Source organism: Triturus cristatus, chromosome 8 (genome assembly GCF_964204655.1).
Source record: "Triturus cristatus chromosome 8, aTriCri1.1, whole genome shotgun sequence".
NCBI lineage: Eukaryota > Metazoa > Chordata > Amphibia > Caudata > Salamandridae > Triturus > Triturus cristatus.
In genome coordinates this window covers 390543544-390831901 of record NC_140591.1, presented here as the reverse complement: position 1 = coordinate 390831901, position 288358 = coordinate 390543544, and the positions used below count along the sequence as shown (strand labels likewise).

Here is a 288358-nt window from a genome sequence, read left to right as displayed (position 1 = left end):
AGAGACAGGTTTGAAGGGTTTAGCGAATGAAATTAGGAGTTGGGTCACACCAATAGTGCGAAGAGGATTCGTTCTTAAGTCATATTCTCTCATGCAATCCACTACACATAATTTTTTACAGGCGTCAAACCTAGGATAAAAAATCATATCAAACATCGTTTTAGTTCTTTTGAAAATATCGAATCTGACACCGAAAGCATCATAGGATCTGTTGGATATCTCTAAGGCTTTAACATCCGAAACTCTACGGCAGGGTATTAGACAAAGGAGAGAAGCTAGTTTGATCGAGAGAAATTTGTTGTTTAATAAGTTATTATCTGGCCAATTACAAAATAGATCAAGAAGTAATCTAACGTCCCAAAGGGAGTCATATTTAGGTTTGGGAGGTCTTTTAAGTCTGATACTTTTCATAATTCTACAAATAATAGCGTTTTTGCCAATAGTTCGACAATTAAGGAGGGAATGTCCAGCGGAAATGGCAGATCTATAACAGTTAATGGATCTGTAGGAAAGACCTCTTTCAAATTGTTCTACCAGGAAATTGGTTACATGCAAAATAGGGGCCTCCACGGAATCCAGGTTCCTTTACAGGCACCAACAAACCCATCTTTTCCAGATTCCGTTGTACCTATAGTGTGTACCAGGTGCCCAAGATTCTTGGAGGAGAGAAGAAGCTTGCTCCGAAAGTCCAGAGATTTCATTGGCTCGCCTGACACTTTCCAGGCAAGAAGGTTCAAAGTCCCGTTCAGAATGAGGGGGTGATCGAAATCGTTTATGTGTTTTAGGAGGCCTGGAGAAGCTGGAAGTAGAAAGGGTGTTTCGTAAGCTAGTTCCAATGTTGTTGGGAACCAAGCTTGGGACGGCCAAAAGGGGGTCACCAGGACTATTGATGACCGTTCTGTCCTCAGCTTCTGAAGGACACGTTGGATCATCGTGAAGGGGGGAAAGGCGTATCCCCGAATGTCTTTCCAATGTTGGAGAAAGGCGTTCACTGCTAGAGCCCCGGGGTCTGGTAGCCAGCTGAAGTATCTTGGAAGTTGGGTTGTGAGTCTGCTTGCGAAGAGGTCTATTTCTAGTGGACCCCAAACATGGTCTAGATTGTTGAATATAATTGAATTTAATTTCCAATTGGTGTGATCTACGAGGAACCTTGAATTCCAATCCGCACAGACATTTTTTAGGCCGGGAAGGTATTCTGCTTTTAGTGAGATTTGGTGTTTCAAGCAGAACATCCATAAATCTTTGGCCAGGTTGGATACGTCTGGGGACCTTGTTCCTCCTAGGCGATTTATGTAAGCGACAGCTGATATGTTGCCCATCTTGAGTAGGACTGACTTCCCTTGAAGGGAATCCTTGAAGCTCATTAGAGCATAGAGCCCCGCGGTTAGCTCCAGGAAGTTTATATGGTGTAAACTCTCCGAATAGGACCATAAACCCCTGGTGCTCTGATTCTGAAAACTGGCACCCCAGCCATGAAGGCTGGCATCCGATTCTAGGATGATGTCCGGTGAAGTCCCAAAAATGGCTTTCCCGTTCCATGCATCTAAATTCTCCAGCCACCAGGTCAGTTCCTCCTTGCCCTCTGGGTCCAGGTGAATTTTGTCTCCGTACCAAAGACCGGAACGTACAGCTCTCCCCTTGAGTCTCTGAAGGGCTTGGTAATGAAGTGGGCCTGGAAGGATGGCTTGGATAGATGATGAGAGGAGGCCCAGAAGTCTGGCTAGTTGAGGTTTGATTTTAGGACGTGGCGTATCTCTTTGCGAATCTTGGATATTTTCTTTCGGGGAAGTAAAAGCATAGACTTCACGGTGTCTACCGTGAAGCCTAGGAATTCTAGAAATCTGGAGGGAGTCATGATGGATTTCTCCCTGTTTATAATAAACCCTGTGCTTTCTATCAAATCCACTGTAGTTTTTAAGTCTTTCAGGATTTGAGAGTTGTCTTGAGACATGATGAGAATGTCGTCTAGATAGATTATGAGACGGACGCCTCTCTCCCGAAGGACCGTGGTAATTGCCCTCATATCTTTGGTGAAGCACCACGGGGCTAAAGATAGGCCAAAGGGAAGGGCTTGAAACTGGTATAGATGCTTGTTCCAAGCAAATCGAAGGAAGGACTGGGATTCCTCTGCCATAGGAATGGTGAAATAGGCGTCTTTTAGATATAATTTGACTAGCCAGTCTTTCTCTAAGAGCATGTCCTTGAGGAGATGGATACCTTCCATCTTGAAATGATTGTAAGTGAGCTACTTGTTCAATTCTCTTAGGTTTATTACAGGTCTCCACCCTTTGTACTTTTTTTCCACAAGGAAGATATTGCTTACAAAATTCCTGCGACCCCAAGGAACTTCTAGAATTGCACCTTTGGATAACATTGAAGTTACTTCCTCGTCGACAATAGAGTGTTGCTCTCGTGTCAAGTTTAATAGTTTGGGAGTTGAGGTCTGGGAGGGTTTTTCCGTGAAGTCTATTCTGAACCCTTGTACTGTCTCTAAAACCCAAGGGTCGTGTGTAATTTTCTCCCAAACGTGAATGAAAAGTTTTAGGCGACCCCCTACTTTTCGAGTTAAAGAGGAAGGGAGAAGAGAAGGAGTACTTACTTGCTGAATTTTGATTGTTGGTGCCTCTCGATCTGAAGTTTCTTGAACGGAAGGAACAACCTTGTTAAGCGAAGAAAGAGGAGTTGTGTTGGTAACCTTGTCCGAAGCCTCTTGATCTTGAAAAGGGTCTTTGAAAGAAGCGGCCGGCAGAACGACCCCTTCTGCCGGCCCTTGCAAAAACGTTAGGGTTGAAAACTCTGCGCATGTTGGCCTGCGCCTTATCCAGAGCCGTAAAGGTTGCTACATACTTGCCCAAACCTTTAATCATATCCTCTCCGAATAATAGTCCATTAGGATTAGAAAAGGATTCTTTCTCTGCCATATCGCAGAGTTTCGGGTCAATTTTAGAAAGGACTACTTTCCTCCTCTCAGTATTGAGAGATGCGTTGGCATTACCCAGGAGGATAAGAGCCCTTTGACTCCATCCCCGTAGGAGGTCAATGTTAGGTTGAGTGCCCTTGATATAGCTCTCCTCAATTAGATCGATCATACGGCATAAGGGTCCGAGCAGGTCAAGCATGCGATCCTGGCAACTTTTGAGGGAGCATTCAATACCTTTTCTAGGGTCTCTGCCCAATTTAAATAAGAATGTAGGCCTCCCGTAACATTTGAGGAGCTTAGTCCTCCTTCAGGTCTTGAGGCGCATGGACCTCCCAATGTAAATGAGGTGCTTTGACCTCCCATAGTGCCCCCATTTTCTAAGTTGTTGCATTTTTTGGTTCTTTTACCCCCAATTTTAGGTGGTTCATTAGACTGCGCTCCGAGGAGTGCAGGGGGTCTCTTACCTGCAACAATCTTATCAATAGTCTCCCTCATGCAGGAATGTATTTCTTTATGAATCAATTGCTTGATAAGCTCTTCCTTGTTAGAGGGAGCGGGTGTAAGAGTCTGCGAATCATCAGAATCAGACATCTTACCTTTTTTTTTTTTTTTGAGTCACTTAAACTGATAATAATCAAAGGGTATTAAAAGGTAGCTGTATCTTGACAAAAATATATCTAAATAATTGTTTAGATTGTAAAATAAATGAGGAACTTGAAGCTGCCAACCGTCGGTAGTCAGCTGTTGGAATGCAGTTGCTACGAAACAGCATTGTGTGGAGAGGACGTCTTAAAAATGAAGGGAGTCGTTGCTAGCGACTTTCCTCTAATATGGAGGGCCAACGAGACGAAAGCGTTGTCTTTCTCCTTTTTTTATTTTTTTCATTTCATTTAATGTATGCAGAGGGTAGCGCTGGAGCGGAAGACACGGCGAAGGTGCGGCGCATCCCGCAGCTTGAACGTTACAGCTGCGACGGCCGAATGGCACCAGAACGATGTTGGTTGCAAGTTACGATGGTAGCAGTGCGGAGGGAAGAGACGGAGTGCGGGAAGCATCCGGCGGGCGGTAAAGCGGGTGCGAAGTCATGGCGACGACGCGGGAAGCTAAGAGGGAAGGCACTGGTAGGCGACCTGAAACCACTCCAGGTTAGTGGGGAATTAGGGGATACGCATGTAATGGGAAGTTAGAAATACATAAACTGGCAAGTGACTGGCAAGACAGGAACACATATATTGGCAGATCATAAAGGACAAAACAAACGGAAAGGAAAGCGATCAAAAGAGAGCGTAGAGGGGGTGAAGAGCGCGATTATCTGCTTTAGTAGGAGATGGTCGAAGGATCAGAAATTCTATTGGGTCAGTTTTCCCCCTTTTTTTAATTTTTTGTAAGTAATGTAGAGAAATGGATATCAAAGCAGTAAAGAAAATTACGAAATCTTAACCCCTTCGATGCTCATGACGGAACGGTTCCGTCATGAGCATCGGTTGGGCTGTGCTCATGACGGAACCGTTCCGTCATGAGGACAGCCCCCGGGGGAAGCGCTGGCGCTCCCCCCCTTGTGCAGCGATCTTCACCCCCTTTACGGGGGTGGCAGCGGAAGAGCTTCCGCTGCCACCCCCGAGCCCCCCCGAGCCCCCCCCACGCTTTCTGATGACGTCAGCGCGCACAGCGCGCGCCGGCGTCATCAGGAAGCGTTGGACGCGCTGGAATCCATTTCTTCCAGCGCGTCCAAGGGAGCAGAGGTAGGTTTTTGTAGTCCGGTGGGGGACGCGGCGGTGAAATTTGTAGTATTGAGGCATCGGGGGAGAGGAAAGAGTATTTCCTCTCCCCCGATGTCTCAATACAGGGCATTCCTGCTCCACGATCGCGCACAGCGTCGCGATCGTGGAGTAGGGATGCCCCACTAGACACCAGGGATTTGTTATTTCGAATTTGGGAAGCGACCCCTTAGGCAAGGGTCGCTTCCTTGGGGGTAAAAATTTGGCGAAGTCTTTTCTGCCCCCCCTGGGGGCAGATCGGTCCGCTTTCTGCGTGTTTCTGCCCCCAGGGGGGGCAGAAAAGCCCACTAGACACCAGGGATGTCGTTTTTACTATGTAGGAAGCGACCCCTTAGGCAAGGGTCGCTTCCTTGCGGGCAAAATTTTTGGAAGTCTTTTCTGCCCCCCTGGGGGCAGATCGGTCCGCTTTCTGCGCGTTTCTGCCCCCAGGGGGGGCAGAAAAGCCCACTAGACACCAGGGATGTCGTTTATGCTATGTAGGAAGCGACCCCTTAGGCAAGGGTCGCTTCCTTGGGGGGCCCAATAATTTGAAGACTTTTCTGCCCCCCCTGGGGGCAGATCGGTCTTCTTACTGCCCGTTTCTGCCCCCAGGGGGGGCAGAAAAGCCCACTAGACACCAGGGATGTCTATTTCGTTATGTAGGAAGCGACCCCTTGGGCAAGGGTCACTTCCTAGGGTGGTAAAGTGATTAGAAGACTTTTCTGCCCCCCCTGGGGGCAGATCGGTCGTCTTTCTGCCCGTTTCTGCCCCCAGGGGGGGCAGAAAAGCCCACTAGACACCAGGGATGTCTTTTTCTTTATGTAGGAAGCGACCCCTTGGGCAAGGGTCGCTTCCTTTGCGGCCTAATTATTTAGAATACTTTTCTGCCCCCCCTGGGGGCAGATTGGTCGTCTTTCTGTCCGTTTCTGCTCCTAGGGGGGGGGCAGAAAAGCCCACTAGACACCAGGGATATAAATATTATTGTAGGAAGCGACCCCTTGGGCAAGGGTCGCTTCCTTGGGCCCCTAAATGTTTTGAAGACTTTTCTGCCCCCTCTGTGGGCAGATCGGTTTTATTTTTTTGCCGTTTCTGCTCCCATTGGGGGCAGAAAAGCCCACTAGACACCAGGGAATTAGTTCAATTAGAAATAGAAGTGACCCCTCGCTTCCAGGGTGCAATTTGTTATATGTATTTGGCTCACCTGCCCCGGGACTGAATAGCCTTTTTTTTCCTGCTGTTTTCTGCCTGACCTGGCACACAAACCGATTGACCATTTGGGTAGTGACATGGCATGTTATAATGTTTATTGTTATATTTTTTGTGATTTCCAATTGTAATGTTTTTTTTGTTTACTTTTTTGTTCTAGGTGAAGGCTTTTCTTCTGTTCACGTTGACGTTTTGGTTCTGGTGGTTTTGCTGTTTGTGTAGTTTGGTAAGAGACTGTTTTTTTGTACTGAGGAAAATAAAAATCTATGAGGCCTATGTGTCCCCATGTGCCCCCCCCCAAACGCTTATATGCACATACATGTAACCTATGTATTTCCCCTCCATGGCCTTTCTATCATGATGCTTATGCTATAACGTGGCCTGCCATCATCCAGTCTCCCATGAGAGAAACGACAAATCTGTATTGAGGCCTACACGTTTTTCATCATGTTTTCCTGCATTTTCATGAAGCCCATGTTTATGGCTCAGCCAGAGCCGAAAAGAGGTTTCATGCCTCAGAACGCTCTGAAAGCCGCAGCTACGTCTCCTTGGCCTTGCACACTTGGGCCTCAGCCAAAGGGGCCCCGACCGAGGTGCCGAGACAGTATTGAGCACGGTTATCTGCTTACTCTTACTGAAACCACATTCTTGCCTGGTGAAGGAGAAATGAACGCGACCCATCTGCAAGGAGGGAGCCCAGCCCTACTGTCTCTCTTTGTGAGATTGCAAAGCTCACGTCAGTAAAAAGCTCATAGCCCCCATGTAAGGCCTCTGCAGTAAATGAAGTAAATGAAGAAATAGATGCCACATCGGCTCTTGGTGATGAGCAACCTATGTCACAAATCAGTCCCTGCTCCAGACATCGGATATCAGATAATACAAGATGTGCTGGTCGTCCTGACACTGAAGGCCTCACTCACTGAAGGCCTCACTTCCAGACTTGTCCGGTTGCATAGCAACCCTCCCCACGTCAGTTACACGTCATGCTCGAGTTGAGCACAAGCAAGGCAAAGTTCCAGTACAATTCCAGCAGATCACGCAACCCCCTCCAGGTATCCACCCACACATGACAAATTACCCATTATCATCAAGTGGACACCCACATGGACGCCCACCTTCACGCCTACTTACACGCCCACATGCTCTTATCTCATTCTCTCTTGCTCTTTTGCTTACGTACAATTGAGAAATGTATATATACTGTACTCTGTGAATAATGTTTTGAGAATATTGAGAATACTTTTGAGTCCCCTTCCAGATCCTTTTTGGTGATGGTAATATTCTCCCTTTGACTCGAGTTATTGGAATAAAGCCCTTTATGAACCTGATACCACAGACTCAGCCTCTTGCTTTATGCATGATCTTATTTATATTTTAAAAATTCTGAGAGCGTAATATTTTATTTACCAAATAATGGCGCCCGAACAGTTACATCTCTTTCCCCACACGCCGGAGATGAAGGTCCAGTTTTGCCCCCTTCCATAGCCGTGACGGGCTTCAAGCGCGCACGTCGCGGGTCTTCCCGCCAACTCCCTCAGGCCAACGAAGGGGACAGACTGCGACCTGGCATCCATACGAGGCGGTGAGGAACGCAGATTGTCCTACCCAGAGCCCACCTGCGAGAGAGCTGTGTCCGAGGTATACAGAGGCCCACCAGATTCCGAAGTTCCGAAGTATCAAAGTCACGAGTCGAGTCCAGTCCAGTCCAGTTTGGTCTAGTCCAGTTCAGTTCCGAGGCCTTCCGTTCCGTGCTACCCGGTGAGTACCGTAGCTGGGGAGGCAGTTAGACGTGCACATTAGGTTGTGCCGGTCAAGACGGGTTTGGGTACACAAATCCGGTCTGCACTGTTTCAGCAGTGTATCTGTACTGTTTAGCAGTATATCTAGTATGTCTTGCATATAATTCAGTATTCTCTAGTGTTAGTATTATGTCAGTAACTAGTTTTTTCTAATTATCATTGTTCGTTAAATGTTAAATGTTAAATGTTTTAATATGTTTTAAAAATTGTGGTATGAATGAGTGTTCATTATTGTGTTTATTGTAATTTATTGTGTTCAAAATCAAGTAGCAAAGTTTAAAGATGCCGTTCTTTTCAAAATTAAGACAGATCAAAACTAGAAAAGGGGTACTCGAGGAAGCTGTTCCCATTCCACCTAGGGACACCCCAGGGTACTTTATGTACCATAAGCATGGCCTAGATGCCGTATTATTTCTTGATTTATGGGTGGACTACACCAAGGATCTAGCCGAAAGTCAGAGGTGGCCCGCAGTTGGGACATGGGATGCAGATTGCATCATGAGAGTAGAAGAATAATTATGGAAAAAGAAAGCCAGACAGTCACAGAAAGATGCCATTGAATTATGGCGTAAAGAATAGCATAGACGCACAGAGAAAGCGCTCAGAAAAGAAGAGAAAAGTAGGGAGGATTCAGACAAAGTCCGAGAAAACGTATTAGTTGAGGAAGGTATCCGAGTAAAAGCAGAACAAGTAGACAGACAACGAAACACTCTTATGAAAGAGAAAATGTAGACCAGCTCGGAAGGATGCCATTGAGTTTTGGCGCAAGGAGTCACATAGGAGGACAGAGTAAGTGTTTCACGAAGCAGAGAGAAGTAGACTGGAGTCTGGAAAAGCCAAGGAAAAGATGTTACAGGAGGAAGTGGAGCAGGTAAAATGAGCGCAGGCTGACAGAGGAAGAAATACTGACGTTGCTGGTATTTATCCCGTCCTTTCAGAGGACCTAGCAAGAGTGGCCCCAGTAGAAAGACCAGTTAGAGTGCCACCGCAAGTACCACGATACATATAATAATGATATAGTAGCCCAAAGGTTCTTGAGCCTCCCACCAAACGAACAGCGCATAGCTGGTGTTTTCATGGTCCAACATTTGATTACGTTGTTAAAAGGGACTTGAGAGGGGTGTAGCTAGGGTAATAGCAACACCTGTGATTTGATGACACCCCTAATGTACAAAGTGTTAACGAAAAAATCATTAGTGAAAAGTTTAGCTTGAAAAAAAGAATTGTGGGTATTTCGAATTTGCAAATTGTTTAAGAATACAGGTTTGTGTTCTTGGTGGTCCAGTGAGCCAATGTGCTGGGTCAAGACGGTAAGATTATGACCCCCTGAGAGCAAATTGTATATAAAAATAATTTTTCAATTGGGCGAATTATTGCAGTTTTTATGGAATTGAGTAGTCTTTTTGTCTTTGACAGCTTCAGAGTGAGGAGAAGGTGGGGGCTGTGTAGAGCAGAATGTGATACAGAAATCGGAGACAGATTCTGACCTTGTAGCCAGTGTAGGTGGGGGCCGGTGAGAGGAGCGGAACAGAGGCACTGCTTAGAAAGCTTCTCTGACATCGCATCTGTGTAATGCCTGCAGCCGGAGAGCCTTGGGGGCCAGGAGTAGGAACAACAAAAAAGTTGGCTGGCAGCCCAGGCTCAGGCCGCGCTGAGGGGCTATTTTTAGCTTCTCTGATAAGACAGGGCAGCTGAGAAATGTAAGTCGAGAAAGATTCCCTTGTTCTATTCTGTGCGAAACCAGTGCCCCGAGAAATGTCTATGGAGAAGATTTGTTTTATTTTTTAACAATTGTTATATTGCTTCTGGCCAGAAAGTAAAATGTTGCTCTTGCTTGGAATTTTAAGGGCTATATGCCTATATAAAAACGATTTTCAAATTCAGACATTTTTTAATTGTGGCCACAAGCTGCCACCAGTTGCATTGGATAAATGATCCAGTGGTTAAAAGTCTGTGAGGAGAGATGAGAGGTGCGTCTTCGTCTGGGACATTAGGGTACATTGTGTTGACGAAGATGCATAGCTCATTTTTATAAAAGAAAACAAACAGGTTCGTGTGTTCTTCGTTTTTGATTATTCTTGCTGATTCTGTGTGTCAGACTTGACACGGTGATTTCAGATGGGGGTGTATAGGGCAGGTAAATCAGTTATTGATTATAAGCCTGACAAATTAAGCAGGCCAGAATGTTCGCCTCTGAGCTGTAGGTACTGTAATTGCGCATCACTGCTCATTTATATATGTTAGTGTAATTGTCTATGCTTTCTGTGCTTGGTATACTGATGGCTTGGCATATGTATTTTATATATGTTTTGTTTTTGTGTTGTATTGACCAGTATGTTTGGCATTGATACAAGTTCTCCTGGACGTCACAGAGATGGACGTGACGACGTAAATCTTTGCGCAGCGCTTGGCTGGAACTTGTTCACAATTACTAAATTTCACAGACATGATATTTCCTTTATCATGCTGTCAAAATAGCAGACAACACGTTATCAGTGTATGTCTAATTGGTATTGGTGATGAATAAAAGAAGAAAATAGTTATGCAAGACTTAAATATGTATCACATGACTGCCTTTCTCTTATAGACAGGCAGCCTCGGTCATATGTTTCCAGATTGGACATTAAGGAACCATTATGATCTGTGCACTCGCATCTTAACTCTTGTAAGGCCTGTTTTAAATAAGGACTGCCACCCCAGAGTGACAAATGAGGCTCGGTATTTAGGGTAATGAGAAAATATCTGACAGGATTTCCTTTTTAAAGTTTGCTTTAGTAAGCTCATTCTTGTAAGTGGTGGCCCCAAAAGTTGACTTGTTTTTAAATTAGGCTATTTATTGTATAGGTGGAAATTATTGCAAAATGACTGATTTCTTTAGCAGATAAATTATTAATTATCAACATTAACAACTGTTCTTAAACTTGGTTTTCCGAATATTTAGGTAATTTAGCATTCCTATTAGGGCCTCCTAGCATTAATATTGACTTCAGGTTGGTGTAGGTTCATGTAATAGGGACATTTGCATATGAGATGTCATTTGGCCAGCTTATGAGCTAACACAATGAGGTTTGTACATTAATTTGAAGGATTTCTCGCCGTTTCAAATACGCTGTGTATCTCCTATAATTTTGCTTACGCCCAGTAGCTACACACAGGGATTAATAGTGTTGACAAGACACAGGGTTTCATAGTGTTTGACAGCAGTGAAATCTGTTTCAGATTTCATCCTGTCAAAAAGGGGGGGGAAGGAGGAGAATATTGGCTTTCTTCTGGCCCCTGAGGAGGTTCGCTTCCCGCTAGCCCCTTAAGAAATTAAGCCCCTTAGAAATTAGCCCCCTTAGAAATTAAGCCGAGGAAATAGGTATGGTGCTTTCCCCTTTTTCTCATGTTTTATTGTGATCTTTCAGGGGAATTAGTCCAAGCCCCTAATACAGCTTCTACTAAAGTCCTCCCTTGGACACAAGAACACACTGTGGCATTTGAAGAATTAAAGAGAGCTTTATGTCAAGCACCAGTTTTAGCAAACCCTGATTACAACAAATCGTTTATGCTTTTTGTGACAGAGCGGGATGGTACAGCACTATCTGTCCTAACACAAGATCATGCAGGAAAACACGAGCCCTGTGCTTATTTTTCTAGTACATTAGACCCAGTAGCACAGGCTTTGCCTGCGTGCCTAAAATCAGTTGCAGCAACGGCCTTAGCCATAAGACAAAGTGACTCGATAGTGCTGGGCCACCCTCTGACAGTACAAGTACCACACACAGTAGAGGTTCTCTTGAACCGGACACAAACACAACACCTGACTGTAGCTAGACTGACAGGCTATGAGCCAACGTTATTTAAACCACACATAGAGATCAGACGATGCAACATACTGAATCCTGCTACCCTTTTGCCCTCCAGTACAGAAAGCGTTTCACCACACGACTGTGTTGAAGTAATACATACCGTGACTAAAGCAAGACAAGACTTGACAGACGTTGCACTCCCAGACCCCGACCTAACACTATAAGTTGACGGCTCATGCATGAGGACAGGGGCGGGAGAATTAGTGGCAGCATATGCAGTGACTACTGATACTGTAATAATAGAGACTAAAAGAATAGACATATTGTCAGCACAAGCAGCAGAGCTCATCGCCCTGACACAAGCGTGCATAAGAGCTAAGCACCTGAGAGTAAACATTTACACCGATTCTGTGGCGAGAAAGAGGTTTCTTGACCTCTGATGGGGCCAAGATACAGCATGGCCCCCTTATTCAAGCCCTACTGGAAGCAATACATTTACCAACAGCCATAGCTATCCTAAAATGTAAAGCACATACTAGAGCCACAGATACCATTTTCCCAAGGCAATGATCTGGCAGACCGAACAGCTAAACAGACAGCTCAGACCCCACTAGACATGACAAAATCACAGATACTATCACTGTCCAAAGCCATGACAGTTAGGGATCCTTCCAAGGATGTACAAGACATACAGACACATGCTACTATGGACGAATTAAAGAAATGGTCGGAACAAGGAGGGGTACTGACTGATCAGGGTTGGATGAATAAGGGCAAATCCACATGGTTTCTTCCTGATTCGATGGTACAAGTGATTATAAATACCGCACATAGTCCTGCACACTTAGGAGAGAAAGCAATGATAGATAGCTTACAGAATATATGGTTCAACAAGCACCTGCGTGCAGCAGCGAAACAAAAGGTCAGAACATGTATGATCTGTTGCCAATTCAATCCAGGTAAAGGCATTCCGATGGAACAAGGTGGATTCCATCCACCTGACCACCCTTTTGAAGTGCTCCAAATGGATTATATCCAAATAAACAGATGTAGAGGTTACAAATATGTCCTGGTACTAATGAAGCAGGTGTCCCTTCTGTTAGGGTATACCTGGAAATTCCATTGTGTGCGACATCCTGAAGCAGCAGGCCTTGTAGAAAGACATAATCAGACATTAAAAATTTGCGCAGACAAAGGTGTAGATTGGATGGTAGCCCTGCCGGTTGCCCTCTTTTACATGCGAATGGTAGCCCATTCTAGAACAGGCTTATCTCCCTATGAAGTGGTCTTTGGTAGACCACCAAATATGTGGGGCACTCCAATGCCTAAAAGATTACTGATGTTGATAGTAACATGCTGACAGATTACCTGGCTTCCTTGATGTCTGCACTACTCTCTTGTTGTTCGCAGGTTGCTGCCGCCTTCCCTGACAACACCCAGGTCAAAGAATACTCCATCGCTCCTGGATGGAAGGCGCCAAAGTCAGTGCTCTGGACCACGGGGACGGCCGTTAAAGTCAAAGGGCGGAAAGGATGGTTGCACCTTCACCACTCTTTTACAAAGGAAAGACTTTGAACACCATTTTCTAGAGGAGACTCCCCAGAAGTTTCCACAAAGCTAAACTTTGATCTAAAAAGTCAGAACCCGTTTGATCAATTAAGTCCACTAGGTGGTGAAGCGGTTGAACATGTATTCTGGCTCACACAAGATCTTGGACAATAACATAAAGCAAAAATAAGAGAGCAAGATAAAAGGCAAATACTGTAAAATATTACGTGGTAGATGTATAGTGACTGTAATTTTTCTATCTCTTCTGTGCATCACGATAATATGTATCAGCTTAATACTACATGCTATTTTTCCTCCTATTGCCTCACTTTTACACTCCTCCACTAATGATGCCACAAAACACACGTTTAGTGATCTGCCATCCCATGAGTTATCATATCGACTTGCCTTACGCAACAATACCTTTATTCAGATACTGCACCATTCACATCAGACTAGCAATGCTACAGACTGCTGGGTCTGTGGCCGATTTCCCCCGTATCAGAAGGTAAAGGGAGTGTTGCCTCTTTTTCCTTTTCCGTTCTCCCATAATGGTTCTTGCGGAGCATGGTTTGCCTTCATTACATCCATCAACGGTGATGCCAAAGAATACAAAGCAATAACAAGGCTCCACAAGATTGCCCAAAACATACATCAAGACCCAGGCATGTGGACATGGTCCGGTTGGCTCTGGGGATTAATATCGGCTTGGGGATGGAAAGTGTTGACCGTCTGTGGGTTGATACTATTAATGATATTCAGTTGTTGCCTATGTCTGCAGTGTGGCCCGGCCATTTGTGGCCTGTGTGCTACTGCATGTGTTCCACATCCCTATTTACAAAGCATTGAAAATGGAAAAATAATGCTGCAAGAACAGATCGACTGTCTCATGAAAATAGACGTTACATAGGGGGTTCACTAGGGTACAAGGAGGGAATGAGGAAAATAAAAATCTATGAGGCCTATGTGTCCCCATGTGCCCCCCCCAAACGCTTATATGCACATACATGTAACCTATGTATTTCCCCTCCATGGCCTTTCTATCATGATGCTTATGCTATAACGTGGCCTGCCATCATCCAGTCTCCCATGAGAGAAACGACAAATCTGTATTGAGGCCTACACGTTTTTCATCATGTTTTCCTGCATTTTCATGAAGCCCATGTTTATGGCTCAGCCAGAGCCGAAAAGAGGTTTCATGCCTCAGAACGCTCTGAAAGCTGCAGCTACGTCTCCTTGGCCTTGCACACTTGGGCCTCAGCCAAAGGGGCCCCGACCGAGGTGCCGAGACAGTATTGAGCACGGTTATCTGCTTACTCTTACTGAAACCACATTCTTGCCTGGTGAAGGAGGAATGAACGCGACCCATCTGCAAGGAGGGAGCCCAGCCCTACTGTCTCTCTTTGTGAGATTGCAAAGCTCACGTCAGTAAAAAGCCCATAGCCCCCATGTAAGGCCTCTGCAGTAAATGAAGTAAATGAAGAAATAGATGCCACATCGGCTCTTGGTGATGAGCAACCTATGTCACAAATCAGTCCCTGCTCCAGACATCGGATATCAGATAATACAAGATGTGCTGGTCGTCCTGACACTGAAGGCCTCACTCACTGAAGGCCTCACTTCCAGACTTGTCCGGTTGCATAGCAACCCTCCCCACGTCAGTTACACGTCATGCTCGAGTTGAGCACAAGTAAGGCAAAGTTCCAGTACAATTCCAGCAGATCACGCAACCCCCTCCAGGTATCCACCCACACATGACAAATTACCCATTATCATCAAGTGGACGCCCACATGGACGCCCACCTTCACGCCTACTTACACGCCCACATGCTCTTATCTCATTCTCTCTTGCTCTTTTGCTTACGTACAATTGAGAAATGTATATATACTGTACTCTGTGAATAATGTTTTGAGAATATTGAGAATACTTTTGAGTCCCCTTCCAGATCCTTTTTGGTGATGGTAATATTCTCCCTTTGACTCGAGTTATTGTAATAAAGCCCTTTATGAACCTGATACCACAGACTCAGCCTCTTGCTTTATGCATGATCTTATTTATATTTTAAAAATTCTGAGAGCGTAATATTTTATTTACCACAGTACAATGCAAATGTGTTTGATTTCTCTGCCTGTTTTTTTTTGCAAATGGTGTAATAATAGCAGTATGTTTGGTTTTTGAGTTTCAAAAACTTTTTGCATTGGTGCTCGATGTGTATTTTGTTGTCTTGTGAGTAATTTGTTTTTTTTTCTTCTTTCTAGTTTGATATCGTTGGTCTTTGCTGTGTCACTGCAGAGTTTGTTTCTGGTGAGTGCAGCTGTCTCTTTTGATTTTGGATTGTATAGTTTTTGAGTACATTGATCTTATTGATATAAGGTACACATTTCTTTACTTACTTGGTTTGCACATTGTTGGTTGTTGTTGACTTGTTTGTGCAGTCTTCTATCTTAGTAGGTATAATGGCTAGCCGCAGGATGACTGCTCAGCAGGTTGTTGGTTTGCTGTTTGAGTCTTCCTCTGATATTGGGTCAGAGACTGACTCTGTTTCTGAGGGAGAGGGGGCAGGGGACTATTCTGGCAGTGAGTTTTCTCTCCGTATGGGGTCATCGGATGATGAAGATACTCTTAGTGCGGATGAAGTGCCTGTGTTAGAGGAGGAGACTGATGTGCCGATAGTGCGGCAAGAGGCATCTGGGCTGCAGCCTGCGGCTGCAAGGCTTCCCGTTGGTGTAGTGCGGCAAGAGACATCTGGGCTGCAGGCTGGGACTGCAAGGCTTCCCGTTGGTGTAGTGCGGCAAGAGGCATCTGGGCTGCAGGCTGGGGCTGCAAGCCTTTCCGTTGGTGTAGTGCGGCAAGAGACATCTGGGCTGCAGGCTGGGGCTGCAAGTCTTCCCGTTGAAAGTGATGACCTCTGGGTTGCCCCTGGCATGGTGCAGCCGGAATTTCCAGAGTTTACTGGTGTTCCAGGGTCTAGAGTGAATACTGAGAACTTTTTGCCTGTAAATTTTTTTCAGTTGTTTATGGACGATGTGTTTTTGGCAGAGATTGTTGAGCAGACTAATTTGTATGCCGAACAGTTTTTGAGGGACAACAGTGCCAGTCTTAAGCCACACTCTAGAGCTACCCGGTGGACTCCCACAAATGTTGAAGAGATGAAGAAGTTCTTGGGTTTAACTTTTTTGATGGGCTTGCTAAGGAAGCCATCATTGGCTTCATATTGGTCTAGCAGTCCCTTGATGGCAACGTCTATTTTTCCGGCAGTCATGACTCGTGACAGGTATTGCTTCTGCTTCGGATGATGCACTTTGTTGATAATGGTTTAGCGTTGCCACGAGATCACCCTGATTGTGACCGTCTTTTTAAGATTAGGCCTGTCCTTGATCACTTTGTTGATCGATTTTCTGAGATTTATGCCCCTGGTAGAGAAATTGCAGTGGATGAGTCTTTGGTGTTGTTCAAGGGCCACTTGGTTTTTAGGCAATACATTCCTAGTAAGAGGGCACGCTATGGAATAAAGCTGTATATGCTGTGTGACAGTAGGACTGGATATGTCTCTAATTTCAGGGTGTACACCGGTAAGGAATCTAGGTTTAACCTCCCTGGTTGTCCGTCCACTTTTGGAGTGACTGAGAAAATTGTTTGGGAACTTGGTAGAGGATTTTTTAACAAAGGCCACCATTTATATGTAGATAACTTCTACACTGGTGTGCGGTTGTTCAGGGAATTGGCCAAAGTGGACACTTTTGCTTGTGGCACAGTCCGCTGTAACCGTAAAGGTTTTCCGAAAGAACTTGTTTGTCAAAAGCTTGTGCGGGGACAGTGCAGTGCGTTGCGTTGCCAGGAGCTTCTTGCTGTGAAGTTTACAGACAGGAGAGATGTCTACATGCTGACTTCCATCCATGATGAAAGCACTGCACCTGTGACTGTTTGGGGTCAGGTCGCTGAAGCGCGCAAACCTGTATGTGTTTTAGACTATAATAGGCACATGGGTGGTGTTGACAGAGTAGATCAGAGGTTGGAACCTTACACTGCTCTTCGTAAGGCTTACATTTGGTACAAGAAGTTGGCTATCCATCTTTTCCACTTGGCAATGTTTAATGCTTTTGTTGTGTTCCAGGATTCTTGCCCTGAGTCAAAGATGACTTTTGCTAAGTTTCAGGAGTCTGTAATAGGCAGCCTTGTTGTAGTGGAACAGGCAAGTGTTCCTAGAGTTGGACTGGTGGAGGATGTTGCTAGATTGAAAGAACGCCACTTTCCAGATCACATTCCTCCCACACCCGCAAAAGATTTTCCCAGTAGGAGATGTAGAGTCTGTTGGCGAAGAGGTTTGCGGAAGGAGAGTCGTATGTACTGCCCCGATTGTCCCTCTCATCCTGCACTGTGTCTCTCTGCTTGTTTCCGAGCGTACCACACGCGTAAAAACTTCTGGGAAGATTCATGAGTGGTAAAGTGAACTGCCTGGTCTGTATTCTTTGGAAAATATGATTCTGTTTCAAGGTTGGTGTTAGTGCAATGTATTTAGTTGCTGATTTTCTGTTAGAAGATTTGTATCTATTTGCAATTTGTTTGTGTTTTTATTTTTTTCTAAAAAAATCCAAAATGTGATGGCGGTGTGTGTAGGCTTGCGCTTGGCTGTTGGTGTGTGTGGACTGGCACTTGGTTGGTGGTGTGCGTGGAATGGTGCTTGGCTGACGGTGTGCGTGGACTGGCGGTGTGCATGGACTGGCGGTGTGCGTGGACTGGTGCGTGGCTGGTGGTGTGCGTGGAATGGTGCTTGGCTGGCGGTGTGCGTGGAATGGTGCTTGGCTGGTGGTGTGCGTGGAATGGTGCTTGGCTGGCGGTGTGCGTGGACTGGTACTTGGCTGGCGGTGTGTGTGGACTGGTGGTGTGTGCGGACTGGTGTTTGGCTGGTGGTGTCCGTGGACTGGAGCTTGGCTGGTGGTGTCCGTGGACTGGAGCTTGTCTGGTGGTGTGTGTGGACTGGAGCTTGGCTGGCGGTGTGCGTGGAATGGTGCTTGTCTGGTGGTGTCCGTGGACTGGAGCTTGGCTGGCGGTGTAGGTGGATTGGCGATTGGCTGCCGGTGTGCCTGGACTGGCGATTGGATGGCGGTGTGCCTGGACTGGCGCTTGGCTAGCGGTGTGCGTGGACTGGCGTTTGGCTAGCGGTGTGTGTCGACTGGTGCTTGGCTGGCTGTGTGTGAGTAGTGACTTTCTGCTGGTCACTACACACACTGCTAGCTGAGTGCCACTCCACGCAATCCTTCAGCCTGTGTAGTTGCTGTGTCTGGATTGTGGGCGTGTGAAAGTGATGGGCCCTTGAATGGCGCTGTGTGCTGGTGTGAGTTTTGTTATGTGATGGGCCCGCGGCTGGCGATGTGAATGGTTTTGTATGTCTCACACGTATGAAAGGTGTATGAATGGCCTGTAAAGAGGTTGGTGCCTTGTCGTGGCTTTACAGCTCACGAGCTGTGAGTCAATGGTTCAGTTTCTTGCCCTTTCAATTATTACCAGTGCATTTCATGTTTTGTGAAATCACTTGGTAATACAATTTTATCTACTGAACCATCACTCACCCTCGTGCCAAATCCAACCAGTATGTGTGTGTGCTTGCGGGTTAGATGACTGTGCAGTAATATTTGTCTTTCTGAAGCAGGGTGTACCTTGTCCCTTTTTGGTGATTTTTGTACTGTGTTGCTTTTGTACCTGGTGGTGCGAATGGTCTTGTTTGTATCACGTATGAAAGGTGTGTGAATGGCCTGTAAAGTGGTTGGTGCCTTGACGTGGCTTTACAGCTCGCGAGCTGCAAGTCATTGGTTTGGTTTTTTGTGAATTTAATTATTGACAGTGCATTTCATTTTTGTGAAATCTCTTGTTAATAAAATTTAATACACTGAACCATGACTTGCCCTCGTGCCAAATCCAACCAGTATGTGTGTGTGTTTGAGGAATAGATGGTTGTGCCGGAATCTTTGTCTTTTGTTTCTCTGCCAAGGTACACTTTCCATGTAAGAATAACCCACCAACTGTAGATATTGTCGAAAACCCTTGGGAGTTCATGGTGATGTCTCTCTAGTGATTTGAAAAATATTTTTTATCCCCATTGTCCTGTAAACCTCAAATTGTCTGCCACATTTTCTTTGCAGTATTATTCCTAAATTCTCACGCTGTAGTAACAATAGGTAATCTGGTTTTGCAAGGGGGGTTACTTTGGTTTTTTGCCCAGGGCTCGGCGGCCATCTAGGGAAACCTTTCAAACCCACGCATTTCTGAAAACTAGACACCCGGCGGCTTCCAGGGAGGTATGGCTTGCGTGGATCCCCCAACGTTTCCTTACCCAGAATCCCCTGCAATCCTCATTTTTTGCCCAAAAAATCACTTTTTTCACATATTTTGGGGTGGGAAAGTAGTGACATCACCGGGCTCACACAAATTTACCACCACCCAGCGTTCCCCCAGGTCTCCCGGTAAAAATGGTGCCTCACTTGTGTGGGAGGCCCAAGTACCCGCGGCAGGCAAGGGCCCCAAACGTAGTGAGGCGACATCAAGATGGCCTATCGCCAAACCACCTGGTTTTGCAAGGGGGGTCACTTTGGTTTTTGGCCCGGTGCGCGGCGGCCATCTAGGGAAACCTACCAAACCCAGGCATTTTTGAAAACTAGACACCCGGCGGCTTCCAGGGAGGTATGGCTTGCGTGGATCCCCCAACGTTTCCTTACCCAGAATCCCCTGCAAACCTCAATTTTTGCTCAAAAAATCACTTTTTTCACACATTTTGGGGTGGGAAAGTAGTGGCATCACCGGGCTCACACAAATTTACCACCACCCAGCGTTCCTCCAGGTCTCCCGGTAAAAATGGTGCCTCACTTGTGTGGGAGGCCCAAGTACCCGCGGCAGGCAAGGGCCCCAAACGTAGTGAGGCGACATCAAGATGGCCTATCGCCAAACCACCTGGTTTTGCAAGGGGGGTCACTTTGGTTTTTGGCCCGGTGCGCGGCGGCCATCTAGGGAAACCTACCAAACCCAGGCATTTTTGAAAACTAGACACCCGGCGGCTTCCAGGGAGGTATGGCTTGCGTGGATCCCCCAACGTTTCCTTACCCAGAATCCCCTGCAAACCTAATTTTTTGCTCAAAAAATCACTTTTTTCACACATTTTGGGGTGGGAAAGTAGTGGCATCACCGGGCTCACACAAATTTACCACCACCCAGCGTTCCCCCAGGTCTCCCGGTAAAAATGGTGCCTCACTTGTGTGGGAGGCCCAAGTACCCGCGGCAGGCAAGGGCCCCAAACGTAGTGAGACAACATCAAAATGGCCTATCGCCAAACCACCTGGTTTTGCAAGGGGGGTCACTTTGGTTTTTGGCCCGGTGCGCAGCGGCCATCTAGGGAAACCTACCAAACCCAGGCATTTTTGAAAACTAGACACCCGGCGGCTTCCAGGGAGGTATGGCTTGCGTGGATCCCCCAACGTTTCCTTACCCAGAATCCCCTGCAAACCTCAATTTTTGCTCAAAAAATCACTTTTTTCACACATTTTGGGGTGGGAAAGTAGTGGCATCACCGGGCTCACACAAATTTACCACCACCCAGCGTTCCCCCAGGTCTCCCGGTAAAAATGGTGCCTCACTTGTGTGGGAGGCCCAAGTACCCGCGGCAGGCAAGGGCCCCAAACGTAGTGAGGCAACATCAAAATGGCCTATCGGCAAACCACCTGGTTTTGCAAGGGGGGTCACTTTGGTTTTTGGCCCGGTGCGCGGCGGCCATCTAGGGAAACCTACCAAACCCAGGCATTTTTGAAAACTAGACACCCGGCGGCTTCCAGGGAGGTATGGCTTGCGTGGATCCCCCAACGTTTCCTTACCCAGAATCCCCTGCAAACCTCATTTTTTGCTCAAAAAATCACTTTTTTCACACATTTTGGGGTGGGAAAGTAGTGGCATCACCGGGCTCACACAAATTTACCACCACCCAGCGTTCCCCCAGGTCTCCCGGTAAAAATGGTGCCTCACTTGTGTGGGAGGCCCAAGTACCCGCGGCAGGCAAGGGCCCCAAACGTAGTGAGGCGACATCAAGATGGCCTATCGCCAAACCACCTGGTTTTGCAAGGGGGGTCACTTTGGTTTTTGGCCCGGTGCGCGGCGGCCATCTAGGGAAACCTACCAAACCCAGGCATTTTTGAAAACTAGTCACCCGGCGGCTTCCAGGGAGGTATGGCTTGCGTGGATCCCCCAACGTTTCCTTACCCAGAATCCCCTGCAAACCTCAATTTTTGCTCAAAAAATCACTTTTTTCACACATTTTGGGGTGGGAAAGTAGTGGCATCACCGGGCTCACACAAATTTACCACCACCCAGCGTTCCCCCAGGTCTCCCGGTAAAAATGGTGCCTCACTTGTGTGGGAGGCCCAAGTACCCGCGGCAGGCAAGGGCCCCAAACGTAGTGAGGCGACATAAAGATGGCCTATCGCCAAACCACCTGGTTTTGCAAGGGGGGTCACTTTGGTTTTTGGCCCGGTGCGCGGCGGCCATCTAGGAAAACCTACCAAACCCAGGCATTTTTGAAAACTAGACACCCGGCGGCTTCCAGGGAGGTATGGCTTGCGTGGATCCCCCAACGTTTCCTTACCCAGAATCCCCTGCAAACCTCAATTTTTGCTCAAAAAATCACTTTTTTCACACATTTTGGGGTGGGAAAATAGTGGCATCACCGGGCTCACACAAATTTACCACCACCCAGCGTTCCCCCAGGTCTCCCGGTAAAAATGGTGCCTCACTTGTGTGGGAGGCCCAAGTACCCGCGGCAGGCAAGGGCCCCAAACGTAGTGAGGCGACATCAAGATGGCCTATCGCCAAACCACCTGGTTTTGCAAGGGGGGTCACTTTGGTTTTTGGCCCGGTGCGCGGCGGCCATCTAGGGAAACCTACCAAACCCAGGCATTTTTGAAAACTAGTCACCCGGCGGCTTCCAGGGAGGTATGGCTTGCGTGGATCCCCCAACGTTTCCTTAACCAGAATCCCCTGCAAACCTCAATTTTTGCTCAAAAAATCACTTTTTTCACACATTTTGGGGTGGGGAAGTAGTGGCATCACCGGGCTCACACAAATTTACCACCACCCAGCGTTCCCCCAGGTCTCCCGGTAAAAATGGTGCCTCACTTGTGTGGGAGGCCCAAGTACCCGCGGCAGGCAAGGGCCCCAAACGTAGTGAGGCGACATCAAGATGGCCTATCGCCAAACCACCTGGTTTTGCAAGGGGGGTCACTTTGGTTTTTGGCCCGGTGCGCGGCGGCCATCTAGGGAAACCTACCAAACCCAGGCATTTTTGAAAACTAGACACCCGGCGGCTTCCAGGGAGGTATGGCTTGCGTGGATCCCCCAACGTTTCCTTACCCAGAATCCCCTGCAAACCTCAATTTTTGCTCAAAAAATCACTTTTTTCACACATTTTGGGGTGGGAAAGTAGTGGCATCACCGGGCTCACACAAATTTACCACCACCCAGCGTTCCCCCAGGTCTCCCGGTAAAAATGGTGCCTCACTTGTGTGGGAGGCCCAAGTACCCGCGGCAGGCAAGGGCCCCAAACGTAGTGAGGCGACATCAAGATGGCCTATCGCCAAACCACCTGGTTTTGCAAAGGGGGTCACTTTGGTTTTTGGCCCGGTGCGCGGCGGCCATCTAGGAAAACCTACCAAACCCAGGCATTTTTGAAAACTAGACACCCGGCGGCTTCCAGGGAGGTATGGCTTGCGTGGATCCCCCAACGTTTCCTTACCCAGAATCCCCTGCAAACCTCAATTTTTGCTCAAAAAATCACTTTTTTCACACATTTTGGGGTGGGAAAGTAGTGGCATCACCGGGCTCACACAAATTTACCACCACCCAGCGTTCCCCCAGGTCTCCCGGTAAAAATGGTGCCTCACTTGTGTGGGAGGCCCAAGTACCCGCGGCAGGCAAGGGCCCCAAACGTAGTGAGGCGACATCAAGATGGCCTATCGCCAAACCACCTGGTTTTGCAAGGGGGGTCACTTTGGTTTTTGGCCCGGTGCGTGGCGGCCATCTAGGGAAACCTACCAAACCCAGGCATTTTTGAAAACTAGACACCCGGCGGCTTCCAGGGAGGTATGGCTTGCGTGGATCCCCCAACGTTTCCTTACCCAGAATCCCCTGCAAACCTCAATTTTTGCTCAAAAAATCACTTTTTTCACACATTTTGGGGTGGGGAAGTAGTGGCATCACCGGGCTCACACAAATTTACCACCACCCAGCGTTCCCCCAGGTCTCCCGGTAAAAATAGTGCCTCACTTGTGTGGGAGGCCCAAGTACCCGCGGCAGGCAAGGGCCCCAAACGTAGTGAGGCGACATCAAGATGGCCTATCGCCAAACCACCTGGTTTTGCAAGGGGGGTCACTTTGGTTTTTGGCCCGGTGTGCGGCGGCCATCTAGGGAAACCTACCAAACCCAGGCATTTTTGAAAACTAGACACCCGGCGGCTTCCAGGGAGGTATGGCTTGCGTGGATCCCCCAACGTTTCCTTACCCAGAATCCCCTGCAAACCTCAATTTTTGCTCAAAAAATCACTTTTTTCACACATTTTGGGGTGGGAAAGTAGTGGCATCACCGGGCTCACACAAATTTACCACCACCCAGCGTTCCCCCAGGTCTCCCGGTAAAAATGGTGCCTCACTTGTGTGGGAGGCCCAAGTACCCGCGGCAGGCAAGGACAACAAACGTAGTGAGGCGACATTTGGGATAGGCAATGTTGATGTTGCCTGTTGGAAACGGCCCTTTTTGCAGGGTTATCCCCAAACTTTTTGCTTCTTCCTCCTTTATTTTTTCTGACCTGTGGTTGTTGGCAATAGAACTCTGGGCACTTTACCACTGCTGATCAGTGCTAAAGTGCATATGCTCTCTGTATAAATTGTTGTATTGATTGGTTTTCCATGATTGGTATATTTGTTTCACCTGTTAGCCCCTAGTAAAGTGCACTGCGTGTGCCAGGGCTGGTGATTCAAATGCTACTAGTGGGCTGCAGCACTGATTGTGCCACCCACAGGAGTAGCGCTAAAATGATGTCTTAGGCCTGCTTGCAGTGCCTATGTGCAGTCCAGGACTGCCATGTCGACCTGGCCAGTGCACCCACTGACCAGGCCTTATCCTTCCCTTTCTGTACATGTCAGGCATCTCTATGGTGGCCCTAAGTACCCCCCTGGGCTGGGTGCAGTGTATCTGAAAGGTAGGGCATGTACTGAGGTGTGTAACATGCCATGGTAGTGAATTACAGCCATTTTCGTTTTTCACTGCTGAGAGGCTATCTTGCCCATAGGATAGAATGGGGAAGGCTGTTTACATGCCTATCTTCCCATAAGGGCAAGATAGAGTTTGGTATCTCTGTGTTCAGAATTTAATTATACATCTTTTTAGCAAGATGGTTTTTAAATTCACTGTGTGAGAATAGCACTTTTTAGAAAGTAGCCATTCTCCTGTTTAACCTTCCTGTGTGCCTGTGTGCTGGTTGGCTAACTGGTGTCATGTGATGGGCTAGGTGGCTCCAGGAGCTTGGATGAGTCAGCAGCAGGGTGAATAGGGAGATCTGCTTTAGATGGGTGGGAGGAGTAGTCCCTGGGTTTGAATAGGGCTGCCCCGACAAACACAAAGCTGGCTCCACCCCCTGCTGGCCAGGCTGAGGACTCTGCCTCTGCTGGCACAAAGAAGGCTCCACCTCCTGCTGAGCGTCTAACGACCCTGCCCCTCACTCTGAAAGGAACCAGGTGCTCCAGAGCAGAGCACACCCAGGAACCGGTTTGAGCAGGGGAATCCCCCCACTGGAACAAAGAGAGACAAAGACTTGGAGGAGTATAAGAAGAGGACCCCAGACACCTAAACTTTAGATCACTTTGGAACTAAGAAGAAACCTCTGCCAAGGAGAAAGCTGAAAAGGACTGAAGAGGAGAAGACTGCCTGCTTGCTGTTTTGCTTTGCTGCCAAGGAGAGGGGAAGGACTTTGCTGTGTCCCCTTCTTTTGATTCTGATCTCCAAGGGCCTGAGAAGAGCTGGATCCCTGTTAAGAAGTCCCAGGAACAAAAGGACTTCACCACCAGCTCCCCTGGAACTCTGCTGAGGGAGTTCTGACCTGCCTTGGAGTGCTTGCCCAGTCTTGGGGCCTCAGGAGGTCGTTTTGCTGTGTTTGGGAGCTGGGAAGCAGAAGCGTGAAAAAGAAACAACTGGTACCCAACGCATCATCCGATTGCGTGTCGCAAGAACGAGAGTGCGTGGAAAATTTCATCGCGGCACCATCGCAACATGCAGGGTCCCCGCATCGCCGAGTGCGTCGAGCATCGTCCCGAAGCGTGAAGATTCCTGACATTGCGAGGGTCGTCGCAGAACCAGTTTGTGAGCCGCACCACTGCCGGTGCGGGAAAGTCTCTAGTTGCTGCGTGCGTCGACGCAGAGTCCCGTTCCGTGGCGCATCGAGAGTTGCGGCGCCGGAAGGCAACGCTGCACCACGCATCGCACCACATCGAAGCGTGTCGCATCGAACCTGTGCGTGAAGCTTCCCCCTAAGAAACCTACGCAACGAAGGCCAAAGTCATCGCATCCTCCCCTTACAGATCGGAGCCGGCGCATCCACCTCTGCTGCGTGAAGCAGGGCTGCTGCAAAGCCTCCCCAGGATCTCAGGAGTATCGCATCGCCTTTGCAAGCTTCCTTGTTATAGCTTTTGGGAACCTTATCGCAACTACAGGTACTGTTGGGCACGAAAGTGTCGCATTTTGTGCATTGAGAGTCGCATTGTGCAGGACAATGACTTTTACATCCTGGAGTACTTTCTGCAAACTCTGAACTATCTTTAAAGTAACCTTTTTGAATTATATGTTGGTTTGTCTGTAATATTTGGTCTTGTGAAGTTTTTAGTAAAGATACCTTATTTTTCTAAAACTGGTGTGGAGTAAATCTGTGGTGTTTTCACTGTGTTACTGTGAGTGTTGGTACAAATACTTTACACATTGCCTTTGATAGCCTAGACTGCTCAGGCCAAGCTACCTAGAGGGTGAGCAGGGGTTATCTTAACAGTGTATCCCCCTTTCCCTGACTAGAAGCAAGGGTCCCTACTTGGACAGTGGTACTTACCCTGCCAACTAGAGACCCCCAGATCTAACATTGCCTCACTACGTTTGTTGTCCTTGCCTGCCGCGGGTACTTGGGCCTCCCACACAAGTGAGGCACCATTTTTACCGGGAGACCTGGGGGAACGCCGGGTGGTGGTAAATTTGTGTGAGCCCGGTGATGCCACTACTTTCCCACCCCAAAATGTGTGAAAAAAGTGATTTTTTGAGCAAAAAATGAGGTTTGCAGGGGATTCTGGGTAAGGAAACGTTGGGGGATCCACGCAAGCCATACCTCCCTGGAAGCCGCCGGGTGTCTAGTTTTCAAAAATGCCTGGGTTTGGTAGGTTTCCCTAGATGGCCGCCGCGCACCGGGCCAAAAACCAAAGTGACCCCCCTTGCAAAACCAGGTGGTTTGGCGATAGGCCATCTTGATGTCGCCTCACTACGTTTGGGGCCCTTGCCTGCCGCGGGTACTTGGGCCTCCCACACAAGTGAGGCACCATTTTTACCGGGAGACCTGGGGGAACGCTGGGTGGTGGTAAATTTGTGTGAGTTCGGTGATGCCACTACTTTCCCACCCCAAAATGTGTGAAAAAAGTGATTTTTTGAGCAAAAAATGAGGTTTGCAGGGGATTCTGGGTAAGGAAACGTTGGGGGATCCACGCAAGCCATACCTCCCTGGAAGCCGCCGGGTGTCTAGTTTTCAGAAATGCCTGGGTTTGGTAGGTTTCCCTAGATGGCCGCCGCGCACCGGGCCAAAAACCAAAGTGACCCCCCTTGCAAAACCAGGTGGTTTGGCGATAGGCCATCTTGATGTCGCCTCACTACGTTTGGGGCCCTTGCCTGCCGCGGGTACTTGGCCCTCCCACACAAGTGAGGCACCATTTTTACCGGGAGACCTGGGGGAACGCTGGGTGGTGGTAAATTTGTGTGAGCCCGGTGATGCCACTACTTTCCCACCCCAAAATGTGTGAAAAAAGTGATTTTTTGAGCAAAAATTGAGGTTTGCAGGGGATTCTGGGTAAGGAAACGTTGGGGGATCCACGCAAGCCATACCTCCCTGGAAGCCGCCGGGTGTCTAGTTTTCAAAAATGCCTGGGTTTGGTAGGTTTCCCTAGATGGCCGCCGCGCACCGGGCCAAAAACCAAAGTGACCCCCCTTGCAAAACCAGGTGGTTTGGCGATAGGCCATCTTGATGTCGCCTCACTACGTTTGGGGCCCTTGCCTGCCGCGGGTACTTGGCCCTCCCACACAAGTGAGGCACCATTTTTACCGGGAGACCTGGGGGAACGCTGGGTGGTGGTAAATTTGTGTGAGCCCGGTGATGCCACTACTTTCCCACCCCAAAGTGTGTGAAAAAAGTGATTTTTTGAGCAAAAATTGAGGTTTGCAGGGGATTCTGGGTAAGGAAACGTTGGGGGATCCACGCAAGCCATACCTCCCTGGAAGCCGCCGGGTGTCTAGTTTTCAAAAATGCCTGGGTTTGGTAGGTTTCCCTAGATGGCCGCCGCGCACCGGGCCAAAAACCAAAGTGACCCCCCTTGCAAAATCAGGTGGTTTGGCGATAGGCCATCTTGATGTCGCCTCACTACGTTTGGGGCCCTTGCCTGCCGCGGGTACTTGGGCCTCCCACACAAGTGAGGCACCATTTTTACCGGGAGACCTGGGGGAACGCTGGGTGGTGGTAAATTTGTGTGAGCCCGGTGATGTCACTACTTTCCCACCCTAAAATGTGTGAAAAAAGTGATTTTTTGAGCAAAAATTGAGGTTTGCAGGGGATTCTGGGTAAGGAAACGTTGGGGGATCCACGCAAGCCATACCTCCCTGGAAGCCGCCGGGTGTCTAGTTTTCAAAAATGCCTGGGTTTGGTAGGTTTCCCTAGATGGCCGCCGCGCACCGGGCCAAAAACCAAAGTGACCCCCCTTGCAAAACCAGGTGGTTTGGCGATAGGCCATCTTGATGTCGCCTCACTACGTTTGGGGCCCTTGCCTGCCGCGGGTACTTGGGCCTCCCACACAAGTGAGGCACCATTTTTACCGGGAGACCTGGGGGAACGCTGGGTGGTGGTAAATTTGTGTGAGCCCGGTGATGCCACTACTTTCCCACCCCAAAATGTGTGAAAAAAGTGATTTTTTGAGCAAAAAATGAGGTTTGCAGGGGATTCTGGGTAAGGAAACGTTGGGGGATCCACGCAAGCCATACCTCCCTGGAAGCCGCCGGGTGTCTAGTTTTCAAAAATGCCTGGGTTTGGTAGGTTTCCCTAGATGGCCGCCGCGCACCGGGCCAAAAACCAAAGTGACCCCCCTTGCAAAACCAGGTGGTTTGCCGATAGGCCATTTTGATGTTGCCTCACTACGTTTGGGGCCCTTGCCTGCCGCGGGTACTTGGGCCTCCCACACAAGTGAGGCACCATTTTTACCGGGAGACCTGGGGGAACGCTGGGTGGTGGTAAATTTGTGTGAGCCCGGTGATGCCACTACTTTCCCACCCCAAAATGTGTGAAAAAAGTGATTTTTTGAGCAAAAAATGAGGTTTGCAGGGGATTCTGGGTAAGGAAACGTTGGGGGATCCACGCAAGCCATACCTCCCTGGAAGCCACCGGGTGTCTAGTTTTCAAAAATGCCTGGGTTTGGTAGGTTTCCCTAGATGGCCGCCGCGCACCGGGCCAAAAACCAAAGTGACCCCCCTTGCAAAACCAGGTGGTTTGGCGATAGGCCATTTTGATGTTGCCTCACTACGTTTGGGGCCCTTGCCTGCCGCGGGTACTTGGGCCTCCCACACAAGTGAGGCACCATTTTTACCGGGAGACCTGGGGGAACGCTGGGTGGTGGTAAATTTGTGTGAGCCCGGTGATGCCACTACTTTCCCACCCCAAAATGTGTGAAAAAAGTGATTTTTTGAGCAAAAAATTAGGTTTGCAGGGGATTCTGGGTAAGGAAACGTTGGGGGATCCACGCAAGCCATACCTCCCTGGAAGCCGCCGGGTGTCTAGTTTTCAAAAAGGCCTGGGTTTGGTAGGTTTCCCTAGATGGCCGCCGCGCACCGGGCCAAAAACCAAAGTGACCCCCCTTGCAAAACCAGGTGGTTTGGCGATAGGCCATCTTGATGTCGCCTCACTACGTTTGGGGCCCTTGCCTGCCGCGGGTACTTGGGCCTCCCACACAAGTGAGGCACCATTTTTACCGGGAGACCTGGAGGAACGCTGGGTGGTGGTAAATTTGTGTGAGCCCGGTGATGCCACTACTTTCCCACCCCAAAATGTGTGAAAAAAGTGATTTTTTGAGCAAAAAATGAGGTTTGCAGGGGATTCTGGGTAAGGAAACGTTGGGGGATCCACGCAAGCCATACCTCCCTGGAAGCCGCCGGGTGTCTAGTTTTCAGAAATGCGTGGGTTTGCTAGGTTTCCCTAGGTGCCGGCAGGGCTAGGGTACAAAATCTACAGCTAGTCACTTTGCCAAAAAAAGGGTCATTTTTCGCTGCAAAACCACGTCGCGTTTTGCGCCGTTTCCTGTCGCGGGCACTAGGCCGACCCGCACAAGTGAGGTACCATTTTTCTCGTAGGACTTTGGGGAATGCAGGGTGGGTGGAAATTTGTGGATCTACGCAGATTCCAGAACTTTCCATCACAGAAATGTGGGGAAAATGTGTTTTTTTTGTCAATTTTTTACGTTTGCAAGGGATTCTGGGTAACAGACCATGGTGGGAGGCAGTCAAGTCACCCCATCCTGGATTCCCCTGCGTGTCTAGTTTTCAGAAATGTATAGGTTTGCTAGGTTTCCCTAGGTGCCGGCAGGGCTAGGGTACAAAATCTACAGCTAGTCACTTTGCCAAAAAAGGGTCATTTTTCACTGCAAAACCACGTTGCGTTTTGCGCCGTTTCCTGTCGCGGGCACTAGGCCGACCCGCACAAGTGAGGTACCATTTTTCTCGTAGGACTTTGGGGAACGCGGGGTGGGTGGAAATTTGTGGATCCACGCAGGTTCCAGAACTTTCCATCACAGAAATGTGGGGAAAATGTGGGTTTTTTTTCAATTTTTTATGTTTGCAAGGGATTCTGGGTAACAGACCATGGTGGGAGGCAGTCAAGTCACCCCATCCTGGATTCCCCTGGGTGTCAAGTTTTCAAAAATGTATAGGTTTGCTAGGTTTCCCTAGGTGCCGGCAGGGCTAGGGTACAAAATCTACAGCTAGTCACTTTGCCAAAAAAAGGGACATTTTTCACTGCAAAACCACGTTGCGTTTTGCGCCGTTTCCTGTCGCGGGCACTAGGCCGACCCGCAAAAGTGAGGTACCATTTTTCTCGTAGGACTTTGGGGAACGCAGGGTGGGTGGAAATTTGTGGATCCACGCAGGTTCCAGAACTTTCCATCACAGAAATGTGGGGAAAATGTGGGTTTTTTTTCACTTTTTTACGTTTGCAAGGGATTCTGGGTAACAGACCATGGTGGGAGGCAGTCAAGTCACCCCATCCTGGATTCCCCTGGGTGTCTAGTTTTCAAAAATGTATAGGTTTGCTAGGTTTCCCTAGGTGCCGGCAGGGCTAGGGTACAAAATCTACAGCTAGTCACTTTGCCAAAAAAAGGGTAATTTTTCACTCCAAAACCACGTTGCGTTTTGCGCCGTTTCCTGTCGCGGGCACTAGGCCGACCCGCACAAGTGAGGTACCATTTTTCTTGTAGGACTTTGGGGAACGCGGGGTGGGTGGAAATTTGTGGATCCATGCAGATTCCAGAACTTTCCATCACAGAAATGTGGGGAAAATGTGTTTTTTTTGTCAATTTTTTACGTTTGCAAGGGATTCTGGGTAACAGACCATGGTGGGAGGCAGTCAAGTCACCCCATCCTGGATTCCCCTGGGTGTCTAGTTTTCAGAAATGTATAGGTTTGCTAGGTTTCCCTAGGTGCCGGCAGGGCTAGGGTACAAAATCTACAGCTAGTCACTTTGCCAAAAAAAGGGTCATTTTTCACTGCAAAACCACGTTGCGTTTTGCGCCGTTTCCTGTCGCGGGCACTAGGCCGACCCGCACAAGTGAGGTACCATTTTTCTCGTAGGACTTTGGGGAACGCGGGGTGGGTGGAAATTTGTGGATCCACGCAGATTCCAGAACTTTCCATCACAGAAATGTGGGGAAAATGTGTTTTTTTTGTCAATTTTTTACGTTTGCAAGGGATTCTGGGTAACAGACCATGGTGGGAGGCAGTCAAGTCACCCCATCCTGGATTCCCCTGGGTGTCTAGTTTTCAGAAATGTATAGGTTTGCTAGGTTTCCCTAGGTGCCGGCAGGGCTAGGGTACAAAATCTACAGCTAGTCACTTTGCCAAAAAAAGGGTCATTTTTCACTCCAAAACCACATTGCGTTTTGCGCCGTTTCCTGTCGCGGGCACTAGGCCGACCCGCACAAGTGAGGTACCATTTTTCTCGTAGGACTTTGGGGAACGCGGGGTGGGTGGAAATTTGTGGATCCACGCAGATTCCAGAACTTTCCATCACAGAAATGTGGGGAAAATGTGTTTTTTTTGTCAATTTTTTACGTTTGCAAGGGATTCTGGGTAACAGACCATGGTGGGAGGCAGTCAAGTCACCCCATACTGGATTCCCCTGGGTGTCTAGTTTTCAGAAATGTATAGGTTTGCTAGGTTTCCCTAGGTGCCGGCAGGGCTAGGGTACAAAATCTACAGCTAGTCACTTTGCCAAAAAAAGGGTCATTTTTCACTGCAAAACCACGTTGCGTTTTGCGCAGTTTCCTGTCGCGGGCACTAGGCCGACCCGCACAAGTGAGGTACCATTTTTCTCGTAGGACTTTGGGGAACGCGGGGTGGGTGGAAATTTGTGGATCCACGCAGATTCCAGAACTTTCCATCACAGAAATGTGGGGAAAATGTGTTTTTTTTGTCAATTTTTTACGTTTGCAAGGGATTCTGGGTAACAGACCATGGTGGGAGGCAGTCAAGTCACCCCATCCTGGATTCCCCTGGGTGTCTAGTTTTCAAAAATGTATAGGTTTGCTAGGTTTCCCTAGGTGCCGGCAGGGCTAGGGTACAAAATCTACAGCTAGTCACTTTGCCAAAAAAAGGGTCATTTTTCACTCCAAAACCACGTTGCGTTTTGCGCCGTTTCCTGTTGCGGGCACTAGGCCGACCCGCACAAGTGAGGTACCATTTTTCTCATAGGACTTTGGGGAACGCGGGGTGGGTGGAAATTTGTGGATCCACGCAGGTTCCAGAACTTTCCATCACAGAAATGTGGGGAAAATGTGTTTTTTTTGTCACTTTTTTACGTTTGCAAGGGATTCTGGGTAACAGACCATGGTGGGAGGCAGTCAAGTCACCCCATCCTGGATTCCCCTGGGTGTCTAGTTTTCAGAAATGTATAGGTTTGCTAGGTTTCCCTAGGTGCCGGCAGGGCTAGGGTACAAAATCTACAGCTAGTCACTTTGCCAAAAAAAGGGTCATTTTTCACTGCAAAACCACGTTGCGTTTTGCGCAGTTTCCTGTCGCGGGCACTAGGCCGACCCGCACAAGTGAGGTACCATTTTTCTCGTAGGACTTTGGGGAACGCAGGGTGGGTGGAAATTTGTGGATCCACACAGATTCCAGAACTTTCCATCACAGAAATGTGGGGAAAATGTGTTTTTTTTGTCAATTTTTTACGTTTGCAAGGGATTCTGGGTAACAGACCATGGTGGGAGGCAGTCAAGTCACCCCATCCTGGATTCCCCTGCGTGTCTAGTTTTCAAAAATGTATAGGTTTGCTAGGTTTCCCTAGGTGCCGGCAGGGCTAGGGTACAAAATCTACAGCTAGTCACTTTGCCAAAAAAAGGGTCATTTTTCACTCCAAAACCACGTTGCGTTTTGCGCCGTTTCCTGTCGCGGGCACTAGGCCGACCCGCACAAGTGAGGTACCATTTTTCTCGTAGGACTTTGGGGAACGCGGGGTGGGTGGAAATTTGTGGATCCACGCAGGTTCCAGAACTTTCCATCACAGAAATGTGGGGAAAATGTGTTTTTTTTGTCAATTTTTTACGTTTGCAAGGGATTCTGGGTAACAGACCATGGTGGGAGGCAGTCAAGTCACCCCATCCTGGATTCCCCTGGGTGTCTAGTTTTCAAAAATGTATAGGTTTGCTAGGTTTCCCTAGGTGCCGGCAGGGCTAGGGTACAAAATCTACAGCTAGTCACTTTGCCAAAAAAAGGGTCATTTTTCACTCCAAAACCACGTTGCGTTTTGCGCCGTTTCCTGTCGCGGGCACTAGGCCGACCCGCACAAGTGAGGTACCATTTTTCTCGTAGGACTTTGGGGAACGCGGGGTGGGTGGAATTTTGTGGATCCACGCAGATTCCAGAACTTTCCATCACAGAAATGTGGGGAAAATGTGTTTTTTTTGTCAATTTTTTACGTTTGCAAGGGATTCTGGGTAACAGACCATGGTGGGAGGCAGTCAAGTCACCCCATCCTGGATTCCCCTGGGTGTCTAGTTTTCAGAAATGTATAGGTTTGCTAGGTTTCCCTAGGTGCCGGCAGGGCTAGGGTACAAAATCTACAGCTAGTCACTTTGCCAAAAAAAGGGTCATTTTTCACTGCAAAACCACGTTGCGTTTTGCGCCGTTTCCTGTCGCGGGCACTAGGCCGACCCGCACAAGTGAGGTACCATTTTTCTCGTAGGACTTTGGGGAACGCGGGGTGGGTGGAAATTTGTGGATCCACGCAGGTTCCAGAACTTTCCATCACAGAAATGTGGGGAAAATGTGTTTTTTTTTTCAATTTTTTACGTTTGCAAGGGATTCTGGGTAACAGACCATGGTGGGAGGCAGTCAAGTCACCCCATCCTGGATTCCCCTGGGTGTCTAGTTTTCAAAAATGTATAGGTTTGCTAGGTTTCCCTAGGTGCCGGCAGGGCTAGGGTACAAAATCTACAGCTAGTCACTTTGCCAAAAAAAGGGACATTTTTCACTGCAAAACCACGTTGCGTTTTGCGCCGTTTCCTGTCACGGGCACTAGGCCGACCCGCACAAGTGAGGTACCATTTTTCTCGTAGGACTTGGGGAAACGCAGGGTGGGTGGAAATTTGTGGATCCACGCAGGTTCCAGAACTTTCCATCACAGAAATGTGGGGAAAATGTGTTTTTTTTTTCAATTTTTTATGTTTGCAAGGGATTCTGGGTAACAGACCATGGTGGGAGGCAGTCAAGTCACCCCATCCTGGATTCCCCTGTGTGTCTAGTTTTCAAAAATGTATAGGTTTGCTAGGTTTCCCTAGGTGCCGGCAGGGCTAGGGTACAAAATCTACAGCTAGTCACTTTGCCAAAAAAAGGGACATTTTTCACTGCAAAACCACGTTGCGTTTTGCGCCGTTTCCTGTCGCGGGCACTAGGCCGACCCGCAAAAGTGAGGTACCATTTTTCTCGTAGGACTTTGGGGAACGCAGGGTGGGTGGAAATTTGTGGATCCACGCAGGTTCCAGAACTTTCCATCACAGAAATGTGGGGAAAATGTGTTTTTTTTTTCAATTTTTTACGTTTGCAAGGGATTCTGGGTAACAGACCATGGTGGGAGGCAGTCAAGTCACCCCATCCTGGATTCCCCTGGGTGTCTAGTTTTCAAAAATGTATAGGTTTGCTAGGTTTCCCTAGGTGCCGGCAGGGCTAGGGTACAAAATCTACAGCTAGTCACTTTGCCAAAAAAAGGGTCATTTTTCACTCCAAAACCACGTTGCGTTTTGCGCCGTTTCCTGTCGCGGGCACTAGGCCGACCCGCACAAGTGAGGTACCATTTTTCTCGTAGGACTTTGGGGAACGCGGGGTGGGTGGAAATTTGTGGATACACGCAGATTCCAGAACTTTCCGTCACAGAAATGTGGGGAAAATGTGTTTTTTTTGTCAATTTTTTACGTTTGCAAGGGATTCTGGGTAACAGACCATGGTGGGAGGCAGTCAAGTCACCCCATCCTGGATTCCCCTGGGTGTCTAGTTTTCAGAAATGTATAGGTTTGCTAGGTTTCCCTAGGTGCCGGCAGGGCTAGGGTACAAAATCTACAGCTAGTCACTTTGCCAAAAAAAGGGTCATTTTTCACTGCAAAACCACGTTGCGTTTTGCGCCGTTTCCTGTCGCAGGCACTAGGCCGACCCGCACACGTGAGGTACCATTTTTCTCGTAGGACTTTGGGGAACGCGGGGTGGGTGGAAATTTGTGGATCCACGCAGATTCCAGAACTTTCCATCACAGAAATGTGGGGAAAATGTGTTTTTTTTGTCAATTTTTTACGTTTGCAAGGGATTCTGGGTAACAGACCATGGTGGGAGGCAGTCAAGTCACCCCATCCTGGATTCCCCTGGGTGTCTAGTTTTCAGAAATGTATAGGTTTGCTAGGTTTCCCTAGGTGCCGGCAGGGCTAGGGTACAAAATCTACAGCTAGTCACTTTGCCAAAAAAAGGGTCATTTTTCACTCCAAAACCACATTGCGTTTTGCGCCGTTTCCTGTCGCGGGCACTAGGCCGACCCACACAAGTGAGGTACCATTTTTCTCGTAGGACTTTGGGGAACGTGGGGTGGGTGGAAATTTGTGGATCCACGCAGATTCCAGAACTTTCCATCACAGAAATGTGGGGAAAATGTGTTTTTTTTGTCAATTTTTTACGTTTGCAAGGGATTCTGGGTAACAGACCATGGTGGGAGGCAGTCAAGTCACCCCATCCTGGATTCCCCTGGGTGTCTAGTTTTCAGAAATGTATAGGTTTGCTAGGTTTCCCTAGGTGCCGGCAGGGCTAGGGTACAAAATCTACAGCTAGTCACTTTGCCAAAAAAAGGGTCATTTTTCACTGCAAAACCACGTTGCTTTTTGCGCCGTTTCCTGTCGCGGGCACTAGGCCGACCCGCACAAGTGAGGTACCATTTTTCTCGTAGGACTTTGGGGAACGCGGGGTGGGTGGAAATTTGTGGATCCACGCAGATTCCAGAACTTTCCATCACAGAAATGTGGGGAAAATGTGTTTTTTATGTCAATTTTTTACATTTGCAAGGGATTCTGGGTAACAGACCATGGTGGGAGGCAGTCAAGTCACCCCATACTGGATTCCCCTGGGTGTCTAGTTTTCAGAAATGTATAGGTTTGCTAGGTTTCCCTAGGTGCCGGCAGGGCTAGGGTACAAAATCTACAGCTAGTCACTTTGCCAAAAAAAGGGTCATTTTTCACTGCAAAACCACGTTGCGTTTTGCGCAGTTTCCTGTCGCGGGCACTAGGCCGACCCGCACAAGTGAGGTACCATTTTTCTCGTAGGACTTTGGGGAACGCGGGGTGGGTGGAAATTTGTGGATCCACGCAGATTCCAGAACTTTCCATCACAGAAATGTGGGGAAAATGTGTTTTTTTGTCAATTTTTTACGTTTGCAAGGGATTCTGGGTAACAGACCATGGTGGGAGGCAGTCAAGTCACCCCATCCTGGATTCCCCTGGGTGTCTAGTTTTCAAAAATGTATAGGTTTGCTAGGTTTCCCTAGGTGCCGGCAGGGCTAGGGTACAAAATCTACAGCTAGTCACTTTGCCAAAAAAAGGGTCATTTTTCACTGCAAAACCACGTTGCGTTTTGCGCCGTTTCCTGTCGCGGGCACTAGGCCGACCCGCACAAGTGAGGTACCATTTTTCTCGTAGGACTTTGGGGAACGCGGGGTGGGTGGAAATTTGTGGATCCACGCAGATTCCAGAACTTTCCATCACAGAAATGTGGGGAAAATGTGTTTTTTTTGTCAATTTTTTACGTTTGCAAGGGATTCTGGGTAACAGACCATGGTGGGAGGCAGTCAAGTCACCCCATCCTGGATTCCCCTGGGTGTCTAGTTTTCAGAAATGTATAGGTTTGCTAGGTTTCCCTAGGTGCCGGCAGGGCTAGGGTACAAAATCTACAGCTAGTCACTTTGCCAAAAAAAGGGTCATTTTTCACTCCAAAACCACATTGCGTTTTGCGCCGTTTCCTGTCGCGGGCACTAGGCCGACCCGCACAAGTGAGGTACCATTTTTCTCGTAGGACTTTGGGGAATGCGGGGTGGGTGGAAATTTGTGGATCCACGCAGATTCCAGAACTTTCCATCACAGAAATGTGGGGAAAATGTGTTTTTTTTGTCAATTTTTTACGTTTGCAAGGGATTCTGGGTAACAGACCATGGTGGGAGGCAGTCAAGTCACCCCATCCTGGATTCCCCTGGGTGTCTAGTTTTCAGAAATGTATAGGTTTGCTAGGTTTCCCTAGGTGCCGGCAGGGCTAGGGTACAAAATCTACAGCTAGTCACTTTGCCAAAAAAAGGGTCATTTTTCACTGCAAAACCACGTTGCGTTTTGCGCCGTTTCCTGTCGCGGGCACTAGGCCGACCCGCACAAGTGAGGTACCATTTTTCTCGTAGGACTTTGGGGAACGCGGGGTGGGTGGAAATTTGTGGATCCACGCAGATTCCAGAACTTTCCATCACAGAAATGTGGGGAAAATGTGTTTTTTTTGTCAATTTTTTACGTTTGCAAGGGATTCTGGGTAACAGACCATGGTGGGAGGCAGTCAAGTCACCCCATACTGGATTCCCCTGGGTGTCTAGTTTTCAGAAATGTATAGGTTTGCTAGGTTTCCCTAGGTGCCGGCAGGGCTAGGGTACAAAAGCTACAGCTAGTCACTTTGCCAAAAAAAGGGTCATTTTTCACTGCAAAACCACGTTGCGTTTTGCGCAGTTTCCTGTCGCGGGCACTAGGCCGACCCGCACAAGTGAGGTACCATTTTTCTCGTAGGACTTTGGGGAACGCGGGGTGGGTGGAAATTTGTGGATCCACGCAGATTCCAGAACTTTCCATCACAGAAATGTGGGGAAAATGTGTTTTTTTTGTCAATTTTTTACGTTTGCAAGGGATTCTGGGTAACAGACCATGGTGGGAGGCAGTCAAGTCACCCCATCCTGGATTCCCCTGGGTGTCTAGTTTTCAAAAATGTATAGGTTTGCTAGGTTTCCCTAGGTGCCGGCAGGGCTAAGGTACAAAATCTACAGCTAGTCACTTTGCCAAAAAAAGGGTCATTTTTCACTCCAAAACCACGTTGCGTTTTGCGCCGTTTCCTGTCGCGGGCACTAGGCCGACCCGCACAAGTGAGGTACCATTTTTCTCATAGGACTTTGGGGAACGCGGGGTGGGTGGAAATTTGTGGATCCACGCAGGTTCCAGAACTTTCCATCACAGAAATGTGGGGAAAATGTGTTTTTTTTGTCAATTGTTTACGTTTGCAAGGGATTCTGGGTAACAGACCATGGTGGGAGGCAGTCAAGTCACCCCATCCTGGATTCCCCTGGGTGTCTAGTTTTCAGAAATGTATAGGTTTGCTAGGTTTCCCTAGGTGCCGGCAGGGCTAGGGTACAAAATCTACAGCTAGTCACTTTGCCAAAAAAAGGGTCATTTTTCACTGCAAAACCACGTTGCGTTTTGCGCAGTTTCCTGTCGCGGGCACTAGGCCGACCCGCACAAGTGAGGTACCATTTTTCTCGTAGGACTTTGGGGAACGCGGGGTGGGTGGAAATTTGTGGATCCACGCAGATTCCAGAACTTTCCATCACAGAAATGTGGGGAAAATGTGTTTTTTTTGTAAATTTTTTACGTTTGCAAGGGATTCTGGGTAACAGACCATGGTGGGAGGCAGTCAAGTCACCCCATCCTGGATTCCCCTGGGTGTCTAGTTTTCAAAAATGTATAGGTTTGCTAGGTTTCCCTAGGTGCCGGCAGGGCTAGGGTACAAAATCTACAGCTAGTCACTTTGCCAAAAAAAGGGTCATTTTTCACTCCAAAACCACGTTGCGTTTTGCGCCGTTTCCTGTCGCGGGCACTAGGCCGACCCGCACAAGTGAGGTACCATTTTTCTCGTAGGACTTTGGGGAACGCGGGGTGGGTGGAAATTTGTGGATCCACGCAGATTCCAGAACTTTCCATCACAGAAATGTGGGGAAAATGTGTTTTTTTTGTCAATTTTTTACGTTTGCAAGGGATTCTGGGTAACAGACCATGGTGGGAGGCAGTCAAGTCACCCCATCCTGGATTCCCCTGGGTGTCTAGTTTTCAGAAATGTATAGGTTTGCTAGGTTTCCCTAGGTGCCGGCAGGGCTAGGGTACAAAATCTACAGCTAGTCACTTTGCCAAAAAAAGGGTCATTTTTCACTGCAAAACCACGTTGCGTTTTGCGCCGTTTCCTGTCGCGGGCACTAGGCCGACCCGCACAAGTGAGGTACCATTTTTCTCGTAGGACTTTGGGGAACGCGGGGTGGGTGGAAATTTGTGGATCCACGCAGATTCCAGAACTTTCCATCACAGAAATGTGGGGAAAATGTGTTTTTTTTGTCAATTTTTTACGTTTGCAAGGGATTCTGGGTAACAGACCATGGTGGGAGGCAGTCAAGTCACCCCATCCTGGATTCCCCTGCGTGTCTAGTTTTCAGAAATGTATAGGTTTGCTAGGTTTCCCTAGGTGCCGGCAGGGCTAGGGTACAAAATCTACAGCTAGTCACTTTGCCAAAAAAAGGGTCATTTTTCACTGCAAAACCACGTTGCGTTTTGCGCCGTTTCCTGTCGCGGGCACTAGGCCGACCCGCACAAGTGAGGTACCATTTTTCTCGTAGGACTTTGGGGAACGCGGGGTGCGTGGAAATTTGTGGATCCACGCAGATTCCAGAACTTTCCATCACAGAAATGTGGGGAAAATGTGTTTTGTTTGTCAATTTTTTACGTTTGCAAGGGATTCTGGGTAACAGACCATGGTGGGAGGCAGTCAAGTCACCCCATCCTGGATTCCCCTGGGTGTCTAGTTTTCAAAAATGTATAGGTTTGCTAGGTTTCCCTAGGTGCCGGCAGGGCTAGGGTTCAAAAACTACAGCTAGACTCTTTGCAAAAAAAGTGTAAATTTTCAGTGTGAAAATGTGGTGTGTTCACCTTAGGTTTTGAGCCACTTCCTGTCGTGGGCACTATGCCTACCCACACAAGTGAGGTACCATTTTTCTCGGGAGACTTAGGGTAGTTCAAATTTGTAAAGCAACTGTTATTACCTATTGATTTTTGATGCATTTCTCCCTTCCAAATGAAAGACATTGTGTAAAAAAAAAGTCATTTTGAAAAATGACCAATAATTGTCATGCAAATATGAGTATTCCCAATTTCGAAAATGTGCAAATATGCACTGTTTCTGAACTCTGTAATTTGTTCCCATTTCAGAAATACATAGGTGACTTTCATACCGATTTTTCCATGTATACATTTTCCCACAATAATTGCTATATACCCGGACCAAAAAAAAAAAACATTACAAAATGCTGCTCATTTTTCTACTCTGGGTTCGTTGGGCTCTTGGTGAACCTACAAGTCCTATATGTCCCCACAACCAGGAAGGTCTACCGGATGTAACGGTACATTGCTTTCAAAGAGATGTCATAATTCGAAGAAGTTACAGGTAAAAACGTTGACTCAAAAGGCTGCTTTTTTCAACAAATTTTTAATTTTTCCTATATTTGCCTGTAAATTTCTATAAAGAAACCTTGATGGATCTACACAAATGACCCCTTGCTGAATTCAGAATTTTGTCTGCTTTTCAAAAATGTATAGCTTTCCAGGATCCATTATTGTTTTGTTACCCTTTTCTACCGTTAACTGGAAGGAGGTTGAAAGCACAAAAAATAGCAAAAATAGGGTATGTCCCAGAAAAATGCCAAAACTGTGTAAAAAATGTTGGTTTTCTAACAAAATTCTGTCATTCCCTAAAAGCTGGAGAAATTGTGATTTCAGCCCCACAAACCCCTTTTTGATACCATTTGCAGAGAAAAACCCAGAAGCTTTCATTTGCAGCCCGTTTTTCACATTTTTCACAAAAAAAAAAAAAAATGCTGTATTTTGACTAATTTCTGGGAACCCTCTAGGAGAATCCACAAACCCTGGGTACCTTTAGAATCCCCAAGATGTTGGAAGAAAAGGACGCAAGTTTGGCGTGGATACCTAATGTGGTCAAAAAGTTACAGGGGCCTAAGCGCGCACTACCTCAAATAGCCCAAAAAGGGCTTAGCACAGGAGGGGAAAAGGCCTAGCAGCGAAGGGGTTAATAATGGATAAATAAGCAAACAATAACAATAACAAACAGCAATGAAGGACAGGAGATATGTGAAAAGGCAACTTATCTGACTCGATGCCGCATTTAAAAGAGGGTGATCTCTGTGCTGCCGTTGCCTAGATACACTTGTTTGTTCTAGAAGTTTTACTTATGATGTAACTTTAAAGTGGCTGTACTTGAAGTTGCATTAAAAAGATAATGCATAATGGCAGCCTCCGGTCTTGTAATGAAATCCTGTAAAGCTACATGGCACAATGTATTTCCTATCTAGAACCCAATGAAATGAATACTGTTGGAGCTTCCCCAGTTTACTGTTTTTACATCTGCAAACAGGTAAAAAAAATTGCAAACCCCATGGCCACAATAATTCTCCTTTATGTAATAAGAGTCCCAGCCAATCAGTTTTTGCTCACTGTGTCACTACAGAAAAGGGCCAGCCATTTGCAAATCTGACTGTCCTGACCCAGTGCTAACAGTTTAGTTCACTGATCTCCTCTAAATGAAAGCAAAAGCAACCGCAGTCAGAATTGAGCCTTATTTGGCTTATTGAATTAGGTGTAGCTTGAGTTTTATATTTTTTAATGACACAGCGACCCATTCAACCCATGATTTTTCGTTTTTTTGTTTTTCTAAGTGAGATAACATAAGTGTGATGGGTAGACCAGTGCTGACTGTGCCATAGAAATTAACCTGCAGGCCCAACAAGGCAGAGGCTGGTCTGGGGCTGCTTAGGTTTCCGTTCATAGGGGATGTGGCTTAACAGTTCAGGCTGGACTGCTCTTATTGGAACAGGATGGATCCTGACTTACAGAAGGTTGGTACCCTGTCCATAGTGGCACTGTGGGAAAAACAATGTACTTGAATTTGGCCCACAGTAATTACCTTTGGGTGAGTTTAATTCAGGCATTCTACTTACCAATTTGTTTCTCAGTGAGACATCCTAGATATTCACCGCTCTCCCCTACTTAACATGCTAAGACCGCGGACGCCCAGCAAACGTGCGCAGCCGGCGTGCCTCTGACGCGCCTAAGGCAAGCCTGTCTGCGCCCGTCCGCGCTTGGATGTTGCCAGACATGTTGCAGGTTCTAGCAGAGGTAAGCTTACTTACTCCTGTGGGGACCTTCTGGCTATTAGGAAACTGGTGAGGCCTTGCGGTAACCCTCCATTCAATTTGCCTGAGGGCCCGTTCTGCTGTAAAAGCTGTGGCTTTAATTCCTGGGCCATAACATCGCCTCCTATTTCCCATTCCCCTTCCAGGTATATTATCAAACTCCTTAGCGTCAACTGTTGCTCCTTAGCTCCGCACTTTGCTGATGTTTATGACTTGCTGTAGGATGAATCTCCTGATGCTCTTTTTTTAACGGAGACTTGGCTCTCAGCTGACATGGTGGCTGAGCCAGGTTTGGTGCTTCCTCAGGCCTTCATCATTGCGACTCGCAGTTATTTTTAAATCCTGCTACACCTGCACCTCTGTCAAAGAGGCTTTGGTCGGCTGTGAGTGAGCGTGTTTCGGGATCTCTTTTGGAGCTCGCTATACCATGTCTGGGTTACTAGTTTATCGCCCGCCAGGGTCGTCTAAAGAGATATGGCAGCACTCATTGATGCAGTCAGTTCCGTGGCTATGAGAGCTGCCAATTTCAGCCTTATTGGGGACTTGAACCTGCATGTGGACTGCCCTCATGACTCGGAAACGGGTAATTTCCTACCAGACCTTCCATCCTGTCAGATCACTCAATTGGTCCTAGACCACACCCATTCCGCTGGTCACTTGCTTGACCCAGTTTTTTCAAATGTCCCCACCCTCAAATTTAACACTCCTATCACGGTGTGCTGGTCCGAGCATTATCTGATACCCATGACACTTTCGGGGGTAGTGCACTCTCTGAGGGGGTTTCAGAAGTAATCTTTTAAGCATCCCTGGCACAAATTAAATATTGATCAATTTCATGCCCTTCTCTCTATGAATCCCCTCAGCTTGCCTGATGACCCTGATGCAGCCGACAAAGCTCTATCTAACTGGATTCTTCGGCCTCTGGACACACTTATTCCTGATTCCCAAATACAGTCCTTGTTTTAATGACAAGCTCACTTTGATACGTAAAGCATGCAAAAAGGTTGGGGCGGGCATGGAGATCTGATCTTGACCTGATCTTGAAGGGGCGCTACCAGGCAGCCATCAAGAACTTTCACAGGGCTATCCAGACGGAACGGGCAGCCTACTTTGCTGATGAAAACAGGAGTAATAGTAATCCCACTAAAAGTATTTTTTCTATACTTAAAGATCTTAAATCAACAGGGGCATCTACAACGCCTTTGATTTAGTCGGATCAGCAATGTGAGGAACTTGCCACCGTCTTTATTACGATGGTAGAGAACATTTACAGGACCTTTCCTCCATCTTCGATGTGGCCAGGTCCCATTCTTAGATCTCTTTCTGTCCGAACTCTCGCTGACTTCCCGTTGAACTCCCAGGATGAGCGGTGCATGTTATGTAGCAGGGTTAAATCGGGCTCTCCTGCATAGCCCCTTAAGCCTGAACAATTTATGAAATCTCTTCCTGTGCTCCTTACACCTCTGTGTCAGGTGATCAACATGTCCCTGTCCATGGCGGTTTTCCCTAGGGCTTGGAAGCAAGCGAGGGTGGTCCCTCTGTTAAAAAACCAATTTTGAACAGTGCCAAACCAGAGAGCTTTCACCCCATATCTCTCATGCCGTGGGTGTCCAAGATCGCTGAGGCCTACATTAGTTCCATTCTGACAGGATTCCTGGAAAATAACAGCACAATAGACCCCTCTCAGAATGGCTTCCGCCTGGGCCAAAGCACGAAGTCTGCTCTCCTAGCTGTGACCGAACATCTGAGGGTAGCATTAGATGCTGGACGCACTCCGGCTCTGATCTTATTAGATCTTAGTGCCCCATTCGACACGGTCTCCTACCAGATCCTGCTGCAATGGTTGGAAGGAGGCTGGCATCGAGGGATCTGCCATGTACTGGTTTGCCTCCTTTCTTTTCGAAAGAACCTTCCAGGTGACGGCCCCACCTTTTGACTCTCTGATTCATACTATCAAACAAGGGGTGCCACAGGGCTCAGCATTGAGTCCGACAATATTAAAAAAAAATTTTTATAGCTATACTCTCTTAAAGACACAAATGTGTTTCTTAATTTTACCCACACTCTATAGCTGGCTTATGTATAATATATGTTTTTCTTTTAACAAATGATATGTAACAAAAAGGCATTGAATATACAACATCACATATACAACATTGAATGTCAAATTGCATATTGTTTTAACAGCCTTGAAAAAGTAATGTAAACGACGAAACAAGTGTCGGCTATCTCCATCTACGATACGTACCTCGTGTCAACAGAATCAAGACTTTCAAAGATCTTTTGCCTTTTGTAAAACTTCTATGAATACTTGTTTTGTATTGTAAATACTACACCAACTTGGTTTTATTAAAAACAAATAGACTGCAAGGTCAGTTACAATACCTTACAGTGGTTGTGCTCTGTAATCTTTTTGCAACTGCTCTTACCTTATACACCCACTCACCAACTTCACTCTATGGGTCAGCATCTGGCTGTTGTCCCCCAGGTGAGGAGGGTGTGTGCTGGTGGGCGCTCTTTCCGCACTCTGGCAGATAAACTCTGGAACTCTCTTCCTATACACATCCGCCGCATGAATAACTACCTGGCATTAGTAAGGCAATTAAAACGCACCTTTTTCCTCCCCTCTAGGCCCGGCATTCTGCTAGTAGCTTCCTAATTGTTGCTCTCAGCAATGAGACGCCCCTTTGCTGGGGCAGCTGTGCGCTATATAAAACTCGTAACATAACTTAACAACACATATGATGAGTATGTCCAGAAGTGCATCCTGTGGTTGATTTGCCATAAGACTCAACTGTTACTACTTGATAATGGACAACAAGGCTGGGACTGTTCTAAGGGTGCTTGGGCAGCGCTGTTATTGCTGGAACAAGAAAAAGGCTCATTTGCATAAGGTTGGTTCCTGTCTGTCATGACACATTGGCCAAAAACAATGGATTTCAATCTGGCCCAGTGTAATTTCCAACATCTAAGATTAATTGAGGCATTCTATCAGTCATTTTCCCTTTTTCTCAGTGAGACTCCTAAGAGAAATATATATGTCCAGATCGAAGTTCTGTGCTTGTTATGTCATGGACTTCAATTTTCACATTACAGTTGGGGTACAAGAAGGCCGAAACTAGACTGGGATTACTTTTGTCCTCTTTCAGAGGGGCCATTGCATTGGTGTTTAGACTGGAGTGCTCCCACTGAAGCAGGACCAAGTGTGATTTACATAAGATTGTTCCTGTCTATAGTTATATTGTCTAATGTTAATACTGATATCTATATTCATCTCTTACCTGCATGATCTTATGGCACTGGAGGTATCCGTTAGGAGATCATCAGGATAATATCACATCTTGCTTGAAGAGAGTGCATTCTAAATTCTTCTTGAAAATGAATTAAGAGGAAATGTCTTTTAGATCCATTTGAGAGGGCATCACCAGAGAATTCAGGTGCAATGTGATACCTAATGAAGGCTATTGAATGCTATCTCATTGCACAAGGAGCACAAGATTTTGATACTGGTTCATCCATGGGCAGCTCATTCTCTGTGTTGAAGAGTTTTTTTTTCATATTATTGGCTTAAACTCTGCTCGATGAGCAGTACCTTGTGTGGGCCTGGGTAATAGCAATTTTTTTTTCATAGAAGAAGAGGTTTATTTGCAGCTTTTTTTCTTAACTTCATATTAATTTAACAATAGTGGCATAGTGGTCCAAAATGAGTGATTTTTCTCGGCTGAGACTTTTGCAAGCATTCCACCCATCACCTTTGTGCTTCCTATTGGAGCATGACCAAAGCTGCCTTGCATACTGCTGGCAATGTCTAGAGTGGCACAATAGGCAAAAGGACTTGAATTCGGCCCAGATTAATTACCAGTGACTAAGATTTATTCCATCATTACACCGATCACATTTTTCTGTTTCTCATTCCTATGTGTAACACTAATCAAACAATGCACCTAAGCACACACAATACTGTTACTCTTATCCAAACAAAAAGTGCACAAGACGCTTGGCATTCATGAGGATTTATGACAGAGTAGTTACATGCGGACTTATCATGGTCCAGTTACTTATAAACAGGTAGATTTTTTCTTGGAGATGCAACATATGATTGGATTGGATCTTTTTGTTACCGGAGTATGTTACATACATTGTACATGAAAACCGATGAACCTTCTCTGGGCGGTAAGTGTTGAATGCCCGGGAGGGATTGTCGATCAATGGTTTTATTAGGGACATAAATGTCAATACAGTGATATTGGTTGTCCTTACACCACTTTTTTCTATGTAGTGATGAGACAGTTTGGAAACAGTGGCTTGAGAGATAATAATTCCTTGCTGACCTGCAGCACTTCAGTGACAAAACTTTTTACGTGTTACTTTCATCAGCCTTGAAAAAGTCGAGGAGGATGAAACACATGTCGGTTGCCACTCTTGTGTTTATTGTCGGGATAAAAAAAGACCTTGGATACCATCATCTGTTGAACTTCAATCGACGACTGTAAAGAAACTATTGCTGATCAAAGAGACGTTTTGTTTGGATAAGAGTAACAGTATTGTGTGTGTTTCGGTGCATTGTTTGATTAATTGTACTAGACTGCATTGTTGTGAGGCTTAGTGGATTTATACTTAAGGTGGGTGGGTATTAAGCGCCACAAGAGCACCACCTAATAGGAAATTCATCAGATTGGGAGTGAGTAAATTGACAACTCACCAATAGATGTTCAGGCATTTGAGCAGATCCACCATACGATTATATGTGTACCACTACTCTGATGGTCCATGCTGCTGCACTGATAAGAAATACCACTTTGTATTATTTAAATGAGGTACTTGCATTTGTCAGGAAGCAGGGCTGGGGGTTCTACTTACTACTTTGTGCGGCTAATGCATATAGAGGTTATATTCCAAATTCACTTGCAGTGGGTGCTTTTAAGTGAAGGAAAGGCTGGTGTTCATCAGGTGCTGATGCTGTTTGAACTTAAGCTGGCCATGCATAGTGGATGAGCTGTGGTAGAAATGAACCACAAATTCTAACAGGCCACAAAGACTTGGTTGTCCCAGAGAGACCATGACTATATTGTATTACTGGGTGTAAGTTTCCCCATGCTTCATGATAAACTTTGCTAGGCAATCATACTCCAATGTTGTTGCAGCCAGGAGCTTGCTACATGGATCCTGTATTTTCATGGAAGGACTCATTACTCTTCAAAGTAATGTTTAGAATGGAAAATTACATTACAGGGAAGTATGCTAAGGTGTGTTTTTGATTAAAATGGGCTTTGAACTATTCTTTTGAAAATATGTTGAACAATTTAGATTGGGGTTATTTACTAGGTTACCATCTAATAGAAGAGAGAATGCTCTTGAAGTGGAATATTGCATATGTAACTAGAAATGCCATATCTGGGTATTAGAGTTTCAGTAAGCTCATAATATTCCCAAGATAAGGAAGCACCAGGTTATTAATGTCATTAGTTATTTTGCAGTTCTACAGTAGTCAAGCAGCAACCATAACTCGTCCTTCACCAAAAGGTGTGAGTTACAAATCTTGAATGAGTTAGCTTTCAAAAAAATAGAAGTACCCACAGTATTTATTTTTTGTTTAATTCGTTTTCAGTAAAAAAAAAAGCCAATGCATATCAAAGTACAGGGATTTGGTAACACAGAATTGGTACTCAGGTATATATCCATTCACAATTGCCTTAGTGCTTAGTTTTCTGAATGTCAAAACAATTAAAATATCTTCTTGTTTTGTAGTTTGTATTACATTCAGCAGACATCAATGCCAGTAAAATAATAATGCAGCAAAGATGGAGTTCTGTGTCTCCATTTTCTTTCTTATTCAATTCCCCTTTTCCCGCCTCTACTACTGGTGGTTGTATTTCTGTATATGTGATCACTGGTCGGGGTAGTGAGAGACTGCCTTTGAATATTAAAAATGAGGGGTCGAGCAAGCAGATCACTAAAAACTACGTTTCTTGCAATAAGCATATGCATACCCTCTCTTGTCTAATATTTAGGGCAATTAAGGTTACCTAAGGTGAAGATTCACAAGGAAAGCAGGACTGGTAAAGCTGTATACATTAAAAGAATGTTAAAGCTTGATTTCTAACATTATCAAGATTGCACCTTCTCTTGTCAAACATTCTGGCCTACTTAAGATGAGGCTTTATAAGGAGGTCACTACTGAAAATGATGAGTAAATTAAAAGAGTCTAATTTACAGGCTTCCTTACTGTTACCCAGTTAGAGACTTCCATCAAAATTAATGAAGTATTGAGCCACGACCCTAGTCAGCCCTGACATATGTGCTTGACAAAGAGTGGTCTGACTCCAGGAATCTGACATTTGCCTGAGGGTGCTTGATGACAGCTAAATGATCCAATTAGTGGAAAAATGTTCCCGCATGACCTACAGTAAGTTTGTACTGCATCAATGTCTAACTGCAGTCTATGAACAAAGCATAGCTATGAGGAGATAGGTATTAGTCTCATTCTCAGAAACGTTAGACTTGAACAAAAACTGTGCAGATGTTGTAGGAAATGTCTATGAAGCACAGCCAGCTAAGGCTGTCGGTCGCACAATGTTCTAGTTTTTGTTATCAGGCTGAAATATGCTGATGAGCCCAGTCACAAGGAGTGTTAGAATTATGTTCCTGTAGGCTTACTACAACATTTAGACCAACATTTTGACTTTCTTGAAAGCAATAAAGATTCCTGTAGGACTCACATGCATACAGCTATATGCATTTTGAAATGTAGCAAGTGAATATTTACAAATGGGGAGATATAATGCATGCATACATTTAAAAGTGTTAAAGTTTCATTGTAGTCCAGCATGAGGAAAATGCTTTTCCCTTTAAGTATACCACATACATTTGCATTTTGGAAGTCTGCTCTTTCCCCTGTACCATCCGCAGTCATGTGGCTGGGAGGTGGTCCACCCCAGGCGGCACTGTTTTTGGGGTCGGCAGAGGTTAGCAAGTTGTCTCTGTTGACTACCTCCATCCCCTGCCCCTCGAGAACAATTTGTCTATCAGGCACCACCCCCCCTGAACAAGTCGTCCGTCAGTCGCTACCCCCGCTCTTATCTGCACCAGGCCGAAAACCTAGAGGCCGCCCTGGGTGGCAGTACGTTTAGCTATGCCACTGACCATCCTGAAACAAATGTACTTCTTACCTGCATAGTAGGATTACATGTTTGTCCATTATTAGGGTGAGTAACTACCTGAAAACAGGTTTCTGAATGCCCACAAACTTGTGAGATTATGGGAATTTGCCTGCTTTTGAAGGTGGCCCCACAACAGAACAGCTCCAATTAGAAGCAAGGGCCCTCACACACCCCGAGGGGTGTCATGCTTCATCATCGGGCAGCTCCTTGTTGGAACAGTACTGCAGTGACCAACAGGCACCGCGAGGGGGCTCTTTGCCGGAGGTCTTCCAAAAAACATGATGGTTGCCAACAAATTGTGTTGGCTAAATCTAATATTCAGTATGACCACCCTCATATACTGAGATGATGGTATAGCCTCAGTAATAAGGATCCCAATAGTGATTTTTCAGCATCCACAAAATAGTGAATAATGGTGCAAGTCATAAATATTTGACTGAATGTCTCAAATGCATACTTTAACCACATGAAATGACTGATTATGCCCATCTGGTTGTTATAGTATCATTGTTAATATTAAGAAAGTTCAAAAGAGGACCTTTGTCAGTAGCACATTATCTGCTTCGCTTTGTCTTGCAGTAGTGAATGTATGACCTAGCTCACCTGGGGCCATATTATTCATTGTTACCCAGGGGCATAAAAGGCATATGCACCCCCTTTGTGCACTTACAGGACACAATGGTATTACAGAAGGGGTTGCAGATGCGTCATGTCGTTGGCACACATTTTGCCTACACTATCATAAGAGAGAGTGTTCCCTCATTTGCATCTGTGCGCCTCCTGAAGGCAGTTCACTGGAGGTAGAAAAGAGGGTCCCATGGACCCCTTAGACATTCCTCTGCAGGCAAGTCCAGTCACTCACTGCACCCACCTGCAATGGGAACTCTGCCTCCACTTAAAGTGCAGATGAGTTGCCGGGCAACATTTAGCAGCATTGAAGAAACCGCTCTGTATTTCACTAAATGCATTGTCCCTGGGGCAGCATGACTTCACAGCTGCCCTAAGGGAAGCACATTCATTGTAATATGGTGCACGTCCCTGTTTGCATTCAGTGCAACTGTTTAAAGGTGGATCTGGCGCACACAGGGAACGTACGCCCTATTGGTAATCTGGGCCTGGCGAGTACTCATAAAGTATCTCTCAACTTCCACCTGACATTATCTTTTTTTTTTTCTTGTTGAATTTTTTTTTGGGTGCTATTTAAACACAAACATTGTGTAATATTACAGCAGCATGTAATCAGCAGACCAATCCTTGAATGAAAAACAAACCCCATCTTCCACCTCATCCCAACAACTTATCCTGTTCAAACGGTCTGAAATGCAACTATTGGTCATTCACCAATCATAAATACATTTCAAACTGAGGAAGGAAACAACAATCTTAGTGAGAAGTACTGTTTAGATGCCAAACAGACAAATTTGTAATTGCTTCTGCACCTTCCTTGAAGTCGGTGGCAAAAGTCTCTGATGACTCAGACTAATAAATCCTGAAAGCTCTCTTTGGAAAGTAGGCCACTTCGTAAACCAACAAGACACTCAATAGCAAGACTATGTCAATAGTGTTTCACAGAGGTCCAAGGGGCGAGTTATTCAATGGAGCCTTTCATCCAATTTGGATTCCAATTCTGGAATCAAGGCATCGCAGTTCACCAGACTTTTCTCTGCTGCAGCTCTGTACCGCAGAATCCTTAAACCTGTGGTCACTTATAGAGTTCTACTTTCCAAGCCCAAAGAGCTAGTGAATGCGCCACCTTCCCATTCTGAGATGTTGCTTGCATGGTCAGCAACAGGGCTAGATCCACAGACTTACAGTTGTATTTGTCCATCTTAGGTCTAACCATCAAACTGAAAAGACACTACTTCAGGTTGCATAAGTTTCCTCTGTGTCTCACCTGAATTGTCACCTGTATGCCGAGCACTCCCAAACCATGTGATATAAACAAGCGTCTAACTCTTGAGATCTGACGCATATGTGTCGAGTCTGTAAGGGTAGATCTACCAGGTTTTGTTCCCATTGCTGCTGTAGACTCCCATATTTCCTTCCCCATGATACCAGTATCACCCTATAAACCAATGTTCTCACATGCCTATGCCCCCTTCTGAAAAAGTAGATTATTAGCTGAAGTGTATGGTATTCCTCTTCAAGTAATAATGGCACTGTTCCTTAAGAGGTACAGTTCGGTCTCAGTAATTTAAACCTGAGCTCAAACCTTGGTAGCTGCAGCACACAGCAGTCAGGATCAAAAGCATTTCTATAGTACCAATAAAAGTTTAAAAGTTCTCCAACACTTACTCTGATTTACCCTCTCTCTTATTTCAAAACCTACAATTACACCTCCTGCTACTCTTACTCCTGCTTAATCCTACTTATGCGAACTTTTACTCCTACTTCTTCATGTTTTCAATTTCATTACAATGTTTAATCTTCTCATATTCTTCTAATTATTACTATACATTCCTATTCTTTCCATACTTACTTTCACTTCTACATATAAACACCCACTCATCTCCATGCATTCATCATCCACTTTGATTCAAATACATATCTGTCGCTACACACTCAAGCATTCATCCATCAGCTCACAATCATGCATGTATCCATGCACTCACTTGCGTGTATGTGCATCTGGGTATTGTCTGTATTCTTATGTGGGCATCGGTGTATGTTGTCTGTTAGACAAACACACCACAGTGCATGCCACCATTGCAACACAGCAACGAGGCCTGACAACTAAAACAAGTCACACATATTGGCTTTGCAAGTGTTTGTTTTCAAGTTACACTTACCAACGAAGCTAGCCTATGGAAATAAAGTGATACACAGTGTATACTCTTTTAGCAGTATTGCATGCATTTAGTAAGACTTACATGAACTACATTAAGAAACATAGAATGCCTCTGGGTTTATGGAGGACTAAGTCATGGACGGGATATAATCATTGGGCAAGATCAAAGATGATGCTGGTGTCTGAGTAGATTCTATGGGGTAGAAGCTGGTGTGGGAATTCATGACCCAGACGTTCTTGGTGATTTTCATTTTATTTTCGGTCCCAGTTTCTATGGTGCAATGTTTATTTGAAAGGTAGAAGAGAAGGAAGCAACTGCTTCAGATTCACGAGGTTTTTTGTGCTTGTCGATGGACCTTATTTGGGCGCACACAATGATTTGCTGATGGGAAATTATGAGTGACTCTTTCTCGAACAGTCAAAATTTTGTTCTGTGGAAAATTCATCTGTTTTGTGGAATAATAGTTGAAAATTCCTGATCAGGGTGGGACCAAGCTTCACCCTTAGTGGTTGCAAAACAAAAAGCTGGTGAGCACCATTGATATTAACGATTCTTATCCAGACATATTTCCACTATCGGTTTTTACTCCTGCGAAGTGCAGGAATAAGTCATTTTCAAAGGTGGGAAAGAAATGGACATGCCCCCATGTTTCTGAAGGTGTAATGACAATGATTTCATAGGAAAAATGGTTTCCATATGGAGTAAGAAAGATATGTGCATTCTTATATGTTTATCATGCACACTCGCCAGATCGTCCACCATAGGAACAATACATTGGTGAACACATAATGGAATAAGAGCTTGTTTGGAAGTCTGATATTGAGATAGATTACTAGGGCTTAGTGTTCGGGATTTTGAGATGCATTATTCTTTGCAGCTCATTGGTATAAGTCTTCAGTGCATAGATTTGCACATTTTTGGGACTAGTTCCCACAATCCTTTTTTCATTATTACTCTTGACAATATGCTTGCCTCTGACCCTGTACAGCGCTCCACTGCCTTTTTGGCTGGGTTTACACTATTCATATACCACATACATACATACAACAGTGCAGGAAATGGGGAGGCTACCTAAAGTGGAAATGCAACAATCAGAATACTGTTCTCAGAGCAAATTATATTCTTTTTTATCATTTGTCTATAACAGTTTTAATTGCAAATTAGTCTGTAATGCATTTCTACTCACAAATTGGCTTTTGCATCAACCACATTTCTCTTCTTGCCTTTTCACGCCCTTTGCCCAATTATTGGCATCTGTACCAAGTGATGCTATTGCTTTCATTCCTAATCAAAACCGACATATCATCCCTGGATAGTCTTTTATGAATAATTGCTGTTATTTTATTGGATGAAAATAAAATAGCACCACCGAATTTGTTGATTTACAAAAATATGAGCGAGTTTTTAAGATTCGAGTTAGATCTAGATCCGTCATGGGTTAAAGCTCTTCTGCTTGTGTTTGACAAGTCTAATCGCGAAAAAACGGTGTGTGCCACGAACGGTGCCACAAAGGAACACGTTACAACCCCGATGCCTATTATTTGAGAATGCACACGGGTTGTGTTCTCATTCTTTCATGCATTCCAGATGATGTAAGTTATTGCAGAATTATTCGATGTCATGTAGAATCTAATAGTGTCATTTAGAATGTAGACAGTCGCTGTTTGCTGATGAAGCTGTACAGATGTCGGTTCAGCTCCTCCATCGGAATAAAGAAGTTAACTTAATTTAACGATCCAGTGTCCTTCTTAACAACACGTTTTTCAGTGTCCAGATAAAATGAGAAACGATGGCTTATTGAGCATATTTTAGACACAGTGCTCTGCTGCGGATTGCCTAAGCCTCTGTCTTTGTACAACGTACAATGTTTTCTTTCTTGCCATGTCTGACCATATGGATTTCTTGTTTCACTGCCAGGTGCACTCTGCCCTGCTGCCCTCCAACACTGTAATTGAAGGGCTCTGACACCCGACTTGTAATGAGTGCTTGAGATGCAAAGCAATCGACCCAATCATGCACTATTGATCGGGTGAGCTCAACAGGCCTTGAGCAGTGCTCTCAAGGGAGCCTGGCGACACAATCCCACAATATGAGCAGTGGAGGCTGAAGGAAAGACAAGGTGCGCGAAGCAAAATTATCCTATAGCATATTATGGCAGAAAAGCATTTTGGGGTACGAATTAGTCAAGTTAGAATGCACACTGAAAGTCAAACCTTCAAAGTGAAAGCGTGGCGGCAACAGGGCCGTAAACTGGGCCCTGTTTCACGTGTCCTTTAAAATGAAAAGTGAATACTTGTGCTTTAGGACATAGTTTACAGTTGTCAGCGCGTGTTTACAATATATTGCAATTGGCTTCAATTAAAATACTGAGGGGAAGAGTTATGTAGATTTGCACCACTGTATAGTCATGCAGAGTTACGCAAAGTGGCGCAAAGCCTTGAAAGGAAATTTCCATTCCAGCAGCACAATTCATTTGTGCTGTAAAAGTGCTCTTTTTCAGCACAGATATGACTGTAGACTGCTTTGTGACGCTTTCCTGCAAGGCGGCATTAAATAGGTATGGGTGTTCCAGCGCAAGCACCCATGTTTTTCAACACAAAGTCAGATATATTAAAATTCTCAGACCATGCTTTGCATCAACAACTAACGTTTCCTTGATACAGGTGTGCAGTTGTAGAAATAGGGGGGCATATTATCACGACAGGCGATAAAATTATCGCAGCTTGGGCGGCAGAAAACTGCCGCTAAAACGGCGATAATGGGCTTGATAATAGGCTCTATGGAATCCCAATTGAAGCCCATGTTAGATGTCCTTCACATCTAACATGGGTTTCAATTTCAATTCCATAGAGCATATTATCAAGTCCATTATCGCCGTTTTAGCGGCAGTTTTCTGCAGCTAAAGCGGCGATAATTTTATCGCCTGTCTTGATAATATGCCCCATAGTTTTTTCTGCAAACAGTTCACACATTGCTGCACTTTATCTCATACATCCAATGTATAAAATGGTTTAAACGTTATCTAAGCATAGAACGTTGTACAAGCATGCAAAGTGGCTTCTCACTCTCAGATATTGAATATTCAGAAAATTAAATCTAACACATGGCCAGCTCTATGGGTAGGTGCTGTACCATCTGGGTAAGGTTAACACCTTTAAGTGTTGATATTAAATGGGAAGCCTGGAGGCAGTTAGGATCATCAACATGTAGATTAAAATCTCCTAAAACTGTAAAAATGGCATAGTGTAGATACATCTGGGCAATGACATCAGCCAGTTCCGTAATATGGCTATGCGGGGGGACAGGAGACCTATATAGCAGCACCCCGGCAAAGGAAAAAGACAGGGATATTTTAATGCAGAAGGTTAGTCCCTCGATATTACCAAATTGGCCCAGTTTGGATGTGGAGACCTCCCAAGTATCTTTCAAGATAATGGCCACGCCTCCCCCTGCCCTATCTCTACCCTGTGGCATACACAATTCGGAAGCCTTGGGGAATAACAAGGGCCAGGACAGGGTTAGAACCCTCCCTCAGCCAAGTCTCTGTTAGAAACATCAGTTCAGTTTGGTACTTTATTACGATCTCAGAGATCCAAAAAAGTGCATTTTCAGAAACATCAAATCCCAAGCATTGTGCATAAATGATAGCCAAATATCATCTGCGTGCTTAGGTAGAGACCTGTAGTTGATAAGGCAGGCTTTAATGTCATTGCATTTTACTTAAGAAGAGTAGGAGGTCACTGCCTTTTCCCCATCTAACTCTGAGCGCTCATTGAATTCAAAATTGCAGACCATACAACGGTACTCAGAACATCCAGCCCTGAAGTCAGCGTGGGGGATACCTAAGCAAGGCTGACCTTTCAGGGGCATAAGAGTGTCTCTGGACCTTTTAATAGCCTTGGTGTTTACCTTTTGAGCAGCATGGCTGGATCTGGCCGCGATCTGCAAGTGGACGGGCACAGACGGGCTTGCCTTTGGCAAGCCCGCTGCATGCGTCCGCGTCATGGTTTGCATTATATAGCAGCCAGGAAGTAGAGTGACAACTAGACTGCTAACCCATCCAAAATGGCGTCTGCTAATTGTTCCTATGGAATGGTTGAAAAAAGGTGCTCCACTCAGGACACCAGCGACGAAATGCCCAGAAGTCGAGTCTTCATAACAGAGGTACGTTAAGATACAGAGAAAAAAAAATCTTTAGTATTAAATTGCAATCGTGCTAATAGTCAGGCGTGGTGAAGGTAAAATCAATTACATTTTCCTCTGATGCCCTGTAAAGTGCACCCTGCAACACCCAGAGGTGCACTCTAGCAATACCCCCAAAACAGAACACACAGTCACAAATTAAACGAGGAAACAGCAACACTGGCTTACTAAAGCTAAAGTTAATGATTAAGTAGACTATGGCATAGTCGGACCAGGTGAGTTTGGTGACATGACTGTACTTGACTCTGTTAATTGCAATGAAGATTGGATCACGCTTGTGACCTGCACTGTGTGTAGGGTTGGTGAGCAGTTGGGTGATGCGGATGTTGCTAATGCTTTCCAGGAGGTTGGTGGTGCTTGTGTCTTTGAGGGCATCAAAGTGGAAGTTGAGGTCACTGATTAAGATGCAGTGTTTGGAGCCGATGGCGAGTGGGGCAATGGATTCGGGAATGGCTTTGCAGAAGGCAGGGTGTGGTCCTGTGGGTAGCACTTGACCCTCTCAGGTAGCAAGGCAGAGCCTTCCAAGGCTTTCTCAATGAAGTTGACGTGGGCTAGTACTCCCAGATTGCTACTACATAACAACAACACTCAGTAAATCATTGCCCCTTAAGTGCCTTTTCCCATAAAAAGGAAAAGTACTTTGTTCCGCACACACTACTGAATACAATGCGTTACTTTACAAACATGTACATTTTGGTAGCTGGGAATCCCTTTGGTGACAACCTCGGGAACAGTTCACAACCACCAGAAAGCCCTGACCTTATAATCACAACCTCCTACCTCTATTTGACACAATCTAGGGGTGTCCTTATAAAGAAAGCAGTCCCACTGGCCTTGTCAGGATGTCACCACACTAATGCAATGCACAAATTGCACCAACCAAATCATATTCAGCACCATTGACATCACTTTTGTTGGTTATCATACTTCATTAACCTACATTAACACACATAGCTGTTCACTGTCAGAATCAACTTTGCCAGTAAATCATTATTAAATCAACTCAAAATATGTGCAAGAGTCCTCCTTTAGCTTTCAACAGGTTGCTGTCACTGCTCTAGGACCAGCCAACAGTGTTTCACACTCCAGAGCTCATGTGAAAATGTACAAACTCAAAGAGTGCTTGAAACCATGAGAAACATCTCCCATAGGCATCACTATATCCCCATGGGAGGTGTAGGACTGAGTATGGAAAACGTTTCTTGGGTTCTATTTTGGGGCTGTTGTGATTTTGGCAGCTCCCAAAACACTGTTCACTTTGTTGGTGGTGTCCTGCCCTTCTTTGGGCACCACAGAGCAATTTATGCGTGTTTGTAGCCCTTTTATTTGGCATTTTCATGGCCACAGGATGCTTATGAAATACTGTCTTTGCCACTTTAGTGCAAATGCTTTTTTAATCAATGTAGGGTCTACCTGCCCCTCCTTTAGTAGACCCAATGTATGTTTGCTTCCAGCCGCGGTCGGTAGTAGGAGTAACTGCAGGGCGGTGACGTGGGGAGGGGGAGGGGCAGGGTGGGGGGTAGTAAACTATAGATTACGGAGGTTTACAGGTAAGTTAACATATAAATTAATAAAACGAATTTCGTTGCGTGCACTGCATCCTCAAATGCGATGCAGTGCACGCAACGAAATTCGTGTTATTAATTTATATGTTAACTTACCTGTAAATCTCCGTAATCCATAGTTTACTACCCCCCACCCTGCCCCTCCCCCTCCCCACGTCACCGCCCTGCAGTTACTCCTACTACAGACCGCGGCTGCTTGCTTCTGGGCAGCACTGGTAGTCCACTCCTGCACTGCTATGTGCACCCTTTCCTACCTGATTTCCCCAGGATACTGAGCTTCTAGGCCTGTTTTCTCCAGCCCCATAGGGCAGATTTCCTTGAATTCCTGGTGGCAGCAGCGGCCCGTGGAGGGAGTTCCGTGGGGCGGTAAGGCGGGGCGGGGGAGGGGCAGGGTGAAATTCGTTTTATTTATTTAATTGTTTACTTACCTGTAATTATCCATATTCCGGTTTTTAGAACCCCCCACCCTGCCCCTCCCCCACCCTGCTTTACCGCCCCACGGAACTCCCTCCACGGGCCACGGTTGCCTGGTGGTAAGCTCTAGCCACCAGAAGCATATTATTTGGGTCACCTGGCCTTTTACATTTTCTTTTCTTTGTGAAGAATGATTTTTCCACAGCTCCTGAGATTGGACCTGTCATCTGTCCAGGCGTCTGGTATCCATAGTCCATTAGAAGAGCACCTTCCCAGCTGCACTCCACAGGCCCCAAGGCCCTGGCCATCTTGCTTGGTGTCAGGAGCAGAGTCAATTTCCCTCCTTCTGATTTTGCATTGTATTCGGAGACGTGGCGTGTTGTTCAAGTCATTACACAATCAGACACAACCTTGACTGGAACAGAATCTCACCTATGGACATGGAAAACTAGTAAGATCCCCTTAGCAGATGCAGGCTTTGTTTAAAAATTAACAATTTTCAGCTCAGCTCAGTTACTATTCCTTCTTTCCTACATAATACAGTCTCAGATATTCATAATATACTCATGTGCTTCTTACAAGCTACTAAATATACGAAATGCTGCAGAATTGTGGAATGACATTGAGTAATTCCTTAAATATTCCTATAGAAATTACATTTTATCTGGGTATCATGAGTAAACATTTGATACTGGAGGTTAGCGTTCTTGATGAGTTGTGCTAAGGGAACAGCCATCTGTCACCCATCTGTAGGACCAGTCCACAAACATTCCAGGGAAGCTTTCCGGGGTCCATGCAGGCCCACCCCCACTACTGTCCCTGAGAGATTATAAGGGGCCAAACACAACTGGCCCTGGTGAAACACTCCCAGTCCTTGGGTACCAGTTGAAGTCAAACTCCTTAAGTTCATTCTCACAATAGAGTCAGTTGACTTGTCCTTCAAGCTGGACATTCTTCCAATTTGTCATTCCCAAGTCAGTAACTTCTCAACAGTCTTTCCCTTGTGAAAGGGTTTTTAAGTGGACATGGAAAGTTATACAAGATGGGTATATCCGCCCAATCCTAGGATGCCACATCATCAGCATCCTAAAGAGCATTCTAGGACATATAAACATGGTAGCTGAAAGTAGTTTATGGAAATACCTTGCCTGGGAGCTTCTGCAACTGACACAGCTGCCTGATCCCTTCCCACTAATACTTCAAAGCAGAGCTCCTTATCTGTTTGGCTTCAGGGGTCTGACCTTCCTCCTTTGTTTCTGTGGCCTTGGGCCAAGTGCATTCTGAAGAGTTAATTCTCATATGCTTTTTCCTCCCACCCCTTCCTTTTCCCTTAACTGGACCAAGTACTGGAAAATGGCTCTGATGCATGGGGAGCACTCTGATTCTCCTGCTGGGCAGCAGAGCAATAACTTTGCCCCCTACAGGTGACAAAGGTGTGGAATCCGCGTTTTTAGTTGATCCAGAGAGATGAGACAATGTTCCAAGTGCCCTAAGGAGTACATTTATCACAAGAGTGAAATTGGCTCTATAGTAGGAGTACATGCTAACCCAGGGGTTGGTACCTGACTGTTATCTTGTGCCCTAGAAAGGCTAAAATTGTGATATAACTTACATTACCTTCAGAATGTGTAAATCATTAAAACACACATGATAACCATTATATATGTACACTATGAATGCTTACTCACACTATAAGGCCTATACCAGGACAACATCAATCCCTGAAGCATCCCTTCTGCAACAGTTTACCGGTGCACTGATACTGGACTGAGCTAGATGGTAGTCTCACACATTCAGCCCACACCTGTGTTCATGTGTTTGTTCATGTATTTGTATGTAAGGAGCCTTGCATCTCTTGTCCAAGCTGCGCAACAGCAGCCTTATTTAAAAGGAAGATATTGACTTTTAGCACTCTCAGTTCATTTCCACAGAATTTACCGAGTGAAACTCAGTTGATGAGACTCACACACAGTAAATGTCCAAAGCTGGGTAGTCAAAAAGCAACAGGTCCAGAGGGGTTAAATGGGCAGAAACCATTTGATACAAACAGGGGTCGATTCACAGAACTAATCTGAGATAAAATCCTAAACTTACTATTTTTGGTATTCACAGAAGACATTTAGTAGTAGTAAAGTTAGGACTCCTAACTTTACTACTACTAAACTGAGATAAAATCCTAACTTTACGACTTTCGGTATTCACAAAAGGCATTTAGTAGTAGTAAAGCTAGGAGTCCTAATTTTACTACTACGAAATGCCTTCTGTGAATACCAAAAGTACTAATTTTAGGATTTTATCTCAAATTAGTTCTGTGAATCGACCCCACAGTTGTCAAGTCACAACTGGAAGTGCACTGGAACCTTGCACCATGCCTTTGCTAAACCAAGCCCTGAAGTCCTAGCAGCCGCGGCCCGTGGAGGGAGTTCCATGGGGTTGTAAGGCGGGGTGGGGCGGGGGAGGGGCAGGGTGGTGGGTTCTAAAAACCAGAATATGGATAATTACAGGTAAGTAAACAAATAAATAAATAAAACGAATTTCGTAGCGCGCGCTGCATTGCATTTTGCGATGCAGCGCGCGCTACGAAATTCGTTTTATTTGTTTAATTGTTTACTTACCTGCAATTATCCATATTCCGGTTTTTAGAACCCCCCCACCCTGCCCCTCCCCTGCCCCGCCTTACCGCCCCACGGAACTCCCTCCACGGGCCGCGGCTGAGTCCTAGGAATTCCCCTGATGTCATGGAGCCTTAGGTGAAGAGCTGGAGAAAACAAAGATTGCTACTGCAAAGTTTGGGCATTTAGAGAAATTCTGACTTCCCTCACTGGAGAAACGGGACCAACCAAAAGGGCTAATCTGGTTTGACTTCACTGGGCTGAAGACTTAAAGCTTCTCGCTTAGGGCTTTTCTGCAGTAGCAAATCCATTTCAGTGTGCCCTCAGCTACATAGTATCCAACCCCGTAGAGCCCTCTTCAGATACATCCTGCCACTTTGTCCCACTGGAGTAGTCTGTGTTACATTGCAGAGACTAACGGCCTGATTTAGATTTTGCCGGAAGAGTTACTCCGCCACAACAGTGACGGATATTCCGTCCTTCAAAATATAAGTCCCAAAATATCCTATGAGATTTATATTTTGGCAGGCAGGATTGCGATGAAGTAACCCGTCCACCGACTTCTAAATCAGGCCCTAAGTTCCATGGTAGAAATCTTGGTAAAGTTACTGGAAGATCTCGAGATATTGACAGATGTGATTGGCAAGTTTACAATGACTGGTGAATCAGAAGAGGGGAATCCCACACAGGAACAGTTTCTGGGAGCGATCTCTTAAAACTAGGGCATCAGGGTCTTTGAATATGCAAAGGATATCTTCTCTGTCTCCACTGATTGGGGGTGCATGGCAATACTGTGGTGTGTATTTATATTGTACCAGACGTTCAGTTATGTTATAGGTGCTTGTGCTCCGCAGATGTCATTGAGGATCTAAGTTTGTGTCCGATGAAGACTGAGATGCTGTGACATTCTGTAATTGTTATTTCTTGTTTTCATGAAACGAGTAAATACATTTAAAAAATGACAATAAAAAAAAAGAATCTTAAACAAATTATAGAAATCTTGACAGGGCGAAGTATCTGACGCAATGACAGCTTGGTTGCTTGGACCTTTTCTTGTCAAAGTCATTTGTTCTAACTTCTATTTTGGGGAACCAGTCCTAAAACAAAATAATTAACCGGGCCGTCCTGCCTGGTGTATCTAATTTTGGGATCCATCATAGTCAGCTTCAAAGTGCAACTAGTTTCTAGTCTAGACTATTGTTGGCACTTATAGCTTTTTGGTGCTATTATCAATTAACAATTTAAAATCTAATTTCTCCAGTTCCACTTATTGGATTTGTGTTACATTTTGTTTATGAAAATTAACTCTATATTTCTAATTCAGTTTGAGATTTTTCAGATTTGTTTTTTGCCTGTATTACTGTTTTCATACTTAAATATTTCTCTATGTTAAGCCTGTTTGCTTAGTGCCACAGCTCGTAGGGGGTTGAGATTAAGTTATTTTAGTGAATATTGGGATTCACCTGACAGGATGGTGCTATTATTCCTTGAGGTGGGCGATCGCCCACCCAATGTATTATTCATTTTATTTCATGCGAGGTTGCTGTGAGGGCGAAGTTTACGGCAGTAAAACATTGGGAATGCGTGTTTTCCTACTGGCACTAAATCATTCCAAAAATTGGGCGATGTTGATTAAGATAAGCAGCTGAAGTGGTAGTTGAACAATCTAATGCAACTTAAAAGTATGAATGAAAACGGAAGTAAAATAGAACAACGTCGAAATGAAAACCAGCCCCTGTGTTCATAAGTTGGGATCTTAGACAGGTCAACTCCGCCATTTATCCTTCCAGGGTTAGTAATTTGAGAAGAATTGTGATGGGGGAGTACAAACAACGTTTATCTACAGCGCTGGGAAATACCAAACTGCTTTATTATTTAATATTGATATTTTTTTCTTGAAATATGTTTTATTTTTTTAATTAAGGAAGGATGTTTCGCTTTACAGGAAATCAGTCTGGCATCCAAACATGGTTACCATGCACATTACTGCGTTCTACATTGATAGCATTTCATTGTGAAGAGGAGGCTCTGAGTGACAGAGAGGGATGATTTTCTGTCCAGCAGGGTATTTCTCAAAGCACCTAACCTTTCCGTTGAAACTGACAAATGCAATTTCGGAATTGAATTCCCAGCGTGTCCACGAGCCCCAATAATGCGTGCACATCACTCTGGCGAAAAGAAGACACTTTCCAGAAGAGTACCTTTGAAGCAAATGGTAGCATGAGTAATTCACAATAAATCAATTTCCTTCTGTTTCTTTGGCCCACTGACGCATTGTTTTTTAGAGGATGGTTTCATAAAGGGGAACAGTTGCAGAATTGCATTCAATGAGCAAACAAGACTTTTGTGTTTACAATGTCATATTAAAGTGATCTAAAGGGAAGCGGCCGGTGCCTTATAGTTTTGCACCTGCAACAGCCATATTTTGATATTGTTTGATGGGTATGCATTTGCCAGACCTTTGAGTTCGATGTTGCAGTCGAGGTTGCTTTACCAAGGGTTGTTTGTCTGTGATTCATACAGAAGGTAACCAAAAGTGAAGTAGTTGCTGTGCCGCTGATTCTCTGTATGATCTTATGTACACTTTGCTGTTTCATTTATTCATAAGGATACCTGCCCTTGGGCCATCTCAGACTCGTGCTGTATACCATTACACACAGACCCAGTGAAGAAACATCATGAAACATTTATAAAGTACACAGAGATCAGGTTCTTTAAGAAAAGCAGATACCTACAAAATCAGAAAACCTGGTGCAGCAAGGCATAGTCCAATCACTAATAAACAACCTGTGATTCCTTTAGCACGTGAGCTTTAACAGAATATTTGCCCATGGTTGTACCACTCTGAGCAGTACCTCCCTGTCTCTCAGTTTCATAAGATGGAATGTACTTGAACTAATTATGGCCACAAATAATGTGAACAAAATGGTAGAATGCGACCTTGACATAGGATATTGGTATTAACTAAACAAGACCCCCAATCCCAGATCCCTCAAGGTTCCCAGGGCCATGCTTGAGAAGCTCTTCCAGTCAAAGATTTTTCTTTGTAATCGGAGATGTGAAGTGCTGCTTAGCTCAATACGCAATCAGGACTACAAGTCCCAGAATGCAAAGAAAAAAACCTGGACTAGAACAGCAGCTCATGTACGTACATGGTAAAAAGCTCTCCTTATACTAGGCAGGTTTTGTTAAACCTTCTTGCCTATATCACATAGGCATCGGGTAAAGGATAAGGCTGCACAGGCTCGTATATTTGTAATACATTCATGTGCTTCTAATAAACTACTGAATATACGACATGGCATTACTATAGGTAACTCTTATTATAATGGGAATCCTGGTGTCTGCGTTTGATATTGTGCAGAATTCTGGAATGACAGTAATTCCTTAATAACCTTATAGAAATTACATTTTATCTCGGTATAATGAGCAAACATTTGATACCGGAGGGCAGCGTTCTTGAGTTTTGCCAAGGGAACAGTCATCAGTTGTATGTGCCTTTTAGAAATCTAGACGAATACGATATGTCCTATTTCTTTACTAACATCACCTTTGATCGTGTCAATTCCGCTGCGATCCTCATGAATAAATACCAGAACACCCTAACGTGGCTCCAGACTAAAATCATAACACACACATCAAGATTTGATTGTTATGTTACATATATTCACGTTGCGCACATTCTGCCATTAATTTGATCCTGAAGGACAATTTGGTGTCAAACTAAACCACCATATTTAATGCTAAAATCTGTCAATCGTATAAGTAAGGAGCAGATATGGTTGTGTGACCAGAGGAGGCAATCAAATTGGCAGTGGGGGTTGTAAGTGTCATGATTATTTTTAATCTCAGTCCAGAGTTCTGTCCACACCTCTTGCCCCCCACAGAAGTAGTGCAAATTGTAAATACCTTCCAATCATAGAGCATCCCAAAGAAAGGGTAAATAAGAAGATTCAAGGAATCATCATGAGGTCGAATGAAAGGAAAAGCACATGATCAGTTCAGCAAATTTAATTATTGCTATTGTTTTGCCCCCTTTGAATTGTATTACAGAATACCCAACCAACTGTGATGTGATATATATCTGTAACCAGACCACAGCTACAATACAACTAAAGCCTCCCCACAAATAATACGCCTAACCCTATACACCTGACTATAACCATGGATGGAGCCTGCTACTCAGCCACACAAAAAAGCTTCAGGGTCTCATCAAGGGTAAGAAGGGCTTTAGAAATACTGCAGTATGGCCCAACATAGTGCCTAATTACGATGTTGGTGGGACTGACACTGACGGCACATCGGTGTCGGTCCCACCAACATCTGCCCCTGCGGTCCGTCTGCAGCATTACGATGTGGTGGGCAGAGGGACCATCCGCTGCTGTTCCGACGGGCACAGAGTGTCGAAAATGCTAATGATACCTTAATGACAGTGGCTCCGCCGTCGAGATCATGATGTCATTTTCGGACAACCTTTCCATGTCGGCCTTTCCGACATGGATAGGATGTCGGAAAATTACTTTGGGTGCCCTTAGCAGGGCCCCCTTCTCCCTTGGCCATCTGCTATGGGAACTAAGGGGCACACATGGTGCCCCCTAATCATTGCTGCACCATGTGGCAGGCAACACATGGTGCCTGCCACACAGTGGAGGGATGTTCACAAGCATCCATGTTTCAATGGAAGCTTGTGCTGTGGGAATTCTCGCCCGCTGCACAAACTTCCATTGGAAAATGTATGCAACTGAGTAGACCCCCTCTCTCTCAATCTGAAAACAAGTCTAGATGTTCTCTGTTGTAAGCCATGTGACATGAAAGGTTGTTGGAAGTACTTATAAGTCACTGCTTATCATTCCTACAGTGGCTACATTGATCACTGTACTGTACTCACAAATGCACATCTTGTACATATCTACCCACTGTTTTCCAAACAAGGAGCAAGTACACACACATAGCCTCTGCTCCTTTTTACCTTTCCACCCAGTCAATACCCCATGCGCCCGTCAATTGTCTTGGCCCAAGATAGTGAGAATGTTCTCTGGTAGCCAGTTATGCACATCCATGCCTAAAAGAAAATGAAATCACTTATTTAAATTTATTTCACTGATGTAGAGAGTGTTAGTGTACTAGCACCATTGTATGGATCTTGAATTAACTTGAGTACATTCAGTTGACAAATTAGCAAATATAAGGCTATCTATTATTTTTTGAAACTTTACTTCATTATTATGGCATGTTATATTATGCATTGCATGTGAGCACTTTAGTAGTGCATCACCCTCATATTCCACCATATTTTTAAAGACATTATTCCATCTGTGTCAGAAGTGTTAGACTATGTACTGTTTGCTGATGAACATCACTATCTCAAAATCACATTTTATATTTTTGGTTTACAGTTAATCTCAGGTGTTTGGTTAAAATATCGAGTTTTCAAGATTGTGATGCAAAAATATTGTTAGCGCAGAAAAGAGTGTCACAGAATATCACTGTTGAAAATATTGTTTTTTCACTTTTTTATATTGATTTTAAATAATATTGTTTTATTTTATATTGTTTACTTAAATATATGTGTGAAAATATTGTTTTGGTTAATTTATTATATATGTCATAATTTTAGTTTCATGTTTTAGTATTGTTAGTATAATTATTTTCTGTATATACTTTTTATTTTAAAATGCTTAATTTACTTTTTTAATTGAGCTAGTCATTTAAAATGCAGTAGCTGGTTGTTGGGTTTGTAGGGGAATTGGGTGAGAAGTAATTTAAATTATAACTAATATTGTATTGTGAATAAAATATAGAATAATAATAATATTTTATAATAGTATACTTTTAATGACATTAATATTATAATAAATAATATATTTAATTGATTTATAACTATTTTGATTGTTTAATTCAATTGTTTAATAGTCAAGAATTTAAGTTTATTTTGTTACTTTATGTTTGAATTTGTACATTTTGACTCATTTGTATTGCAGTAGCAGGTTCTTGGCCTTTGTTGGGGAATTGTGTGGGAGGATTTTAAATGACCAAACATTTTATATTCATGGCAATTAATTTTGAAATATTAATCATGTAATTGATTATAAAAAAATCTCATTGTTTCCTTTTTTAATTTCACAGTATATTTCAATGCTTTTCTTTTTGTTTGTAATTTATATTTTAGTTGTGAGTTGTTGGTTTTTTAGGGGAATGCTCTGGGAGTCCAGAACATCCCCTACTGTTTTGTAAATTGGAGTGGGATTAGGAAATCTAATCCCTCCAGAGGCAAATACGTTCCCTATTTTTGCAATGATTGGAGTGGGAATGATAAATGTAACCCCTCCAGAGTCCAACACTTTCCCTACTGTTGCTTAGACTGGAGTGGGAATAGTAAATTGAATCTGTTTGAAGTCCATCATTTATATTGCGGTTTAACAGGATGGCATTTTAGGGACATTAAATATTTTATGCTATGATTGTTTTTCTGCATTTATACCATTTATTTCATATTTAATATTGCATGTTTATGGATTGTAAATTATTACTTTGTGTAGGGTTTTTTATTTTTTTATAAAACAGCTTTCTTTCACTTTTTTATATTTATTAAATTAGTTTCATTAATTGTTACATTTTGTTTTACATGTTTTTATATATATATATGAATATATATATGAATATATATATATATATATATATATATATATATATATATATATATATATATATATATATATATATATATATATATATTCACTTAAAAAACCATAGGTTTCACACACATTATAGTTAGGAATTAGCATTTAAAAAACCTTGCAAATTCACTTAAAAAACCATAGGTTTCACACATATTATAGTTAGTTGGACATTTCACTCGTAAAAAACCATTGAAATTCCCCCGTTATAGTTAGTTCAGATAACTATAACTCGCGCGCCCGCAATCCACTGCTCATGACGTCAAATATTACATCACTCATGACATGGTCAGTGGCATCACTCATGACATCACTGATGACATCATCCTTGTGCTAGAGTGGCGGTCGCGCGAGTTATAGTTATCTGAACTAACTATAACAGGGGAATTTCAATGGTTTTTTAGGAGTGAAATGTCCAGCTAACTATAACATGTGTGAAACCTATGGTTTTTTGAATGAATTTGCAAGGTTTTTTAAATGCTAATTCCTAACTATAACGTGTGTGAAACCTATGGTTTTTTAAGTGAATTTGTAAGGTTTTTTAAATGCTAAGTTATGTATGTTTTATTATATTTTTTATAAATTTATTTTACAATAAGCTACCTATGTATATAGTTATAGATTGACTGTATCCTGTAATTTGGAATGGCTCGTTTAAAATGTTTTTTTTTTTTTAAGGTTTTTCACCGTGCGCGCACCCCGCGATTTTTTGAAAAAATAATAAAATGTTTTTTTCACCCTTCGGGGTCCTTCAGGGACCCCCTGACAAAGGCTAGGGGGCCAGGAACTCTCTACCCTGCCCCCTTTTCACGTTCTCCACCTTTCTTTTTCACTGTCACACACAAAACCCACAAAATGGCGGCCGACACTTCCTGATTTCGACCGATTCGAATGTTGACTGACATGTAACCACCAATCAGAATTACGCTCGCGCACGTTATGGTGCACGCACCGTGCGCGCACGGTGCACGCAGGGTGCGTGCTTATAGATATTTATGTACTTTTAACTGCAATTTTCTCAGGAACTACTGAACAGATTGACACCATATATACAAAAGGCACATGCCTGACCTGAGGACTACCTCTTTGCCAAATGTCAAGTAATTCTGTTCAGCCTTTCGGGCTGTACCTTCGACTAAAGGTCCTATGGGAAAATGCATGGGGAAAATGCGTTTTGGGACCCCCCTTTTTTCTCAGCCCCGCTTGACGAATCACCCCAAGACTTTCAGGGTAGGAGCCGAGCGGAGCGCCCCATTAATTTTGAAAATTTCGCGAGGATTCGTCAACCGGCGCCAAAGTTATTCAAAATAGAATTTTCAGATTGCCTATGGAAACTCGGTCCTAACTAACTATCTACTGGCGACCACCAGTAGATAATATATATATATATATATATATATATATATATATATATATATATATATATATATATATATATATATATATATATATATATATATATATATATATTCCTTACCAAGTGCCTCACCAGGGTTTTACAACACACTCCTCGGACTCCAGTAATTCAAAATACTTTATTTCACAGGCAGACCGGTTTCGGCGTCTCGCCTTTTTCAATTAAGTTGCCCCAAACCATTTGTACTCTCCTATTGGTTGCGGAAAGCAGGTAAGTGATGACGGACTTAAATAACAACAGTTAAAGCTTTTAAAAGACACGTCAGTGGGAACCCACTTAGGGGATATTTTAAGGCTCTCTTAAGGACTCCAGTTCCTGGATGAAGGAACTTCAGTTCGATGCATGCAATTCAATTTGCTTAAACAGTGCACACCCACTTAGGGATGATAATTAACACATGCGTGCAGATAATGAAAATAAAAGAGGGCAAATTCCGCTGTACTAACGTGAAGTAAGCCTCTGATGAGATGCCCTGTGCATTGAAAGGCGTCAGGCACAGCAATTAATTGAGCGCGAGTGTGTGGAGCCAGCAATGCAGACCGGATGGTAGACTCTGAAGCGAGTGCCGTCCCGAAAGCTTTACGGCATTTGTTGATCTATATATATATATATATATATATATATTTCCCATCCGTCTGATACGTGATAATAATACACTCGCAGGCTCCAGAGAAAATAGTCATCAGGAAGTTTATTTCCACGCTACGCGTTTCGACTAAACAGCCTTGTTCACACATCGTGCCTGGCTGGGGCGGGCTGAACCGTGATGCCGAATGGCAGATGCACTGTCAAGTGCATCTTGAGAAGCTTCGGCGTTTGTTGGATAAAAAAAAAAATATATATATATATATATATATATCAATCGCAAAGTTTGCCTGAAGAGAGGGAGCCCACGCAGGTGAGTAAATCTTGCCTTCAATTTTATTGAGGAAAAACAACTTGAGCAAAATGGGTGCTTCCGCCGCATAAGAGAGTCTTGCCTGACGCGTTTCGTGTCGTGGACACTTCCTCAGAGGCTCAAGGCTCAAACAGCATCTGTCTTGGGCGAATTCATGGCATTACATTTGTACGATAGTCCCCGCCCATGTGGGCGTGTCCACCCGCGTGGCCTGTTGGTTAATGTAGTGCCTGTTAACTCCAGTGAGTGAATCTCCCCATAGAAAGTTCTTTTGCCATTAAAAATCCCCAGTGGGTTGCTGAGGCACTAACAATGCGCAGATTGTCGTCTCATTTTCCTCAATGGCATCACCTTACCCCTTCAGCTATTCCGCCGGATTGCGAAACAGCAGGACCACACTGGCGTGCGGCAGGGCTCTCCTCGCGGCCCAGGCACGGCCGCAAACATCAATCGCAAAGTTTGCCTGAAGAGAGGGAGCCCACGCAGGTGAGTAAATCTTGCCTTCAATTTTATTGAGGAAAAACAACTTGAGCAAAATGGGTGCTTCCGCCGAATAAGAGAGTCTTGCCTGACGCGTTTCGTGTCGTGGACACTTCCTCAGAGGCTCAAGGCTCAAACAGCATCTGTCTTGGGCGAATTCATGGCATTACATTTGTACGATAGTCCCCACCCATGTGGGCGTGGCCACCCGCATGGCCTGTTGGTTAATGTAGTGCCTGTTAACTCCAGTGAGTGAATCTCCCCATAGAAAGTTCTTTTGCCATTAAAAATCCCCAGTGGGTTGCTGAGGCACTAACAATGCGCAGGTTGTCGTCTCATTTTCCTCAATGGCATCACCTTACCCCTTCAGCTATTCCGCCGGATTGCGAAAAAGCAGGACCACACTGGCGTGCGGCAGGGCTCTCCTCGCGGCCCAGGCACGGCCGCAAACATATATATATATATATATATATATAAAGTTCCACAAAGCTCCCAAAGCAAGGCTCACTCTCAATGCGGCGTTGTCGGGTCAGGGAAAGTTCCTCAAATGCCTGCGTCCGCAGTTTCCTGACGCGTTTCGGGCATCCGCCCTTAATCATAGGTGTACTGCTTGCTGCAAAGAAAACCAACAAAGGACTAATCAGCGTTCTCCCTTTTAATAGGCTGATGACAATCAGATGAGTAACATCATAAAGCATTCTGGGGCTGGAAGTCCAAAAATAGCACCACCGTGGGCTGCTGGCCTCTTTGCTGCACAATGTCATTTAAATTATAATCAAGCAAGTCAAGACACTTTTCCCCTGTTCAGCCACTCGCCAATTAGATCCGCTCGCGTTGTCTCACAAGGGACCGCAGCGGAACCGCTGAATATGCGGCGGTGCGCCTCCCGGCCGGGACGGCCGGATATATAAAGTTCCACAAAGCTCCCAAAGCAAGGCTCACTCTCAATGCGGCGTTGTCGGGTCAGGGAAAGTTCCTCAAATGCCTGCGTCCACAGTTTCCTGACGCGTTTCGGGTATCCGCCCTTAATCATAGGTGTACTGCTTGCTGCAAAGAAAACCAACAAAGGACTAATCAGCGTTCTCCATTTTAATAGGCTGATGACAATCAGGTGAGTAACATCATAAAGCATTCTGGGGCTGGAAGTCCAAAAATAACACCACCGTGGGCTGCTGGCCTCTTTGCTGCACAATGTCATTTAAAATATATTCAAGCAAGCCAAGACACTTTTCCCCTGTTCAGCCACTCGCCAATTAGATCCGCTCGCGTTGTCTCACAAGGGACCGCAGCGGAACCGCTGAATATGCGGCGGTGCGCCTCCCGGCCGGGACGGCCGCATATATAAAGTTCCACAAAGCTCCCAAAGCAAGGCTAACTCTCAATGCGGCGTTTTCGGGTCAGGGAAAGTTCCTCAAATGCCTGCGTCCGCAGTTTCCTGACGCGTTTCGGGCATCCCCTCTTAATCATAGGTGTACTGCTTGCTGCAAAGAAAACCAACAAAGGACTAATCAGCGTTCTCCCTTTTAATAGGCTGATGACAATCAGGTGAGTAACATCATAAAGCATTCTGGGGCTGGAAGTCCAAAAATAACACCACCGTGGGCTGCTGGCCTCTTTGCTGCACAATATCATTTAAATTATATTCAAGCAAGTCAAGACACTTTTCCCCTGTTCAGCCACTCGCCAATTAGATCCGCTCGCGTTGTCTCACAATGGACCGCAGCGGGCGGCGGTGCGCATCCCGGCCAGGACGGCCGGATATATAAAGTTCCACAAAGCTCCCAAAGCAAGGCTCTCTCTCAATGCGGCGTTGTCGGGTCAGGGAAAGTTCCTCAAATGCCTGCGTCCGCAGTTTCCTGACGCGTTTCGGGCATCCGCCCTTAATCATAGGTGTACTGCTTGCTGCAAAGAAAACCAACAAAGGACTAATCAGCGTTCTCCCTTTTAATAGGCTGATGACAATCAGGTGAGTAACATCATAAAGCATTCTAGGGCTGGAAGTCCAAAAATAACACCACCGTGGGCTGCTGGCCTCTTTGCTGCACAATGTCATTGCAGCAAGCAGTACACCTATGATTAAGGACGGATGCCCGAAATGCGTCAGGAAACTGCGGACGCAGGCATTTGAGGAACTTTCCCTGACCCGACAATGCCGCATTGAGAGTGAGCCTTGCTTTGGGAGCTTTGTGGAACTTTATATATCCGGCCGTCCCAGCCGGGAGGCGCACCGCCGCATATTCAGCGGTTCCGCTGCGGTCCCTTGTGAGACAACGCGAGCGGATCTAATTGGCGAGTGGCTGAACAGGGGAAAAGTGTCTTGACTTGCTTGAATATAATTTAAATTACATTGTGCAGCAAAGAGGCCAGCAGCCCACGGTGGTGTTATTTTTGGACTTCCAGCCCCAGAATGCTTTATGATGTTACTCACCTGATTGTCATCAGCCTATTAAAAGGGAGAACGCTGATTAGTCCTTTGTTGGTTTTCTTTGCAGCAAGCAGTACACCTATGATTAAGGGCGGATGCCCGAAACGCGTCGTGAAACTGTGGACGCAGGCATTTGAGGAACTTTCCCTGACCCGACAACGCCGCATTGAGAGTGAGCCTTGCTTTGGGAGCTTTGTGGAACTTTATATGTCCGGCCGTCCTGGCCGGGATGCGCACTGCCGCATATTCAGCGGTTCCGCTGCGGTCCATTGTGAGACAACGCGAGTGGATTTAATTAGCGAGTGGCTGAACAGGGGAAAAGTGTCTTGACTTGCTTGAATATAATTTAAATGACGTTGTGCAGCAAAGGGGCCAGCAGCCCACGGTGGTGTTATTTTTGGACTTCGAGCCCCAGAATGCTTTATGATGTTACTCACCTGATTGTCATCAGCCTATTAAAAGGGAGAACGTTGATTAGTCCTTTGTTGGTTTTCTTTGCAGCAAGCAGTACACCTATGATTAAGGGCGGATGCCCGAAACGCGTCAGGAAACTGCGGACGCAGGCATTTGAGGAACTTTCCCTGACCCGACAACGCCGCATTGAGAGTGAGCCTTGCTTTGGGAGCTTTGTGGAACTGTATATATATATATATATATATATATATATATATATCCAAAACACTTTTCCCAGCTCTTCCCGCTTCCCATCCGGCAAGTCAGCGAAGAGAGAGTCACGGACACCCGTTTTCTTTGTGGCAAAATCAGGTCTTTATTCAGTTGCAGCTTTACGACGCGTTTCGGATAACAAAGTATCCTTGTTCACATGCGGAAGTGCAGTCCGCCAGCAGTTTTTATACCCAAAATTTTTTGTGTGTAAGTGCATTCTGTCACGTGATAATAGACATAAACAACACCTTCATTTAGCGCTGGTTACTTGCCAAGCGATTGGCAAGTTCACAATCATAGACATAAATGCAGTTTAGAGTCCCAATCGACAAATTAAGTTGGTCACATGTATAAATACATTGTATATAGCGCCAAAAAATGGATGCATAAATGCCGGGAATATAAAACAACATACATAAACATAACTTTTATATATACGTTGTATAATGATTCTATGCAAGAATCCAGTAATATGTGGAATGTTTGAGATGAAAATGGCTACCTCGGGATGAATCCTCTGCCAAAAAGGTTTTTTTGTATATGATTGTTCAAAATTCCATCTTAATGTTGACTAAAATGGTTTGACAACATAAATGTTGTATCTCAAAACAGGACCATAAAAATAGATAGTGCATACTGGAAAGTTAATACAATAGACAACCAATTAATAATTTGCCGGAATTGTGCAAAAATGCTTTTAAAGTGCAAAGCGCTAAAATGGCAAGGTGCTGGTGAATATGTGCAAATAGTGCAAATACTTTGTGGGAAACACAAAGTTTGTAGTGCAAAGAAGGGACAAAAGGGGAGGAAAACACCGGGGGGGGGGGGGGGGGGGAAATTATATATATTAGCAGCTAAGGAAATGACATCATGTTAAAATGTAAAATTTACCTAAGATAATACAATATAAAAACCCACCGTAAAAACCCTCCACAAACACTCTCACACGAACTCCTAAAAGTAAGTGAAGAGCATTCATAAAACGTTCCCACAATGAGTCTTCATATAAAAACATGCTGTTGAACAGTGCTATAAAAAGTTGTGGAGATCTTCAGTGTTGTTAAGCCCATTGGGGTGTTTGGTGTCGAGTTCAACTATCATTCTAGATTCAAGTTGACGGAGTAGTCTTTCTCGATTGCCTCCTCTTGGGAGGTTTGGGACAGCGGCAATCACAAAATATTTCAGACATTTAAGGTCATTGCCGTGGACTATTTTAAAATGTCGGGCCACCGGGTACGCTGGATCGTTGTTAACGATTGCACGTAGATGTTGTAGAATCCTGACATGCACCTGCAATTTCGTGCTGCCTACATATTTGAGGCCGCAGGTGCATGTCAGGACATACACAGCGTATTCGGTTTTGCAGTTGTGATTGCCTTTGATCTTGTATTCAATGGGACTGAAAGGAGTCATGTATTTAGTTGTTGTCTCTCCAAATCTACATGCTCGGCATGAAGAGCATTTGTAAAACCCTTGTCTTGGTTGTAGCCAGGTGGTTTTTTTGGCTATGTTTTCAGGACTTTTTCTGACCAACTGACATCTCATGGATATCCCTCTCCTATACGTGATGGTAGGGTTATTGGGGAGGTCAGGGGCTATGACAGCATCAGTTAAAACAATTGGCCAATTACGTTTAATAATGGACCTGATTTGTCGTTCTTGCTGGTTATAGGTGAGGATCAATCTAGGAGTGTTGGTATCTGATACTCGCTCAGCTTCAGAATTGTTGTTTTCCAGCAATGATTCCCTAGATCTCTGGGCGACCTTACTGACTATATATATATATAGTTATAGTTAGGACCTATTATCCATAGGAAATCCGCAACATTCTATTCCCAATAAGTCTGGCGCTGGTTGATGAATCTTCGCGAAATTTTCCAAACTTTTGGCCAGCTCGGCTCCGCTCCTACCCTAAATTTTTCGTGGTGATTCGTCAAGCGGGGCCGAGAAAAAAGGGGGATCCCAAAACCCGTTTTCCCCATGCAATTTCCCATAGGATCTATTGTCGCAGCTACAGCCCGAATCGCTGAACGGAATGACACCAAATTTGGCAAAGAGGTAGTCCTCAGTTCAGACTCGTGCCTTTTGCATAAATGGTGTGAATCCGTTTAGTAGTTCCTGAGAAAATTAGAGTTAAAAGTACATAAATATCTATGGCCGGGGAGGATCCGCGGACCCTACCCGCACCGTAAGCGCACCCTCCCCGAACCGAGCACCCACCCTCCCGATCGCGCGCTGAATGCTAATTGGCTGTCGAGCGTCTGTCTACATTCGAAACCAGGAACTGTTGGCGGCCATTTTCTGCCTCGGTAAAAGCGAGGCTGAAGAAGCAAGGGGAATAAGCGTGTAAAACATATAAAGGGGGCAGAGTGGAAATACTCTGACCCTCTAGAGGTGCTTAGGGGTCCCAGAAGAACCCCCTGGGCCCCCCTTTTTAAAAAAACAAAAAAACGGCAACATGCGCGCATCCTACCGCATTGGATGCACAGATTCTCTCGTGGTGGGTTCGCGGATCCAAGGAAAAGAAAATGAAATTGTTGGGAGATAAAGATTAAGGTTAAGTGTTTTGTTCTTGAGTGGCTCTAAAAAGAGCCGTTGTGCTCATTCAGAGTTTTTGGTACTTATAAGTACGTACCTATACAGAGTCTAAAGTTGTTGAGGAAGACTCTGTTTCCTTCATCAGAAAAGTGTACTCCATCTTTCCTATACATCTCTTGCATATGAAAGCGCAGATTGTTATTGTAAATGGACCCCATTCTGTAGTTTCGGAGAAAAGCAGAAACAGATTTATTCACATGTTTCCTAGCTTTCTCAATCTGTGGACAAAAATGATTGGACCAGTTCCATTTCTGCCTTTGGCATATGTTAGAATACACAAAGGCAGTTTTAGGGAAAAGTGAAATCAGTTCTGCAAAGGTGTCCTTCATAAGCATTTCCAGACCTACCCCAATCAAAATGCCTAGGTCATTGCCACCACAGTGCACTATTATTAGGCCTGGGCTAAAAATCCGTTCCGCTCACTGAAATTGCGATAATTTGACATTTTCACGTTCCGCAGAGAGCGCGAAAAGGTCAAAATTTCCGCAATCCGCATTTTACCGGAAATTTTTTGCTTGCTCGCGCTGTAAAATAATACATTCTTGCGTGTGCGCGATCCCCTTAACTGAATCCCCGAGTTCGCCAACAAGTTTTCCCGATCCGTTCGCGTTCTCCACGAGATGTTGGATTGTTGGTAGCCATTTGCACTGTCTCGCGACAGTTCGCGCCCGCAGTAACGTCATCTTGTCGCGCGATCACGTCTTTCTTCTCGCGATCATGCACCGCGAGACAAGTGAAAACAAGATGGCCGCGCCCGCGAGCAACCGCATGGGTAAGTTGGCGAGCCACGCAGAAAATACCGCGAACGGGCGGGAAAAAAACTTCCTCATGTTTGCGATATTTCCGCGTGTTTGCGGAGATTTTTAACATTTTCGCGATAATTTGCGAAAGTGAATTTCGCAAATTCCGCCCACCCCTAACTATTATGAGGTCAGGGTGTTGGATTTTCATGAAGGATTTCACCAATGGCATCAATTGGTGCCACTTTAACCCTCTCTGTCCAATCCATTTAATGTCTACATTTGGCAAACCTAGGTCTTTGTGAATGCCTTTGTTTTCTGCATACCTTTGGCTCCAGAAAATGTAGCTGTGTCCCACAATCTAAGCATCTTGTAAGGAGGTCTGGATGCACTCCGATGGTCTCTGTAAATGAAATGGCAGTTTGGAAAGTAAGATGTTTCTAAAATGGTGGCTAAGATGCAGTTTTGAAAAAAGAAAATAAATGATTGGTTGTTTTACAACCTTCTACACTGAAAGGTAGGGTGTATATTTCTGTTTTTTAAATGCACGATTCTTATTGGTTAACAAAAACTGATTGTAAGGAACATTATATATGATAAGCTGATAAGTTGAGAAGTCAAGCACACTTTCTGTCTTGATTAGCAACATTGTGTGTGCTGAACTTGTGACCTGTGTGCTCAGTACAGTGTTACATGACCTGTTTCTATGGTAACGGGCAGAAGGCAGATTGGGGGAAGGGTTGAAGTTTATGTCATTTGGAAAGGGTTGAAATGTTTAACCAATAGAAATGTGTGTTTGCTTTTGAATTTATGTGGGAAGGAATTTGATTTGATGTTTACATGTATATGTGTGGAAAATGAGAGGGAAACGTTGCTATTCTTTGGTTCTGCTGACAGGTGCACAGTGCAGAGATTCTGTATAAGAAAATATGGTGTGTGACTGATATCTGGTGTGTGACAGATATACTTCTTAATCTACAAAACATCTTGAAAGGTGAGTTATTTAATTGTGAGGGGATGTATGTAGACTATTTTTATTTTCATCAGACTAATGTATTTCTTCTGCTAAAGTGTAGGGAGTACTTTTTTTTCTCTACAATCTTATTGACAGTGTGTGTACATGTAGAAACCATTCTGTGATAAGCATTTGTTTTTTTCATGTGTTTGTAGACAGATAACTATGCAGTTTTTATATTTTAGTAGAATTAGAAACCAGTCATTGTTTATGAATTTGTGAAATGAGTTATGTTTCTGCACTAAAATGTAGTACTCCTTGCAGATGAAGAAATGTGTTTTGGTATAGTGCAAGGGAAAGTGTTGTTTGTCTAGAATCACACAGTGAGTCTGTGTGCATTTGGGAACCACTGTGAGAGAAGCATTTGGTAACATTGTGTATTTGCTGACAGATAACTCTTTTAAAACCTGTCATGTTGTCAAGTTTTAGTAGCATTAGAAGCCAGTCTTTGCTTATGTGTTGATTAAATGAGTGAGGCTTTGACACAAAAGTGAAGTCGTGAAATATGTAGATTGTGTGAAGTTCCCTCACCACTTCTACTGTAGTGAATGAGTTTTGGTAAACTCCTAGGGATAGTGGTGCTTGTCTAGAATCACACTGTGAGTCTGTGTGCATTTTGAAACCACTGTGAGAGAAGCATTTGGTAACATTGTGTATTTTCTGACAGATAACTCTTTTAAAACATGTCATGTTGTCAAGTTTTAGTAGCATTAGAAGGCAATCTTTGCTTATGCGTTGATTAAATGAGTCAGGCTTTGTCACAAAAGTGCAGTCTTGAAATATATACATTGTGTGCAGTTCCCTTACCACTTCCATAGTAGTGAATGAGTTTTGGTAAACTCCTAGAGATAGTGTTGTTTGTCTAGAATCACACTGTGAGTCTGGGTGCATTTGGGAACCACTGTGAGAGAAGTGTTTGGTAACATCGTGTATTTGCTGACAGATAACTATTATAAAACCTGTCATGTTGTCAAGTTTTAGTAGCATTAGAATCCAGTCTTTGCTTATGCATTGATTAAATGAGTCAGGTATTGATACTAAAGTGTAGTTATGAAATATGTAGATTGTGTGCAGTTCCCTTACGACTTCCATTGTAGTGAATGAGTTTTAGTAAACTCCTAGGGATAGTGGTGCTTGTCTAGAATCACACTGTGAGTCTGTGTGCATTTGGGAACCACTGTGAGAGAAGTGCTTGGTAACATCATGTATTTGCTGACAGATAACTGTTTTAAAACATGTCATGTTGTCAAGTTTTAGTAGCATTAGAAAACAGTTATGGCTTATCCTTTGATTAAATGAGTCAGGCATTGACACTAAAGTGTAGTCGTGAAATATGTAGATTGTGTGCAGTTCCCTTACCACTTTCACTGTAGTGAAGGAGTTTTGGTAAACTCCTAGGGATAGTTGTTCTTGTCTAGAATCACACTGTGAGTGTGTGTGCATTTGGGAATCACTGTGAGAGAAGGAGTGGGTAACATCGTGTATTTTCTGACAGATAAGTCTATTAAAACCGGTCATGTTGTCAAGTTTTAGTAGCATTGGAAGCCAGTCTTTGCTTATGCGTTGATTAAATGAGTCAGGCTTTAACACAAAAGTGCAGTCTTGAAAGATATACATTGTGTGCAGTTCTCTTACCACTTCCATAGTAGTGAATGAGTTTTGGTAAACTCCTAGAGATAGTGTTGTTTGTCTAGAATCACACTGTGAGTCTGTGTGCATTTGGGAACCACTGTGAGAGAAGTGTTTGGTAACATCGTGTATTTGCTGACAGATAACTATTTTAAAACCTGTCATGTTGTCAAGTTTTAGTAGCATTAGAATCCAGTCTTTGCTTATGCATTGATTAAATGAGTCAGGTATTGATACTAAAGTGTAGTCATGAAATATGTAGATTGTGTGCAGTTCCCTTACGACTTCCATTGTAGTGAATGAGTTTTAGTAAACTCCTAGGGATAGTGGTGCTTGTCTAGAATCACACTGTGAGTCTGTGTGCATTTGGGAACCACTGTGAGAGAAGTGCTTGGTAACATCATATATTTGCTGACAGATAACTGTTTTAAAACATGTCATGTTGTCAAGTTTTAGTAGCATTAGAAGACAGTTATGGCTTATCCTTTGATTAAATGAGTCAGGCATTGACACTTAAGTGTAGTCGTGAAATATGTAGATTGTGTGCAGTTCCCTTACCACTTCCACTGTAGTGAATGAGTTTTTGTAAACTCCTAGGGATAGTTGTTCTTGTCTAGAATCACACTGTGAGTGTGTGTGCATTTGGGAATCACTGTGAGAGAAGGATTGGGTAACATCATGTATTTTCTGACAGATAAGTCTATTAAAACCGGTCATGTTGTCAAGTTTTAGTAGCATTGGAAGCCAGTCTTTGCTTATGCGTTGATTAAATGAGTCAGGCTTTAACACAAAAGTGCAGTCTTGAAATATGTACATTGTGTGCAGTTTCGTTAACACTTCCATAGTAGTGAATCAGTTTTGGTAAACTCTTAGGGATAGTGGTTGTTGTCTAGAATCACACAGTGAGTCTGTGTGCATTTGGGAACCACTGTGAGAGAAACATTTGGTAACATCGTGTATTTGGTGACAGATAACTCTTTTAAAACATGTCATGTTGTCAAGTTTTAGTAGCATTAGAAGGCAATCTTTGCTTATGCGTTGATTAAATGAGTCAGGCTTTGTCACAAAAGTGCAGTCTTGAAATATATACATTGTGTGCAGTTCCCTTACCACTTCCATAGTAGTGAATGAGTTTTGGTAAACTCCTAGAGATAGTGTTGTTTGTCTAGAATCACACTGTGAGTCTGGGTGCATTTGGGAACCACTGTGAGAGAAGTGTTTGGTAACATCGTGTATTTGCTGACAGATAACTATTATAAAACCTGTCATGTTGTCAAGTTTTAGTAGCATTAGAATCCAGTCTTTGCTTATGCATTGATTAAATGAGTCAGGTATTGATACTAAAGTGTAGTTATGAAATATGTAGATTGTGTGCAGTTCCCTTACGACTTCCATTGTAGTGAATGAGTTTTAGTAAACTCCTAGGGATAGTGGTGCTTGTCTAGAATCACACTGTGAGTCTGTGTGCATTTGGGAACCACTGTGAGAGAAGTGCTTGGTAACATCATGTATTTGCTGACAGATAACTGTTTTAAAACATGTCATGTTGTCAAGTTTTAGTAGCATTAGAAAACAGTTATGGCTTATCCTTTGATTAAATGAGTCAGGCATTGACACTAAAGTGTAGTCGTGAAATATGTAGATTGTGTGCAGTTCCCTTACCACTTTCACTGTAGTGAAGGAGTTTTGGTAAACTCCTAGGGATAGTGGTTCTTGTCTAGAATCACACTGTGAGTGTGTGTGCATTTGGGAATCACTGTGAGAGAAGGAGTGGGTAACATCGTGTATTTTCTGACAGATAAGTCTATTAAAACCGGTCATGTTGTCAAGTTTTAGTAGCATTGGAAGCCAGTCTTTGCTTATGCGTTGATTAAATGAGTCAGGCTTTAACACAAAAGTGCAGTCTTGAAAGATATACATTGTGTGCAGTTCTCTTACCACTTCCATAGTAGTGAATGAGTTTTGGTAAACTCCTAGAGATAGTGTTGTTTGTCTAGAATCACACTGTGAGTCTGGGTGCATTTGGGAACCACTGTGAGAGAAGTGTTTGGTAACATCGTGTATTTGCTGACAGATAACTATTATAAAACCTGTCATGTTGTCAAGTTTTAGTAGCATTAGAATCCAGTCTTTGCTTATGCATTGATTAAATGAGTCAGGTATTGATACTAAAGTGTAGTTATGAAATATGTAGATTGTGTGCAGTTCCCTTACGACTTCCATTGTAGTGAATGAGTTTTAGTAAACTTCTAGGGATAGTGGTGCTTGTCTAGAATCACACTGTGAGTCTGTGTGCATTTGGGAACCACTGTGAGAGAAGTGCTTGGTAACATCATGTATTTGCTGACAGATAACTGTTTTAAAACATGTCATGTTGTCAAGTTTTAGTAGCATTAGAAAACAGTTATGGCTTATCCTTTGATTAAATGAGTCAGGCATTGACACTAAAGTGTAGTCGTGAAATATGTAGATTGTGTGCAGTTCCCTTACCACTTTCACTGTAGTGAAGGAGTTTTGGTAAACTCCTAGGGATAGTTGTTCTTGTCTAGAATCACACTGTGAGTGTGTGTGCATTTGGGAATCACTGTGAGAGAAGGAGTGGGTAACATCGTGTATTTTCTGACAGATAAGTCTATTAAAACCGGTCATGTTGTCAAGTTTTAGTAGCATTGGAAGCCAGTCTTTGCTTATGCGTTGATTAAATGAGTCAGGCTTTAACACAAAAGTGCAGTCTTGAAAGATATACATTGTGTGCAGTTCTCTTACCACTTCCATAGTAGTGAATGAGTTTTGGTAAACTCCTAGAGATAGTGTTGTTTGTCTAGAATCACACTGTGAGTCTGTGTGCATTTGGGAACCACTGTGAGAGAAGTGTTTGGTAACATCGTGTATTTGCTGACAGATAACTATTTTAAAACCTGTCATGTTGTCAAGTTTTAGTAGCATTAGAATCCAGTCTTTGCTTATGCATTGATTAAATGAGTCAGGTATTGATACTAAAGTGTAGTCATGAAATATGTAGATTGTGTGCAGTTCCCTTACGACTTCCATTGTAGTGAATGAGTTTTAGTAAACTCCTAGGGATAGTGGTGCTTGTCTAGAATCACACCGTGAGTCTGTGTGCATTTGGGAACCACTGTGAGAGAAGTGCTTGGTAACATCATATATTTGCTGACAGATAACTGTTTTAAAACATGTCATGTTGTCAAGTTTTAGTAGCATTAGAAGACAGTTATGGCTTATCCTTTGATTAAATGAGTCAGGCATTGACACTAAAGTGTAGTCGTGAAATATGTAGATTGTGTGCAGTTCCCTTACCACTTCCACTGTAGTGAATGAGTTTTTGTAAACTCCTAGGGATAGTTGTTCTTGTCTAGAATCACACTGTGAGTGTGTGTGCATTTGGGAATCACTGTGAGAGAAGGATTGGGTAACATCATGTATTTTCTGACAGATAAGTCTATTAAAACCGGTCATGTTGTCAAGTTTTAGTAGCATTGGAAGCCAGTCTTTGCTTATGCGTTGATTAAATGAGTCAGGCTTTAACACAAAAGTGCAGTCTTGAAATATGTACATTGTGTGCAGTTTCGTTAACACTTCCATAGTAGTGAATCAGTTTTGGTAAACTCTTAGGGATAGTGGTTGTTGTCTAGAATCACACAGTGAGTCTGTGTGCATTTGGGAACCACTGTGAGAGAAACATTTGGTAACATCGTGTATTTGGTGACAGATAACTCTTTTAAAACATGTCATGTTGTCAAGTTTTAGTAGCATTAGAAGGCAATCTTTGCTTATGCGTTGATTAAATGAGTCAGGCTTTGTCACAAAAGTGCAGTCTTGAAATATATACATTGTGTGCAGTTCCCTTACCACTTCCATAGTAGTGAATGAGTTTTGGTAAACTCCTAGAGATAGTGTTGTTTGTCTAGAATCACACTGTGAGTCTGGGTGCATTTGGGAACCACTGTGAGAGAAGTGTTTGGTAACATCGTGTATTTGCTGACAGATAACTATTATAAAACCTGTCATGTTGTCAAGTTTTAGTAGCATTAGAATCCAGTCTTTGCTTATGCATTGATTAAATGAGTCAGGTATTGATACTAAAGTGTAGTTATGAAATATGTAGATTGTGTGCAGTTCCCTTACGACTTCCATTGTAGTGAATGAGTTTTAGTAAACTCCTAGGGATAGTGGTGCTTGTCTAGAATCACACTGTGAGTCTGTGTGCATTTGGGAACCACTGTGAGAGAAGTGCTTGGTAACATCATGTATTTGCTGACAGATAACTGTTTTAAAACATGTCATGTTGTCAAGTTTTAGTAGCATTAGAAAACAGTTATGGCTTATCCTTTGATTAAATGAGTCAGGCATTGACACTAAAGTGTAGTCGTGAAATATGTAGATTGTGTGCAGTTCCCTTACCACTTTCACTGTAGTGAAGGAGTTTTGGTAAACTCCTAGGGATAGTTGTTCTTGTCTAGAATCACACTGTGAGTGTGTGTGCATTTGGGAATCACTGTGAGAGAAGGAGTGGGTAACATCGTGTATTTTCTGACAGATAAGTCTATTAAAACCGGTCATGTTGTCAAGTTTTAGTAGCATTGGAAGCCAGTCTTTGCTTATGCGTTGATTAAATGAGTCAGGCTTTAACACAAAAGTGCAGTCTTGAAAGATATACATTGTGTGCAGTTCTCTTACCACTTCCATAGTAGTGAATGAGTTTTGGTAAACTCCTAGAGATAGTGTTGTTTGTCTAGAATCACACTGTGAGTCTGTGTGCATTTGGGAACCACTGTGAGAGAAGTGTTTGGTAACATCGTGTATTTGCTGACAGATAACTATTTTAAAACCTGTCATGTTGTCAAGTTTTAGTAGCATTAGAATCCAGTCTTTGCTTATGCATTGATTAAATGAGTCAGGTATTGATACTAAAGTGTAGTCATGAAATATGTAGATTGTGTGCAGTTCCCTTACGACTTCCATTGTAGTGAATGAGTTTTAGTAAACTCCTAGGGATAGTGGTGCTTGTCTAGAATCACACTGTGAGTCTGTGTGCATTTGGGAACCACTGTGAGAGAAGTGCTTGGTAACATCATATATTTGCTGACAGATAACTGTTTTAAAACATGTCATGTTGTCAAGTTTTAGTAGCATTAGAAGACAGTTATGGCTTATCCTTTGATTAAATGAGTCAGGCATTGACACTAAAGTGTAGTCGTGAAATATGTAGATTGTGTGCAGTTCCCTTACCACTTCCACTGTAGTGAATGAGTTTTTGTAAACTCCTAGGGATAGTTGTTCTTGTCTAGAATCACACTGTGAGTGTGTGTGCATTTGGGAATCACTGTGAGAGAAGGATTGGGTAACATCGTGTATTTTCTGACAGATAAGTCTATTAAAACCGGTCATGTTGTCAAGTTTTAGTAGCATTGGAAGCCAGTCTTTGCTTATGCGTTGATTAAATGAGTCAGGCTTTAACACAAAAGTGCAGTCTTGAAATATGTACATTGTGTGCAGTTTCGTTAACACTTCCATAGTAGTGAATCAGTTTTGGTAAACTCTTAGGGATAGTGGTTGTTGTCTAGAATCACACAGTGAGTCTGTGTGCATTTGGGAACCACTGTGAGAGAAACATTTGGTAACATCGTGTATTTGGTGGCAGATAACTGTTTTAAAACCTGTCATGTTGTCAAGATTTAGTAGCATGAGAAGGCAGTCTTTGCTTATGCTTTTATTAAGTGAGTCAGGCTTTGACACAAAAGTGCACTCCTGAAATATGTAGATTGTGTGCAGTTCCCTTACCACTTCCACTGTAGTGAATGAGTTTTGGGAAACTCCTAGGGATAGTGGTGCTTGTCTAGAATCACACTGTGAGTGTGTGTGCATTTGGGAATCACTGTGAGAGAAGGATTGGGTAACATCGTGTATTTTCTGACAGATAAGTCTTTTAAAACCGGTCATGGTGTCAAGTTTTAGTAGCATTAGAAGCCAGTCTTTGCTTATGCGTTGATTAAATGAGTCAGGCTTTGACACAAAAGTGCAGTCTTGAAATATGTACATTGTGTGCAGTTTTGTTAACACTTCCATAGTAGTGATTTAGTTTTGGTAAACTCCTAGGGATAGTGGTTGTTGTCTAGAATCACACAGTGAGTCTGTGTGCATTTGGGAAGCACTGTGAGAGAAGGATTGGGTAACATCGTGCATTTTCTGACAGATAACTCTTTTAAAACCGGTCATGTTGTCAAGTTTTAGTAGCATTAGAAGCTAGTCTTTGCTTATGCATTGATAAAATGAGTCAGGGTTTGACACTAAGGTGCAGTACCATGTACTATTCTCTTCACTGTGGCAGAACTGAAAATTTAAAAGTTTTACCCAGGCACTGTCCTAGCAGTAGTCTGATGATTTAGTCAGTTTCCAAGTACTTATGTTGTGAACCATTCATTACCAAATAGACTGCTTCAAATGTAATGTCTATGCAGTATGCATGTAGTGTTCTAACATACTATACACTTGTCTTTTACACCTTCAATTCCCTAGTCAGTATCCACACACTTCCAGGAAACACCCTGTCACTCCCTTTGCAGTCCTCTAGTGACCCATTTAGCACCATGTACTAATCCATTCAATGTGCCAAAACCCAAACACTTATAAATTCACAAAGACACCCTCTTTCCAGTACTCTAATGATTCAGTCACTGCCTAAGTATTCATGAACTGAGCCAGGCCTTAGCACATGAACTGTTTCAAACCACTATCCACTATGCATGCACTCTTCTAACCACCTAGACACTTGTCTTTCAGACTTTCAATTCCCTAGTCAGTATCCATACAGTTCAGCAAACATCCTGTCACTCCCTTTGCACTCTTCTAGTGACCCATTCAGTACCAAGTACTAATCCATTCCCTGCGCCAAAAGCCTACCACTTATAAATTCTCCCAGGCAGTCTTTTTGCTGTACTCTAATCATTCAGTCAGTACTCAAGTACTCATGCAGTCAGCCAGGCCTTATCACATAGACTGCTTCAAACGCCTATTCACTATGCATGTAGTCCTCTAACCACCTACACAGCTGTTTTTCACACCTTCTATTCCCTAGTCAGTATCCATACACTTCCAGGAAACACCCTGTCACTCCCTTTGCAATTCTCTAGTGACCCATTCAGTACCAAGTACTAATCCATTCCCTGCGCCAAAAGCCTACCACTTATAAATTCACCCAGGCACTCTCCTTGCTGTAGTCTAATCATTCAGTCAGTACCCAAGTACTCATGCAGTGAGCCAGGCCTTAGCACATGGACTGCTTTAAATGCCTATGCAGTATGCATTCAGTCCTCTAATCAGCTACACAGTTGTCTTTCACACCTTCAATTCCCCAGTTAGTATTCGTACACTTCTAGCAAACACCCTGTTACTCACCAAGTGTGTCTCCTTATAGTACTGTAATCATTCAGTCAGTTAGCATGTAGTCTTTTAGTGAGGTAGGCTTTAGGGCATGAACTGCTTCAAAGTAGTATGCACTATGCATGTAGTGTTTTAACCATCGTCACACTTGTGGTTCAGGGCTATAGTTTCTTAGTCAGTTTTTATATAAAATGTGTTTGTACAGTAATGGAATAGTGTAAATTTGAAAGTTATTAATATACATTTATTTGTGATTCTTTTTTACAGATACTGTTTTTCAACGTTAAAATAGAGAAATTATGCCAGAAAAAAAAGAAAAAGAAAAGAACAGAGACAGGAGGATTATTTGAAGAGACATCAACCACGAGTATTGAATGAACAAGATAATGTGGCTAAAAGGAAAAAATCTTCTGGTAAGATCACGAAGCAATTTATTAAAAATGTTTGTAGGAGCAAACAGAATTTAGATAATGCTGGAACTTCTGAGAATTTTTCAAGTAAGAAAAATATTCAAAATAGGAGGAAAAGTAAAAAAGCAAATGTTCAGTCAAAGGAGATAAAGTATGGTAAAAGAAGGCAAAATCAGTATAAGGAATTACGCAAAAAAATATTTTACAAGAGAGTAGTGCATAATTTTCTGAAAGATGTGAAGAAATATAAAATGAGAGCTTTATTTTATAAAAAGAAGGAGCATATTGAAAGCATTGTGGAAAAGGCTTTTGAAGTAAAAAGGAAACTGTTTATTTTAGTGTTAAACAGAATTCGATCACTAGATAAACCAATATCTGTAATGAAAGCCAAAGGTAGGAGGAAAAGAGTTATTAATAAAAAAAAATTTTTTGTTTTTTTGAGAGAATGGAAACACAGTTCTAGTTCAGAGCCTTTTTTTAATGAAGAGAGTTATTCACTGAGCGAAAAATTATTGTATGCAGTTGACACCAGTGGTAGAGGTTATGAGGTTAGTGACGGTTGTCCAATGGAGAAAGAGAAAATGGTTGAAAGAAATGCAGAAGAAGTGATAGCTGATGAAGTTTTGGGGAGACGTGCTAAAAACCCCGTGTACACTTGGGATTGCAGGAGTGTTTGCAGTGTACGACAGCAATCTATTTAAACATTATGTAGTTTTTTACGAGCCTATACTAAAAAAAGTGTAAAACAAAAGATTAAGCTGTTGCAAGGACTAGACCCTTGCAGAGTGAGAAAACATAGTGGTTTGCAAGGTCATTCTCTGGCTTGTCTTTCTAGGAAAGTTTGTCTAAGTGTTTTTCACCATTTCAGAATGCTGGCAGTACATCATACTCAAATGCGGAAGTTAGTGAGAAGGTTGTATTATGCAAAAAGTCCAGCACTAAAGTTAAGTGAGTTGAACAGTGCTCTTTTGGGTGGGTCAGTATCAGATGTGAAGCAGGTCTGTGAGGATATTGAGGTTTGTTACTTTGGGCCTCAGCAAGGAGTGAAGAAACTGACACATTAGTAGAACAAAATGTTGAAGACAATGTAGAACCCGTAATTACAGAAAAATTTGAGGATGAAATCACAAAGTTTAAGGTAATTTCAGGTGAAAGATCAAATGTTTCTTGTATTTGTTGTCGGCGAACTCACTATAAAAATCAGACTAGGGGTGTCAATCTGTATTTTAAAAGTGAAATAGAAGATAATGATAAGTGGATGGAATTTGCAACTTATTTGTTGGTAGAGGATTGTTTTCATTTGGGATGTGAGCAGCGTATTTGCAAATATTGTTATAACAAATTAGATGAGAATAAAATGCCTGCTAGAGCTGCTCATAATAATCTAGAGTTGGTTGCTATTCCTCCAGAGCTGATAGATTTAAATACGTATGAGTCTATTCTCATACAATGTGTTCACCCGTTTCAGGCTATTGTTCGTATGGAGCCCAAAACAAGTAAATTACCTCCATCAGAGTTGCAAAGAGGATTGAAAGGAAGAGTTGTGTATTTACCATTAGATTTAAGGAAAAATATTGAAACTATTGGTGTAGATCATGCAGAAAATGAGCCACTAGTCATTCTAGTTAATGGTGTTCCTACTAAGAATAAGAAAATCTGGCAAGAGTTAGTGGATGTTAGAAAAGTGCAAAAGGCATCATTGCATCTGTTAAAAAATAAGGAGTACTATAGAAATGTGTTTGTTGGAGAAGAAGAAATAGATTTAGCAGAAGATACTGAAACATTAAGTGGACAAATTGAAAAAGTGGACATGTCCAGATGTGAAGAGATCTATGAACATTACAGTGTACATCCACTTCATTCCAAAGAGGTGATGTGGAATACGATTGAGTTGTTTCAAATGAAAAAAGCAACAGGAAGTCCCATGAGTGTATGAGAAGAGAGCTTGGAAGCTCGTTGTTTTCCGCAGTTGTTTCCAACAGGAAAAGGTGGACGATATGATGAACGTCCTGTGCAGATTCCTGCATCTGAATATCGGACAACAAGATTATATGCAGAAGATCCAATATTTCGTCAATGTATCCCTTATATGTTTCATCTTTTGTTTGAAAGTGACTTGTCTGGACTTTCATATGCAGTAAATCACATTTTAAAAACTGGAATGCATCTTCAAAATGTAACTACAAAGGATTTTATGGATAAAGTGCATCAGAGAGTTGATCATTTAGAATCTCAGTTGATTAATCTGATGGCATGTCAGCGTGGGACTAATGAATATTGGTACCGTCGACATGGAGACCTGAAATGTATGCTACGGAACTTGGGAACTCCTACATGGTTCGTTACACTAAGCTGTGCTGAGTATGCTTGGGATGATTTACTTGAATTTCTTCGAGAGGCAAATTCCAATATAAAACATATTGAATACAAGACACCTGGAGAATTGTGCTCTTTGGATCCTGTCAATGTATGCAGATATTTCAATCATAGATTTGAAGCTATGATGTCTTTCATCTGCAATAAAAAGAATCCTCCTCTTGGAGAAGTTGTGGATTTCTTTTGGAGAAAGGAGTATCAAGCAAGAGGGGCTCCTCACATACATATGTTGTTATGGGTCAAGGACGCCCCCAAATTTGGAACAGATTCAGATGAAACTGTTTTGTCTTTCATTGAAGATTATGCTACATGTTCTCTTCCCAATAGCAGAGAAGACAAAAACTTAAAACAACAAGTCTCACGATTGCAAAGCCACAGGTGTGGAAAATACTGTCGATGAAAGTACAAGTCAAAGGATAAGTTCTATACCAAATGTCGTTTTTTATTTCCACGTCCTGTATTATCCAAAGGAAGAGTGAACAGTTTTATGTCAGCTGTACGACACACCATCACAAGAAAGTCTCCGAAAAACACCTACAACTTAAGAAGAAGCGAAGAATCAAAATATATAAATGACTACAATCCAGTTATTTTATCCATGTGGAACGCTAACATGGATATTCAGTATGTTGCGGACAATTCCATTGCTGTTGCTCGATATGTAACGTCTTACATTACTAAATCAGAAAAGACTGAATTGAAAGAAATGTGGGAAGAGATTTCTCACGAGAAGACTCTAAGTAAGAAATTATACAGTTTCAGTTTCAAGATGTTATCGCATCGTGAAATTGGAGCATATGAATGTTCAGATAGGTTAATATCTGCAAGTCTATATTCCAAAAGTAGAAGAATCATTTGGGTGAGTCTAGGTCTTGCAGGAATGCGAAATCGGGTACTGAAATCTGTTCAAGAAATTGAATATTTAGCAGAAAATGACCCTGAAAGTACAGATATTTTGAAAACCAATACGTTGGACACATACTATCCAAATAGAAGTCATCATCTTGAGAACATGTGTCTCTATGAAGTGCTGCAAAACTACAATTTTAAACTGAATACTACAGAGAACATCAACGATGGAAAATATGCAGTGATTGGTTCCGAAGGGCGTCTGGTGAAACAAAGGAAAGGACATTTAATTAATCACAGAAAACTGAGTTGCGACACTGCTGACAAAAGGGAATTTTACTATTTAGCCCTTTTGCAAATGTTCAAACCATGGCGTTCAGAACTGGAATTACTTTTCCCAGCAATGAAGATTCATTTAATGCTTCTAAAGATAGCATACAATGTAGTGCTTTCGCAAATTATGTCAAAATGTTGAATGATGAAATTGATCAAGAAGCTATAATTGCAGCTGAGATTGCTAGAGACAGTTCTCAAGACAGTCAAAGTTCTGCTGCACTGAGTCAAGATCCACTAGGACAACCAATTGTTGAAAATGAAGCAGCGATTGCAATGAATGAGGTGGAAACAGCAATGTATCAAGCACAAGAAGATGCAATACAGTTAGGAAACTTGGAAGAGCAACTAAATGTTGAACAGAAACAAATATATCAGCAAGTAAAAGAGCAGATTGACCATGGATTACTTCATGAAAAGAGAGGGTGCTCATGTACATCATTTCAACCTATCCGAATGTATGTGAGTGGTCAAGCTGGAACAGGAAAAAGTTTCTTAATTAAAGTAATTACAAGTTATCTGCAAAAAACAACTGAGTCGCATTTGTCTTGTGTTGTCACTGCTCCAACTGGGTTGGCAGCACATAACATTAAAGGAATTACATTACATTGTTTACTAATGTTACCAGTAGAGCATGAGAACAAATTGGAATACCACAAGCTATCTGGAGAAGCTTGCTGTGAAGTTTCAAGAGTCCTGAAGAAAATGAAACTTCTCATTATTGATGAGGTGAGCATGGTTTCAAACTTGATGCTTGCCTTTGTGCATTTAAAAATGCAGCAAATTCTTAAAACAGAGTATGACGTGTTATTTGGAGGAAAACACGTCATAGTTTTTGGAGATCTACTGCAACTGACTCCGGTAAAAGGACAACCGGTATTTAAAACACTTGCTCATGAAGATACCAGAAAGTCTCTTGGCAGTGTTGGTAATGTGAACATTTGGAGTAATTTTGAATACAAAGAACTGACAACAAATATGCAACAGGAAAATGATGCAGTATATGGAAGTATTCTTCAAGATATAAGAATTGGAATTCTTTCAAAAAAAGGTAAAGAAGCTTTGGAGAGTCGATTACTTTGCAATGTCTTTCCAAATGAAAATGCAGTTCCTGCAAAAGTGTACGTGGAAATTGCTAAAAATAAGTTAGTGATTTGCTTAATGCCAACACTGCATGAGTGTTCAATATTCAACGAAGAATTATTAAAACTGGGAAATGAAGAAATTGTAAAAATGGAAGCCATTGATAAAATACTGCATGAAGGAATCACTATTATTTTGACGGGTAAGTTGAGATCAAAACTGGATTGTTTAGAAAAAAATTATCTAAAACTGCTGGTTTAGAAAAGACACTATATGCATGTGTAAACTGTCGGGTAATTTTAAGGCGCAATTGGGATGTAGAGAAAGGTTTAGTTATGGTGCAATGGGCAAAGTGGTGGATTTTGTGAATTATCAGAAAAAAGAAGGAATTGAATTTTAAAAATTAAATTTGATCAGATTGATGAAGTTAAAGAAATTGGTCGTTGTTCAGTTCGTTTTTTGCTTGTTAAAGATTTATATGTCCATAGGAAACAATTTCCATTTTCTCTGGCATATGCAGTGACTATTCATAAATCTCAAGGATTAAGTGTAGACAGTGCATTGGTGAACATTGGATCTACCGTATTTAAAGAGGGCATGGCATATTTTGCTTTGTCGCGAGTCAGAACATTATCTGGTTTGTGTTTGATTGATTTTGATGAGATAAAGGTTACTGCAGATGCAAACCGTATAAAAGAGTATAATAGGTTAAGAAGGGTGTATGCTCCAAATTTAGGTCAATATCCTGTATTTGAAAAGCGTGTGGTTGGTCGAAGAAGAAGGTTAGAGAATATCTGTTCTGAAGGTGTCAAGAAAAGAAAAGAACAAGATGATGTTGTGATTGCAGGTAAAAAGAAATTGGACACTGTTGGAGAGATTGTTGGTTATCAGTTTGAAAATAGTTCTGGTGTCAACTGCTATGCTAATGTAGTGGTCAATGTTGTTTTTTATCTTGAAGATTTGCAAGAACAAATTATGGAGAATCGACAAAAAAGATTTTGTTCTCTGTAGCATTGTGTTTATGATAAATTGAGAACAGATAGAAGTAAAATACAATCTGTTTCAGATGTTCGTAGTCTTTTGGATGTGTGTTCTGGTTCTACACAATTTACACAAAATATCCAACAAGATGCTCAGGAATTTTTAATGTAGATGCTTACCATTTTTGAAAAGGAAGGTGTAGAAATAGTAAATATTTTTGGCCTTTCTTACAAATGGGAACATTATTGTGAAAATTGCATGTATACATGTAACACGAATGTAGACACTGCGAGATTTCTGTATTTAACATTACCAGACTGTAAATCAGTGTCTTTCAATAAATTAGTGAAAGGTGCAATTCAAAACATGGAGTGTAGCCAATGTAAATCAGAAATGTTATCCACATTATTCTTAACAAAATATTGAAAATACATAATTTTAATGATGCAACGTTGTACAGCTGACGGAAGAAAATTGGATACTTTAATAAAACAATTTGTAGCAGCACAACTATCAATATCAGGAAGGACTGGATGCCCTGGGTGGGACCAGGGCTCCCAGGAATACATGTCTGGGTCCTGGGGGATGGGATCCCGGGGGTCAAAATTGGTCTAGGGAGGGGGGGGCCACATGGCCACCTTCTACATTTGTTTGTGGGTAGGCCCTGGTGGATGTGGTCCATGGGGCCAAAATCATCCTCCAATGGCCGTGCGGACCCTCTCCCTCATTTGTTTGTGGCTAGACCCTGGGTGATGAGGTCCCTTGGCTGAAATCGGGCAAGAGTGGGGCCACGCAGCCCCCCTCGCCTTTAAGTTTTTGCAGTGTCGTTTTGGCCCTGAAATTCATTTCACAAAAATTAAACCTCAACATGAGGAACTTACAAATAAAAACATAATAGGTGCCCCCATTAAAAGTTCCACTTCCATAAAGAACAAATGATCTTAACTCCTCGGTTTGGCGAAGGCAAAGCAGGTGTGTTCTCTCAGCAATTCCATATTGAAAAATAATCTGAAATCCTTCATGGAGGTGAATGCAGGTCACAAGTAGGTTCTTTCTGTCCTGTCCTGGTGAAAGCAGAGTCCATGATTCTCCCTTTAAATTGCTATGAGAATGCAAATGTGCAAGGCACTTAGAAGCTTTGCCCATTTGGCCTGCCCACCTTAGTATGCAAATATCTTCCTGTCTTTTTCAAGGATGATGCACAGTTTAACAAGCAGCCTCCCAGTGCGTTTCCCACTGATTTTGGCGAGGAGTTCTTGATACTGAGAAATATGAGGACATTTCCACCTTACAAAGAAGCACTTACTTCATATGTTTGGTGAAGATTTACCTCTCTGTAGTCTTGTTGTCTTCTCTATAGGAGGAATTGTATTGTAACATATTTCTGGATAAAGACGCACCTTGAACAGTGACATTACCAAAATGCACACAAGGTCACTGGTGACAGTTCTTTGTGCTCCATTATGCAGCTCTAGCGTAGAATGTGTACTGGACATTTATTCAAGGAGGTAGCACTTAGTGATTGACCGGTAGAAAGTACTCCACTTGGGTAGATATTTTGTGTGAAACTGTGGATTCCTGTTGGATAAAAGAGCAGATGTGGTTATTTTGTGGCTGAGTCCCTCAAACAGCTACTGATACCCTCACAGACACTTAGACACCCAATTGCACACTCAGGTACTCACACACCCACTCAGACACTGATTCACCCATTCACAGACCCACTTAGACACTCACACAGCCACTCACAGATGCACTCAAACACTCATGCTCCCACTCATAGACCAATATAGCCACTCACACAACCACTGACAGACCAACTCAGAGACTCACACACCCCCTCACAGACTCACTCAGAGACTAATGCACCCACTCACAGACCCACTCAGACACTCATGCTCTCACTCACAAACTCATGGAGGCACTCACAAACCTACTCAGATACTCTAACACCCACTCACAGTCCCACGGAGAGACTCAGAGGCTCATGCATTCACTCAAACATCCACTAAGACTCAATGCACCCACTCGCAGATCCACTCCGACACTCAAACACCCACTCATATACCCACTGAGACACTCAAGTACTCACTCACACACTCACTCTCAAAGGTTACATGTTACAGTTAGGAAATAAAATCTGAAAAACCTTAATAATTCACTTTAAAAAACCAAAGATTACAGAGACGTTATAGTTAGGAAAACACATTAAAAAAAACCTTGGAAATTCACAAAAAGCCAAAGGTTACGAGAGGTTATAACTAGGAAATAGATTAAAAGAAACCTTAGAAATTCACTGAAAAAAACAAACGTGACAGGGACATTATAGTTAGGAAATAGAGTAATAAAAACTTAGAAATTCCCTGAAAAAAACAAAGGTTACACAGACACTGTAGTTAGGCTCAGATTTCACTTGTACAAAGCCAGTAAAATTTAGCAGTTATAGATAGCTGAGCTAACCATAACTTACGCCCCCACAATGCACTGCTTATGAACTCATATATTATATCACTCATGGCATGGTCAGTGACATCACTGATGACATCATTCACAGAAGCACTCACACACCTATTCATACCCTATACGACCTCTCATATACCTACTCACATACCCATCCAACCACTCACATACCCATTCACAGATATATGCAAGTACTCACACAACCACTTACTCATCCATAGAGACACTCACACACCCACTCACTCATACAGCCACTCACACAACCACTCACTTACCCATACAGCTACTCATACAGCCAGTTACTTACCAATACAGCCGGTCACATAGCCAGACACTCACCTATACACTGCTCCAACACCCACTTATTCACCTATACAGCCACTCACACACTCGCTCACTCACCCATACAGTCTCTCAACAGAGGAACTCACTCACCCATACAAGCACTCACACACTCACTCACACACCCACTCACATACCCATTCATACATCTATACAAGCACTCACACATCTACTCACTCACCCATACATCCATTCATGCAGACACTCACTCTATAATACAGCCACTCACACACCAACTCACTTAACCAAACACCCACTCAAACAGCCAGTCACTCAATCATACAGTTACTTACACAGCCAGTCACTCACTCATACAGCCATTCACACACCCACTCACTCACCTATGCAGTCACTTACTGTAGGAACCTGGCTCTATATATTCTGTACTAACGCGAAGTAAACTTGGCAGAGAATCAACGGGGTCCCAAATTGGTATATAGAGGCAAAAGTATATAAAACAAATGCTTTATTTGTAGTAGTGTGGGAAAGAATTAGGCTTATTAGAGGGTAGTGCTAAGCATTTGTTGTACAATAAATGAGACACACACTCAAGAATAAATCTGAGACCAACTGGCATGAATAACACTTATTTTTATATAATTTTTCAGACCAAGAACTTCATTCACAAGTAAGTACTTACTTTCTTAGTTAGAAAAATAACTCACTATTGAGCGCAATTACGCACAAATGAAAGGTCTATGGGAGAAAATTAAAAAATGCATGTAAAATCATACAGTTAGTTTTATGGGTTCACCTTCGGAGTTTAGAATAGCAGCAGGCCAATGTCTAATGTTCCACCAGCAGATCATCAGGAGCTTCCTGGATTTGGCTGGGGGCAGTGTGCTGAGGGCGTTGGTAGCTGGAGCACCACAAAGAAAGGGGGCCACCTAAAAATAGGCTGCGAGGGGACTTACAGGTAAGTCTGTGGACCCCAAATGAGGGATCAGGTTGCAAGGGCCTCAGGAACATGGAGGCACAGCTGGTTCATCTGTTTTCAAGTCGTGCTGGGGTGAGAGCCTTCACTCTCAGAGGCCAGGAGCAATGCCTGCTTCATACCTCCTCCAGTCTGCAATGGCATTCTAAGGTGGAAAGCTTAAAGGCAATGCTGCCTTGGAAATGCCACCTTCAGTCAGGGGAGGATGCCAACTCCCCTTTTGTTGCTCCACTTTTGGAGGGAGGAAAGGTGGGAACATTTGTTAGATTAGGAGGTGGGCCCACTTTCAGGCAGCACCACCCCTAAGGTGGGACAGGTGATGTGGATTCCACTTTTCAGATTCCTCCATTTTGGGAATGAGAGTATTAGCCAAGAAGGGTTAGGGTTGTGCCCACTCCCAAAAGAGGGTGTAGACATTCTAAAGGAAGGTAGCCCAGTGGTTACTACCTGTCACTCCCTGTAATGCCCCTAAATCTAGTATTTAGATAGCAGCCCTTGACCCTGAACTTCTGATTCAATGGACTTAAGAGGAAAACGAACAAAGAAGAGCTGCTGAACCCGAAAACCGAGAGCCTGCTGTGGACATTGGGCATGAAACCTTGCCTGCTGCTGCAAAGACTCAACCATCATGGTGTGCTGTCTTGTCCTGCTGCTGTGAGGACTCTAAAAACCCCAGAGGACCTTCAGCACTTTGAAAATCACTCAAAAACTCACTTGGACTAGAGGAGTTACTCTCCCCCTGCAGACCGCAGGTACAGAACTCACAGAGACCAGTCTATTGACTTGCAGCTCCCCAGCCTGACTGACACTGCAGCCACCCTGAAAGAGGTACTCATACTCTGGGAGGTCAACTCTGTCTACCCACTGAGTGTGAACACACCAGGGCCTACTGGAGCTGTGCCATATAAATCCCTGGGGTACCCCACCGCCTGCAACCTACACTAAGACGAAGAGTCCAATCCGTACTCTAACTGCCCAGGAAGCTAGCACCCATTGAGGGACATCAGAACCACTGAAATCCACTTTTTGAGTGGCCCAGCTGTCTGGAAACATCCCTGCAGGCTGCGTGCCCCTGATGTGAAGATAACCTTGATGCACAGAGCCCAGCTGTCCTATCTACTCTTCACCCAGCCTGTTGGTACCAAACATCTTGTCTAAATAAATCCTCACTAATGCCAGTGTTGGATTTATTAATAAATGCAGACAGGAGAACATTTAGAGGGTCCCCTGAAAACCTACAAAACACTGGTGTTGTCTCTGACTGGTCATAGCCAGTCTGCCATCCCCAGACATGTTTCTGACCACATGGGGTGAGAGCCTGTGCTTTCAGAGGTCAGAAAGAAAGCCTGCTCTGGGAGGACTTGCTTCACACCTCCTCCAGGCTGGACTGGCCTTCCAGAGTGTGAAGCTTCAAAGATGTTGCCACCTTTGAAGTTCAGCCTAGGGATCCCCAAATAGTGGGGGATGCCAACCCCCCTGCCCTGCTCCATATTTGGTGAGAGGACAGGTGAGAAAATTAGTTAGATGAGGAGGATTGTCCACATTCAGCCAACACCACCCCATAGGTGTGGCAGGTGATGGGAACTCCTCTCCTGAAAATCCACCTTTTTGAGATGGTGGAGAAACAATCTATCAGGGCTAGGGTAGTGTCCTTTCCCACAGGAAGTGGTTACTTAGGGGTGTAGGGCCCCTAAAAGTAGGTAGCTCATTTGCTGCCATCTGTCTCCTCCTGTAACGCCCCTAAATATTTCATTTAGATGGCATCCCTAGACCTTGAACCCAAATTTGATTGAAAAGAAGAAGACCAGGACAAAGAAGACTCGCCTCCCGTGAACTGAAGTCCTGCTTCAAGAAGAAATTGTCACCAAACCCTGTCTGCTGCCTCTAGGACTCAAAAATCAGAGTGTGCTGTGCTGTTCTAAACCTATGAAGCCTCCAAGAACCCCGGAGAACCCCCAGACCTCAAGAAATTGCCCAAAACCCCCCTTGGAGTTAAGGTATCACTCCCCTGCACACCCCTGGCACCAATTCTGCTGAGTCTGGGTTATCGACATACTACTCCCTGAAGACTTTGATGCAGCACCCACACCAAAAGAGGTACAACAGCTCTGGAGGGTCATATATGTCTCCCCACCATGTTTGGAGATACTAGGATCTACCAGAGCCCCACTGTACCAAACCCAGGGTACTGGACACCTTACAGCAAACTGTAAGATGAAGAGCCCATTCCGGACTCCAATGATTCCAGGAGCAAGCATCCATCATAAAACATTGCTACCCCTGAGACCCATATCCTGAGTGGCCGAGCTGTCCTGAAATTGCCTCTACAAGTTACCTGCCCATGACCACGAGGACTTCTCGACACATGACATCCGGCTGCCCTATCTGCTCTGCACCCGGCCCCAGCTGCCCCGGTAATGATGAATAGCTGTGCTCCTGCGGTCCTGTGAACCTTGCTACCTCCTCCTCCCAATAGGAGCCAATGGACTTATCTCCATGTCCTCCTGTGCAGTGTCTTTTCAGGTGTCCCCCTTCTATGTAGGGCATTAGCTACCAACACCTAACGCGCCTTGCTGCCGGCCGAATCTGGGATACTCCTGATCTTCTGCTGCTGGAACTTTTGGTCAGGTCCTGCTAGCAACCTAAAACAAGAAGGTGAACATTTCGAAAGCATTGCCTGATTTTGTATGCATTTTTCTTCTTTTCTCCATTGACTTCAATGGTGTGTAATTGGGCACAAAAGTGATATATTCTCCGAACTCCTAAAAATCATAACACATTAAGTACTTACTATAGATTGAAGTTCTTGGTCCTAAAAAATACATAAAAATGTATGGTATTTTTTATAAATTGTTCTCAGATTTGCTCTTAATTGCATCTCATGCTTAGCACTACCCTCTGATAAGCCTACCTGCGAGCCCACACTACAACAAAAAGAGCATTAGTATTATCTACTTTAACCTCTGTGTACCAGTAAGGGATCCACTGGATTCTCTGCACAGTGTTCTTCATTTTAGTACACTATATAAAGAGCCAGCTTCATACACACATCAATACGGTCACTCACACAGCCACTCATTCACTCACACAGCTGCTCACACATCAACTTATACACCCATACAGCCACTTACACACTCACTCAAACACCCCTATAGGCACTCAAACACCCACTCACACACTGATTCACACAGACACACAGCCAATCACATAATATGTTAGAAATAGTATCACTCATTAGAAGTATACTATTTTAAATTTTGTGGTACCTTGGCATAAATGTTAACACTCATAAACATTTAAAAAACACTCACTGGATGATGTCATCAAAGATGTTATCAGTGATGCCATTTGAGATGTCATAAGTGATGTCACTGACCATGTCATGAGTGATGCAATTGGTGAGGTCATAAGCAGTGCATTGCGGGAGTGTTAAATGACATCCTTGATGGCATCACTGATGACATCATCTACAGAGCCACTCTCATACCAACTCACACCCCATACCACCTCTCATGCACCCAATTTCACTGCCACACAACCACTCACATATCCAATCATAAACCCTTACAAACACTCATCTATCCATTCACTCATTAGAGCTCATTAGAGCCACTCATATACCCATTCACTCACTCGTACAGACACTAACACAATCAGTCACTCACCTATAGAGATACTCACCCACCCAATCCCTTACTCATACAGATGCTGGCTAACAAATGTATTCAGTTTCCTAAACAGTTACTGTGACAACTCCATACTCTCCCATAGAGCAGCAATCACACTCACTCACTCACACAGCCACTAACACGCCCACTTATTCACCCTTGCAGTCACTTATGTATCCTCACAATCACTCATACAGATGCTCATATACCTGCAAACTTACTCACACAACTACTTACATACCTATTCACACATCCATGCAGCTACTAACACAAGCACACACTCTTACTCTTACACCCACTCATACACACATTCACTCTCCAAAACAGGCACTCATACCCACTTACTTAACTACAATCATACTCAAACAACTACTCAGTAACCCATACAACTGCTCACACACCTACTGGCATAACTATATAGACTCTCACACAGTCACTAAGTCACCCATAGAGCTACTCCCACACCCACTAGCATATCCATACAACCACTCACACACCCACTGACACACCCATACATCTATTCATTTACCCACTAACACATCTGTACAGCTATTCACATTCACACCCCCATACAGCCACTTATATAGTCCCCCACACACCTATATAGCTACTGAGACAGCCATTCACAGACAGATTTGGACAGTCTAACAATCACTCATATAATATATATTAGAAATAGGATCACCCTTTCACTTACTGGATGATGCCTCTATTGATATCATCAGTGATGTCATTTGAGATGTCATCAGTGATGTCCTCAATGATGTCACTTTCCATGTCATGAGTGATGTAATATGTGAGGACATAAGCAGTGCATTGTGGGGGCATAGGTTATAATTAGCTCAGGTAACTATAATTGCTGAATTTCCATGGTTGTGTATGAGTGAAACCTGAGCCTAACTATAACGTCCCTGTAACATTCATTTTTTAAAGTGAAGGTCTAAGGGTTTGTTTAATTATATTTCCCAACTATAACATCACTGTAAACTTTGGCTTTGAAAGTGAATTTCTAAGGTTTAAAAAAAACAGTATTTACCAACTTTATGTAACCTTTGTTTTTTCAGTGAATTTCTAAATTTTTTCAAATTCTATTTTTTAACTATGACGTGCCTGGAAGCTTTGTCTTTTTTAAAGAAGTACTAAGGTTTTTTAAATTTCATTTCGTAACTGTAACACCTGACTGTTGTGGGCTGCTTGCCAGATGGAGACTACCTCAGACAGAGCTGCTGAAAGTTTCACTCTCGGAGGCTACTGAGCCTATGGAGCCTGCTTCAGACAGAGGTGCTGAGCGCCTCAGTCTCTGTGAAAGCTCAGACTCAGTAAGTGACTGTGTACCTGAATATATATGTGAGCCAGAGTGTGTATCATTACTTGTATGAGGATGGTTGGTTTTGTACGAGTGAAATGGGACTCTAACTATAACATTCCCATAACCTTTGTTTTTTCTGTGAATTTCTATGTTTTTTAATGCTATTTCCTTTTGAGAGTGAGTGTGTCAGCGTCTCACTAGGTGTGTGAGTGGGTGCTTGAGTGTCTGAGTGGGTCTGTGAGTGGGTGCATGACTGTCTGAGTGGGAGTCTGAGTGGGTGTGTGAGTACCTGAGTTCTACTGTGAGTGGGTGCATGAGTGCCTGCGTGGGTTCTGCTAATTTTCTCCCATTTTTCTGCTCATTGCTGAACTTTATTTTTCCTCTTTGTGAGAGGCCTGGGTGGAGATCGTGGCATTTCACACCACGGAATTCCGCAGAGTTACTGAAAAACTCATCGGACTTCAGTGATTACTCTGCCACTCCTACTTTAGTCGTCTTGGATGCTCAGGATAGTTAGGAGCCAAGAAACCCTTCTGTTACCACCAGTAAGTCACCCACAGCCAGATTGCTGAAACCTTGTTGGAGGCCCGCCCTCTTTGTCATCCAGTCTGCAAATGTGCCTCCTGGTGCACTACTGGTTGGAGGATGAAGTCCCCTTGGCTGCTGAGCATTCTTGGGTGCTAAGAACCTCTATTGTTGCCAACAGTAAGTCCCCCATGTGGGATTGCTGAGACCTCGCCTGAGGCTCCTCCCCCTTTCTCAATCTCTCTGTCAACACACCTCCTGGTGCACTACTGGTTGGGGAAGTAGTCCCATTGGCTGCTGAGGGTCCTTGGGGGCCAAGAACCCATATTGTTGCCACCAGTAAGTCCCCCACACTAGGACTGTTGGAGGGCCATCCACTTTCTTAACAACTCTGCAAATGCACTTCCTGGCACACCACTGGTTGGGGATCAAGTCCCCTGGGCTGGTGAGGGTCCTTGAGGGCAAATAACCGCTATAATTGCCACTAGAATGTCCCCCACAGATGGGATTGCTGAGACCTTGTCGGAGGCCTTGTCCCATTTCTCAGCCACTCTGCAAATGCACCTCCTGGGGCATTACTGGTTGAGGGATGAAGTCCCCCTGGATGCTGGGGGTCCTTCCTTTGGGCCAAGAACCCCTAAAAGTGCCACCAGTAGGTCCTCCACAGTGGGATTGCTGAGACACCATCAGAGGCCCGCTCCCTTTCTCAACCACTTTGCTAATATGCCTCCTGGCGTACTACTGGTTGGGGGATGACGTCCCCTTGGCAGCTGAGGGTCGTTGGGGACCTCTTTCTGCTTGTTTATGACCTCTATTTTGCCTCTTTCTGCTTGTTTCTGATCTCTATTTTGCTTCTTTCTGCACGTTTCTGGCTTATATTTTGCCTCTTTCTGGTCATTTCTGACATCTATTTTGCTTCCTTCTGCTAATTTCTTGTCTCCATTTTGCCCCTTTCTGCTAGTTTCTGATCTCTATTTTGCTTCTCTCTATGCAATGCTGACCTTTAGTTCACCTCTTGCTGCTGATTTCTGACCTTTATTTTGCCTCTTTTTGCTCATTTCTAATTTCTATATTGCCTCTTTTGCGTATCTCTGACCTGTATTTTGCATCTTTCGGCTAGTTTCTGATCTTTATTTTGCCTCTTTTGCTCATTTCTGACCTTTTGTTTTACCCCTTTATGCTCATTTCTGACCTTTATTCAGCCTTCTTCTGCTCAATTCTGATCTCTATTTTGCCTCTTTCTGCCATTTCCTACCTTTATTCTGCCTCGTTCTGCTTGTTTCTGATGTTAATTTTGCCTCTTTCTGCTCGTTGCTGACCTTTAGTTTGCCTCATTTTCCTTGTTGCAAACCTTTATTCTGCCTCTTTCTGGTCGTTTTTACCTTTATCTGCCTCTTTTTGCTTGTTGCTGATGTTTAATTTGCCTCTTTCGACTCGTTTCTGATCTCTATTTTACCTCTTTCTGCTCGATTCTCACGTTAATTCTGCCTCTTTCTGCTCATTGCTGATGTTTTGTTTGCCTCTTTCTGCTAGTTTCTGATCTCTATTTTGCCTCTTTCTGCTTGATTCTGAACTTTATATTGCCTCTTTATGCTCGTTTCTGCTCTTTATTTTGCCTCTTTATGCTCATTTCTGATCTCTATTTCTGCTCTTGCTGCTAGTTCCTGATCACTATCCGACCTCTCTATGCTTATTTTCGCACGTTTCTTCTTGTTTCTGATATCTATTGTGCCTTTCTGCTAATTTCTGTCCTTTATTCTGCTCATTTCTAATCTCTATTTTGCCTCTTTTGGCATGTTTCTTAGCTTTATTTTGCCTCTTTCTGCTCATTTCTGATCTCTATTGTGCCTCATTCAGTTTGTCCCTGATCTTTATTTTGCTTCTTTATGCTGCCGGCTCCCAGTCTCCTGCCATTGCTCCTGCACGGAGGGTGCTAAAAGGCAGCTCTCTCCATGCAGGAGCAATTCTTTTATCTGTTTCCCTGTCTGCTTGACCGTGGCCCGAGCAGGAAAACAGACAAAACCTCCTCTTCCAGCAAGCATGGGCATTTTCTCAGCTCTCGTTCGCTGGAAGCAGAGCATTTGCTTTGACTTGGTGGGAGCTGTCAAAAGCTTCCACCAGGTCAGAGCAAACAGCTATGGAGGGCCAATAATGAATTCAGGAGGGGGCCGTGCTTTGATCCGCATGGGCCGGCCCCCAGGATGTGGTTGTCCCCTGGACCATATATTGTCCAGGAGGGTGCAACACGGCCCCCTCCTTCTTTTAAAAAAAAGGAATGGGCTAGAGGGAGCTAGTGGTCCCCAGGGATGGGAGGGTTCGCACGCCCCTGGCAACAGTTTTCAAATTGCCCCTGGGAGGTGTGTATCCTAGCAGTGAGTGTTCCAAATATGGTTACTATGGAAACAGAGGTAAAAGTGCTATGGGTAACGGGACAAGAAAGAGTAGACTGTTAATCTGAAAAACATGGTGGTATGGAAATATTGCTTATTAGGGAGTGTTTGTGTTGAAAATCAGTACTTTTTACAAAGTAAACTAGAAATGCAATGCTTAAACAGAAGATTGTTAAGTGGTTTAACAGGCTCCTGCATGGATTTCCGAATTGTTTGCGATGTTACACAAAGAGTCGTGCTGAGCGCCATGGCAGATTTGCGAATCCGCTCAAAAGCACTACCAAATGGGGCTTGATATATGAGTCTTGCAAAGGGTTAAAAACTGTGACCATGCAGAAGTGGTATAACAAACGTAAAATATGAAAGGAAAGTTATGATTTCCTTGCAACATCAGCATCACTGAAAACAGAGTGGGAAGAGTTGCCATTAATGAGTCCTATGTACTGAGAGTGGTACATCATTCCTGTGCTACTCACTTCAGATTTTCACTGACAAGACATTTGAATTGACAGTGAGAAAAAAATTGGAGAGCAACAAAAACATTTCATAGGTATGTCAATTGGGGTGTACTTTTATCTTATGTTATGTTAAAGGGATTTATAAAGCACATAGTTGCCCCAAAAAAGGGAGATTCCCAGCACTGGAGCTCACAGATGGACAAACTGTAGCCAACAGCCTAACAGAAAAGGGAAGACATTAGATGGAAAAGAGCCATGTATTCAGGGATTGCTTGAAGTGCAGATGGGTCTCAATGTATCTAATGGGGAGAAGTAGTGAATTCCACAAAACAGGAACCTTAGCACGAAAGGAGCGGCCTCCAGCTCTGGCTCTCCTGAAATGCAATAAAAGATTGGACAACATGGGGGCTCTCTAGGAGTACAGAATCTTATAAGCAACACACAAGGTTTTAAGTGAATGCGCTTCTCCACTCGGAGCCAATGCAGTGTGAGGAGAAGATGGGAGACAGGGCAAAACTTTGGGGCATATTATCAAGGACGGTGTTAAAAATTATCACCGGTTTAGCGGCAGAAAACTGACGCTAAAGCGGTGATAAGGGGCTTGCTAATATGCCCTTGAGAATTCCAATAGAAGTCCATGTTCTGGTGTGAACATGGGCTTCTATTGGAATTCTCCAGGGCATATTATCAAGCCCATTATCACTGCTTTAGTGACAGTTTTCTGCCGCTAAACCAGTGATAATTTTAACGCCGTCGTCCTTGATAATATGCCCCTTTGAGAGTAAAAGAGCAGCCTGGCTTCCTCATTTTGGGCAAGTCTTCTGACAACAGACTTATTCGTTCCTAGGTACAAGATGATGCAATAGTCCAGGCATGACAGAATTACTGCCTGGATGATAGTTTTTCGGTTGCTAGAGTCAAAGAGGGCAAGAATGGGTTTGAGACTTCTCAAAAACCCAAAGCAGGTGTCTGTTACCAATTTAGCTTGAGCATCAAAGGCAAAGGTGCTGTTCATGACAACTCCTAAAAGTTTATGGAGGCCTTGGGGGTGGGGGAGGCCCAAGTGACAGGGGCCACCAATGGGTGTCTTTTGCCAGTAGGAGGACTTCAGGTGGGGCCAATTGGCATTCATTCTTTCAGCAACCGCTAATAGTCCTGTTTGAAAGTTAGACCTGTCAAGCGTAGGATTATCTGTAAAGGAGAGCACCAGCTGAGTGTCCTCATCATAAGAAATTAGTGCAATCCCTGTGGATTTGATTACCTGTGCCAGTGGATGGATGCAGCTATTTAACAGGGTAGGGCTCGTTGAAGAGCCCTGGGGAACCCCACGGGGTAAAGTATGCGATTAAGAGCTGTGGGTGGGTGAAAATACCTGGAAAGAACATTTAGATAGAAAAGATGCAAACCGGGTAATGATGGTAGTTTGGTACAACATAACAAAGGCAGTCTACTTAACCATAGACAGCTGACTTGCCAGACTGCTGTAAAAAGGGAGTTTTTCTACTTTGCACTTCTGCAGCTGTTTAAGGCTTGGCATTCTGAATCAGAATTACTAGGAGAGTTTGACTGCTACTAAGACTCTTTCAAGGCTGCAAAGGAGAGCATTGAGTGTTCAGTATTCCCTAACTATTTGAAAATGCTACATGATGAAATTGAATAGGAAGAAACAATTGCTGCTGAGGTAGCTATGGAGAGTTCACAAAGCAGCCAAAGCTCAGGTCCTCTTGGACAGCCAACAATTGAAAATTAAGCTGCCATTGCAAAATAATGAGGTGAAGACCACAATACAACAAGCAATACAGGAAACTATTGATATTGAATGGCTAGTTTCACAATTAAATGATGAGCACAAAGAAAAATACACATGGAGATGAAAGACAGGGTGGAGCATAGATTACTCCGTGAAAAGAAGGGTGGGCATTCACATCATTTAAGCCTTTACTGTTGTTTGTCAGTGGTGAAGTTGGCAATAGTAAACGCTTTTTAATACAGGTTCTTACTGCTTTCCAACAGAAGACTACAAAGTGTAATTTGTCATATGTAGTAACTGCACCCGGTTCTTCCAGAAATTGATTTGAATTGAAGTGTTAAATAAAGAAATTGCTCTGAATCTACTTCTGCACTTGATGTGAATTGGCAATATTCACACGCATGGTTCCATGAGTAAGTGATTCCAAATAATTTATCAATGCATATTTCCTCTTCTTCTAAAACTCCAAAGATCACCATTGGAAACTCCTGTACATCCTGTTGAGTGTTTAGAGTAAACTGTACAGATCCACTACATATATCTGCAAGGTCTTCAATGTGTGACTTACAAAGTGTTATAGACCTATACTACGTTAACATTGCAGCAAAGCTTTCTGTTCAATTGCATATACACTGTGAGGTAATTGAAAGAGTATGTTTAAAACAACATTTGCATAGCAGTTGACACCAGAGGGGCTTGACAACAGGTAAGCAAGAATATCTCCCTCATTGTCAAAAACATTTCTTAACAACTTCCTTCTTCTCTATCATTTCCTTCTCCCTAACAACATCACTACACTCCTTGAAAATGTTTTCACTTTGGACAGATGGTGCATTTTTTATAAATGAGATACTGTCCTAAATGAGGAGCATGAAGACTTCTTAATCAAATGTATTCTTTCACACAACTTGGATCAGTGCTTACTTTGCTGCCATCAGATGCAACCAGATACAAACCAGACAATGTTCTTACTCAAGATAAGGCTACATATGGCATCCCTTATGCTGCATCTACACTTAATCCTTAAGATTTATGAATAGTTACAGTGTATGCTAGAGAAACTGGAAACAGTTTCCGTTGCACATATTAGCCTTTCACAAGCAATAAACATACAATGGACCTTCCAATCTGCTTTACGCTATCAATCTGATCAAATGTAATTGCTAGGAACACTATCTCACTCCTGTCAGCAAAAAATGAAATCAATAACTCTACCCCTAGCTCCATTAACTAATCCTTTCCCAATATTTATATTTCAAAGCACATTACTCTACAGTTCTTTTTTAAATTTTTTGGGTGGTTCTAAATGCTTTACTTTTTTCAGCGTTTTTGTTAGTTTTTTAAAATGGCTACTCTAAAAACAAAGCTATAAAAACAACATGCACACAATTTGAGCAACACCTTAAAAAATCACATTTGTGGCATTTTGTTGCATTGATCATTGCAATAAATGACTGCTCTCCAACAGTTAAAACTCCATAACATTTTCTTCAATAAGTATCAATAACAGACAATTCTGGTACTGTTGCTGGAAAAACTTGCGTTCCTTGCAGTAGTAGGACAACACCAGCACCTAGGTCTATCACACCAGATCTTGGATAGTGGAAGGCGCATCTCACTCTTTTTTTGCTCTACAAAGATGCTGCAGGTGAATGGTTTTTATGTGCATCAACATGCTGCTGGTGCCGTGGCTATATTTCTTCGCGGTCCCTTTTGACAAAATCTTATTGCAGAGTTTGCACTGCACCTCCTTCTCCACTGCATTTTTACCTCAGAAAGAATTGTGAAAAACTGCCATGCGATAGACTCCTTTCGGTTTGGCACCTGTTCTGGCTTCTCTGATGTTGTTCCTGTTGTTGTGGTTCACTGGAACTTGCAGATGCCATTTAAAATTTCTTAAAAATTACAACAAAAAACACTAACAAATGTGCAGCTGCACTTAAAGGTGTGAAAGGAGACAGCTACACCAAAAAGAGAAATACATGGGAGGGTACTTCCTCTAATAAGCATGAATGGTGTTTAAACCAATCAAATCCATTTCTTTATGTGTTACATGGGATTCACTGTGGCATCGCGCAGACATCAAAATATCATCTCATGTTCACAAATATGTATTAAAACAACAATGAAAGCTTAAATCACTTATTAGAAAATACGTTTATGTATAATTTCAGGAAATCACTTAACTCAAATATGAATTTTATAATGTATAGATATGTCTTAAAGTATTTTTAGAAATCATGCCGGTTCCGCAGAACTTATGCTGAATGGAGAGTATGTATTGAGATGGTCTGCGATGGATCTGCAATTAAAAAAAATCCCCAAATTATATATTTTGGTTTCTTACAGCTTACAAATATAACCATAGAAGATAGCCCCCTTTAATATGCACGTCTGTACAAAGCAAATAATTCAAACTTATCGGGCTTGCTGAAGGCAAACCAACTGTGTTTTCCTGCCATTCCAACTTCAAAAAACAATCGGAAATGCTTCATGCAGGTGAATGCATTGTTAATATATCAGAACACATTATGTTCAGCAATGACTGTCACCAGTGGGTTCTGTTCTCTCGACTCCTGGTGACAGGACAGTGTATGCTTTTCCCTATAGGTATGCAAATCCAGAAAGTCACTTGGAAGCGCCACACACAACCACTCACATACCCAGACAAACAGATACAGCTACTCTCACAGGCACTCACACACTCATGCAGCCACTTCCACACCGATATAGCCACTCATATACCTACTCACAGACCCACACAGCCACTCTCACATCTACTCACAGACCCACACAGCCACTCACAAACCTATACAGTCACTTGCATACCCATTGACACACCTTAAAAACCACTGACACACCCACTCTGAGACCCATACAGACACTCACATACCCACATAACCACTCACAACCCCTTCACAGTCACAAAAAGCCACTCTCACACTCATCCTCTAAGGCTGCAGGTTACAGTTTTTAATAAAATTTAAAAAGCCCTAGAAATTTACTGCAAAAAGAAATAGCTACAGGGATGTTATGGTTAGGAAATACATAAAAAAAAACTTAGAAATTCACTAAAAAAACAAAAGTTACAGGAATGTTATAGTTAGGCTCAGATTATACATGCACAGACCCATAGAAGCTCAGCAGTTCTAGTTACCTGAGCTAACTATAAATTACACCCCACAGTGCACTGTTTATAACCTCACATATTACATCATCATGGCATGTTCAGTGACATCACTAATGATATCACTGATGACATCTAAAATGACATAACTGATGACATCATCCGCAGAACCACTCATACACCCACTCATGCACTCATACAACCACACATACACCCACTCACAAACCCACACAACCACTCACATACTCCATTAACCCAGCCATACAGCCACTCATACACCTACACATAAACCTATATAACCACTGACATACCCACTCACACAGCCATACAACCATTCATACACCCACTCACTCACCTATTCAGCCCCACACTCAGCCATACAGATACTCAGACAGTAATTCATTCATCCATAGAGCTACTCACACAGCCACTCACTCATGTATACATCCCCTCACACATTTACTCACTCACCTATACTGCCACTCACACATTAATATCCACTCACTCACCCATACAACAGCGGTTGTAACCACTCATATACCCAATACACACACCCACACACCCACACAACCACTTACATATCCACTCGCTCACCCATACAGCCACTCATGCAGACACTCCCTCTTTAATACACCCACTCACACACCCATTCACTTACCCATTCACCCATATATAAACCCAGTCACTCACCCATGCAGCTACTCACACAACCACTCATTCACCCATACAACCACTTACATACCCATTCAACCACCCATAAACCACTCACATAGCCACTCACATACAGCCACTCACAGACCCACTCAATCACCAATACAGCTACTGGCACACCCACTCATTCACCCATACAGCCACTCACACACCTATTCAGACACCTATACAACCACTCAGACACCCCTCACACATGGATACCCACAGTCACTCACATAATATAAGTTAGAAATATTTTCATTCATTAGTAGTACACAAAGTATGCTTCTTTAACACATGCAGTAGCTTGATATACATTTTCAACAAACATAAACTTTTTGAAAACACTTTTAATCACTGGATGATGTCATCAATTATGTCATTTAAGATCACCTTTCCTGAGGTCCATTTTGTTGGCTTGCGTGACGCATCCCAGGTACTTTGTGTGAAAAGTGTCGCATCTGCAATTTGCTTTGAACTGAACTATTTCTACCATCTGAAAGTCATATTTTTATTACTGTATTGAGGCTTTCTGTTGTTTGGTCTTGCTTTGGTTTAGATAAAGATTACTTATTTTTCTAAACTGGTGTGGTGTCCATTTGGAGTGTTTTCACTGTATTTCTGTATCTTGTATTACTGTATTGGTGTATGAGTTCACAAATGCTTTACACACTGCCTCAGTTTCTTTTGCTGCCGGATGCACATAAAAAGCGTGCTGGGGCGTCCACGCCGGCGGCGCGTCAAAGTCAAGCCCGTCTGCGCCCGTCGGCGCCCGGAGCCCGCCCAGTGCCTGGACCCCTGCCCCTTTTGAGGTAACTACCTATAATAGAGAACAGCTGATGGGTCTGGACAGGACTTTGTGTAAAGCCCATGAGTTGGCTGTATCCAATAGATATATAGAAAGTTGGGCTTGTAGCAAATGCGCCTATCAAATTAGAGGGGATAGAGTGGGAGGGACCAATCTGGGCGGTAAACAGATTATCACAAGGACAGATATCTTGCTAGACAAGACGGTTGTAGCCTGTGCAGAGGACACCTCTAGACATAACTCTCAGACAGAGACCAAGAGTGGTCAATCCCAAACTCTAGGCTGTATTCTTTTAAATGTTCGTTCTCTACACAAAAACAAGTATCAGATTGCGGATATGATTGAAAATACCTCCCCAGATTTAATCTTTTTGACCGAGACCTGGACCGATAGTACTTCTGGTCCTGACTGGAATACAGCTCTACCGAATGGCTATGTGGTTATCGCACAAGACAGAATAGGCATGAGGGGTGGAGGGATAGCGATTGTTCATCAAGCTCATTTAAAGTTACGAGTTGAAACTTATTTAGACTTACCCGCCGAAGCACTTTACTTTACCATCTATTCAGGGAATTTCTTTAAGTTTCAAGGCCTATTAGTCTATCGCCCACCTGGGCCCAAGACTTCCTTTCCATTAACGCTAATGAATCACCTAGAATCCCGTACGGACCCCCATCCTTTTATTCTTCTTGGTGATTTCAATTACTATCTGGAACTTATGAATCACCCAGACTCAGCCATGTTGCTTGATAATTTGGCAGCTCTAGGGTTTAACCAAGTAGTCAATGGTTCCACCCATCGAATGGGCCATACATTAGATGGCATTTTTGTCAACAATATAGAGCTTGAGCTGGTCAATATTACTGCTCTTCCCTGGTCTGATCACAGCGCAATCCATTTTAATATCAAATTAGGACTACCAATACCCCCACTTTATCCAAAACCTGCAAAAATAAAGATTAGACAATGGTCTAAGGTCTGTGCTGATAGGCTAATTACTGCACTTGGTCACTCACAGCCTACTCGTAGTAAGGATAATTCGGAGGCTGCGCAGCTCTTCAACGAATGGCTGGCGACAGCAGTCGACGAAGTAGCACCTGAAAAGCTGCTACCTGTTAGGAGATCTAAGCCATCTGCCCCCTGGTATAGAAGGGAACTTAAGGACCTAAATATTGCCTGCAGAAGGGCTGAGCGCCTTTGGAGGGTGGACTATAGTGCCGAGAATAAAACCAGGTATAACTGTGCCCTATCACAATATAGAAATGCATTAATTGCAGAAAAAAGTTTATTCTATGCAACAAGGATTAGGGAAGCAGGGAACTCGACCAAAGAGCTCTTCAAAACAATAAATGCACTTTCAAAGCCACCTCACGATAACACATTTCGGCCTGATCAAGAGATGTGCGAAAAACTTGCCTCCTTTTTTCAGGAAAAGGTCCAGCTAATCTACAAAGACTTTATAAACTCGCACCCGGACTCAGAGAAGCATGGGTAATCACTGATAAATAGAACTACGAGCCATCCTGGTCTAAGGAAATTCCCATCAATAACGAGAGAAGAAACTCGTAGATTGATTACCCTAACTAAATCTGGCTCCCCTAAAGACCCCTGTCCCCCTTCAATCCTGCACCTCGCTGCAGATGTGATTGCTCGTGAATTAGCACCTTTAATCAATCAAGTACTCGAGTCCGGCAGCTACCCTTCAAGTTGGAAGATAGCTACGATTAGACCATTGCTAAAGAAACCCACATTGGATCCTCACGTACCGAAGAATTACCGCCCTATTGCGGCCAAAATTCTGGAGAGAGAGGTTAACAGATCTTTGATGGAATACTGAGACTCTTATAATCTGTTGGATTCTACTCAGCATGGCTTCCGTGCACAACATTCAACGGAGTCAGCATTACTTATGGCAGCAGAGGAGATTCACAGCATAGTGGGCAAGGGAGGCAAGGCGATCCTTGTTCTGTTAGATCTGTCGGCTGCCTTCGACACCGTTAACCATACGGTGATGATACAAAGGCTACAGGAGATTGGCATTGAGGGCTCAGCGCTGTCGTTTCTCTCTTCTTTCTTGGAAGGAAAGGAGCAAAGTCTATACTGGGATGGCCTACAGTCTGACAGCTTTCACCTGCCATGTGGGGTTCCGCAGGGCTCAGCGTTGCCACCTACGCTGTTCAATATCTATGCTACTCCTCTGGCCAGACTCATAAGGAAGCATGGCTTTGCCTTAGTCTCATATGCAGACGATTCCCAGCTCATAATTTCCACCGTTAAGCAATCTAACGACACGGCTCTCAAATTTCACAGCTGCCTGTCTGAAATTATGACCTGGATGCATGAGAGCTTCTTGAAGATTAACACTGAAAAGACAGAGATTATCGAGTTTGGCCAGGGGAATCCACTGTCGAACAACTCCCGGTGGCCTTCGAGGGCTGGTGAGTGTCCCTGTCCTGTGCCCAAGGTGAGAAACCTGGGCGTGCGGTTTGACTGTCAGCTAAACTTCTCAGCCCATGTCAATAGCCTTGTATCATCCTGTTTTTTTCTAATAAGGACCTTGCGCAAGATATTTCCCTTCATTACGCTACAGTTGCGCAAGACCGTCGTGGTGGCGCTTGTGTTATCCAAGTTGGATTACTGTAACGCCCTACTGTTAGGGATAAACAAGGCGCAGCTTAAAAGGCTGCAGGCTCTGCAAAATGCCGCGGCGATATTACTTCTGGACATTCCAAGAGATCAATCTGTCTCTGTGGGAATTAAAACCCTACACTGGCTCCCAGTCCAACAACGGGTAGACTTTAAGGCCATATGCCTGGTCCATAAGGCTGTCTTTGGAGGTGGAGCCAAGGATATCCAGAAAATATTGATCCCCTACACTCCTGGCCGTATGCTAAGATCCAGCACTCGGAGCCTCATCAAGATCAGCAGGATTAGGAAAGTTAGATGGGGAGGCAGAGCCTTCTCAGTCCGTGTGCTGGACTTTGGAACAGGCTTCCCTGTTCGCTAAAATTAGTAGATAATCACCAACGCTTCAGGAAAGTTTTAAAAACCTGGCTTTTCCAACAAGACCATGTTTGAAGACTGTGCTCCCTCTCTGTACTTACCAGCGCCAAGACGCTTCGGCATTCGAGCGCTATACAAGAAATATATCCTATCCTATCCTATCTGTGATAAGCCTGTTTGCTCATGCCAAGCTACCAAAGGGCCAAGCAGGGGTTATTTTAGAAGTGTATCCCCATTACTGAAATAAAAGCAAGGGTCCCTAGTTGGACAAAGGTACCTACCTCTGCCAACTAGAGACCCCCATTTTTAACTGTATAAGTGAGTGATTATACATGTCTCAGTGAATGTATGGGTGAGTGACTCATTTATGTGAATGTCTGTATCAGTCTGTCAGTTGGTGTGTACGTGGCTTCATGGGTTGGTGTGTAGGTACATGAGAGGCTGTATAGGTTATTTATTGATTTTCTGAGTACCTGCATGGGTGCATGAGTGTCTTTGTGGGCGGGTGAGTGGGTTAGGACTCTCTGCATGGATGAGTGAGTGGGTGAATTACTGGCTGTATGGATTGCATTTGAGTGCATTTGAGAGGGGCTGTATGTTGAGTGAGTGTCCATATGGCTGTGTCGATGAGTGAATGGATGTATCAGTGGTATATGGGTGAGTAACTGCATATGTGAAAGGCAATATAGGTGAGTGTGAGAGTATATAAGTGACTGTATGTGTGAGTGAATGCTTGTGAGAGTGGCTGTATGGGTGAGTGTGTACTGTTGTCAGTGACTATATAGGTGAGTAAGTATGTGTTAGTATGTGTAGTGGATATGTCAGTAGCTGTATTAGTGAGTGAGTAGGTGTATCAGTGGCTGTATGGGTGAGCGAGTAAATGTGTGTGTGCAGACCTATGAATTAGTGAATGGATTTATAATTACTGGTATGGGTGTGTCAATGGTTTTGAGAATGGTAGGCTGAAAGTCGAAGTAGGTGTATGAAAGGTTACATGGGGTGGGAATGGTACGCCAGAGTTTCTGTAGATCATGTCATCAGTGATGTAATCAGTGATGTCAATTGAGATGTAATCAGTAATGTCACTGACCATGTCATGAGTGATGTAATATCTGAGGTCATAAGTAGTGCATTGCAGGGACGTAAGTTATAGTTAGCTGAGCTCACTATAACTGCTTAATTTCTCAGTTTTTTTTACCAGTCACCCTAACTATGACGTCCCGGTAATCTTTGGCTTTTTCAGTGAATTTCTACGTTTTTTTAATTCTATTCCCTAACCATAATGCCCCTGTAACCTTTGTTTTTTTCAGTGAATTTCTATGGTTTTTAAAAGGTAATTCCTAACTATAGGGTCCCGGTAACTTTAGTTTTCTTTCAATTTGTAAGGTTTTTTAAATTCTATTTATTAATTGTAAGGTCCATTTAAATACTACACAACAGTTTATTGTGTATTCCTGAGTTGGAAAATAAAGCTAGCCATTACTTAAATTGTGTCATCAACTTTCAAAGAAATGTTCTGTGTCTTTAACACCCTTCCCCATACACTCTTAGCTCAGTGAACCTAACAATCCAGTGGAACCATTTTAAGTTCTTTTCCTTTGGAAAACTACCTCATTCAGCTCCAACCTTCTCCTGACTACTATTGCTCCTTCACTTCAAAATGCTTGGAGTATGGATTGTAAACCACAGCTATATCTAATGGACTAAAGAGGCTGCAAAAAGACAGGTATTGACAGGGACTTGGGTTTGCCAAATGCGCAGATTATGTGGTTTGGCCAGAGAGGGTTAAAGTTTCATCAGTTGCTGACTTATCCATTGTGGATTCCCAAGCTCCTCACCTTATGATTGTGCACTGTGGTGGCAATGACCTAGGCACAATGACTGGGATAGGGCTGGAAATCCTAATAAAAGAAACCTTTCGCAGAACTGATGTCGCTTTTCCCTTACACTGTCTTGGTGTACTCTAATATTCCAAAGACAGAAATGGAAGTGGTCAAATCAGTTCTGTCCACAGATTGACAAAGACAGGAAACGTGTTAATAAAACTGTTTCTGCATTCCTCAGAGATCATTGTATGGGCTGTATCCATAACAACAATCTGCGTTTTGATATGCATGAATTTATAGAAATGATGGAGTGCATTTTACAGATGAAGGCAAGAGGGTGTTTCTAAGTAACCTGAAACTCTGCATCTGGCCTTGTGTGTAGCAGCCTTCTACACACAACCAACACAATGGCACTTGTCAGAACCCCACTAGTACCCGAAATATAGTGAAGTTTTTTTTTTTCAACTAGTTTTTGCGGATCTTCACAACGTCGCAATCCCTGCGGATTCATTGTGAAAACTGAAACAAAAGCAGAGATTCAATGGCCACAAACACTTCCAAAAGTATTTTGTAAAAAAATCCATTCTGAACATTGCCTTACACACATTACTAAATATATACTTTTTTCAAATCATGTTTAAACTCATATTTTTGTCCTAAGTTTCTTTAAAAAACATATTTCAGATTTATTTTCGCTGTTATTCCATGTATCACAACGACGTTGTTAACCGCAACGATCATGCCATTCCCCTAAAGTGAAAACACATATATGCACACACATTGCAGTATTCTACACACTAGAGGTTTATTACTTTACACTTCAAACTCATGTTTTTGTACTGTATTTCTAGAACAACCATCTCTAAAACCTATTTTCCATTTTTGCGGTGAGGCTGGACATCGCAATGACTTTGGTCACCGCGATCCATTTGGGTATGACGCGAAAGCGGAGAGCAAAAGCAGGAATTCAATAGCCACCACCACCTAAAGAAATTATAACTATATAATTAATACTAACCATCACAGTAGATAACTCACTATATAAATAACTCTATAAAAACATTTATCAATACCTCTATAACAACGCATACTAATGATTCATTGACATATTTTAAAAATATTTTCACCAAAATTCACAATGATGTTGATTGCCACGATGTCCTCGCGAGGGTACGGGGGGGGGGCGCACTGTCGGTCGCAGCGTAGTGGTAAATATCGCGCATGATTAAAAAAAATTGGACATATAACTTCTGTCACTAACACCTCCATTTCTCAACCATGGGGTCAGAGTATCTCCACCCTGACCTCTTATGTATGCTTTCACACAGATTTTCAGCCCAGGGCCCGGGATGCAGGTGTCCAAAAATCCCTCGGCTGCTGCTTCACTTGAGAGACTCGACGAATCCCGGCCCCTGTGACCCCATTGTTCTCGGGGGGAGGTGCAAACCTTTGCGGCTGGGCTGCGGACGTATATTAATGAACAGATTCCTTCCTTAATGATGATGTAACTTTCGTAGCCTTTACCATCTGTGGCATGGCCCTTCGATAGACTTTTTGCCCCTGTTACATACCCATCAGTATTTTCTATCCTGCCACTCTATCTGGATCTTATGGTTGTGATCATTCATTTAAAACCACCTATCTTGTTTTATTCATATTTGTATACTCCTTGCTGTTACCTTTTTTAAGATGTACATCATGATCTGATACATGAAAGGATCATGTTCTTGCTATGCATAAGAAAAATACAGTTTGACAAATCAATATTTTACCTTGTTTTGATTAGGTTTCCATGTACAATATTTGTATCACAGTATTTTGTTATTCCAATTATATGTATAGGAAGACCATATTGATGCTAAAAAAAAATTGGGCAATATTTTGGTATTTTAATATCTTTGTACTAGATATTTTGTCATGGAATGTAATCACACAATGGTTGTTGGCTGCCATTACTAATTTCTGGGCCCTAGCCTCAGCACTGATGGAGTGTTTGGTTTGCCTTAATGGTCTCACACAGTGTTTGTTCTGTAGTCTCCCCAGTGGCTCCCTTCTCCAGTCCTGTTCAAGGGTGAGCTGTAACTCTTCTGGTGTCTATGTTCAAAGTTAACCTTTCCCCAGCCTCTCTCCTGCCGATACCATCTTTTGGTACTGTCCAGTGATGAATAGTCACTACAATCCTCATTGGTCTTAAACTGGCCTTGAGTTACCCCAATCTAGGGGCCACCTTATTTTAAATCAACTAGCTTCCACTGTTAAGCCTTTACCCTGTTGATATTCATGCCATCCTACTGAAGATGCACCTTCCCTGGGTTTTGCACTCCTTTCGAAAAAATGCCTTCCACCCAAGCTGCTCAGTCCTTTCTCTGGGCTGCTTTCCCTCTTATGACCCATACTTAAGTCCTTTCAGAGGCTTTCAAAGGCCCTTTCATAGGTCATCAGGGTCTTCTTGTTCCAGTCCCGCCATGTGCTTTCTTGCCCTCCTTCAATTCCCATTTGCTTTGGTCCTGTCCAGTACATCCTCAGTATAATGCTGCTCTTCACCTCACTGTAGGCATAACACCTTGCCAGTATTCCAGTAATTTCTTGCTCCATAATCCTGCCCCCCTATTGTGATGTAGTGGGCTATTTGGTATCTATGGAAGGAGGAGGCAAGATTTTTAATCCCGAATACCCCATTTTGGCCAAAGTGTGCACTCTTAGTCAATCATTTCTCAAACTTATTCTCCCACTCTCTTTTTTTGCTAAACTTGGAAATCTTTAGAAATAATCAAAAGGCTCCTATTCAGTATGATATATTATCTCAGAGAGAAGTAGTATAGGAGGGATAGACAACACCCAGCTTTAAGGTCTATTCACCAAAATTAAACAAAATGTAATATTTGGTGAAGTTACATACTTTACAGCACGTAGTACTCTATTACCTTCTTGGATCTCCCATATTTGATCTTGGGCAAATCCTACTCTCTATGTACCCTAATCTACTCTGCCAATATGTGAATACTGGGAATTAATCTGAATGGAAGAAATAAACCCCAAAGGCATTAGCCCAGAGCAGGTCCTCAGCTTGGTTTACATTCATACATCAAATGTTGTTTATCTGTAGTTGCCCACATTCCCTATTTTCCTATTAGCATCCCTGATGGTGACTGTAGTCCTGAAGCTTGGTTGTGCATGGCCTCTCCTGTTGCTTTTCCCTCCCAGTCACACACTAAGCCCATGTTTGCTGCAGAGAGACATCTCTTAGCAGCTCATGTGGGGCTGATAGAAAACACCCTACCAGGAAGCACATGGAATCCAGCTAGGTAGCTCAAATGGATATGATGGGCCTAGGACAGCATGTTAAGGGAGCTACTCATTTTGCTGGCCATCTGCTAGTAGGATTTTTTTCAGACAATCCCCATTTTCAAATTATCCCTTCCCTCCCTCTGGTATGGTCTGATCATCTGGCATCATGTTTATTCTTAAACTCAAGGCGGACGTACCTGCTTCTGTACAGCCAAAGTCCTCTTGACCTTTTTCCACCCTTGGCACACTATTTCAACTGAATCTCTTAAATTGCCATTCGCCCATAATCCCACCACACTTCAGATGGACCTTGATATGGCAGCTGACTCCTATCATCACTGGATTGGCTCCTCTCTTCATCATATAGCACCTGCCAAAAGAGCCATAGAAATGTACCCTCTGAACACTGGTTCACTGAGAGTCTTAGACTCCAGAAGCATATTTGTTGCAGGTTGGAAAGAAAATAGATGCTCAGCCATGACCCCACAGAAAGAGGTTCAAACAGCATTCCTTAGCAGCCTACAAAGAACTGATTCTCAAAGAGAAAACCTACTTCTACACCCGCAAAATCAAATCCTCTAAAAAGTCGTCCAAAGAACTGTTCGCCATGGTACAAAAACGTATGAAATCGCCTGAAAATTAAAATACTGACGCCAGCCAAGCCTTCTGTTATTCTTTAGCAGCTTTCTTTCAGGACAAGGTAAAGGTAGCCTAAAGCCACTTCTCAGCAAATCATAGACCCAGTCAGACTTTGGCTGAGGACGCCCCATTAGAGAACCTAAGCCCTCACCTTTCCTGGACATCACCTGGGCACACTGCTGCTCCCGAACTCATTGCAGCATTTCATCAGCCTAGTTCTGGCGGCGACACCACTACGGTGTCCACTTTCATGTCTCTTTCTATTTCCCAAGCACAAGTCCTGACACTAGTTAGGCAAACAAAATCTGGCTCCCCTCGACCCCTGCCCCCCTCAAAATGAATACAGTAAGCACCAGAAATCACAGCGGAGCACCTCACAGACGTTTTAAATCAGATGTTTTGCATGGGCTACTTCCAAACCAAGTGGAAGTTAGCCGCCATTTTCCATTTTTCCTCTCATGAAAAAGTCTAATCTTGCCACCACGGAATCCAACAACTTTCAACATATTTTACACCTTCCTTCTGCTTCCAGCCAAAACTGTTGATAAGACTATGAATACCGAATGAACATCCTTTACCAAGAACAATGGATGTCTTGATTCCACTCAGTTCAGCTTAGGAAGCCACCACAGCATAGCGCTTACTCTCATTACAGCGTCAGACCAAATCAGGCAGACTGTAGATGGAGGAGGCAATGCTGCCCTGGTCCTATTAGAGCTGTTGCAGCATTAAACACTGTCAATCAGAACATTCTTTTAAATCGTCTTGCCTCCATTGGGGTCAAGTGCCAAGCGCTTACTCGCCTCAAATCCTTTCTCTCCAACCGTTAGCAGTTGCATCTGAAGATTTCAACTCACCTGCCTTCACAGCACCTTGAAGTGTTCCCCAGAGATTATCATCGAGCCCTACCCTTTTTAACATTTATGTCACCCACTTAGTAAAAATTGATCAGGTCATTTGGGTTTTCTGTAGTTCCATACACCAACGATACCCAAATTGTGATATCTGTGGCTGGGCAATCCAGCAGACACAGCCACCCGCTTTCATGACTATTTGCTTAAGGGTTGGAAAATTGATGTCTCTTAACTGTCTAAAAGTCGAATCCAGTAAAATGGAGGTCTTTCTTTTGGGCAATTACACTTCCTTTTGGTCCACAGCCTGGTGGCTGCAAAAACTCGGCTCTCTCCCTACCCCTGTCAATAAGGTTAAAACTTAGGGGCAGTTTTTGACAGCAAACTATCTTTCGAGGGCCACGTTAACACCATTACCTCAGCCTCCATCTACACTATGCAGCCCCTCAAGAAAATCTTCCCGTTCATCTGCCCAGCTTGCAAGAAACAGTGACCACAGCTCTTGTACCATCTAAAGTTCACTAATGCAATGCCCAATTTGTCAACATTCAGAAAAACAGCCTTCATAAAATCCAGATCCTACAGAAAGCCGCTGCCTGCCTACTCTCAAGCATTCCTAAACATGAGTCTGTTTCCTCTGTGCTTAATCTTTGTTATTGGCTTCCAGTCAAGAAGTGCATTGACTTTAAAGTTCTGTGCATTGTCTTTAGGGCACTCCACAGCATTGGCCCTGACTATTTTAGACAAAGCTTTCAATGCTATACTCCATCTAGGCCATCCGATCTGCCTCCGCTCATAATCTTATTGTACCTACATTTAAAAAATCATCTTTAGGCGGGAGAAGCTTTGTTGTTGAAACAGCCAGTTTCTGGAACACTCTCCCCCTCGAATTGAATACAAAACAGATCTGTAAGCTGTCAGAAAAACCCTTATGACCTGGCTTTTTAGCCAATAACTCTGTTCCTGTATCTACTTCTTTGTTTATCAGGCTAGCTTTCTTGGGGACTAGTGCCTAGACACCCCCGGGTATTAGTGCACTTTATAAACTTTATTTTAATTTCATTCATTTTAAAATACTCCAATGTGCCTATGTGTTGCTTATCATGGAAGCAGCAAATTGTGGGACTTTTGGCATCCAACACAAGCTCACTACCAACAGTGGGACAAACTACCCAAATGCTGGACAACCCCAAAGAAAAAAGGTTTATTTGTGAACCTGGTGTATTTGTTAGTCCATCCACTGTATATTATAAGAAGGCTTAAATGTACAAGCCACCCACTGTAAATAAATCACTGACACTGAAACACGCTGTGGTAACAAGCCATTACAGAACAAAATAAGCTGATGCAGATCCTGGCTTTCAGAGTTAACATTATTTTATGGAAATGTTGACTTTCTATCTAGGGGAGACATATTAGTATCTTCCCCCACGTTTAGATTCTTACACTTGCTCTCTCCCACACAATGAGGGGCAAAGGTAAATGTACAGTAAACCTATTTAGTGAAAACCTCAACACTCATGCCATATGAGGATAATCTGATCTAACAGATCCATTGATATTTTAGGATCTCATGGAAGTGGCAGTTATCTTGGATGAGTCTATCTTACAAAATTAAATAATGTTAAAATGTATAAATTATACTTATTCAAGTATGTATAAATAAATAAGCACAATTGAAAACTTGAACACTTTTTATATATTTGATTGTAAATAAATACAATTTTTCAATATATTGCTTTTTCTTTTTGCGTAATGTGTAGAGGTTCAAAACATAGAAATTGCTTAGTTTGGGGATCCCTGGCTTGCAATAATGACTCAGTGGGGGTCTCCAGATTCCAGTAATGAATCAATGGGGGTCCACAGAAGTCAAAAGGATGAGAACTGCTACTCCATGGTGCTTCTGTGTGGTGCCTCCTCATACATAAATCTCTATGTGTTAAAGAATACTTGAAGAAGCAGATGACACCAGTTTGACCCTGAGGTCTGCTTCTATCCATTGTCTATCGCTGTCACTCCCATTCCCATTCCCCCTTTTTGGGAAATGGGAATGGAAGAGAGTAGGATAGACACTATCTCATTGTCTGTCTCTTTGTAAGGGATACACGAAAGCCCGGTAGGAGAGGTGGGGGGGTCGTAAAGGGCGTCAGAGATTCATGTTGCTCTTACAAAGACAGATACTAGATGATAGTTTTACCATATTACGGGGCATATTATCAAGCCAGGCGATAAAATTATCGCCGCTTTAGCGGCAGAAAACTGCCGCTAAAACAGCGATAATGGGCTTGATAATATGCTCTATGGAATTCCAATTGAAGCCCATGTTAGATGTCCTTCACATCTAACATGGGATTCAATTGGAATTCCATAGAGCATATTATCAAGCCCATTATCACCGTATTAGCGGTAGTTTTCTGCCGCTAAAGCGGCGATAATTTTATCGCCTGACTTGATAATATGCCCCTAGGTTTGACTCAATCTACATTTAAATGTATTTTTCAGTAAAAGTAGATGCTATCAAGGCTACAGCTCTAGGTGCACATTACCTCTGACCAACACACAAGCAAAAGGGGAGGAGGCTATGACCTTACTTTGACCTCCTCTGGGTAAACCTCATCAAATATAAAGAAGTAAGGACTATAGAATCGCAATTATTTTTGGAGAAGAAAAGCAAAGTGTAGCAAAGTGCAATGCTTTGTAAAAACTGCCCTCACCTACAATGAGTTGTGGCATGCTTCATCAAAGGGCTGCTACGACACCTCTGCGCAGACCAACGCTGGAGATGGAGCACTAAGGTGGGGAAGACAATACAAACACACAGAAAAGAAAAAAGTACCTGGAAATGATAAATGCAGATGGAAAGTCTAAAACTAACTAAGGGATATCCTCATAATAATTTTATTCCTGGATACCCTTGTCAGGGTTAAAAGGTATCTCCCTACCAAAGGATGTCAGTGAGGTGAGTTTATTAAGCACCCTTCACCCCTCCGTTCAGCAAAAAGGTCGACATGTTTCTGCCGGAGTGCATGTCTCTCCCGGCTTTCGTCAGGGCTGTCAGAACCCTATGCTAAAACCCTCTCAATCTGTATACAAGTTGTATAACTAATTACTCCACCTGTTACTAGTAAGAGTGGTGGGTACCGTAATCATACTCCTGTTAGGATCTGTAAGTGAATAGAAAAGATATGTACAAGTGAAGAGAGTGCTCATATAAGTACATAGACGTGCATAAATGTGACAAATTGTGATAACACCTCTATATTTGCTACCTTTGTCTCTCTAATAACCCTCTTGGTGCATAGTGGCCTTTATATTTGTTATTTTATCACTGCTAGTGATAGGGCAATGCCCTATATTGCTTGTGATTTCACAAATGCAGTTTATTTCAAACAGTTTTTGTATCTTTATTAAAAACAAAGTATGAGTACATCTATCAATACTATGTGAGAAAATCATGCTTGTAACGAAAACATGCAAAAACCCTTGCGTAAGCGCTTAGGTACTGTTGTCACAACAACTCGGCCGATCTTACCAAGATTATCTTAATGTACTGCTAGAATTGGCACAGGAGCAGACACACTATTTAGAGTTACACACTTTTTAGAAAAATTGTGATTATATGCAATGGATTAGATGGATGTATCTCTCACAGTCATTCTTCTTACACACATCATATCCTGATTTCCATATAAAGGGGAAAAATAAGACATTCCTATTTCACTTCGTATCCCAGGCACATCAAGGGTGGTGTGCCTCCGTACAATTGTCCCTCCTGGTGCCATGTAGGTATCAGACGCAGCCCTCAAGATGCTGCTTAAGCGGCTCTGCGTCCAGTCACGTGTGCCATGGGCGGTGAGTGGTGGCGTCATGACGCGTATGCCTCTGTGTGTGTCACTGATGCTGGAACGCTGACCCTGTACGACGCTGTGAAAGGTGGGCGATGACTGGTGGCATCATGATGCGTATAAGACTGCGCACGTCTCTGATGTTGGAACACAGACCCTGTACGACGCTGTATACTGAGTCTGTTCAATTTCTCCGCAAGCGCAAAACTTGCCCTACAGGGAGGTTCTCCCTGAGAGATTTCAGATGGAAACTCTCAAAAAGCAGGAGCTCATTTCTATTGGTGGGCTTAAGGAGAACCTTTGTGGTCAGTTTGCCTCCATTAGGTATTGTAGAATTTCCGGTAGGGAGTTCATTGCAAGACAATTAACTCTATCCATCCAGGAAACCTCTTATCAACCCCATCAATTGAGGTCCTTGAAGAGCACATTTAGGAGAGACAGGATGTTAAAACAAATGTGTCTGAAGGGTCTTGTGGGATGGAAACCCCTAAATATGGAATGGTGTGTTGACCTTATCCAAAACCCTGTACTAGACCAGCTGTTGAAGACTAGTAACCAAGGGACCCACCCCATACCCACCAATTTATTGTAGTTAATTTGTAAGCTGGATGGCTATCTAAACTCTCTCAGTGCAGTCTCAAGAGCATCAAAAGAACCATTGGGGCTAGTCAGAAAACAGAGCATATCGTCAGCGAACACTGTCATTTTTTATATTGCATATTTCCCAATGGGAGATCCCATATATATGGGTTTGCCTGAACTTTTTGTGTAAGGGGTTCAGTGCATAGGGCGAACAATGCTGGAGACAGGGGGCACCTCTGGCCAGTACCCCTGGATAATATATTCGGGTCAGACAAGAGATCATGGGTCTTGATTCTTGTGGAATGTGTTATGGATTTGGGCAAGATATAAGATCGTAATCATTCTTCTGAGATAGAAACTTGGTTCGAAACATCAAATGTACTCAGTTGAATGCTTTCTCCTCATCCAAGGACAGAAGAAGCATCTCTGTACGGTTGGTCATGGCTTGTTCAATGCCATTAATTGCTAACATAATGTTGTCCTCTGTCTGCCTGTGCCGAATTAAGCAACTCTAGAATGAGGAAATGCGCATGGGCCACATCGCCGCCAAGAAGTTCGCTGGAATCTTGGTGAAAATTTTGACATCACTATTTAAGAGCAGATTTGGCCTATAAGACCCACATTAATCAGGGGGTTTAGATAGTTTCAGCATCATGGAAAGTGTGTGCTCCATCATCGGCAGTGTCACCAAGCCAGTGTCCAAGAAGGAAGTTAAGACATTTGTTATTTGAGGGACCAGTAATTCCCAAAAAGACTTGTAGAAGGAGTTAAGAAACCCATCTGACCCAGGCCTTTGTTATTCAGAAGGGATTAAAAGTGGCCCTCTCCTCCTCATCCATTATAGGGAAGTCCAGTCCCTCCTATACATCTTCTGGGATATCCGGAAAATGGAGAGATGATAAGTACTCATCTTATGCCAATGAATCTAGGGTTTCCCCCTGATACAGATCCCTGTGAAAGGAGATGAAAGCATCATTGACATCCTTATCAGAAGTCTCGGCAATCGAAATCCCCTGGATATAATTGCTGGCCTTGACCAGTCTAATCTTGTAGGCCAACAATTTGTTGAATTTGATTCCTTTCTTGTACTAGAATTGCTTAGACTCCCATAATTTGTAAGCTGCATCCTTAGTCAGCAGAGATTCTAGTTCTCTCCTCACTTCACAGAACATTTTCTAAGTGGATCGAAAAGTTGTCTGTTAATGTTCTTTTTCTAATTTGATTATTGTGTCCTCTAGCTCTAATTATTGAAGTTTACCTAGTCAAAAAAGGCAGTAGCATGGGCTATAAACCCCTTTCATGACTGCCCTAGCTTCATCCAAAATCGCAGCCAAAGAAAGCTTCTCGGTTAAATTCTAAGTGAAGTAACACTCGAGTGCCTCTTTAAAGTTAGAGAAAAGAACCGGGTCATGGAAAGGGAGCTCATTGATTTTAAAGAAGCAGTGTGACTGAGAACGTTTGTGGCTGAGAGTGACAAAGTGAGGGGTTGTGGTCAGACAAGACTTGAGTCTCAATAGTTGGTTTGTCCATCCTGGTAAGCAGGGCGGTGGAGATCGGAAAAAAATCAATTCAGGACTAGGGAGTAGGACTTGTGTACACTAGAAAAATGTGAGTAGTCACAATTGTGGGGGTGAAGATGATATATCTACTAACTGCAGATCAGTAAAGAAAGGGGCTTTGTGAGCATTGGAGCTTTAAATGGAGGCTATGTTGTATGAGGTGACTGCATCAAAAGCTTGAATCATGACCCATCTTCCCTCCTTGTTTCTGTATGTGCCCATTACCCGGAGTGAGACAGTCGCCCATAGGAGGATAGCCGCCACCTTGGTTTTGTTAGAGGCCGAGGAATGGAATTGATGGGGAAAAAGGTGAGTTCGGAGCCTTGGGACATTTCTTGCAATCAAGTTGGTCTCCTAAAGGAGCACTACATACGCTCACTTTGAGGACAACCAGCGGAGGAGAGCCTTACGCTTACATGGAAAGTTAAAGCCCTGTACATTGACAGACCAAAAATGAAATGTTGGGTCAAGTGCCATGTAAGGAGGGCTGAAGTGAGAAACGCAGTATAGAGCCACCCCCTTGTAACCACCCAATCCGACCCAGATCATCAAGACCCACCCGGGTAGATTCAACAGAACAAATATTGAATAAAAAAAAGAGAAAGAAAAAACAGAGAGAAGACGTCAAAAATAACATCCTTCTGTTAGGTGTCAATGAGTAGTGCCTCCCTCAATGTTCACCAAAACATCTGGCTTGAAATCAGTGGCAATAGTTCAAAGAAAAGAAATATAAACAACAATTAAACATACTAAAAAAAACTCCCCAATATAATCCCTTATTAGATGCACCCTGTATTAGGGAAGAAAACTAAAGGGGCTAATTCCCTACGGTTTTGTGCCCCATCGCACAACCAAGTGTAATAAATAAAGCATAACTGGCAGGGAAGCAAATGATTACAATAGCACATTAGAATAGTAGTACCTCCTTTTGTTGTGAAATACAAGCATCCTACTGCACTTTAGAGACAGACATGAGCCTTAGGAGACATCACCACTGGGGCAGGTCATCCAGACAGCCACAGAGGTAGGAAAGGACAACAAAGTCTGAGACCTTACTGTAATAGCAGTTACCTTGTGGGCAAACCACAGTTCACTGTTGATGACTTATTGTCTGCTCATCAGTGGCATTGCTGCATCTCTGGGAGTGATGCATCTTCCACTCTGGTTGGATCGGAGCTTGTGAGCTTGCAGCGTCCCCTATCCAATGACAATCCCAACAGGTGCATAGCCTCATCCATAGAAGAGAGAGGCACAGATCTGTCCTTATATCAATAAAGGATCTTGTTGGGGAAACCCCAATGATAAGGACTGTTAAAGCTCTGAAGATGGTCCATAATGGGCTGGAATGTTTTGCACTTCAGCAGAGTGTGTGTTGATAGGTCTTGGTATAGTTGAAACATCGAGCCCTGATAAACCAATGAGTTCTTACTCTGGGCTGCTCTCAGATTATCATCCTTAACATGGAAGAACTGAACCCGAACTGAACCCGAACCTGAACATCAGGGGTGAGTTTGTTGCGGACTTGGTATGCATTCTTAACCGTGTGGAGACTGTCAAGTTCAATCAGTTGATCATCTGCTGAGCACAATAGTAATGAAACAGACCTTGGACGTATCCTTGCAAATCAGAAGCAGTGACTGACTCCCTCCCGTATCCCTCGAATTCGAACATTATTTCTGCAGGACCTGCTTTTTTTATCATCTGTTTGGTCTTGCAGAAGTTCATAGCGCCATGCCAGCTCATGAACTCTAGTGTTGAGGACATCTTATCCATGCTTTTCTTCAGCCATCACTGTCTCGAGGTCCTCCACCCTGTGGTCAATCTTCTTCAAGCTGTGGTCCAGCTTGGTAACTGTATTTTGGAGCTCCATCTTGATCCCCGCAGATCCTTGCAAAATTAATCCATCTTCTCATGAATATCAGCCTTGGTCACTAGGGCCCCCCCCATCGGATGTCGCTTGTAATGGGTGAGCCGGGGTTGCCATCAAAGCAGAGTCTGAGGCACTAGGCTTGGGGCTGTGCTGGAGAAATTCTGCTATACTCTGGTCTTTGGGGAGTTTTGCTTTCTTTTCAGGCATTGAGGCTCACATCAAACAGTTGCAGAGTAAAAACAAGCATTTGCAATGCAAACGGTCTCGCCTTTGGGACCTTATATGTATTTAGCTATGCAGCACCTTAGCCTGGGTGCTGAAACATATACTGTTCTTCAACATGTATACAGCATGCTTCTCTCGTGAGGGATGAGTTGCAGGTTAGTTAGCAGCCGTGCAAGCTTCTCTGACATACACAAAGCAGGTACAATACATTGAGTAGCATGCTTTGTTACAACACAGTGGGCTCAGGCAGCTTTGTGTATGTCGGAGAAGCTTGCATGGCTGCAACCTGAGCTGCAACTGATCTGTCATGAGAGAAGCTTGCAGTCAGCTCTCTTGTGAACACAGCACCATCACAGATCAACAGGTGCTGAAGTTTACAAGGAATAAACATTCCACGCCCATTCAAATATGAGCATCTTTGCTGATACTTCAATCAGCTATCAGTATTGCACTAGTAAAAGTACACCACCTCTGCTTAAAAGTTCTGGTACTGCCAAATTAAATAAATTACAGACCAGATGCACTAGAAGGGCTGAGACATTCAAAATGTAATCGCTAATCCACGGTTTAAAGACAATAATTTGTTATTATATAGCGCTTTTTATGACAATTTTGGCTCCTTGGGCCACTGTAAATAATAGGTTGTTACTCGTACCCAATATACTGACCTCAGTAGAACGGGGGTGTAATTTACGCTTCTGGATTTGAAATTGTTGGAAGACAGATTAGGAATGAATGGTGGATGGATGGTTGGGTGAAAAGATGGATGAATGGAAGGATGGATGGGTGGATGCTTGAAAAGACGGAGGGGATAAAGTATAGCTAGGTGGAAGAGTGAATACATGGATGAATAGATAAATGCTTAGAAAGCAGAAGGAAATCACTGGTCTTGCTCAGCGCCAAATAGATGTTTGAATAAACTTGTTGTTTTCGGCTTCTCTCTTAAATGCCATCTGTGCCAACCAGTGCTTGTGCACTAAGTGCACCACAATAGCCAACACAGGACGGCCTCTCTGGCCCATTTCCTATCAGCTATTTTAAAATAAAGTTTGCATTGTTGTTTTCATGTTTAGCACACACTGTTCATCTGGAGTTTGGTGCTGGTCACTTTGATAACTTAACCCCTTCCATGCCCATGACGGAACGGTTCCGTCATGAGCATCGGTTGCGCTGTGCTCATGACGGAACCGTTCTGTCATGGCCCCGCCCGCGCTCGAACCCTTCAGCACCGCGGGGGAATTCCCGCCGCGCTGAAGGGGTTAAACACTCTTTGCTGGCACCATGTATTTTTTATCTAAATTTCCATATGTAAAGTGTTTTTTAGGGATCGCACGTGTAAGTATGTTTGTTTGCAATTAGATGTTGCTGGCACAACAAAGGGATCTGAAAAGGGAGATACCCAGTGGAAACAAACACAGTCCCCTGAAAATAAACATGCCGAACAAAGCTGCGTTAACAAACTCCTTGCAGAGACAAGATCGGTGCAACAGAGAGAACATAGGAACATTACTGAGCTACTGTCGCGGCTTTGCCACAGACTCCCTGTGTAAGCCTGAGCAAGGCGCCTGGTAATGGGGCACAGGAAACAGGGCTCTTAACGTGGGCCCTGCTTCGCGATTGTAAACAAACACTGCTGTCTCCTCCACGCCACTGACTGCCAAGAACTGTTGCCCCCCCCCTGCCCCTTTGACTATGAACTCTCTACTTTGCTCCCTAGCACCAGTTCTCTGCCACTTAACCACCAGTGACTGCATTGTCAAACCGCGTTTGCCCCCTGCCTCTCTGACCACTCATGACTAAATCACAGGTGTCTCGCGACTGTCGGACGTCTTCCCCCGTTTTCTGCCGCTGCGACCAAGAGCGACTGCTCCACCTCACCCCCAAGATGCCTACAATCTGCTTCTTAGGTCCGTACTTAGCACTTGCCTGCGTCACCACTGGTACATGATCTCCGTTCACACTTGCCTTCACCAGGCATCTTTTCTTGCGCAGTGCTTCCTTGGGACACAACCGGTGCCCACTGCCCGCCACCTTCACCTCCTCTTTTGCCTTAATTTCTGCGGAGGCAAGAACAAGGAAAACAGCCTCTGGCTGGCTCCCCGAGGGCAAAGCCAAATGGGGAAGGGGCTCAAATAGGTCCGAGAAAACAGGATGCAAGGCACCACTTACTCCTATGTCGAACCCGCGCTCACATAACAGAGCCCGGTGTGTCCTAAACTGCCCACGACACCTTTCCTCCTGCACATCTATGAAAGCCCGATTTACAGGAACAGCCCAGTCAGTGGTGCGAAATAGACACCAGTTTTTTTTTCTTCATATTTATATAGCGCAAACTCGACCCGAAGGTATTGGAGCGCTTTACATAGCAACTTATTTACATTACACATTCAGGCACGGGGAGATGAAGTGATTTGCCCAGAATCACAGGACATGGACACTACCCCGAGGCTCGAACCCTGGTTTCCTGCACCAAAGTTGGCAGCGCAGCCAATGGACCACATCCTCTCCCCAAAAGCCTTACCTCGGTCTGGGATCGCGGCGGCCGGGGGAAGAGGCGTCATGTGCTGGTCCGAACCATCCGTGGGGCGGCGACACAAAGAGTGCGATTGGCCCACCAATCTGCACCATAAAATGCTAATCCGCCTCTCCACGTCCCAGAATACTACCGAACTCACAAGACGACCTGGAAAACATTTTACCTCACCTTCAAATGCCTGGAAGGCTCTGTAGCCACCGAGATCCATGGAAAAAAATCAAACGTAACAACCACTCCCTGCAGTTACCCAAAACCTACATGTTAATGGTACTGAGTGTACAAAATGCAAACGTGGGGAAGACATTAATTTAAAAGAGCAACACCCCCCCCCATAGATCTGACCCCGCATACCGCCATGAGGCCCCTCGCTTGCTTTGCAGCAACTCCCCGACCTGAAAACACGGCATGGTGACACAGGATAACAATGATGCCCAATGGCATGGCGACCTGCCTGTAAAAACAGCCTAACTCTTTCCCCTCTTTAACATAACGATGTGGATGGTGCTCTCGCGAGGCTGCTACTTTAAAAGCTGCCGACTTTGGAGGTAGAGAACAGGGTTCGCGCCTCGGCATGGGCAGCATAATTTAATTATAAAACAATAAACAGCGATCTCGGCGGGGGGGTGGGGAGAGACAAATTTGAAAAAATACACGTGGAGTGGCAAACAGATACAATTTGAAAAACACGGTTGAGATGGGCAAATGTATAATCTGAAATTTAGCAAATCAACGGTGCGAGGAGTTAGCTCAACATGTAACGCTGCTGACTCTGGAGCCGGAGAACAGGGTTCGAGCCTCGGGCTGCATCATTTAAGTATCTGGGCTGCATCCTTTAATTATGACTAAATATTAGTAAATAAATAACAGCATCAGATGAAGGCAGCTTGCCAGATGTGGAAATGCGTGCGGGAGTGAAGGCGTGATTAAGGCACGAACAACGGGAGTGGGAGGGGCAGGAGAGAAGGCACAAACAACAGGAGTGGGATGGGCGGGAGAGAAGGCACGGACAGCGGGAGGGGTGGTACGGACACAAAGTAGTGCAGGAAATATGCAGTAAAGGGGCCAATAGCCATGGAAGGAGACATGGCTGTCTTAAGGAGGGACTAGCAGCCTACAAACCAATCAGAAGGCAGCATTTAGAAAGGCCAAAGCCACAAGCCAATGAAAAAGTGGGCGGGAGAGGGGGCAGGGCTTCCCTCACCGATAGTGTATACTGCATGCCTCGCAAAGCGTGCAACGCAAGCGCTGCACTGCTAGGCGAGACCTAAAAAGGAAGATTAAGCATGACAAAGGTTTATTGTGATCTGTGCAACTGTATTTAGAATAATTAATTCTTCTATGGATTTTGCACTTATAATTGGAGCTAAAAGTGCACAATCCTAAAAAGTAAAATTCCAATTTTTGCATACCTTTATAGTAACACACAATTCTCCAAAATTATGAGGGTTGTAATATGTCACCAGGTGTGTCTCTTTTCCACATATCACTTTCAATGTTTTCCACATGCTTTCTATTTGTTTCCATTTATGTTGTATGGCACTTTTAGTGCACTAGCTACTATACACATGCACAAAGGAGTGCACGCACACCCGAACACATTCACACAACATGCACAAGACCACCATCTTATTTTTCCACCTATACATCTATTTATCTAAACTTTAAGTGTTTTAAGGTAAAACTAGTCTTAAAAGTGGAACCCCCATTTTGATCTGGACCTACAGACAGTTCAACTTTGACTTGACTAGCACCCAATGATACATGGGTAAATAATAGAAAGACATAATTTCTGACAAAACACTTTTACGTTCACCATGCCAAGCAGTGTGAAATGCTCTTTGTTTGCTTCTGATAAAACCAATAGTAGCCACTATAATGATCAGGTTCACTCAATACGTCTACTGGGAATTCCCCTGCATTGCTGAGCCCTGCCTAGATATCTCCAAGAGCATGTCTCCCCTCAAACTTCAATCTGCAAAGATAAAGGGGAGAAGCATGCCAACCTGAGTGACACAACTCTAGGGGTTCTCTCACTTAAGTTACAAGCCCACCTGGAATTCAAAGAGGAAATGAATGCACCTTATTCAGAAAATCCTTCTAAACATATTCCAGTCCCCACTGAAAAATAAAAAAAGTTTTTCTGTTTATTTTGAAATATTTTCATGCCCTTTTCCCTACAGGATTTTTGTCATTTGAACAAAGCAAGAATAGATAAGGAAAGTTGTCCCTAAAGTTACGATTCAAAACAGAATTTCAATAGCAATCAATAAGAATTTGCCTTGATACAGTCTCAAGATCAATAACTTAGAAACCTTGAAGGTTTATTAAAATGTTAAAGTGCAATTCAGAAGGCAAGAATATGGGTGGTTTAAAATGCATAATTAATCAGTCACAGGACATTTGAAGGGCGAGCAAAATGAGTCTCCAGAATATGCAGCAAATCAACAGAAAATTGGCTAGCATCCCTAGAGGCTCAGTGAGGCAGATATTCCAGCTCACCCCCGAAACATGTCTTTTTAGAGTGAAATTCAACTTAGAAAGCAATGGAAATCATACAGTCAGCATAGGGTGAGCAAATGTATCACTCACCAACAAATCATAATATGGCATTACAAGACCATCATGCAATATCACCATGCCATCACTATCCCCTTAAATGAATAATAATAAGCTCCACTTGTTAAATGGTAGCGGCAGTTTCAGTCGATAACCTTTCAAGTATTTGCCCGGCGGTAATCGCATCTCATACCACTCGATAATTTACCAATGAAAGAGGCAGGCGCCGGAGACTGGAAGGCAGGAAACAAAGTTTTATTCCGTCGGAGCAGAACACATCAGATCAGACAGCAAGGTATCGTCACGAGGTGCTGTAACTGCATCTCTGAGACCTGGTCTCTTATACACCGGTTTATTGCTTTATTACACATAGTACATTCTTGTGATTCCCTTGATGCATGAGAGAACATCCCCTGAAGCCCCGGCTCAGATCCGATCCCACACATAGTTACAGTAGAAGTTTCCACCTTACCCGCAGTAGGAGATGGTTATCGCGCAGCAGGGAATTCCGCCAATTCCCGGGGGTGTGTGCGACTGGCCGGGTCTCAGGGGGCAGGGGCTTTGATCCACTGTAATCCCTTTGATGTGGGATGTTTCCCTTACAGTAGGGGCAATAAACTGCATCCGCAGGGCTAGGTGATGGCCTGGGACCAGTTCGGACAATGAGGCGCAGAGGAAGGGGGTTATCAAAGGAGCGGCATGACCATGTATGGGATGTCGGTCGGATGTGGTTCCGTAGCAGGGTCGCGCAGAAGGAGAGGGTTTATGGCCCGTGTATGAGAGAGCGGGGGCGGCCGGCGCGCGGGGGGGATGCTTGCAGCGCCAGGGGAAAGCGCTGGCGATCGAGAATGAGCGGGGAGAGAGAGTGGGGTGCCTAAAATGGCGGCCGTGCATTCGCTGTGCGTGGCACTGGGGAGAGGCAAGATGGCGCAGATAATGTTCAGTTTGCAAGCTAAATTTCCACAGTCCTCCCTTTTAACATATCTCGCCAGCTTGCCTAGTTCGGATCTATCCCCATAATACTCCGAACTTCCACCTCATACAGAGCTTTCATTCGCTCTGTTTCAAAGTCCAAAGTCTTAGGGCAGATGCAGTTCATAAAAAGTGAACATAAAGGTGGCAGACACTGAATCCCCAAGCAACATCCACATAGTATCACAATTGGTATGAGGATAAATGAAAACAGCCTCCATCCCCAACTTTTAATAGTGTCCCAAAACCAACTCCCCAGTGTCCATTCTTCTTGCTCTTGATGGACCTCTGTGGACAGTCTGTGGAGGTGTTCAATTGCTTTGTAGACTGAGGGTGAGTTATCCGGTACGTAGGTACAACAGCTGGACCCAATGATGCGGCATGCTCCTCCACGATCAGCCAGAACCACATCTAGAACGAGGCGGTTCTGAAGAGTCACCAGGCGGACGGCCTGAAGCTCAGCGGTGTTGTTGGCGAGGGCGCCAGCTGTAATGTTCATCGCCGTCTCGACTGCCTGGGTTAAGTGGCGGATGGCACGGCTGTTTGCCATTGGACCACAGAGTGGAACAAGGCCTTTCACTGCGTCCATGAACTGTGCTCCGGCGGAGTCGGCTTGCACAATGTCTTTGGCCCGCTTCTGTCGGTGATGGTTTGCTGGAGCCACATATGTCGGAGGAAGGACAAAGGCGATGTAGCAGGTGCCTCCCCAACCTTTCGGAAGCCAGGTGTAGGCCTTAGTACCACAGACGAAGTACATATTCGGGGAGGCAACAAAGGAGGGTGGGTCAACTGAGTCCAATGTTCGGGTGATGAGGCAGGAGCTGTGGCCCACCAGCTGCGCCCCCAGGCCTTCGAGGCACACAAATCCAGTAATGTTGATGACGGACAAGGCCACTGTTAGGGTGGCGGCCGTCCATTTCCGGAGGTAAGAGAAGGTGGGTCTGGCTGGGTTGTTGAACACTTGCATTTCAACTCGTTCTTTGGCAGGGATGTCCATGTGAAAGGAAGTGTTCGATCTCAGAGGACAGAAGAGGGCAGAAGTTCTTCCAGTTTTGTTCAGCCAGAACCCATGGTAGAAGTGTGACATGGTTCTGCCGGAAGTGGCATTGTCCTTGTAGCTTTCTTGCAGGAGGATTAGCCAGGCGAGGCAGGAACCATGGACAGAAAAAGGTGAAGGGATGAAAGGGATAGAGTGTCCAGTGGCATGTGGTAGCAATCCACAGATCCAGCAATTAGTGGCGTTGGCAGCAAGATTGTGTTGGTGGAGCAACTGCACAAAAGAGTTATTCCAGAACTCCTTACGCCTTTCTCGGAGTTGGGGTGAAAGTGAGATCAGATGGTGTTCTTTCGTGGTGGTAGGTTGAACGGTGGTCAGCAATATCTTATGAGCGGGTGTGCCCTCCTCCATGATCCAGAAGGTGACCACGAGGAGAAGGCAAAAGAGAAGGGTAATGAAAAGTGTGATAGTCTTTAAGCTGTGCATTCGGTCAGTCTTTGGGTTTTTGTAGTGGATCTTCGGACGTCCGGTTGCTTCCATCATCTTCATGTCGGGCGCTTCCATCACCTTCAAGAGACTCGGTAGCGGGCAGAACCACAGACTTCGCTTAGTTTCTCTCCTGGTGGCCTTTGAGGTGACTAGGCTACCGCTCTGAGATTTCCACTTAGCCTGTGGTCTGCTTAGCCGAAGTTCTCTCCTTTCGTCGCAAGTTATACCCTTCCTTGGATGGCACGGTGGGATCAGGATATCTTACTAACTCGAGCGTCTCTGTTTCTGGGCAGCGGCTCAGGGATGGTCGGTCTTTGTCCAGAAGTTCTTCTTGGGCGGTGATGTTGTCCGTGGTTGTCAGGGTCGGTGATACCTTCTTGCAGTGGTGTGCATGCAGCCAATTGCGTTTCCCCTCCACTCGAAGAGCTGTCCGGGTGGTGATCAGGACTTGCAGGGGACCTGTCCACCGGGGCTCCAGACTCTTGGTGCGCTGGAAGTTACGCACTAAGACGAAGTCACCGGGTTGGATGTCGTGTCCGGGGCCCCTGGAAACATCGGGAATGGCGTGCAGCACCTGCTGATGGATAACAGACAACGTTTTAGTTAGGTTATACAAATAGTCAGACATGAGGACGTCCGGGACGTCATGGATGGATGTTGGTTTTGGTGCAGTCCAAAGGTTCATGGGCCGCCCAAAGACGACCTCGTAGGGGGTTAAGTGGTGTTTGGTGGGGGTGGAACGCATTGATAGCAATGCTAGTGGGAGAGCGTCTGGCCATCTTAGTCCCGTGGTGGTGACTATTTTTGCTATCTTAAGCTTCAATGTGGCATTGTGTCGCTCAACCAGGCCTGCAGATTGGGGATGGAAGACCGCATGGAATTTCTGTTTTACGCCCAACCCTTTTAAGATGAGTTGGATAACTTCGGCTACGAAGTGGGGGCCGTTGTCGCTCCACAAATTCGACAAAGGCCGTATCGGGGGAAGAATTCCTTCAGTAGTACTTTTGCAGTAGTCATGGCGGTTTTGTCGTGGGTTGGATAGGCTTCCACCCACTTGCTGAAGGCACACACAACGACAAGTACGTACTTCAAACCTTGACACCTTTCTAACTGGACATAGTCCATTTGTAGGACTTCAAAAGGGTGATTGGGGACCCCGAACCCTCCCCGGGGTACAGCAGTTCCTTTCCCAGGGTTGTGTTGGAGGCATACTAGGCATTGTTGGACCAGACGTTTGGCTGAGTCTGGGATCTTGTCGTTGTGCCAGACTTTGGAGACGAGTTCGATCATGGGGGCAGACCCTATGTGTGCGGGGGAGTGTGCCATGGTCAGCATGGGGATCAAGTATGAGTCTGGTAGCAACCATTTGTTCGAGTCTTTAGTCCGCCAGCAACCATCATCGTCCTTCAATCCCACCCGTGCCCATTCAGTTAACTCGTGTGGTGTACTGGCTAATTGGATGTCCCTAATCGTTTCCCCAGCATCTTTCCATTTCTCAGCTTGTGACCTGGTCACGTACATACGGGTCGTGGACCTATTCTCGGCTGTGGTTCGGGCAGTAATGTCAGCTAGTGCATTTCCCTGTCCTATAATGTCTGTCACTTTCTTGTGTGCTTGGCATTTGATCACAGCCAGCCGTGTGGGGAGGAGGACCGCTTCGGTCAGGGCAGAGACTAAATCTCCATGCAGGATGGGTGTGCCATGAGAAGTCAAGAATCCCCTCTCTTTCCATAAGAGCCCAAAGTGGTGAACTACCCCGAAGGCGTACTGACTGTCTGTGTAGATGTTTGCGGTTGTCCCTGCTGCCAGGATGCAGGCTCGTGTGAGAGCAATTAGTTCCGCCGCCTGTGCGGATCGCTGTGTGATGCGGGCTGTCTCAACAACTGTTCGGGCTGTGGTGACTGCATAGGCAGCTGAGGTGGTGCCATCAGGGAGCTTGATGCATGAGCCATCCACCCACAGTTCTCCGTCAGGGTCCGGGAAGGCAGTATCTCGGAGGTCGACCCTACTCTTGGTCTGTTCGTCGGTGAGGGTCACACAGTCGTGTATAGGGGACGCATTGGGATCAGTGTCAGGGAGAGGTAGTAGGGTAGCTGGATTCAGAGTGGTGCATCGTTTCAATGTGATGTGGGGTGCAAGCAGAGTCAGTTCGTAACCGGTCAGTCGTGCGCTAGTCAGGTGTTGAGTCTTGGTCTGGTTCAGGAGGGTGTCAACCGCATGGGGTACCAATACTGTGAGGGGGTTTGAGAGTACGATCCCCTCGCTTTGCCGGATAGAGATAGCCGCGGCGGCTACTGCTCGAAGGCATGCGGGCAAAGCTCTGGCTACAGGGTCAAGAGTGGCAGAGAAGTAGGCACAAGGGCGTTGTTTAGGGCCTATGGACTGGGTTAGGACAGACAACGCACATCCCTCCCTTTCGTGGGTGTAGAGGGAGAAAGGTTTAGTGTAGTCTGGGGTTCCTAGGACTGGGGCCGAACAGAGGGCGTCTCGTAATTCTTTGAAGGAGGATTGACATTCGGGTGTCCAGGGGAGGGGGAAGGGGACATCTTTAGCCAGCAGGGAAAGCAGAGGTTTTACGATAAGACTGAAGTTTGGCAACCATTGTCGACAAAAGGAGGTGAGGCCTACTAGGGACCGTACTTGCTTCTGAGTTTTGGGAACAGGGGTTTCTAGGATGGTCTGAATTCGGTCAGGGGTAAGTTTCCTCCCGTCTTTGGATAGTAGGTGGCCTAGATACGTTACTTGGGGCTGGCAGAATTGCAATTTCTTTCTGGAGACCTTGTGACCGTTCTCCGCAAGGAAGCGGAGGAGGTGAATGGTGGCTGTGACGGCAAGTGGAGTGGTGTCGGCCGCCAAAAGAATGTCATCGACGTACTGTATCAACACCACTCCATCGGGTAGTTGGACTGCATCTAGCTGTCTCTTGAGGGCTTGGCTATAAATGCTGGGACTCTCAGTGTAGCCTTGGGGTGCCCTACAGAATCTGTATGAACGGGCTTTTAGGGTGAAGCCGAAGAGGTAACGGCTGTCTGGGTGGATGGGGATGGAGAAGAATGCGTTTTTGAGATCAATAACAGTAAAGGTGGTGGCAGTGGATGGAATCAGGGTGAGGATGGTGGTGATGTCTGAGACCACGGGGTACTGGGGTATGACTACTTTGTTAACCTCTCGCAAATCAACAATAAAACGGTAGGCTTTCTCATCTCCCTCGCCTTACTTCTTTACAATGGGTAGGATAGGGCTGTTGCAAACATTACTGACTACTTCTTCTACCACTCCTGCCTCGACTAGGGACTCGATGATTTCCACCAATGCCTTCTCGCCTTCGGGTGATATCCGATACTGTGGAAGCTTTGGGAGCACTGCGTCCGGTCGGACGGTTATGTGTACTGGGTCAATCACCATGCGTCCTACATCTGAGTCGGTTTTAGCCCATAGATGTGAAGGTAATGTGTCGAGTAGGGACATGTCAGCATCGGTTATAGAGAGCATACGCCGTGTGTGACAGGGTCTGGACAGATCTGGGTTATCGTGTAGGATGACTCGGACTCCGTCTGGGGAGCATCTGATGGTAGCTCGAAAATGTTTTAGTAAATCAAGTCCCATAATAGCATCGGGGGTGTTGGAGGAGAGCAAAAAGGTTGTGTCAGTGGTGTTATCTTCTAAGTCAAAGGAGATTGGTGCTGATAAGGGGTTAGTGGAGGGCGTTCCATCGAAGCCTATTGAGGTTACATGTGAGCCAGACAAAGGTGCCCTAGGGATCAGTCGTTTGGATAACGCACTACGTGTCGCCCCAGTGTCTACCAGGAATGGAGATTTTGTGCCCAAGACCTTAGCAGTGACGTAAGGACCTTGCTGGTCAACACGGAGTTCGACTGGATCCCTCCCTTGCCCCTGGCGGTCCTATGCGAAGTCATGGGTGCTTTCGTAGTCGGACTGCTGACACTGGTTTTGTCGGGGGCTATCAAAGGTGTTTGGTCTGCCTGGCCTGACGTTGATTGCGTCGTTCGTGTGCCCTCGTCCCTGTCCTCTATTTCTGGGGTCATATGCTGTGTCTCTGGGATCCCTATTTTTGTTCAGTTCCAGAAGGACCGGGCACTGGGATTTCCAGTGTCCGAACCCTCTACAGAACGCACATTGATTCCCATCTAAGTCTCTCCGTCCGTTGTAGGGTGCAGGGGTATGGTCTCTAGGGGGTAGCTTTCTAGGGGCGGTTGGTTGGTAATTCCCTTTCGGGGGTTCTCTTCCTATGGTCACCCCTTGCAACTGTGCTATCATTACCCTCTCCTTCAGCTCCTTTTTCTTCTTCTCTGACGCCCTATCGTTCTCGTTTTTCTGGTTTTCGTAGTATTGGGCCATCTGGAGAATTGCTGCGGGTTTGGAGGATGCCCAACTACTCTCGCTGGTCTGTAGTTTCTGGGAAATTTCTTGTGACAGACCCTTCACATAATTCTGGACAAAGAGGTGATGTCCGGTTGCGGTGGTCATGTCTTGGCCACTGTAATCGGAAAACACAGTCTCGAATCGGGAGAAGTATTCAGACACATCCTCCTGGGGTTTCTGGCGGCAAGCCGTCACTATCGACCAGTCTACCTTTCTTTCTGGGATTAGAGTCTTCAGCTTTAGTACAATCTTGTCTGGGAGCTCTAATATGGCTTTCGGGGGTTTCTGTCCTGGTTCTCGCTGCTTATCTATGGTATCGAGTTGTACCCAGGTATATCCGAACGGCTCAGCGTGGTCAACTTTCCGGATTTGTTTCCACACATCAGCCGGCAGACATAGCCCAAAGAACAAGTCGATATCTGCTAAAGTCATTATCGTAGAACCTAAGGCTGTACCCAGTTCAGTGTAGAAGGCAGTCGGGTTCTTTCTCAAGTCGGGTAGAGTTTTTCTAAAGGTCAAAATATCTTGCCGGTCCCATGGCTGGTAGACCCAATTATATACAACCCTTCCCTTCGCATCTTGGTGGTTGATGTCGTCATGTGTTCCCTGACCTCGTGGGGGGACCCAGTAGGGGGCAGCCTCTTTGATGGGCATCATGGTATCAGCCCTTCCTTCCTGGGGCTTAGTCGCTATGGGGGTTTCTGCTTTGGTGGTCTGCCTGTGTTCTCTAAGGTGTCGATAGACCTCGAGTGTACGAGTGAAGAGGTTCGTTACATCGGCCTCTCCTTCTTCCCCAATGTCTACCTTCCTATATAGGGTTGCTAAGCCTTCGGGACCTTTATCGCGGTACCTATCCTCATATGCATTTAGGGCATGATAACAAAGTCGTACGACAAAGTGTCGTTTGCGGCTGTCTGCATACGAGTTATATACGTCTGTTATATACTCCTCACTTTCCTTACGCTCCACTAGAGTCTTTACTATTTTGTCGATTCCTGCTCGTTCATCCTTCGTTAGTCGATTCATTCTGGTGGAATCTTTCTTTCTCATCTCAGGGTCATCCAACGTTATTGCCGACGTTGTGTTCAGTACAGGAGGCTCGGCCGGCGCGGAGGCCGTGAGGACCGAGGCCCCTGTACTGCTTTCGCTCGTGTTTGGGGGCGGTGGGTGTTGTACTACTGATTGGGAGGGTGCGTATGGAGGGGGCATGTAAATGATCGGGGGACCTAATAGTAATTCATCATTCGTTCGCTGTTTAGAGGATAACTCAGGGTAGAGCAAAGAAGGGGTCCTAACAGCGTACTGGCCTGATGTTTCGGGCTCCTGTCTTAGTTTAGTTTCCCTTCTCTCCTTTATTTCTTCTTCTAACTTTCTAGCGGCAAGGTGAGCTGCCTTTCGTAATTCCTTTTCTGCTTTTACTTCTTCCCTCTTTTTCCGTTGTGTTGCTTCTTTGCGCCACATGCCGATACTGTCAAGCATAGTAGGCGTCGTCTTATTGCTACGCAGAGCTATTTCTAGCACTTCTATCTTATGGTCGTCGAAGGATCCCATCAGTGGCCACTGACTCTCGGGGTCCTTCTTTGTATATTTATGCCATAGCTTGGTATAAGCTACGGCAACTAGTCCATATTTAGTGAACATGTCCTTATTAGGGGTGCCTTCCAGTGGAGCCGGATGGTTCACCTCTAATAAGCGGTCCGGGCAGAACCAACTACCAATCAGTGGGGAGAAGATAGGCATGACGGGTTTCAACGGGGACAAAAGTCAGCACTACCTATCTTTTCACTGCTTACAAAGACTAGACAGAATATCTCTATTCCTCGTTATTTGTAAGCAGAGAATACCTCCAAAAGAACCAATATCGAACAACTAGTGTTCGGACAATCAATCAATCAATCAATGGGGAGATAAAGATAGGCACGACGGGTTTCAACGAGGACAAAAGTCTGCGTTACCTACCCTTCACTATTTGCAAAGACTAGACAGAATATTTCTATTCTACGTTATTTGCAAACAGAGAATATCTCAAAGAGCACTATTCTTCAAAACAATCAATGTTCGGACAATCAATCAGTGGGGAGATAAAGATAGGCACGACGGGTTTCAACGGGGACAAAAGTCTGCGTTACCTACCCTTCACTATCTGCAAAGGGAGAGAGAGAGAGTATTTCTACTCCTCCCCGTTTGTAGACAGCGAATATCTCAAAGAGAACAATCAATGAGCACAATCAATGAGCAATACTAGTATTCCAAAGCTTCAGACAATCAATCAATTATTTCGCAATTTGTCGTGTATCACGACCTTACCCGGACCGCGTGGACAGTTTCTCGTCTTCCGCCTCCAGCGCCCGATCGTCCTCTACTCTCCGTATTTGCCGCGGCACTCCTGATGGTTCCCAGTCAGGACCGTAGATCACTCGAGAGAGGTCTGCTCGGAACCAGTGAAGTTCGGATGATCGGCTGCCAGACGAGGGTCTATTGGGCAGGAGCTCTCCCGATCGTTGCAGTCGTTCACTCTGTCGTCGGGACCTCTCCCACTGGATCCACGTGTCGCTGATGGGCCCCACGTTTGGGACGCCAATTGTTAAATGGTAGCGGCAGTTTCAGTCGATAACCTTTCAAGTATTTGCCCGGCGGTAATCGCCTCTCATACCACTCAATAATTTACCAATGAAAGAGGCAGGCGCCGGAGACTGGAAGGCAGGAAACAAAGTTTTATTCCGTCGGAGCAGAACACATCAGATCAGACAGCAAGGTATCGTCACGAGGTGCTCTAACTGCATCTCTGAGACCTGGTCTCTTATACACCGGTTTATTGCTTTATTACACATAGTACATTCTTGTGATTCCCTTGATGCATGAGAGAACATCCCCTGAAGCCCCGGCTCAGATCCGATCCCACACATAGTTACAGTAGAAGTTTCCACCTTACCCGCAGTAGGAGATGGTTATCGCGCAGCAGGGAATTCCGCCAATTCCCGGGGGTGTGTGCGACCGGCCGGGTCTCAGGGGGCAGGGGCTTTGATCCACTGTAATCCCTTTGATGTGGGATGTTTCCCTTACAGTAGGGGCAATAAACTGCATCCGCAGGGCTAGGTGATGGCCTGGGACCAGTTCGGACAATGAGGCGCAGAGGAAGGGGGTTATCAAAGGAGCGGCATGACCATGTATGGGATGTCGGTCGGATGTGGTTCCGTAGCAGGGTCGCGCAGAAGGAGAGGGTTTATGGCCCGTGTATGAGAGAGCGGGGGCGGCCGGCGCGCGGGGGGATGCTTGCAGCGCCAGGGGAAAGCGCTGGCGATCGAGAATGAGTGGGGAGAGAGAGTGGGGTGCCTAAAATGGCGGCCGTGCATTCGCTGTGCGTGGCACTGGGGAGAGGCAAGATGGCGCAGATAATGTTCAGTTTGCAAGCTAAATTTCCACACACTGACCTAATGTCATCAAATGTGCTATCACAAATTTAGTTACATAAACAATAGCAGCCGTATGAATGAATGGAACTATAGTGAGTGAGCAGGAAGAAACCTGGAGAGCAACACCTTAACTAAAGACCTTCCTCTGAGGCTCCCTAAGAACAGCACGTCAATGCAAAGCATCCATGCACATTTTACTGCCTGTGGGTGCCAATGAGAAGTGAAAACATGGTTGCCTTAAAATCCAAAGTGGAGTAGAGGCTTAGTACAGCCTATGCCAAGAGAACACGGTTCTGTACATCACAACATTATTGTATCAATAGCAAAATGTTCATGTTACAAAACAAATATTACTTAAACTGATAATAACAACAACATGTGTTAATTCCAATTAAGGGAGCAGAATATAAAAAAATATCAAATCCAGTTACGAGCTGAATTTCATGAAGGACTATGAGCTGAATTTCATGAAGGACGTGTTGAAAAAAGGGTGTCAGCATATTCTTCAAGGGGTCTTTTTATTTGTAGATTGTTTTGGTAACCGATGCAATTTGACCCACATTATTTGAATTAATTGATCTTTTACCGTTTTGTGCTATTCAGTGTTGATACCAATCTATCCTGGGTTCTAGGTAGTTGTGTGTGAATTTCAGCTTTAAGTTTGCTCTACCTTGGAACAGGCAAAACATTCTTTTTCTTGGTATGCCATTCCCTGTGGAAAATATTAATGCCAGACTGGGAAAACTGTTACATTTTCAACTTCACTTCTTAATCCCACCTCACTTCTAATTACAGGGCTTGATTAAGCAAAGCAGCTTTTGGAACACTGACGGGGGATGAAGGGAGGAGGGGCGTGGGCATGGTGCAGGCGCTGGCTTCTCTTGTCCACTATTCGATGGCATCTAGTATAAATTCATGTGCTGTGACTTCATCAACACCCCCCCCCCCATAGATCTGACCCCGCATACCGCCATGAGGCCTCTCGCTTGCTTTGCAGCAACTCCCCGACCTGAAAACACGGCATGGTGACACAGGATAACAATGATGCCCAATGGCATGGCGACCTGCCTGTAAAAACAGCCTAACTCTTTCCCCTCTTTAACATAACGAAGTGGATTGTGCTCTCGCGAGGCTGCTACTTTAAAAGCTGCCGACTTTGGAGGTAGAGAACAGGGTTCGCGCCTCGGCATGGGCAGCATAATTTAATTATAAAACAATAAACAGCGATCTCGGCGGGGGGGGTGGGGAGAGACAAATTTTAAAAAATACACGTGGAGTGGCAAACAGATACAATTTGAAAAACACGGTTGAGATGGGCAAATGTATAATCTGAAATTTAGCAAATCAACAGTGCGAGGAGTTAGCTCAACACGTAACGCTGCTGACTCTGGAGCCGGAGAACAGGGTTCGAGCCTCGGGCTGCATCATTTAAGTATCTGGGCTGCATCCTTTAATTATGACTAAATATTAGTAAATAAATAACAGCATCAGATGAAGGCAGCTTGCCAGATGTGGAAATGCGTGCGGGAGTGTAGGCGTGATTAAGGCACGAACAACGGGAGTGGGAGGGGCGGGAGAGAAGGCACGAACAACAGGAGTGGGATGGGCGGGAGAGAAGGCACAGACAGCGGGAGGGGTGGTACGGACACAAAGTAGTGCAGGAAATATGCAGTAAAGGGGCCAATAGCCATGGAAGGAGACATGGCTGTCTTAAGGAGGGACTAGCAGCCTACAAACCAATCAGAAGGCAGCATTTAGAAAGGCCAAAGCCACAAGCCAATGAAAAAGTGGGCGGGAGAGGGGGCAGGGCTTCCCTCACCTATAGTGTATACTGCATGCCTCGCAAAGCGACAGCGCAAGCGCTGCACTGCTAGGCGAGACCTAAAAAGGGGGCAGGAGAGGGAAATGCTTAACTAGCTTTATTCACACCCTCTTTCCAAGGACAAGTGGGTTGCAATCCTCCATTATGGAGCAGTTCTTTGCAAAGGCAGAGGAGCCCCTTAGTTGATAGGCGCCCCTCAATTAACCCCTTCGATGCTCATGACGGAACGGTTCCGTCATGAGCATCGGTTGGGCTGTGCTCATGACGGAACCGTTCCGTCATGAGGACAGCCCCCGGGGGAAGCGCTGGCGCTCCCCCCCTTGTGCCTCGATCTTGCCCCCCTTTACGGGGGTGGCAGCGGAAGAGCTTCCGCTGCCACCCCCGACCCCCCCCCGAGCCCCCCCACGCTTTCTGATGACGTCAGCGCGCACAGCGCGCGCCGGCGTCATCAGGAAGCGTTGGACGCGCTGGAATCCATTTCTTCCAGCGCGTCCAAGGGGAGCAGAGGTAGGTGTTTGTCGTCCGGTGGGGGCCGCGGCGGTGAAATCTGTAGTATTGAGGCATCGGGGGAGAGGAAAGAGTATTTCCTCTCCCCCGATGTCTCAATACAGGGCATTCCTGCTCCACGATCGCGCACAGCGTCGCGATCGTGGAGTAGGGATGCCCCACTAGACACCAAGGATTTAGTATTTCGAATTTGGGAAGCGACCCCTTAGGCAAGGGTCGCTTCCTTGGGGATGAAAATTTGGCGAAGTCTTTTCTGCCCCCCCTGGGGGCAGATCGGCCCGCTTTCTGCGCGTTTCTGCCCCCAGGGGGGGCAGAAAAGCCCACTAGACACCAGGGATGTCGTTTTTACTATGTAGGAAGCGACCCCTTAGGCAAGGGTCGCTTCCTTGGGGGCAAAATTTTTGGAAGTCTTTTCTGCCCCCCCTGGGGGCAGATCGGTCCGCTTTCTGCGCGTTTCTGCCCCCAGGGGGGGCAGAAAAGCCCACTAGACACCAGGGATGTCGTTTATGCTATGTAGGAAGCGACCCCTTAGGCAAGGGTCGCTTCCTTGGGGGGCCCAATAATTTGAAGACTTTTCTGCCCCCCCTGGGGGCAGATCGGTCTTCTTTCTGCCCGTTTCTGCCCCTAGGGGGGGCAGAAAAGCCCACTAGACACCAGGGATGTCTATTTCGTTATGTAGGAAGCGACCCCTTGGGCAAGGGTCGCTTCCTAGGGTGGTAAAGTGAATAGAAGACTTTTCTGCCCCCCCTGGGGGCAGATCGGTCGTCTTTCTGCCCGTTTCTGCCCCCAGGGGGGGCAGAAAAGCCCACTAGACACCAGGGATGTCTTTTTCTTTATGTAGGAAGCGACCCCTTGGGCAAGGGTCGCTTCCTTTGCGGCCTAATTATTTAGAATACTTTTCTGCCCCCCCTGGGGGCAGATTGGTCGTCTTTCTGTCCGTTTCTGCTCCTTGGGGGGGGGGCAGAAAAGCCCACTAGACACCAGGGATATAAATATTATTGTAGGAAGCGACCCCTTGGGCAAGGGTCGCTTCCTTGGGCCCCTAAATGTTTTGAAGACTTTTCTGCCCCCTCTGTGGGCAGATCGGTTTTATTTTTTTGCCGTTTCTGCTCCCATTGGGGGCAGAAAAGCCCACTAGACACCAGGGAATTAGTTCAATTAGAAATAGAAGTGACCCCTCGCTTCCAGGGTGCAATTTGTTATATGTATTTGGCTCACCTGCCCCGGGACTGAATAGCCTTTTTTTTCCTGCTGTTTTCTGCCTGACCTGGCACACAAACCGATTGACCATTTGGGTAGTGACATGGCATGTTATAATGTTTATTGTTATATTTTTTGTGATTTCCAATTGTAATGTTTTTTTTGTTTACTTTTTTGTTCTAGGTGAAGGCTTTTCTTCTGTTCACGGTGACGTTTTGGTTCTGGTGGTTTTGCTGTTTGTGTAGTTTGGTAAGAGACTGTTTTTTTGTACAATGCAAATGTGTTTGATTTCTCTGCCTGTTTTTTTTTGCAAATGGTGTAATAATAGCAGTATGTTTGGTTTTTGAGTTTCAAAAACTTTTTGCATTGGTGCACGATGTGTATTTTGTTGTCTTGTGAGTAATTTGTTTTTTTTTCTTCTTTCTAGTTTGATATCGTTGGTCTTTGCTGTGTCACTGCAGAGTTTGTTTCTGGTGAGTGCAGCTGTCTCTTTTGATTTTGGATTGTATAGTTTTTGAGTACATTGATCTTATTGATATAAGGTACACATTTCTTTACTTACTTGGTTTGCACATTGTTGGTTGTTGTTGACTTGTTTGTGCAGTCTTCCATCTTAGTAGGTATAATGGCTAGCCGCAGGATGACTGCTCAGCAGGTTGTTGGTTTGCTGTTTGAGTCTTCCTCTGATATTGGGTCAGAGACTGACTCTGCTTCTGAGGGAGAGGGGGCAGGGGACGATTCTGGCAGTGAGTTTTCTCTCCGTATGGGGTCATCGGATGATGAAGATACTCTTAGTGCGGATGAAGTGCCTGTGTTAGAGGAGGAGACTGATGTGCCGATAGTGCGGCAAGAGGCATCTGGGCTGCAGCCTGCGGCTGCAAGGCTTCCCGTTGGTGTAGTGCGGCAAGAGACATCTGGGCTGCAGGCTGGGACTGCAAGGCTTCCCGTTGGTGTAGTGCGCCAAGAGACATCTGGGCTGCAGGCTGGGACTGCAAGGCTTCCCGTTGGTGTAGTGCGGCAAGAGGCATCTGGGCTGCAGGCTGGGGCTGCAAGCCTTTCCGTTGGTGTAGTGCGGCAAGAGACATCTGGGCTGCAGGCTGGGGCTGCAAGTCTTCCCGTTGAAAGTGATGACCTCTGGGTTGCCCCTGGCATGGTGCAGCCGGAATTTCCTGAGTTTACTGGTGTTCCAGGGTCTAGAGTGAATACCGAGAACTTTTTGCCTGTAAATTTTTTTCAGTTGTTTATGGACGATGTGTTTTTGGCAGAGATTGTTGAGCAGACTAATTTGTATGCCGAACAGTTTTTGAGGGACAACAGTGCCAGTCTTAAGCCACACTCTAGAGCTACCCGGTGGACTCCCACAAATGTTGAAGAGATGAAGAAGTTCTTGGGTTTAACTTTTTTGATGGGCTTGCTAAGGAAGCCATCTTTGGCTTCATATTGGTCTAGCAGTCCCTTGATGGCAACGTCTATTTTTCCGGCAGTCATGAGTCGTGACAGGTATTTGCTTCTGCTTTGGATGATGCACTTTGTAGATAATGGTTTAGCGTTGCCACGAGATCACCCTGATTGTGACCGTCTTTTTAAGATTAGGCCTGTCCTTGATCACTTTGTTGATCGATTTTCTGAGATTTATGCCCCTGGTAGAGAAATTGCAGTGGATGAGTCTTTGGTGTTGTTCAAGGGCCGCTTGGTTTTTAGGCAATACATTCCAAGTAAGAGGGCACGCTATGGAATAAAGCTGTATATGCTGTGTGACAGTAGGACTGGATATGTCTCTAATTTCAGGGTGTACACCGGTAAGGAATCTAGGTTTAACCTCCCTGGTTGTCCGTCCACTTTTGGAGTGACTGAGAAAATTGTTTGGGAACTTGGTAGAGGATTTTTTAACAAAGGCCACCATTTATATGTAGATAACTTCTACACTGGTGTACGGTTGTTCAGGGAATTGGCCAAAGTGGACACTTTTGCTTGTGGCACAGTCCGCTGTAACCGTAAAGGTTTTCCGAAAGAACTTGTTTGTCAAAAGCTTGTGCGGGGACAGTGCAGTGCGTTGCGTTGCCAGGAGCTTCTTGCTGTGAAGTTTACAGACAGGAGAGATGTCTACATGCTGACTTCCATCCATGATGAAAGCACTGCACCTGTGACTGTTTGGGGTCAGGTCGCTGAAGCGCGCAAACCTGTATGTGTTTTAGACTATAATAGGTACATGGGTGGTGTTGACAGAGTAGATCAGAGGTTGGAACCTTACACTGCTCTTCGTAAGGCTTACATTAGGTACAAGAAGTTGGCTATCCATCTTTTCCACTTGGCAATGTTTAATGCTTTTGTTGTGTGCCAGGATTCTTGCCCTGAGTCAAAGATGACTTTTGCTAAGTTTCAGGAGTCTGTAATAGGCAGCCTTGTTGTAGTGGAACAGGCAAGTGTTCCTAGAGTTGGACTGGTGGAGGATGTTGCTAGATTGAAAGAACGCCACTTTCCAGATCACATTCCTCCCACACCCGCAAAAGATTTTCCCAGTAGGAGATGTAGAGTCTGTTGGCGAAGAGGTTTGCGGAAGGAGAGTCGTATGTACGGCCCCGATTGTCCCTCTCATCCTGCACTGTGTCTCTCTGCTTGTTTCCGAGCGTACCACACGCGTAAAAACTTCTTGGAAGATTCATGAGTGGTAAAGTGAACTGCCTGGTCTGTATTCTTTGGAAAATATGATTCTGTTTCAAGGTTGGTGTTAGTGCAATGTATTTAGTTGCTGATTTTCTGTTAGAAGATTTGTATCTATTTGCAATTTGTTTGTGTTTTTATTTTTTTCTAAAAAAATCCAAAATGTGATGGCGGTGTGTGTAGGCTTGCGCTTGGCTGTTGGTGTGTGTGGACTGGCACTTGGTTGGTGGTGTGCGTGGAATGGTGCTTGGCTGACGGTGTGCGTGGACTGGCGGTGTGCATGGACTGGCGGTGTGCGTGGACTGGTGCGTGGCTGGTGGTGTGCGTGGAATGGTGCTTGGCTGGCGGTGTGCGTGGACTGGTGCGTGGCTGGTGGTGTGCGTGGAATGGTGCTTGGCTGGCGGTGTGCGTGGAATGGTGCTTGGCTGGTGGTGTGCGTGGAATGGTGCTTGGCTGGCGGTGTGCGTGGACTGGTACTTGGCTGGCGGTGTGTGTGGACTGGTGGTGTGTGCGGACTGGTGTTTGGCTGGTGGTGTCCGTGGACTGGAGCTTGGCTGGTGGTGTCCGTGGACTGGAGCTTGTCTGGTGGTGTGTGTTGACTGGAGCTTGGCTGGCGGTGTGCGTGGAATGGTGCTTGTCTGGTGGTGTCCGTGGACTGGAGCTTGGCTGGCGGTGTAGGTGGATTGGCGATTGGCTGCCGGTGTGCCTGGACTGGCGATTGGATGGCGGTTTGCCTGGACTGGCGCTTGGCTAGCGGTGTGCGTGGACTGGCGTTTGGCTAGCGGTGTGTGTCGACTGGTGCTTGGCTGGCTGTGTGTGAGTAGTGACTTTCTGCTGGTCACTACACACACTGCTAGCTGAGTGCCACTCCACGCAATCCTTCAGCCTGTGTAGTTGCTGTGTCTGGATTGTGGGCGTGTGAAAGTGATGGGCCCTTGAATGGCGCTGTGTGCTGGTGTGAGTTTTGTTATGTGATGGGCCCGCGGCTGGCGGTGTGAATGGTTTTGTATGTCTCACACATATGAAAGGTGTATGAATGGCCTGTAAAGAGGTTGGTGCCTTGTCGTGGCTTTACAGCTCACGAGCTGTGAGTCAATGGTTCAGTTTCTTGCCCTTTCAATTATTACCAGTGCATTTCATGTTTTGTGAAATCACTTGGTAATACAATTTTATCTACTGAACCATCACTCACCCTCGTGCCAAATCCAACCAGTATGTGTGTGTGCTTGCGGGTTAGATGACTGTGCAGTAATATTTGTCTTTCTGAAGCAGGGTGTACCTTGTCCCTTTTTGGTGATTTTTGTACTGTGTTGCTTTTGTACCTGGTGGTGCGAATGGTCTTGTTTGTATCACGTATGAAAGGTGTGTGAATGGCCTGTAAAGCGGTTGGTGCCTTGACGTGGCTTTACAGCTCACGAGCTGCAAGTCATTGGTTTGGTTTTTTGTGAATTTAATTATTGACAGTGCATTTCATTTTTGTGAAATCTCTTGTTAATAAAATTTAATACACTGAACCATGACTTGCCCTCGTGCCAAATCCAACCAGTATGTGTGTGTGTTTGAGGAATAGATGGTTGTGCAGGAATCTTTGTCTTTTGTTTCTCTGCCAAGGTACACTTTCCATGTAAGAATAACCCACCAACTGTAGATATTGTCGAAAACCCTTGGGAGTTCATGGTGATGTCTCTCTAGTGATTTGAAAAATATTTTTTATCCCCATTGTCCTGTAAACCTCAAATTGTCTGCCACATTTTCTTTGCAGTATTATTCCTAAATTCTCACGCTGTAGTAACAATAGGTAATCTGGTTTTGCAAGGGGGGTTACTTTGGTTTTTTGCCCAGGGCTCGGCGGCCATCTAGGGAAACCTTTCCAACCCACGCATTTCTGAAAACTAGACACCCGGCGGCTTCCAGGGAGGTATGGCTTGCGTGGATCCCCCAACGTTTCCTTACCCAGAATCCCCTGCAATCCTCATTTTTTGCCCAAAAAATCACTTTTTTCACACATTTTGGGGTGGGAAAGTAGTGGCATCACCGGGCTCACACAAATTTACCACCACCCAGCGTTCCCCCAGGTCTCCCGGTAAAAATGGTGCCTCACTTGTGTGGGAGGCCCAAGTACCCGCGGCAGGCAAGGGCCCCAAACGTAGTGAGGCGACATCAAGATGGCCTATCGCCAAACCACCTGGTTTTGCAAGGGGGGTCACTTTGGTTTTTGGCCCGGTGCGCGGCGGCCATCTAGGGAAACCTACCAAACCCAGGCATTTTTGAAAACTAGACACCCGGCGGCTTCCAGGGAGGTATGGCTTGCGTGGATCCCCCAACGTTTCCTTACCCAGAATCCCCTGCAAACCTCAAATTTTGCTCAAAAAATCACTTTTTCACACATTTTGGGGTGGGAAAGTAGTGGCATCACCGGGCTCACACAAATTTACCACCACCCAGCGTTCCCCCAGGTCTCCCGGTAAAAATGGTGCCTCACTTGTGTGGGAGGCCCAAGTACCCGCGGCAGGCAAGGGCCCCAAACGTAGTGAGGCGACATCAAGATGGCCTATCGCCAAACCACCTGGTTTTGCAAGGGGGGTCACTTTGGTTTTTGGCCCGGTGCGCGGCGGCCATCTAGGGAAACCTAGCAAACCCAGGCATTTTTGAAAACTAGACACCCGGCGGCTTCCAGGGAGGTATGGCTTGCGTGGATCCCCCAACGTTTCCTTACCCAGAATCCCCTGCAAACCTCATTTTTTGCTCAAAAAATCACTTTTTTCACACATTTTGGGGTGGGAAAGTAGTGGCATCACCGGGCTCACACAAATTTACCACCACCCAGCGTTCCCCCAGGTCTCCCGGTAAAAATGGTGCCTCACTTGTGTGGGAGGCCCAAGTACCCGCGGCAGGCAAGGGCCCCAAACGTAGTGAGGCGACATCAAGATGGCCTATCGCCAAACCACCTGGTTTTGCAAGGGGGATAACTTTGGTTTTTGGCCCGGTGCGCGGTGGCCATCTAGGGAAACCTAGCAAACCCAGGCATTTTTGAAAACTAGACACCCGGCGGCTTCCAGGGAGGTATGGCTTGCGTGGATCCCTCAACGTTTCCTTACCCAGAATCCCCTGCAAACCTCAAATTTTGCTCAAAAAATCACTTTTTTCACACATTTTGGGGTGGGAAAGTAGTGGCATCACCGGGCTCACACAAATTTACCACCACCCAGCGTTCCCCCAGGTCTCCCGGTAAAAATGGTGCCTCACTTGTGTGGGAGGCCCAAGTACCCGCGGCAGGCAAGGGCCCCAAACGTAGTGAGGCGACATCAAGATGGCCTATCGCCAAACCACCTGGTTTTGCAAGGGGGGTCACTTTGGTTTTTGGCCCGGTGCGCGGCGGCCATCTAGGGAAACCTACCAAACCCAGGCATTTTTGAAAACTAGACACCCGGCGGCTTCCAGGGAGGTGTGGCTTGCGTGGGTCCCCCAACGTTTCCTTACCCAGAATCCCCTGCAAACCTCAAATTTTGCTCAAAAAATCACTTTTTTCACACATTTTGGGGTGGGAAAGTAGTGGCATCACCGGGCTCACACAAATTTACCACCACCCAGCGTTCCCCCAGGTCTCCCGGTAAAAATGGTGCCTCTCTTGTGTGGGAGGCCCAAGTACCCGCGGCAGGCAAGGGCCCCAAACGTAGTGAGGCGACATCAAGATGGCCTATCGCCAAACCACCTGGTTTTGCAAGGGGGGGTCACTTTGGTTTTTGGCCCGGTGCGCGGCGGCCATCTAGGGAAACCTAGCAAACCCAGGCATTTTTGAAAACTAGACACCCGGCGGCTTCCAGGGAGGTATGGCTTGCGTGGATCCCCCAACGTTTCCTTACCCAGAATCCCCTGCAAACCTCAAATTTTGCTCAAAAAATCACTTTTTTCACACATTTTGGGGTGGGAAAGTAGTGGCATCACCGGGCTCACACAAATTTACCACCACCCAGCGTTCCCCCAGGTCTCCCGGTAAAAATGGTGCCTCACTTGTGTGGGAGGCCCAAGTACCCGCGGCAGACAAGGGCCCCAAACGTAGTGAGGCGACATCAAGATGGCCTATCGCCAAACCACCTGGTTTTGCAAGGGGGCTCTCTTTGGTTTTTGGCCCGGTGCGCGGCGGCCATCTAGGGAAACCTACAAAACCCAGGCATTTTTGAAAACTAGACACCCGGCGGCTTCCAGGGAGGTATGGCTTGCGTGGATCCCCCAACGTTTCCTTACCCAGAATCCCCTGCAAACCTCATTTTTTGCTCAAAAAATCACTTTTTTCACACATTTTGGGGTGGGAAAGTAGTGGCATCACCGGGCTCACACAAATTTACCACCACCCAGCGTTCCCCCAGGTCTCCCGGTAAAAATGGTGCCTCACTTGTGTGGGAGGCCCAAGTACCCGCGGCAGGCAAGGGCCCCAAACGTAGTGAGGCGACATCAAGATGGCCTATCGCCAAACCACCAGGTTTTGCAAGGGGGGTCACTTTGGTTTTTGGCCCGGTGCGCGGCGGCCATCTAGGGAAACCTAGCAAACCCAGGCATTTTTGAAAACTAGACACCCGGCGGCTTCCAGGGAGGTATGGCTTGCGTGGATCCCCCAACGTTTCCTTACCCAGAATCCCCTGCAAACCTCAATTTTTGCTCAAAAAATCACTTTTTTCACACATTTTGGGGTGGGAAAGTAGTGGCATCACCGGGCTCACACAAATTTACCACCACACAGCGTTCCCCCAGGTCTCCCGGTAAAAATGGTGCCTCACTTGTGTGGGAGGCCCAAGTACCCGCGGCAGGCAAGGGCCCCAAACGTAGTGAGGCGACATCAAGATGGCCTATCGCCAAACCACCTGGTTTTGCAAGGGGGGTCACTTTGGTTTTTGGCCCGGTGCGCGGCGGCCATCTAGGGAAACCTAGCAAACCCAGGCATTTTTGAAAACTAGACACCCGGCGGCTTCCAGGGAGGTATGGCTTGCGTGGATCCCCCAACGTTTCCTTACCCAGAATCCCCTGCAAACCTCAATTTTTGCTCAAAAAATCACTTTTTTCACACATTTTGGGGTGGGAAAGTAGTGGCATCACCGGGCTCACACAAATTTACCACCACACAGCGTTCCCCCAGGTCTCCCGGTAAAAATGGTGCCTCACTTGTGTGGGAGGCCCAAGTACCCGCGGCAGGCAAGGGCCCCAAACGTAGTGAGGCGACATCAAGATGGCCTATCGCCAAACCACCTGGTTTTGCAAGGGGGGTCACTTTGGTTTTTGGCCCGGTGCGCGGCGGCCATCTAGGGAAACCTAGCAAACCCAGGCATTTTTGAAAACTAGACACCCGGCGGCTTCCAGGGAGGTATGGCTTGCGTGGATCCCCCAACGTTTCCTTACCCAGAATCCCCTGCAAACCTCAATTTTTGCTCAAAAAATCACTTTTTTCACACATTTTGGGGTGGGAAAGTAGTGGCATCACCGGGCTCACACAAATTTACCACCACCCAGCGTTCCCCCAGGTCTCCCGGTAAAAATGGTGCCTCACTTGTGTGGGAGGCCCAAGTACCCGCGGCAGGCAAGGACAACAAACGTAGTGAGGCAACATCAACATTGCCTATCCCAAATGTCGCCTCACTACGTTTGTTGTCCTTGCCTGCCGCGGGTACTTGGGCCTCCCACACAAGTGAGGCACCATTTTTACCGGGAGACCTGGGGGAACGCTGGGTGGTGGTAAATTTGTGTGAGCCCGGTGATGCCACTACTTTCCCACCCCAAAATGTGTGAAAAAAGTGATTTTTTGAGCAAAAATTGAGGTTTGCAGGGGATTCTGGGTAAGGAAACGTTGGGGGATCCACGCAAGCCATACCTCCCTGGAAGCCGCCGGGTGTCTAGTTTTCAAAAATGCCTGGGTTTGCTAGGTTTCCCTAGATGGCCGCCGCGCACCGGGCCAAAAACCAAAGTGACCCCCCTTGCAAAACCAGGTGGTTTGGCGATAGGCCATCTTGATGTCGCCTCACTACGTTTAGGGCCCTTGCCTGCCGCGGGTACTTGGGCCTCCCACACAAGTGAGGCACCATTTTTACCGGGAGACCTGGGGGAACGCTGTGTGGTGGTAAATTTGTGTGAGCCCGGTGATGCCACTACTTTCCCACCCCAAAATGTGTGAAAAAAGTGATTTTTTGAGCAAAAATTGAGGTTTGCAGGGGATTCTGGGTAAGGAAACGTTGGGGGATCCACGCAAGCCATACCTCCCTGGAAGCCGCCGGGTGTCTAGTTTTCAAAAATGCCTGGGTTTGCTAGGTTTCCCTAGATGGCCGCCGCGCACCGGGCCAAAAACCAAAGTGACCCCCCTTGCAAAACCAGGTGGTTTGGCGATAGGCCATCTTGATGTCGCCTCACTACGTTTGGGGCCCTTGCCTGCCGCGGGTACTTGGGCCTCCCACACAAGTGAGGCACCATTTTTACCGGGAGACCTGGGGGAACGCTGTGTGGTGGTAAATTTGTGTGAGCCCGGTGATGCCACTACTTTCCCACCCCAAAATGTGTGAAAAAAGTGATTTTTTGAGCAAAAATTGAGGTTTGCAGGGGATTCTGGGTAAGGAAACGTTGGGGGATCCACGCAAGCCATACCTCCCTGGAAGCCGCCGGGTGTCTAGTTTTCAAAAATGCCTGGGTTTGCTAGGTTTCCCTAGATGGCCGCCGCGCACCGGGCCAAAAACCAAAGTGACCCCCCTTGCAAAACCTGGTGGTTTGGCGATAGGCCATCTTGATGTCGCCTCACTACGTTTGGGGCCCTTGCCTGCCGCGGGTACTTGGGCCTCCCACACAAGTGAGTCACCATTTTTACCGGGAGACCTGGGGGAACGCTGGGTGGTGGTAAATTTGTGTGAGCCCGGTGATGCCACTACTTTCCCACCCCAAAATGTGTGAAAAAAGTGATTTTTTGAGCAAAAAATGAGGTTTGCAGGGGATTCTGGGTAAGGAAACGTTGGGGGATCCACGCAAGCCATACCTCCCTGGAAGCCGCCGGGTGTCTAGTTTTCAAAAATGCCTGGGTTTGGTAGGTTTCCCTAGATGGCCGCCGCGCACCGGGCCAAAAACCAAAGTGACCCCCCTTGCAAAACCAGGTGGTTTGGCGATAGGCCATCTTGATGTCGCCTCACTACGTTTGGGGCCCTTGCCTGCCGCGGGTACTTGGGCCTCCCACACAAGTGAGGCACCATTTTTACCGGGAGACCTGGGGGAACGCTGGGTGGTGGTAAATTTGTGTGAGCCCGGTGATGCCACTACTTTCCCACCCCAAAATGTGTGAAAAAAGTGATTTTTTGAGCAAAATTTGAGGTTTGCAGGGGATTCTGGGTAAGGAAACGTTGGGGGATCCACGCAAGCCATACCTCCCTGGAAGCCGCCGGGTGTCTAGTTTTCAAAAATGCCTGGGTTTGGTAGGTTTCCCTAGATGGCCGCCGCGCACCGGGCCAAAAACCAAAGTGACCCCCCTTGCAAAACCAGGTGGTTTGGCGATAGGCCATCTTGATGTCGCCTCACTACGTTTGGGGCCCTTGCCTGCCGCGGGTACTTGGGCCTCCCACACAAGTGAGGCACCATTTTTACCGGGAGACCTAGGGGAACGCTGGGTGGTGGTAAATTTGTGTGAGCCCGGTGATGCCACTACTTTCCCACCCCAAAATGTGTGAAAAAAGTGATTTTTTGAGCAAAATTTGAGGTTTGCAGGGGATTCTGGGTAAGGAAACGTTGGGGGATCCACGCAAGCCATACCTCCCTGGAAGCCGCCGGGTGTCTAGTTTTCAAAAATGCCTGGGTTTGGTAGGTTTCCCTAGATGGCCGCCGCGCACCGGGCCAAAAACCAAAGTGACCCCCCTTGCAAAACCAGGTGGTTTGGCGATAGGCCATCTTGATGTCGCCTCACTACGTTTGGGGCCCTTGCCTGCCGCGGGTACTTGGGCCTCCCACACAAGCGAGGCATAATTTTTACCGGGAGACCTGGGGGAACGCTGGGTGGTGGTAAATTTGTGTGAGCCCGGTGATGCCACTACTTTCCCACCCCAAAATGTGTGAAAAAAGTGATTTTTTGAGCAAAATTTTAGGTTTGCAGGGGATTCTGGGTAAGGAAACGTTGGGGGATCCACGCAAGCCATACCTCCCTGGAAGCCGCCGGGTGTCTAGTTTTCAAAAATGCCTGGGTTTGCTAGGTTTCCCTAGATGGCCGCCGCGCACCGGGCCAAAAACCAAAGTGACCCCCCTTGCAAAACCAGGTGGTTTGGCGATAGGCCATCTTGATGTCGCCTCACTACGTTTGGGGCCCTTGCCTGCCGCGGGTACTTGGGCCTCCCACACAAGTGAGGCACCATTTTTACCGGGAGACCTGGGGGAACGCTGGGTGGTGGTAAATTTGTGTGAGCCCGGTGATGCCACTACTTTCCCACCCCAAAATGTGTGAAAAAAGTGATTTTTTGAGCAAAATTTGAGGTTTGCAGGGGATTCTGGGTAAGGAAACGTTGGGGGATCCACGCAAGCCATACCTCCCTGGAAGCCGCCGGGTGTCTAGTTTTCAAAAATGCCTGGGTTTGGTAGGTTTCCCTAGATGGCCGCCGCGCACCGGGCCAAAAACCAAAGTGACCCCCCTTGCAAAATCAGGTGGTTTGGCGATAGGCCATCTTGATGTCGCCTCACTACGTTTGGGGCCCTTGCCTGCCGCGGGTACTTGGGCCTCCCACACAAGTGAGGCACCATTTTTACCGGGAGACCTAGGGGAACGCTGGGTGGTGGTAAATTTGTGTGAGCCCGGTGATGCCACTACTTTCCCACCCCAAAATGTGTGAAAAAAGTGATTTTTTGAGCAAAATTTGAGGTTTGCAGGGGATTCTGGGTAAGGAAACGTTGGGGGATCCACGCAAGCCATACCTCCCTGGAAGCCGCCGGGTGTCTAGTTTTCAAAAATGCCTGGGTTTGGTAGGTTTCCCTAGATGGCCGCCGCGCACCGGGCCAAAAACCAAAGTGACCCCCCTTGCAAAACCAGGTGGTTTGGCGATAGGCCATCTTGATGTCGCCTCACTACGTTTGGGGCCCTTGCCTGCCGCGGGTACTTGGGCCTCCCACACAAGTGAGGCACCATTTTTACCGGGAGACCTGGGGGAACGTTGGGTGGTGGTAAATTTGTGTGAGCCCGGTGATGCCACTACTTTCCCACCCCAAAATGTGTGAAAAAAGTGATTTTTTGAGCAAAATTTGAGGTTTGCAGGGGATTCTGGGTAAGGAAACGTTGGGGGATCCACGCAAGCCATACCTCCCTGGAAGCCGCCGGGTGTCTAGTTTTCAAAAATGCCTGGGTTTGCTAGGTTTCCCTAGATGGCCGCCGCGCACCGGGCCAAAAACCAAAGTGACCCCCCTTGCAAAACCAGGTGGTTTGGCGATAGGCCATCTTGATGTCGCCTCACTACGTTTGGGGCCCTTGCCTGCCGCGGGTACTTCGGCCTCCCACACAAGTGAGGCCCCATTTTTACCGGGAGACCTGGGGGAACGCTGGGTGGTGGTAAATTTGTGTGAGCCCGGTGATGCCACTACTTTCCCACCCCAAAATGTGTGAAAAAAGTGATTTTTTGAGCAAAATTTGAGGTTTGCAGGGGATTCTGGGTAAGGAAACGTTGGGGGATCCACGCAAGCCATACCTCCCTGGAAGCCGCCGGGTGTCTAGTTTTCAAAAATGCCTGGGTTTGCTAGGTTTCCCTAGATGGCCGCCGCGCACCGGGCCAAAAACCAAAGTGACCCCCCTTGCAAAACCAGGTGGTTTGGCGATAGGCCATCTTGATGTCGCCTCACTACGTTTGGGGCCCTTGCCTGCCGCGGGAACTTGGGCCTCCCACACAAGTGAGGCACCATTTTTACCGGGAGACCTGGGGGAACGCTGGGTGGTGGTAAATTTGTGTGAGCCCGGTGATGCCACTACTTTCCCACCCCAAAATGTGTGAAAAAAGTGATTTTTTGAGCAAAATTTGAGGTTTGCAGGGGATTCTGGGTAAGGAAACGTTGGGGGATCCACGCAAGCCATACCTCCCTGGAAGCCGCCGGGTGTCTAGTTTTCAAAAATGCCTGGGTTTGGTAGGTTTCCCTAGATGGCCGCCGCGCACCGGGCCAAAAACCAAAGTGACCCCCCTTGCAAAACCAGGTGGTTTGGCGATAGGCCATCTTGATGTCGCCTCACTACGTTTGGGGCCCTTGCCTGCCGCGGGTACTTGGGCCTCCCACACAAGTGAGGCACCATTTTTACCGGGAGACCTGGGGGAACGCTGGGTGGTGGTAAATTTGTGTGAGCCCGGTGATGCCACTACTTTCCCACCCCAAAATGTGTGAAAAAAGTGATTTTTTGAGCAAAATTTGAGGTTTGCAGGGGATTCTGGGTAAGGAAACGTTGGGGGACCCACGCAAGCCATACCTCCCTGGAAGCCGCCGGGTGTCTAGTTTTTGAAAATGCCTGGGTTTGGTAGGTTTCCCTAGATGGCCGCCGCGCACCGGGCCAAAAACCAAAGTGACCCCCCTTGCAAAACCAGGTGGTTTGGCGATAGGCCATCTTGATGTCGCCTCACTACGTTTGGGGCCCTTGCCTGCCGCGGGTACTTGGGCCTCCCACACAAGTGAGGCACCATTTTTACCGGGAGACCTGGGGGAACGCTGGGTGGTGGTAAATTTGTGTGAGCCCAGTGATGCCACTACTTTCCCACCCCAAAATGTGTGAAAAAAGTGATTTTTTGGGCAAAAATTGAGGTTTGCAGGGGATTCTGGGTAAGGAAACGTTGGGGGATCCACGCAAGCCATACCTCCCTGGAAGCCACCGGGTGTCTAGTTTTCAGAAATGTATAGGTTTGCTAGGTTTCCCTAGGTGCCGGCAGGGCTAGGGTACAAAATCTACAGCTAGTCACTTTGCCAAAAAAAGGGTCATTTTTCACTCCAAAACCACTTTGCGTTTTGCGCCATTTCCTGTTGCGGGCACTAGGCCGACCCGCACAAGTGAGGTACCATTTTTCTCGTAGGACTTTGGGGAACGCGGGGTGGGTGGAAATTTGTGGATCCACGCAGGTTCCAGAACTTTCCATCACAGAAATGTGGGGAAAATGTGTTTTTTTTGTCAATTTTTTACGTTTGCAAGGGATTCTGGGTAACAGACCATGGTGGGAGGCAGTCAAGTCACCCCATCCTGGATTCCCCTGGGTGTCTAGTTTTCAAAAATGTATAGGTTTGCTAGGTTTCCCTAGTTGCCGGCAGGGCTAGGGTACAAAATCTACAGCTAGTCACTTTGCCAAAAAAAGGGTCATTTTTCACTCCAAAACCACGTTGCGTTTTGCACCGTTTCCTGTCGCAGGCACTAGGCCGACCCGCACAAGTGAGGTACCATTATTCTCGTAGGACTTTGGGGAACGCGGGGTGGGTGGAAATTTGTGGATCCACGCAGATTCCAGAACTTTCCATCACAGAAATGTGGGGAAAATGTGTTTTTTTTGTCAATTTTTTACGTTTGCAAGGGATTCTGGGTAACAGACCCTGGTGGGAGGCAGTCAAGTCACCCCATCCTGGATTCCCCTGGGTGTCTAGTTTTCAGAAATGTATAGGTTTGCTAGGTTTCCCTAGGTGCCGGCAGGGCTAGGGTACAAAATCTACAGCTAGTCACTTTGCCAAAAAAAGGGTCATTTTTCACTCCAAAACCACGTTGCGTTTTGCGCCGTTTCCTGTTGCAGGCAAAAGGCCGACCCGCACAAGTGAGGTACCATTTTTCTCGTAGGACTTTGGGGAACGCGGAGTGGGTGGAAATTTGTGGATCCACGCAGGTTCCAGAACTTTCCATCACAGAAATGTGGGGAAAATGTGGTTTTTTTTGTCAATTTTTTATGTTTGCAAGGGATTCTGGGTAACAGACCATGGTGGGAGGCAGTCAAGTCACCCCATCCTGGATTCCCCTGGGTGTCTAGTTTTCAAAAATGTATAGGTTTGCTAGGTTTCCCTAGGTGCCGGCAGGGCTAGGGTACAAAATCTACAGCTAGTCACTTTGCCAAAAAAAGGGTCATTTTTCACTCCAAAACCACGTTGCGTTTTGCGCCGTTTCCTGTCGCGGGCACCAGGCCGACCCGCACAAGTGAGGTACCATTTTTCTCGTAGGACTTTGGGGAACGCGGGGTGGGTGGAAATTTGTGGATCCACGCAGATTCCAGAACTTTCCATCACAGAAATGTGGGGAAAATGTGTTTTTTTTGTCAATTTTTTACGTTTGCAAGGGATTCTGGGTAACAGACCATGGTGGGAGGCAGTCAAGTCACCCCATCCTGGATTCCCCTGGGGGTCTAGTTTTCAAAAATGTATAGGTTTGCTAGGTTTCCCTAGGTGCCGGCAGGGCTAGGGTACAAAATCTACAGCTAGTCACTTTGCCAAAAAAAGGGTCATTTTTCACTCCAAAACCACGTTGCGTTTTGCGCCGTTTCCTGTCGCGGGCACTAGGCCGACCCGCACAAGTGAGGTACCATTTTTCTCGTAGGACTTTGGGGAACGCGGGGTGGGTGGAAATTTGTGGATCCACGCAGATTCCAGAACTTTCCATCACAGAAATGTGGGGAAAATGTGTTTTTTTTGTCAATTTTTTACGTTTGCAAGGGATTCTGGGTAACAGACCATGGTGGGAGGCAGTCAAGTCACCCCATCCTGGATTCCCCTGGGTGTCTAGTTTTCAAAAATGTATAGGTTTGCTAGGTTTCCCTAGGTGCCGGCAGGGCTAGGGTACAAAATCTACAGCTAGTCACTTTGCCAAAAAAAGGGTCATTTTTCACTCCAAAACCACGTTGCGTTTTGCGCCGTTTCCTGTCGCGGGCACTAGGCCGACCCGCACAAGTGAGGTACCATTTTTCTCGTAGGACTTTGGGGAACGCGGGGTGGGTGGAAATTTGTGGATCCACGCAGATTCCAGAACTTTCCATCACAGAAATGTGGGGAAAATGTGTTTTTTTTGTCAATTTTTTACGTTTGCAAGGGATTCTGGGTAACAGACCATGGTGGGAGGCAGTCAAGTCACCCTATCCTGGATTCCCCTGGGTGTCTAGTTTTCAAAAATGTATAGGTTTGCTAGGTTTCCCTAGGTGCCGCCAGGGCTAGGGTACAAAATCTACAGCTAGTCACTTTGCCAAAAAAAGGGTCATTTTTCACTCCAAAACCACGTTGCGTTTTGCGCCGTTTCCTGTCGCGGGCACTAGGCCGACCCGCACAAGTGAGGTACCATTTTTCTCGTAGGACTTTGGGGAACGCGGGGTGGGTGGAAATTTGTGGATCCACGCAGATTCCAGAACTTTCCATCACAGAAATGTGGGGAAAATGTGTTTTTTTTGTCAATTTTTTACGTTTGCAAGGGATTCTGGGTAACAGACCATGGTGGGAGGCAGTCAAGTCACCCCATCCTGGATTCCCCTGGGTGTCTAGTTTTCAAAAATGTATAGGTTTGCTAGGTTTCCCTAGGTGCCGCCAGGGCTAGGGTACAAAATCTACAGCTAGTCACTTTGCCAAAAATAGGGTCATTTTTCACTCCAAAACCACGTTGCGTTTTGCGCCGTTTCCTGTTGCGGGCACTAGGCCGACCCGCACAAGTGAGGTACCATTTTTCTCGTAGGACTTTGGGGAACGTGGGGTGGGTGGAAATTTGTGGATCCACGCAGGTTCCAGAACTTTCCATCACAGAAATGTGGGGAAAATGTGTTTTTTTTTGTCAATTTTTTACGTTTGCAAGGGATTCTGGGTAACAGACCATGGTGGGAGGCAGTCAAGTCACCCCATCCTGGATTCCCCTGGGTGTCTAGTTTTCAGAAATGTATAGGTTTGCTAGGTTTCCCTAGGTGCCGGCAGGGCTAGGGTACAAAATCTACAGCTAGTCACTTTGCCAAAAAAAGGGTCATTTTTCACTCCAAAACCACGTTGAGTTTTGCGCCGTTTCCTGTCGCGGGCACTAGGCCGACCCGCACAAGTGAGGTACCATTTTTCTCGTAGGACTTTGGGGAACGCGGGGTGGGTGGAAATTTGTGGATCCACGCAGATTCCAGAACTTTCCATCACAGAAATGTGGGGAAAATGTGTTTTTTTTGTCAATTTTTTACGTTTGCAAGGGATTCTGGGTAACAGACCATGGTGGGAGGCAGTCAAGTCATCCCATCCTGGATTCCCCTGGGTGTCTAGTTTTCAAAAATGTATAGGTTTGCTAGGTTTCCCTAGGTGCCGGCAGGGCTAGGGTACAAAATCTACAGCTAGTCACTTTGCCAAAAAAAGGGTCATTTTTCACTCCAAAACCACGTTGCGTTTTGCGCCGTTTCCTGTCGCGGGCACTAGGCCGACCCGCACAAGTGAGGTACCATTTTTCTCGTAGGACTTTGGGGAACGCGGGGTGGGTGGAAATTTGTGGATCCACGCAGATTCCAGAACTTTCCATCACAGAAATGTGGGGAAAATGTGTTTTTTTTGTCAATTTTTTACGTTTGCAAGGGATTCTGGGTAACAGACCATGGTGGGAGGCAGTCAAGTCACCCCATCCTGGATTCCCCTGGGTGTCTAGTTTTCAGAAATGTATAGGTTAGCTAGGTTTCCCTAGGTGCCGGCAGGGCTAGGGTACAAAATCTACAGCTAGTCACTTTGCCAAAAAAAGGGTCATTTTTCACTCCAAAACCACGTTGCGTTTTGCGCCGTTTCCTGTCGCGGGCACTAGGCCGACCCGCACAAGTGAGGTACCATTTTTCTCGTAGGACTTTGGGGAACGCGGGGTGGGTGGAAATTTGTGGATCCACGCAGATTCCAGAACTTTCCATCACAGAAATGTGGGGAAAATGTGTTTTTTTTGTCAATTTTTTACGTTTGCAAGGGATTCTGGGTAACAGACCATGGTGGGAGGCAGTCAAGTCACCCCATCCTGGATTCCCCTGGGTGTCTAGTTTTCAAAAATGTATAGGTTTGCTAGGTTTCCCTAGTTGCCGGCAGGGCTAGGGTACAAAATCTACAGCTAGTCACTTTGCCAAAAAAAGGGTCATTTTTCACTCCAAAACCACGTTGCGTTTTGCGCCGTTTCCTGTCGCAGGCACTAGGCCGACCCGCACAAGTGAGGTACCATTATTCTCGTAGGACTTTGGGGAACGCGGGGTGGGTGGAAATTTGTGGATCCACGCAGATTCCAGAACTTTCCATCACAGAAATGTGGGGAAAATGTGTTTTTTTTGTCAATTTTTTACGTTTGCAAGGGATTCTGGGTAACAGACCCTGGTGGGAGGCAGTCAAGTCACCCCATCCTGGATTCCCCTGGGTGTCTAGTTTTCAGAAATGTATAGGTTTGCTAGGTTTCCCTAGGTGCCGGCAGGGCTAGGGTACAAAATCTACAGCTAGTCACTTTGCCAAAAAAAGGGTCATTTTTCACTCCAAAACCACGTTGCGTTTTGCGCCGTTTCCTGTTGCAGGCACCAGGCCGACCCGCACAAGTGAGGTACCATTTTTCTCGTAGGACTTTGGGGAACGCGGAGTGGGTGGAAATTTGAGGATCCACGCAGGTTCCAGAACTTTCCATCACAGAAATGTGGGGAAAATGTGGTTTTTTTTGTCAATTTGTTACGTTTGCAAGGGATTCTGGGTAACAGACCATGGTGGGAGGCAGTCAAGTCACCCCATCCTGGATTCCCCTGGGTGTCTAGTTTTCAAAAATGTATAGGTTTGCTAGGTTTCCCTAGGTGCCGGCAGGGCTAGGGTACAAAATCTACAGCTAGTCACTTTGCCAAAAAAAGGGTCATTTTTCACTCCAAAACCACGTTGCGTTTTGCGCCGTTTCCTGTCGCGGGCACCAGGCCGACCCGCACAAGTGAGGTACCATTTTTCTCGTAGGACTTTGGGGAACGCGGGGTGGGTGGAAATTTGTGGATCCACGCAGATTCCAGAACTTTCCATCACAGAAATGTGGGGAAAATGTGTTTTTTTTGTCAATTTTTTACGTTTGCAAGGGATTCTGGGTAACAGACCATGGTGGGAGGCAGTCAAGTCACCCCATCCTGGATTCCCCTGGGGGTCTAGTTTTCAAAAATGTATAGGTTTGCTAGGTTTCCCTAGGTGCCGGCAGGGCTAGGGTACAAAATCTACAGCTAGTCACTTTGCCAAAAAAAGGGTCATTTTTCACTCCAAAACCACGTTGCGTTTTGCGCCGTTTCCTGTCGCGGGCACTAGGCCGACCCGCACAAGTGAGGTACCATTTTTCTCGTAGGACTTTGGGGAACGCGGGGTGGGTGGAAATTTGTGGATCCACGCAGATTCCAGAACTTTCCATCACAGAAATGTGGGGAAAATGTGTTTTTTTTGTCAATTTTTTACGTTTGCAAGGGATTCTGGGTAACAGACCATGGTGGGAGGCAGTCAAGTCACCCCATCCTGGATTCCCCTGGGTGTCTAGTTTTCAAAAATGTATAGGTTTGCTAGGTTTCCCTAGGTGCCGGCAGGGCTAGGGTACAAAATCTACAGCTAGTCACTTTGCCAAAAAAAGGGTCATTTTTCACTCCAAAACCACGTTGCGTTTTGCGCCGTTTCCTGTCGCGGGCACTAGGCCGACCCGCACAAGTGAGGTACCATTTTTCTCGTAGGACTTTGGGGAACGCGGGGTGGGTGGAAATTTGTGGATCCACGCAGATTCCAGAACTTTCCATCACAGAAATGTGGGGAAAATGTGTTTTTTTTGTCAATTTTTTACGTTTGCAAGGGATTCTGGGTAACAGACCATGGTGGGAGGCAGTCAAGTCACCCCATCCTGGATTCCCCTGGGTGTCTAGTTTTCAAAAATGTATAGGTTTGCTAGGTTTCCCTAGGTGCCGGCAGGGCTAGGGTACAAAATCTACAGCTAGTCACTTTGCCAAAAAAAGGGTCATTTTTCACTCCAAAACCACGTTGCGTTTTGCGCCGTTTCCTGTCGCGGGCACTAGGCCGACCCGCACAAGTGAGGTACCATTTTTCTCGTAGGACTTTGGGGAACGCGGGGTGGGTGGAAATTTGTGGATCCACGCAGATTCCAGAACTTTCCATCACAGAAATGTGGGGAAAATGTGTTTTTTTTGTCAATTTTTTACGTTTGCAAGGGATTCTGGGTAACAGACCATGGTGGGAGGCAGTCAAGTCACCCTATCCTGGATTCCCCTGGGTGTCTAGTTTTCAAAAATGTATAGGTTTGCTAGGTTTCCCTAGGTGCCGCCAGGGCTAGGGTACAAAATCTACAGCTAGTCACTTTGCCAAAAAAAGGGTCATTTTTCACTCCAAAACCACGTTGCGTTTTGCGCCGTTTCCTGTCGCGGGCACTAGGCCGACCCGCACAAGTGAGGTACCATTTTTCTCGTAGGACTTTGGGGAACGCGGGGTGGGTGGAAATTTGTGGATCCACGCAGATTCCAGAACTTTCCATCACAGAAATGTGGGGAAAATGTGTTTTTTTTGTCAATTTTTTACGTTTGCAAGGGATTCTGGGTAACAGACCATGGTGGGAGGCAGTCAAGTCACCCCATCCTGGATTCCCCTGGGTGTCTAGTTTTCAAAAATGTATAGGTTTGCTAGGTTTCCCTAGGTGCCGCCAGGGCTAGGGTACAAAATCTACAGCTAGTCACTTTGCCAAAAATAGGGTCATTTTTCACTCCAAAACCACGTTGCGTTTTGCGCCGTTTCCTGTTGCGGGCACTAGGCCGACCCGCACAAGTGAGGTACCATTTTTCTCGTAGGACTTTGGGGAACGTGGGGTGGGTGGAAATTTGTGGATCCACGCAGGTTCCAGAACTTTCCATCACAGAAATGTGGGGAAAATGTGTTTTTTTTTGTCAATTTTTTACGTTTGCAAGGGATTCTGGGTAACAGACCATGGTGGGAGGCAGTCAAGTCACCCCATCCTGGATTCCCCTGGGTGTCTAGTTTTCAAAAATGTATAGGTTTGCTAGGTTTCCCTAGGTGCCGGCAGGGCTAGGGTACAAAATTTACAGCTAGTCACTTTGCCAAAAAAAGGGTCATTTTTCACTCCAAAACCACGTTGCGTTTTGCGCCGTTTCCTGTCGCGGGCACTAGGCCGACCCGCACAAGTGAGGTACCATTTTTCTCGTAGGACTTTGGGGAAAGAGGGGTGGGTGGAAATTTGTGGATCCACGCAGAGTCCAGAACTTTCCATCACAGAAATGTGGGGAAAATGTGTTTTTTTTGTCAATTTTTTACGTTTGCAAGGGATTCTGGGTAACAGACCATGGTGGGAGGCAGTCAAGTCACCCCATCCTGGATTCCCCTGGGTGTCTAGTTTTCAGAAATGTATAGGTTTGCTAGGTTTCCCTAGGTGCCGGCAGGGCTAGGGTACAAAATCTACAGCTAGTCACTTTGCCAAAAAAAGGGTCATTTTTCACTCCAAAACCACGTTGAGTTTTGCGCCGTTTCCTGTCGCGGGCACTAGGCCGACCCGCACAAGTGAGGTACCATTTTTCTCGTAGGACTTTGGGGAACGCGGGGTGGGTGGAAATTTGTGGATCCACGCAGATTCCAGAACTTTCCATCACAGAAATGTGGGGAAAATGTGTTTTTTTTGTCAATTTTTTACGTTTGCAAGGGATTCTGGGTAACAGACCATGGTGGGAGGCAGTCAAGTCACCCTATCCTGGATTCCCCTGGGTGTCTAGTTTTCAAAAATGTATAGGTTTGCTAGGTTTCCCTAGGTGCCGCCAGGGCTAGGGTACAAAATCTACAGCTAGTCACTTTGCCAAAAAAAGGGTCATTTTTCACTCCAAAACCACGTTGCGTTTTGCGCCGTTTCCTGTCGCGGGCACTAGGCCGACCCGCACAAGTGAGGTACCATTTTTCTCGTAGGACTTTGGGGAACGCGGGGTGGGTGGAAATTTGTGGATCCACGCAGATTCCAGAACTTTCCATCACAGAAATGTGGGGAAAATGTGTTTTTTTTGTCAATTTTTTACGTTTGCAAGGGATTCTGGGTAACAGACCATGGTGGGAGGCAGTCAAGTCACCCCATCCTGGATTCCCCTGGGTGTCTAGTTTTCAAAAATGTATAGGTTTGCTAGGTTTCCCTAGGTGCCGCCAGGGCTAGGGTACAAAATCTACAGCTAGTCACTTTGCCAAAAATAGGGTCATTTTTCACTCCAAAACCACGTTGCGTTTTGCGCCGTTTCCTGTTGCGGGCACTAGGCCGACCCGCACAAGTGAGGTACCATTTTTCTCGTAGGACTTTGGGGAACGTGGGGTGGGTGGAAATTTGTGGATCCACGCAGGTTCCAGAACTTTCCATCACAGAAATGTGGGGAAAATGTGTTTTTTTTGTCAATTTTTTACGTTTGCAAGGGATTCTGGGTAACAGACCATGGTGGGAGGCAGTCAAGTCACCCCATCCTGGATTCCCCTGGGTGTCTAGTTTTCAGAAATGTATAGGTTTGCTAGGTTTCCCTAGGTGCCGGCAGGGCTAGGGTACAAAATCTACAGCTAGTCACTTTGCCAAAAAAAGGGTCATTTTTCACTCCAAAACCACGTTGAGTTTTGCGCCGTTTCCTGTCGCGGGCACTAGGCCGACCCGCACAAGTGAGGTACCATTTTTCTCGTAGGACTTTGGGGAACGCGGGGTGGGTGGAAATTTGTGGATCCACGCAGATTCCAGAACTTTCCATCACAGAAATGTGGGGAAAATGTGTTTTTTTTGTCAATTTTTTACGTTTGCAAGGGATTCTGGGTAACAGACCATGGTGGGAGGCAGTCAAGTCATCCCATCCTGGATTCCCCTGGGTGTCTAGTTTTCAAAAATGTATAGGTTTGCTAGGTTTCCCTAGGTGCCGGCAGGGCTAGGGTACAAAATCTACAGCTAGTCACTTTGCCAAAAAAAGGGTCATTTTTCACTCCAAAACCACGTTGCGTTTTGCGCCGTTTCCTGTCGCGGGCACTAGGCCGACCCGCACAAGTGAGGTACCATTTTTCTCGTAGGACTTTGGGGAACGCGGGGTGGGTGGAAATTTGTGGATCCACGCAGATTCCAGAACTTTCCATCACAGAAATGTGGGGAAAATGTGTTTTTTTTGTCAATTTTTTACGTTTGCAAGGGATTCTGGGTAACAGACCATGGTGGGAGGCAGTCAAGTCACCCCATCCTGGATTCCCCTGGGTGTCTAGTTTTCAGAAATGTATAGGTTTGCTAGGTTTCCCTAGGTGCCGGCAGGGCTAGGGTACAAAATCTACAGCTAGTCACTTTGCCAAAAAAAGGGTCATTTTTCACTCCAAAACCACGTTGCGTTTTGCGCCGTTTCCTGTCGCGGGCACTAGGCCGACCCGCACAAGTGAGGTACCATTTTTCTCGTAGGACTTTGGGGAACGCGGGGTGGGTGGAAATTTGTGGATCCACGCAGATTCCAGAACTTTCCATCACAGAAATGTGGGGAAAATGTGTTTTTTTTGTCAATTTTTTACGTTTGCAAGGGATTCTGGGTAACAGACCATGGTGGGAGGCAGTCAAGTCACCCCATCCTGGATTCCCCTGGGTGTCTAGTTTTCAAAAATGTATAGGTTTGCTAGGTTTCCCTAGTTGCCGGCAGGGCTAGGGTACAAAATCTACAGCTAGTCACTTTGCCAAAAAAAGGGTCATTTTTCACTCCAAAACCACGTTGCGTTTTGCGCCGTTTCCTGTCGCAGGCACTAGGCCGACCCGCACAAGTGAGGTACCATTATTCTCGTAGGACTTTGGGGAACGCGGGGTGGGTGGAAATTTGTGGATCCACGCAGATTCCAGAACTTTCCATCACAGAAATGTGGGGAAAATGTGTTTTTTTTGTCAATTTTTTACGTTTGCAAGGGATTCTGGGTAACAGACCCTGGTGGGAGGCAGTCAAGTCACCCCATCCTGGATTCCCCTGGGTGTCTAGTTTTCAGAAATGTATAGGTTTGCTAGGTTTCCCTAGGTGCCGGCAGGGCTAGGGTACAAAATCTACAGCTAGTCACTTTGCCAAAAAAAGGGTCATTTTTCACTCCAAAACCACGTTGCGTTTTGCGCCGTTTCCTGTTGCAGGCACCAGGCCGACCCGCACAAGTGAGGTACCATTTTTCTCGTAGGACTTTGGGGAACGCGGAGTGGGTGGAAATTTGAGGATCCACGCAGGTTCCAGAACTTTCCATCACAGAAATGTGGGGAAAATGTGTTTTTTTTTGTCAATTTGTTACGTTTGCAAGGGATTCTGGGTAACAGACCATGGTGGGAGGCAGTCAAGTCACCCCATCCTGGATTCCCCTGGGTGTCTAGTTTTCAAAAATGTATAGGTTTGCTAGGTTTCCCTAGGTGCCGGCAGGGCTAGGGTACAAAATCTACAGCTAGTCACTTTGCCAAAAAAAGGGTCATTTTTCACTCCAAAACCACGTTGCGTTTTGCGCCGTTTCCTGTCGCGGGCACCAGGCCGACCCGCACAAGTGAGGTACCATTTTTCTCGTAGGACTTTGGGGAACGCGGGGTGGGTGGAAATTTGTGGATCCACGCAGATTCCAGAACTTTCCATCACAGAAATGTGGGGAAAATGTGTTTTTTTTGTCAATTTTTTACGTTTGCAAGGGATTCTGGGTAACAGACCATGGTGGGAGGCAGTCAAGTCACCCCATCCTGGATTCCCCTGGGGGTCTAGTTTTCAAAAATGTATAGGTTTGCTAGGTTTCCCTAGGTGCCGGCAGGGCTAGGGTACAAAATCTACAGCTAGTCACTTTGCCAAAAAAAGGGTCATTTTTCACTCCAAAACCACGTTGCGTTTTGCGCCGTTTCCTGTCGCGGGCACTAGGCCGACCCGCACAAGTGAGGTACCATTTTTCTCGTAGGACTTTGGGGAACGCGGGGTGGGTGGAAATTTGTGGATCCACGCAGATTCCAGAACTTTCCATCACAGAAATGTGGGGAAAATGTGTTTTTTTTGTCAATTTTTTACGTTTGCAAGGGATTCTGGGTAACAGACCATGGTGGGAGGCAGTCAAGTCACCCCATCCTGGATTCCCCTGGGTGTCTAGTTTTCAAAAATGTATAGGTTTGCTAGGTTTCCCTAGGTGCCGGCAGGGCTAGGGTACAAAATCTACAGCTAGTCACTTTGCCAAAAAAAGGGTCATTTTTCACTCCAAAACCACGTTGCGTTTTGCGCCGTTTCCTGTCGCGGGCACTAGGCCGACCCGCACAAGTGAGGTACCATTTTTCTCGTAGGACTTTGGGGAACGCGGGGTGGGTGGAAATTTGTGGATCCACGCAGATTCCAGAACTTTCCATCACAGAAATGTGGGGAAAATGTTTTTTTTTTGTCAATTTTTTACGTTTGCAAGGGATTCTGGGTAACAGACCATGGTGGGAGGCAGTCAAGTCACCCCATCCTGGATTCCCCTGGGTGTCTAGTTTTCAAAAATGTATAGGTTTGCTAGGTTTCCCTAGGTGCCGGCAGGGCTAGGGTACAAAATCTACAGCTAGTCACTTTGCCAAAAAAAGGGTCATTTTTCACTCCAAAACCACGTTGCGTTTTGCGCCGTTTCCTGTCGCGGGCACTAGGCCGACCCGCACAAGTGAGGTACCATTTTTCTCGTAGGACTTTGGGGAACGCGGGGTGGGTGGAAATGTGTGGATCCACGCAGATTCCAGAACTTTCCATCACAGAAATGTGGGGAAAATGTGTTTTTTTTGTCAATTTTTTACGTTTGCAAGGGATTCTGGGTAACAGACCATGGTGGGAGGCAGTCAAGTCACCCTATCCTGGATTCCCCTGGGTGTCTAGTTTTCAAAAATGTATAGGTTTGCTAGGTTTCCCTAGGTGCCGCCAGGGCTAGGGTACAAAATCTACAGCTAGTCACTTTGCCAAAAAAAGGGTCATTTTTCACTCCAAAACCACGTTGCGTTTTGCGCCGTTTCCTGTCGCGGGCACTAGGCCGACCCGCACAAGTGAGGTACCATTTTTCTCGTAGGACTTTGGGGAACGCGGGGTGGGTGGAAATTTGTGGATCCACGCAGATTCCAGAACTTTCCATCACAGAAATGTGGGGAAAATGTGTTTTTTTTGTCAATTTTTTACGTTTGCAAGGGATTCTGGGTAACAGACCATGGTGGGAGGCAGTCAAGTCACCCCATCCTGGATTCCCCTGGGTGTCTAGTTTTCAAAAATGTATAGGTTTGCTAGGTTTCCCTAGGTGCCGCCAGGGCTAGGGTACAAAATCTACAGCTAGTCACTTTGCCAAAAATAGGGTCATTTTTCACTCCAAAACCACGTTGCGTTTTGCGCCGTTTCCTGTTGCGGGCACTAGGCCGACCCGCACAAGTGAGGTACCATTTTTCTCGTAGGACTTTGGGGAACGTGGGGTGGGTGGAAATTTGTGGATCCACGCAGGTTCCAGAACTTTCCATCACAGAAATGTGGGGAAAATGTGTTTTTTTTTGTCAATTTTTTACGTTTGCAAGGGATTCTGGGTAACAGACCATGGTGGGAGGCAGTCAAGTCACCCCATCCTGGATTCCCCTGGGTGTCTAGTTTTCAAAAATGTATAGGTTTGCTAGGTTTCCCTAGGTGCCGGCAGGGCTAGGGTACAAAATTTACAGCTAGTCACTTTGCCAAAAAAAGGGTCATTTTTCACTCCAAAACCACGTTGCGTTTTGCGCCGTTTCCTGTCGCGGGCACTAGGCCGACCCGCACAAGTGAGGTACCATTTTTCTCGTAGGACTTTGGGGAAAGAGGGGTGGGTGGAAATTTGTGGATCCACGCAGAGTCCAGAACTTTCCATCACAGAAATGTGGGGAAAATGTGTTTTTTTTGTCAATTTTTTACGTTTGCAAGGGATTCTGGGTAACAGACCATGGTGGGAGGCAGTCAAGTCACCCCATCCTGGATTCCCCTGGGTGTCTAGTTTTCAGAAATGTATAGGTTTGCTAGGTTTCCCTAGGTGCCGGCAGGGCTAGGGTACAAAATCTACAGCTAGTCACTTTGCCAAAAAAAGGGTCATTTTTCACTCCAAAACCACGTTGAGTTTTGCGCCGTTTCCTGTCGCGGGCACTAGGCCGACCCGCACAAGTGAGGTACCATTTTTCTCGTAGGACTTTGGGGAACGCGGGGTGGGTGGAAATTTGTGGATCCACGCAGATTCCAGAACTTTCCATCACAGAAATGTGGGGAAAATGTGTTTTTTTTGTCAATTTTTTACGTTTGCAAGGGATTCTGGGTAACAGACCATGGTGGGAGGCAGTCAAGTCATCCCATCCTGGATTCCCCTGGGTGTCTAGTTTTCAAAAATGTATAGGTTTGCTAGGTTTCCCTAGGTGCCGGCAGGGCTAGGGTACAAAATCTACAGCTAGTCACTTTGCCAAAAAAAGGGTCATTTTTCACTCCAAAACCACGTTGCGTTTTGCGCCGTTTCCTGTCGCGGGCACTAGGCCGACCCGCACAAGTGAGGTACCATTTTTCTCGTAGGACTTTGGGGAACGCGGGGTGGGTGGAAATTTGTGGATCCACGCAGATTCCAGAACTTTCCATCACAGAAATGTGGGGAAAATGTGTTTTTTTTGTCAATTTTTTACGTTTGCAAGGGATTCTGGGTAACAGACCATGGTGGGAGGCAGTCAAGTCACCCCATCCTGGATTCCCCTGGGTGTCTAGTTTTCAGAAATGTATAGGTTTGCTAGGTTTCCCTAGGTGCCGGCAGGGCTAGGGTACAAAATCTACAGCTAGTCACTTTGCCAAAAAAAGGGTCATTTTTCACTCCAAAACCACGTTGCGTTTTGCGCCGTTTCCTGTTGCGGGCACTAGGCCGACCCGCACAAGTGAGGTACCATTTTTCTCGTAGGACTTTGGGGAACGCGGGGTGGGTGGAAATTTGTGGATCCACGCAGATTCCAGAACTTTCCATCACAGAAATGTGGGGAAAATGTGTTTTTTTTGTCAATTTTTTACGTTTGCAAGGGATTCTGGGTAACAGACCATGGTGGGAGGCAGTCAAGTCATCCCATCCTGGATTCCCCTGGGTGTCTAGTTTTCAGAAATGTATAGGTTTGCTAGGTTTCCCTAGGTGCCGGCAGGGCTAGGGTACAAAATCTACAGCTAGTCACTTTGCCAAAAAAAGGGTCATTTTTCACTGCAAAACCACGTTGCGTTTTGCGCCGTTTCCTGCCGCGGGCACTAGGCCGACCCGCACAAGTGAGGTACCATTTTTCTCGTAGGACTTTGGGGAACGCGGGGTGGGTGGAAATTTGTGGATCCACGCAGATTCCAGAACTTTCCATCACAGAAATGTGGGGAAAATGTGTTTTTTTGTCAATTTTTTACGTTTGCAAGGGATTCTGGGTAACAGACCATGGTGGGAGGCAGTCAAGTCACCCCATCCTGGATTCCCCTGGGTGTCTAGTTTTCAAAAATGTATAGGTTTGCTAGGTTTCCCTAGGTGCCGGCAGGGCTAGGGTTCAAAAACTACAGCTAGACTCTTTGCAAAAAAAGTGTAAATTTTCAGTGTGAAAATGTGGTGTGTTCACCTTAGGTTTTGAGCCACTTCCTGTCGTGGGCACTATGCCTACCCACACAAGTGAGGTACCATTTTTCTCGGGAGACTTAGGGTAGTTCAAATTTGTAAAGCAACTGTTATTACCTATTGATTTTTGATGCATTTCTCCCTTCCAAATGAAAGACATTGTGTAAAAAAAAAGTCATTTTGAAAAATGACCAATAATTGTCATGCAAATATGAGTATTCCCAATTTCGAAAATGTGCAAATATGCACTGTTTCTGAACTCTGTAATTTGTTCCCATTTCAGAAATACATAGGTGACTTTCATACCGATTTTTCCAAGTATACATTTTCCCACAATAATTGCTATATACCCGGACCAAAAAAAAAAAACATTACAAAATGCTGCTCATTTTTCTACTCTGGGTTCGTTGGGCTCTTGGTGAACCTACAAGTCCTATATGTCCCCACAACCAGGAAGGTCTACCGGATGTAACGGTACATTGCTTTCAAAGAGATGTCATAATTCGAAGAAGTTACAGGTAAAAACGTTGACTCAAGAGGCTGCTTTTTTCAACAAATTTTTTATTTTTCCTATATTTGCCTGTAAATTTCTATAAAGAAACCTTGATGGATCTACGCAAATGACCCCTTGCTGAAATCAGAATTTTGTCTACTTTTCAAAAATGTATAGCTTTTCAGGATCCATTATTGTTTTGTTACCCTTTTCTACCGTTAACTGGAAGGAGGTTGAAAGCACAAAAAATAGCAAAAATAGGGTATGTCCCAGAAAAATGCCAAAACTGTGTAAAAAATGTTGGTTTTCTAACAAAAGTCTGTCATTCCCTAAAAGCTGGAGAAATTGTGATTTCAGCCCCACAAACCCTTTTTTGATACCATTTGCAGAGAAAAACCCAGAAGCTTTCATTTGCAGCCCGTTTTTCACATTTTTCACAAAAAAAAAAAAATTGCTGTATTTTGACTAATTTCTGGGAACCCTCTAGGAGAATCCACAAACCCTGGGTACCTTTAGAATCCCCAAGATGTTGGAAGAAAAGGACGCAAATTTGGCGTGGATACCTAATGTGGTCAAAAAGTTACAGGGGCCTAAGCGCGCACTACCTCAAATAGCCCAAAAAGGGCTTAGCACAGGAGGGGAAAAGGCCTAGCAGCGAAGGGGTTAAAAAACTCTGGGAAATGGCCTCCCCAAAACAGCAGATAAACACTGATATCGGAGGCGGTCAACTCTGAAAGCATTTACCACATGCCGAAAGTGTAGTAATCGTCCTCTGTGTTCTCTTTGCCCCCATTTACACCATTATCTCTGGTGCTGCCCACATCAAGACCATGCGTTCGCCCTGAAGAGTTCCTGAGGAATTGGGAGCTCATAACTTGAGGGTCCAGCAGCCTCCGAATGCCTCTCAAACCAGAGGCCAGCCCTGTCAGCTCACATGGGGGTGGACACACTGGTGTAGTAGAAATCGCTCCTTTCCCTTGCAGACCACGTCAGCGTGGCCCCACTTGCCTTCATGTCTTTCTGGCATCTCACATGCGCTGGGTGGATGGCAGACATGACTCGGAGGCCCCGCCATTACCCTTGTGGGGCCTCTCAACACCATCGGCTGCAGTGTTCTCACCCGTGATGGCTGCTCCAGGAACAGCCTCCATCTGGCCGCGCCACGGCCATCTTGGAAAAAATAACGACCACACCAGGGGCTCCAGGCTCGTGGCTGTGCTTCACGATTCTGGCATCTACGGGCTCCTTGTTGGACTGAGCATAAGGGAGAAGGTTTCCGCACCTTAATCACTGAAGCATTCCTTTCTCCTTGTTGTGTTCACGGCAATCCGGGCACCTGGGGCCATCACACCGAGAGAGCTTGGCAAGGACATGTCTACATGGGTCCTCTTTGCAGCCCCGCCCCCTCTACAAATATTTTGGGATTTTTTTTGTCCTTGCTAAGAATCAAGTCCTCCATGTGGTCTTTGCAGTTTGAAATTGCCTGACATACAGACACAATCGAACATAAACACAGTTGGGGAGCACAAGAGCAGACTAAAATTCAAACAACTGCAGTTTTTTGCCAGCAAGCCTGATGAGGATGATTTGCATGCTGACATCTCATATCAGTTTCCCTTATCCTAGTCTATCTGCATCTACAACATGAAACATGAACATGAAAGTCAACCCCGCTCTCTCCTGTCATAATATATGGTCACCAGCATACAACTGTGCTGAGCCAATTTCAAGGCTATTTTCATTATGGATACTACATTTCCCCAAACATTCTCTTGCTCATTTTTACAATGAGAACACAGATAAAATGTTTCACATTACCTATTCCTATATTTGGTAGTAGAAGGAGATGGATTCTATAACTTTGTTGATACCAAATGTCAAAATCAAAGGACCTGCATCACTCGTGCATCTCCACTGCTGTTCTGCCAAAGCTTTACAAAACAATTTTGTCTGTTGCATTGATGCAGTCTGCAGAACACATCATTCACATGACCAAAGCATAGATTGCAATGTTCAAGCTAAAGCCTACATGTGCATCACTGAGAATTGGGCTACAGGGAAGGTACTTGAGTCTATTGCAAAAACCAGTCATACAGCCATCCATTACAATGTCATTATTGTTAAGTTCAGCATGGATAAAGCTGACACAGACGTATTTCAACACCAGGTTTGTTTTAATTACTTGTGGTTTTGTTGGTTATAACAATACTGTGGGAAGTTGAGTTGTTGGTCAAGGGGGAGGGGGGTAGTGAACCCTTTTCAAGCATCAGCTACAATTCTTGTCAGGGAGACCCACAGAAGTCACTAGATTAACCTGTGCTTTTCCCTCTGGTAGCTTGGCACAAAAACATTCAAGTTTAACTTAGATGCAATGTGTAAAGCATTAATGGAGCCCTCAGACAGTAATAAAGTGAAAACACAACACAAAAAAAATCCCACACCAATTTAGAAAAAGAGTAAAATGTAATGTTATTTGACAACACGACAATAAACATCCAATCAGTGGAACCTGAGACATGCAATTTCAAAGATTTAAGGTAAGTATAGTGTCTAAGAGCACAAAGCGCCACTCGCAGGTATCTTGTTGTGTGAGACTGGGTCAAAGTCACAAGTTCAGGCAGACCACGATGGATTGTAGGCCGGATTTAGGGACCAGGTTAGTACAGCTGAAAAAGTTGCCTTCTTAAGTCTAGCACAAAGAGTTCCACTCGCAGTGGAGGAGGCGGTGAGGAGCAGGGAGAGCATTACGGATAGTCGTCACTGTAGTGCACAGAGCAGGCCAGGAATCACGGATGGCGGTCTCTGTAGCTCAAATATCCTGCAAAGATTTGCAGATCGTCGTTGATGAAGCTTCGTGTTGGTGATCATCGCAGCTGTGGGTGCTGTATCATGAATTGCAGATGTCACCTTGCCGATCACTGCTGGCTGTAGTGAGAAGAATCAGGTTCCCCGGAGCTTCGTGTTGGCAGTCTGCCCGGTTGGCAAGATCTTGGCATAAACAGGCCCGTTCAGTGTCACAAACAGCCCACAACTTCAGGATTTCTCCTTTTGACTCAGAGGAGTGCACTCTGATGGATGCCAACCAAGGGTCCAGGAGCTGGAGAGGCACCTCTTGAAGATTAGTAACTCACTCTTGCAGAGAGAGGCCAGTAGGGCTCAGGCAGTTCCAGTTGCAAGTCCAGGCAACTGGCCAGCTGGGAAGATGCAGGGAGGCTCTAGAGCTTGTTATGTCCCTGTAGCTCAGACAAGGAGGTCAGTCAGCTGACTCTTGGAGTCACTCACCTAGGTATGGAGGGAGCAGGTCCAGTCTTCCTTCTCAACAAGCAGGGGAGGCCTCAAGCAGTAGGGCAGAATGGTACCCTATTTCTGTAGTAGCCACAGGTCCAGGAGTGTACTGAAGAGTGGGTCCTTCAGGCTAAACAATATATTTACCATGTTGACTCATAGATCCAGATTTCATGATGAAGTCATGGAAATGAAATAGGCCAGATTGTTTTTCAAAGAACTTTCCAGACCCTCACAGCCTGCCTCTTTCGGGATTAAGCCTCATTCGGGATTAAGTTATCTGATAACTATAACTTCTCAGGCCTTCTGGTATATCGCCCACTAGGCCCAAAAGCCAGGTTCAAGGAGACATGGTGTAAAACATGGGAACCATTTGTTACCACCCCGCACTACACCATTTTAGGGGATTTTAATTTTCATCCAGAAAACAAACAGGACAACGACTCAGTTTACCTTTTAGAGCTCATGACATCTTTAGGATTTGAGCAACCAGGGGCGGCTAGTCTTAAGGGGTGTTGCACCCCTAACAATAAACAAAAAAATACGGAGTTCCTAATGAAAGGCTTCATAGTGCTTTGTTTCAGGCAGTGAGGAGCCTGAAATCGTTTTTTTTTTACCAGCTGGATAAGTGAACACAGCTGCGCATGTTCCGGCTGCCGGGCGAGAGAATACTTGCCCCAGAGGCTCAAAGCAGTGTTGTGTCGTCAGGGTGGTGGGTGCGGCATTTTTCAATGCCATTGCATTTGCTTGATTCTGGGCGTTAATGCTTGCGACCTTGGGCGGGATTCACGTAATGCCAGAGACAAAGGAGGCAGGGCTGATTAGGTGTCAGAAAACATGCAAGCCCCTCCCCAGCCCTATACGTTGGTATGCTTTTGTTTCAGAGGACGTCCTGAAGGAGGGGCCTGCAGTGTATTTGGCAGTTGATACACCGGAAGAAGACATTATGGGTGAAGCAAGGTACGGTTAACTTTTTGCTCGGTTCTACTATGGCTTTGCAGCTTGGGAACCTTTTTCTGTGTGATTTGAAGTTCCGAGTCCGACCCTGAGGACTACATATGCTTTTCAGCTGCTGTCATTGTTCTAGTAATGTTGTGGGGTCCTGGAGTCGCAACCCACCCCCACAACAACCTCCTAGTCCTAATTAAGTATTCATAGGGGGGGCCACGCATGTGCAGGAACATACAGTGCCAGCACCATTTGTGTGGCAAAGGGCAAGGCCACATATCTTGCTCCGTGCTGCAGTATTTCACAAAGAAACTCTAACAGCAGTCAACTCAACAGAGCCCTCTGTGTGACACTGTGAAAAATCTTTCCGGGTCCGTCGAGCAGTTGAGCCCCCCACAGCCCCCTTCAACTTGATTTTCAGAAAATGTCTGCGCTCATTTCCTCGAGGTCTTGCAGTCCGCCTTTAATCGCAGTCGATCTTTCTCTTACAAAGTTTAACATATTCTGCGTATAAGAAGAGAAAACAGTTTAATATGCCCCTTGTTAATCAATGTGCTGTGTATGTTAATGGCGCTACTTTTGTTCTGTACAACTGGTATGGGAACATAATGTCTACTTTGGCTGCACTTATTTACAATTTTGTTTTTTTAACGCTCCCTTGATTTACAACAGCCATTACAGCATTTCAAGTACTCTTTTCGAATTATTCTATACGAATGGCATGCATGCAGGGGGATTTGTGAACCAATAATGAATGGTCTCCCTGTCAGTCTGCACCTCATAAAAGGGGTTGTTTCCAATTAGTGCTCTTCAAACTGCAAAGTTCTTGTGACCTTATAAAAAATAAGAAGATGTATGGCAAGACAATTTGAAGCATCTATCATTTCGATATAGTAGGCTGAGTAGATGGGTTGATGGGGAGCATGTGTAGATGAGTTGAGGCTACCTAGATTGGTGCGTGGAAAGATGGCTGAATGGACGGATGGATACATGGATGGATGAATGAGAGATCTGCTGGGGATGACTATAAACTCTTGTGATTCACCAGTGGTGAAAGGACACATAGATGGATTGGAGGGCGGAAGAGTTACATGAGAGTGTGTCCAGAAGGATTAGTGAATATATACATGAATGAATGGATGAATGCTTCGTATGATGGACAAATGAATGGATGATTTTCGAGTGAATGGATACATGGATGGATGGGTGGATGGGAGAGTCTCTAGAAGAATGTATGTATGTATGCATAAACTGATGAATGCAGTATATGATGGAAACATGGATGAATTCATGGGGGATGATTGGGTAAATGATGTGTGGGCTGAACGCCCTTATGTCGGCCGGACTTGCTCACTACGTAAAATTAATCCCCAGATTTTACGCCTCACCACTTTGATATTTCACCAGCCGCCACTGTGAGCAACTGGTTCAATTTCCAACCCACACTGCCGGTCACACCTTGGAGGGCATTTTCACCAACCACAACCATTTAGTGATTGAGACAGTTTAGCCCCTTAGCTGGGCTGACCACTGGTTGATTGAGTTCAAAGTCTGTCCTACTCTTTCCATCATGGTGAAGGAAGGCCCTTCACCAAGGTACATACACTGTAGGGGACTAAACAAGATCACAGCCATACACTGGGAGGCCGCATTGGCCTTGGCTTGTGAAGGGAGGCACATCATGTACCCTACCACGGCCGAAGGTTTCTGCGACTAGATCAATAAGGCCCTTGACACTGTTGCCCTTTAAAAAATGGTGTCATTAGAAGAGCTAAACCATGAACCACATGGGTCTCAGAAGAGCTCATATCCCTTAGACGTGAATGCCGCAGACAAGAATGCAAATGACTCGCTGACCCCTGCCCAAGGGAAAAAGTCAAGCAGAAATCTCTGCTGCGGAAATACAACCCTGCCATCTTTCAGGTCAAATCCCGTTTCCTAACTAAAAAGATCCTGTCAGCAGATAATTCTTCCAGTATGCTATTTAAAGTCATTAAGGAGATTTCCGAGCCACCAGGGACACAGCTGCTAACCCCCTACCACGACTTCTGTGACAGAGTAGATATCTACTTTCAGGACAAGATCCTCAAGATCTTTCAGTAGTTCAGTCCTATGGAAGGTGATGAACCTGACGTAGTGGAGCTCACCAATAACCCCGGAAAGAATGCTCTTACTTCTTTACCGCAAATTACTTTTCAGTAAACTAAGGAATTCCTACTTGGCCTTAAATCCGGTGCACCATTGGATCCCGGTATGCCCTCCATACTTAAACTGGTTCCTGACCTTGTAGCTAACGTCTTGTCTATGGGGTTTAACAACATACTCTTATCTGGCAGCTATACGGACACCTGGAAGGAAGCCATTTTCTCACCACTCCTTAAAAAAACCTAATGCCGACCCCTTAGAGCTGAAAACAATTCAACCTATCTCCCTTCTTTCCCGCACCTGCTAAAATCCTGGAGAGTTCATCAACACTGAACTGATGAAATAAGTTGAATCCAGGAGATCTTAGAACGCTCGCAATACTGGTTTCGTGCTGGTCATAGCACCGAGTCTGCCCTTATTGCAGCCATTGACCATATTCGCAGGCAGGTAGACCAGGGTGGATGGCAGTTCTGATTGTGCTCGGCCTTTTGTCAGCATTTGACACCGTTTCTCCGGTGGGCATGACTCGGCGTTTACAGGAAGTGAGAGTCATGGGAAAGGCTTTGGAGCTTATTCACTCTTTTATGTCAGGTAGAAAGATCGTAGTTGGCTGCGGAGGTTTCAGAGCAAAGGCCTTTAGCCTTTAGCCTTCGTGTTGGGTCCCCCAAGGTTCTTTCTTGATCCCCACCCTCTTTAACCTTTATGTGCCCCCACTGGCCGAGTTGATGAGATCATTTGGTTTCCAGGTGCTTTCTTATGTGGATGACATGCAAATCACTGTTTCCATCTTTAATGATTTGCAACTGGTTGCAGAGAAATTCAAACAGTGCATGGCCAGCATTATCTGCTGGATGAAGGGGAATTCACTAAAGATTAATGCTGATAAGACCGAGGTACTGGTATTTGGCTCTCAGAATTCCATCTGGTCAAATGCCTGGTGGCCTGTAGACTGTGGTTCCCTCCCCCTCCCAGTTAGGACAGAGAAAAATCTGGGGAATCACGTTCCATGAGGGACTAACCTTTGATGGTCATGTCAGCCGAACTGTCAGCACTTGTTTCTATATCTTAGGAACTCTCAGAAAGGTGCTGCCGTATATTCCGTCTGAACTGCATCGGTCCACCATTATTGCACTAGTCACCTCCTGGCCGGACAACTGCTACACTCTGTACCTCAACATCAATGTGGCATCCCTTAACAAGCTTCAGGTTGTACAGAATGTGGTGGCAACGTGGATTCTTAACATTCCGAAGCACCAATTAGCGAGGGAGGGGATTTGTGCCTTACACTGGCTCCCCATTAGGAAACTAGATGGGGTGGTCACTCCTTTACGGTAGTAGCAACCATACTTTAGAATTCCCTGCCTACCTCAATTTCATACTTTAGAATTCCTTGCCTACCTCAATTTCCAACGCGGACTCCATTACAGTTTTTAGAAAACGGTTGAAAACATGGCTATTTTCATCCTAGTTGGTTGTTCCGTGTCTTTTTCCTCTCCTCTGTCTGCCCAGCGCCTTGACACCCTCGTGTATAAGTGTGCTTTACAAATATTATTCTATCCTATCCTTTCATTGGAGGAGTGCATAAGAGAGTATTAAGACACAGTAAACAGAAGTCCAGGAAGGGAAAGTGCCCATTCCATCTCGATGAGTAAATGGTTGTCGGCCACTAGTAACACTCTGTTGGACTCGCCCTCTATTTTATAAGAAGGTCACAGCTCAATAAAACACTGTTAGTGCCCGATTAAATGATTATTTTAAACATTTCCAATAGTCGTTCGTCAGCATAAGGGACTGTTGCCAATCATCAATGTCTTAATATCTATATATTTTAGTAACTGTCACAGATGTCCTAACCCTTCTGTTTGTGATTATTAATACCACATTATAGCCAAATATGCAGACAGGGTTAGGCCAGAGACACTGGCCGTCATCATTGCGTCCCATATATCTGCCCACAATTAGTTTGACAAAGTCTAAAGGTTATGAAGTGAATCACAATCCGATTAGTCACATTGATAATATTCCATGCATCTGAGTGGGAGACCAGTTCCAGTTGTCTTCAATTATAGATACAGAAATTTCATTCAAGATGGGTGGAAAGTAGGGAGGTCCATTCGACTTTAGAGCAAGCTTTGTGTAAAGTAGTTTACCAGTACATACAGATGCTAGATTCACGTTTCACAGAGAATACATTGTTCTGATTGCATCAAAAAGACTCCATTGTAAAGACTTCATACCACGCCCAGGAATCTTCCCAGGGTGGTGATATACAGTAAGGTAAGAGAACAAAGTAGCAATATGCGGAAATATCCCGGTTAACTTCTCAGACGATCCATAAGCTAGTAATATTGCCAGTGATGATGTTCAACTAGTCTGAATTTACAGTGCAGTGCCTTAAAAGGCAAAGGCAATTGATGGATTGTGAAGTAGGTGGGACAGTTTACTGATCCCTTTAAGAGCCCAGTCATTCCATCATAATGAAGAGCCTTGAATCAACGCACCCGTCTTAAGCCATGAAGTGGCTGATAATTGAGCATGGGTTCAGTTCCCAGTTGCTTATGCACAACATTCCAATTCATCAACATTATGCTCTTCCCAGGGTTATCTTTCATGGGGGTACAGGTACAGATATATGTCTGCAAAATCAAGGACTGACCAAGTGTTTAGCCTAGTGCATCCCGTCAAAGGAAACCCACAGTAGCAGCTACTGATCTTATGGCAAGGGGGAAATTAGCTGGAAAAGGTGATGCACATGTAATATGAGCTCATTTCAGAGTTAGAGACCACACGATTCTTCCTGATTCAGTCCAGGCATGTAATATGAACAGCTTTATATTAGGATGATTTGTAAAATCCGTTTGAATCTAGGTAACAATTGATTTATGAATCAGTAGTGATATCATTCCAAACATATAATTGAATTGAGGGCCACAATCATTTTAACTTTTTGAAATCTACCCTCACTGCAGTTGTGACCAGTGTGCGAGGCAATTTAGCATTATTATTATCCGCCTTTGGGTTAGGACTTTTTTCCAGCCTTATATAGGCCCATATCTATCATAATCAACTTGTATGCCAAACTACTCACATAAATATAGGCAAGTAAGCTCGGCTTGGTCATGAAAAAGTTTGTACATAAAGGCCAATCTTGTCTCATGGAAAATAGATCTAAATCAAACAATATAAAGCACATTATAGACCTAACAGACATGTACCGATGCATAATCATCACTTATTGGTGAGTTTATATTCAGTTTGCCGTTGATAATGTCGGATGTACGGTCTTAAAAATCAGAACATGTCGGTGCTAAAGCCAGCAATAACACTAGCGTATTACATTCAAATGAAGTTGCCTTAGAAACAAGCATTTGCAATGCAATCGGTCTCGCCTTTGGGAACCTATATGTATTTAGCTATGCAGCACATTAGCCTGGGTGCTGAACATCTACTGTTCTTTAAAATGGAGGGAGAGTAAGCACCAAACTGCGTGACACACCAGGTATGGGAACACATGGAGAGAAATATTGCCTTTCAGCGGGAAATGGTATAGTCCAAAGCTCTGTTTTTAATATCAAATCAGGGCCTTCGATGGTCATATCACTGAAATTACAAGATTTGAAAAAAATATTTTTGTCTACTGGTGTTCGTGTAAGACACTTTCTATGGACTGGAATCTAGAGCATGCTAAAGTGATTCTGGTATTTTACTGACCTCTGCTGGTCGTTTTCTATCAAGACAAACAGAGGCAGTTGAACAGAAAAAAAAGTCCTTAAGCGGAAGCAGACAAGGCCTAGGGCTGATGTCCAGAGCCCACATAGTACATACACATATAAGTATATAATAAGTATATACTAAAGTATATACAAGAGGTCTTGAATGCTCAACCTAAACACACAATGGGGAAAGAAGGAGGATGAGAAAGACTTAAAGGGAGACAGCATGATCCAGCAAGAGGAATAATCGAGCCAAGGGTGTCAGGTACTGGATTAAAGAGGCAAGGGGTTGTTTCAATTCTAGAGAGCCATGGTATTTGGCCCGCCGACATTTATTTAATAGGGCTTAAGAGCAGAGCTTTGGGCACCGGTACTCATTATTTGACAAATTAAGCACTGAGGCATCTGAAAAATACTTTTCCTTCGACGATGCACACAGCACTCATCCTACTGTGGCGCAGTGCTTTCATATTCACATTCCACTCGCAGGCAGGCTCCCGCACCCCACGTGTGGAAGTGCTTCGGGCTCGTGCTCTGACCAACTTGCTCCTTTAATGGACTGTAATGGAAGTGAAGTTCCTTGTGTGCTGCAGGGCTCAGGGTTTACTGCTCCGGTGTCCCGGTGGGAGAAACACCGAGCAGCTGAAGCACGAGGCAGCAAACGCGGAAATTATCCGAGAGCATAGCTGCCAATTTTTAGATTGCTATGTGTGACATTTTCATAATTTTTTGTAATTATGAGTGCCATTAGAACCACTATGAGTAACACTTTTCTCGCCAGCAAAATCAACCAATAAAAAATGGGGGAACCATAAATATCAGAAATCTGACCCATTTGAGCAACGAGAAACTCTATGATCTTAAAACTGCTGCAAATTCATGAGGTGGCTGAGTCATAATTACAACGAAATCATCAAAATATCACACATAGCAATCTGAAACCTTGGCAGATATGAAAGAGGGTGAGCATCACTTCACATGACATAGCATTGAACACTATGCCCATACTTCTGTTCTTGACACCGAGTCTTGTTTACTTAAATATTTCATAAAAGTGATAGTAAGTATGTGTTTTATTCTATTGCTATTTTATTGCTTCTCTTGTACAATGCTGATCATATCATAAACTTGTGCGTTTTGGTTGGCATAATGTATTGACTAATAAGAATAAAAAGGCAGAAGCAATGCCAATTAGACAAAAAGAAAAGAATAGGAGCGTGGTAAAACAAGGAGAATAAAACAAATCACTTTTACTAGGTGGTGTTTGTTGTCCGAGGCGAGGCCATGCAAAAAATATTTTTCACTTGGAGTGGGGTGAACTACGTCGGTAAAGCTGTCACTGCAGGGGCTAACTTATTCATAAGTGAATGCTGTAAGCAGGAAAGTAAGACTTGTGAAGTAGCTACTAATATTAGCCTCAGATGTCACCACTAGGAAAAGAAAGAAAAAAAGCGGACCGCTAGAAAGCAGGTCACATGGCTCCGCTTAGAATTAACACTAAAAGGAGCAAGGACTTGCGTTTATACTGCAGAACCACCTAACAGGGTGTGAGAGGCCTTAACACAGAGCCCAGCAGCCTCAGGGCCTATAGCGTACATTAATTAGAGTCAGCATGGTGCTGGGCAAGCTTCAGGAGAGGCTGGGAGATAGACACAGCGGTCACAGCATGCTGTAGTATGTCAAAATGAAACACCAGTGAAGTGAGCAGTCCAGGGGTCTGGTGCACCGCAGCTACACATTTCACTTACTTGAACGAGTCAATAAACTAAGAGAACTGCATGTACTCTGTAGCAAAGAGAAACCTTTTAAGTCATTTTTAAAACATACTTACTGCATATTTGCTGTGCCTTGGGTTTTAGAACAAGTTGTGCACGGTTCACCCTGCAGCAGAGCCTCTCTTCCTCCTGCAGAGTACATCTTCTTGCCCACGCTGTGACCTGGGAAATGTCTGGGAGCTCCAAGAGATTGACACACACAGGAGACTGGTCGGGCCAGGAGAGGTAGGGGACACGTTTGTACTCAGCAACGAATGATGATCGGAACAAGAGGACAATACTCCCTGGGGCGCACAATTGAAAATGTCTCAATCAGTTCTTAAGTGTGTTGGATTGCTGAATTTTACTTAGCTCACATGTATGGAAATAGAGTATTGTCATATTCTGCAGTGTACATTGAAATGATGGTTCTGAGATGGACAGTTTGATTGTCTTGAAAATAAATTGCTGCAAAGTAATGTTGTTTGGAGATCTGCTGCCCTCTTGTGGGCTGTCGGCACTGACATTGGCGCGGCGAATTAGGGAAAGCCGGAGAGCATACATTTTCTTTCGTCTAATTGCTGAACCGCGGATATTGTCTCATCTACAGGGTAGGTTATATAATGTTGTGACCCTAAAGCACTGCGTGAAACAGATTAGAGTAATACCAACAAGCATTGGCAATACAATAAGACTCGCATTTACGCGAGACCTATTGCATTGCAAATAGCAATGCATGCTGGCGACGAGGCATGGGGGCGGTGGCAAGAAGGCATCGGACTGCGGAAGGGGGGCCACAGGAAGAAAGTAGTCTGTGCTGTGAAGGTGGATAGTATTTGTGGAAGGACACAAATGACTGACATCGCTGTTATGGGAGGGACTAACAAGCTTAAAACCAATCGTAATGCAGCATTTAGAACCCAAGCCAATGAAGAAGATGGGCCGGAGAGTGGGCGGAGCTTCCACAAAGCTTCCACACTATAGTGTATACTGCATGCTTCGCAAAACGATGGCAGCGCATTCCCGCTGCACGCTAGGCGAGACCTAAAAAGGACACCGACAGGGCTGCACTTCTCTCCTTTTCTGTTCTTTAACCCTGCCTTGGAAACCCTAACTATTTCCACAAAACTTAACAAAACAATACAAGGTGTAGGCCGAGAACATGGCGGCCAGCTGAACTTCTGGGTCGCGAGCTCTGCAATCGTGAGAGCGAGTAGAAAGCTAGAATCTGCTCGCGTATGTAGTGTTTGATCGCAAACTTCTTTCGGCAAACTCTGAGGGCCTGAAGTTTTTACTCACTGGGGGCTTGCGGTCTTTCTCACGGTGTGGAATTTGCAGCAGTTGGCGGGAGCACCGGCGGAGGTTTTGCTGGGCGGCGGATCTGTCTGAGGGCTGCCGGGACTCGTCAATATGGAGGTGGTACAGAAACAGCGGAGCAACTCGGAACTGGAGCAGGAGCTCGAGGCGTGCTCTGCTTGGAGGCGGCTTTCTAGCGGCTTAGAAGTAAGGAATAAAAAAGGAAACTTCTGGGCAGAGGCCACTTCCGTTTTTCAGCACATACGTGGGGCGACAATTAGAGTAAGTTTCAGGGGGTTCCCTTCTAAATCCCCTCATTTTTCTCAGAATCTCTCAGGAGTTTTAGGACTCTATACTATTTACGAGCAGCCCCCCATTGGAGAAGTTGAGAATAGTTTGAAAGCGACAACAAAAACTAAATTGGATTCTAAAAACAGCTTTCAAATTGTTGTTAATGAAATAAAAGCAACTGCCTGCATGAATTCAAATAAGAAAAAAGGTCAAGGTAAAAGAAGGGGTTTTTCCACCTCAAATATAACCGCGGGGGTTCCACCACAAGGGGATTTATCGAGTTCCTCTATACAAAAATTGCCTGCTCAGGACAAATCGGCTACATTGCCCTATGCAAACATTATTGACAGAGCTATTGACCCTAATTAAATTTTTTGCACTCTAAAGATCAATCCCCAAAACCTAGAGCCGGCTTCCCTAGAGGAAGATGCTACTGCTTTGTTAGAAAAAGTGTCTGGAATACATCAGGAACAAGTTGAAGAGATAAATACATCACAGGACAGTGGCATAGGTAAATACAACAACAGGAGACAAAGGGTTAAGAAAGTCAAAGGAGCCATGGTCTCAACCAGAGCCGCAAAAATCGGCAAAAAAAGAGCAATTAAAGAAAGGATCTAATCTGAAAGTGACTCCCTCACTGAATACTTTTTTTAAAGTTCAAGAGAAGCCAGCTCTAACACACGGGTCACTTAAAGTAGAGAGCAGTATTGGGCATAATCAACCAACAGTGTCTTCGCCACCCGTAACAATAATGGAGTCCCCGAATAAAAATCAAGTTCTTATGACAAAAGATCTGGGAGATGATGAAATCTCATTGAAGTCATTGAAGTCGAGGAGACCCCACAATGCGAAGACCATCTACAACAAAGCATGATGAACAAGGCTCAAGGCTTAGAAACCCCTTTGAAGGGCGTTATCAGTGACTTGGTGGGTTCACTCTTTAAGGAGATGAAACTCAGTTTTGCAAAATCTGAAAAAAACTAAGAGAAAATTCAGGCCACCTGTGAAGCCTTAGAATCCAATGTCAATGCATTAATTGATAGAGTCGTGGCGGTCGAAAATGCTTTGGAACAAGTTAGGTTGGAAGTGAAGCTCTGCCAGAGCGATATTGACAAGTTAACACTATCAGAAAAGGAGCTTAGGGATAAAGTCGAGATCTTGGAAAACTATTCTAGGAGAAATAACTTACGATTGTTAAATATACCAGAAGGCCAAAAAGGGCAGAACATAAGGTCTTTTATAGTAAGCCTCCTAAAAGATTTCATCCATGACATGGGCGAAAAAATACCTAGACGAAGATATACAAAGGGTTCATAGAGACCCTTTCAGATTTAATAAAGATAGAAAAAATCCTTGCAGAGTGCTCGTTAACTTCAAGTCTTATACCGTAAAAGAATCTATTTTGAACAAGGCTTTGAACTCAGGCACTCTTACAAAAGATGGATATAACTACAAAATTCGTTCTGATATTGCAAAGCTAACGGCAGATAGATAATGGACCCTAGGAAAATATATGCAAGATCTGAGGGCTGAAGGGGCAACCGTCCAAATGAAATTCCCAGCCCTCCTACGAATAATGATGAATAACAAAACTTACAATATCAGAGACCCGAAAGAAGTGGAATTGCTCTTAGAACGCATGAAAGTAAATAGTAATAAGTAATATTTCGAGCCTAGATTGTTAAATTAATTTCTCAGGATTGCGGACCTCAAATAGGGCAACTATGATTGTCTAATGATTGTGGGGAGGGTTCTCCAGGGTGGGGGTAAGCCTAAGGCTTTTTTTCCTTTTTTTGTGCACATTAAAATTCTTTTGGGTGGGGAGCATTTGGAAAAAAATAATAATATATATTTGTCCGATATGCGAAACTTATAGCAAACAGGGTCAAAGTAAAATGCAGGAAAAAATAACTTAATTTTAATGGACGATCTAAAAATTGTGACATGGAATGTGGGCTAAGAACTAGGGGAAGGGGAAAAAAAATCTTTGAGTACCTTAAGCTAATGAATAGTGATATAAATATATTACAAGAAACTCATCTTCTTAAAGAAGAGTGGCTTGAAGTCATAAAACATGAAAAATGGGTTGGAGAGAGTGTCTGCACAAATCAATCTTGTAACATCAAGGGTGTATAAATTATTGTTAAGAAATCACCTAATTTAACATTAGTAGGGGAATCTGTAGATTCAAGAGGAAGATGGGCTGTAGCTAACTAAAAGTGCGAGATATTTCTTTCTTAGTGGTTGGATGCTATGGCCCTAACATAGACGACCCTGCACCTCTTCAGTCTCTCTATGCGCAATTGATAACATTGTCCACACAAATTATACTAGGCGGTGACTACAATATTCTATTAGACCCCAAAAACGACAGACATCCGCCTGGTAGAGCTTTAAATCTCCCTAGAATGCGAGAGTGTCTGAATAGACTCAAAGACGATTTGGGCTTAGTTGACATTTGGAAACTTAGAGGAGACCAGACTAATAAATTCACTTATATGAACCATAAATATGACCACGCCTCAAGAATTGATTTCTTCCTGATTGATAAACTTCTATGTAACAGCGTTAAGATAGTCCTTCATCTGCCCGCCCACCTCTCAGACCACTCTAGACATAGGTTTTAAGCCTGTGCAGGGAGAGAAAAGATGGACAGTGGATCGTACTCTCCTGCTGGACCAACAAGTTATTGGCAATATAAGAGTAACAACAGTAAATTATTTTAAAGAAAATTGTGAGGGGGAAGTTTCCAACATGTTAATCTGGGCCCCTTATAAGGCTATTCTCAGAGGAGTATTAATTGGTATAGCAACAAGTAAAAATAAAGAGAAAAGATTTAAAATATCATAGCTAGAGGCCGATATATTCGAAAAACAAGGGAGCTTAGAAGCTGGAATTATAGAGGAAAAACAAAATAAAACGACAGATGAAATATTAAAAAAGAAACAGGAGTTGGCATTATATTTGGAGGAAATGATAGGGAAGAGATGGCAAGCCAGTTCTCTATCAAACAACGAATTTGGCGAAAATAGTGGAAAACTCTTAGCCTGGAAGCTCAAAACCGAGTCTAATAGAAATACAATTATAGCTATCCATAAAGGTAATGGTAGAGAAAAAGTAGAAGATAGAGCTGGTATTGAAGAAGCCTTTGTAGACTTCTTCCAGTTATTGTATGATGAGGATCTCTCGCCTTTGCCCACAGTTGTGGACTTATATTTTAAAAAATCACAACTCTCTGAGATAGACGCTGACTCCTGCGAAGCACTAATGCAGCTATCACCCCGAGGGAGGTTCTGGAGGTAATTAATAGCTTGAAAAGATGAAAGTCTGCGGGTCCTGGCTCAGTCCCCAATGAGCTTTATTTAGTTTTAAAAGAACTTCTGGCCCCTAAATTAGCAGATCTTTTCAATACCATTTATCTAGAGGGTTTCACGATTCCAAAATCCTGGAATGAGGCGACCATTAGCCTGATTTTAAAACCTGGTAAAGACCCCTTAAACTGTGAGTCATATAGGCCCATATCGCTTCTTAACACTGACTATAAAATATTCACTCAGATTTTAGCAAAAAGACTTGGTTCCCTCTGACAAGCTCATTCATGAGGACCAGAAGGGTTTTATAAGGGGGAGACAGTTACATGACCTTACTCATCAACTGATTGATGCCATTGACATCGTAGCTCAGGAAAAGGTCCCTCTAGCGATTTTCACTTTTGATGCGGCCAAAGCTTTTGACCGTGTAAATTGGTCATACTTGCAGAAGGTTATTCAACACAATAATCTAGGCCAACATTTTTCCAGGGTAATCGCTAATATATATTCGGCTCCCGTAGGGAAAATACTTATCAATGGAAGTGTATCAAAAGGTTTTCAAATTAAAAGAGGCACCAGACAGAGGTGTCCGCTCTCCCCCCATCTTTTCAACTTATACATAGAACTCTTAGCTAATATGATCAGGACCTCTAGAGAAATTATCCCATTTAGCTTCAATGGCTGGAATTTGAAAGTGGCATTATATGCTGATGACTTAATGATTTATATGAGCAACCTGATGAGTCCTTCAACAGTATAACCTGCTTATTAACAGAATTTGGGAAAATCTCCGGTTATCAAATTAATCACCAAAAAACCGAGGTAATGCATTGGAACATGCCTATGCCACTGATAGAATCTAAAAATAAAATTAAATATCTTGAGATCCAAGTCTTAAAAAACATTGATGAAATCGGCAAAGTAAATTTGGAGTTAAAACCAAAGAGATGAGGAAATTATTAAAATCATGGAGCTGCTTATCTCTCACTTTTATGGGGAGAGCTAACGTGATAAAAATGGCTGTCCTACCAAAGTTTACTTTTGTTTTTAACGCAATTCCTATGGAGTTCAACTCAGTTTGCATAAAAAAGATCCAGAGTGAAATCAACACTTCATTTGGTCTGCCAAAGGTGTTAGGATAGCTTGGAAAAGCTATGCCAGAAGAAAAATCGAGGAGGGATAGCCAGCCCAGATCTTATGATGTATTATAAAGTCTTCCACTTCAAGAATGTAAGGCATCTTTTTCAAACTCATGAGTCTTATTCCGCCTACTGGAAAGCAGTAGCTAATCATGACCATTGCCTCTACAAGTTTGGCCACCAAAAGTACTTTAAAAAAATGAGGCTGAAGGTACCGAGATCAGCGTTTAAATTATGGTCAGAGATAACGAAAATATGGCACTTCCCGTATTATAGTCCCCAAGCACCAATATGGAATTCTCCCGGAACTCCAGAATGTATAAAAGATTCATTAGCATTTCTTCTGAAAAGAGCAGGAATCGACAAGTGGGGAGATCTCTTGGAAAACGGTAATTTAAAGTCCTGGGACAAATTAGCGGAAAGAACCAACAATGAAATATCAAGGTTTAAATACTACCAGCTGGTCCAGAGATCAAGTGACATTGACAGACCATATTGGGAAACTAGAGGAAGAAATACAGAAAGATCCAGCGCGAAAAGAAGTATCAAAGTGGTACTGGTACCTGGTGGAGAGGAATGAGGTCGACTTTGATATCCCAGATCCTATATGGAGGAAGATTTTTCCGGCCCAAGACTTGCAGCAACTCTGGCAAGTATCCTGCACTTTTTTATGGCACATTATAATTTCTGCACCCCTTAGGAAAAATCATTTGTTTACTTTGCACAGATCCTACTGGACGCCTGAAAACTGTCAAAAATGAATAATCAAGTGATAAATAAAATGTCCCAAATATGGCGAGAGGAAAGCAAATGATATCCATATGATTTATACATGTGCCACCTTGATGCATTTTGGAACAAAGTCGGTAAGATCGTTGATAAGATTTAAAATACCAGCATCAAGGTAAGCGCCTTTATTATTATCTTTGACATTTTGGATACCGAAGAATCTAATATTATTTTAGCTAAAAATCAGAACTATCTCCTATTTACATTCATGTTGCTTGCCAGACGCAAGGTGTGTATAAATTGGATTCTCCCATCCCCTCTAAAGGTAGATGACTGGGTTCGGGCAGTTGAAAAGTTCAGGAATTTGGATAAGTCCAGAGGGGAAAGTAAACGTATGAAACACTGGGAACTCTGGGATATCACATATGCGGTAGGGCAGGAATGGACGTCCAATGATTCAAACTAACGCGATCAAAAACTCATGAGTTTCTTTATGGTGGCATAGTGAGACGTAAACTCAAGAAATTGTTGGTTGTTAAGACATGGTCTCACCTCATCTCCAAGGGTGTCTAATAAGAGGTGACCCTGCCATAAATCACTAAGATCGCATAAATACAAGGTGTTGTAGATTTATTATAATGTAAAACATTGTGTTTCGCTGATTATGTGCTGTCAGCAATTTCCAAACCAGTAGGTTCAAGTTCCATATCAGATTACATCCGCCAGTTCAGCGTAATACCTATCTCCAAAATTATGAACAGAATATCATATGAGCATTTACAGTTTTGCTGGAAACCAAGAGAAACAAAAAATCTGTGAACATCAATTGTAGGTAATATTAAGATATGTATTGTGTTAAACATAAAATTATTAAAAGACCAACCCGGCGTCCACATTGTAAGATGGAATAATTTGGTTCTGAGCAGCTAGGTTTCTCTTAATTAGTGAAAATGAATATTTGGCCAATCATTCTTTGTTTTTATTATCATGTATGTGTACCATGCAATAATTTAGAAGTCATATGAACAAATATTCCTAGATTTCATTTGGGGGTGCTAAATGAACGCCACTCTGCCATATCTCAAACTCCAAAGGGGTATTTGGGTTTCCAAAGCTACATAAATATCATAACGCATTCATTTCTTTTTTTATGAGGCTAGAATTTGGGTGAATGCTAATGATCCAGAGCTGACTGATATGGGAAACAACCTTTACAACACAGTCATTACATCACACTACCTTTACATAGTAGTCATTACATCACAACATCCCTTACATCGGATGTCATTACAACGCAGCCATTACATCGCATGTCACTACAATGCATAGCATTACAATGCATGTCACTACAACGCAGGCATTACATCGCAAGTCATTACAATGCACACCATTACAACGCATAGTACCCTTACACTATCCAACACATACCCTACTGTTGCACTCACTGGAGTTACAATAGCAATTTTTACCCCTACACTATCCAGCACTTACCCTAATGTTGCACTCACTGGAGTTAGAATAGTAATTTTTACCCCTATACTATCCAACACTTACCTTAAATGCGATTTAATGGTATGCATTGTAATGGTATGCGTTGTAATGGTATAATGCGATGTAATGGAATGCATTGTAAAGGTAGTTTCTGAAAATGCGATGTAAAAGAATGCGTTGTAAAGGATGTTGCGATGTAAAAACTGCGTTGTAAAGGCATGCATTGTAAATGTATGCATTGTAACATCATACATTCGACTAATATGATCACCATACAAAACGTAGCCTCATCAGGGCATCACTCACAATCATTACTACAACAGGATAGTGTGAGAAGTTGGCCTGATATATGCTGTCCACTAGTTATAGTGGGCACACGGTATCAGTCCAACCAACCCCTTATTGGTTATAGGTTTAAGACAACCTTTATTGAAAGCTATCCTAGTGGTAGCTATGGAGAGCAGCCTTCAGGCTAAATCTTGAAGGAATGTAAAGCAGCTTGTTTTACCAGTCTATAATCTCTTGAGTCACTAAATGAAAGATATCCACACCAGGTATACATATATAAAATATATGTATTTATTACTAAACACACCCTCCTAGTCTCTTTATGAGACTAGAGGTCAAAACACATAAGTTACACTTCAATAATCACAGTAAAATAGCACAAATACACGGCAAGCCCTAGGGGCTAGCCACACCAAATACTAAAATAGTGGTATAAGAACCACGGCTTAACTAGACACAAGGCCTAGAGCCTGTAGAATCGCTGGGACCCCAAGGAACCACCCAAGGTAATGACACAGGGGCCCCACAGGGGCCGTGTGCAGTGTGTGAACACAGCCACGAGCTCCTGTTAGCTTCTATGGAGAAAGTCACGGTTAGATTTTTAAAGATTAGGGACACCTAAAAATGATTCAGGACCAAACCCTTTTGGACTTAGGAAGTTCTAGGGCTACCACCCACGGGAGCACTGGAGTACTCGTGTTACCTCACCCAGGGAAGCCGGGTGCATAGGTGTCTTTTGGTGTTGGGTCGCGTCGTCGATTTCAATCGGAGCTGGCAAAGAAGTGCTGCTGCCGTGAAGATGCGAAGTGTCCGAAGAGATCCAAGCCTGGATCGAAGATGAGAAGAACCTGAAAGCAGAGTGGACAGAGTCTGGGTCACGTGCCAGTGACCAGGAAGACAATGAGCAGATGCCCACCGATGTTGGGTGATTTCAGGTGAAAGAGGTGAAGCTTGACTCTTCATCCACGAGGACCAGGAGGCGTCGAGGACAACCAGAAGCTGGATTCGAGCTGTCCCACAAAGGATGTCGAGTGCTGCAGTGTCGGTGCCTGTATTGGACACAACAAGCCTTGGCAACAGCAACCCACGCAGAAACAAGAAAGATGCTTTGGTGCAGAACAGCAAGGTCTGTGGGACTCACCACTTGGTTGGGAGTCAGGGCACTTCTGGAGCAACCAGGAAAGCTCAAGGAAATGCAAAGTTACCCTCTCAGGGACCCACCAGTCAATGGACCAGGGATCGCAAAGGGACCTGAAGATGAAACACAAAATGGCGGCCCACGGGTCACTCAGAATGACCAGGCCAAAAATCTTCAGTAGATTCAGTGCTCGATGTGGGGGCTACAAGTTAGCCTAAGCACGACTTCAAGAGACGTGCAAAAGTGCACGGTGACCAGGAGTTCCGGTTCCACACTACTCACAAGGGCTGTGGGTCTCAGCTTTGCTGGGGACTCGGGTTGGCCTCTGAGATGTCTGCAAATCCTCTTCCTAGGCTGTCAATACTTCAGAGTCCGGCGGGAGCTTCGATAATGCAGACTGGCAAATTGCTTCGTTGGTACCTGCCAAGCAGGGGAGTTTCTCCTTGACCCCAAGGGAGATTTATTCAGTCCTCTGGTCTTGAGCAGAGCGTCGAAGGTCCAGAACTCAGCTTCAGAGTTTCGTCCAGGGTAATCTAAAGTCGTAAGGACAAGGGTCCCATACTTATACTAAGGTAGGGGGTTGGACATACTCTGGGGACCCACATATGGGAGGGTTTGGAAAGAGGGGTGGCTACACCAATTTCCTTTGTCAAATTTCACGCCAGAGCAGGGGCTGGAAGCTTGAGCTGGACTATGCACAGGGACACCAAATGTGCCCCCAGTGCAGGACTTCAAATCACTCAGAGAGTGCTTCCACCCAGCCCCAATACACATAAGCCTGTCTGGGAGGTGGTTACACCTCCCTGTGACAGGAAATTTATTGTCCAGGCCTCCCCTGCCGGAGTTTGTCAGCAGTAGGAGGCTAGACCCGTGTCTGTGGCTGCAGCATCCATTTTGTGATGCCAGGGCTCTATTAAGTTTCTACCGGGTATACCTGTGCTGTCATGTCTCTCCCTCTAGAAGGGTGGGATCATACTCCCACACCAGTTACTGGTGTGGGTGTATGATTCCAAGGTGTTTGACACCAAACACGACATGTTTCAGTGCAACCAGCCCAAAGTTAGCATTTACCGTTTGGTTATAATGCACTTAAGAGTATATGGTCAGGCTGTACTACAAACAGCATCGGAGAAGGGTCTCCGAACGCTGCAGAGGGGCTCTGCTCATGCAGGGGCACCCTCTCACATAAGAACCAAGCACTCTACCTTCAGGATTGATAAGGCCTGCCATAGGAGTGACTTATAGGTGTGTATATGTGTGTATATATATATATATATATATATATATATATATATATATATATATAGTGATATATGTAACCTATATCACAGTATGGGGCGCATGCACCACCTTACCCAGGCTGCAGTAGCAGACCTGTGGTGTCATTTTGAGTGGCTTTCCAGGGGTGGCATAATACATGCTTCAGTCCCTGGTAGGCCTCTGAGGTACCTATGCCCTGGGTACATAGTATAAGATATACTAGGGAATTGTAAGGGCACCTCAGAACCAATCTGAACTGTACCTAAAGTACATGGAATCATTTTAGAGAGGAAGCAGATAGGCTGGGGACCTGATTAGCAGGGTCCCAGCCAGACTAAAGCCGAAAAACAGCGAAACACCAGCAAAAAGTGGGGGTAAACATGTGAAGCAGATCCTACTCTCCTATAGATAGGGTTCGACTTCACCCACACCTGTTGTTTACAGGTAAGATGACTTGATCTTCATTTTATATTCCTATGTATGTCCGGAGGCTTATTCTCTGCAAGCTAATTATTAGGAGATCTGCACTATCCTTCAGTGATTTACAAAGGTGTTACATTTTATCCAAAGTGAAATGTGGAATTAGAGTGCATTGAAAAAAATTCTATTAGTACTGTCAGTGGTGATTTCAAGCAGTACACATAAGGCTCTCAAGATAACAAGAATGTTAATAAATCTGACCTACCGGAGAACGTCAGCATCAAAAGTACAGAGATTTAAAGAACTTATTGAAAAAAAGAGGTCTGACTAGGAAATTGAACTTGAAATCTAAATTGCACTTCCAGCCTGGCCCACGCTTGACAACAACATATAAAGCAAAATATCTTATTGCACATCTATTGGACTCCTTTGAAAATGCAAAACTGAATCTGACAGACAATTTTGCTGGAGATGCAAGTCTTGCCACAGTAATCTTATTCATATGCTGAGAACCAGCCACACAGCAGACAGCATTTTCAATAGCGCCTCCAAAAATAGTTTGCTCATCTTCAACCAATGAATTAATTTGTTGCCTACTATGCATGTTTGTAATGATCTCTTCACATTGTTTCCTTTAAAACCATTCCAAAGGAAATGGTTTTTTAAATCTCTAACGGTAGGTACATCCTTACTACTTAAAAATGTAAGTCTTACCCAGTTATTCTTTCTTAACTGAAAGTGGAGTAGTGGAGTTGTCATTGGTAGAAATTACACCATCGCATTTTAGGAACAGATATTCCATTCCACGAAATGTGGGACTGATATATGAAAATCTGTGTGTAGTTGACGGTTGTATGATAGAGGCACGCACGGCTGAAACATGCGTGCCTCTAACAAGCAGCCCAAACAACAAATGTGGCTAAACCCAGAATTTTTTTACCATGCATGCCTTTACCATGCGCTTTTGTGGTAAAGGTATGTTTGGTAAAGTTACCCCTCAGCCGCTCTGCCCTGAGACCTGAAATCCTGGACCCTGCCCGATAACCTGACCCCAGAGCCCTAAAAAAAGACCCACCCCATAAAACGTAAACTATCTTGACTCTTGTGCCCTGAGCCCTAAAAACGTCCCCCTGCCCTGAAAACTGCCCGTTCTTTCCCTGCTCTGAGCCCTAAAATTCTGCCCTGTACCTTAAAAACGACCCTTACGCCCCCTGCTCTCAACCCTAAAATCCGTCCCTAGCCTGAAAACTGCCCCTCCCCCTTGTGCTGAGCCTTAAAATTCTGCCCCCTACCTTACAACCTACCCTAACTCCAGCCCCCAACTTAAGCCCTAAAACCGGCCCCCTCCCTCAAATCCTAAAACCGAGCCCCTCCCTTAAAATCTTACCCCCTTGACCCCCCCCTGCCCTGATGCCTAAAACAGGCCCCCTCCCTTAATCAGCCCAACTTACCTCGCCAGGTCTCCATCCTTAGTGCACGTCCTCCCTTCCTGTTCCTCTCCCCGCCCACTTAGTAAGCTAGAGCGCCGACTTCCTGAAACACGCATATACGCGTTCAGGCATCTGCATGTTAAGGCAAGCATTGTTTAGACTGAGATGAAACAGAATGCGTGCTTAAAGCTATGCTGTAAAGGCCATTTCCCGTAGTTGACATCTGTATGTTTTCCTTACTAGTATTCTCATTTTATAAGTTATTTATTAGAAAATGCGTTTATATCGGGCTGAATGCAATCATATTGTTTTTAAGCAATGTTATGTAATGCCTACTATTATAAAAAATTACATACACAAATAAACATTGTCCTCAATCATTTTATCTGATCACCCTGTATTTGAAATCTCATTTACATAGCCTGGGACGGAGAGACAGAAATTTCTTCGTGTAGGATGGGCCCGGGGTTCTCAGGATGCTGGAGAAACTAACTACCTGGAATGTCAGTGGTGTAAGAAGCAGGCTTGGATAGGTCTATGACAGCTCTATTTTAAGAAGTATTGTTGGTAGTATAATACCATAAACAATGGGCCCTTTGGAATTCTAGTAGTTCAGAAAACTGGATTGTTGTAAATTTATATTTATATGTCCTTTGTCTTGTTCATATCTTTATTTATGTACATATATTATGTGGTATATTCCATATTGGAATATAGGGAACCGTTTGAACTGGCGGAGAGCTGTTGATTTTATCTTGACCGTGATGGTTTGCGGTTGAGAACTAAGACTTATTAAATTTATCTCAAATCTTCTGGCGTGTACCTCAACTTCTTCACTGGTGGCGATTTGTGGACAAAGGACCAGCTGTGCAGGGGACGGCTACTCAGCCTTACCCCTGTCATCGTTCGACCATCCGGTGGCTAACCGTTCCTGCTGCTGACTGTGCCTGGTATGTGGTATTCCTAATTACTTGTTACACCTTCGGTGTTAAGCTTATAATGGTATGCGGTGTGGAAAATAAGGTGGAAGTTTTGATTTGTTAGTTAACTTCCGTGAGTTAAACTTCATCAGTGCACTCTGCCATTTTGAGCGGCAGCCGAACGTTCTGCCCTGTTGTTCGGCAGCCAGTTTTCTAAGTGCACTCCGCCATTTCGTACTGTTGAGTATCCTATCTCAGCTGGTCAACAAGCACAATTCTGTGCTTCCTGGGTGTTGCCACAATGTTGCCTTTGTTTGTCTGCTGCTGCTTTCTGCTACGCTGATAGGCACAGCCTTGCCTACACATTGCCGTACATCGCTCTTGAGCACTGCTACATTACGGTGTTCAATGACTTGGCTGTAGTAGCGTGCTTAGGGGCATATCAACAAGGGCTTTATCTCTGCTTTTTTGGCTTTAAAAGCCAAAAAAGCAGAGATAAAACTAGCACCCTCTCAACAACAGGGTGCTAACACGCAAATTTGCATGTTAGCACCCTTTTACTCTACGCTTCCCCTTGCATCTCTAATGTGATGCAAAGGGGGCGTTCCAGAGTAAAATAATAGGAGAAATGTCACTAAGCGACATTTCTCCTATTATCAAGAATGTCGCTAACCCTGTTAGAGACAAAAAAAGCAGCGCTAACCGCGGTTAACGCTGCTTTTTTACGTCTGCTAATTTTCAGACTTAGCCATGATATCCTATGGAAGGAGGATATCATGGCTAAGTTTGCCTGTCCCTATCAACAAGGTAACGTGTGATTATCGCTGGGTTTCCAGCGATAATCTCACGTTAGCCTGTTAGCGTGTAGATTTTTATCGCTATTGAGATAAGCGTTGCTAATAGCACGCTATCTCAGCGATAAAAATTCACGCTAGCCGGCGATAATTATCCTCACGCTAAGAGCGCTGAGCGATAATTATCGCCGGTTGTTGTTGATATGCCCCTTAGTGCTTTCTGGTTTTCCGTCACAACGCCGCATGTCAGATTGCTATCTGCACTGACAGGCACAGCTTTGCTTGTTTTTCTATCTATCGCTAAAAACACTGTTCAGTTAAGGGCTCCCGGCTTTGTTCTGTGCTTACCTACTCTGCCTATATCACGAAACTACCTGCAGGGTTACTTCTGCGCTGACAGGCACAGCTTTATTCTGCCTTATTATCTTCTTGAATTGCTGCGTTTGTCACGCCCACGTTTGGACGGACACATTTTAGTGCAACGTGTTCCGGGGACAAGTGCCAGTATGCCATAAAAACTGGAATGCTAGCTTTGCATTGTTTTTCTTCCATTTTGCTTTATATACTTTGTATTTTCCCCACGATATAAGAAGAGGATTACATCCTGCAGAACACTTACTTTACTAAATCTTATTAATTTCTCACAGTTGGTTGGATTCCGTTTATGGGGAAAGGGATTAACCAGTATTTTTCCTAGTCAAGGATTTTACAGTACATTATTGAGGTGTTTTCCTCTGCTTGCATATGTATGAGAAGTGTTGCAAGTGTTTCTAACGTGTTTTAACTGGTCATATTGTTTTATGCAGCACTTTATACATTGTATTCTGCATCACGGCTATTGTAAATATGACACAACTCCCATCTTTCTTAGATGAAGCTGGGGAGCCAATGGTGCCATGGGAGGAATGGATAAAGTTATTACAATATTACTTAATTGCAATTGGGGTTGAAAATGTTTCACCCCTACGGAAACAACACATCCTTTTGCACAATCTTGGTGTACACGGCAGAAGTGTGTATGAGAATGTAATCACATCTTCACTGGAACATGGGGATGATGACGATTTGCAATATGTGTATAGGTTGACTCTCTGGAAGTTAGAGAGTCATTTTGGGAGGGAAATTAATATGGTACAGGTGAGACAAAGGTTTTTCAAGAATGCAAGGAAAAGAATGCTACTAATTACATTGCTTGTTTGAGGGGGTTGACGATTTTTTGGTGATTTTGGGGCATATTATCAAGCCAGGCGATAAAATTATCGCCGCTTTAGCGGCAGAAAACTGCCGCTAAAACGGCGATAATGGGCTTGATAATATGCTCTATGGAATTCCAATTGAAGCCCATGTTAGATGTGAAGGACATCTAACATGGGCTTCAATTGGAATTCCATAGAGCATATTATCAAGCCCATTATCGCCGTTTTAGCGGCAGTTTTCTGCCGCTAAAGCGGCGATAATTTTATCGCCTGGCTTGATAATATGCCCCTAAGTCCCTTAATGTGACTCACTCATTAGAGATTAGCTTGTAAGGTGCACAAATAGCATGAAAGTGCATAAGAAGCTTCTTTTAGCATAATCTAGATTTAAAGGAAGCTATAGATTTGGTAAAAAAGTGTAGAGCATACGGGGGGAGTGTATGAAAGAAATAAGGCAGAGCAATGTTCAAGACACTGTACATGTAGTGATTGCTCAAGACTACAAGGATGACAGTGTCAGAGGCAACCATAATGTGACGAGTTGTGAGAAAAATACTTTCCCTAGTGCAAATAAGAGCATGTTAAATAGAAGCAAGAAAAAGTTCAAATGTTACCATTGTGTAAATTTTAATCATTTGGCAAACAGTCCAGTTTGTCCTGCATGGTCTGGTGATTGCAGAAAGTGCAATAAACGTGGGCATTTTGCTTGAGTTTGTAAGAATAGAGAGTTAGACAAACTGGTTCACGCCATCAAATACTCTGAAGAACAGCCGAAGATTTGTGTGTCAAATTAAAACTAGAGAGGAGTCTATGTATTATCTGGTGTGCGAAGTCCAACTTGACAAACACAGCGGTGAGCATGTTTGCAGAACCTTGTTCACCATATCCTTTCATTGATCGCTTAACTTATCAGAGAGATTTGGGAAACAAAGGGTATGTTCTAATGTAAGCTGACACTAATCCAGGTGGCTACAATCGTAATCCAATTCCATTAATGGATATGTTAGAAATGTGTAGCTCTTTTAAAGAAAGTTTGACCAGAGGGATGGTGTACGTGGTAGCATGAGGTTCTAACTTGCTTGGGCGGAAGTATCCGAAAGAACTGGGGATTAAACTGGATCCCAATAGTCCAGAACCTGTATTAGCAATTGGTACCTCACATGTTAAAGATGAGGTGTGCATAAGTTTCCGAATGTATTTAGAAAAAACCTGGCTCATCTGAGAGGCTTTCAACATAAAATAATCTTAAAATATGAGGCTGTAACGGTTGTTCATAAAGTCAGGAACATTGCAAACTAAATACGTGTGCCATTGGAAAATGAGATAAACAAACTTATGACTCAAGGTGTAATTGAGCCAATTGAAAGTTCTTTGACTTGCCCCCATTGTTGTTGCACAGAAGGCTGGCAGAAATTGTATTTTTTTGTGTGTGGACCTCAGAGACCTAAACAATAACATATGGGTTGACAGATTTCCACTACCCAGAATTAATGACATGATAAGTTTGATTGGTAATGCAGGTTATTTTAGCTTATTGGATCTCTCCTCATCTGATCATCAAGTTGAACTGCACCCGGAGTCTAAATTGCTTACGTCATTTATCACACCGTTTGGAGCTTTTCTATTTCGCAGGATGCCATTTGGATTGGTATCTGCGGAAGCTGTCTTTCAAAGGGTGATGCATCCGCTTTTGAAAGATATTAACCACGTTCTTTACTTTTAGGACGATATGCTGATTTTTGGGGATTCGGTCAATAGTCATAACATAACCTTGGATTTGGTGCTCAATACCTTACAAAATGCAGGATTGACTATTAAGGCAGACAAATGTAGTTTTGGTGTTCTGTCTGTAAATTATTTAGGTCATAATATTTCGAGAGATGGTATCAAACCCAAGCATAACTTAATTGTTGCTGTCAAGGAGGCACCTCCTCCTATGAATACGGAAGAGCTCAAATCATTTGAGGTTAGCTGAATACATGGCGAAGTAGGTAAAGGGTTTTGTTGACCACACAGCGCCTATGAGACAGCTTCTAGAAAAAGGAGTTCATTTTGAGTGGAATGAATGTTGTAGTGAGGCTTTTGAAGCTGTTAAACTAGCTATCTTGGAAGCACATTATTTAGGGAATTTTGACAAGACTAAAAGAACTATTCTTTCCATGGATACCAGTGGTAAAGGGATAGGAGCTTTGTTGGTTCAAGTGGTAGATGGTAGTGAAAGAGTCATTTTTTTTGCTTCAAGATTACTGAAGAGAGCAGAAGTAAATTAATCCACTTGTGAAAGGGAGGCCCTGGCGTGCTTTTGGCCAGTTACTCTTTTTCGTTGTTTCCATTGGGGTTTACCTTTTACGCTATGGTTGGACCATAAACCACTCATGTATATCTTGTCTACCAAAGGAAGAGAACATGCTACCTCTCGCATAGGCAAATGGATCTTAGGTTTAGAGGGGTATAATTTCAAGGTTGATTTTGTACCGGGAAGGAATAATTTGGTGGCGGATTGCCTCTCTCGGCTACCTTGTGAGGGGAAGGAGGAGGTTGTGAGCGAGGGTTCTGATGTGTCTGTTTTCACATGTGACTATTCCTGGTATTTCTAATGTAGAGTGGAAAGAGTTCTCGTATAAGGATGAGGAAATTGTGAGTCTGAAAGATTTGATCTTACATGGGTGGCGCCCTAAACCTAATGGGTTACAGGATAATATCTGTAGTTTTGGGAAAGTGAGACATGAGCTGTTTATCCATGATGAGATGATCCGGAGGTGTGACAAGGTTATTCCTCCTAAGGAATTGGGGATGAAAATTGTTGAACTGGTTCATGAGGGCCATGTAGGAAGAAGTATTACCAAAGCACAAGTGAGAGCCGCGTTTTGGTTTTCTGGTTTGGATACTTTGGTGGATGTGTGCGTGAGCACATGCTCTGTGAGTGACAAGAGCAAAGTAGTGAGGAAGGGACCTCTCTCTACGGTTGAGTTACCGTCCAAACTATGGGACAAGCTCAGGTTGGAAATTATTGGTCCCCTCAATATCTCTACTGGAAGGGAGAAATTCATGCTGGTATTGGTTGATTATTTTTCTCATTGGATTGTTGTTAAATCAGTCAAGTCACTACCCAAGACATGATGGATTTGCTCACTGACACAATTCAATTCAATTATAAACTTTATTCGATATGTAAAAACAATATAACAAAAATACACATATATTAAAAGAAATAGAATAATAAGATGCCGCGGAGGCACGTAAAAACATAATCGAAAGAGTACAGTAGGCATAATTACAATGATTTAACAGCCATCATGCAGTCATTTAAGTAAGAAATACACAACAAACGTTGGATCATATATCATCTAAGGTTGCATTGAAGCCCTCACTCTCACAATCACTTTTAAGTAAGAGGAAACAACAGCAATGGCTAAGGGATTCTCCAATGTTTTTAATTTGTAATAGGCCGCCCTACAAGATTGTAGTCCCCGTGATTTAAGTAAGGGTTTCAAATAGGTTGCCCTCGGCATTTGAAAAAAACCTACACAACAAAATGCAGTGGATGTTAGATTGGGTTGACAGACCATCGCAAGAGCATTTCTCCAGGTTGCTGGACCAACAATTTTGATTGGGGAATGTTAGTAGTCTGAAGAAAGTATCAGTACGAAAACGAGTTACGAGCATACGGATAAAAGGAGATGGTATTAACAGTAGATACTGCTGGGTCCCTTGTGTTATGGTAGAATGTTGGTAGTCAACTACCGTGCTCTTATGTTTTTCAGATAACCAGCGTCGGCTAGTCAGATGGCTTAAGACTAGTCGTTTTAGTGTAACTCTAGGGATTTTATTCAGAGTTGAAGGATCAGAAAAAAAATTCAGGATGCCCTAGGTCAAATGACAGGTTTCTTACATATTTCAGCCACTTGATGTTGTCAGCCTCGTTCAGGCTAAGGCAGTCTGTGATGATTTCCCTGTTTAGATTGTCTCTTGATTGGTCCAGACTTTATGCCATAGTATAATGGGGGAAGAATTTATGGTGTCCGTGATATGTGTAAGACCGAGTTCATTATGTACCACGTATGTAGATGTACCGAGTGGGACAGCCAGGAGGTAGCGTAAAAAAGAGTTCTCAGAGCGTTGAATGTGGTCAACGGGCTCAATTCCCCAAATCCCAGATCCGTAAGTGCCAGTCGAAATACATTTGGCCTTGTAGATCTGTAATAGGGGTTAATCGGACGTCCCCCTAACTTTTTTGAGAAGTTAGTCAACGCACCTATAGCTTTAGAGAACGCGATTCCCCTAGCTTGGGCGGCGGCCCGCCAGGAGCCACTCTTATCGAAAATAATGCCCAGATATGGGAACCTATCAGTGACTTCCAACTTTCTACCGTTTAAAAAAATGGAGCATTGTTTCTTTCCGATCCCTAAGCCACAAGACATGGTGAAGGTTTTGGAGGCGTTGACATTTAATCCTCTTTGTGACATAAAGTCGGTGAATTCTCCTACTGCCCTTTTTAGCCCCATACGAGTCTGTGACATTATTGCTGCGTCGTCCGCGTAAAGTAGTATCGGTATTGGTTTCCCGTTTATGGTGGGGTAGTCGTGGTAAGTTCTATTGAGATGGTGACCAACAGAGTTTATATAGAGTGTAAAAAGTAAGGGGGCTAATATACATCCCTGTCTTACACCTCTCCTAATATAAAACTTATCAGAACATTCTCCACATCTACCATATCTAATGCGGGCTGAAGCTCCCCTTTAAAGTTCTTTAATAAATGAGAGGATAGGGGGCTCTAGGCCAATCTCTACAAGAGATTCCCAGAGCAGCTCATGATCAACGCAGTCGAATGCAGAGCTGAGATCTACGAAAGTCACAAAGAGATTTCCCTTTTTTGCCTGGGTGTATTTGGCAATTATAAGGGCCAAGTTCAAGCCTTGTTCAATAGTGCCTTTACCCTGTCTAAAGACATATTGTAAGTTGGAAATTATATTTCGCTCGCTTATCCAGTCCTGGATTCTATTTAAAATGATTCTCCCTGCGACTTTCATCAGGGAGTCAAGCAGCGAAATTGGGCGATAGTTGGAGGGATTATTCCTGTCGCCTTTTTTCAAAATCGGCACTACGACCGCCTCAGGCCAGGTAGGAATAAAGCCCGTGATATTCAGGGAATTTAGGACGTTGGTGAGCAAAGGGGCCCACAGGTCCGGCTGTGATTTAAATAATCTATTGGTACGTAGTCCGGACCGGGAGCCTTCCCAGAAGGGCTTTCCTTCAGTGCCACAAGTACCTCTTCACATTCAAAAAAGATGTCCAGGGGAAAAAGACTAGAAGTCTGGCTGGGGATTGAGATGACTTTCCAATACACCCGCTGGTTCTTTGGGGTCTGATATATTATATAAAGTGCCAAAGTGTCTAACCCAGGTTTCGGCAGGTATGGCTAGATCAATCTTTGGGGGCTGGGTGCACTGCAAGAAAGGGGCATTTACTGCCTTCCAAAAGGCAGTATTGTCCCCTTTGCTAGAAGCTTCCTGTAAAGCTAGCCAGGCCTCTGATTTCAGCTGGTTTTTCCTAGCCAGTCGAACTGCACGATAGTTTTGTCTAGCTTGCCGTATTTCTATCTGGTTTCTTGGGTTAGATTGTAGGGCCGTTTTTAAAAGTTTCAAAGCTTTAGTACAGGTCCTATTAAACCAGCCTTGGCTGCATGGTGGGGCTTTGCTTGGAGCTCGTGCGAGTAATCTTCTGATCTCCATCATAATTATAGAGAAGGAATGGCTAATTGCCTGGGGATTTTCTGTTGTTGACAGGCATGTCTGAATATGGGCATAGGTGTTTTTAACCAATGATTGGAGGAAAACTATGAGGACTACTTTGTCCCATTTTAAATGAAACCCATTTGTAGTTGCCAACTTGTGTGGCGGGGTATGGGAAGGATTCTTCCTTACGTTGGGAATAACAAATGTATTTAATTTTAAGGTCACCACAATAGGGTAATGATCACTGAGAGCGATAGAGAGTCTCCCAGTTAAGTATAGTCCCTGAATACCTAGAGCATAATAAGGTGTAATCAATTATGGAGTGGCAACCTCTTCCGTTATAAGTTGGTTTGAAACACTTCGGTGGGTTACACAACTCGTTCGCATATGATAAATTAAAATGAGATGTTAAACCATTTAATAAGTCTCCTAATTTAGTATGCGAAAAATGGGTGAGTGAATCATCCCTGCCGGTATCCAGACCACAAATGCCCTTGTTGCTCTGTGAACACAGGGGGCAATTAAAGTCCCCCACCCAGATAAGTAGCATGTCTGTTTTGAGCTGATCCTCTATTTTTATTAAATCGGTCTTTAAACTATTGAGGACCGATTCATGAAGGGGGCTTGGAATGTTATTGTAGAAATTAACCAAGATGATATTTTTAAGAGCTCCACCTGTTAGGGCAATAATCTGATAATTTTCAGTCCAAGTAAAATGTACTTGTGTTAGCCCACATTCGACAGATATGTATGTCGAAAGCCCCCCCTTATTTCTGCCGTGTAGGCTAGGAGAAGCTGGGGTATGTAAGGTCTTATACCCTAAAAGATGAAGTTCATTAATGGTCCAAGTTTCCTGCAGGCAGATGATACTATGACGAGATACAGTTTGGACCAATAAGGGATTGGTCAGTTTGTCAAGGAGACCCGCCACATTCCAGGACAATAAACTATCCCCCGGTATAAGCTTTTTTTTACAGGTGTTACCATTCTTAGTGTCCTTCAGGATCTCATTAGTTTCCTGCGATGAAGGGGGGGTTAATGAAAGCGAAAGGTCCCTAGATGGATGTTGAATCGAAAGAATGTTGGCTATTGGACGACCAATTGATCTATCAATTTCAGGAGTTAGAGGGAGGCAATCAGTGGCATAATTTAACTTCATCTCTGGCTTGCTAGGGTTCGTGGGGTTTGTCTTCTGATTAACATAATCAGAGTCTAATATGGTTTGCAGAGGACTCATTTTAGGGGGGTTGCCAGCCTCATTCTCAAGGTTTGACAGTCAGTCTAAATCATCCAGACCAGAAGGAGTGGCAAATCTGTTTGAAATAGGAAAATTAAGGTGGTGGCCCTCTATGTTAACCGTGTGTGGTAAATAGGGTTTTGGGGAATTTGAAAAAAGGGAGCGGGGATAAAAATAATTTAGGTCGTACGTCGAAATCCCCGCGCCCCTTCTCACGGTATACCAATCCACTATGTGAGGTAATACCCTGCGATCCCTGAAGTTAATAATAATAACATCTCCCTAAATATCCTTTGGTCTAGATCCCAGCCAACCTAACCTTCTCACATGGAGTATTTCGCCATCAATATCAGGGGGAAGTGGCCTATTTTGACTTAGCAAATGTAATACCTTATTTTTGAGTTCCTGATGTCTTTCTGTTTTGCCAGGAGCAAGCTCCGGAATGCCTGTAAGTATCACTACGTAGGGAGCTGCTTCTGGGGGTAGATCGATATGATGAATCGTTCCCTTCCTGTTATTCGAGGGTGGCTGCGTATTGGCATTATTGCGATGGGGCTCTACGGGCTTATGGGATTGGTCGCCTCTTCTGTCCCTTTCACCAGTAGTTCTCTCCTCTGTTGTGGGCATGACAGCGTGTGTATTCTCCGAGCGGACAGGTGGCATGGCCTGACTGGCTGTTTGGTTAAGTGGGGGGGGCCCTACATCAGTGATGGGAGTAGACTTTTTCAGCAAGCAATCATTCAATTCCCTATTTGATGCAATGATTAGAGCAGTTGAGGCTTCTAAGGACGTTCATGTGCTGCAATGTTTTTGACCCTCTCCACCAAAGGTAGAAGTAGTGATTTTACTAACTGCTCTATGTCGCCCAATAAGTTAGAGGGAAGCGATGTTGGTAACTGGATACGGTCTTTTAGGGACTTCGCAGGTATTGAAGTCAGCGAAGTTTGGGCAGTGACTTTGGAAGTCTCAGGATGGCTGTCTTTCCTCCCTTTTTTCTGGCGCGATCTTTTCTTTACTAAGGGCTCCGAGATGATGGTTTTATTTCTTACGACCTTTCTCTTGTTCTTTTTAGCAGTTTTCATTGGAATCGGATCCTCTGAAGAGATGTCTAATGTTGATTGTGTGTTTAGGGTATGTATGTCAATGGCCCTTGATCTATCAGATATGTCTGTTAAATCATGCAGTTGCAGAGGGGAGCCAATATCATGTGCAAGATCGGTACTCATGTTAGGCGTTGAGGGTGAAAGTGCATGCTGTATGTGGCCTAAAGACGAGCGCTTATGATACAAAGGGTCCAAAGACAAGCGGCGCTCTGTAATGGCTATCTCTTGCTCCAGCACTGTTGCGGCCCTAGTGATGAAATGGTCTAGTGTCCCCCTGACAGAACCCCCCACCAAGGATTTCCTGGCTTTGCTAAGGCGAGTAGGCATAATGCAGCTATATAGTTGATGCACTATCGCCTCATACGCAGTACAAAAATGTGAACAGCTATTTATATGTGGCGAATAAAAGATCAAAAGAAAGTTACTTGAAGTAGGTCCAACCAGGTGTCCACATAGATGGTCCAAGTGAAACTCCCACAGGTGAGTCTTGTAGGGCCCTCAACAACCAAGCTAAGGGGGGTGGCCCAGCCCAGCCTCGGTCGGCCTTGGACGGCCTTAGACGGCCCGCCCTTTGCCCGGGCTTCGCCCGGCGCGTCCCGCGCGCGACCCTGCGACGTGGGATTCGCGAGGTGATTTAAGTCCGGTGCGGGAGGGAGGGAGGGGCTGCTGCTGCTTGTCACTCTGCCCCCAGGCCTGCTGGAACCACTAGTCTCTTCACTCGCCAACAACTCCTTGCGCTGCGCGTCCCGAATACTCTCTAATCTCAGGAACAAGGGGGAAAGGGGAATGGGAAATAAAAAAGAGCGACTGCCACTCTGGTGCCTTCACTGCAATTATTCAGGAGGAATAACCTGCACTCGTATATTCTTTTCTCCCGACCGCTTCTCTCAGGTTTCGTGTCGCTTGATCTCTAAGCCTTCTTTTTAATTGCAAGTTATTTTCATCTTCCTCCATCAGCTGCTCTTGGTGATAAACCTGGGGTCCCTAACGATGCTCCCACCATCACAGCAGTCCGCAGCTGACTGTGGCTGTTTTCAGCAGAACGAAAGAAAAACCTGGCTGTCTGCAATCAGACCCCTGGCCCACTCTCTCGGGCCTCTCAGAACGGTCTTTTTCTTTTCAGGGACAATGCAAATCTTCTCATGTCGGGAAAAATTGAAGGGCACCAGAAAAAAAAAAAATTGGCAGTCCGTGGATCAAAGAAGGCGCTTTCCGGGGGTCTGCGGCTCCGACATCGGTAGTGAGTTCGCAGTTCCTCGCTGCTGGCGTCTGACGTCAGAGGAAGTGATTCATCCACTGCACGGCTGCTCCCCACGGTTGACAAACTCCTCGCAGATGGAATCAGTGACCCAATATAAATATATACAGCTTAATTTTTCTAGTAACCTTTGATGGGAAGCCCACATGAAAAATGTAGAGGCAAGGGTTTTGTTACAGACTTGATCACTTGTAAAATGTATTCAAATGTATGGTGGAATTTCATTGGTTTCACGGACACATTTTTGATTGAAGGCATACCTAGCTCTCTTATCACAGACAATGGAGTGCAGTTCACTTCGGACAGGATGAAGGAGTATTTGAAGAACCTTTCTATTGTTCATCTTAAAACTGCTTTATATTGTCAAAAAGCCAACGGTCTTCTTGAGAGGGTGAACCGCATGTTAAAGGAATGCATTCAAGCAGTAGAGGTGTTGTGGGTTTCTATGGAACGTGCACTCAAATACATGTTATGGGCCTATCACACTGCGCCCAATGCAGTTACCGGGGTAACTCCTTTCTCCTTGCTTAAGGGAAGACTTCCTGGTACTAGATTATTTCCCAATTGGATGGGTGGTGGAGAGAGGACGTGGGTCAACCAAGAAGTTTCGGGTGACAAGTTCAAGCTGCACCAGGGTAAATATAAAAAAACTTATGATGAAAAACATGGTGTAAAAGACAGGAAGTGGTGTGTGGGAGAATGGAAGGGAAACAGGATGCATTTAAAAAATATAAATGAAAAGCTACCTTTTCTTTTTTTTTTTTTAAGAGTAAGCAGTGATCTGTGGGACCATTGCTTGCTCTAAAGAAATATTGACACCCACATCCACAAAGGGGAAAGGGTCACTCGGGGACCTCTTACCATTTGTGAATGGGTTACCACCAACTTGAATTTGGTGGTAACAGGGAATGTTTAGCAACTGCATTCCAGTTCGCAAATCATTCATACATATCAGTTTTATTCGGTATTAGGAAGGGACGCCCTAAACACGCCCCTTCCTAAAACCTAATTGCAAAAACAATATGCGATTCAGTAACAAGTTACGGAGTCACATTTTACAGGTCACAAACGGCCCAATGGGCCATTTGCAACCGAGAAAATGCTTTGTATATCTGGCCCATAGTTCCCAGAAGACCACATTGCAATCACTGGAAGTGGCTCACACTGAAACCTACATGTAATGCTCAACATGGTATATGAGTGCCACTGCCTGGAAAGGGCAGACAAGTGATTGACTGCAAAGGTTGAGAAAGGTATAGTAGTTAGTTATTATATATGACCAGAATATTAATTTAAAAAATATTGTGCTACAAAGTATCATAGTCATAACATCAAAAACAGAAATAAGATGAATATAAGAATATAAAGGTAAGTATAGGTTTACTATACATAACTCCACATAAATTTACCTTGACAATATATAATGACAGTATATCTTCAATGATATAGAGAGATGTTAAGAATGTGCATTTGTGTGTCTGAATAGTAGTGACATAAGCAACATTAAAATTAAGAAATAGATAAGTTAAAATTACTGAAACTGTATGAAAAGTTTAAAATGTAATGCCTAAAAAGACAACATAATAACTAAGCTGGGTAAGAGAATCAGGAGTTATGAATTTTTAAATAACTCAAGTAAATCCATAGTCCGTAGAAAACAATGAGTACAGGGTTATTTAGAGTCTGGTGGATGCAGAACATCTGCCAATAATTCTGTTTATAGACCATGATAGCATAAAAAACTATAAATTAAAAACAAAATTGTTTAAAATATGTGGCGCAACAATTTGAACCTGTATAAAATATAGCATATACTCATGGCAAGCAGTGAGTTAAAAGGAAACGCCAATCAAACAACCTGTGTGCAAGTAAGTCTCTTCACAAATATTAAAGTTGTCAATCACGGATGATAGCCTCTGAACAATTTCATTATAAGCTACAGTCAGCAGGATTATATTATAATATACTTACCAAAGCCAACTCAAGACGTCTAATCAGAACAGAGCAAATCTGTGTTTTCAGCAGCATAATATGTAATAAAACACATTTGAAAGCAAAATATTAGCCAGCCGGGACCTTACAACTGGAAGGATATTGATGTACACCGACACTGGTCCATGTAGCAATTAAAGCAGGGTAGCTAGTTACAACAATGGTCGATACCACATCATGGCACATCTTTTCAAGGTAATGCCGTAATGCTGTATTGCCTGTTGGGTGCTGGGGAAGTATATGTGATGTGATAGCCTCTGTAGCATTGCATTTAGAAAGGCATGGAAAAAGTGCGACAGGGCACTCTGTGAGACCCCGCCAACCTCTGCTATCACCCCTTGAAAACTCCCTGAGGCCAGGAGGTGCAGGGAGCACAGGACCTGCACATGGGTGGGAATTGTTTGGGTCCAGCATGTTGGGTGTTCCAAATAGGGTTTCAGCTCCGCAATCAGGTCCAAGATGGTCTGTGGGTGCAGCCTGTACTTGTCGTGGATCTCCTCTTCAGTCTGCTGGAACAGAGTGACGCGCAGCCTGAAGATCCATTCTTGTCTCATTCTCCTCTGTACAAGAGCCCGAATACGGAGCCTCCTGGCTATCAGATATAGTGCTGCCATTGTGGAAGGATCTGTTGCATTGTGGCTGCTTTAAGTACCTTGCACCTGGTTACCACCTGCATGCACTTGGTGTTAATAGCGATTTTTTAAATAGCGAATTTGCGATTTTCGCTAATTGCGATTTTTTTCATACATTTCCTTGCGATTTCTTAACATGCAATTTCCATTTTGCGAATTTGCAAACTGAGAAAATCGCATTTTAAGAAATCGCAGATATTCGCAGATTTCTCATTTCGCAGTCAAAGGAATCGCTATTTTTGCGATTTCTTACTTTGCGATGCGAATGTGTCTCATACATCGCGAATTGCGATTTTTTAGTCGCAAACGCTGTTTTTTGCGATTCGCAGCATTTACGATTAAACAATTGTTTCATACATATGCCCCCTGGATTCCTATTGTACAAGTAAAATACTATGGTCTATTAAATCACACACAGGAGAAGGGTTGTACAGTGCGCATCCTGAAGTCATGTAGTTTGAGGTCCTCGTGTATGTGACAATGAAGAAAAAGGAGGGAAACTGAAATAAAACTATTGCCTAGGATCCCACAATTTGATAAAGTGGGTAAGCTGTGATAAATCCTTGGGATTCTGGTTTCACACTGTGCAATTCAGCAACTGGATGTATATGCTTTGCGTCTCCTACAACCACCTTAAACCAATGCCCCACCAGACCCCTTCCCGTGGCCCAACCGCACCACGCTGAGATCAATGCAGCCCTCTGTCACACCACAGACCATACATGTTGGCTCTAGGGAAAATGTTTGCGAGTACCCATGATATAGAGGTAACCCTATTTTAATTTGTTATGGTGCCACAACGAGGCTAAGGTGGAATATCTGATTGTATTCATAAGTTTATTGTCAATTTTCCGGAGGGCCTATGTGGTACCAGGGAGGATATTAACAGAGTGGTTTGCCCTTATGTTTTTGGTGGTGAGTAACGACATAAGGGAGAGTGGGCGGACAAGATTATGTTCTATGGTGTGCTAGGGTGGTGAGAGGTTGCAGGGTGAGGTGAGCAAGTATGGCCTTGTCTCACAGAATATGCTCTTTTATACCTAAGGTAATCTATGAGTTTTAATCTTGGTAGGTTTTTGGGAAGTCTTAGTTTTTTAAGAGCTATCCTTGCTAATTTAGAGCGCCAGAGGAACTGGTTGTGTACTTTAATTCTTAAAGTAGAGCATAGGTACTACTGCGATTGTAGTGCTACATATCTAACAGCCTCCTCCTAAACGCATAACATTATTAGTATTTTCAAAAAGCTACTGCTTTTTTATGTACCCTTCCTAGTTTGACATGGAATTTCTTTGCTGTTTCAAACGTAATATGAAGCATACTTGGAAATCCATATCTTTAGTAAGTTATTTCAATAGTTATTCTAGTTCTTAACAGAATCCATATGTTTCCACAATAAGCTGCTACATAGCCTTCTTCAAGCATCTTTCAGACTGCTCTTCCTACTTTCTGAGCTATCTAGGTCAACCTAAATGCCTCTACTAAGGATCAATAGTCAATAATGTTCAATTGAAAATTAACTGAGCCATATGAAACATAAATTAGAACTGACATCACTTCGTGAAAAAGCATGCATCAGTTATTGAATGACTGCTGTTTCATGGATTGAAGTGTTTAAAACCAATACTTAGATGTTGGACTTTAGTTTCAGGGTAATTTCAGTTTTTGTATTGTTTGGGTGAGTGCTCTTTACCCATTATGTCTATGTGTTCTTTGGTACACTGCAAGCAGAGGGGCACTGGAGTGCCAGAATTAGCAGCAGGGTGCAGCTGTGATTAATGTCAAAACAAAAGGGCCAGCAGGAGGTTCATTCATGTTTGACGATTACTATAAGTCTTGCTAGTTCCAATATGGCATTTCTCTAACTGTCCCAAAGCACACTCTATCTTTGCCCTTGGGATTCTTGCTGCCATGGAAGTAATTTATTTGGGTCAGACCCAGATATATGTAAGTTGTAAGTGAAAGCATTTGTTCTTTGCCTGCATCGGCACACTGCAAACAGTGCAGTGCAAGAATTATCAACAGGCCGCCACTGTGCAGGGATGGCTCCTCCACTAGGACGGAAGAGCGTCGCCCCCACTGCATTCTCGGAGTGCAAGAAGCAGAAACATAAAATGGTAATAATTACCATTTTATGTTTCTGCTTTTGGCATTGCGAGAAAGCAGAAGGGTTTGGTTGCAGGTGGGTGGGTGGGGCTGCTCTGCAAGCAGGGCAGGGCAGGAGTGGTGTGCCCACTTCTGAGTGCGCATAACTGGTTAGGTCGGCCCTACGGGGCAGTCCAAACCAGTCATGCGCACTCTGCCCTTCTCCATGTAGGCTGCAAAACAGCCTACATGGAGAACATGGCTGGGCCATTAGCCCCTGGTTGGATGGCGTACCAACCAATCACAACGCTGCTTGCAACGTTGTGATTAGCTTAGGGGTGGGAGCCTGGCTGCCTGCTTCCTGTTCCTGGCTGAAGCAGGAGAGCAGGTCAGGAGCAGAGATTACACGGGACCCAAGTTGGCGGGAAGGTAAGTTTAATATATTTTTATTATTAAATTAAACCCCCCTGTGCGACCCTCTCCCCGCGCTCACCTACCAGTCATGCCAGCCATGACTGCCACTGTGAGAAATGGAGTTCAAAACTAACATGCAAGGAGGAAGTTGATTATGTTTCCAAATTCCAATGTCACAGCGGACTTCACAGTGTGGGATGTGCCCTCTGGTGGCAGTGGATTACTGGCAGCAAGAGGTTAAAGGCTCTGGCCAAGAGAAGTATTTAGTATGTGCCTTTGGAGAACAAATATCGCACTGACAAAACAGCACAGCTATAACAATGCCTTCTGGGGTGGCCCCAGCTTTGTGTATACTACTTCAGCTGTGGAACAAAGTGCCATTGCACCTTAAAAATCAATCAAATCTCCTTAGTTTTCAGAAACAGCTGAAATCCTGGCTGTTTCGTTTATCTCTTTAAGGGGTTGTCCCCCTCTCCCGTCAGTCTGTCCTTGATGTCTTTTGATTCTTAGCGCAAAAACAGCAGTGGGTCTTTGCACGCTTTAGAAATACATTTTTTTATTTAGTTCATTTTACTTGGATTTTAGTGAAATAAAAGAGTGAATGCGAGACATGGGCAGTCAGTAAATCTAGTAGGTGTCACAGAAAGCCTCCAATTAAGCCTCAGCCTCTCACCCTTCATTCATGATGAGGGATCAAATTTTGACACTGTTACAGTTACAAATCTTGAAGTAGCACTTTGGCAATCATGTATTTCCCTGCACTTTTTTGTGTTTGAAAGCTTTAATGAAGAATTTGATAACAAATGAAGATGTTAGCATACACAGAAACCATACATAAAAACAATAAGAAATCTTAATACTGCTAACATCAATGTAAGAAAATCAAAAAGCATTTTAGGAGGATTTTAAAGTTAAAGGAAAGAAGAGAGGGAAAGAAATAGGAAGGAAAAGAAGGAAGGGGGAGGGAATAAAGATAATAATACAGATCATAAATTATCAGATAAATATGGCATACAATCAAGTTATATAAGTCAGAAATACAAAGTAACCAGCATAAGCAAACAATACAATTTAGATAAACCTAGAAGAGATAACAAAAAGGAGAGAGTTCAATTCATTCAAGGGGGTTTAAAATTTTCTGCATTGAGAGGTATAGGCTTCTTCAAGGCCAGACGGTCAAGATACGTGATGAGGGGTAACCAAAAAAGATCAACATTACGCACAGGTTTGCAAGCGGAGGCAAAGGAAACATCCAGTCTATGAAAATGACATAAGGAGTTCCACCAGCCTTGTAAGGAAATGTTTGTTAGAGATTTCCAGTTAGAAGATATGTGATGGAAAGCAAGAGCAAGTGTCAGGTCAAAGAGACCGTGGAGGTGTACGGATAAGTTTAGAGATTCAGAAAGACTACCCAAGAAGAGAAAAGAGTTTGAGAAAGAAGCAGGAAGGGGGAAGATGCGAGAGAGGCATGACCAAACTTTCCTCCAAAAGGTAGAAACGACAGGGCAGAGAAAGAGCAGATGAAAAAGGTCAGCATTAGGAGCACCACAAGTCCAGCATTTAGAGTCAGAAGAGGGCGAAAAACGAGACAAAGAAAGAGGCGAGAGATAGAGTCTATGATACAGATAAAATAAGGATTGAGTAAGAGAAGCAGAACGGGAAATTTTTAAAGATCTGGACCATAGCTTATCCCAAAGAGGAACAGACCAAGCACAACAAAAATCTGCTTCCCAAGAAAGCTCCACTTTAGTTTTGACACGGTTTGGATTAGGAGATACGAAAAATTTATATATGAGAGATGCTTTAGGGAGTGTAGCAAGAATAGTAAGAAGAGGAGTGGGAGGTATCGATGAGGACGAAGAAGGGAGAGAATAGAAGCGGTCAAGGATAATTGCCATGAGGGTTGTAAATTTCTGCAAAAAGGACCGAGGGCAACGAAATAAAAGTTGCAATTGGGGAAAAGAACAAGGTGAAGTACCATCAAAGAGTTGGTTGACCCACATAATGCCCTTCACTCTCCAGGATTTCCAAAAAATGGGTCTATTCTTTAAAAGGATAAGTGAATTATACCAAATAGGGGTGTTTAAAAATGAGGTACGTGTAATAATAGAAGGAAGAACCAAAGAACTTAAAAGAGAAGAAGTGTGTTTGAATAAGGGAAATAGAGAATAGGGATTTCTGGCCGAAAAACGTACTACGGCGAAGGAGAAAGGTAATATAAATGAGTGCTCAATGAGGAGCCAAAGAGGATTAAAAGGGGAAAAAGTTGATGAAATCCATCTCGAAGCTTGTCGTAAAGAAAAGGACCTATGATAAAGACGAAAATCCGGAAAGTTAACTCCACCATTAGATTTGGGTTTGCGAAGAGTTGCGAGAGAGATTCTGGATTTCTTATTCTTCCAGAGAAAGCGCGAAAGGAGAGAATCAATTCGCTTAAAGTAAAGTGCCGGAATATGAACTGGTAACATGGAGAAGGTATAAATTAGAATAGGAGCTATCATCATCCTAATTGAATCCAATCGACCCCACCAGGAAAGGAAAAAGAGGATTCCAGGTTGAGAACAATTGATCAATCCTAGAAACAACTGCAGACATATTTAATTTAACTGAGGATGAAATAGAATTGGAAAACCAAATACCAAGATATTTAAGCTTTGAACTATTCCAAGCAAAACCGGTAGAGAAAAAAAAGTGAGGGAGACAGGACGAGGTAAGAGGGAGAATTTCAGTTTTATCAGAGTTAATCTTATAGCCTGATACCAAAGAGAAGGAGTTAAATTCGGATAGTATGGGGGGTATAGATGATTCTGGGTCAGAAATAAACAATAAGATATCATCTGCATAGGCAGAGAGCTTCAATTGATTGTTGCCGTATGGGAGACCAGAAATAGAAGTGTTATTGCGAATGGAAGATAAAAAGGGCTCAAGAGTCAAGACGAAGAGAAGTGGGGAGAGAGGACAACCTTGGCGGACACCTCTCCGAAGAGTAAAAGGCGAAGAAAGTTGTCCATTCACAAGCACCGAGGCCTTGGGAGCAGAGTATAACAGAGAAATCAGGGATATAAATTTGGGACCAAAGCCATGCCAATGTAATGAAGCAAACAAAAAAGACCAATCAACCCTGTCAAAGGACTTTTCCGCATCAACAGAAATAGCAGCAAGAGGGGTTGAAAGTGAGGAAGCCTTACTTAGAACATTAAGAAAAAGGCGAGAATTGTCCGACGTAAGTCTACCTTTGACGAAGCCACATTGTTCTTTGCCAATGAGATGAGGCATAAAGGGATCTAAGCGTATCGTCAGTAATTTTGCAAAAATGTTATAGTCAACATTAACTAAAGAGATCGGGCGATAATTTTTACATAGCTGATGGTCGCGACCTTCTTTGGGGATCAGACAAATGGTAGCATCCTGAAAAGTACCTTCTGCTTTGCCAGAGGAGTAGAATGATTGAAAAAGGGTTAAAAGTCTAAGTAACAAAATGTCTGAGAAGTGCAAATAAAATTCCACAGGAAAGCCATCAGGGCCAGGGGTCTTACCTTTAGTAAGAGAGGTCAAAGCAATAGAAAGCTCATGTAGTGAAAGGTCAATTTCAAGATCCGGAAAGTTAAGATGAGAATTAGACGGATTAGGAAGTTTCTCAAGATACTTCTGAATAAGAGAAGGGGTGGGAGGACTTTCTGGTGTGTATAGCTGCTGATAAAATAATTGAAATTGATCAAGTATTTCTTTATCTTTATGAAGCAGAGCACCGTCGGAAGAGTAAATAGAGTCAATAAAAGTGCGTTCTTTACGGGATTTAAGATAATTAGCTAAGAGTTTACCTGACTTATTGCGGCCTCCATAATACCGGGCACTACTACGAAGAAGAATCGAAGAGGCATTATCTGTAGTTAATTTATTGAACTCCAGCTTTGCTCCCAAGAGATCCGGTGACATAAATTTGTCTGAGGAGGTATAAAATTGATGTTCCAAAAATTTAATATGTGTCAGGGAGGTTTTCAGTTTTTGAAGATATAGTTGTTTTTTCCGGGAGACAAAGTCAATAACGAATCCCCTCGCCGTGGCCTTAAATGAGTCCCAAAGAGTGTGAGGAGAAATACTAGGGTCACAGTTAAAAAGAAAGAACTCCTCAACAAAAGACCGAAAGGACGAGGAGAAATTGGGGTCAGTGAGGAGTGCGCTATTAAAGCGCCAACGGGAGGGCTTAGGACGTGGCGGGAGCAGGTCAAAATCTGTTACAATGGGAGCATGGTCAGAAATGACAATAGGTTCAACAGAAGAAGACAATAAATTCTGAGATGAAGATTTAGAAAGAAAAATATAGTCAAGGCGAGAAAAGGATTAATGGGGAGGAGAGAAAAAAGAATAGTCCAGCGTGTCAGGGTGTGTGAGACGCCAAGAATCAATAAGATGTGATTGTGAAATAGTATTAAGAAATTGTTTGTGAGATTTATGTGGTGCGAAACGAACTGTGGATTTACGGTCAAGGAATGGGTCAACAATTTGGTTACAATCCCCACCTAAAATAAATGAATCATTCTTATATTGGATACATTTCTTTGTAATTAGAGGCCAAAAAGTACAATCTGGTTGCACAGGACCATAAACATTGAAGACAGTTAAAGAGATAGAGTTAAGTAATAATTTGGCTAATATCCATCGACCATCAGTGTCCGTTTCATGAGATAGAACCGTACATTCAAGCCTTTTGTGACAAAGGATAGCAACTCCATTCTTTTTATTGTTTGAAGGTGAAAATAAGACTGTACCCACCCAACTCCTTTTTAACTTAAGAGATTCAACATCATTAAGGTGGGTTTCTTGCAAAAGAACTATATCTGGATTATAAGAAGCTAAATGGGAAAGAACTCTCTGCCGCTTAATAGGATTAATAAAACCTTTTACATTCCAAGTAACAACTTTGAATTTACAAAAAAGATAGAGTCAAATAGGACAGAAAAAGTAAAAAATACGCATGTACAAAAAAGCCGGGAAAGAGAAAAATAGGAAAAATATCGAGAAAAAAGGTTAGAATAGAAAAAACGAGGACAAAGAGAAGTGAGGAATAACTGGATTTGATCAACAAGTAAAAGGGAAATAAGAGGAAAAGGGAAACAGGAAAGAAGGGAAAAAGTTACAAGAAGAGACAGTACATACCCCAAAGGGATGACTGAAGTAAACATACCTGAGGGGAAGACGAAATAGGACAACGGGGAAGTGGCGACACTCAACGAGAGACAGACCACCCAAAACGGTAGACCAGACCGGACCGCATCCGGACAAAGGACATGTTCGAAAACCAAATCGAGAGGACAGCCATCCATCTAGATAAATAAATAAATTACATTTGAGATCAAAGAAACATACAAAGAGGAACAAAGGGTGAGAATTCAAGTATGACACACAATGCAAAGAAATGAGGAAGTTGAGAGCAAAGAGATCAAAAAGGGTCAATGAGGAACAAGAAGCATACACTATTATTAAACAAGAGAATGAGGGGGATTATAGCGAAACAAGAAATAGGGAAAGTGTGGCTTTACAACGTGGTGCTAGAAGACTAACATGTTGAAACAAAGAAAGAAACATAAACAGATAACCTGAACGGGAAGAAAAAGTTAGACATAATCAGGAAACCTGCAATGAAGAAAAAACAATCAGCCACTGGAAGAGGAGGAAGTCTCCATAGCAGGATTAGAACGAATATGGATGAAGTTTTTGAGTTCAGCAGGGTCTTGAAAAGTCCATGTCTGATTTTGGTGAGTAACCTTGAAAGTACATGGATGAAACAAACCATATCTAGCACCAAGAGATCTTAGAGGCGCCCGCAGAGATAAAAATTCCTTCCGCCGAGCGGCATTAGCATTCGAAACATCTTGAGAAAGAAACACTCTCTGCCCTAGCCAGGAGACTTGACGTTTGGATCTAGCTGCTGAAAGAACGGAAAGAAGATCCGTGAATTTCAAAAAAAGAATAATGACTCCTCTTGGCTTGGTTGACGTGGATGAACAAGCGCCGAGTCGAAGAGCTCTCTGAATATTAAGAGAGGTGGTGGACGGCATATCCAAAAGCTTTGGGAGAAATGAGGAGAAAAAGAGCACAGGGTCATCCCCTTCCAAAGATTCCGGCAGACCATAAATACGTAGGTTATTCCTCCTATTTCTGTTTTCCAATTCCTTAGTATGTTGCTGGAGCGCCAAAACTGACTTTTCCAAAGAGGAAACCCGTTGAGATGTAGATTGAAGATCCGAAATCTGTCGCTCCACAGATGTCACTCTATTATCCATGGACGACCATTTCTCTTTATTGCTTGTTTCCTCTACAAATGGCCGAAGAGCACGAATTTCATCTAGAAGCATCTCCATGGAAATAGGGATGTTGATTTGTCTGGTGAGGAGGAGTCATGTTTCAGACGCTTAGAAGAAGTTGATGGAGGCGAGGATTTATTGGAAAGTGGCTGTGCCGAGGAGGTGCGAGGGAGAGATACTCCCGCCATTAGGGCTGCCTTAGGAGGAGGGTCCACTGTTGAGGGAGATGAGACTGTTGTCAACGGAGTGTTCCCCGAAGGAATAAAGACAAATTTTGGATTGCGTAATTTGCCCATAGAAAATTAGATGTTTGCAACCATGGAGTAGGTATGGAGACTGTAGAGCGAGGAAGTCCAGGCAATAAAGGAGCCCACTGACATGCAACGCAGTAACAATGTCCATAGGAGAGCACTCAGGAACAGACAAGGCAGTCCATGCACATTAGGAGAGGAAATGGCAACGTCTATTGGAAAGAAGATTGACGAGAAAAAGTGTTCAAAAACTTAAATAAAGTTAAAGAAGCACGGGAAGGCAAATAAGTGCAGGACTATACTAAAAGGAAATCCGCAAAAATCAGTGCCAGCATCTTGAGGAATGACCAAGCCAAGGTAAAGTTGAATGCAGCTAGGAGAAAGCCATAGAGTCATATCAGGAAAGCCACAATATAAAAAATTACCTCATTCCTGTAATGTGCAGGAATATAAACACCAAGACAATCATGGAGGTGTGTCAGCATCCAAAAAGTTTGAAAACTCAGTGTCCAGGTGTGAAAAAGGCATAAAAAAAGGCAGGATTGAAGATGAAGGAGACAAGTGGTGTAAGCCAGTAGCAAGCGCGAGCAACGCGCGCTAGACAAGATGGCGGCCGCTCTGAGGGAAAAGCGAGCGCAGCCAAAATAGGGTCATGCTGGCCTTAAAAACGGAAAAAAAGCGCTCACCAGAAGCGCGCTGCCTTCCGGTATCAGAATCCATCCTCCGGTGTATTCTGTGTACGGGTGAAGTCGGGACTGCGATGAATTGAAAGTGCCGGTGCGACGGAGGTCCCGAGTTAGGCGGCCATCTTTGCCGGCGCCGTGATCACGCCCCATTTCCCTGCACTTTTTAAAAGAGATAACTGGACATAACATATTCTCATTGGTTCCAATTAATCCCATTTCATATGTAGTATCATGAGCTGATCCTGGTATTTTAGCCAATAGGCCATTGCATTTTGGCACTTTTAGTTTTGTTTAACATTGTGAAGAGAGGCTCAAAACATGCAAAGCTAAAAATCTAGGGCCCGCTGGAGGTGTCCTATGCAACATGGGACCAAATGCTAGCTGGGTAAGATAATGCAAACATAAAAAAGCAACGGATGAACATCAGTTTTTGTTGACATTTCGTTGATGCCCTCTAAAGTGCCTTACACATTTTGGTTCCTTTTTTTACAATATTATTTCAATTCGACATATTGGTTGTACTATAGCAGAACATTAAAAAGGATGCTTTTAGAACATTTTTGAAATATGTGCCGCCACCCTGTGATCCTTACTTGCTCTGTTTTACCTCACATATATTTAGTGCTAGAAATTGAAAAGCACTACTGCAAATCAGCTATGGCTATATTTGTGTGTTACCTCATGCCCCCTCAAAATTATAGTACTTGCATTGTTCAGCACTTAGGAGGATAATTGTGAGAAAATATGTAGGTGAAACAATTCAATACAATTCAATAGCTTTATTCGATCAGTAAAACAAATAATCATAAAAGTACATCATTACACATACACAAAAAACCCAGTAAATAACAAATCCATATAGGAATGATAAATATAAATAGTGTTAAAAGGTTAATAATTATTTGACCTAAAACAATAAAGATTACCTACGCCGGAGAGCAAATTTATGAAAAGTGACAACACAGGCACATACCTTAGTGTCGGGAGCATCTACAAATGTAATAATGCTAGAGTATATCTGGTCATTGAGGCAGCTTTAAGTAGCAGGATTAGAAATCTTTCCTTTAAATGCAATGAAAACTTCAGAAAAGGTTTGCAAAGAATGCTCATCACAGAGACAAACAAGAATGGTTTTATGGTTGGGTGTCGGTCACTAACAAGGATAGCCCCCTTCCTGGCACCAGGAAGGCGAGTGATGAAGACCTGTGGCTGATCGCCAGAGCTCCTCCTCCCTCCCACATCAGGATGCCTGCATGATGTGATGTGACCGGTACACCGAATGGATCCTAGCCAGGGGGTGCACTATGGCGGTAGTCAGACGTAGTAACAAAGAGACGCAGCATGCGTATATTTATGCCAGACAAAGGGGCTTAACCACAGGGAGGCGACTGTGGAGATTCGGAACGCTGCAGTATTTTGTGGATGGTGTACGATTGAGGCGTAACAATGCTCCAAAGCAGGATCCAAGTGTGACAGTGGACCGGGTTTGAGCCGGAAGATAACGCAGCAGACAAGGCGGCCCCTGCTAGATGCCTCCTGTTACAATTTCCTACCTCCTCATGACTGGCTGTGGACTGGATTGGAAAGCGGTCTAAGCAGGTTTCTCACCGGGGGTAAGTGTGCCGCTCTGCTGTAGGCTATTGAAGCGTAGATAGGTGCTACCCAGTAGAGGGTCACTGGGGGGGCACATTGCATCTCCTGTCTACACTACTGACATTGGGGTAATTGTAGAAAGTATTACATGGTACCTGGAGTTAGTTAAAGCTCCCCAAAAAAAAAACAAGCAAAAAAACTAAATAGATCTAGATTCAAGATAAGAGTGCTGAAAATATGCGAAGTCACTGGGAAGTTTGAGGCACTACAGACAATTTAGAAACAACTGTACTGGCTCAAATGGTGAAAAAACGTGTGGCGCAGGCAACAGAATGGGAAAATTGTACTGCCTCTTTATGTAAGAATCTCATAATGCCTGTCGATTTAGAAGATCAAGAAGACAGTGTGACCACTCCAGAACACCGTCAGGAACACTGTCATGGTGGGGATCTGAAGGAGTTAAACATTAACAATATCTCGGGTGCCAACAGTTCAGCATCAGGAGCAGTTTCAAATAAACAGCTATCTGGGGGAAGATCTGTGGAGTCTACTTTGGGACAAGAGGTTAGCGTCACAAAAGTTAAGCAAAGGAATACCCTTATTTGTTAAAGTAAAACTTGGTGGGAGAAATGGGGCAGATCTGTCGGAGAGTTTTCACTTTGCTGCGCCACAATCTACACTGTCAGTCTCTGTATTTCCACCTGGAAGGGATTCCAATGTATCCCACCCATCGATGCCCTTGACGCACATGACCTTGACTTTGAGTCCACCTGGAGTTACCAAACAGACTGTTCCAGGAAGTGAAAAGAAGCTAAATGAGTCAGGGCCAGATCTGCCACACAAGGGTACGCTGCATGGCGGTACGTCACTCATTATGCAATGGGACACCAAAAGTATGCTTCATCTTATCTTGGAGGAAATAAGGGATCTTAAAGCCTCAAAAACGACACAATTGCAGCTCTTCATGTCAGGCTTTCCAAGATTGAGGATACTGTGGCCCAGATCCCTGAGAGGCAAAAAGAAGCGGAGGCTACGATCTAGCAGCTAGAGGATCAGGTTACCATAATGCAGTAAAAGGTGGACATATTACAAAAGCAAAAGTCTTTGATCAGAGCAAGTGGTTCTCTTATTGTTTGTGTACTGACCCCCTGTACTGGTGGTTTTTGAGCGTGAGAGATGGAGAAGAGAAAATCAATGGAGGGCATAAGGGGGAGGTGGTGGAAGCCAAGTAGCAAAAGGGAAAAAGGCCAGAAAAACATTAAAACATCCAGGCACTAATTGCGTTCTCAATCGCATTGATTCTTTAATCAATGAGTGCAAGGGCATTCCTGTAGAAGATCAAACTGTGCATCCCACCTTAGGCAGCCCCCACTTAGAACCTCATGGCCACGCCCAAGCCCAAACCCAAACCGCCTGCCCACCATCCCAACAATGTTCAAAAGACCACCTCTCAAGAGAGCACCTAAAGCACTACAGAAGACAACACCAGACACTCTGGAGCCATGCCAATCCTCCCTTACTTCCCATTTTTTCCCTGAAACCAGTACCCAGCAGCCTGAGCCCTTAATCCATTGCGCAAATATGTTCCTGCCCCTCTAGGATTTAATTGACGATCATAACAGCGTTGTGCCCTTGCCGCCACCCCTACCCGCTGTCATGACCAATTCAGAACATAAACCAGAGTCCCAGGATACCCATTTTCTCATAAATGCGCATAGAGCTAACATAGGTATTATGAGATCTATGATAGAAGGCCTAACCACCTTAGTCAAAACATTATTGCAGACTGATTCCTCTGGCTTACAGTATGGTGCTTCTGCACCAAGTCGCTTTTCGCAACATCCCCATAATCTTTGTGCAACGCAAGAGCCAGCTTCTTTCAGAAAAGGTATTACCCCTCATGGTCCTATCTCATACCACCCTGCCACTCCTGCTACTTCTGCTCATAGGCAAGCCCCACCCGACTCCATAGAAAAGAGAACCAGCAATTCTAATAATACTTCCCATTACGAACCCCAGAATTTAGTGGCTGCACAAGACCCCCTAAACAACATCAGGGCCACACCCCTATGGTGTGTCCAGCCTCTCTTTCGTAGCGGCCAACATCAGCTGGCCTCTTTAGTTACTCCAGCCATTACACCCCCATTGCATGCTAAGAAAATCTACATGACTAATGTCCCAGAAGTCAGTATAAAGACCGGCTACGAGAGCAAAGACTCTCTGATTAACGTAGTGATTGATTGGATCTGCCATGTCAGGGGTTGTCGCTCAGTAATCAGAGACAACATATTCAGGGCTCAGAGGTGTACCTCCTCCATCTATCCACTCAACTACATTGAGCATACCCTCAAGGGGTACGAGTTGGCAGAAAACCGCTTCGCCCTGGAATTTCATAATTACCCCCCCAACGGATCCTCTATCCAGTTCAGGCATATTCCAACATATGAACAGGGTAAACCACCCGCCCCTCAACCACCAACTTGTCTAGTAGGTGGCTCCTCGCAGGAGTCCAATGATTGACTGCAAAACTCAGTTCCACAATGCCTTGGTTCATGCACCACTATTCCTATCTCTAATCACATAGTCAGACCCCCTGGTATTTTGGCTTTCCATACCATCTCATATTATAATGAGGATAGCCCACCGGATGAGGCAAGTTCAAGCAGACCCTTCATTTTAGCCCAAGAAGAGTTGGACAATTGTACTTATATGCATCCAACCTTGCAAACACCAGTTTATTTACCAACTAAATAATCCTATTTCTACACAAAGTGCTGGCCTCGGTCCTGCATCCCAACAACAACTGAAGATTTTTTCATTGAATGTGGCTGGATTAAATAGCAAAATACCACTCCCCCACTGGAACCAATTAGTGGAAGGATTTAATGTTTGTATTTTTCAAGAGACCTGGAGTCTGGTTCCATTACACAAATCCGGTTATGCTTGCTTTTATTCACCCGCAAATTCCAAAGGGAGAGGGTGCCAGTCTGGGGGACTGATTATCTGGGTAAATATCGCACTTGATTGTCAAATTACTCACCAAACAAGCTCGAGCCGAGATATTCTGTGGCTGAGCATTAGGGGTCCATGGGGTGGATCGACAATCGAACTCTTCAATGTCTATGCGAGGGGGAAAAAAGGAGGCAGGCCCTCACCTACTATCTTAGCACTTGAGGAATGTCTGTAGGGGGCACCTAATTACCAATTGAGCAATTTACCATTTACATCTACCAGGGAGATAATCCCCTCAAACTGCAAAAAGTTTTTGTTTTGAAATGACGAAAGGTAATCCTGCACGACTCAAAGATTGCTGGCATTCAACACGACTTAGTTGTAGGCACACTCGAGCTCCAGGCTGCTGCTCACCACGTAACCAGACTGGTGGACGTACCTGCGGCCCACTTGCGTACTGTCAACCAAATTAGCCCATACTTTTAAGTCCCTAACCCGGGCAAAAAATTTAGCATACCCATTAAGGAGCCATATTGGTGGTATACTAAAAACTGTAGGTAAAAAAAGATCGATCCTAGCAGCAGCTATTAAAGACAAGAACCAGCCGCTAATAAAAACTGCTAGGAAATCCTATAGAGCAGCCCTGCAGGAGGCAAAGTTAGAATGGGATGAATTGCACTAGTAGCAGCTCAAAGAAACATGTTCTGCCAAAGATGCTAATCTGTTTTGGAAACTAGTCACCTGGGGGAGTATATCAGGCGCATGTTCACCTGCGAACCACATCACGGGCCAGGTATGGCATGATCACTTCAGAAAGCTCTATTCAATGCCAGAGGCCACCCCACCGGTGGAACCAGACGATTTAAACTGGCCCTCTGTAGAAGTTAAGTGTTTTGACTTAGTGGAGATTGAAGCTGCAATAAGCAAAGCAGTGCCCTCCAAAGCAGCAGGACCAGATGGCTTGCCAGGTGATCTTTTTCTCACCGATCCTTCTAATTGGGCAAGTCACATCTTACTTCTACTAAACGCAATAGCTAATGGAACCCCGGTCCCTGAGTCATGGAGGGCTGCTGAGGTGCTCCCTATTTATAAAAAGGGAGCTAGGGACGACCCTTCCAACTACAGACCCAATAGCCTCATTGATGTTCTGCAGAAGGTCTTCGGCCGAGTCCTTCTCCAGAGGATACAGTCATGGACTGAGGATGAAGCCATCCTTTCCCAGTACCAGGCTGGCTTTAGACCAAAGACAGGAATGATGGACCAGGTGTTTAGACTCCTCCTTATCTATAAGAAGGTAGTGGTAATTGGCAAGGGCAGCCTTTTTTCACATCTATCGACCTAAAGACTGCCTTTGACCTGGTCCTTAGAACCAAGTTGTGGGCAACGCATGGTGAGATGAGCATGCCCCCTTTTGTCCTCAAACTGTGGATCTGCTTACACAAGGGCAATTTTGCCCAGGTCAAATGGGGGGGCGCAAGGACAACTAACAGAACGCATCCCTGTCAATAGAGGAGTTTGACAGGGCTGTGTTCTAGCCCCCACCCTATTCTCCCTTTATGTGAATGGGGTGGTTAGTTGTCTCCAAATAGACCCAGCTGACTCGCCAACTCTGGGGAGCAACAAGGCTCCAACTTTGTTGTTCGCCAACAACACCCAGGACTGAAACCGAGGACACATTCAGATCGAGGATTGCCACCTGGCCGTCAAATTGGACCTCATTTATTTAGTGTCCCCTATTGGAATATTTATTTTCAACAGCCCACGACCTCATTTATTTAGATTTTCCAGCTGCTAATATACGAAGTGCATTGTATTTCTTGGGTTTTCCTGACACGTGCAGATCTTCCCACGCCCTCCACTCATCGAGGGACACCATATTGAGACATCACACTCGTTGGGATGTCCAAAACGACCCCCCCCCTTTTTTTTCTGTCCTGAAGAAGACCCGCCATGACTCATTAATCACGCCTTGTCAGGGTCAAAATGTCGACGATTATGTATGGTTCAGCGCTACCAAGTCTCTGGTTCTAAATTAATAAGCAACTGTGCATTCAAACAGAGATATTGTATATGTATTTTTGATCTGATCAACACTACAATCCTTTCCTCTTGTGTACATATCTATATATAAACGTCACTGTTGTATATAATCACTGCACCAAGAGCACTGAGCACTCAATGTCACTTTAGCCAATGTCACTTTCCCAGTGTACCTTATATTGGCAGCCCATTTAATTTCTGTACAAATACAAAAATTTATTTATATATAAAATAATAATAATTTTCTGCAAGCATACATTAATCAGTGTGTTTCGTTTCTGTGTTCCAACTGCATTGAATATGAGTGCCTTACTTAATCAATGTGAATGTTTTCATTGTTGAATTTATTGATTACGTATGAAGCAACTGTCTTTGGTTTCACTCCAATTCGTGCAATTCTCCCCGACAGAACCACTGTAGTTTTTCATATACATACCCAGGTTCTGAGTCACCCCATTGTAGTTATATTATGATAACTAAGACCCCAGCCGGGTTACAAAGCCTACTTAACAGGTTCCAATGTTTTTGTGACAAACAGGGGCTGGTCATAAATAGCTCAAAAAACAAATTCACGGCCTTTAATTGTCACAAGTCATATAGGAGTAGCCCTCCGATGGGTGGGACATCCCTGGAAAGGGTAGACACCTTCGATTATTTAGGAGTCTCACTCTCCGACAAAATGTCATGGAGGCCCCACTTAGCAAAGATGCTGTTGGGACATAAATGAGTGGCTGGAGCACTAGGGAAAGAACACCGCTTTTCGCACTCTAGGCTGGTAGCTTCTGCCCTTCAAGTTTACGATGCCAAAGCAGTCAGCTCTGCTCTTTACCGAGCAGAGGTTTGGGAATTTGACAAGCTTGATGACCTCTGTAGATCCAAGCATACATTTCTTAGAGATCTGGGGACACTACCTAAAAACGTCCCTCTTATCCCTTTACTGTTGGATATGGGCAGGCGGTTGATTGGAGATGTAGCTAGGTTACGCCCACTGTTCTTCTGGGCCCGCATTAGGCAGACCCCAGAGCTTCTCCCCTATGCTGGAGCTCTTACGGAGATCATCCGCCTAGACACTGGTCACAAAATTGGCTGGACTGCTAATGTTAGAAAAATACTGACAGCTATAGGGCTTCAAGCCCACTGGAAAAGGCGGGAACCCCCAAGGTGAAACAAGCTCAAACAACTATACTGGAAACGGTGGACAAACGGGAAAGCCGTAAACCCAATGTGGGCAGACTAACAACAGAATTTTATTCACACAAACTAATTAGATGTCTCAAGCTGTTTTTAGACATAATCCAGGTCCCCAGGGACAATTGTATATACACTTTAGGCTTGGTACTCTTCCTATTCATGAGATAACCGTGAAAGGCACTCATGCAATGAGACTTTAAAAGATTGTCCATGCTGCAGAGCCCGATAGAAAGCATCGCTCATGTAATGTTCGCTTGCCCGGCATACAACTTCTCGCGGGCCAAGTGGATAAAATCGATTTGCACGCAAATGGGCACACGGAATTACCATACAGCCCAGCGCATCCTTAGGTCCGATCCCAGACCTCTTTTTGCCTGTTGCGTGGCAAAGTTTCTTGGCCAGGTATGGTCTATCAGGTGAAAAGCCCTCTCAAGAGTGGCACAGCCCCAACTTGAATGAGGTTGCGACAAAATTGTGCCACGACTTTTAGACTGTTTGGCCATGTTACAAAACTAGATCTCATGCACAAGCACGTTAATTGTTAATCCGTGCTGTTATTTTAGGAAAGTTCAAAATTCTCCAGCAAATTAATAATGAACTATAACACCATAAAGTTTTTTATTAAGATGACATGTTACCTTGTTTTATCTTGTTTTTTTTTATTGTACATAATGTATACTTTTAATCTGGTGTACCAACTTTTAATTGATTGAATGTGACAATTGTATTTTTGTGCCAAGGATTTAATATACCATAATGTTGTATTTCTTGCTCATACAAATTTCATGTTGCTGTACTTTATATTTGTTTTGTTTGTACTTCTTTTTCGAAAATGGTTTGCTACAGCTTCGAGGACATTTTCTGTCAAATAAAGCTTATACAACCACAACGAATAAGACTCTGAAGGTTGTGTCATTGAACGTGAATGGTCTCAATAATAAAAACAGTGGGCTATAGAAACTTGGATCAAAGCTGAAAATCCTTCTGTGATCTTACTGCAAGAAACACATATTTCGGAATGGTCTCAGTTTTCAATGTTTAAAATTTAATGGGCTATAAAAGCTTCACCTCTGTTCAGGGGTTTCACCTGGAAACGCAATTTTTTTTACCAAAAGGCTAAGCGATGAAGTGGTCAATTCTGCTAGGGAGGGACAAAATCAGGCATTGGTGCTGGGTGAGCTGCCTGGCACTGTCAAGATATCTCCTGTTTATAAGCCTGTATGGACCAGTGGAAGATAATGTTACACCCTATAAAGAGTTATTTCAATCATTATTACAGATCCCAGATGAAGTTATTATCGGAGTTGACTACCCCTTTCCACAGAATCCAAAATTAGATTCCTCAGTGAATTCAAAGAGGCCATTAAAACCCCAAACTCTGAAGGTTCTACAAAAATATCAGAGAATCCTGGGATTGGTTAAACCTGGAGGGTCACTTTCCCTACAAAATGTGCATATACCTGCTTCTCTGGAGGTTTTCTTAGCTTTTCTCACATAGATTTTATTTTACTCTCAATGGCCTTGACTTTTAATGATCAACGGATTTTACATAATGTTTTTCAGACACTGCAATGATTGTCCTTAAGATATTGGTGGGGAAAGCTAAAGAACACTCTAGACGCTGGGTTTTTAATAAACTGTATCTGCGGGAAGAAGACTGCGTTCAGGGTTGCGAAGAGAAAATAAAATATTATTGGTAACAAATCATGGGTCTGCTTCCCCAAGTATAGTATGGGAAGCTTTAAAATCATTTATTAGAGGGTTGGCAATCGGGAAGGATGCTGAGCACAGTAGAAAGGCTACATTAAAAAAGAAGATTTTATAGAGGAATGTTCATCATAGCTATGTAAAATTCTTAAGACATTCATCTAGATAAAAAAAAACAGAATTGGACAGGGATAAACAGGCACTAAGCTAGCCATATTATACAAAATGCAAGGTTTTAAATCATGCCTACAAGCAAAAGTTTTATGAAGAGAGTCATTTTACGGGGAGATTTTTAGCCTGGCAGACATGTGAACAAGCTGCCAATAATAGGATTGATGCATTGAAATATCCGGTTTCCAGATTAGGAGTAAGGAACTGGAGAAAGTGGGGGAAATCATGCTAGACCACTATAAGCGAATATATACCCAAAATCAATCGGTACTTATAGAAAACGTCTGGGTACATTTTTAGCCAACCGTAATAGTCCCAAACTTTCTGAGGAAGAGGGGCAACATTATCCAACCATTCTCCAAAGAAGAAAGATGGAGGTGGATGAAAATCTTTCCAATTGTAAGACCTGTGGGCCAGACGTATTTCCGTCCTCATTTTTAAAATCTGTTTTTAGAAGTTTTAGTCGACTACTTCCTACTAGTTGACAACACATGTTAGAGAGGGGCCTAATACGGGTCTCTTTCTCATGGGGTATGTTGTGAGTTATTTAAAGAAAGGGAAAGATTTCGACGATCCAAATGTGTATCGCCCAAATACTTTATTAAACGTTGACTTTAAAAGAATTACAACATTTTTACCCAACAGATTCAATTTAATTGCATCAAAATTAATTCATTCAGATCTCAACGGTTTCATTGCAGGACACCAATTAGGCCCAAATACACACTATTTAGCCAAGGCACTAGTTTAATTTTCTGTTAAGGGTGTACCAGCCATAGTGTTGTTGTTAGACACAGAAAAAGCATTCAACCGCTTGGTCTGGGAAACACTGTTTTGCATTCTATCCCAATTTGGGATCCCTTACCAGGTCACGAGGATGTACTGTAATGCTGAAGCTAATATTATTGTCAATGCAACTGTGCTGGGGAAATTATAAGTCTTGCACGGAACCCAGCACGGTTGTCCCTTATCTCCTATTTTATTTGCCTTTTTTATTGAACAATTCGCAATTGCTATCAGAGAGAACGGTGATATTTGCCCCCCTCTGGAACAGATGGGGAAAATAAAACCATATGTCAACGAGACTGTGTTAATGTTTGACATTAGTATTAGCTCCCAGGAGAAAGCTTTTGAGATATTTGCACAGTTTGAGAAGCAGGAAGGCTATAACATCAACAGAAGGAAAACTGAAATCATACTATTTCAGTGTATTTCAGATAGACTACATCCAGATATTATTTACTGTGCTAATACGCAGCCAAAAAGATATCTGGGCATTAGATACTCCTCACAAGTCAAGGATGTATATGATCTTAACTTTCCCCCTGTTTTAAAAATACAAAACTTATTTGCAAGGTGGAATTCCCTTCCATTAACTATCTTAGGGAGGGTAGCCCTAATCAAAATGTCAGTTCTGCCACTGTTTAATTTCCTCTTCTTGGCTATCCTGTGCATCGGAACAACATCATTTGTTTTTAAAGTGGAGTCTATGTTCACATCATTAAATGGGCCCCAAACAATTATCCAGAATAGCACTGAGCACTTTATGTGAAGAATTGGAAATAGGTGGTTTGGTGCTCCCCAGTTTTAAGGATTATTGCTTACTTTGCATAGTATATGTCCAGGTTTAATGTAAGTGGTATTTTGAGGAATTACTTTATGCAGCTGATTTTCATATATACAAGATATGTAAAGTCATCAAAGTCACTCAAAAAAGGCTTTTATAAAAATCTTAAGTGGTTTCTATGGAAATGCATGAATCTCTATCAGACATATGCCATCCCCCATATTAACACAGTAACACCTTTGTCAGAACTTGTTACGGATTTCGGCACTAACCTGGGACCAAACATAGTCCAAAAGTGGGCGAAAGTAGGATTCAAGATGCTCGCTGACTTTTTATCTGGTGATAGATGGCTAAACATGTCTGAAATCCATCATCTAGTTCATGGCAATGTTTGGGTTCTCGGTTCTTTTAGAAAGTTGAATTAAACATTCTGTAATCTAGATTACAGCCAAGTAAGCAGTGGTCAAAAAGTGGTCTCTGCGCTAACTGAAGCCTTCAAAACATACACCTAACGGCGAATGGAAAAGATTGCTTGCCTCCATGAAGAGTTCTGATCTTAGTCAAAAAGCAATCAAAAAATGGGAAACATATTAAAAGATGTGGGATGAAGTTCATATACAAAATTTCAGCATTGTGAGAAGGGCTAATTGGTGTTGAATGTAATTTTTTAGCAAATGGCTGTTCTATAGAACCCCCCCAAATTCTTGCAAACGTTAATCCCAGTTGTTCGGGACAGTGTTACTGAAGTGCCTCGGGGGCTGTTGCTAACTTGGTGCATGTTATCGACCTGTGTCCTCTTATTCAGGAATTCTGGAATTATATTTTTCAATATTTAGAAAACAAATGGTAGGTTAAACTAGCCCCCAGTAGTTGGTGGAATGTCCTGGGGTATGATCCCATGCCTGGCTTAACCACTAAACTGGTAAAATTGCAATATATCGCAATGGCCGTGGACAAATCCCTCTTACTGCAAAAGTGGTAGACACAGCAAATCCCTACGATGGGGGAATGTTTACGAAAATTGAAGCAAGTTCCAAACAACGAGCATCTATATGCAATGCGTAATGGGGGGATTAAGAAATTCGATAAATTGTAGGGGCAGTTTATGGTTGAATTTGTGGGGGAGGTCTAGAAGATGGACTCACACTTTATTGCTTTTTTGCACATTTAGCACTTTATGCAATTCCGTTGTCTAGAGTACTTCTTTATATTTATCGCATGTGGAGTTAGATGTATAATAGTCTGTTTTTATGTTCCTGGATGAATTTTGTGATAAAATGTGTTTTACAGCGGTATTCTTTGCTGGTGTATGTATTCCATGAATACTGTGAAAGGGATAAATGGTTGTACTGTATCGTTATTTAATTTTATTGGCTCTCAATAAAGAAAAATGGTTTTAGGGTCAAACTGGCTCAAGGTAAATGAAAGCTGACACCTGACTAGACCAAGCCTAAATCTTGTCAGTAATAACTTGTTCCAGGCATTGGACACAATCTCGAGATATGGTTCCATCCGTGATGTGTTTTGAATCAGCAAATACTCTTTATTAGCAGGTTCCTCAGTTCAGTCAGCTCTCTTTTTCTCTCTCCTGAGCTCCATAAAACTTGATTTAATTCTTCATTTGTCCCTAAAGGATAAGTCATCAGGCTTAGGAAAAATAGCAGGTCTTCCTAACTTGTTGTAAACATTGTTGATGTACCTTAGCCAGGGAATGTGATGCCCCCTTTCACATAGGAGACAGCCCATAATCTCCCTATTCAAAGTGGCCTCAGCATTACACCAGATGAAACAACAGAACATTAAAAGGGGCAAGTTAATGCAGCCCTTGACATAGGGTAACCCAATTTCTTCATGGACAGTAAACCTCGGTCACCAGAGTGGATCATGTAGTATACACCTGCAAACTCTTTTTTATTCATCCTAAGGACATTTTGCGGTTTTATACCCAGAAACATAAGTTAAAACGGGTAGACACTTCATTTATAAATTTCTATAAGTCAGCTTTCTCCCAATTTTGGAGGCCAGGCTAAATAAAAAGCCAATGGACTTGCAAAACTTCAACCTTCTCTGGGACATGCCAGGGTCCCAAGACCCCAGGGAATTGAATGTAAGCCCCAGGTAAGGAAATGTGTGCCTTATTGCAGTTGGGGTGCACCGGAGTGCAATGCAGTGCAACTTCAGATTAGTTGGGCCACATGCCAGGACAAAATGTTTTGCAAAGTGTGTTGCCAGGTCTAAGCAATTCATAAAACTGAAAAAAGCGTCTAAAAGTAATTGGAGCCCATTAGATGTTCTCGACATCAAAATGGTGTCATCCACATATAAAAGGAAATGGACGGGCTGACCATTCACAGGATGTACCTGCCCTTATTAACTACAATATAGCCCAGCCCATTGAAATATAATACAATTTAAGATAGATACCAAAACGGATACCAGACATAATATTGTTGCATACAATATTTAAACGAAGAAATATTGTAAATTGAATACCAATAACAAAAATATTGACTTCCTAATTCTAACTAGGAAAACTACAAAGTTCGGGAACACAAATATTGTTGTAAAAATATCAATTTTTACCTATGTCGAACACCAAAATATCGTTACCTTTAAATAAACATATTATATATCCAAAATATTGCTTCACACAGTATCAACTACAATATTATCACCAAAATAATTAAATAATCATTCATAAACACAAAAAAACACACTATGCATAAAATATTTTTGGGAAACAAACCTAGAACATTTTATACACATTGTTAAATTGAATATTAATATATTACATCAAAAGAAGTGTTATCTTTCACCCCAAAAAGTTATATACCTAAAATCAAAATAATACAAAGAGACAACTCACTGGAGGAAGCGGCAAACCAGGACTTGCGGCAAACCAGGACTGGAACTACAACATCAGACAACAGAGCCTGGCTAGCCAGTACTATAAACCTTCGGAACAACAATGCCTGACTTGGAAAAGACTCTTTGGGAAGAAAATAGAATGGCAGACACAAAAATGTTAACCAACTCGGAAAACCTCACTAAAAAACTGGGTGAAGCCCACTCAGCAAAGGAACAGCCGAGATCAAAAACAAGATAAAAACCTCCACGTGGGAATATCCCAGCATCACAATACACCCTGATCAATTACCTCTCCACTTCGCAAAATCAGCAATTACGGTACCTCAAGAAAGCAATAAATAGGTCATTAGGGAGGATTTGCCCATTTTGTCAAGATACTTGCATTATAAAGGAAATTATGCAATTAAAAACAATTAAAAACAACTAAGAAAAGCATAATTTGGCAATCGAAAAGGGCAGCAGAAGAGAGGCTGTGGTCTACATTATTTCATGACATGAAAGCAACAACAGTGCAAGATTCTGGTGTACTATAAACAGATTACAGAATCCAACTGCACACAGAGTCAGTTCCCACCTGAATAAAGAAGCCTGGGCAACCTTCCTCTGGCATCAGAGATGGGCATCTTTGTCAAGGGAGAAACTGCTGGAAATGGGATTGGATTTTTGATGAGTGGGTAGGTACAGTGGAATCCGTATTAGGTAAACAGTTTTTCTGATCTCAAGACCCCACTTAACTTCCTTGAGCTTTCTTTGTGTGCAGAGGAAGGAGAATTTTAGACAGGTGTTTTGGAAGATTCTCTCACGTAGCACATGATTGCTAACAAGCCTCCTAAAGGGAGGTCTAAGCAACAACAGGGTCAAAGACTAAGACAAGTACACAGGGGTTCAAATAAATACTAGTTAATGTCCAGTAAACTAATCCAAGTCTATGCTGGTTCTCAAGGGACAGTGTCAAAGGATACTACCCCTCAAGAGAGCTAAAACCAGGCGCACCATCTAAAATTGATATAACTTCCTACCTGATTAGAGTTAGGAGTGCAGGAGGAGGTGTGATTAAAAAGAAACCCAAAGCTGGAAAATCACTGTGATTAATTAAGCAATCAAAACCAATTCCCTCCCTGAGATCATACCTTAGGATTGCTCTGGAAAACTATAGCTAATAGCAATACCCAAGAACATCAAGTGACCCCTGAGGGAGAACTTGAGGTGTCGATACAAACATCAAATAGTTTTGCCCCACTGCAAGAACTAAAAATAGAAGACAGTGTGGAGGTCCAACAGGTGACCCCACAGGAACCACAAGAGTCTCCCCCCACTATGGCATTCAGTATGAGTGATGACAAAGGCCATAAAATCTCCCCCTTTGGGAACCTCACAGAGGGTACCCCATCACAGCTGGGAAATGCAGGACATGAAACTAAGATGTTACTAATGGAGATTATAAGAGAGATGAGAAAGAGGTTCAAAGTTTCTGAAGATAATCAAAGAGAGATACATGATTCCTATCAAAACATTATGACTTAACCACCACAACAATGACCCTGGAAGGGTCATTTCTAAAGCCATGGCAGAGATTGAAATAATGGCAGAATTAAGGACTAAAAATAAAATCATTCAGGCCACTGTGGAAAAGCTAGATAATTAAGTAAGGCAGAATAACATTCAGATTAATAATATCCCGGAGGAAACAGAAGGGCAGGACATCCCACAATTTGTGATCAGATTAATTAAGGGTGGACTCTTTGAAGGAATGTGCCAAGTAGACTTGGAATCTGTGAGTCTAGAGTCCACAAGTATCCTTATTGGCTGAGTTCTAGTGAAGGAAATACCAGTGAGGGAGATTTGTGAGGCCATCAGGAAAATCAAGAGGGGCAAGGCCACGGGGCCAGATAGGATCTGGGAGGAGGTTATTTGTTTGCTATCAAAGACATCTGCACATTTTGAAGATAACTATTTAAACAATATATTGCTGAGGGTGTGAGCAGCTCCTCAAATTCTAGGGAGAGGCCACCATTATGGTAATTTGATAATTTCGAAGCCAAATAAAAATCCCCAAATTTGTGAATCTTACTGCCAAAACTCCCTGCTAAAAGCAGATTATAAAATCTTTGTGAACATCCTGGCAAATACACTGGGGAAGATGATAGGCGAGATTATCCATCAGGACTAGAAAGGTTTCCTACAAGGTGGACAAATGCAAGAGTTAGTGCAGATTTTAATAGGCTACATCTACTTGCAAGTGTATATACAGCACCATTGACTATATTGAGTTTTGATGTAGCTAAGGCCTTTGATCGGGTTCAATGGGATTATTTACAGGCCTATTTGATTAGTTTCTGAGTTCCCAGGCCTTTTATACAAGCCATTAAGACCTTTAATGCTTTTACCTCAGCTAGAGTGCTAGTTATTGGGGTTTTTACTGAGGAATTTAAGACTAGTAGAGGCAGTAGGCAGGAATGCCATTGTCCCCTCTTCTTTTTAACTCATACATTGAGCCATTTACACAGATGGTAAGGGAAGGACTGTTGATTAGTCCTCTCAATGTTCAGGGCTTTAGTAAAAAATGTGCGCTCTATGCAGATGATCTGAGAGTGTATACTGCTTAGGTAAATGAAACCCGTCATCGCTTGGAAGTATTAGCTAGATCTCTAGTAACTGGTAATTAGATCTCAAGTAAGCCACCATCAGGAATGTTTAGCTGGGATTTATGATTTAGAGTTCTTTATTATTCCCAGACACTGCACTCTTGAGAACCTTTGATTATTTAGTTATATTTTGATGAAAATGGGAGGGTTATTTTTTTTTGGCAAGAATCAATAGTAATTAGTACAATCTTTAAGCATAGAAAAGAATAATTTGCATGTTTTGTTGCTTTTAATGGAATAGTGCTAATGGATTGAGTGTTGTAAACCAATCACAAATGGGTGTAACTCTTCTGTCATGCACTAAGTTTAAATGAAAAAATGACTTTATAAAAAGATGCACTTCTTGCTCATTAATCGGCATTTTACTATGTAATGTGCTATGCTAGTACTGCAGAAAAAGGTAACCCCCTAGTAAGTTAATTTGAGGTCAGGGAACAGGGGGAAAAGGAAAATATCAACTATACTGAGCAGTATCCCTCTAGACCTATCTTACTTTACTTAATGTGGGTGCAAATGGGAATAGATATCACAACTATGTTTCCATTTTTATAACTTTTTTTATTTATAGTTATTTTTTCATTGTTTCTTCATGATTAGTTACTTCTTCACATTATTTTCTCATACAGGACAATTCATCTCTTTTTTAGTAAATGGTTTTTTCTTTTTATAAAATACAAAGTGCTATGTGCTATGCTAGTATACTTGTGCATATGATGGTTTTAGAATAAACCAACATATATATTCCCCGATGTTTTGCCTTTCCTCAGTAGTTATATTCATTCACAGCCTCTATACAATTGGATTACAAGGTTGTCTCATCCTTTTCTTGAACAGCAGACTATACCCGTGTCAAATAGTGATACTCGATCAGGCTTTAATCTGGGGTTAGTGATCTAGTGTGCACAAACTAATTCAAAACTAATTCAATGTATTTAATGGTAGAGGAAGTTATGCTCAAATCTTGTTCATTTTGTTCATACTTGTATATAAATTTGTTTTTTCATTTTACACTTTTTTGTGTGATCTCGTTACCCATTATCTCTCACATAAACTAAAACAGCAAACATCCACCTAAGGGCTATGAATGAAGTCAAGTCATTTCTACCATCAGATGGCCTGAAATCTGCAGCCCATGTCCCTATCTTACCACTATTCGACTTTGAAAATACTGTGCTAGAAAGTCAGCTTCAACCATCTATTTGCTGTTCTTAACTCCACATTCTTGTCATTAGAATTATTAAAACAAGTTTACAAGAACCATCATAGTTTTTCATATGAAAGTAACCTCTTCAGATGATCTGGCAGAACAGCTTACACACACACACACACACACACACACACCACACACCACACACCACACACCACACACCACACACACCTCTCCTTCCCCCCCCCCCCCGATGCTGAGGCCCTAGAGAGACCAAGAACTCTGCAATCATATGAAAAGGACTCCATTGCAGAGATTCAGAGTAAGGGACCCACCGGTGGTGGTTTAGGCTTCTGGAAGGAGCTTTTAAGCAGTTGTAGGATAGCAAGGGGCTAAAGTAATTTGAACAACAACTAACCTTAAATTATACATATAAAACTAGGTAGCTGTGGGAAGAAACTCACTGCACATCTAACACAACAGTACGGGTACGTTTGAATCCTAAAGTAGCGAGAAAATCAGTGCTACAACAATCACAGACCACCCTCCCCCGCTACAAACAGGTTTTCCCTAAGCTGACAGCATAGTGGCTTTTTCTATCATTAGGCAAAAAGTTATTGCATAGGAGCACTCAAACCAAATTGTAGGAAAATAATAAATGAATGAAACATGCAGAGCATGGATGAGATCCAGGTTTTATGGGCCTATCAGAGCCTCTGGTCTGCCGACCTCTGTATACTAATCCTATTCAACTTTCTTTATGTATGCAAATTATTTCTTAAATATAGATGCATAATTTGCTAATTTAGTTTTTTTTATTAAGCAAGGATTCCTTGATAAATTGAACTTCTTGGGTTAAAAAAGGCTAAAAGGCAGTTGCTTGACCTACAAATAAAGTAAAATGAAATAACCTGGAAATGAAGAAGTATCTAAGTGTGCTATTTGTCCTAAGAACTGTCCAAGATTTCTGAGGAGGGAAGGCTATCAAGGAGGACTTTGTTGGCTAAACATTAACCACTGAAAGTTGGCCGCAGTCGAAACAGTAAAGTAACAACACTGAATTGTAACAATAGGACTGTAGTTGAATCCTGTTACCTAGAGGTAATGAATCTGCGGCCTTCCATATCTATTCCAGATGTATCAGGATGGTGTAGGTAATTCAATTCCTTCATATTTTTTTCATTATTTACCCCGTCCCATACCATCTTCACTTCTAAAGATGTCCCTGTTGAAATAGGACAATTTGTTTTCTGATTGACACCTCTTGCCTTTGCACATTCTATTAGGGTGCACCAAAGCTGCACTAAAACAGCCCCCAAAGACCGTATTCAATGTATCCCAAAAGGCTTCTATAACTGCTCTGTGTTTCTTTGTGAGCAAAAAAGTTATGAATAAATTTGATTATCATGTTGAAGCTTCTTGTCTAGCTTAAGGTTATCACTGAGCCTCCATCAAGATTGATGACTGTCCCAGCCATCTAAGCTAAAATGTATACATATGACCTGTTTCACAAACACAAATGTTCTGTAGAAGGCCACTAGCCATCAGAAAGTTCACAGGATGTGATTATGATTGATATACTGTGAAATGGAAGTTATAATTTTTGAAATCTCAGAAATGATTAAGGACTCCTGATTGTTATTTGGCAATCCTAGGTGCATACAGGAAGTAAATGTGTATTTGGTTTGTCCCTTGTTGTTCACAACACTTAACAACCCACCACTCTGGTTGGCTAGTACTATCTCCACTATCCCCCTGAAACATTCACAAGAGAAAATTGTCACTCATGCCTTTGTTAATGGGCCAGAGCAGTGCTCAATTTGAGCAAGTGGTTTCTGGTGCTCGGCACCTGCACTTAATTGTCAACATCAGCGCTTGTGACAGTCTCCCACAAGACGGCACTGTCTGTTTAACTTAGAGATGACCACAACATCAATTAGTTATCAGTTCAATATACATTAAAAATCACTATTACCTGCTGCCCAAGCCATTATTATAGCTTTGGTGGCTTTGAATAGTCCAAATTGTCACACTTGTAGGAGTGTGATGGTTATTAGTTGTGTGATACTATCAATGGCAGCATAGCAGGGGTAATGTGTGGTGCAAGCTGCAGTGGCCTCCTGACGAGAGCCCTTGCACTTATTTTTTTATAAATTAAGCACAGAGCAAGAGGAGAACTTGCCCAGTTTCATTGGACAAAGTGAGTTTACCTACAAAAGAAATCATCTCTCCTAAACTCTTTCAGACTGTCTTGAGTGAGCCAAGAAACAAAAATCTAGCATTGTACCGTAACTGCCCAGATCATTCCAGAATGTGGCAATCTATTTTCATGATCTTTGTGTGATTACACCCCCCTGCTCCTCATGCAACACCTTTCTCCAAAAGCATTACCAAACATTTCTCCTTGGCTCCCTGCTACTGATTTTGTTCACCTGTTGGAGTGCTTCCAAGTGTGATGAATCGATATCTGCGGATGCAGGATGTTTCTGTTTCCTCAAGTGTATCCCTCAAATGTATCCCACTGTTCTAGGAGAACAGACATTGATTGCTCTTATTTTAACCTTTTTCCATTAGGCCCAGGATTGCTCTTAGTCTTGCTTCAGCCAGTCGCCTAATTGCTTTCTTTTGTTCCTCCTATGTAAGGGAGAAGAGTCTGAAATGGTTACTGCATTGATATGAGATCAATAATGGACTTTAAGTCCCTCTGACTTTTCAGGGTGGATTAGACAAGTCCAGGACCAACTACAGCAAATTGTTAAATTTGTCCATATAATTGCTGTTACTTCCAGTTTCTCCTCAAAATAGTGAACTGTTGTCAAAATGGCAGGCTGGTCATATCACCCTGTCTATCTCTGACAGAAGGAAGGATATCTGAAATGTCTACCTGTGTGTCCTGGCCCCTCGGCTTTCTGTGATAGGCACCTTATACGATGTAATATCATCTCAATTTGTTTTACGCATCTTCTTGTTTTGTAAGTATTCTTTAAAATTTCACTTTAAATATAGAACCTTTCCTCCAAAATGGTGCTGTTTCTATGAATGTTCAACCACACTCTTTTCAAAATGATTAATTCTATTCTCAATGGCAGTAATGTCTCAGCATGTAGAGAATATTGGAGTGATCAATGCCTAGAAATAGGCATACTTATCACATAGAGCTCTGAGTCAGCAGAACCTACCTTGCAATGGAGAAGGTAGTTAACAAAATCCTGGCTTAACAGCAATGATGGGCTGCACTCAGATCTCCTCAGATACCATGCCTTCTGAATATGACTACCAGTGGGAAAAAGCTATACCTAGTCATGAATTTGTCTCCACCTCCATGCCTCGTCAGTTATCAGGGGAAGTACTGCAGATCTTGCGATCACCATACCTTCTTACTTAGATATGCCACCAACCTGGGAATGAGGATCTGATGCATTATCTTTCTAGAATTGATTGCGCTCTTCTTCTGTTACAGAGTTGGTTCAACGAGGGGACTCAAACCCAAAGTCAGGTATATTAGAACAAGGCAGCAATCTCATCCAGCATTCTCATTCCAGAGGAAGCAAAGGTGTTGCCTAAAATGTGGAAGAAGGAGAACACGAGAGAGGCTGGTGGTGTCGGGGTTTGACAAGGAAGACAGAGAGCGAAGGGGGATCTGCCAAAATCCGGAGCGAGGGTATAGATGAGGCTTCGTCACCCAAAATGCTTCAGTGGAATGCTGAGAGTTTCCATGGGCAAGAGAGAACCACAATGGCAAGTGCGGAGCTGCGACCCAGTTCAACAAGCCGGAGCACCTTATTTTTTGCCAGGTTTGTTGACAGCTCCTAAATGAGCCGAAATACAATAGGAGGGAAGGGGTGTGAGCAAAGAGAAGGAGATTTCCTGAAGCGCAGGGTGACCAAGAAATCAGTTATAACCATATTAGGCTTAATAGTCTGAGAATTTTTTATTTTAATAGGTTATCTGAATATTGTCTTTTCTTCTTTTCATCCTAACAATAATAAGGAAGTGCTCCTTCAGTTTTGCGGATCTGTCAATACATCTATTTCTGTAAACCCCACATTATAAATACTAGAAACAAGGTGACTCACTAAACTAACCCCACAAAAGGTGTTAGAAAAAAAAAACTGTGGCTTACCTGGTCTTTCCTTTCTGTCGAGGGTGCCAGTGGATGGAGCTCCAAAGGGCCTAAAGAGAGGAAGAAGAATGCCGAATGTGAGAAAAGGCATCAAGTCCTCGCTGTATTAAATCAAATAAAACGTATCATTCAGACTAAGAGGCTGACTCAAGTTGTATATTTTCCTTGCCAAGCGACTTGATACTAAGCTGGGATGTACATCTACTCCAAGCCTCCAAGTGCTGCTTTATTACTTGCCAACTCAGAACATCAAGAACTGGGCAATAAACCTCAGTGAGTGAGGCCAGGGTTGTTGCGGTTCAGTTTATCCTGACCACTTAAATACAAAACTTACCTGATCTCATCATACTGCCAACTCCAAGCCCCTGCCAGCAAACGTCTCTAGCTCTGGGATATTTTCCTCTTCTTGTTGGATGACTCATCATTGTCAAACCTCTGCTCAACCTTCACAGGCACCCTTCACCTCCCTGCTTGTGCCTTCTTCTTTGGGAGGCACAGGCTCCTCACCATGCACCCATGACCAGAGCCATCACAGCTATTGTAAGAAATTGTGTAGTTGGTTGACTTGGGTGTGAGCCCTGGTCAAGCGGCAACCATAATCCTTGTTACTGGGAATTCACTAGCAAAGCCCAAATTAACCTGTACTCAACCCCCTGATAGCTTGGCAAAGAGCAATCGTGTCTAACCTGGAGGCAATGTGTAAAGTATTTGTTCAACACTTCAAATAGTAACACAGTGAAGACACACCCCAAAAGGATCCCACACCAGTTTAGAAAAATAGAGCAAAATGTAATAAATAAACAAAAGGCCAAAAGTACAAAAATCCAATGGAGTTATTCATTTTTTGAAGATTTAAGTGACAAATAGCATCAAAAACCACAAAGGGCCAAGCATGGCATCTGATAATGGGGGACCGAGAAAAAGTCTAAAGTTACAGCCAACCACGATGGAGCAAGGCTCAGATATAGGGAACAGATTATTCCTGCAGAAAGGTTACTTTCTCAGACCAGCACCAAGAGTCCCGTTCAAGGTAGAGGAGGGCGCGAGGAGCAGGAAAGCGTTGCAGACGATCGTCAATGCAGTGCAAAGAGCAGCCTGGGCATTGCAAGGAGTCTTCACTGTATTTCAAAGGTCCTGTTGACATCGGGGACGGCCAGGCCAGTGCTTCGAGGTGTTGCTCTATATGAGCAGTCGATGCTGTAGAGCTAAGGGTCGGGCTAACAGAACTTCATGTTGTCGGCTCTGCAAGTGACAAGGGTTCGGTGCCACTGGGCCCGTTTGTTGCTGGGAAGAGCCCATACACTTAAATGTAGCCTCTCCCAGGCCACACCAAGGGTCCAGGGCCTGAGGGGCACCACTTGGGGGGTTAGAGACTTGCTCAAGCTGGTTCTGGTTACCGATGCAGGTGGTTAGAAGCCTTCTATGTCCCAGTGGATCAGACCAGGATGCTGGCAGACAAGAACTTGAAGTCACTCTGGGGGTCCTGCACAGCAAGGCAGTATTTCAGCAGATGAGTAGTCCAGCAGGGCAGCATTGCAGCAGAGTGGCAGTTATTCAGCAGCACAGCCATCCTTTCTGGCCTTCCACAGGTTCAGAGGTCTTCTAAAGACTAGGTATATGGGTCCAGTATTTATACCAATTGTGCCTTTGAAGTGGGGGAGATGCTTCTAGAGGTTTCCCTTTGAAGTTCCCAGGCATCCGGCCGTTTCTGCTCGGGCTCCAGACTAACTACAGGGGGTATGCAGCACTTTGTGTGGAGGCAGGACATAGCGTATTCAAGTGAAGGTAGGGCTGGGTCCAGCGCTGCCCTCCCGTCCTGCCAGTAATGGCTACCCAAGCAAACCTAAGCTCTCTATTGTGTACAGCTGTCTTGGAGGAATACACAAAACCCAACTGTCAGCTACACCCAGTCATGAGACCAGAGACAGGTTACAGGTAACTATATGGTTAATTTAGGAAAATGCCAACTTTCTAAAAGTAAGAAAAATGTGTAGAGAATGCAATCCTTCCCTTGTATAAATTCATTCTTCAAGTCTTATGTCGTCCTTTATTGCCTGCGAAACAGTTGCTGTGTACCGTCCCAGCGCACAACTTATATAATCAATATATCTTAGGGCTCTTTTACGCGCCCCAACTGCCGCACTGCAATATGGGAAACTTCCCCCTCTAATCCATTACCTTCCAATTTTATCCAATATCATCTTAAGACACCAATTGTACTCAATGTTTTAGACACTTTTCAATATTCATTAAAACACAGCAGAGACAGCATCCTTTCACCTTCCTTCTTTATTTTAGCATCTTCAAATATTTACTGAGTGCCCATTGAGGCTTTTTCACAGAAACACAGTAATCAAAGGTGAAGCAACACAGAGTAGGCTTGTTACGTAATGTACCCAATGCATTTCAAGCCTCATAGGCTCTTCATCAGGGGTTTCTGTAAAGAATAAAAACAACTCAGCTTGTTGTTCCCTGCTACCCTCCGCTACTCAAACATAATCCCAAGTAACTCACCATGCACCCAAAACCGCTACCAACCACTCAACCCCACAATTCCCGTGATTTTCTTAATGTTTAACCCAGCTAATCAAGCAGCAAGCAATCCCCTCTCCAACCCTTCATGCCCTCTCTCACTGAACTGCCTGAAACAAACAAATTAATAAAACTGGTGCCTCATTCCTGATCTTCTCAATTCAAAACCACCTTTTTTACAAATAAACAATCATCCCATTGTAACTGCAAACCTACTTTACATTTCTGTACCCCATCATTCGAAATGGTGAGAAAATACCTTGCTGGAGCTGCAGCCGGCGACCTAACCTCCTCATCCATCTTCCCCATTGCCTCAGAAAATCGTCTGTTCCCGCTGTCACTCAATCCGTTAGTTTTTAACCAGCTCCCCACCGGCTCACACCCAATACTTTCAAAAATGTTAACCCCGTGACATGCTCTCATCAGCTGCACCAAGTTACTCTAACACTGCTCTCGAACTACTAATCCCACAATGCCCCCTCCCCTGCCTCTTTACCAGAAGTAATACGTGACCTAAATCACACTATTTAACTCCCCCATCCCTACCCCACCCTTTATCTCCAATGTAAATATAAACCCAAATGTCTGAATGATGCCGGAAATAATATGTGATAGTTCCATAGTGCCTCATTTAAATAACTAAGTCAGTTTCTACGCAGTTACATGTGCAAAATCAATCATATAACAGAAATTAATCAAAAGTTAACAATACACAAACGAAGACCAACTGTCCATAAATATGCTGAAATTGTTCTCTTGTCAGATGTTCAATGAATCCACTCCAGTCTTTCGCTGTCCCAACAGTGTGTCAACGCTCCTTGTTTTGAAATTCTCTCACTTGAACTCATCTTTGGGGTGCAGACTGCTTTTGGGACGGTAAAATTGCAAAGTAAGAAAAATGTGTAGAGAATGCACTCCTTCCCTTGTATAAATTCATTCTTCAAGTCTTATGTCATCCTTTACTGTGTGCAAAACAGTTGCTGTGTACCACCCCACTGGCGTTCAATGCCTACACAAGACTGGTTTCCAAAGACCGGCTTCCCGCTGGATTTGCTCTTTTCTGAATAACAGTCAGCCTGGCCCCTTACTTTTCAGATACCCGCAACCTCGTCTGCGGAGTCCCAGAAGACTCATCTCTGTCCAACACTCTTCAATGCCTATATGCTCCTCTAAAAAGCGTCATACATGGCCCCTAAATCGACATCCTCTCTTATGCTGATGACATGCAACACATACTCTCCTTCTTGGATAAGTCCCCCAACACATGAACCAAGTTCACCACCTGTATTGACTGGATGAAGACCAACTGTTGCAAATACAACATGACAAGACAGAAGTTGTAATCCTCGTCATGAGCACCTCGCCATTGGACTCTGCCTGGCTGAACTGGGACCCACACCCATCACCAGTACCCACCCCAAGAAACTTGGGATAGTCATAGCCAGCAAACTGGACATGACAGCACAAGTCAATGTTGTCACAGCATTTTGCTTCAACACCCTAAACGTGCTAAGGAAAATCTTCAAATTACTCGTAACCAACACCTGCAAAACAATCACTCATGCTTTCATCACAAGCAAGCTGGACTATGGGAACACCCTCTATGCTGGAATCAGTAGGAAACTCACCAGAAGACTGCAAAGCATTAAGAACTTGACAGTCAGCATCACACTCAAGCTCCCATTCAGAGCTCTTTAAGGAGCTCCACTGGCTCCCAAATCGTAAAGATGCACAGATCAAACTCCTCACTCACACCTTCAAAACACTATAGAACATAGACATGGAATATTTTACCAGTCTTGTCTCCTTTCCTAAGCCTGCCAGGCACCTCTGCTCGACTTGACTCCTACTTACACGCATCCCAAGCATACACAGAACCAGATCCAGAGTTCGGCCTTCTCCTACATCAGTCCTACAGCATGGAACTACCTCCCACTAAACATCAGAGCCTACTCACTTCTTCTGCATAAAGCTGAAGACCTGGCTTTTCAAATAACTACCCTGCCCACCCTATGTGAGGTTATACCAACACAACATAACATAAAATAGCGTAGCAGAATTCTTCAGCATGCACTGCATCATGGGAAGGACGGAAGCAACCAAGAGTGCTGCCCAAATCCCTCTGAAATTAGAAATATGCTGTACCTGGGAGCCCCAATAGAAAGAACCTCCTAATTGGTGCACTCTCGGGCCTCACTGCTATTAGGAACTTTCTGTCATTCCCAAGATGGTGGTTCTGTGGATCATCTGTCACTGTTGAATCTGCTGCACGTTCCTTCTGTCTCACCACTAGCCACTGAGTCTGGTGCAGAACCAATCATTCAATGACATATCCTGGTTTAGTGATCTTCGATGGTGGTCTCATAATGGTCAGGAGAAGTTCTTTAAAACAGATTTTTATTGATTTGCACAAAAACAGTCAGAGGGTCTGGGGACACCTCTCAGTGGAAGACATTGTTACAAGCATGACATTGAAATCAGATGGCAAAATTAAGTGTCCAAGCTATCCCGTCAGGCAAATTATGCAAATTATGCAAACTGCTCAGTGAATAAATGCACCTATTACAAAACCTTATCCCAAATTAACCCCCTCCCTCCCCAATCTTCCCACCCCCCAGGCGTGTCACTAAGTTGAGGTAGCAAAAGGGGCCAATGGGTCCAAGCCCTATCAATGGGACGTGTTGGAATGGAGGCATGGCTTCGGGTGTGGTTGTCCAACGAATAAGTCTAGGAACATCCCTGTATCGAAGGTAGCAGGTCGTGGGGATCAGAGGACTATTTGCATGTTATACTGCATCCTCGCCAGGGGCGTCTAGGGGGTCACTATCATCTATCTCTTCGGGAGCTTTGAGTGCAACAACCAGCGCTTCCCATGCTCACCTCCCTTCCAGGGCCTTATCATTCCTGGCTTGATGCGCTAACTGAAGCCGGATTACTCCCTCTCATTCAGCCCATTTTATGAATTCTGCTTTCCACCTTGCTTTGGTGGGACCTTATGTAGCCTTCCAGTGTGTGGTGATGTTTCACTTGGCTAGTAATAGGCCCAGGTCGATGAATTTGCTAGTAATTTTGTTCTTGGATGTGTGTGGAAACCAGTGTAAGATGCAGTGCGCCATGGTCGGGTCGATTCCCCTGTCAGTGAGGTCTGAAAGGACTGACGCTATCTCTTCCCAGTAACTATCAAGGAACAAGCAGTCCCATAAAAGATGCTTGAAGGTTGCACTATCTGCGTTGCATCTTGGGCAGGCCGCTGTGTGGGTTGGGAAATATTTGTGTAACTTTTCCGAGGTGAGATACGCCCTGTACAATATATGGAAGTGTACTAGTTGGAACCGTGCATTTCTAGTGCTCTTCCAGGCTCTCTCTACTATCATCCCCAATGCCTTGTCTGGGATGTCATCCCCAATGTCAGTCTCCCACTTGGTCTTGAGGTCAGTCATGGGGAGCAGAGTTTCTAGCGCCATGCACCTGTACAAACATGTGACCGCCTTAAATGTGCCAGCTGCCATCACCACATACTGACAGCCCAGGGAAGTCTGCGGCTCTGTCAGCACTCCGCCCCAGTGTTTTCTAATAGCTGCAGTGAGGTCCATATATTGTAGAAAATCCCCTTCAGGTATACCATACCGGGCATGTAGCTCATGAAACGGGATCATGGCACCCTCCTCATAAAGGTCTCCCATGCAAGTCAGTCCCTGCTCCGCCCACGAACCCAATAAACGTCAGTTACCTCCATGTGGCAAAGCTCCACACATAAGTAGTGGTATTTTCGGGGCATAAGGGTGTTTGAGAGAGGCACGCCACAGATAACTTTCCCAGCATTAAGTTCCAGGGTTAGGGTTGCAGCGTCTAATGGGAGCCGCAGAATGATACGGAACAGCAATGATGTTGGTCCTAATGTCCTTTCTGTGCTCGTCATCCCCCCTGGTGGCATCCGCCACCCACTGTGTGAGCCACTGGAATTGCGCTGCCAGGTAGTAGGTCTCATAATCTGGGACCGCCATCCCACCCCCGCTCTCGGTCGCATGAGCATACTGAGCACCACCCGTCTTCTGCCTGTGCCCCAGATGAAGGCCGAAATCATGGAACGAAGTTGCTTAAACAATTTTGTCGGGATCCATAACGGCAAGGTTCCAAACTAATAAAATAGGTGCCGAGGGTTATCATTTTGAGTAGGGCCACTCGGCCTGCAACAGACAATGGCAGGGAGCCCCAGAATTCAAAGTTAGATTTAGCGCCCCTAATGGCCTTACCTGTTACGAAGTCACCCGCCTGAACTCTGGTTGTTCCTTCTTCAATGCTGCTTGTCCCCGAATCCCTCTGAAACCAACCAGAATCACAAGAAGGGATTTTACCTGTGACTCTGTCTGATTCCCGAGGGGAAGGGGGGAAGTGAAGGAGACAAGAGAGAGAGAAAATATAACACTGGAATCCTGTGGGCATGTCTATCAGGGAAGGGGATAGGACTAGGACTGGAACTCAGGTTCCTTTTGTTCTGGACTTGGACTATCTTTCTATGGGAAAATATGGATTTAAATTAACACACTGCTAAAGTCTGAGCAATAGATTTCAGCAATAAAGAATATCCATAACAACTTTTAGTCTTTTCTTCTTTAATTATACCACTAAATAGAGTCCGGATTTTAATCAGCTCCTGGATTCTGTAATGAGACTGGATTCTGTAATTTGACTTATGTCTCGGTTTTCTAATCTTTCCTTGAATGAACATAGACAAACAATTATTCAGAATAACCTTGCATTGACCTTAAGTAAAGATTATTAATACAAATGTCTGATGCCGAAATATACCTTGGATGTTTCTTGCAGTTGTTCCAAAAGTGGTTCTTCAAAGTAAAGCTAAACAAAATATCGGCGAAAATTAAACTCCATAATTATTCACTTCCAGGACTAAAACACAATAGTTCGTCAGCTTTTCAATCGTCAAGCCAACTGCTTTCAAAAATCCTGTTATTTTCAAGGAATTAAAAGAGAAGCACTGAAGCAAGGCGGGTGAGGTTTAAATAGATGCAGCGCAGAGGGAGTTACACGTGTTTCCGGTTAGCGCGTGAGTTTACACGTGTTCCGGTTAGCGCGTGCATCAACCAAGACCGTTTTAAAACGTGCAAAGTGTGTCTGAAAATGTGCACAGCTGTAGATTCATTATTCAGTTCTGTATGATGACATGATAATAGTTACATCAAGCATTGGTAACCCCAGACATCAAGCATTGGTTACTACAATACAAATGTCCCAGTTCTTTTAGTGGCAGAATTAACAAACATTGATTATAGCATTACAGCATTTCAGATGGAGCTTCTTACAGCTTGATCTATTGTACAAAATGTTTTGAATATTGAAAAGCATCAGACATCATGAATAATTCTCCACTTATAAACAATGAAGGAGAAATCCACTTATAAATAATGAAGGAGAAATCCAAATAGTGAGCTTAGGTTAGGTTTTCGTAACAGTTCTCCCCCCCAAAGGTCATCTTACTGGGCGGGGTTTGTTAGGATATAAAGCATGGAAGTTCCGTATTAAGTGCGGGGCATGCACATGCGTCTCTGGTTCCCATGAACGTTCTGAAGCATCATAACCCTTCCAGTCAACTAGATAGTGCAAATGACCTCGAATGCGCTTTGAATCCATTATGCGATTTACCTCGTACTCAATATGATCTACTACAATCACTGGGGGAGGTGGGTTGTCCTTTCGAGTGGAAGGATCATGTGGCTTCAGTAAGGACACGTGGAACAAAGGTGGATAGCAAAATCTTTAGGTAAAGTTATTCTAAGTGAGACAGGGTTCAAGATTTTCTCAACAGGATAAGGTCCAATAAATCTGGGCTTTAACTTCTTAGGTCCATCCATCTGAATGTTTCTTGTTGATAGCCAAACAAGATCTCCTATCTTATAGGATGGTGCTGGACTTCTATGTCTATCTGCTGTCAATTTCATTTTTAGCTTATTTTTGGCTAAACTTTGCTTGGCCTTTTCCTGTAGTATCTGTAAAGTGTGTAGTCTTTCTGTGACTGCAGGCATAGTGTTAAAAGAATCTGGAAAAACAGTTGGAAGACTGCGTGGATGTAAGCCCGTAATGAAAAAGAAGGGTGAACAGCCTAGAGCAGCGTGATGACTGTTGTTGTAGGAGAACTCTGCTAGGGGGTAAAACTTCATCCCAATTGGCAGAGACTGTGGATGTCAGACAGCGTGGACTTTGTTCCAGGTACTGATTAACTTTTTCTGTCTGACCGTCTGTCTGTGGGTGAAAAGCAGAGGACAGTGCTATTTCAATTCCTAAGTTTTTGCATAATTGATTCCAAAATTTTGAAACAAATTGGGGGCCTCTGTCGGAAACGATTTTACTGGCCATGTAATCTTAAAATGTGTTTTACAAAGATCTCACTAAATTCAACTGCAGATGGTAATTTGTGCAAAGGAATGAAATGCCCCATTTTAGATAACTGATCTGCTACTACTAGGATTGTAGTGAAATTATGAGAGTTTGGCAAATCTGTGATGAAGTCTAGACTGATTGTGTGCCAGGGAAATGGCGGGATTGGTAATGGTTGCAAAAGACCTGCGGGAGGCTAATGGGAGGATTTCAGTCTAGCACAGATGGGGCATGTTTTAACATACTGTTTAACATACTGGCTGATGTTTTGCCACCAAAAATTTCTCTGACACAATTCCAAAGTTTTATTTACTCCAGGATGTCCTGCAGTACAAGAATCATGATTCCACTTTAAAATCAGTTGCCGTAATTCTCTCTGGGGAATGAACAACTTTTTATTATGGAAAAATATCCTTCACGTATGGAATTTTGTTTTTGTGAAAGCCATTCTTTTTGATTCAGAGACTGAGAATGTAATTTCACCTGAGTGAGAAAGGAGACTGTTTATGATATGGCTATAAATTTTTCTGATGGGATAATATTTTGTGGTTCAATTTTTTTCTTCTGACCTTTTTTCACAAACTAATCTTGACAGAGGTGCCAATTCCGATCCGGTAAAAACCTGGTACGAACCGTCGGACGGAGCCTTTTCTCCGTCCGACTCGTACCCGGTGCGAAATCCATCCGAAAATGCAAGTACGATTCGCACGGAAACACCATTTCCGTACGAATCGAACAAAACACCGACCGAACAGAATCTAAACACAATTCCGATCCTGAAAGGAGCCGACCTGACGTCGGTACGCATCCAGCCTACGTTTCACGAACCAGGAAGTACGAATCGAACCGACGTCATCCCGCACGGAAAATATTTACCGGCTGCCAAAAACTGCCGGGAAATCAGGACGACACACGCAAGGAGCAGCTGGACGCGACGAACAGACATGGACCCGAACCTACGTGCCATCCCTGCCCTCCTAGCAGTCCACCTGGCGTACAGGAACCGACGCAGACGCCGCAGAAGGTCAGCACAACAACCAGGGGCAAAGGGGGGGGGCAGGGGCAGGACACACAACACCAACACATGGTACCAAATCACACATGGCATGGACATACCTGACCATCAGGGCCTGGTCACTTCCAGGGGGTGGGGGCGAGGCCAGCAACGCAAGCGTCCGCCACAACGGAAGTGGATGGTCACGCGAACCGGTACGTACCCTACCCAGGCCGCAAGAGCGTGGGTTCGGAACGTACCACGCGTCCCCCTACGTCACTCCAACAATGGCGGTACGGCCCGTACCCACATCAGAAAGGCCTTGGTACGGCTCGTAACAGCATTGCTGGGGTCATGTAGGGGTACGCGTGTTACGACCCGTAGCCACGCCCCCAAGGCCTGTGTACGGTGCGGACCCCACGGCACCGCAACAATGGGGGGACGCACCGTACCCACCCACCAAAGGCATGGGTACGGGCCGTACCCAGGCACGCAGAGCGTGGGTAGGGGTATGTACGGACCGTACCCCCACCCGTGGAAGTACGGCCCGTACCCCCACCCGTGTATGTACGCACTGAACCACCACCCCAGCAGTGTATGTACGCCCCGAACCCCCACCCGTGTATGTACGCACCGAACCCCCACCCGTGTATGTACGCACCGAACCACCACCCCAGCAGTGTATGTACGCCCCGAACCCCCACCCGTGTATGTACGCACCGAACCCCCACCCGCACCAAACCCCCACCCCAGCAGTGTATGTACGCCCCGAACCCCCACCCGTGTATGTACGCACCGAACCCCCACCCATGTATGTACGCACCGAACCCCCACCCGTGTATGTACGCACCGAACCACCACCCCAGCAGTGTATGTACGCCCCGAACCCCCACCCGTGTATGTACGCACCGAACCCCCACCCGTGTATGTACGCACCGAATCCCCACCCCAGCAGTGTATGTACGCCCCGAACCCCCACCCGTGTATGTACGCACCGAACCCCCACCCGTGTATGTACGCACCGAACCCCCACCCCAGCAGTGTATGTACGCCCCGAACCCCCACCCGTGTATGTACGCACCGAATCCCCACCCCAGCAGTGTATGTACGCCCCGAACCCCCACCCGTGTATGTACGCACCGAACCCCCACCGTGTATGTACGCACCGAACCCCCACCCCAGCAGTGTATGTACGCCCCGAACCCCCACCCGTGTATGTATGCACCGAATCCCCACCCCAGCAGTGTATGTACGCCCCGAACCCCCACCCGTGTATGTACGCCCCGAACCCCCACCCGTGTATGTATGCACCGAATCCCCACCCCAGCAGTGTATGTACGCCCCGAACCCCCACCCGTGTATGTACGCACCGAATCCCCACCCCAGCAGTGTATGTACGCCCAGAACCCCCACCCGTGTATGTACGCACCGAACCCCCACCCGTGTATGTACGCACCGAACCCCCACCCCAGCAGTGTATGTACGCACCGAACCCCCACCCGTGTATGTACGCACCGAACCCCCACCCCAGCAGTGTATGTACGCCCCGAACCCCCACCCGTGTATGTACGCACCGAATCCCCACCCCAGCAGTGTATGTACGCCCCGAACCCCCACCCGTGTATGTACGCACCCAACCACCACCCGTGTATGTACGCACCAAACCCCCACCCGTGTATGTTCGCACCCAACCACCACCCGTGTATGTACGCACCGAACCACCACCCGTGTATGTACGCACCTAACCTGCAATAAGAATGGTATGTGCCTAACACCCCCAGCAGTGCCCAGAGACCGGAGGGGTGTGTGCAGAGTCCTCCCAGCAGTGCCCAGACACAGGAGGGGTGGGTGCAGAGTCCTCCCAGCAGTGCCCAGAGACAGGAGGGGTGGGTGCAGAGTCCTCCCAGCAGTGCCCAGAGACAGGAGGGGTGGGTGCAGAGTCCTCCCAGCAGTGCCCAGACACAGGAGGGGTGGGTGCAGAGTCCCCCCAGCAGTGCCCAGAGACAGGAGGGGTGGGTGCAGAGTCCTCCCAGCAGTGCCCAGACACAGGAGGGATGGGTGCAGAGTCCTCCCAGCAGTGCCTAGAGACAGGAGGGGTGTGTGCAGAGTCCTCCCAGCAGTGCCCAGACATAGGACAATATACCCCATCAACAAGTTCAGTGACCAACAAGGGTGATACCCCAGATGCAGGTGGAGCCTTCGCTGAGCCAGCATGGCTATATTGAAAGGCAACCCTCACACATCCAGGAAATGTAGACATAGCACAGCACAGCATTTGGGAGACACCCTGCAGGGAAAATGGCCTGCTCCACAGAGGATGGAACACACCTTGGGACAATGTCACCATACAGTGAGAGCAAACATGACCAAATACCATTGGCAGAGACCTTTGTGATGGCACGCAGATGGCAGGGTACACCCCATGAGCAGCACACTCCAACATTTCACAGACCCCTAACACATTATCACCACCCCAACTCAGGGAGCACGAGCACCAACAGCAAGTCCAGGAAAGCATCAGTGTGCAAAACCAAAAGAAAAGGCTTTATTCAGCAGGAAAATATCTCTGAGAAAATGTCCACTATGTACAAGGGCCATGGGCCAGGCCAGCAGCAAAGTCCGGGGGGAGTACACATCGGGACGTGTGTCCCCTAGCTTGCCTGCACAGTTCACATGTCCATTTCATCCACAGAAGAGGGGGCATCAGGGGGGAGGGTGGAAACAGGCACCGCAGGGACAGGAGGGGCAAGGGTAGGTGTTGTGGGTGCAGGGAGGGATGATCCTGCCACAGGGGGGGTGCCAGCGCCAAAGGTGGAGGACAGAATGGCGCTGCACACGTCGGCAAGTTCCCCCAGCGACTCCCCCGCACCCAATCGAACCACAGGCCCCAAGGAGGGGGGGGCAGAGGGATGGGTCGCAGCGCCACTGGGGGAGGGTGTGGACAGGGTGGGGGACTGAACTCCCCTGGCCGGGTCCCGCCTCCACCGCTTGCGGGGTGGTGTCATCCTGGGGCTGGGGGGCACACTTGCAGTGGATGATGCTGTCACCGACTGTTGGCCAGGAGAGCTAAGGGGAGTGGATTTGGAGGGAGTGGGTTGTGTGGACTGCGGACTCCCACTGTGGCTGCGTGTTGTACGTTTCCCCCCCGACCCAGTGGGTGTGCCTACATCACCCTGTGTGTGCGTGACAGGAGGTGTGCGCTTCGACTTCCCTGGTGGTGTGGTGCCTGTGTCTGTTGGGGTGCGTGCACGCTGACGTCTGGATGTGCGTGGGACAGGCACGGGAGTGGGAATTGTGGATGGGGCAGGGGTAGTGGGGGGGTAGGCAGCGCTGCAGGAGATCCAGTCCTGCAGTCAGTGTGAAGTCTATGGAATTCAGCAACTGCCGTTGGTCAGACTGCGCAGCCGACATGCCCTCCATGTATGCCTCCATCTGGGTCAGCACCTGGGTGTGGGCATGGAGGACATTTAGCATCGCAGTCTGACCAACCTGCAACTGCCTCAGGATGTCCACAGACTCTGCACTCACCGCAGCAGTGGTGACAGGGGCAGGGGGTGCGGTGCCTGGCAGGAAGGAGACATGTGAGGACCGAGCACGGAGGGAAGGGCCACGAGCAGGTGGGAGGCCGGTGATGGAAACTGAGGTGGCGGGGGGATGTGGAGGGCTGCCTTCAGCTGGGTGGGCAGACTCCGCCACCTCTGGGAGCTCAGCCTCGGACCCGTCTGTGTCATAGTCTGTGTTGGCAGTCAACAGGTCCTCTGCCTCACTCCCCTCGGCCTCCGTGCCACTCCATGTGCCAGACAGGACAGCACTGCTGGCACTGGTGCTCAATCCCTCCTCCCGGTCCGTGCTAGTGTCTCCTTCCGTGTCCCCCGGCGATGCTGTGGGCAAGGTGAAGAGACAGGAGATAATCAGACACCTGTACACATATGTCACATGAGTCAAATATACATAGGTCACATTGCATAGCCTGAAAAGCAACAGGAGTTACACCTACAAAACAATGTACACATGTAGGCCATGGAACACACAGTTTGTCGACCCACCATGCCACTGAGAAACAATGGAGAGCATGACACAACAGCAAATCACTTCACTTCAAATTTTACAGAGGAGCCAGCCTCTGGGGACAAATGTGCACAGCATCTGCACCACACTGCGTCGTCAAAAAGGGATGAGCAGGAATCATATCCATTTACTCTTGGCACATGCTGCAAAGGCAATACATGAAACCATGCCAAACATGACCGGGTCACTGCACCTTGAGCGTATGTCCAGTCAAACATCACACACAGGCCAAACCCAGCAAGGAGGATGGAGCTCTTGACATGTAGGCCTTGTACGCACAAACCACCCACACCTGAGACAATCTCATGGAGACGGAGAAAGTATGTACACCCCTTACTCTGGGATGAAAACACATGGCCTCCACTAATTCATGACTGTACACACACTGCCCCTCGTGCGCCTGTCCACACATCATTGACAAGCAAACATCATCAGATTGTCTTAACAACACACACAGGTAATGCCCACTGTGAGTATGCACAAGCAAAATGGGTCCCCCTGTACAGTGGACACATGTAGCAACGTGTAGGTCATAACAGTTGAGCCCAGGGTACAATGCCACCCTACCCAACCCCTGGCGCAGACACAGTGAATGTCCATATTGTTGGATGACGCACATGATACCTAGGAAGAGGTGCCCCAGGGCACAGTAGTGCCCACACTCCTCCATGGTCCAGGATGGACATGACTGCAAATTAAGCAACCGTCCCTGCACTTAGCAGGCCTCCCACTCAGGCACATCATGTCAGAGGGCACACAATTGGACATGCATGCTGGAAGGCTGTACACTTTGGAGACACACCCCTATGTCGTGATTCACAATCATTGCCAAGTGACATGGACCCCACAATGACTGAAATTGGCCATGGCACACGCAAGGTCCCCAGACCTGTGACACATCACCCCCACACATGATGCTGCTAGCATTGGGCACCAGCATAAACAGCCTGCCTAAATAACCTTGTGCAAGAGTGGCTACACACAGACCAGGGAACACATGGCAAGGAGGGGAAGGGAGGGAGTGAGAACAGCACCGGGCTACTTTGGGGAGAAGTTGACGCACTGCACAATCAAACCCTGGCAGTGTATCCATGCAACTGCGCACTTACATTGGCTGGGGACACACAACTGACACAAATGTACCTACCCCCTTCCTGCTGCTGCTTCTCCTGTAGGCGCCTGTCCATATCGGGGAAGACCACCGCCAGCACACGCTTCTGGATGTGGGTCAGACTACGGCGCCCACGGTTCTTACGGCTCTCAGGTGAGTCCCCCAGCAGGAGCCGTGCAATCCTCCTCGTCCAGCACCGGATGTCCTGCCAGCGTTTCCTCACCTGAGACAGGCTCCGCCTCCGACCCTCTGTACCCCTCACGGCACTGACAGCTTCCCTCCAGATCTCGCCCTTGGCAATGGCGCCTCCCTGTGAGGATGCAAAAGTGAGAATACATTAATCCACATGAGCAAAGACACAGAGACACACATATAGTACAATCCTCTTTATGAACAGGCCATGGTATGCATGCAACTGATTGCACCTTTGTCATAGGGACATTATCCACTGTGGAAGGCCAAATGCACTACGTGTCATTGAAAGTACACGGGTGGCATGGGGGGCACCACACACTCACTGACCAGGGATCACACTGTGCCTCACAGGCTACACCAGGATTATGTACAGCACCTCACAGCAGTCACCTGCCCCAGCACACTGATGCTACCTCAGCAGAGTACACAGACACACACAGGTACAGGACAATCACATGGCATTGCCAACTGTGGGTACACACCTCACTCTGCCCATGTGCCAGTAGACGGGGGGTGTCACAGGTGTGGGGCTGGCTCAGCACGGCATGCACACAGCACTGCTCCCTGCTCACATCGGATGGCCAGGCTATATCCATCCCTCATGCTGCTTGTGTGCAACACTCCCCATATGCACTCACCCACATGACAGGGGACTTACACACACACCAATGTGCAGGGGACGAACACGGCCTTTGGACACTCACAGCACAGGTACACTGAACAAACACACATCCATGGGTACTGTCACCTGTCACAATGGGGGGAACACAGGATCACATCAGGACTGTGGAAACAACATCCCCAGGAGGAGTATGCAGGCAGAATGTGGCATGCACCATGCATTCATTGTCACAGTAGGCACTATGCAAGTGAGGAGTGCACACAGGAAACACAGCATGCTCTGCATGGGTGACATGAGGCCTTCCACACCCTGGGACCCACTCTAAACAACAGTGCATGTCTGTCACACATGGACACAATGCCAGAATTCACTGTCACACAAAAGGGGCACAGTCTAAGCTAGTGGAGTCTGCACTCACCTGAACCCCTGGTCGACCATACAGGCTCTGGAACTGTGGGAGGATCACATCTATCAGGGCAAGGTTCTCCTCCTGGGTGAATGGCTGTGACCTCTCCACAGTCCTGGACATGGTGCCAGAGGAATCACTATCAGCAGCAGTGGTCATTGATGAATGGATGTGCAGGCAAGTGCTCTCTCATGGGACCTGGCTGCCTTATATATGCCTGGCTGGCCTGTTCATGTACAGGAGTACAGATTGATTGGTCAGTCACATTTGCATCCTACGTTTCATCCAATCCCTTCAAACCTACCCCAGTGTGTGGCTTTGCATGGTTTCAGTTTTGATGATGATGTCAAGTCAACATCCACTTTGCAACAATGTAGATTCTTTCAAACTGACTTCAGCTGGGCACCTGGTGCTCAAATTCAAAATTCTAACTCAGTCTCCATGGCAACCATCATGCATTTAGGCCCTTATACTTGTCCCTCATGTGTCCCCTATGTGATTTCATACATTTACACACAGGTATGGTGCGTTCCACGCCCTAGGGCACCCCACAAGCAGTGATACGGACCGTACACGCGCTTGTACGGTCCGGATCACAATATGGGCGCTGGCGTATGCGTGCGCCACAGTGATACGGACCGTACACGCGCTTGTACGGTCCGGATCACAACATGGGCGCTGGCGTATGCGTACGCCACAGTAGTACGGACCATACAAGCGCTTGTACAGTCCGTACTACTGTGGTGTACGCATACGCCAGCGCCCATATTGTGATCCGGACCGTACAAGCGCGTGTACAGTCCGTACTACTGTGGCGTACGCATACGCCAGCGCCCATATTGTGATCCGGACCGTACAAGCGCGTGTACAGTCCGTACTACTGTGGCGTACGCATACGCCAGCGCCCATATTGGCCCAGGGACCCTATACACGCACTCAGAGCGTATGTACGGTGCGTTTCACACCTGTCAGTGGTGACAGGCGGCACACATACAGGAATGGAGCGGTCAGATTTTGCCAAGGGTGGACACCAATGCATTGTCTGTGCAATACCACATGTGTGTGACACAGGTGTGTCAGGATGTGATGTGGCACTTTACCCCTGAGGTGTGGGCAAAGCATATGTACGATTAGCTGTGTACACATGTCGTGTGTGATGGTGCGCATTGTACCACACATCCCCTGCACTCCTTTGACATGTGTGCATGTCGTACACACTAGTGGAGCCATGAGTCACTTGCATGTCCCTGTCACGGACACCCGCACCTGTCCCCTGATGCCAGGTACACGCAATATTACACATGACATGTGTATGGCTGCGTTGCACGCTGCAACTATGTCATGTGTGTGGCATGTGTTTCCATGATTTTGCTGTAGGTGTGTGGTCCAATGCATCAGCAGTTGCTGCTGCCAACATGTGTCTGTGTGTAGATGGCCATGGCACACTGTTCCGCACACCAGCCCATATATGTGATCTGCCATGAGGTGTGTATGTATGCAACTACACGGAGTATCAAAACAAGTACATATCCACATGCTCTCTATGTATGTTCTGTCTCGACATGTACTCCTCCAAGGCAATGTGTGTGGCCTGTCCTTTTCCTATGACATGTGACCAGTGCATATCGCATCCACCAACCTGTCTGTACCATACGCATACTACTTCTGCACATGTGTGGATGTCTGTGAATCCTGTGATGCGTGTGCATGTTCACTTACACTGGCCCACAGCTAGTCTCATGCCATGTCATCGTGAGCTTGCCCCACTCCGTTAGTGGCTGTCCCTTGGTAGGAGTGTCACCTGACTGGCGTACGTGTCCAGGAAATGTGGCACAGACCTGACTCAGAATGTGCCATTTGTGTATTGGCTGTGTAACATGTGCTCAGTGCATTGACAATGTCGTTGTACAGTGCTCACTCTTCGGTGTTCCTTCCATTTCACTGCAGGGCTCCGCCTCTCCCTCGACGTATGCCAGACATGGCTGCCCTGCATGAACGGGACTGTATACGCCGCTACAGATTCAGCCAACGGTTGATTGATGAGTTGACTGGCCGGCTGGAAGCACAACTCCTCCCGCGCCACAGGTATCCCAGTGCACTGACACCCAAGTTGAAGGTGATGGCAGCCCTACATTTCCTTGCCACGGGTACGTTCCAACATACCATTGCTGACGTCGGGGGCATGTCCCAGACGATGTTCAGCCGTGTTCTGCATGATTTCTTAGAGGCCATGTTGGTTCACCTGGATGAGTACATTAAATTCCCAATTCGTGAGCAGTTGACAGATGTCAAGCGTGAGTTCTATGCCCTGGGAGGGATGCCCCATGTCATTGGGTCCATAGATGGGACACATGTTGCGTTGGTACCACCACAGGCACAGGAGGTGGTGTATAGGAATCGCAAACATTATCACTCCATTAATGCCCTTGTGGTGTGTCTGTCCAACATGGTGATTTCACATGTCTGTGTTCGCTTTCCAGGATCAGCACACGATGCCTTCATCATGAGGCGTAGCAGGCTGCCTGAAATGATGCTGCAGCTGCGGAACGAGCGAGCATGTATTGTTGGTGGGTAGACTCTGGCAGTTCAGTGTTTGGCATCATCTTCCAATCTCACTGCCTGTGCTGACACACTTCTGTCCATGATGTTTCCTTGTAGGGGACGCTGGCTATCCCAACATGCCATGGCTGATGACGCCTGTCCGCAACCCCAGCACGGCTGCCGAGCACCGCTACAACAACGCCCATGGGCGGACCAGGAGAGTCATTGAGAGGACGTTTGGACTTCTGAAGAGCCGATTCCGGTGCCTCCACAAGACCGGCGGAGCACTCCCATATGCCCCGGTGAAGGTGTGCAAGATCATCATCGTCTGCTGCATGCTGCACAACATGGCAGTGGAGGAAGCTGTTCAACTCATACTGGATCAAGATGACCAGGACCATCCACCCGTGGAGGATGAAGGCCTTGGTGACGGGGCAAGTGATGTGGAGGAGGAGGAGGCTGTGGAGGACATGTAGAGTCGGCTCATACGCAACTTCTTTGCTTAGTGGTGAGTTCCAGTGTCTGAGTGTGCACGCATTGGGCCGTGTGTGGCATGTGTTGCAATGTGTGTGTCCATCTGCATGTCTGCCAAGTGAGTCAGTGGTGTGTATTGAAGTGTCACTCGAGTGATGGCGCAATGGAAGGATGTTGTCAGAGAGTCATCATTGTCACCTGTCATGTTGACAACATGATACGTGTTGAGTACATGCTTGCGGATGTGCTCCTTTGGGCTGACTCCTTGTGTGTCTCTCTTCCACAGGTCCATGGGCATGCTGTCTGCTGGTGGCATTGTTGTGCTCCTGCTACTCCTCATGAACACAGCAACATGTGCTGATTCTGCGTCACATGCACGGGCAAGTTTGGAAATCTCCTTAGGGTAAGGGATGCCTCACGGCGTTTTGGGTGTGTAAATTGTTTGTAGTCTGTGTGCACTTCTCCGGTTCATGTGTGGTCAATTTGCATACATGTGGATCCTACATGGGGAACATGACATGGGGCAGGCTTCACCTGGAGCCATGGTCAGACTTGGTGACTGTCATGTGTCAGGGGATTGGGGATTGTGATGAGGCCATCAATGTGTGTAACACTGGCCTCGGAAACATACAGGTTGCACCGGGTTCACATGGTGTGTGATTGCCCCATCAGGGCCTCAATGGTGTATAGCAGCCTCTCCGTGGCAGCAGGGGGTGTTTAGCTGTTATCCGTCACTTGTGTGCCAGTTCAATGGAATACCAGCATCTGTGTTGCAATGGGGGGTGCCAGTGTTGCTCCCACATGTTCATCCACATGACCTGTGTATGTGTTGACAGAGTATCATTGTCATTCCAACACACATGACTAATAAATTTGTCCCTCTGTCTCCAAGGTGCCTCTTCCCTGTCAATGGTGGCCTGTTGCCACTGTGCGTGCGGCATGTCTGGCATAGTTTTCAGAGGTGGTGCATATATGTCTATGTGTAGAGTGACAAGATGCTAGCGGTTTGTCAGGGAGTGGAAACTGTATTATGCACAAGATGCACAGTTCCATCCACCTCAAGGCAAGATAGACCATCCCCCAGGGCAACTACAACATCCGTGTCGAATCCTACCCTGCAGTCTACGGACATGTGCCTTACGACTCCCATGATACTTGTCCATATCCGGAGTGCATCTGCACAGCTCTGCTACTGCATCGGGCAACCAGGCCACATCAACGTCCAAACGGGATGGGGGGAATGATTCACAGCCAGCTGCAGGATGACCTTCTCGATCCACGCCCACACTCATGATGCAGCCCACAACCCCAACACAACCATGTGGCACTGTGATCCAAAACTGCATTCTGGCATCTCCATGCATCCAACCTTGGCCTAGCCACCATTCTCAACATCCGCCTGACGCTAGCATGCAGGACATGGTAGGGACACATGTCTAGACATACCTGGGAGCGGCAAGCCAGGTCACTCCACATGATCCCTGACCTCTGCGCATGACTGTTGCTCCCCTGAATGTGTCTGTAGCCACAGTTGTGCGGGAACCACTCAGCTGGTTGGGCCCAGCACAGGTGAGTATGGTACTCCATGTCTGTATCAGATGATACATTGGGACCCATGTGTGTCCTGGGCAAGACTGAGACCCCACGGTTTGGATGGTTGGAGTTAATTCTGAGATCAGGCATGCTTTGACTTTACGACACACACATGTATTGTAATAATGCAGAATCACGGCATCATCTTGTAAGTGTGATTAATTTATTTGTGGTGGGGTACGGGTTGGTGGGGATGACAAGAGGTGCACAGCGGGAGTGTAGAATCCAAAGTTCACTGGGGGAGTTGGTATCCTTGCTGTAGCGAAATGTCAGAGTCCATGCCACAGTCTTCGTCAACATAGGTCAGACAGTGACCAGCAAGTCCATGTGGCAGAGAATGTCATGTGCTGCTATTGGGCCAGAGAGCCAGGTGCCAGGCCAGGTGACCTGGGAGATGGTGATGTTCTGCTGACTCTCACAGTCTTTTTCGTGGACGACCCACCTTCCTGCGGGGACCCTCGGAAGCAGGCCGTGACGATGTCTGTGATGCTCCGTCGGATGAATCCTCCTCCTCCTGATCCCTCCCTGTGTCTGGTAATGGCCTTCGCCTGGTGCCACAGGGAGGGTTGCCCATGTTGTCGGCAATCCGACGGAGTACACCGGTCATTTGGGTTTGCACCGCCACGAGCTCAGCCTGTCTATCCTCCATCCTTCCTTGGTGTTGCAGTTGACAGGCATGTTGCTGGGCCTGCAGGGTCTTCATCTCCTCGAGGGTCCCCTTGATGTCATTGAGGGTGGACGCAATCTGGTCCATGCCCCTGGTGTCGCGCCGGTATGTATCCAGGATGTTGCTGACCTGGGACACTACCGGGTCCTGAGCTCCCTGGTCAGGTCCGCGCCTCCGCCGTCCTCCACTCCCGCCACCCCTGCCCACGTGCACCTGGCCTGCCGTTGTGGGCGCATCGGGTCTCCGGGACCCCTGAGGGATGGCATCTGCGTTGCCGCCTGCCTCCTCCTGGGTGCCCGGAGGACCGTGTCCCTCCTGGGCAGACTGGCTGGGTGGTCGTGTGCGGGCAGGGCTCCTGGACGTCTCCTGGGATGTGGCAGCAATGGGGGTGGTGGTTGGCACAGTTGTACCTGACGCAGGTGCTGCAGGTGGTTGGACACCAGAGGGGCCAGGTTGGTCTGGGTCATCCACGGAGTGGTGAGAGTCGTCGCTGGCGGTGGGGTCCTCATCCCGCGGAGCCTGGTCCTGTGAGACTTCCCCCCCAGTGTTGGGGGGTGATCGTCGACGTTGACCTGTGTGTGAGAGAGACAATGTTAACAGTGTTACATGTGGCATCCATGTTTCATGCATTTCTGATTTGGCACTCTTCCTCTGGGTAGTTGGATCTGTCTTGCATTCCTCTCACAGTGCACTTGTGCATGGGTATGTCCCTTGGCCACAGCTGTCAGGGCTTTACGCATGTGTGACACAATCTTAGTTGATGCATCTATTTGGGTACACAGTCAGCAGTGTGGTGTGCGGGCGTAGCGAGCCATGCAGAGGCGCCTTACGTGTTGCACTGTACGTGGCCAAATGGTGTTTTGCCAAGGCAATTTGATGTTGCAGGTAGGTGACTGAAGCATTTGTGACAGGGTTCTTACCGACACAGTGGGTGGGTATACTGGGTGTGTGGTTAGGTCTGTGCCTGCAGCACGGATGGACTCGTGCACAGATTGACACATGGACCGGTCTTCATCTACGGTAAGGGGGGGTTGAGGCACTGCCAGACCTTGTCTGCATGCACACAGTCCACCGGCTGACGAGTGGACATGGCCACACCACCCAAGGGTGATTTAGTCTCCCTGTGTCTACCTTCCTCCCTCCCTCTGTCACCCTCCTCCCTCTGTCGGTCTCCCTCTGTCACCCTACTCCCTCCCTCTGTCTGTCTCCCTGTGTCCCCCTCTGTCTCCTTCCCTCTCATTCCCCCTCTCCCTCCCTCTATTTGTCACCCTCTGTCACCTCAGGCCAGCTTCCTGGGCACACACAGTTAGCCGGTCTTTGAATGGCCATTGGCTTGTTCATGTGAGTTAGTTCCTGTTCTCCGGACACCCATTGGGCAGTGTGTCTGAGTGTAGGCTGCTGCTGTGGCGGTGTGTGCTGTGACTCTATCAGAGCGATGCATCTTCATTGTCTGCTGTTATGTGCAAATTGTGCCTTCAGACCCATGTCATCCTGCATGGCAGCCACCATTTGCAGGCAAGACAGTACTGTGTGGGTACACACAGTTTGTATGGCTGTGCCCTGGGCCATATGGGCTGAGGGCATTGTTATGTGCTTGTGAGTTGCTCAATGTTAGTTTTGATGCCCCACTCCCAGCATCGGCCACATCCTGTGTTGTGTTGGTGTTTTGTGTGGCCTGTGACTTGGCATGGCCCTGATTGATGCATGGGGCATGGAGGCGCTAGTGGCATGTGTGTGTTTGTGGAGTGTTGTTGTGTCCGGTGGTGGCTTGGGGGGGTGGCATGCATGATTGATTGTGTATGGCATCCCCCCCATGTGAGGTGAGTTGTTTGTGTACTCACCAGGGTCTGGGAGTCCTGGTAGTCCGTGTAGTCCCTCCACCGCCAGCGTGGACATCACCTTCTCCTCCCAGGGATGGTATTGTACCGGTCTGGGGGGCGGCCCTCCTCCAGTGATGTTCCCCTGGTTGTGATTGTCAGTCATCTTCCTCTTGACCGTCCTCCGCAGATCGTACCACCTGGATTGGCACTCGTGCCTGGTCCTTCTGGTGGTCCCAACAGCATTCACAGAATCGACAATCCTCTGCCACATGGCCGTTTTTTCGGATATGCTGGTCTGTCTGACCAATGTTCCGAAGAGCTGTGGCTCGACTCTGAGGATTTCGTCGACAAGGATCTCCAGCTCCTCCTTTGTGAACTTTGGATTCTTGGTGGTGGACATGGCGTGGGGTGTGGGTGTGGATGGTTGTGGGGGTGTGGGTGTGGATGGTTGTGGGTGTGTGGGTGTGGTAGTGGAGGTGTGTGTGTGAATGTGATGAGAGGGTGTTTGTGTAGGTGGTTGTGTGAAGGTATGCAAGTGTGAGGTTCAAGTATGGTGGTGTGGGTCGTCTGTGGGCTCTGGCAGCAGTGGGTCTGTTGCAAAGGCTCATGGTTTGTGTGTGTGGTCCATTTTTATTGGTCCATTTGTGGGTGTGGCTGTGTTTGAAATTTGTGTGAGGTTGTGTTATGAGGAGTGATTGAGTTTTGGGCCTCTGTTTGGCAGTTTGGCAGTTGCAGGTCAGTGTATGTGATGTTTGTGGGGTTGTTGGGCATGTTTGGTGGTGTGGGGAAACTCTAATTGACTCTCCTTGTGTAAATATGGTTTGTCCTGGTTCAGTACGTGTGTTTTTCGCGTCAGTACGGTCCGTACATGCACTGGTGGGGGTACGGTCCGTACATTCCCTGGTGGGGTGTGGGTACGGCCGTACATACACGGGTGGTGGTTCGGTGCATACATACACGGCTGGGGGGGGGTTCGGTGCGTACATACACGGCTGGGGGGGTTCGGTCCGTTCATACATGGGTGGGGGGTTTGGTGCGTACATACACGGGTGGGGGTTCGGTGCATACATACACGGGTGGTGGTTGGGTGCGTACATACACGGGTGGGGGTTCGGGGCGTACATACACTGCTGGGGTGGGGATTCGGTGCGTACATACACGGGTGGGGGTTCGGGGCGTACATACACGGCTGGGGGGGGTTCGGGGCGTACATACACGGGTGGTGGTTTGGTGCGTACATACACGGCTGGGGGGGGTTCGGTGCGTACATACACGGGTGGGGGTTCGGTGCGTACATACACTGCTGGGGTGGGGGTTCGGGGCCTACATACACGGGTGGGGGTTCGGTGCGTACATACACGGGTGGGGGTTCGGGGCGTACATACACGGCTGGGGGGTTCGGGGCGTACATACACGGGTGGTGGTTTGGTGCGTACATACACTGCTGGGGTGGGGGTTCGGTGCGTACATACTCGGGTGGGGGTTCGGGGCGTACATACACTGCTGGGGTGGGGATTCGGTGCATACATGCACGGGTGGGGGGTCGGGGCGTACATACACTGCTGGGGTGGGGATTCGGTGCGTACATGCACGGGTGGGGGTTCGGGGCGTACATACACGGGTGGGGGTTCGGGGCGTACATACACGGGTGGGGGTTCGGGGCGTACATACACGGCTGGGGGGGTTTGGGGCGTACATACACGGGTGGTGGTTTGGTGCGTACATACACGGCTGGGGGGGGTTCGGTGCGTACATACACGGGTGGGGGTTCGGTGCGTACATACACTGCTGGGGTGGGGGTTCGGTGCGTACATACACGGGTGGGGGTTCGGGGCGTACATACACTGCTGGGGTGGGGATTCGGTGCGTACATGCACGGGTGGGGGGTCGGGCGTACATACACTGCTGGGGTGGGGATTCGGTGCGTACATGCACGGGTGGGGGTTCGGGGTGTACATACACGGGTGGGGGTTCGGGGCGTACATACACGGGTGGGGGTTCGGGGCGTACATACACGGCTGGGGGGGTTCGGGGCGTACATACACGGGTGGTGGTTTGGTGCGTACATACACGGCTGGGGGGGGTTCGGTGCGTACATACACGGGTGGGGGTTCGGTGCGTACATACACTGCTGGGGGGGGGTTTGGTGCGTACATACACGGCTGGGGGGGTTCGGTCCGTTCATACATGGGTGGGGGTTTGGTGCGTACATACACGGGTGGGGGTTCGGTGCGTACATACACAGGTGGTGGTTGGGTGCGTACATACACGGGTGGGGGTTCGGGGCGTACATACACTGCTGGGGTGGGGATTCGGTGTGTACATACACGGGTGGGGGTTCGGGGCGTACATACACGGCTGGGGGGGGTTCGGGGCGTACATACACGGGTGGTGGTTTGGTCCGTACATACACGGCTGGGGGGGGTTCGGTGCGTACATACACGGGTGGGGGTTCGGTGTGTACATACACTGCTGGGGTGGGGGTTCGGGGCCTACATACACGGGTGGGGGTTCGGTGCGTACATACACGGGTGGGGGTTCGGGGCGTACATACACGGCTGGGGGGGGTTCGGGGCGTACATACACGGGTGGTGGTTTGGTGCGTACATACACGGCTGGGGGGGGTTCGGTGCGTACATACACGGGTGGGGGTTCGGTGCGTACATACACTGCTGGGGTGGGGGTTCGGTGCGTACATACTCGGGTGGGGGTTCGGGGCGTACATACACTGCTGGGGTGGGGATTCGGTGGGTACATGCACGGGTGGGGGGTCGGGGCGTACATACACTGCTGGGGTGGGGATTCGGTGCGTACATGCACGGGTGGGGGTTCGGGGCGTACATACACGGGTGGGGGTTCGGGGCGTACATACACGGGTGGGGGTTCGGGGCGTACATACACGGCTGGGGGGGTTCGGGGCGTACATACACGGGTGGTGGTTTGGTGCGTACATACACGGCTGGGGGGGGGTTCGGTGCGTACATACACGGGTGGGGGTTCGGTGCGTACATACACTGCTGGGGTGGGGGTTCGGTGCCTACATACACGGGTGGGGGTTCGGGGCGTACATACACTGCTCGGGTGGGGATTCGGTGCGTACATGCACGGGTGGGGGGTCGGGGCATACATACACTGCTGGGGTGGGGATTCGGTGCGTACATGCACGGGTGGGGGTTCGGGGTGTACATACACGGGTGGGGGTTCGGGGCGTACATACACGGGTGGGGGTTCGGGGCGTACATACACGGCTGGGGGGGTTCGGGGCGTACATACACGGGTGGTGGTTTGGTGCGTACATACACGGCGGGGGGGGGTTCGGTGCGTACATACACGGGTGGGGGTTCGGTGCGTACATACACTGCTGGGGTGGGGGTTCGGTGCGTACATACACGGGTGGGGGTTCGGGGTGTACATACACTGCTGGGGTGGGGATTCGGTGCGTACATACACGGGTGGGGGTTCGGGGCGTACATACACTGCTGGGGTGGGGGTTCGGGGCCTAGATACACGGGTGGGGGTTCGGTGCGTACATACACGGGTGGGGGTTCGGGGCGTACATACACGGCTGGGGGGGTTCGGGGCGTACATACACGGGTGGTGGTTTGGTGCGTACATACACGGCTGGGGGGGGTTCGGTGCGTACATACACGAGTGGGGGTTCGGTGCGTACATACACTGCTGGGGTGGGGGTTCGGTGCGTACATACACGGGTGGGGGTTCGGGGCGTACATACACTGCTGGGGTGGGGATTCGGTGCGTACATGCACGGGTGGGGGGTCGGGGCATACATACACTGCTGGGGTGGGGATTCGGTGCGTACATGCACGGGTGGGGGTTCGGGGCGTACATACACGGGTGGGGGTTCGGGGCGTACATGCACTGCTGGGGTGGGGGTTCGGTGCGTACATACACGGGTGGGGGTTCGGGGCGTACATACACGGCTGGGGGGGGGTTCGGTGCGTACATACACGGCTGGGGGGGGGTTCGGTCCGTTCATACACGGGTGGGGGTTCGGGGCGTACATACACGGGTGGGGGTTCGGTGCGTACATACACGGGTGGGGGTTCGGGGGCGTACATACACGGGTGGGGGTTCGGGGCGTACATGCACTGCTGGGGTGGGGGTTCGGTGCATACATACGCGGGCGGGGGGGTGGTGAGGTGTTCGGCGCGTATGCGGGCACATGTCTCCATGATTGCTATGGGAGTTCGGTTCGGACGGTGTTTTTTGCGTACGGTTGTGAAATGGGGAGGACGGGAGGGATCGTACTTGCGCTGTCGGACTCTATTTTTCCGCACGGTGGGTTTTTCGACCGGGGACGTGTCGGTGACTTTTCCCGACCCGAGGACGTGTGGGGAAATCTTCCCAATGCGATTCGTATGGACTTTTTTCCGTTCGAATCGTACTTGGCAGTTTGTACGCTACTTTGACGATTCGGACGGAAAAAAATCCGGATACGAGTCGGACGGGGAATTTTTTTACCGGATCGGAATTGGCACCAGAGTGTCTGACATAAGTTGTTTTTGACCTGGACTGTAAGTAATGATAAAGTCAAATTCACTGAAGAATCACAGGCAACGCATTTGTCTAGGAGTTAAAGCCTTGACTGTGGTAAAAAAATTGTAAAGTTTTGTGATCAGAAAATATATTGATCGTATGTTTTGCACCCAATAAATGATGTCTCGATTCAAGGAACACTGCCTTTCTTGCCAACAATTTCCGCTCAGCTATGGTATAATTTTGCTCTGCTGGCAGAAGTTTACGAGAATAGAAGGCAATAGGGTGAAGCTGTTCTGAGATAACATCTTTTTGTAATAAAACACCTCCCAAGGCTGTTTGAGAAGCATCTGCTTCAACAAAGAAAGGTCTGTCAGGGTCTGGGTGAATCAGAATGGTGGCTGAAGTAAATGCTTGTTTCAACCTAGAAAAAGCCAGTTCTGTGTCCGAATTCCATTGAAACTTTACTCCTTTTCAGAGTGATTAGTATAACAATGTCAGAGAAATTTGATATTAAACAACGGTAAACATTGGTGAAACCTAATACTCTTTTAGTATCTTTTACTGAAGTTGGAGTAGGCCAATTTAACATTGCGTCAACTTTTTTAGGGTCCATAGTTATACCATCAGGAGAAAGCCAGTACCCCAAAAACTCAACCTTTGAAAATGGAAGACACATTTTTCAAGTTTTACATACAAAGAATTATCTTTTAATCTCTGTAAAACAGAACTAACATGTTTGATGTGTTCCTCTTCTGTCTTGGAAAAAATCAATGTGTCATCTATATAAACTATGACACAGACATCCAACAAATCATGCAAAACTTCGTTGATGAAGTACTGAAACGCGGCTGGGGCATTAAAAAGGCAGAATGGCATTACAGTATATTCGAAAAGACCGTACTTAGTACGAAATGTGGTCTTTCATTCGTCACCTTCCTTTACGCGCACCAGATGGTATGCGCCGCGCAGATCGAGTTTAGTATAGATACTAGATCCCTTAACCTGATTCAACAAAACTGGAATCAATGGTAAAGGATAACGATTTGTAATCGTTACTTTGTTCACAGCACGATAATCTACACACCCTCTCAAATCGCCGGATTTTTTAGAAACAAAAAAAAGTGGCGAGGAGACGACTGAGGTTGAATGTCTTATGAACCCTTTTTCTAAGAGCTCATCCAGATAGGTCTTTAGGTATTGGTTCTCAGGTTCAGTCAGGGCGTAAATTCTGCTGCAGGGCAAAACTGTACCAGGAATCAGATCTATTCTACAGTCATATAATCTGTGCGGAGGTAATTTGGTTGCCTGAACCGGATCAAAAACCTCAGAGAATTTGTGATATTCTTTAGGAATTGGTGGAGTGGTGGTAAGTACCGCCAAACAAATCAAAGGAGGAATGGGATCTTGAATGACCTGATAACAATGATTTCTGCAACATGCAGAGTCTAGAGTAATAGTCCTTTTAACCAAATCAATGCGAGGGTTGTGTTGTTTGAGTCACGGAACTCCTAGAATGATGCCAAAAGTGGGAGTATCAATAAGGTCAAACACTGTGTCTTCAGTGTGTCCATTGTCACTAACAATAGTCAATGGTGTTTTATGAAATGTTATTAACCCTGATGATAAAGCTGATCCATCAACTGCTCTGACTATTTCTGGTTCTGACTTAGGGATTCGTGTTATTCCTAATTTCCTGGCTAGTTCCAAATCAAAAAAGTTGCCTGTAGCACCAGAATCTATAGAGACCATCAGACTATGTCTATGTTGTACCTTGATCATGAAGGTTAGTCTTATAGTAAAGTGTTTAGGTGTGTGAGTTATAACATTGGTAGTATAATGGGAGATCTGAGCTGAAGGCTTTCCCGAGAAAACGACCTCTTCTTTCCCCGGGCAAACTAGTTTTCAGATTCCTTGGTTGTTAAATCTAATGTTGCAACTCCTTTTCTTTTATTTGATTTGCTTGAGCAATCCTTGGCATAATGCCCTGCTTTACCACAATAAAGGTAAAGATTATTTTCTCTCCTACGTTTTTTTTCTTCTGTGGAGAGGGGTCCTTTTAGACCACCTATCTGCATGGGTTCTGAATGGGAATTCTTATCTTCAACCTCTTTCTTTTCTACCTTAAAATGTAGGGCTCTAAAACCCCCCTGGGTCTCTCACTTTTGGCTCACCTAATCTATGGTCAAGTTTAACTACTAGGTCCAGAAATTCAGTGTAGTCTTCAGGTAGATTAACTATATGTGCTAAAGAGTCCTTAAGGTCATCTTGGAGACCTCAATAGAATAAAGATATTCTTTTGTCTTCAGGCCAATGTGTCTCTGATAGTAACGTATTGAAATTGGTGACATAAGTAAATAGATCTTTTGACCCCTGGCACAAGTTTAAAAGCTCATTATCAGAGGCATGTTTAAACACGTGTTTGGCGAATAAACTTGACATAGTTTTAAAGTCCGTTAAATTGTGCAACAAAGGATCATTGGAGTCAACTAGAGGCATAGCCCAATTGGCCGCTACACCTCTAAGGTATGAAATAATAAAAGCCACTTTTGACGTATCAGTAGCAAAAATCTGTGGTTTGCACATAAAATGTAGTTGACACGGACTCATAAAGATTGAAAAATGGGTTGGCCAATGGAACTGGGCTGGGGGAAACCACAGTAACTTGGAGATTTTGTTCTGGATTCGCACCTTGAGTTGAGGAAGGGAAGTTAAATGCGGGACCAAATTTGGCTGGAGTGATAAGGGGTTTATTTTGCTCAAGACTAGGATCCTTCCAACTAGTAAACCCGGTTTTGGTTTTTTCAAGCTTGTGTCTAAGGACCTAATTTTCTTGCCTTAATTCTTGCATCTCTTCTGTAAGTTTTCTAACCAATAAGGTTAATTGTGATGAGTTCATGATTCCCTCCTCCAAATCCATGACACAGAATCGAAGAAGGAACTAGGATAGGTTTTTAGGCTTCGCTTTCTGTTACGAAGTCACCCACCTGAACTCCGGTTGTTCCTTCTTCAATGCTGCTTGTCCCCGAATCCCTCTGAAACCAACCAGAACCACAAGAAGAGATTTTACCTGTGACTCTGTCTGATTCCCGAGGGGAAGGGGGGAAGTGGAGGAGACAAGAGAGAGAGAAACAATAACACTGGAATCCTGTGGGCGTCTCTCTCAGAGAAGGGGATAGGACTAGGACTGGAACTCAGGTTCCTTTTGTTCTTGATTTGGAATATCTTCCTATGGAAAAAGATGGATTTAAATTAACACACTACTAAAGTCTCAGCAATAGATTTCAGCACTAAAGAATATCCATAGCAACTTTTAGTCTTTTCTTGTTTAAACATACCACTGAATAGAATCCGGATTTTAACCAGTTCCTGGATTCTGTAATGAGACTGGATTCTGTAATTTGACTTATGTCTCGGTTTTCTATGCTTTCCTTGAATGAACATAGACAAACAATTATTCAAAGTAACCTTGCATTGACCTTATACAATAACTAAAGATTATTAATACAAATGTCTGATGCCGAAATATACCTTGGAAGTTTCTTGCAGTTGTTCCAAAAGGGGTTCTTCAAAGTAAAACTAAACAAAATATCGGCGAAAATTAAAATACACAATTATTCACTTCCAGGGCTAAAACACAATAGTTCGTCAGCTTTTCAATCGTCAAGCCAACTGCTTTCTAAAATCCTGTGTTTTTCAAGGAGTTAAAAGTCTCTAATGTCCTTGAAGCTTTTTCAGTCTTTAAATATCCAAATAAGTGCTCCTTTGCTCTCTTTATTGCCTCTTTTAACTGTTTTGCTGGCAGAGAGTTATTGTACTTTTTTTGAAAGAAATGTTAAAGCTCTTACCGCGTGTGCTGGATGGCTTGAAAATGCTACCTTCGCTTCAAAGAAGCATTGCTTGGCAACCGGTTGTTTATCTGACCTTTGTCTTTTTGCAGGAAGTCGAAATGATGGGGAGAGGAAATGGAAGAACCATCCGCCGGCACTCAGCTGCAGAAGAACCTCCCGGAACTGAGACGTGGATGCGGGGAATCAGGAAACCAAGAGAAACATCCGGACTCGGCAAAGGACGGAGTCAGGTAGGTAGCGCGTTTCACAGTGAAGCGCTGAAGCAAGGCGGGTGGGGTTTAAATAGATGCAGCGCAGAGGTAGTTACACGTGTTCCGGTTAGCGCGTGCATCAGCCAAGACAGTTTTAAAACGTGGAGAGTGTGTCTGAAAACGTGCACAGCTGTAGATTCATTATTCAGTTCTGTATCATGACATGATAGTAGTTACATCAAGCATTGGTAACCCCAGACATCAAGCATTGGTTACTAAAATACAAATGAACCGGTTTTTTTAGTGGCAGAATTAACAACCATTGATTATATCATTACAGCATTTCAGATGGAGCTTCTTACAGCTTGATACATTGTACAAAATCTTTTGAATATTGAAAATCATCAAACATCATGAATAATTCTCCACTTATAAACAATGAAGGAGAAATCCACTTATAAATAATGAAGGAGAAATCCAAATAATGAGCTTAGGTTAGGTTTTCGTAACATTACCAATGTTACCCTCAAGGATGTCTGCGGTATATATGTGCCCAAATTGGGTAGACAACGGTTCTTCCAAGTCACACCCTCTGAACTCTGAGGTTCCACACGGTCCCCTCATGCCGGGAATAGGCAAGATTTCGATCAGTTCACCTTCAATCCCGCTACTTTACTGAGAGCCTGGTGGAGGCATTTTTCTCCTCGGAGTTCCGACCTTGCGTCAGCTTGGAAAAGTCAAAGGTCATCAGCATATGACGTTATGTGATGGACTTGTCCGTGGACATCGAGCCCCCGGTAGGCTCGCCCCGACCTTGCCTGTGCCCCCAGCGGCTCCATCGCCAGGGCAAACAGCAGCGGGGAGAGGGGACACCCCTGGCGCGTGCCCCGTCCCACGCTGCAGGCGCCCGAAATGAGCCCACCAGTTCTGACCCTGGCAGTGGAATCAGCATATAGGAGAGCCATCCAACTCACAAAGTCAGAGCCCAGTCCCATGATCCCCATCACATGAAATAAAAACGTCCACTCCAGGCTGTTGAAGGCTTTTTCTATGTCCACTGCGAATATCGCAGCAACATTAGCGCAGTAAGTGTCCACCTCCAGGACCCGCAGAAGCCTCCGGACATTAAGTGTTTCTGGTAGGGATGAACCGGGACTGGTCTTTGTGAACCAGGGTGGTCATGTGGGGGAGTAACCGGGCAGCTAACATTTTGCTTAATATTTTATAATCCAAATAGACCATGGAAAGCGGGCGGTAGGCCTTCTTATCCCATGCCTGCTTGCCTGGCTTGAGCAGGGAAATAATAACTGCTTCCCTGGTGGAAACCGGTAGTTTGCCCAGACGTTTGGCGTCATTATATAACTGAACTAGTTTGGGAGCCAGAAGATCTACGGGGCATATCATCAACGAGGCGATAAAAAATTATCGCAGCTTTTGCGTCCGTTTTCGGACGAAAAGCGGTGATAATTTGATCGCCTAATCAGCTATCTCGTGAAACCTTGCATTAGCGCCTGTATTCTGAACGCCCAGCTTTGCATCTCTAATGAGATGCAAAGTGGGCGTTGCTGCCCTGACATAACTGGAGAAATGTCGATAAGCAACATTTCTCCAATTATCAATGGGCATGCTAACCTGCAGAGTCACAAGCAAAGTAGCGATAATCTCTGTTATCGCTACTTTCCTTACGCCTGCTTCAAGACTGACTTAGCCAAGATATCCTATGTAAGGTGGATATCATGGCTAAGTATGCCTTGCCCTATCATCAAGCTATCGCCAAACTTTGAGATTATCGCTGGATTTCCAGCGATAATCTCACATTTGGCAGTTAGCGCTTGGAATTTTATCGCTTCTGAGATAAGCGTTGCTAATAGCACGCTATCTCAGCGATAAAATACCACATTACCCGGCGATAATTATCCTAGCGCTAAGTGCACTTAGCGATAATTATCGCCGGTCCTTGATGATATGCCCCTAAATAAGTGAGGTAAAATTCAACTGGCAGGTTATTAGTGTCTGGGGTTTTGTTGTGGGCCATGCTCTTGATAGCCATCGTACCTCACCAATTTCAATCTCCCGGCCCAGTGAAGCCGCGGTGTCGTCATCTAAGGCTGGCAGATCTAATTCTCGTGTAAAGGCATGTAATTCCTCATCCGTGGGGGACAGCTGACTCCTGTAAAGCTCAGTATAGTACGTTAAAAACAGGTCATTGATACCCTGTTAGTCGTATCTGGGCACCCCATTCTGGTCACAGAGCTCAAGAATCACCGACCCGCGTCTGGCTGGGTTGGCCAGCCAAGCCAGAAGGGCGCCAGACTTGATCCTCTCTGAGTGTGCCCGAGTAATGTAATTTTTGTAGTTGAAGCAGCGCAATTATTCTACTTGTATCGCTACTGCCTCCCGAGCTTCGAGAAGTTCCTGCTGTCTGTCTGGGTTGCTAGGTCTGTCTTTTTCAAGGGCACGTAGGCTTTCCTCATCCCTTTTTATGTCCTGAAGGAGTACCTTCCGAACCCCAACCATCTCAGATATGCACCTCCCAATGATGACTGCTTTACATACGTCCACTTGACAAGTGAGGATGTGGCTGTGCCCTCATTGTCTTGGAAGTAGGTGGTGATGGCTGAGCCTATCGCAGCGCAGAAGACTTGTTCTTCTAGGGCCTCAGGCCGCAGTCGTCAGGTGGGGATTTTCAGACGAGCATGTGACCATTGTAACTTCACTAGGATCGGATTATGATCGGAGAGTGTCCTGGCAAGGTATTCGCTGCAACCAATCCCCTCATGAACTGCAGGAGAACTTAAAATGGTGTCTAGTCTGACATGTAACTCATTAAGGGCAGAAAAGTATGAGTAGTTGCGGGTGTCATGGTGGTGCGCCCGCCAAGTGTCTATTAAGCCCCATTTCTGTTGCCAATTATGGTGTGCCTCTGCCAATTTGTGTGTGGGTGCATTAGGAATGTGGGTGTATGAACGGCCCAATGTGACGTCGGAAGTGCAGTTGAAGTCGCCCCCCAGTAAAATCGAGTCCGTAAGGACGGTCGCCAATTTCCCCGATAAATGAGCAAAGCAGGCTGTCTGGTCTGTGTTGGGTGCATAAATACTTCCTAGGGTGAGGTCTCGACCGTCTATCCTCCCTGACACCACCAAGTATCTACCGTCTGGGTCAGTCAGCTTTGATGTACACTGGAATGGAACACCGGCCCTAACCCATATCAGAACTCCTCTCGCAAAAGCGGAGTAGGTAGTTAAAGCCTGACCCCTCCAACGATGTTGTAATGCCTTCCTTTCTTGTGCCAGCAAGTGTATTTCCTGAAGGAATGTGATTTGGATGCCTCTGCGTACTATTTATAACATCAGGTCATGGAGTGCATTCCCCTCACATTCCAGGATCGAAAAGCCAATCCTAATGGGGTCCCATTGGCGAAACCAACATGTGTGACTTCTACTACACCTTCCCCACCCCAGCAGTGTATGTAGTAGCAATCCAAACTCCCACTCCCCAGGGCAGGTATCCAAACAAGAATCCCCGTCCAAACCTTTACCATCATCAAGTGACAGTTGTAGGGGTGGTCACCTGACTAGTGCCTTGCTGACGGTCCCATAGCGCCGCCACCCCAGTATCTCATCTAGGCAACTAGTCCCAGGTCAAATGAATGTTCCTCAGAGTTCGTAGTGGGGGAGCCATAAGTTCTCAGAAACTACACCATGGATATAGAGATGATGGGTCCCCGGGAGCCCCCATGGGTCGTGGCACAACATAACCCTCACACAAGGTCATCAGGCGTTTGGGGCGTAACCTGCGTCAGGCCCGCTTCTAGGCTCTCATTGTCACTGTGGTCGGGTGAGGTTTGAGACTTGTCAGATCAGAGTCCAGCACCGATTGGAGAAGAACCAGGACCTCCTCGACTGTGGGACGCCACTGCCTGCAGGGCCCTGCGGCATTCCAGGCTGAGTTCCCTGGGTGAAGGGGCCCCGGATCTGACTCAATGGTTGCGGGGGCTCTGTTGTGGGGTTCCAGGAGCCGAGATATGAAGGGCCGTTGGGCCACCGGCCTCGAGCCAGTCCTACGCCTTCTGTGGCAAGTTGAAGAAGCAAGCACCGGCCGGGTCTGGCACCCGGAGTCGGGCAGGAAAAATCATGGCGTTTGGCAGGCGTAATTTGCGTAGCTTAGCCTTGACCGACTCTGCTGCGCTGCACCTCCCTGGTAAAGTCTGGGAAGATAATGACCCTGTGATTTTCGATGTGCAGGTCTTGTTTTTGGTGGGCACTTTGGAGAATATGGTCTCTGTCTCGAAATTGTAATAGTTGAGCCACAATAGGTCAGGGAGGAGCCCCCGGTTTTGGCAGTTTGGCTAGGACTCTGTGAGCCCATTCCAGGGTGTAGAAGAGGGACAGACCCGTGGGAGCAACTTCAGTTCAGAGCCAATCCTCCAAATAATGGACCATGTTTGCCCCCTCTGTTTTTTCATGTATCCCGATGACGCAGATGTTGTTCCTTCCTGTTCTACCTTCACTGTCCTCAGCTCGCATTTCGGGGTTTTTACTTTAGCTTCCAGGGTAGTGAGGGAACGACGCAGCTCGTGGACAGACTCCTGCAGGCCACTCATCCATTTCTCATTGTTGGACACTCTGTCCTTAAGCTTGCGATAATCATCTTTTAGCAGGCTAATATCTGTACCAATGGCATCGATTTTCCCTTCCAGTGCCTCCCTGGTGGCTGTTATTGCCTGCATGATATCGAACAAGGTGGGTTTCCGGCAGGTCCGCTCTCCGTTGGTCTCAGGTGTGTCGTCTTCTTCATCAGAGTGGTTTCCGGCGCGTCGACACTAAGGGCAGTGAACCCCCATTTCTTCTGCGTCCTCCCCATCTCAATGTCACTACGCGTCTGTGCATCTTCTGGGCAGCTGCAGTACTCGTTGTGGTAAGTACGTTGGAGAGTCACTCGGTCTGCCGGATTTCTTGCTGCTGTGCACTTCCCAATTGCACGTGCTAGTTGTCGTACTGGTAGTCTCAGCTGCGTAGTCGCCCCCGGCAGACCTGGATACCCCCTGCTGCTCCTTTTCGGTGGCCGACGTAGGGGCAGACTCGCCCATACACACAGTTTATTTAAAACAACAACTTGTGTGACTTCGCGCCTGAATTTTGTATGGGCCAGGCCTTGCAGTGGGGAACCAAGGAAGCCGCCGGCTGCAGCTGCAACTAGGGGCGACAGGGGTCTCCGCCCCCCTAATCAAACCGCCATTAGCCTTGAATACTGGACGGGTTGGCGACGAGTTGCGGAGGTTACCATCAAGAAAGCACCAACTTGCAGGCGGCTCTGTTAATTTCACTCTTCAGGCTGCGCAGCGGACCAACAACACCGCAATAATCCCCAGTGCTTCACCACTGCCGGTGACCTTCTCCACTCCCTGAGGGGATCTTATGAGAAGCTCCGTAGGTAGTCTATGGCTTAAGATGGACGTCCCCTTAGGGCCCTCACAGCCTGCCCGCCACCTCACTGCCTCCACTGCAGCCCCTTAGGGCTCCAACCCCTCCTCACCTCTGGAGCAGGATGTAGGTGGTCGATTTCCAACACTGGTGTCTCCACTGTGCCCCTATGCGTCTGCCAGGCCTTCAGAGCTAAGCTGAAGGAGCAACCAGGATGCAGGGGTCCCCAGGCACCCCCGGAGATGTCCGCAGTGCACACCTTAGCTGCAGCGCGCACTCGAACGGCTCTGCAATGGGTGGTAGCAGGGGTCATCTTCCCCTCAGAGGGAAATTCACCAGCACCACAGAGCTCCCCGGGCAAGTGCTCCCTCAGATTGACGCACTCTCAGGACTCTCGGTCTCCACAAGGACGATCGGGTGAGTCAACATTGGCGGTGCAGGTATGTGGAGCTCAACAGTTCTTTGCAGGTATTGCGCCGGTCCCCGCTGCTGTACAGGCCCCGCAGGGGTTCAGGCAGGCCCGCTGTGCCAGCATGCATGTCAGGCGGCTGTAGACACTCTGTGCACGCCAGGGACCCCCAGGAGATGGTGCCGCCTCCCATTGGTGAGCGTCAGGCCCATCCATCAGGTTGCAGCAATGTAGACCTCGCACACGCACGGGCCCACTCCCAGTCACCCGCCTTCAGGACTCTGCCTCATCAGCAAGTGCAAACAACAACACAGTCTATGCAGGCGGCACGATAGTACTCCGATCCCCAGGTCTCGCTTGTCACTTTGCCTCAGTCTTCCCCAAGCCGGGCCACTTCAGGATGGCATGCGTATTCCAGTGGCAGTGAGGCCAGCGCTCGGCCGTAAGGATGCGGACGCCATTTTGCGGTGGCTGCAACCGCTCCACTCACCGCACGCCACCGCTCTCCGGCTGCTATAACGTGGGCTCGCAGCTCAGCTGTGGGGTGCCGAGGATCCTTGGCGTGGAGGGTAAACACCACTATGAGTCAAGGTACCTCCGTTTACGGGAGCGAGCAGACTCAGGAGGCCGCACCCGACATGGCGCCATCTTGCCACCTCCGAGGCAGGAACGACTTTCACCGATTTCAGCTAGTGGAACGGCTTGAAAGTCCGATCAAAGCTCCCTCGTGAATGCCGCCAGTATCGGGTGCCCTCTGGTCCAAAAGGCAGCTTCCCTGAGCCTATTAGGGGGTCAGGATACTTATTTACTGGGGGGCGGCGGTCGGAGCTCCTCAGCTCACGTCCGTCCGCATCAGCTGCAGGCCATGCCCCCAAGTTCTCTGAAAAGTGATGTCTGAACTATTCATCTGTCAGAACAACTCTTGCAAGCATTTTACATTGACTGGACATCAGAAACATGTCAGAGATGTGCATGGTATTTGCTGCAGTGGCTGTCTCCAGGGTTTTCTGCTGCAGCATGAAACAGACAATTTTCTGCGCCTATCTGCTCTTACAAAGTACCCATTGGTGATGGTGAGACTGTTGTGCCATTACTAATGGAAATGGACTAGGCTAGGTTTGCTGCTGCATGGGTTGGTATCCAGAGCTCAAGAAAAATGCTGTTATATTACGCAGCAGAAAGTATTTTCAAATACTAAGAGGAGAACCATATGAGATAAATACTCAATGACATATTTTTACTTCCTTGGTGCTGCTTGTTAAGGTACCTGTCCACTCCCTTTTGGAGTGCTCCATAACCCTGGGGACTATCTCAATCTCTCTGATTAATGTGCTCTAGTATAACAAATGTCCTCCATAATGTCATACCCTTTGTGGCTCCTCATTGCTAGTCTGCTGCCAGAAAGAAGATGTTCACAACTTTATGACATTTGCAAAAGTTGTCATGGGTCTTTGATAACTTTGTGAAAGTGACCCTTCATGGAAGTGACCCTTAGCTTCCTGATGACTCTATCCATTGATCCATCGGAAGGGATTCATGAAAAAATGGAAAGGTAAGGGTGGAGATTTATGACCTCACCTGAGCTGACTTTTCACTTTCTTTTCAAATCACAAGCATTGTCAGAGGATAGCTCCTGGCAATCTTCATCAGGTGTACTTCTGGGAGTGACATTATAGTATTTCCAAGTGCTCATCTGTAGTTCTCCATATCTGAGAAGTAAACACATGGGGAATGTGCTCACTTGTCTCTGTGATGAAAACAGTAGTCCCTGTGAGAAAGTCCTTATCCTAAACCCCAACAAATCTTGGAGCCTGGGGGTCATCTGTACCCATTCCTACCCTGGAGGGAAAGTTACTCAAGCCCTTGGCAGGAGTAAATCTCTGTCCATTTTCAGGGTGGACTGGTGGTTGCAGGATTGATTGAGAATGCCCACAATCATACATATACATTCCCAAACTTACAAGACAAACCACTCCTTGGAGCACCCTCTTTGAACTTCTCGAGTGGATTTTACGAACAGAGAGTACATTTACACCCACCAGGAATCCTTTTGTGGATTTCAGGGAGGCAAAAAAATGGTAAGATTGTCCATAACTATATTAATGACTCATTTTACCTTTATGATTCGGGCCCCTGATGTTTATTTATTTCAATTCAAGTTAACTGAAACTACAGCTCCCAGATTCAATGACTTTTCTCGGTCCTTTCTGTTCCCCAGTTCCTCAGTGGAACCCTCAAGAGCAAAGGCAAATTTACCAGACTCAGAGGAGCTCTGCACCACCAGTTGTTAGGTTGCCAATAACCATTGCTGCAGGATTACAGTGCCTTTCTACTGTGCTTTGAGAAACCCGTGGTAAAAAAATACACTTTACAATTAAGAAGAGAAAACTGTGCAAACGGTAGTTAATCCTGCACTATTTCACATGTACTGCACCTATTATATAACACTACATTCCCAGTTCTACTAGTAAATAATACAGAAATTCTTTTGTTGTAAAGTGGAAAACCAAATTAACAAATAGCTATAAATGATTCAGAGCTTTTAGCTGTTTTTGGAAGTTT

General features: G+C 45.2%; 1 protein-coding gene across 2 annotated transcripts; it reads right to left on the bottom strand.

Moving 5' to 3' along the window:
• Positions 1-72346: 72346 nt before the first annotated feature.
• Positions 72347-250852, bottom strand: LOC146802170 (uncharacterized). Of its 2 annotated transcripts, none has more exons than XM_085620414.1 (4): positions 250801-250852; positions 248010-248059; positions 223949-224087; positions 72347-72456 (listed from the first exon to the last, which is right to left on the bottom strand). In XM_085620414.1, exons 1-4 carry the CDS (start codon positions 250848-250850, stop codon positions 72435-72437), a joined length of 261 nt encoding a protein of 86 aa, XP_085476540.1. In that variant the 5' UTR covers positions 250851-250852; the 3' UTR covers positions 72347-72434. The 2 variants fall into 2 exon arrangements, with proteins under 2 accessions (XP_085476540.1, XP_085476539.1); XM_085620413.1 differs by lacking the exon at positions 72347-72456 and adding an exon at positions 109076-109198.
• Between the last annotated feature and the right edge of the window lie 37506 nt (positions 250853-288358).

Excerpts from the sequence above, each read along its gene's own strand:
- LOC146802170 (XM_085620413.1), bottom strand. The coding sequence starts at position 250,850 with ATGGGGAAGATGGATGAGGAGGTTAGGTCGCCGGCTGCAGCTCCAGCA. Across the intron at positions 248,060-250,800 it reads CCGGCTGCAGCTCCAGCAAG|GCCCTTTGGAGCTCCATCCA; the intron begins GTATTTTCTCAC and ends TCCTCTCTTTAG. Across the intron at positions 109,199-223,948 it reads CTATTTCGTCTTCCCCTCAG|ATCCATCGCAGACCATCTCA; the intron begins GTATGTTTACTT and ends TTTTAATTGCAG.